The 288,358-nt window shown below is 34.8% G+C and overlaps 2 long non-coding RNA genes and 1 pseudogene across 2 annotated transcripts; 2 read left to right on the plus strand and 1 right to left on the minus strand.

Annotated features, from left to right (window-relative positions):
* Nucleotides 1–17,160: 17,160 nt before the first annotated feature.
* LOC117975487 (uncharacterized) lies at nucleotides 17,161–234,008 on the minus strand. Its single transcript, XR_010108846.1, has 3 exons — nucleotides 233,833–234,008; nucleotides 227,031–227,082; nucleotides 17,161–17,288 (listed from the first exon to the last, which is right to left on the minus strand). It is a non-coding gene; the product is annotated as an uncharacterized LOC117975487 (long non-coding RNA).
* Nucleotides 161,847–226,364, plus strand: LOC117975486 (uncharacterized). Its single transcript, XR_004665747.3, has 4 exons — nucleotides 161,847–163,319; nucleotides 190,836–190,906; nucleotides 191,969–192,059; nucleotides 225,967–226,364. It is a non-coding gene; the product is annotated as an uncharacterized LOC117975486 (long non-coding RNA).
* Nucleotides 234,009–245,054: 11,046 nt separating the features above from the next.
* On the plus strand, nucleotides 245,055–248,784 carry LOC100968598 (SURP and G-patch domain-containing protein 1-like; annotated as a pseudogene).
* Nucleotides 248,785–288,358: the final 39,574 nt, after the last annotated feature.

A 288,358-nucleotide genomic window follows, 5' to 3' on the forward strand; every position in this document is an offset into this window, starting at 1 on the left:
GACCCTCCTCAGGTGGGTCCCTGACCCCCGAGTAGCCTAACTGGGAGGCCCCCCCCAGTAGGGGCAGACTGACACCTCACACGGCCGGGTACTCCTCTGAGACAAAACTTCCAGAGGAAGGATCAGGCAGCAACATTTGCTGTTCACCAATATCTGCTGTTCTGCAGCCTCTGCTGCTGATACCCAGGCAAACAGGGTCTGGAGTGGACCTCCAACAAACTCCAACAGACCTGCAGCTGAGGGTCCTGACTGTTAGAAGGAAAACTAACAAACAGAAAGGACATCCACACCAAAATCCCATCTGTATGTCACCATCATCAAAGACCACAGGTAGATGAAACAACAAAGATGGGGAAAAAACAGGGCAGAAAAGCTGAAAATTCTAAAAATCAGAGTGCCTCTCCCCCTCCAAAGGAATGCAGCTCCTCGCCAGCAACAGAACAAAGCAGGACGGAGAATGACTTTGATGAGTTGAGAGAACAAGGCTTCAGATGATCAAACTTCTCTGCGCTAAAGGAGGAAGTTTGAATCCATCACAGAGAAGCTAAAAACCTTGAAAAAATATTAGACGAATGGCTAACTAGAATAACCAGTGTAGAAAAGCTCTTAAATGACCTGATGGAGCTGAAAACCACAGCACGAGAACTACGTGACGAATGCATAAGCTTCAGTAGCCGATTCGATCAACTGGAAGAAAGGGTATCAGTGATTGAAGATCAAATGAATGAAATGAAGCGAGAAGAGAAGTTTAGAGAAAAAAGAGTAAAAACAAATGAACAAAGCCTCCAGGAAATATGGTGCTATGTGAAAAGACCAAATCTACACCTGATTGGTGTACCTGAAAGTGACGGGGAGAATGGAACCAAATTGGAAAACACTCTGCAGGATATTATCCAAGAGAACTTCCCCAACCTAGCAAGGCAAGCCAACAGTCAAATTTAGGAAATACAGAGAATGCCAAAAAGATACCCCTCAAGAAGGGCAACTCCAAGACACATAATTGTCAGATTCACCAAAGTTGAAATGAAGGAAAAAATGTTAAGGGCAGCCAGAGAGAAAGGTCAGGTTACCCGCAAATGGAAGCCAATCAGACTAACAGTGGATCCTTCTGGAGAAACTGCAAGCTAGAAGAGAGTGGGGGCCAATATTCAACATTCTTAAAGAAAAGAATTTTCAACCCAGAATTTCATATCCAGCCAAACTAAGCTTCAAAAATGAAGGAGAAATAAAAGCCTTTACAGACAAGCAAATGCTGAGAGATTTTTGTCACCACCAGGCCAGCCCTACAAGAGCTCCTGAAGGAAGCACTAAACATAGAAAGGAACAACTGGTACCAGTCACTGCAAAAACATGCCAAAAAGTAAAGACCTTCGATGCTAGGAAGAAACTGCATCAACTAACGAGCAAAATAACCAGCTAACATCATAATGAAAGGATCAAATTCACACATAACAATATTAACCTTAAATGTAAATGGGCTAAATGCTCCAACTAAAAGACACAGACTGGCAAATCGGATAAACAGTCAAGACCCATCAGTGTGCTGTATTCAGGAAACCCATCTAACGTGCAGAGACACACATAGGCTCAAAATAAAGGGATGGAGGAAGATCTACCAAGCAAATGGAAAACAAAAAAAGGCAGGGGTTGCAATCCTAGTCTCTGATAAAACAGACTTTAAACCAGCAAAGATCAAAAGAAACAAAGAAGGCCATTACATAATGGTAAAGGGATCAATTCATCAAGAAGAGCTAACTATCATAAATATATATGCACCCAATATAGGAGCACCTAGATTCATAAAGCAAGTCCTTAGAGACCTACAAAGAGACTTAGGCTCACACACAATAATAATGGGAGACTTTAACACCCCACTGTCAACACTAGACAGATCAACGAGATACAAAGTTAACAAGGATACCCAGGAATTGAACTCAGTTCTGCACCAAGCAGACCTAATAGACATCTACAGAACTCTCCAACCCAAATCAACAGAATATATATTCTTCCCAGCACCACATTGAACTTATTCCAAAATTGACCACATAGTGGGAAGTAAAGCACTCCTCAGCAAATGTAAAAGAACAGAAATTATAACAAACTGTCTCTCAGACCACAGTGCAATCAAACTAGAACTCAGGATTAAGAAACTCACTCAAAACCGCTCAACTACATGGAAACTGAAAAACCTGCTCCTGAATGACTACTGGGTACATAAAGAAATGAAGACAGAAATAAAGATGTTCTCTGAAACCAATGAGAACAAAGACACAACTTACCAGAATCTCTGGGACACATTTAAAGCAGTGTGTAGAGGGAAATTTATAGCACTAAATGCCCACAAGAGAAAGCAGGAAAGATCTAAAATCGACACCCTAACATCACAATTAAAAGAAGTAAAGAAGCAAGAGCAAACACATTCAAAAGCTAGCAGAAGGCAAGAAATAACTAAGATCAGAGCAGAACTGAAGGAGGTAGAGACATAGAAACCCTTCAAAAAATCAATGAATCCAGGAGCTGGTTTTGTGAATAGAGCAACAAAATTGATAGACCACTAGCAAGACTAATAAAGAAAAAAAGAGAGAAGAATCAAATAGACACAACGAAAAATGATAAAGGGGATATCACCACCGATCCCACAGAAATACAAACTACCATCTGAGAATATTATAAACACCTCTACACAAATAAACTAGAAAATCTAAAAGAAATGGATAAGTTCCTGGACACATACACCCTCCCAAGACTAAACCAGGAAGAAGTAGAATCCCTGAATAGACCAATAACAGGCTCTGAAATTGAGGCAATAATTAATAGCCTACCAACCAAAAAAAGTCCAGGACCAGATGGATTTACAGCCAAATTCTACCAGAGGTACAAGGAGGAGCTGGTACCATTCCAATCAATAGAAAAAGAGGGAATCCTCCCTAACTCATTTTATGAGGCCAGCATCATCCTGATACCAAAGCCTGGCAGAGACACAACAAAAAAAAGAGAATTTTAGACCAATATCCCTGATGAACATGGATGCAAAAATCCTCAATAAAATACTGGCAAACCGAATCCAGCAGCACATCAAAAAGCTTATCCACCATGACCAAGTGGGCTTCATCCCTGGGATGCAAGGCTGGATCAACATATGCAAATCAATAAATGTAATCCAGCATATAAACAGAACCAAAGACAAAAACCATGTGATTATCTCAATAGATGGAGAAAAGGCCTTTGACAAAATTCAACATCGCTTCATGCTAAAAACTCTCAATAAATTAGGTATTGATGGGACGTATCTCAAAATAATAAGAGCAATTTATGACAAAAACACAGCCAATATCATACTGAATGGGCAAAAACTGGAAGCATTCCCTTTGAAAACCGGCAAAAGACAGGGATGCCCTCTCTCACCACTCCTGTTCAACATAGTGTTGGAAGTTCTGGCCAGGGCAATCAGGCAGGAGAAAGAAATAAAGGGTATTCAATTAGGAAAAGAGGGAGTCAAATTGTCCCTGTTTGCAGATGACATGATTGTATATCTAGAAAACCCCATCATCTCAGCCCAAAATCTCCTTAAGCTGATAAGAACTTCAGCAAAGTCTCAGGATACAAAATCAATGTGCAAAAATCACAAGCATTCTTATGCACCAATAACAGACAAACAGAGAGCCAAATCATGAGTGAACTCCCATTCACAATTGCTTCAAAGAGAATAAAATACCTAGGAATCCAACTTACAAGGGATGTGAAGGACCTAGGCATGGGCAAGGACTTCATGTCTAAAACACAATACCATTCAGGACATAGGGCAAGGACTTCATGTCTAAAACACTAAAAGCAATGGCAACAAAAGCCAAAATTGACAAATGGAATCTAATTAAACTAAAGAGCTTCTGCACAGCAAAAGAAACTACCATCAGAGTGAACAGGCAACCTACAGAATGGGAGAAAATTTTTACAATCTACTCATCTGACAAAGGGCTAATATCCAGAATCTACAAAGAACACAAACAAATTTACAAGAAAAAAACAACCCTATCAAAAAGTGGGTGAAGGATATGAACAGACACTTCTCAAAAGAAGACATTTATGCAGCCAGCACACACAGGAAAAAATGCTCATCATTACTGGTCATCAGAGAAAAGCAAATGAAAACCACAATGGGATACCATCTCACACCAGTTAGAATGACTATCATTAAAAAGTCAGGAAACAACAGGTGCTGGAGAGGATGTGGAGAAATAGGAACACTTACACTGTTGGTGGGACTGTAAACTAGTTCAACCATTGTGAAAGACAGTGTGGCGATTCCTCAAGGATCTAGAACTAGAAATACCATTTGACCTAGCCATCCCATTACTGGGTATATACCCAAAGGATTATAAGTCATGCTGCTATAAAGACACATGCACATGTATGTTTATTGCGGCACTATTCACAATAGCAAAGACTTGGAACCAACCCAAATGTCCATCAATGATAGACTGGATTAAGAAAATGTGGCACATATATACCATGGAATACTATGCAGCCATAAAAAATGATGAGTTCATGTCCTTTGTAGGGACATGGATGAAGCTGGAAACCATCATTCTCAGCAAACTATCACAAGGACAAAAAACCAAACACCACATGTTCTCACTCATAGGTGGGAACTGAACAATGAGAACACCTGGAAACAGGAAGGGGAACATCACACACCAGGGCCTGTTTTGGGGTGGGGGGATGGGGGAGGGATAGCATTAGGAGACACACCTAATGTAAATGACAAGTTAGTGGGTGCAGCACACCAACATGGCACATGTATACATATGTAACAAACCAGCACGTTGTGTACATGTACCCTAGAACTTAAAGTAAAATTTAAAAAAATTAAAAAATTAAAAATAAATAAATAGAAATTAGCTTTTTTCTAAAAAAAAAAAAAAAGAAATTTACACTTATCTGATTATCACCTCACTTGAACTATTTCCATGTTTACCACCAAATGGAGTATAGTGTTAATTTAAATGTGAATTTCTACTTGTACCATAAAATGCTTTTTCAAAGATGATTAAGATGAGAAATTAATTTGTATTATATGCTTAGAACATTATTCAGTTGTTAGGAATACAACTGATAGCAAATAAATTTCCAACTCTCCTTAAATAAAATAATAAAATTTTTAGAGTTAGGAGAGTTAGGTATAACTATTTCATGAATCAAGAAGGAATGCCATTGAAGCACCAAACTGTTAAATGTCTCCAGGAGATAAAGACCTTAGAGAAATACTACTTATCATAGCCATTTATAATACTATCAGTCCTAAAAGTTTAAAAGAAGCCAAGTGAAATATTTTTTACTAATAGCAGAATAATGATGCCCTAAATTCTTACCAATCGCCAAACATAGACTCTAAATATGCAGAGATCTAGATTTGAATTTTGATTGGAATACAGGGTAAAAGGAGTATATATTTGCATGAATAAATAAATGCTGTTTTCAGGTAATTTTCTTAAAATGCATATCTTATACAGTGTTTCTTCTCTACCCTTAATCTGAATTAAATCAATGCTGAATCTTAGAATAAAGATTATTTGATATTAAACTGGATTTAATGTATTCAAGGACAGATAATCTATCTTGTTCATGTATATATGTCAAGGCCTATTATAAATTTTGGTGCCCAAAACATGAAAAACAAATGGTTTTTGGTTTCTTTTGGTTAGTTTATTTTAGAGACAATGTCTTGCTCTGTCACCCAGGCTGGAGTGCAGTGTCATGTTCATAGCTCACTGCAGCCTTGAACTCTGGACTGTAGAGTTCCTCCCACCTTAGCCTCCCAAGTAGCCGAGACTGTAGTCTCAAGCTACCATGCCCAGCCAATTTTTAAATTTTTTTGTAGAGACAGAGTCTTGCTACATTGCCCAGGCTTGTCTCGAACTCCTGGCCTCAAGAGATCCTCCTGCTTCAGCCTCCCAAGGTGTTGGCATTACAGGTGTGAGCCACCATGCCTAGCCACAAATGCTTTTTGAAAAAATATTAATGTAGGAGAAAAACATAGTTTTTTTTTTTTAATGAAAAAAGTGTTATGGACCCATCCCAACATTGTTTTTATTTGTTCTTTATTTTTTTTGGTGTTTGGAATTCCCATTAAAGCACTTGGTATGTTTATCTTCATTTCTGCTTGCTTCGTAAGGTATTTTAATTTTTTTTTTTTTTTTTTTTTTTTTGAGATGGAGTTTCACTCTTGTTGCCAAGGCTGGAGTGCAATGGTGCGATCTCGGCTTACAGCAACCTCTGCCTCCTGGGTTCAAGCCATTATCCTGCCTCAGCCTCCAGAGTAGCTGGGATTACAGGCATGCACCACCACACCTGGCTAATTTTGTACTTTTAGTGGAGATGGGGTTTCACCATGTTGGCCAGGATGGTCTCCATCTCTTGACCTCATGCTCCACCCTCCTCGGCCTCCCAAAGTGCTAGGATTACAGGCGTGAGCCACGGCACCCAGCCAGTATTTTAATTCTTAATAAGTAATTCACATTACTGTTCTATATAGTCAATTTTACTTAGAGTTAACAACACTTTTATTTATTTCAGTGTTCTTTTTTCCATCCTTCATTACTGAAAATCCAGTTAGGACACTTTCTCTTCTGCCTCCATAACTTCCTTTATTATTTCTCTTAGTGCAAGCAGGCTACCTATACATTCTCTTTTTGTTTCAATTTTAATTCATATTCAGGTTTAAATATATTTTAGGTGGATATCAAATTATAAATCAGCATTTATTTCTTTAAAGTATCTTAAATATATTACTTATTATCTACTGGTTTTCATCATTTCTATTTAAAAACAGATACCATTATTATTCCTGCTCATTTGAAGATAATGGATCTATTTTTCTCTGATTGCTTTTAACCATTTTCTATTTGTTTGAATATCAGTAATTTTACTAGAGTTTGCCTCAGTTTGATCTTTTTGTATTAATTCTTCCTGTTTTTGTAGTTTTCTTTCTTTTTATTTCAATATTAGATCTTGAACAGTGTCTTCAAATAGAATTTACTGCCTCCTTTTTTTTCCTCTTCTTCTGGGACTCCAGTTGGAATCCTATAATTCTTCATTCTGTCCCATGAATATTTTATATTCTTCCCTATATTTTATTCATTTTCACTTCATGTATTCATCTGTGTGTGTGTATATATATACGCACACACATACATACTGACTTATCTTTCATTCCATTAATATTTTATTCAGCTGTGTCTAGTAATAACTCCTCATGAGTCTCAGTTGAAATCCTGGAGTATTTTCCAGGGCTCTTCCTCTTAGTTAGGACCTAAATAACATTTTTTTTCTCTCTCTTTCAGTACTGTAAGACTGCCCTGCTATCAATTTAGCTTCTTAGTTCTCACTTTCAGCTTGCTTGCCTAGCTTCTCACACCCTGCAGATTAGACATTAAGAACCACTATGCAAGCAAAGAATCACATGGTGTCAGGTCCACCTTTTCTGTTGATGCCTTGGCTCTGAGATCTTCATATTTTAATTCCAAGCTATTGTGGTAGCCTTGAACTCTTAATTTTTGTTTCCACAGTTCTGAGCCACTTCAAAAAGCTCTGAGCCTCTCCATTTTACTTGGCTTATGGGCCCTGTGCTACTGACAAGTTGGCAAATGCCTCCAGAACAGAACTGGCAAACAGGGCTGAAGTCCTTTCATTTTGTTTTTCTTCTTTGGGGAATTTAAGGCTTTGATGTCCTGACTGCCTAAGTTGCTTTCCAATATCTTCAAACAGCAGTTTTCATTTTTATTCCAGGTTTTATGTTTTCTCATGTTGAGAAATGTCTGATATAAGCTATTCTACCATAACCAGAAAATGAAATCCCTGTAGTTTCCAATTGAGTTTTTAAAAGGTGAGTGGAAATAATCAACAATGACACTCAATTTAAGAAAAACATTTTTAACATTATGGTATATATAACTAACTCTGCAGAGCTTCAGGAAAATAAAAACATACGCTTTTGTGACACATATCGCTTTTATAATTAACAATAAGGCTTATGTTCTGCTGTACAGATAAAATCATTATAATGTGTAATGAGGAAAGGATATACCTCACTAGAATAAATCAATGTTTTTTAAAATTCCTAAATCTATTTAAAGAGTTCAATAGTTTCAGTGACCTAAGTTTATTGATAAGCTAATTGCCATCTTGATGTGATCAAGTAAGATATATTTTTTAAATGCCATCAAACACTGATATTTCCATGTAATATTCCCTCAATTATGTTATGGTCTTTGCTTTCTCATAATATTTGATTAGGTCTTTGTATTTCAGATTCACCCTTCACCACGCGATACTTAAGCTTACCTCAGCTAAAATCAGAAACACTGTGACATGCTTTGCTCATTCTGGATGAATATAGGTAAGTTTTTGCCTTTATATTTCAACCTTTAGTTTGCATTTTGCTGATAGCTTGCACTCTGCAAGATGGTACAATTTTTTTATTTATTCTGCTGAGAGGCACATTGTATGAAAATGGATAAGGTTCAAGCATCAAGTCTCGTTTTGTTATTCTAATCCTAGCAAGATCCCCCTTTAACTTCTTAGAGAAATGCCAGTTTGAGGGGTCAACATTATAAGGCTCATTTCCTTTTGGTATGGCATAGTCCAAAACAACAATTATTGCCAATTTTCTTCAGCGATGCAAATTTAGTGCTGAATATATATTTTAAATTAGTGAAAATAGAAATTACCATAATTTCTATTACTTGAGCTATGTGACCCATGTAAAATAGTTTTCTATAAAAATAATACTTATTTGATGAGCTTTTATTTATTTTGTAAGCTTATCAGCAGGGAGTTTTAAAATCTATTTAAACTTACACTAAAATAAGTATGTTAATATGGATATTAAATCATATGGTTTAAAATTCAAAATATATTAAAAGAAGTCTTGAAATTAGGGATGTTGGAAAGTTAAGGATGTGTTTGAGCCAGTCACAGTGCTTCACATCTATAATCACAGGAAAGATTGGAAGATCATTTGAAGCTAGTTGAAAACCAGCCTGGACAATATAGCAAGAGCCTATCTCAAAAAAAAAAAAATAGCCAAGTGTGGTAGTACATGTCTGTAGCCTTGGGAGGCTGAGGCAGGAGGATTCCTTGAGCCCAGGAGTTCAAGGCTGCAGTGAGCTATGATAGATGGCACCACCACACTCCAGCCTGGGCAAAAGAACAAGATCCTATCTATAAAATAATTAAAAAATAGCATTTGACTTTCATGTTTTATACACCAAGATTTATAGTAGGCCTGGGTGACAGAGAAAACCTTATCTCTAAATAAAAAGAATGAGTTTGTAGTTTGTAATATCACTTAAATGAGTAGACCTATACAAAAGGAAAAGAGGATGTGTATAATCATTTAATAAAAATATTGAAGCTATTTATTTGAAAAATATAAAAATTAGCGTAGTTATAAGTTATATAACTGGAGTAGTTATAAGTTATATAAGATGAAATATGAAAGATGCATGAGGTTTCTATGAGATTGTGAAATGCCTGTCAAAAACCTTAACTTTGACACTATTTTCTTCATTGTTCAGTCCAGAAGGGAAAAATGGATTTCCTCCTGGATACTTAGGAGAAAAATTGGTTTAAGAAAATATATCCTGGATATAATTTTGACAAATTGATTCTCTAAGAGATAAATCTTTGTTATTTAAAATACCAGCATGCCTCAACAAAGTTGAAGTAGGTCAGAATAACACCAATTTCTTGTATTTCTTAATACATAATACTTTCCAATTAATACACATTTTCACCTACAATATTTTATTCCTACGGCAATCATGTGCTATATTAAAATTGCGATTTTATAGGTCACTTTTATTGCCTAACATTACATGGGCAATAGAGAGCACAGTCTAGACCTGAATCCATATTGTTTAACTAGCTTATTTTGCACTTCATCACAATTAACACAATTAACTAAAAGCTAATTGAAGCCTGAACATCCACAGTTTGGGAACTGGACAATGAGTATGTGTGTGTGTGTGTGTGTGTGTGTGTGTGTGTGTACACACACACACATATATATACACATATATATATACACATACACATATCTATACATATGTATATATACACATATGTATTTATATGAACTTTGATGCATACGATTATAGAGTGATCATGAATAGTTTTCTTCTTTGCAGCCCCATATGACCTTCCTCTTATAATAATTCCTATATATTTTATCTTATATGGCTAATTCTGTTCTCAAGTGGAGGGCAGAGCAGGGACTACTAACCTACATGTTGATATGGAGGATCAACATGCTTCCAAGCACCTGTTTACATTTTCATTCTCTACTCCACTTCCTTTCCCATATATAAATTTATTTAGATGAAAATAAAACTATTTTATAGTAAGAGATAAGTCTTTACAATTCTGGTAGACTACAACAGCTTTGGTTGTCTTGTTTGCCATATGGAAATTATGTTCCTAGAGCACATTTTTAATTCCTGAGTCCTTTACTTAAAATCTTTATCATCTCAATTGTCTATTAAATAAGATCTATCACATTATTTAGAGGTCCTCAAAAAGCAAATAGCAATGTAACAGCAAATGGGGACTTTTTAGTCATTCCCTTCCATTTCCTCCTGTTGCTTTGACCATGCTTTTCCCTCTGTATGACACATCCAACTGCATGTTATGTCATATGTGTTCCATGACCCATCTCTCTACTCGTATCACCTTCTCTGACCTACTTTTAGATTTCTTTTAATAATACTTATCACCTAATGTGACAAATACATTTTCACATGTAACTGCCTTGGGATCATGAATAATTGTCCTTATGCATTTATTACTCTCTGCCAGTTAAGGATTTATTGGCTCTCACTTCTAAATTCAAAATTTTTGCTTGCTCTATAAACATGAATCTTTGTACTTTAAATATTTTTGCTTTACAAGCTGAAAATGATGTTGAGATTTATCAGTAGAGGGTGCTGGAGAGACATTGCAGAAGGAAAGAGTTTTGCCTTCTCATTCCAGTGTCCTCTCCTAGCAGCCTCCTACAGTATATACAGTTTCTCTCGCACCTGGCAGGTGCAGTGCTTGCAGCTTCTCCAGTTCCCATCTGCTGCAGTACATAAAAGCCAGCAGCACTCAAGGGCCAACAGCTTCTACCTCACATCCTCTTCTGGAGTGGTTTTGGAGTAGAATGTTTCCAGTGTGATACCTTCTAGGAAATAACTTTCCCCTCTATCCTAGTGGGTTGATACGGGCAAGCTCAAGATAATAGCTTCAGCAAGTTTTGCATTATCTGCCACTCATTTCTTTGCCATTAACTTAGCCATAGCTGTGTCCTCCCATATGGTCTGTATTTTCTTGGGTGCTCTATTTTAGCCATAGAAACAGTGGCTATTCTTTTATATACTCTATCAATATTCTTTAGTGTTTCTCTACTTCTTACAAGGCTATGCCTCATTACTTCAACTCCTTTGTATAGCTAATATTTCTTCACAATAAACTTTTCTTGTTCAAATTACTGGGTGGTTTCTCTGTCATGATTGGACTCAGACTGATGTGATCCCTTAACCATCAATATTCTAAGAATACTTGCTGATTAAATTGATTTTACTTAATTCATAATACAGTATAAATGATTCAACTCAAGGCTCTTCTCATAGAGTTCATTTAGGTGAAAGTGACTAAGGAAAATAAAATTACTGAATATTTTCCACTGGTGGACAGGGGTTGTAAGGGGGACAGCACATAAATAACAGAATATGTGTAACATGAGAGTCTCTCAAATTAAAATGACAAATTTAACAATGTTTACTCTGGTAGCTCTTTCAAAGATGGTAATTCTTACTTATGGTCGCGAATGGGTAATTTCTACTTATTTCTCAGGTGAATATGTACTTTTTATCCAGTTAACCATTACAATATTCCTGACCATTAAAGATATTTTCAAGGTAGGATTTTGATCAGATGAAAAGTTTTATATATATATTTGAAATTTAAAATTTAAAATCTCAAATCAAATTTAACTCTTCAGTAAAAATTTGACTTAATTTTTTACACATGCTGTTGGTGCATTATTAATTCTGGCTGAATGTGCCGTAATTCATCATGAAAGAATTACTTGGAGACATAAAAAATGCATTAAAGAGCAGCTGCTATATTGCTGAAAGCAATGCATCAGGGCACACACATGTTAGTATGAAATATAGAACTGATTAATTGTATATTCTTGTTACAGTGATTTCATAATGTTATGATAATTGCCATCAATTCAAGAGCAGACTGTGGGATTTCCTTTATGCAATAAACTTTTCAATATAAGCAAACAATAAGTTATTAACAGATATTTCATTTATTGCAGTTTGGGAAATCTCAAATTATAAGTAATATATTAAAGTTACCAATACTAGTAAAAGCCCAAGTCCACCTCTCACAATTTAGGTAAATTATGTGAAAATAATTGAAGGACCAAAGGTTTCAATATTTTAAATATCTTAATATTTGAATCATTTTACTTTTAAAATTTTATTATATCTACATAACTTTTATTACATATAATTAATTCTCATTTTGCAGATTGTACTTTCATGGTACTGTTCAAATGCTGTCTCTAATGCTAAAATAATGATGGCTATGTGAATAATGAATGTAACTGAAGGCAATTCTGTGAAATATTCTTGACCATCCTGTATTTACTGGATAATTTTTTAAGTGAAAATTTGAAGAATGAGAAAAAAACTCATGATAAAGTAAAATAGCATGAACTTTCTTATTACTCAATATTTAACAAATATGTGTCTGTTTCTTACTTTGTTCCAGGTACCATGCCAGGATTATGTGGTAATAAAAATAAAAATTGCTCCCTAATTCAAATAACTTTAAGTCAAACAGATTATGATATAGAAACATATGTTACCCATGAATTTACTGGAGATACTACTAATTAAAATTCTCAATTTGTTTAGTAAATTACCTATAGATTAATATTTTATTAGCATTTAGTTTAATTAACTATTTTAGATGCTGGCAAAATATGATTCCACTTAACTAGCCAAACTAAAATATAAGGAGAGATTCATTATCCTTATCTGATTAAAAAAAATGATGTTTATGTTAGCCAAGGTAATTAATAACTGGAAGATAGCTCACAAGTTAAATTTAAGAGCTAAGGATTATATTTAGATATTTAGTTATTCCGACATTACACCAATGGTCCTTTTACTGGGTAAAATTTACTGGGTAGTTACACTACCTCAATTCTCTTTAAATTTTCAGGCATGATTCCTGTAATTGTTTCTCTCTCTTGATGTCATATAACTCCTAGTAGAGTATGAAACAATAAAAATTTTGAGATTTTGGTTCAAAGTTTAATCATTCATTATTTTTTAGAACAGTGTTATTTTTCTTCCTTCTTTTCTTTGATTCAATAAATACTAATATTTAACCTTTTACCCATTACTCATGCCCTCTTTAACAATAATAACATCAAATTTGCACCCTGAGATGGGATGGGGTGATTCACGTGTCAAAGGAAAACTCAAAATTTTGAGCCATGGATGCCTTTACCTAGGTTTTGAAGGATGGAGCTGCCTGGAGACTAAAGCATGAGATCCAGGAAGAGTGCTGCTACAAAAGTGGAAGCACTGCAGAAAAACCACACTCGGGTAATGCTTAGTGGAACCGTATGGGTGGGGCCACCCTCAGAACTCCACACTGATGGAGCCACTTGGAAGCAACTCCATCCATTTTAGGAGGACTGAAGGCAATTGACTCCAACCTATGAAAGTGTGGCACGGGCTGAGACCAGCAACGTCATGGGTGTGGGGCTGCCTAGAGTCATGGGGACCCAATCCCTACTCCAGCATGTCCAAAAGGTGAGACACTTAGTCAAAGATTATTCTAGAGTCTTAATAGTTATTTTTTTCCCCTATTAAGTTTTAGACTTACTTGGAACCTATTATTCCTGTCAGCTTTTATGTTTCTCCCTTTTGGAATGAAAAGGTCTATCCTATGCCTATCCTACCATTGTATTTTGAAAATGTATAAATTGTTTGATTTCACAGACCCACAGCTGAAAGAAAATTTGACTCAGACTAAATTGTATTGAGTTTCACTCATATTTGATTTTGATGATATTCAGATGAGAATGGACTTTAAATTTTTGAGTTAATGCTAAAATGAGGTAATATTTCTGGGGCTACTGGGATGAAATGAATTTATTTTGCATGTGAGAATGACATGAATTTTGGGGGGAAGGAGAGGAATGCTCTGATCTAGATGTTGTGTCCATTCAAATTTATATGTAAAAGCCTAACCCCAGGGTGATGATTTAAGCAGTGGGGCTTTTGGGAGGTGATTAGGTAATAAGGACTCCATGCTCATGAATGGAATTAGTGCCCTTATAAAAGAGGCCTGAGGGAGCTTATTGACTCTTTTTGCCATGTGAGGACACAGCTGGAAGGCATCATCTTTGCAGCAAAAAGTAAGCCCTTACTAGGCACCGAATCTACTGGTACCTTATCTTGGATGCTCTAGCCTCCAGAACTCTGAGCAGTCAATTTCTGTTTAGAAATTACCCAGTCTAAGATATTTTGTTATACCAGCAAGAATGGACTGAGATAGGAGCATAATGGGGAATTAGCTTAAGATTCAGTTATTTTATAAAAGGCTCTTAAATAATCAGATAGTGGACAAAATATTTATAAATATTCATCTCTAATACCCTCAACTAAGTGTCAAATACAAATGGCTTTTTTGTAGTTAGAAAAAAATTCCAATTGAGGACTTTGTATTAACTATCAAAGTTGAGTTCAACTGCCTTTTAATTAGCAAATGTTGCATGCGATAAAATACCAAAATAACATTGCTTTTTTTCAGAGAAACCATTGTTATTTTAGTTTTATGTGCAAATGAATGTATAATTTTAAAGGATATTAAAGGATAAATTACTTTGAAGCTTTTCTTTTAAAGATTAAAATAGCATATATGGTTTAAAACAAAACAAAAATATTCCAGTTATGAATTTGACAACCAGGTAAAAATCTAAATTAATAATATCAGGGTGAGTGCAGTGGCTCATGCCTGTAATTCCAGCAATTTGGGAGGCTGAGCCGGGTGAATCATCTCAGGTCAGGGGCTCGAGACCGGCCTGGCCAACATGGCAAAACCCAGTCTCTACTAAAAAAAAAAAAATAGAAAAATTGGCCAGGCATGGTGGCAAGTGCCTGCAGTCCCAGCTATTCAGGAGTCTGAGGCAGGAGAATCCCTTGAACCCAGGAGGTGGGGGTTGCAGTGAGCTGAGATCGCGCCACTGCACTCCTGCCTGGGTGACAGAGTGAGACTCCATCTCAAAAATATATACATAAATAAATAAAAATAGAATAAGTAACATCAGAGAAAAAAATTATTGTGCTATTTGCATTTCATGTATATTTGGAAGCAGTAAAATAATTCTGAGGGACAGTCAAACATTAGCAGGTTCTTTATAAGAATATAGATCTTTCTAAATCAAACTCATAATTTTGAACTTATGAAAAAATGTAAAAAAATTAATATTTTAATACAATTGTTTACCTTTTATATTTTTGGTCTTCAGAGCATGATATATATTATATATGTGTTGATATATAATATATATGATATATATGACATATTATATATGTATACTTGAGGTAAAAAAACAAAACTAGCAACTGACTTTTTTTTTTCTTTGAGATGGAGTTTCAAAAAAGGTGATTCTCCTGCCTCAGCCTCCTGAGTAGCTGGGATTACAGGCACCTGCCACTATGCCTGGCTAATTTTTCTTTTTTTGTAGTTTTACTATAGACTGTTTTTCGCCATGTTGGCCAGGCTGGACTTGAACCCCTGACCTCAGGTGATCTGCTCACCTTGGCCTCCCAAACTGCTGGGACTACAGGCGTGAGCCACCGTGCCCAGGTGCAACTGACTTTTTATATTATCTTATTATTAGAGAGTTCTTTTTACAGGAGCTCTAAACAAATACTCAAAAACAGACTTGAAATAGTTTAATGAGAAGAAATAATTAATTGGGTCAAAATTTCTTTGTTTAATTAGTCTATATCTATGTTAATGTTCTTTCTTTAATCACATGTTTTTATGTTTTTTTTTTTTTGCAGTAAAACCAGTAGAAAATAAGACTGTTTTTGTCAAATTGGTGTAATTTATTTTATTTTATTATTATTATACTGGAGAGGATGTGGAGAAATAGGAACACTTTTACACTGTTGGTTGGACTGTAAACTAGTTCAACCATTGTGGAAGTTAGTGTGGAGATTCCTCAAGGATCTAGAACTAGAAATACCATTTGACCCAGCCATCCCATTACTGGGTATATACCCAAAGGATTATAAATCATGCTGCTATAAAGACACATGCACATGTATGTTTATTGCAGCACTATTCACAATAGCAAAGACTTGGAACCAACCCAAATGTCCAACAATGATAGACTGGATTAAGAAAATTGGTGTAATTTTTAAAAACTTTCAAATCATGAGTTGGATATGCATTACACACAAAAATAAAAATAATATATCTCAAAAATATATTTTTTCAAATCCTAAAGTCATGTGTGAAAGCGCTATGTAAACGGAACAAAAATGTATATATGCTGAATTATTGCATGCTAAAAGACCCTGGTATACTCTTGTTTTGTTAAAACGTATGTATTTCTGGGTCTATGTGGCCAAAAGAGCAAAACAACTTTACTTTATCCACTCTAATTCATAGATATTATTGATGAAATATTAACTACACCATTTAAACATTTTTTTAAAAAGATTTTAAATGCCAAAAGTAAAAAGATAAATGCCAAAAGTAAAAAGATAAATACCAAAAAAAAGCAAGGTAGCAAAAAGCTTAATCCACTTGGAGTCTGGGACTTATAGAAGAAGCACATATGAGGTTGGGGTGTGGTAGGGAAAAGAGACTCCCTGCATAATCTGTAGAATCCAGGAAAACACCAGTGCCCACACATTACCTTAGCAGAATTACCTTTGCTCATCAACTTGAGAAAAAGCCATAAGTGGTTCACTTTGAATGTACAGAAGCCTAAAGTAAATGCACTCACAATTAGGATTTGATCTGCCTCATTTGTGGTTGCAAGATTAAGACTGCTTACCTGCAGAGGATAAGGTCCTGGAACAAATGGATAGCATAGTACTTCCTACAGCAGATCGGAAACTATTCCTTTAGTAAACAGCATATGACGAGAGACCGCCAGGAAACTTCCCTTCAGTATTTGAGAGGTTCAGCAAGCAGAAAATCTAAGGAAACAGAGATTAAAGAATTATATGGACAATAGTTTGTAATAACCAAGTGTAAAATATCAGTTTTCTGTACAGGGAGAAATTAAAATGGATGATATGGAAATATTGGAATTTTAAGATATAATCATTGAAGAAAAAAATTTAGAACTTTCAACAGGAGTGCTAAAGAGTAGACTTAATCTTGCTCAGGAAAAATTAATGAATTGAAACCAGAAGAAAATGAAAGAGCTAGCACTGGAGATCCTAAGACCAAACCTATTTGGTTTGAATACTTTCCTTCTCTTTTATCATCAGATTCTCCATCTATAAAATGAAAATTATAATAAATTTTGCATTTTTGAGTTGATGTGAATGCAACTTTGTAAAATGTGAAGAGCAGTATCTGGTACTGAGTAGGTACTCGATAAATTCCCAATTATCCATTACATTACTGTAATCTCATAGGAGGCATAATAATGAGAAACAGACTGAAAAATAAAAGCAGTTGAGACATGGGAGATCGAATGCAAGTTTTCAACATATACCTGGTAGGAATTACAGAAGGATAAAAGAGGAAAGAAAGAAGACATGACTGAGAGATTTTCGAAAATTGATTTGTTTAGGATTAAAACCAATTAAAATTGATTTTTGAGGATATATAATAATATATATAATAATACATATATAATAACAAATTGTTTATTGTGTGTCAAGCACACAGAGTAAATAATGTCTTGGGCATCTGCTAGTGGAATTAAGTCAAGGGGTTGTCGAAGTAAATATTGTGTGTGTGGAAGTAGGTTGATTCATTAATTGTGATTGATTTTCTTGCTTTGGGTAAACAATTTGGAGTGGATTTTGAATTTCTAATCTGAACCTTTCACACTTTTTTAATAAAAGGAAGTTTGGCAAAAAAAAAGCCCCAGTGTCTAACCTCAAGTGTTCAAATCATGATTATAATGCTTTATAATTCTGAGATATTGTAAAAGATATTTAAGCTCACTCTGCCTAAGATTTTTCATGTCACCAAAATTTTCATTAAGGCAGTATTGATAATTTGGATATTACACATGTACAGATTTTAGAATAGGGTCCTATTCATAGTAAGTGCTCAATAAATTAAATATAACAGTCATAAATATAATGGCTAATTTGAGGAATATTTTAACAAATTTTATATTTTTCTTGTGATAATATAATCTACACATAAGTTAATATATACAGTAAGTTCTCACTTAACATCATTGGAAGGTTCTTGGAAACAGCAACTTTAACAAAAACAGCATGCAGCAGGCCCTTGAATATAGTCATTTCATTCATTATTTCATTATAATGTTAAAAGAAAAACAATTGGTTTTATTGTATGTCCTTCCACTTAAAGTCAGTTTCCAAGAAACTATTAACAATGTTAAGTGAGAACCTACTGTGTGTGTATATGTGTGTGTGTAAAACTCATGAGGCAAACAACATAAAGTTTGTCCGATAAATTGAAAATTATTGTATAAGTAGAATTAAAGTATAAGTAGAAAATATTTCTACTTTTTTCTAACACTTGCTATGGACCTTGAAATCTCCTTTCCCACTGTGTAACTGATTACTGTAACTGCTTCTAATTTGAGCCCATGAATTTCAATCGCTTTAAATGTCTTCACATATATTCAAAGTTTTTCTCCTTCCCAAATTGAGTCTAGCTTTGCAGTCCTTTCCACCAGGTTGGGTGGGGTAGACTCAAGATCTACTCTTTCCTCTGGATCTCTTCTTTTACCTATTTCTCTACTTGAAAATATACAGGGGAAGAAAAGGTAAAAATAGCAACTCCACACTAGCCATACAGAGAGGTCGTTGTCCCTATCATGTGGCATGACACCAGTTCCCCAGCTAATGAGAACTGGTTTTTGTTTACCTCTCTATGGTAATGCTGGGCCTTTTAGGAGAAAGATGTGTGATTGTACAAAGGGTACTATAAGATTTGCACAGATCTACCTTAAGCTATTCTTTCTGTCTCTACCACTCACCTACTAAAATTTTGACAAGTTTTTCTTTTTAATTTTAAATGCTTAATGCAAATGAGTCATCGAAGTAGTGACTGCTTAGTGTAATTATGCTTGACATTTATTGAGCCCTTACTATGGTGGTCTACTCCACATTTTGTTGTCACTTGGGCCCTTTGCTAAGGAGGCACCTTACTTCAAAATAGTGATAAGTCAACTTAAGCTTCAGACAATAAATAAGGTGTTCCTGTAATTAATGGAAACCTCATGTATTCTTATCCTGATAAATAGTGAGACATAGTCTACCTCTTGGTATCCTTGCTTTAGGCTAAACTATCTTCTGGCTTTTTCTTCTATTCTCTTTTCTTTAAGACAGGGTCTCGCTCTGTCATCCAAGCTGGAGTGCAGTGGTGCAATCTCAGCTCACCGCAATGTCTGCCTCCCAGGCTCAAGTGATCCTCCCACCCAGCCTCCAGAGTATCTGGGACCACAGGCGCCTGCCAACATGCCTGGCTAATTTTTGAATTTTTTGTAGAGGCGGGGTTTTGTAATGTTGCCCAGGCTGGTCTTGAACTCTTAAGCTCAATCGATCCTGCTTCAGCCTCCCAAAGTGCTGGGATTACAGGTGTGAGCCACCATGCCTGGTCTTCTGGCTTCTTCTCTAATCTCTGGTGACCTCATACTACTTTTTCAGGTGCACTAATGTTAGATGTTTCATTTCCCTAGTTTGTTCCATTTTGCACAGTCACAATTTCATCGTATTGACATTGAGCATATCACTTACAATTTCTGTTCCTGTTTATTTACATGTAGTACACAGATCAGGACACTTAATTCATGAAAGGTTTAACTGAGAAAGTGCTGTAAATCACAGTGAATATATGAAGAACCATTAATCCAAACCTCTCTCTCATACACATCACACACACACACACACAGACACACACACACACACACTGTTTTAGAACCTACTCTATATGTAAGGTCAAATGCTGTATAATATAAGCATAGAGCCATCATATCAATATTGGTAAAGTTAAAAAGCAGAAGGGGAATAATATTTTGACCTCACTAATTTGTTTTCCCCTTTTGCTGACCCAGCTTTCTACATTCCACAGGGACAGGAAGGCAAATATATCTACAGAAGGATGAGGATATAATTGTATTATTTTTCCCTTGTTGCTACAATAAATTATCACACATTTAGAAGCTTAAGACAACACAGATTCATTACCTCACAGTTTCTGGAAGGGTAGACCTGACTTGGATCTCACAGGACTAAAATCAAGGTGTTGGTATGGCTGCATTTCTTACTAGAGGCTCCAGATATAATCTAATTTCAGACCTAGGCAGAATTCAGTTCCATGTGGTTGTAGAATTGAAGCCTCCATTTCTCTGTTGGCTGTGAATCTTGCTCCTAAGGTATCCACAGTCCTTCTGTGTTTATCATATGGTCTGTAGCCTCCTTCCAATAATAGTGGGTCGCCTCTGTTTCAGGATTGAAACATCTTTCAGTTCGGCCACATTTCTCTGACTTGTTCTCGTGCCTTTCGCTTCGGCTTTTAAGGGCTCATGTGATTACATTGGGCCCACCTGGATAACTCAGACTAATCTCCCTATTTTAAGGTCAGCTGATAAGCAACCTTACTTTCAAAGTTCAAAGAGCAGTACATTGTGCTCTTTCAGGTATACAGTTACAAGTGTCCTCCCAAACTTGAACGCTTTTTTGTATGAGATGGAAGAATTTGCATGCCTTTTTCCTCCTTGGTACCTCTCAGCTTGAAAACAACAACGACAACAACAACAACAAAAAACAGCTGGAAGTTCTCCAACTTGGAATGTAAGTAGAGTTCTAGAGTTCTCTAGGCCTCCAAATTATTAGATAAATTATTTACGCCAATTCTGAGGAAGCAGAAAAATCTCACTAAACATTTCTGTTTATTCTGATACTGCTGGTAGGAAGAAAACAATGATTGTTTCACAGATGAGAACACTCAAGCAAAACAAGATCGGCACAGCACATGGTATTCTAATCAGGCAAAACACCTAGTACACGTTGAATATTCCTTATCTGAAATGCTTGGGACCAAAAGTATTTTGGATTTCAGATTTTTTTAAAATTTATTTTGGAATATTTGCATTATATACTTCTAGTTCAGCATCCCTAATCCAAAAATACAAAAATCTGAAATGTTGTAATCAGCATTTCTTTGAGCATCATCTTGGTGCTTGAAAACTTTCAAATTTTGGAGCATTTTGTATCTCAGATTTTTAGATTTTTGGATTAGGGATACTCAACCTATATATCACCTTTCATTTCTTCAGTACTATAATGTAAATGAGGTTAGGAACATTTTTGATTTTGCTCAATGTTTTGTTTAAGTGCCTTCATATTTCTAGATGGGGAGTAAGCATTCAACAAACTGCATTCACCACTCTAAGTGGTGGGCATTTTATTTGGAATTTTTCGGCTATGCCTGTTAGCATAGATGAGCCTATTTATCTCATGGCCAAAACCTAGATCTGCAAAGACTTTTATATATCAATTAATATGGCCCTACTTTAGGCAGGTAGGTATTATTATCATTCCACTCTACCAGGAAGAGGACTGAGGCCCAAAGTGAGAGGATGATGATCCTGCTAGAAAAATACAGATGGAAGAACGTAGCCAAAAGTTTCTGACTCCCAGTGCAGTGCTTTCTTTATTTCACAATTTTGCTCAAGTATAACAAGCTGAAATTGTTTCTTTTCTTCTCTTTGCACACCAGAGAATTTAATCAAAAAGGCAGACAAAAAATTAAATCAAGTTGTTGCCACCAGGATACAGGCTACCTGCCCTTTGCTGAGAAAGACGAATACTTGGTATTGAACATCATCTTACTCCATAAAGAAGGTCCCACCAGGCCCTATCTACAAAATGTCAAGAGAATTTCCTCCCGAAACCCTGTGGTAAGTGGATAGCCAGCCAATACAAATTAAAAACAGAGCGAGGTAGCAGTGTTGTTCTTATAATGCTATATACCTTGAGCTAGAATAAAGATGAAATCCATAAAACCCAGGATAGGTGCTGGGTCCATTTTGGTTAAAAGAAGAAAGCTGTAAAGCTTTTACTCTTGAATGAGAAAAAAAGGGGGAAAAACAAAAGCTTTCTGGGAGTCTGTTTTTCAATATGGAAGATAAAATTTGGCCAGTTCTGAAAGACAATCTGTTCACTTACTAACTGCATTTAAGCTTCCCAGCAGCCCACAGGAGCCTTTCCAATTTCTCAGAGAAAGACTCGGTGTTCAGGCTGTGAGGTGTATACCAATCAGTAGTGGGACGTGGGTCGCAGCTTCCCTTTAGGTGGGTTGGCTCTTTGCTGAAGATGGGAAGAGTTGGAAGGCAGCCAAAGTGGAGAAACAAACAGAAGTGGTGTCAGTGGATTTTTGTTGTTATAAATGCGAAGTAATTCGACATATTAAAAGTAATATAAAATTACACAAGAATACTTAAATTTGGGGTTTGAAATTAGATTGTCTTTAAATCTGACTGTGAAGAGTATCTTTTTCTCAAAGCCAAGTTTCTATCAGAAATTTACTGCAAAAGATGATGTCATTATATGGTTAAATTAAAAAATGAAGAAAAACAATCTAGCTTCAATCTATGTATTTTGAAACAAGAACAATTTAGTATTCCATGTTTGCCAAGAGAGTCATGTAATATCTCTACTCTATTTTGTCATGTAAGCCATGCATTTAACAATGTATGCTTTAAGAGACAAAAAATTCCTATCCGTGTTTATGAATCTAAAGTATGTTCAGGTACAGAGATTTTATTTGGTTCAGGGTGATCAATAAGGTGCATTCATATAATTTCAAATTAACCCTCATCGTGGGCTGATTTTTATAAGTAATAATGCTAGTTTATTTTCTATCTCTACAGAATATAACCATGTAAACATCTATTCTTATATTGAAAATTTACTATATTGTAACTTAAGAAAAACTGTATACATTATTTTCTTTCATTAATCAAATAAATTCCTGTATAGAAAACAAACAACATATCCTCAATATCTCTCCATTTCAGAATACAAAGAACTTCCTCGTTCTTCCTTACAACTGCATTTTATCTCATTGTGAGTATAAAATCATAGTTAATTTAACTCTTCCCTCCCTCATTAATGATTTCTGTGCTAGTTCTGATATGCTACTATGACAAAAATGCTGCAATGCTATCGATGTACACGTCATTTCATTTATATCATGTCATATATATGCAGATACATCTATAGGATAGATTTCATGTGTGAGACTTTTAGAAATAATAATAAATACATTTTAAATTCTGATAGATATTGCCAATTGTGTTTTAAAATTCATTGCTATTATACCATTTCCACCAACCGATGCTTGTGCATGCCTATGGGAAAAATACTGTCAACATCGAATAGAATGTTTCTTTACATTTGCTTTCCAGGTGAGAATATTAGTCTCTATTTTCCTCCTTTTTGCCCTTAGCAAAGAATATGGGAAGAAAGGTTCAGGAAAAGCTGCCATCATAATCTAATTTTATTTTGAGAACTGGTAACTGAATTAGTTAACTGAGTAGTTTGGTAACTGAGTTAAAGTTTAAATAACAAGGACAGCTTTATAATCAATTAAAATAAAAGATAATTTTGACAGCTCAAATGTGAGAAAATGATCACACAGCTAAAGAAACTAGTAAGTACAAAAGTAAATTCCTGGAAAAGTTGATTTCAGGGGAATATGGATGAAAAGCAAACCCACAAAACATTGGAGTTGTTTTTTGAGTATTCTTTGTGGATTAGACAACTATCTTTGCTGCTTTTCTCCCTCCTTTTCTGCTTTCCTGTCTTCCTTTCCTTTTATTCTCCCCTCTCCCCACCTCCTCCCTCCCTCCCTTCTTCCTTCCTTCCTTTTCTTTTCTTCCTTTTCTTCCTTCACTTCTTAACTTTTACCTTCCTGCCTCCCTTTTATACCTATGGAAAATTAAGAATTGAAATGGCTTAATATGAAATTGCAAGCATATGCCTAATTTCCAAATTAATGACTACATTAGTGCTAGTCAGATTTAACTTGTATAAAATGTTTGGGCTCTAGTATAATCTGAGCTATAATTTTTTTATGAATCAAAAGCATTTAGCATAAAATCGTTTTCTTCTTCGGTAGTTACTCAGTGCCAGAAAATATAATGCAAACATGAAAATGACTCAAATTATTTTTTCAAAGACTTCTCTCTATATCTCAGATGCCAGAAACAGAAAGAAGTACTTATAATATAATAAGATATATTAGAATTGAGGTACTAATAATCTATAGTGGGAAGGCAGGTAAGAAAACAGTTCAGGGTGAAGAATTATGATTAGATGAGTGAGGTCAAAACACAGAGAGGAGGCAATGCATGAGCTGGCTTTTCAAAGATAAACTCAATATTTTGTATGTAAAAAAGATAAGGAAGACCTTTTCTGGGGATCAGTAGCCATCACAGATGTGAATTTTAGTAATATGACATTGAAGTACTTTTTAATATGGACTGGATGGCAAAAAGAATTTCAATAAAAATGTATCAGGTGATGAAAACTTGACAGAGGGGAAGTATGAGTAAGGAAAAATAATCAGGTGGCAGTAGAGAAAGAAAAAAAAAAAACAGGTTTGTGAAGGAGGAGGATTCTCCAGGCAGGGGGTCAGCTTGTCAGATTGGTAAGGAGGCATCAGTAAATGGAGAGAGTTCAGCAAATTAGGTAAGTTAGAAAAAAAGATAAATCAGAAAAAATGATTCCTTTATGTTGGAGCCAACAATAAAACTGAAATAAGTGAATGTCTCTCTTGAAGCTTCCCTTTTTTCTTTTAACCACATTAATCCATCCTCCTGCTGTGATCATTTCAGTACTGTTGTTCAGACAAAAAAAAAAAAAAAAAAATCCCATCATTTTGAAGCCTGAAGCCATTTAGATTGGAGTAGAAGCTTAGTCTTCATACCAAAATTTCTCTCTAAACAAATATTTAATTCACAATATTAGCATGAAAGAATTTTATTACAGTGGCTAAGTTAGTGCCATAATTTAATGGGACACATTAACTGAGACAAGATATGTTAGGACATCAGATTTACTCTGTTTTCAATTAACTCAACAATTTATCTTTGATGATTTCATTTAATCTCTCATTCAACAAATAATGTTTGAGTGTCAATTAAGTGCCAGGGAATCTTTTAGGAACAGTGAATGCATTGCTTTCCTTACAGAGCTTTCTTCCCAGTGGTGATAAAAAGATAAACAAATGGGTATGAATTATGTTGAATAATGATAAGAGCTAAGAAAAGGGAGTGTTAAATAAGAGAATCACAGTTGTATGCAGGATTTTCCAGAGGATTGACTGAGAAGTTAACATTTGAACAAAGAAATGAAGCTGGTGAATCAGCAAGCCGTGTGATGACTGGAGAAGAGCACTCCACACAGAGAGAAGAACAAATGCCCTAGTGTGCTCTAGCAGACTGTCTAGTATACTCTACAAATGGTCAGGATTCCAAGTGACTAAAGCTGAGTGAGCACAAAACAGTACAGAGAGTGCCACACAGGAATAACAGGGTCCACTTTACATAGGGCCTTGGAAATCATTACGTAGAACTTGATATTTGTTCTGATTTAGATGAGAAGCCACTGAAATGAAAGGAGAAGCAACATAACCAACCTTACCTTTGAACAGGGTCACTCTGGCTACTGTTGAGAATATACTGAATGTACATAAACAAGAAGCAGGAAAACCATTAGGGAGACTATTAACAAATCCAACTGTGAGTGAGGTAGCTTGGAATGGAGATGCAGCAATGATCATAGTAATAGCGTCAGAAAGGAGTAAGCTGATTCTGCATAAATGTAAACAGACTCTGAATAAATGTTGATGATAAAACTGACAGAATTTGTTAATGAATTGTATGTAGAATGTTAAAAAACAGCAAAGCGTCAATGGAAGCTACACATTTTAAGGCCTGAGCAATGGAAAGAATAGAGTTTCCATTTAACAATATTGCAGACACTTTTGGGAGATCAGTTTGAGAAGGAATAGTATAAGCTCAACCTCTAAGTGTTAAGCTTAAGATGTCTATTAAACCTCAAGTTTAGATGTCCAGTAAATCATTGAATACATGAGTTTGTAGTTTAGGGGAGAAGTCCAGGCTGGAGATTTAGATTTGGAATTAATCAGCAATTATTTATTTGTTACCAATTATGTCCTTTGAATGTAACAGACATTTTAGAAAGACAGATACGGTTTTGCCTTCAAAGACTTAGAGTGAAACTTCAAAAATGTAATGTATACTAGTAAAATAGCAAGAAAGCAATTGTACAGATCAGTGCTAAAGCATCTTTATCTCAGGGAGAGAGATGGTTGTAGCTGAAAAGAGTTACATAAAAGAGATCAATCTTCAGAAGCCAGAAACATTTTCATCAGAAATATTGAGGAAATAGATGTTTTAGAAAGAGAGGCTTGAGAAGGGTTTGAAAATGAAATGGAGTTTCACTTCCTTTGACCTGCCTGATCTCCCTTCATCATTTTTTCCACTCACCTCCATCCTTACATTTGTAAAAGTTTTCTTTTAAAAATATGATCCATAAATATATATATTTCTATTATGTACCCGTAAAAATTAAAAATAAAAAACTCATAATCTTCGACTTTAATTTTCTGTGTACTACTGATAGAGACAGGAGACAGCCAAGGGTCCCTGCTGAAACCCCACCTTCAAGCCTAAAACAGCCTGAAGGCTAAAAGAGAAGACTGCTGGTGCTGGATGAAACCCATGACCCAGATGGAGAAATGCTCCTGTTTGCCCACCCTTTCCCAAATGATTCTTTCTGAATAATGCCCACATGCACACTACAAGAACAGAGTGGAGCCACCAAGAATTTGTGCCTTGTGCAGTGGGGAGGAGCCTGGCCTCTCTTCAGCTTGTGTGTGTGGCGGCCTGGTATTCAATCTGTGAAGTGGGAGCCCGTTGGCAGGATCCCCTCTTGCTTTGCTGAGAGTTTTTTGTTTTTTTTGTTTTTTTGTTTTTTTCCTTTTCGCCCAATAAATTTCACTCTCCTCACCCTTCATTCTGTCCCTATGCCTAATGTTTCCTGGTTCTGACACAAGAACCCGGATTTAGCTGAACTAAGGAGCAAAAATCCTGCATCACTACAAACCACACTATTTCTGTGATACACAGCACCCTTCACTTATTGGGTGCAGTGTCATCACGGCCTGTGTTTCTCATTCTGAAATGCCTGCCTCTTTCACAAGAGCCAGGTGGTTTGCCCTGAGCTCCGTACCATCCATTTGCATGATTCTTTTGTTTTTCTTTCCTTTCCTCTATGACTGCTCTACCTGACATTAATTTATGAAACTCATCTTATCTTGCAATGTTCTGCTTCAATGTCCTCAAGTAAGATTTTAGGACTCACCGAACATCCCTCAAAGACTAAGACTACATGCTTCTCACAGCCTGGGGAAATAAAATACTCCTTTTTCCTTTTGTATTTAACAATTTGTTTATGTGTGTGTTCTAGTGGATAACACTTTGCAATGGTTATTTACTAGTTCATTTTTCTGCTCTACTATATGTTGAACTCCTCGAGGCAGTTACTCCATCCTGTTGATCTCCCCGTTGGTTGAGGCTATCAAAGTTACTAATACATAATAAATCCTCAATAATTTTTTTAAAAATCACAATTAAATTTAAAGGAAAAATGTATTTCTTTAAAATTATGTTTGCTTTAATATTATGACCCTTAGCTAAGTGCCATCTAGATTTTAATTCCTCAGAGAAGAAATGCTATTATTTTACTTATTTATATTACATCAGGATAACTTGCCAAACTCACATTTTTAGTTCTAATTCATCATTTCTTATATTGATAATTATATATATAATTATTTTGATTTTACAGATGAGGAAAAGAAGTATATGTATCTTTAAATCTTTATGCCTCTGTTTTTTGAATTTTATTGATTAACTAGAATTTCTGGTAACATGTTGAAAATAGAAAAGATAGTTGCCAGACTTGTTTAATTCCCCCCTCCTTTATAAGCATGCTTCCAAGACTTCATCATTACATATCTTGCAGTGGTTGAGAGTATAAACATGAAAATCAGAGTACTCAAGATTGTATCCTAACTGCCTCAGTTACCAATGGCGCAATCCTATAATAATTTAACTTAATCTCACAATGCCTTCATTTCCTCATCTGTAAAATCAATATAATAATCAGATTAAGTGATATAATATATGTAGAGTACTTAAAACAGTGTCTAGATTATAATGCCTTCAATAAACATTAATTATTGTCATTTTTTTTTGTTTCACTCTGCTGAAGTTCACATTAACAAGTCTAATAGTTCTATGTGCTCAACTTGCCCAACTATTTAACTGCTTGTTTCTTCATCGGCCCTTAAATAATACATTACCTTTTATTTATTTTTTATTCTTTCTATCTCAAAGGCAACTTTTAAAAAATCCATCTATGGCAACTTCTCTAATCAATATGTAAATTTTAAAGAATTTACTATATAAAGCTAACCTATTTTCTCTCTTCCTTCTGTAATATTATGGTGGTTTAATTAACCCATTTTCATGGCTATAAATACAGTCTACTGGATGATAGTGTGCTTGTATTTGTATTTTCAGGTCCAGATCTCTCCTGAGTTCAAGACTTAGGCACCAATTACCTATTTGACATCTTCATTATGTTTAATAAGCATCTAAAGTATCGAATCTTCAAAACAGAACACCTGATAACTGTTCCTATGAAAATAACTTTTTCCTACTCTCACACCCATCTCAATAGTACCAAGTCTGTTTTTCCATTTGTTCAGATCAAAGCAAATTGGAGTCATCTTCTTTTTGCACTGCAATATCTGATACTTGAACAAATTATTTTGACCCTCCTTTCAGAAATATATCCAGAATTTGACCACTTCTTATTCACTCCAAGTCTATTACACTATACCTACCACTTATCAGCTACTGAATTCTTTAATAATGTGCATTTGGTCACTTTGTCTCCACAATTGTTTCTCTACAGTCTCTAACCCACATGGCAGTCAACATGTTTCTTTTTTAGTTTGTTTGTGTTTCTTGAGCTTAATGAGAAAGCAGTCAATGTATTTCTTTAAGTATGTAAGTCAGATGATCTCATTTATTTGCCACTAATCCTGAATGCCTCCTTTCCCACTAAGAATACAATGCAGAAATTTCCCTGTGGTGTACAAAGCCTTACACAATTAGCTATCACACTGAGCTTGTCAACTCGGACTGTCTTGTAACATGTAAAACATTTTAATCACATCAGTCTCCTTATGACTCTTGGAGCTGACAAAGTTAGCTCCTATTTTTCACAAGTTTTACACGTTTCTATTTCCTTTGCCTGGGATGCCCTTCCTCAAAATCTTCATAAAGCTAACTTCTGATCATCTACATTCTTTCTCAAACATCAATTTTTTAGAGATTGTTTCTTATCACCATATCTAAAACATCCTAGTCCAGTCTACACTATTACCCTGTTTCATTTTCTTCGTGGAATTTATATTACCTGAACTATATAATTCAGATAATATAAGCATGTCTCCCACCATCCATCATCCATTTACTTCATTTGATTCCAGTATACATGTATAACAGTATCTGAATTGTTAACTTATATGCTTGAGGGAAATAATCATTAACTAGACTATAGTTTTTATGCACAGTTCGTTTTGCCTTTAGTTTTACAGACAGATTTATCTCCAAAGCTACGTTTGCACCTTTTCCTTCACTCTCTTCAGTGATATCGCTTCATACATTTGTAATAGAGTTAGACTCTTTTCATTGTCATCATTCTTTCCTAGCTGGAATTTCAAACAGCTCCTAAATGATACACACACACACACACACACATACACACAGAGACACATGTATACACACGTATATTAACTAGGCTACAGTTAAAATTTGCTCTTTGTAAAGTTCTACAGGTTTTAAAAAGCAAAATGTTATATATATTTTATAACAGTGTCATACAGTATTTTCACCTAAAAACCACCTGGTAACCCGCTCAACTTCCCTCAATCCCAAGACCCTGGAAACTACTTAGATGTTTCATATCTCTATAGTTTTGCCTTTTCTTGAACATCATATAATTGGGATCACACAGTCTATAGCCTATTCATACCAGGTTCTTTTACTTAGCAATATGCATTTAATGTTCATTCATGTCCTTTTTATGGCTTGATAGCTAATTTTTATTGCTAAATAATATTCCATTGAATGAATATAATAGTTTATCCATTCAAGTATTAAAAACATATTTCATGCTCCCAGCTTTTAGCAATTATGAATAACATTGCAAAAAACATATTCATGTGCAGATTTTTGTATAGACATAAGTTTTCAACTTTGGGTAAATACCAAGGAACACAACTGATTGCTAGATCATATAGTAATACTGTATTTAGCTTCACAAATATCTTATAAATAAGCCAAAGATGGCCTTTGTATATTGGCCCCTAAGTTGTTTATGTCTTCATTGCCCAATGAGACCCATTCACTCACAAGCCCATCAGCTAACCTCAACCTAAACAGCCAAATTTTTAGTCATTAGAGCTTGCTTGCTTTGCATACTACATGCAAATAGATGTAGCATCTATTGTCTGTTGATAACACAGGGCTTGTATTATAAGATCCCATGCAACTACCACCCTTCAGAATTTCTAATCTAGATATAGCTGGCTGTGTGACTTAGAGACAACACCTAGACACATAAGTTCCCTTTCAAATCCCTCTTTCTCCCTTAAAAGTTTTCTTGTTCTGCTCACTACTGCATGGAAGCCCCCTTCCATGCAACCTGTTCCATTCAATAAATCTTGTCATCTGTTATTGTGTGTTACATGTCTTCTTCCTTGTGCAGTCCCCCCAAATCCCTTGAACATTCTACAGTAAGAAACAACCACACTGTCTTCTAAAGTGAATATACCATTTGCATTCCCAGCAGTAATGAATGACATGCCTGTTACTCCACAACCTGGCCAGCATTTGGCATTTTCAATGTTTCTAATTTTAGCAATTCTTATAGGTGTGTAGGGGCATCTTGTTTTAATTTGCAATTCCTTAATAAAAATGATGTTGAATATTTTTATATGTCGATTTGCCACCTCTGTATCTTCTTTGGTGAGTTGTTTGTTCAGATTTTTGATGATTTTTATAGGGTTGTTTCCTTATTGTTCAGTTTTAGGAGTTTTAAAATTTTTATTATTTATTTATTTTATAGTACCACTACCACACTGAATAGAAGTTTAAAAAAATTGTTTACAAGTTGTTTGGAAGCTTTGTGTTTTGCAAATACTTTATCCCAGTCTGTGGCTTGTATTTTTGTACCCCAATAGATTCTTTTGAAGAGCAGATTTTTTATTTTAACAGACTAAGTAATCAGGGTTTTTTGTGTGTGTGCGTGTGATTTTTATGTTGTATATAAAAATTCATTGCCAAACCCAAGATGCAACTTTATCATTATACAATGATAAATACAACCCAAGATCACCTATGTTATCTTTTCTATGTTATCTTCCAAAAGTTTTATAGTTATACACTCACATCTTTCCCTTTAACCTATCTTAGTTTTTATATTCAAAGTAGGTTTCTTGTAGAAAATGTATAGTTGGGCCTTTCCCTCCCTCCCTTCCTCCCTCCCTTCCTTCCGTCTTTCCTTCCTTCCTTCTTTCCTTCCTTCCTCTTTCTCTCTCTCTCTTTCTTGCTTTCTTTTCTTTCTCTTTCCTTCTTCCTTTTTTTGAAACCAGGTCTTCCTCTCTCCCTGAGGCTAGAGTGTAGTGGCATGATCATGGCTTGAACTCCTGGGCTCAAACAATCCTCCTGCCTCCGCCTCCTGAGTAGCTGCGACTATAGGCATGCGCCACTGCACCTGGCTAAGTTTTTTTTTTTTTTTTTTGTAGAGAGAAAGTCTCACTTTGTTGCCCAGGATGGTCTCAAATTCCTGAACTCAGGTGATCCTCGTGCCTCAGCCTCCCAAATTGATAAGATTATAGATCATGAGCCACTGCATGCCAGGCCAGGTCTTGTTTTTTAGTCACTCTGATTGCCTTTATTTTTAATTGTTGTATTTAGGCCATTTACATCTAAGGTGATTGTTTATATAATTTGATTAATACCTACCATGTTGCTGTGTTCTCTTCATTGCACATATTCTCTGTTTTTCATTCTATTTTCCCTCTACTCTTCTGTCCCTTCTGGTTATAACTGAGCATTTTATAAGATTTCATTTTGTTTCTTCACTTAGCATATCAATTATACCTCTTTTAAAGTTTGTGTTAGTGGTTGCCTTAGAGTTTGCAATAAATCTTTACAACTAATTTAAGTCCACTTTTAAATAACACTTTTTGAGGAATGCAGGCACCTTATAACCTTAACTTTTTCTGTATTCAACACACTTTCTCTTTTGATATAGACCTGAGTTTCTGACCTATATCATTTTCCTCTGAGGAACATCTTTTAATATTTCTTGTAGGAGAGGTCTACTGGCAATAAATTCCCTCAGTATTTGAAAATGTTTTGTTTCCTTCACTTCTGAAGAATAATTTTGCTGGTGCAGTAAATTTGATAACTTTTTGTTGCTTTGGCATTCAAGTATAAATTGAATTTTCTCATTCCAGAAGAAGGACTTAGTTATCCTTGACACAGTTTTCTATATTCCCCTTCATTTCAGATTGCTGGGTGTCAGTTTCCTATGTGACCTGAATTTTTTGATGGGCCTAAGAAAAGTAATTGGTTTTCAGTGTATTCATCTTTTTCCTTGTAGAATGCAAAATTATTGTAAAATTTTATTTTCAAATATTAATGAAATTTCATACTTGCTGAGGGCTTCATATTGCAGTCAGATCCTTATGCTATGGATTATCTTTATTTTTCCCATATCTCACATTGCTTGAAACTCTTCAACAAATTCTACTCCTCTTTCCCTTCTTCACTTTTTCTCTGTAGCTCTTCCTTACTCTCATTCAGCCATTCTCTCCTTTCCTTTTTCAATAAACTCCTACTCCCCTCTTTGATAATCTTCTTCTTTTCTTTCTTATTTTGAACATCCTCTCCATTCCAAAATCAGAAGATTTCTCTATATATTCATTTTTCTTCTACACTTCATCTTTTATTTTATTTAAGCAGGAAAAGAGAGAAAAAAGAAAACAAGGCCAGGCGCGGTGGCTCAAGCCTGTAATCCCAGCACTTTGGGAGGCTGAGGCGAGTGGATCATGAGGTCAGGAGATCGAGACCATCCTGGCCAATGAGGTGAAACCCCATCTCTACTAAAAATACAAAATTCAGCTGGGTGTGGTGGCATGCACCTGTAATCCCAGCTACTCGGGAGCCTGAGGCAGGAGAATTGCTTGAACCAGGGAGTCAGAAGTTGCAGTGAGCTGAGATTGCACCACTGCACTCCAGCCTGGTGACAAAGAGAGATTCCATCTCAAAAAATAAAAATAAAAATAAAAAAAGAAAACAAAATGAAGTCAGCTTATGTTTAAAGACTAATCATTCTCTAAAGGCTCTGAAATGTAATAAATTGACTCTCAGAATCTCTATAGAAATTTATGTTGGGCATTTCCTCATTTGTTTATTAAATATTTTTATCTACTCCAAGAATTCAATACAAAGGACTAATTTTATTCTATTTTTTCTCTGTTTTGTGTAATTGGTACTATTGCAACACTATCATTTTCCTACTATTTTCCTTTGCAATTACACATTTGCAACCATATTGTGGCCTAAATAGAGTTCTGTTGGTTTCTCGGAGAACCTACCATTTATAGCATTGTTTCCATGGGAAAATTACTCTCTAGGTCTAAACAACTAGCTACATGCAACTTTTTTAGACAGGTTATTTATAAATGAGATAAAGCAGTTATCTTCCTCCTATTCTGATCTCCTCCTCCCCATTAATCAAAGAAAAGACTGGATGCCAATTTGTCTCACAAGACCAGACACAAATTCTGTTTCTAATAATAGCAACGACATTAATTTAATGAATGCCTACTCTGGGTCATGTAGTAACCTGTGTGAAGTACAATATAGTTATTAACCATTTAATTTTTCAAATGAACCATATGAATTATTATCACAACTTACATGTGAAGAAATTGAGGCCCAAGTTGATTAGGAAAATTTCTCGAAGTCACAATGTTTCTAAGTGGCATAACTGACATTTCAACCTGATTTGTGTGAATGCATGCAACACTAGGCTACAACTTAAAAATGATGCTACTTAAATTCAAAGGCAACATTGGTATTTCTAATTGCTCCATTATTCTGCATATATTTAATTCCTAATGTATTATATAATGCTGTCTCACCGGAACTGCACCAACCATTGCTATAGTCTGTGTAACCACAAATAAAAAGGTATTATCTACCCATATGTCACTTTTAGAATACATTTCATGGGAGAATATATATTTATGCAGAGGAGAAATTCTAGCATTCTGGAGTGCTGAATATTATAAAAGCTGATGGAAAAAGTATAATATCTTAATAAAAATAAAGGAATTATGATTGTTTGATAGATCATAAAATTGTCTGAGTTTTATATCCTTTTACATTTTAACTATCCTTTTTTCAAGTATTCTTGAGACATCAAGGTGAAATGCAAGTTAAAAAAAACAAACAATTAACCAAACAAAAGTACTCAGCATAATCTACAATCTGTCTCTGTGATGACAACCTAAAATAAAATCTGTTCTAGCATATTTAAATACAGTGTACTCCTCTGTGTCTGCCCAAATGACATCATAATATGCTATATAAACAATGTTTTTCAGAAGTTTAAATAGAGGAAAATGTGAGATTTTAGTCACTATGTGGTTCTCAGTGTGCAGGCATTCTTAACTCCAAAGACCCATAAAACAGAATACAGAATAATATTAAAGTCTTAACTTATATGCATTGTAGATAAAATGTTTACAGGTTCAAACTTTCAAACAATTATTATCTTTCTCATTTCTACTGAACTAATTAGATATAATATGCACTTGGCATATTTTTATAATGCTACACTACTAAACTTTATAGTATTATCAACACTGTTAACAACGCAGTGACATCTCATTAAAATTGATATTTGTGGTGGTGCTTTGATTATTAATATATTCTGATAATCCTATGTTAATAAAGATTTGATATTTATATTTTTATACACCATTCTTTTTCAATATACATATCATTCCTGATATTATTGAAGTCAAAATATAAGAACAGAATAAAATAAAACTTAAATGGTGATTTAATAGAATAACATGACCAATTACCTATTATTATTCTAGTTAATTTGGTCTTGGTAATGATAAATAACTTTTCTCATTTTTATAACTGTAAAAAAAACTATAACCACAAGGAGGTTTACCTTGACATGCTATTTATAGAAACTTGATCTTAATAAACTATGTTTAATTTCACTGGATGTCCCACAATTATTTTCTTGTGAAAAAGACCCAAGCAGTACTCAAGTGTGGTAAGTTCTAGTGTGTAAACAAAACGTAATAAATGTAAAAAACTTAGTCCAGTACCTCTTACACAATAGAAGTAAGTAATTTCCACTTTCATTATTAATTGACATAGATAAGCTTAAAAGGCCTTATGAACATACAGATTTTTATTTCATACTACATGAAAGAAAATGCCTTTTACTAGGAATAATAGTCTATATTAAAGGAAAAATCTGCGTGTCACTTTAGGTGTCAAAAAAGACTTAAAAAAATGTATCCCCAAATTATATTTCTCTCTCAAGAAAATACACTATTCCTTGCCAACATTAAAAGGTCAATTTTATCATAGAATAAAAATCAAAGACATACACTTAAAAATTATAAATTAAGATTATCATCTTCATAAAACAATACTCTAATTTTGCTCTCCTGGGAGTAAGGCACATTACTTTCATCAAATTCAACTATAAAAGCTCTATTTCACACTTAAATAAAAAGGATATGTTAAAATGTAGAACAATACCTTATAGGATAAATAGAAAAAAATTGACAAAACAATTATATCTTATACTCTTCATTATCTGCTCAGCTTCTGTAGTTGTTAAGGTCAAGAGACAAATGTTAACAGGAAGGCTGAATTTCATAGATGTGATAATACAGACTTTAATCACAAATGTTAAATGCTTTCCATTTGGTTGGCTATGGAAAAAGACCTGAAGCTCAACTATAGATGGTAATTAGAATGATAAAATTCAGAAATATAATATCAAAACACTGCAGATTCCAAACAATTTTTATTTTTGATTGACCACTCTTATACAGATTCCTATGGTTTAAAGGGGAAAAATTTTTCCTGCTTATGAGGAGAAATTTATTCCAACAACTTTTTAAGAAATGTTCTAACTATACTACTTATTCTAATCAAACCAGTCAAACTGTCAAAGATCTTTAACCATCAACATCATCATCATCATCATCATCACCTGTAGTGCTAGTAGTAGTAGTAGTAGTAATAGTAGTTAAGATTAATTTGGTGGGTACAAGAGTCATTTGTATTTATAATTTATTGCATGTGTTTTTATTTTGTTCTTCAATTGTTTTCAAATTATTAAGGTTGCTTATCTACTTATATTTATTTTCTAAATTAAATACAGACAGTATTGAGAGGTTTATTAGTAAGCTAAACTTTATCATAAACTTAAAGCTGGCTGCTTTTTGCCTTCACATAAGCAGATTTTCTTTTAGGATGCTATATTATCTCATGATAGGTCTTCCTTCATGTTTGATTATTTGATCACCAAATGAGCTTGAGGAGGATGGAGTTAAAACAGCTGCCCTGCTACTGCATTGATTATCTTTACTAGGGATGCCTTTCATAAAATAAGAGAAAATTGCTGATCTGCTCTGAATAGGTTTGCCAATTAGACCTCTTGGGAGATTAACCTAATGATATTTGCCAGAGTTCTAAGCTACAGAATATTCTTAGCAACATACCTTTGCCTAAAGATTACTTACAGTTAATAAATCCAGGATCTATGGATTTCTGAGGCATGGTAAATTTTATAACACTCTGAGGTATAAAGTGGAGGTATTTCACAACCTAAACTCTCCCTCCTTGCTGCGTGAGACGACCCCACAGAACCTCACCTAGGGACCTTGTCCATTCATTCTGGGCCAAAAATACATGGAACTAGTGTGGAAAGAGAAGGAGCTGCTCTAGATGTCCCAGACCTCTTTTTGCTTTTGTGTCTCTTGATTGCCTTTGATCTTAAAATTATTAGAACATTTGATATTAGCTGATATTTGTTAATATTAAAATCTTTAATTTGTATGAGTCTTATTTAACAATCCAATCTTGAATATTAACTTAGAATCTTATCTAAAATAATAGATTTTGTTAACCAGTGAGTCCCATAAGACAAATAAGAAGTATTATTTTCTGTTCCAAATGATACCTGACCTTAAAATAAATATGAGATTAGAAAAAAAGTTGTCTCATTATTTTTGAATTCTTTAACTTTTATGTGATATTTTATGTCAAATTTAGACTCCCTTTCACTCTTCTTTCCTGGAAAGCAAGCAAAGCAAGAAAAATTACAAGGAAGAGTCAGCAAGTTAAAATATTTTACTAAAAATGTGGGGTTTTAATTTTAAAATATATGTAATAAACCTTTGAAATTCTAACTTTAATTTTAAAAATTTAAAATAATAATAAGCTAAAATGACATATTATAGATACATTAACGCAAATGTATTTTGCGTTAATGTATGTATTTTGCATTGCAGATACAAACTTCCTCTTGCAGATGATTTTCTGGATGATCAACTGTGAAAAAATATTATGCAATTTTTCACAGGGGCTGATGCAAGGCCACACCTCATTTCTATATAAAAATTTACCAAAAACCGTTTCCTGAGAGTTGCTTATCTTTTCCACACTTTAAACATGGTAAAATGAATACGTTTGACTAATGAGAAAGTTTTCAAATACCTGAGTTCTTTGTCTCATTAATTCTAGGATAGGCAACATCAGTCCTTTGCAGTAACATATAACAAGAAAAAGCCCTATAAATGCATAGGAGTATAGCACATTTGAATAATTTTCACCAAGCTGATACTTACATGTTTACCAACGCTAGCATTTCTGCAGGGGTCGGGATACAAGAGTGTCTGTTTTCAAAGACTTATCAGGATACATTGAAGAAAATATCAGTTTAGATGTAGTAGATGTTAAGGAATATGTCTTTTTTTTTTTTTTTTTTTTTTTTTTGAGACGGAGTCTCGCTTTGTTGCCCAGGCTGGAGTGCAGTGGCACGATCGGCTCGCTGAAACCTCCGCCTACTGAGTTCAAGTGATTCTCCTGCCTCAGCCTCTCGAGTAGCAGGGTTTACAGGCATGCACTACCACGCCCGGCTAATTTTTGTATTTTCAGTAGAGACGGGGGTTTCGCCATGTTGGCCAGGCTGGTCTCTAAATCCTGACCTCAGGTGATCCGCCCACCTCGGCCTCCCAAAGTGGTAGGGTTACAAGCGTGAGACACCGCACCCGGCCAGAAATATGTTTATTTTTAATGTGCATGCTTATATTAATTTCTTTGTCTTCACAACGAAAAATTATTTAAAATATGTTAATTAAATTATTTAGAACATTATTTTTAAGTATAGAAATTGATTTGATAGTCATTATTAGAAATGTTTATTTTATTATCAGATAACGATATTGTCTAGAAAAAAAATTCCAACCCCACCAAAAATTTCTAGCCTCAAATGATTTTCCAAATAGATTTTCTTAACAGAATTACTGCCTATCTGAAATGGCAATATTGAAATAATCATCAGTTGTAGTGTTCATTTTTCAAAATTGCCATAATGTTGTTATTGTTAAATACTGATGATGAGAACAATGATGTCTATTTTGCTTAGAAGACATATCCAAATAACCTGTTTTTAAAGAGCTGAATACCATTATATTAGAAAGCCTTAATTATCTCCACCTCTGATTTCCAGTTTCTTTTCTAACTTTCACATGCGGATTTAAATAATCTCAATCCCCAGGCTCTTTAAAAAGAGGCACAGCAGAAGACACACCTACAAATCTTAAATCACTAACGTCAAATCATATTCTACCTGTTAAGATGCTTTATTAATAATAAATCAGAATAAACAAAGCAAAAACTACCTTTACTTGATTTCCACTGGACAGTTTTTGTATAAGAGGGAGATTTTAAGCAGTGATAATGACCCTTGCCAGGGAATCTAGTTCATGCATACAAATTGGGAGAGTCGTAGCCTTTTCCACTTCCCATCCCTGCTCTAATTCTGAACCACCGTCCCTCTCCACCATCAGATATCTATAATGGTGTGTCTTGCCCCTATTTGTTTCATGTTTCCATATTCAATCATATTATATTCATAAGGGGTATTTGAAGGCTTTATCTCCTTTATTGGAGATCTGAATCCAAGCCACATAACCACTTTTCTTGGGACATTATCTTGAAACACAGAGCAGTATCCTCTGTTTATTGCATATCAGCACTAGCTCTAATCAAACCTTCCTGTTCTGCTACCCCACCTGCAATTTCCGTAATTAGGTATTGTACCAAACAGTACCCTCTATAGACTTTGTGGTAGGCTGAATGGTGGCTGCTCCAAAAACGTTCTTGTCCTTTAGAGTTTGCAGATGTGATTGAATTAAAGATTCTAGGAGCAGATGCTCCTGGTTTATTTATTTAGGTCTACTAATGTAATCATAAAGGTCCTTATAAAAGGAGGCGGTAAAGTTGGAAATTCAGAGAAGGAGATGTCACAGTAAAAGCAAGCAGCTGGAGCAAGGTGAGACATATGAGAAGAGATTTTAGGAAACATTTACTGCTTACTTACTAAACCTTTCCTATCCATTTTTGTTGATTTTATTTTCAATGTTAGTTTCAGATTTTCAAAAATGCTATCACTAACTCTTCTATTATTTGATTTTTGTTTACGTATCAAGCTTTTTAGAAATAAATTTTAATTTATTTTCTGATTTTTTTATTCATTATGTCCTTTACTTGTAATTCTCTTAAATACTTCATTACATTTCAAAGCCACATTAAGCTGTTATTTAGATTTAACTATAAGCATAATTGAAGTTAAAAATATTTTGTGTGTATGTTTGGAAAGAATTGAACATTCTATTTGAAGAAAAAATAAGAATACTAATTGATTAGAATTTTATGTATGTTTACAAAATTTTGTTTGTGTTTACAGTTTTTGGGAGGAGTCTTCACATACATAGTTTTATTGGTTTACTGGTTCTTGAAACAGGTTGCCAAATTTCTAATTAAAAAGATTATAATCATTTATATTACCTCCAATAATAATTAAAATTAAAATGACAATCAATAATTACTCTCAAATTCGCATGTCTCCATTGAAATTTCAATAGTTTTTCTAGCAGGTTGAGTGAAATATATTTTTCTATTGCTTTTCTCTGCACATTTATTAAAAGTGACCATTTTTCTAATATTAAAGAGTATTATGAAAGCATAAAGCCAGATACACTTTGTCAAGTCACAGAGATTACTGCTCCAATTCAATGCTAACAAAAGTGAGTTTACCCTTCTCTCAGAATCCTACTTTCTGCTATGGCAAAGTTTAGATAATGTTAAAACCACATAGTAATTTTCTAAGTCTTAAAACCCAAAGAATCATAGATGTCTTTTCCCTATCCTTTACCCAACACATTCTATCAATTAGTGAATTTTACTTATCCCATATTTTGAATGTCTTTTGTCTTTCAGTAATTTTCACTGTGCCTTTACCATTTGGATCCTTATTAACCTTTACCTTTCATTATTCCAGTATGATTTTCTTTTCTCTGTCTCTAGCGTGTCCAGGCTCCCATTCATCCCTACCACTGCTGACAATGGTAAATATCTAAAACAAACATGTTATCAGTTTACTTTATTATCTAAAAAAAAAACAATGCCTTATAGTAGTGTATAAGCCAAAAAATACAAATTCCAAAACAAAGCTTCCACATTCAGCTGCAGATCTCATTTCCTAACTAATTTCTTATTGCATTTTTCCACTATTTCTCTGCACCTTTTGCCCAAGATTTGAAGAATCCTCATCTTTTCTGGGTATATCCATCCTCCATAAGCTTTTGTGTATTACAAATGTGTTTCATATAGTTGGCTTTGACCTAACTGGTAGGTCATGAAATTAATTCAGTGGGCTACAACTAACATCTTTCAATAAAATAGAAGTCAAATGTCTTACACCATTTATATATTCTGTAAATATATATTTAACTAAGTGGCATGATTCTTTAATGATATACTTCTGCCTAAAGTATGTAATGACACTTATAGACTACATTAGATTTGGGCAAAGTTTTTTTTGTTTGTTTGTTTATTTTTTGAGACGGAGTCTCGCTCTGTCGCCCAGGCTGGAGTGCAGGTAGCGTGATCTCGGCTCACTGCAAGCTCCGCCTCCCGGGTTCACACCATTCTACTGCCTCAGCCTCCCGAGTAGCTGGGGCTACAAGTGCCTGCCACCACGCCTGGATAATTTTTTGTATTTTTAGTAGAGACGGGGTTTCACCGTGTTAGCCAGGATGGTCTGGATCTCCTGACCTTGTGATCCCCCCGCCTCGGCCTCCCAAAGTGCTGGGATTACAGGCATGAGCCACCGTGCCCGGCCCCAGATTTGGGCAAAGTTTTAATGCTTCTTTTCACCTGTATTGATTATACAGTTTGGAACTCAAATACAAGATCTCAGAACATTTATTTTAAAGAAAATGTTGTTTCTCTAAATGAAACTTTTACAGATTCCGTAAGTAGAAAATACATGTATTAAAAACTATGTTAATATATAAATAGTTAATAAGTTTAGTTGAAAAAATAATCTAAAAATTCTCTTTGATCTCTAGGCAAGGGGAATGTGCTATATATGGTGTGATACAAAATAGAAAATTGCTAGTTTGCTAACTTTATGAAGCTCACAATCGAGTTTGTTGCAGGCAGAAGGGCTTCAGTCACAAATGTCATAATATTTCTAGATTTAAAAATAGCTATAAATGGCAACCCAAAACATAGTATGAGGTAGTATACAGTAATCATCCAAATAAATTAACAAACATAAAGTATAATTTCTAAAAGCATTATGATTTTATATTATGGTGGTGAGTAAAATTAAGCAAAGCATGGTACAAATCAAAGTGATAATGAAGCACAATACTTTTAGAAGAGGATTAATAATTTTAAAATATACGAACAATTTACAATTATCTTAATAATTTTGGTAGAAGTGAGCAGAATAATTAGGTGACATAATAGTGTATTCAATTACAAATTTGTATATTATAAAGATTAGCAAAATTGAAGACAAAATATAACTACATTAGGAATAGCAATTTTAAAAATTAAAGTTTGAATTGGTTCAGATGAGCATTAAAATCAAAGAAAATAAAAAGTTATGAAAATGTTAAGAAAACACTATTTGTTAGCAAAATAAAGTGAAAGGTAACAAAGCCATTAGTCTCAAAGAAAAGTCCAGAAATAGGGAAATTCAAAGAATATTTAACGTCCAACTAAATCTGTGTATCACCCTTTTTAGATCAGAATCTGATCGTCTTCCTGTAATCAATCATGATAAATATAAGAACTAGTTAAAGAAAATAATAATTGTGGCTAGAGAAAAATCTTGTGTATGGTGACTTATAACATCAAAGATTGTAATTTATATGTTCTGTCTACTTAGCCTATATATTATGTAATATTCTTATTGGGATTGTTTTTTCAGGAGTTATGCTCATCTGTTTGCCTTTATTCAGTTTGATACAATTTGCTAAGACCACATTGATTTGACTTGATTTCCTAAGACCCCTTTCCTGTCTTGTATGCCAGGACATATGGAGAAAGGGCAGGGTACATGGAATTGCAAACAATTCAGTATGGAGTGAGGGCATTGAGAAGCAGTGATTATTAAGCCTTTTATTCAATGATGAAAAGATTTATTTGCCCCATGGCAAAGAAAATATTTCCAAACATTTTAATTCAGAAAATGATATGGTAAATTTATAATTTTAAAAGATTACTCTGGGATTCATATAGAAAATAGATCAGTAAAGAGTTTGAATATATCCAGAAGCATGAGTTAGGAAGTTCTTACAATACATAATAAATAATAAAGCCCATGCTGAAAGAATCATTATGAAAATAGAGATAATATAAGAAAATATTTAAAAGAAAAAATATATAAAATATACACATAGAGAGAGGGAGAGAAATGAGTGTAGATAAATTGTTGGGTTTGTTATATAACATTAAGCAGAGAAATTAGCAATATTGCCATTTTACTAATCAAGTCTCAATATTACCCATCAATATTACCCAAAAATACACTCTACTTTGAGAAACAGAAGTCTCTTTGCTAATACCTTAATTTCTGGATTCCTCTGCCTAAGTCTCAGCTTTCAAATTTTAACCACTTTCACTTACTATATTACCAAATGTATGATTTATTTTATACTCCATAATTATCCTCTAAAACAGTACAATGACCAATAAAATTGGAGCAAGATAAGAAGAAAAGACTACACTCATCAGTTTTATGACAAACTCTACAATATCTCCTTCACTTTTTACTGCACCAGGGTTTCCTGTCTGTGGATCAAAGGTATCAGTCAGAAGAAATAGGTTATGCTGAAATAACAAAAAGCCTACAAATGTCATTGGTTTACAAGAGCTGAGGTTTATTTCTTATTTATACTACATGTCCATCACAGGATAGTTTGAGTCAAGGCACATTATGATTACTAAGAAACCCAGGAAGAAACCACCATTTCAAATGTTGCTTGTGCTTCAAGAAGAGGAAATTATAAAGAGTTTTACATTGACAATTTAGTGCTTGAGTCTGCAGGTGACACCAACTATTCTGGTTTGTGAAATTGAAATACTACTGGCATATGAGGTTGTGCTATAGTCCAGGCTAACTACATTAACCTGAGCCTGCTGGGAATAATCTCTAAATGCTAGCAGTGATTGAGAAAGATAAATCAAACAGTTTGATAAAGAATAAGGATGAAAAGCTTAGTAGATGAAGCTTGGCTTAGTGGCAACAACTCTGAGAAGAATCAACTTAGCAAAGAAAAAATAAATGAATTGCACAATGTCAGATATTTAAGCAGGCAACATTCTCTTGTGGTCAAATTAAACGACATTAAAATCATTTGGCAAATCACTGATGAAAAGTAGGTTGGTAATGTGTTCAACAATTAACTAGAATATGCCTGTGCTGAAAGTAATTCTATAAAGAGTATATGAAGCATTTCAGGAAAGTAAATCTCAATAAACACCAAAAATATTCATAATACTTAACCATAAATATTTTATAGTATACTAGAAACATTAACCCTGGAGATTGAAGATTGGCTTCCAGGTGTTTGGTTAAGAGTAAGTAATATAACGTTCTGAGGTTGGTTTACTTATCAATATAATATAGGTTGATCTAAGTTAGGACTCAGAAAACTAAGGTTCTTGGGCCAACTATATCCAACGGCCTACTTTTTTTAATAGTTCTCAAGCTAACGATGCTTTTAATGTTTTTTAAGTGAAAAGTAAGAAGGAGGAAGAAGAGGGAAAGTGGGTGAGGGGAGAAAGAAAAAAATGCTATAGAAATGAAGTAAATTTAATAGTGGTGGATAAGCTTTTTGATGTGCTGCTGGATTTTGTTTGCCAGTATTTTATTGAGGATTTTCGCAGCGATGTTCATCAGGGATATTGGCCTGAATTTTTCTTTTTTTGTTGTGTCTCTGCCAGGTTTTGGTATAAGGATGATGCTGGCCTCATAAAATGAGTGAGGGAGGAGTCCCTCTTTTTCTATTGTTTGGAATAGTTTCAGAAGGAATGGTACCAGCTCCTCTTTGTACCTCTGGTAGAATTCAGCTGTAAATCTATCTGGCCCTCAGCTTTTTTTTGATTGGTAGGCTATTAATTACTGCCTCAATTTCAGAACTTTTTATTGGTCTATTCAGGGATTCATCTTCTTCCTGGTTTAGTCATGGGAGGGTGTATGTGTCCAGGAATTTATCCATTTCTTCCAGATTTTCTAGTTTATTTGTATAGAGGAGTTTATAGTATTCTCTGATGGTAGTTTGTATTTTCTGTGGGATCAGTGGTGATATTCCTTTTATCATTTTTTATTGTGTCTATTTGATTCTTCTCCCTTTACTTCTTTATTAGTCTGGCTAGCGGTCTATTTTGTTAATCTTTTTAAAAAAAAAAACAGCTCCTGTGTTCATTGATTTTTTTTTGAAGGGTTTTCCATGTCTCTATCTCCTTCAGTTCTGCCCTGATCTTAGTTATTTCTTGTCTTCTGCTAGCTTTTGAATGTGTTTGCTCTTGTTTCTCAAGTCAGCTTCATCCCTGGGATGGAAGGCTGCTTCAACATACACAAATCAATAAATGTAATCCATCACATAAACAGAACCAAAGACAAAAACCACATGATTATCTCAATAGACGCGGAAAAGGCCTTCGACAAAATTCAACACCATGCTAAAAACTCTCAATAAACTAGGTATTGATAGAAGAACCTATCTCAAAATAATAAAAACTATTTATGACAAACCCACAGCCAATATCACACTGTATGGGCAAAAGCTGGAAGAATTCCCTTTGAAAACTGGCACAAGACAAGGATGCCTTGTCTCACCACTCCTATTTAACATAGTATTGGAAGTTCTGGCCAGGGCAATCAGGCAAGAGAAAGAAATAAAGGGTATTCAAATAGGAAGAGAGGAAGTCAAAATGTCTCTGTTTGCAGATGACATGATTGTATATGCAGAAAATCTCATTGTCTCAGCCCCAAATTTCCTTAAGCTGATAAGCAACTTCAGCAAAGTCTCAGGATACAAAATCAATGTGCAAAAATCACAAGCATTCCTATACACCAATAATAAACTAAATCATGAGTGAACTCCAATTCACAATTGCTACAAAGAGAATAAAATACCTAGGAATGCAAGTTACAAGGGATGTGAAGGACTTCTTCAAGGAAAACCACAAACCACTGCTCAAGGAAATAAGAGAAAACACAAACAAATGGAAAAACATTCCATGCTCATGGATAGGAAGAATCAATATTGTGAAAATGGTCATACTGACCAAAGTAATTTATAGATTCAATGCTATCTCCATCAAGCTACCATTGACTTTCTTCACAGGATTAGAAAAAGCTACTTTAAATTTCATATGGAACCAAAAAAGAGCCCATATAGCCAAGACAATCCTAAGCAAAAGGAACAAAGCTGGAGGCATCGTGCTACCTGACTTCAAACTATACTACAAGGCTACAGTAACCAAAACAGCATGATACTGGTACCAAAACAGAGATATAGACCAATGGAACAGAACAGAGGCCTCAGAAATAACCCCACACATCTACAACCATCTGATCTTTGACAAAACTGACAAAAACAACCAATGGGAAAAGGATTCCCTATTTAATAAATGGTATTGGGAAAACTGGCTAGCCATATGCAGAAAAATAAAACTGGACTCCTTCCTTACACCTTATAAAAAAATTAACTCAAGATGGATTAAAGATTTAAATGTAAGACCTAAAACCATAAAAATCCTAGGAGAAAACCTAGGCAATACCATTCAGCACATATGTGTGGGAAAAGACTTTATGACCAAAACACCAAAATCAATGGCAACAAAAGCCCAAATTGAGAAATGGGATCTAATTGAACTAAAGAGCTTCTACACAGCAAAAGAAACTATCATCAGAGTGAACAGGCAACCTACAGAATGGGAGAAAATTTTTGTAATCTATCCATCTAACAAAGGGCTAGTATCCAGAATCTACAAGGAACTTAAATTTACAAGAAAAGAACAACAACAACAAAAAGCATCAAAAAGTGGGCAAAAGGTTTGAACAGACACTTTTTAAAAGAAGACATTTATTCAGCCAACAAACATATGAAAAAAAGCTCATCATCCCTGGTCATTAGAGATATGCAAATCAAAACCACAATGAGATACCATCTCATGCCAGTTAGAATGGTGATCATTAAAAAGTCAGGAAACAACAGATGCTGGAGAGGATGTGGAGAAATAGGAATGCTTTTACACTGTTGTTGGGAGTGTAAATTAGTTCAACCATTGTAGAAGACACTGTGGCGATTCCTCAAGGATCTAGAACCAGAAATACCATGACCCAGCAATCCCATTACTGGGTATATACCCAAAGGATTATAAATCATTCTACTATAAAGACACATGCACATGTATGTTTATTGCAGTGCTAATCACAATAGCAAAGACTTGGAGCCAATCCAAATGCCCATCAATGATAGACTGGATAAAGAAAATGTGACACATATATACCTCAGAATACTATGCATCCATGAAAAAGGATTGGTTCATGTCCTTTGCAGGGACATGGTTCATGCTGGAAACCATAATTCTCAACAAACTAATACAGGAACAGAAAACCAAACACTGCACTTACTCACTCATAAGTGGGAGTTGAACGAGAACACATGGACACAGGGAGAGGAACATCACACACTGAAGCCAGTCAGGGGGTGGAGGGCTATGGGAGGGATAGCATTAGGAGAAATACCTAAGGTAGATGGCAGGTTGATGGGTCCAGCAAACCACTATGGCACATGTATACCTATGTAACAAACCTGCACGTTCTGCACATGTATCGCAAAACTTAGAGTATAATAATAAAAAAGAGAAATGAAGTGAATTTAGCACTTTCCACTCAAACCCTAAAATATTTACTATTTGGCTATTTAAAAAAGTTTGCTAATCCTGGTGTATATTAACTCTAATAGAAATATAATGTGGGTCACCAATGTCAGCCACACACATAATATTAAATTTTCCAAAAGCTGCCTTTTAGAAAGAAAAAAGTGACATTAATTATATTGATATATTTTATTTAACTCAGTAAATCTAATATTATAATTTCAACATGTAATCAATTTTTGAAAAAATAAGATATTTTATATTCTTTTTGTTATTTTTGTATTAAGTCTAAGAAATTTGATGTATATTTTATAAGTATAATACATTTCAATTTAAGGTGGCCACAATTCAAGTGTTCAATAGCCAATGTAGCTGATGTCTATGGTATTTTACAGCAAAATTCCTAATGATCTCTGAGTTTTCTTCTATCTTTAAAGATTCATGATACTATGGCTATAAATATTTAATAGCTACAAATAACAAGTAATTAGACATAAGCTGTTTCTCCCTGGTTATCTGAGCAAGAGGATTTTAATGTTAGTTGTGACTGAAAATTGTATATCAACATGGCCTGTTGTTGAACACTAACAGGCTTTTCAATTCAGCTGCCAGCTGATTGAAGCCGTAACAAATTGCAGCTTGTCATTGCTAGGCCTCATTGTGCTCCTCAGAACTTCAGGGCTGTGCCCCGTTCTTGTTAGAAAAAGCTGAGCTAGCAATCCTGTACAATCTCCAAAGAGTCCTTCATCCCAGTTATAGTTTTCCTGGTTATATTTTTGACAATAGTATTGGGAACTTCATTCTCATCCTTTTTTAGCCATATCCTGATCTAGACTTTTTGCCTCTCTTAAGCCTATTCCACCCAATGTCCAGTTAAGTTCATTTCTGATTTGTGGCTCTAACCTTAGACTCATATTTTTACAGAAACTGATTTCATCCTGTCCTGTTAAGTTGAGAAAACTGTACTCCATCAGTCCACCATGGGTTAAGAGGGCCTTCCCAGCACTCTACACTTGGGATACGCAGGTCTCTTGCGGGTAGAAACTCCATCATTTCACCTGAAGAAAATAATATCTGCATAACCACTGTGAAAACAGGCAAGAAATCACACCTCTGATTTCAGCATCTTACTGATTTGGACTGTTTTGTCCACTGCTGCTTACCATTTTCTTGGTTACATTTTCCTATTTCTTCCTACATCTAATAATTCTAGAATGTGTCCTAGATATTGTAAATGAACATAGTATCGGCTGTAATTCTGTTTATCAAAAAAAAGTTTTCTTTTTTTTTAAAGAAAACTAAATTGGCAAGAGTCAAACTCCAAACTTGGTGTTTTCAAGGCAGCAAAAGAATTTCTCTGTTTATTTCTGTTGCCTTTAGCTAGGCTATTTTTTTTTTCTTTTTTTTTGAGACAGAGTTTCACTCTTGTTGCCCAGGCAGTGCAGTGGTGCGATCTTGGCTCACTGCAACATCTGCCTCCCGGGTTCAAGTGATTCTCTTGCCTCAGCCTCCCCAGTAGATGAGAGGCGCCTGCCACCATGCCCAGTTAATTTTTGTATTTTTAGTAGAGACGGGGTTTCTGACCAAGCTGGTCTCCAACTCCTGACCTCAGGTGATCGAGCTGCTTCGGCCTCCCAAAGTGCTGGGATTTACAGGCATGAGCCACCGTGCCTGGCCTAGCTAGGCTTCTTGAAGTCTTCCTTGCACAAATACAGCTTAGGAGTCGATCAGAGATGTGGACAGAGATTTTTTACAAAATATTGGGCTCCAAATTATGGCTCACTCTTTATATAAGTTTTTTGTTGTTGTTTTGTTTTGCTTTTCAACTGTGGTTTTACCCCAATGTCTGTCCACTCATCCTTTAAGCCAGTAAGACTGAGCTTACTCTGGAAAATTTTTGAAAAAGTTAGGATACTCACCTTCACTGTTCCTTTATTCCACTGTAGACTGACATAGAGTGTCTGCCTACCTTTAAGTGTTTGCCAATGCCTTCGAGTACTTGTTATTTATTCTTTGTCCAGAGGTTTTGGTTACTATCTGAGGGAGGATTGGCTCAATAGGAGTTACTCCTACATTTTAAAAATCTGGGCACCTTTCCTTAAAACTGATAATGAAGTGAATGTATTGATAAAATTTGTAACATTTAAACATCTTCCAGTAACTAAGCAAATATTTCTTGGTCAGGATATCTCACTATTTAAATAACCATAAAATATGATTTCATATTGTATTGTTTATTTAAGATATCTGTATTAGGTATTATTTAAGATATTATCGTGTTTTAACATGATTTGATCTCTGGCATTGTTTTGTTGTGATGTCCTTTATTGGTTCTAGTTACAGGGGTTATGTTCAATTCATTCTCTGTAATCTTCCAGTTTTTTTTCTGTGCTTTGGAAGTTTGTATGTAAAATCTAAGTGTTTGTTCATTGAAGGGTGATTAAAAGCTGAACTTATAATCTATCTAGGCTCAGTGCCTATTTGTGTTAAGCATTTAATAATTGCATTCTGTCTTGTGACTGTTCATTTTTCAAGTTTTCTATTTCTGTTCAATTATTTCTTGTCAATTGAATTGACCTGGAAAATTGGTTTATTCCTTATTAGATTTTAAAATTAATTTGTGTAAAGAAGCACCAACTGTTTTAATAATTTTTACATGCTTTTATATCTATAGTTATATTACTCTTTCTAAATGTTGCTAATTTCTGTTTTCTGTGTTTTTATAAAAACGATTGCTACAGTTTTGTTTGCCTTTTAATTGTCTAACTATGGTATTAATGTATTTTTCCCATTACTTTTCATTTTTCTTTTTCTATAGCTCCTTTTGGTTTATTAGTGGGTTTTTTTTGGTTTATTTATCTATTTTTCCACATTCTAAATAAAAGCTTAATTTTTCTTGCTTGCTTTTACATTATTGACTTTCAACGTATAAATTTTCTTCTGACTATTGCTCTGTTCACATTTTAGTTTTTACATATGAAGTATGTATTGTTGTTTGCTACAAGATAACATGTAATTTTTATTTTAATATACTTTATTAACCAACAAATATTTGGGATTATAATATATCATCTTAGTCCATTAATATTTTGATTTTTCCTGTTGTCATTGATATTTTCTTTATTTATATAACACTCTATAACTATAAAAAATAAGTATATATATATATATAACTAGTTTTTGTTTTTGTGCTGTGTGTCTGGAAAAAAACTTGTTATTTTCTGGTCTTAAAGAGATTTTTTTCTAGAAGCCTCAGCATTTTTCAAAATTAGAAAAGAGTGAGCTCTGAGGGAAATAGAATTCCTGGGGAGCCCATCATAATGATCAAATTGGACTTTAGATGATCAATGTGATCAATGACACCAATCTTTATTAAAAAAGCTCAAAGGTTTCAATATTCCTCTCAGACACGTTGAGTATTTTATGTAATCAAATGTTTTCCTATTTAAACTTTATGTGAAATGACATGTTTTGCAGAGCCAAATTTTTCCCAGAATGTTTTTAATGTTTTTAAAACAGAACCTACTTTTTTTTTCACAAACATATGTGTCAACAAAAATTATACCCACTCAGGAAATAGAGCTCCTGAAGGAAGCGCTAAACATGGAAAGGAACAACCGGTACCAGCCACTGCAAAATCATGCCAAAATGTAAAGACCATCAAGACTAGGAAGTAACTGCATCAACTAATGAGCAAAATAACCAGCTAACATCATAATGACAGGATCAAATTCACACATAAAAATATTAACTTTAAATGTAAATGGACTAAATGCTCCAATTAAAAGACACAGACTGGCAAATTGGATAAAGAGTCAAGACCCATCAGTGTGCTGTATTCAGGAAACCCATCTCACGTGCAGAGACACACATAGGCTCAAAATAAAAGGATGGAGGAAGATCTACCAAGCAAATGGAAAACAAAAAAAGGCAGGGGTTGCAATCCTAGTCTCTGATAAAACAGACTTTAAACCAACAAAGATCAAAAGAGACAAAGAAGGCCATTACATAATGGTAAAGGGATCAATTCAACAAGAAGAGCTAACTATCCTAAATATATATGCACCCAATACAGGAGCACCCAGATTCATAAAGCAAGTCCTGAGTGACCTACAAAGAGACTTAGACTCCCACACATTAATAATGGGAGACTTTAACACCCCACTGTCAACATTAGATAGATCAACAAGACAGAAAGTCAACAAGGATACCCAGGAATTGAACTCAGCTCTGCACCAAGCGGACCTAATAGACATCTACAGAACTCTCCACTCCAAATCTACAGAATATACATTTTTTTCAGCACCACACCACACCTATTCCAAAATTGACCACATACTTGGAAGTAAAGCTCTCCTCAGCAAATGTAAAAGAACACAAATTATAACAAACTATCTCTCAGACCACAGGGCAATCAAACTAGAACTCAGGATTAAGAATCTCACTCAAAACCGCTCAACTACATGAAAACTGAACAACCTGCTCCTGAATGACTACTGGGTACATAACGAAATGAAGGCAGAAATAAAGATGTTCTTTGAAACCAATGAGAACAAAGACACAACATACCAGAATCTCTGGGACGCATTCAAAGCAGTGTGTAGAGGGAAATTTATAGCACTAAATGCCCACAAGAGAAAGCAGGAAAGATCCAAAATTGACACCCTAACATCACAATTAAAAGAACTAGAAAAGCAAGAGCAAACACATTCAAAAGCTAGCAGGAGGCAAGAAATAACTAAAATCTAAGCATAACTGAAGGAAATAGAGACACAAAAAACCCTTCAAAAAATTAATGAATCCAGGAGCTGGTTTTTTGAAAGGATCAACAAAATAGATAGACCACTAGCAAGACTAATAAAGAAAAAAAGAGAGAAGAATCAAATAGATGCAATAAAAAATGATAAAGGGGATATCACCACCAATCCCACAGAAATAGAAACTACCATCAGAGAATACTACAAACACCTCTATGCAAATAAACTACAAAATCTAGAAGAAATGGATAAATTCCTCGACACATACACTCTCCCAAGACTAAACCAGGAAGAAGTTGAATCTCTGAATAGACCAATAACAGGATCTGAAATTATGGCAATAATCAATAGCTTACCAATAAAAAAGAGTCCAGGACCAGATGGATTCACAGTCAAATTCTACCAGAGGCACAAGGAGGAACTGGTACCATTCCTTCTGAAACTATTCCAATCAATAGAAAAAGAGGGAATCCTCCCTAACTCATTTTATGAGGCCACCATCATTCTAATACCAAAGCCGGGCAGAGACACAACCAAAAAAGAATTTTAGACCAATATCCTTGATGAACATTGATGCAAAAATCCTCAATAAAATACTGGCAAACCGAATCCAGCAGCACATCAAAAACCTTATCCACCATGATCAAGTGGGCTTCATCCCTGGGATGCAAGGCTGGTTCAATATACGCAAATCAATAAATGTAATCCAGCATATAAACAGAGCCAAAGACAAAAACCACATGATTATCTCAATAGATGCAGAAAAGGCCTTTGACAAAATTCAACAACCCTTCATGCTAAAAACTCTCAATAAATTAGGTATTGATGGGACGTATTTCAAAATAATAAGAGCTATCTATGACAAAGCCACAGCCAATATCATACTGAATGGGCAAAAACTGGAAGCATTCCCTTTGAAAACTGGCACAAGACAGGGATGCCCTCTCTCATCACTCCTATTCAACATAGTGTTGGAAGTTCTGGACAGGGCAATTAGGCAGGTGAAGGAAATAAAGGGTATTCAATTAGGAAAAGAGGAAGTCAAATTGTCCCTGTTTGCAGATGACATGATTGTATATCTAGAAAACCCCATTGTCTCAGCCCAAAATCTCCTTAAGCTGATAAGCAACTTCAGCAAAGTCTCAGGATACAAAATCAATGTACAAAAATCACAAGCATTCTTATACACCAACAACAGACAAACAGAGAGCAAAATCATGAGTGAACTCCCATTCAGAATTGCTTCAAAGAAAATAAAATACCTAGGAATCCAACTTACAAGGGATGTGAAGGACCTCTTCAAGGAGAACTACAATCCACTACTCAAGGAAATAAAAGAGGATACAAACAAATGGAAGAACATTCCATGCTCATGAGTAGGAAGAATCAATATCGTGAAAATGGCCATACTGCCCAAGGTAATTTATAGATTCAATGCCATCCCCATCAAGCTACCAATGACTTTCTTCACAGAATTGGAAAAAAATACTTTAAAGTTCATATGGAACCAAAAAAGAGCCCGCATCACCAAGTCAATCCTAAGCCAAAAGAACAAAGCTGGAGGCATCACACTACCTGACTTCAAACTATACTACAAGGCTACAGTAACCAAAACAGCATGGTACTGGTACCAAAACAGAGATATAGATCAATGGAACAGAACAGAGCCCTCAGAAATAACGCCGCATATCTACAACTATCTGATCTTTGACAAACCTGAGAAAAACAAGCAATGGGGAAAGGATTCCCTATTTAATAAATGGTGCTGGGAAAACTGGCTAGCCATATGTAGAAAGCTGAAACTGGATCCCTTCCTTACACCTTATACAAAAATCAATTCAAGATGGATTAAAGACTTAAACGTTAGACCTAAAACCATAAAAACCCTAGAAGAAAACCTAGGCATTACTATTCAGGACATAGGCATGGGGAAGGACTTCATGTCTAAAACACCAAAAGCAATGGCAACAAAAGACAAAATTGACAAATGGGATCTAATTAAACTAAAGAGCTTCTGCACAGCAAAAGAAACTACCATCAGAGTGAACAGGCAACCTACAAAATGGGAGAAAATTTTTGCAACCTACTCATCTGACAAAGGGCTAATATCCAGAATCTACAAAGAACTCAAACAAATTTACAAGAAAAAAACAAACAACCCCATCAAAAAGTGGGCAAAGGACATGAACAGACACTTCTCAAAAGAAGACATTTATGCAGCCAAAAAACACATGAAAAAATGTTCATCATCACTGGCCATCAGAGAAATGCAAATCAAAACCACAATGAGATACCATCTCACACCAGTTAGAATGGCAATCATTAAAAAGTCAGGAAACAACAGGTGCTGGAGAGGATGTGGAGAAATAGGAACACTTTTACACTGTTGGTGGGACTGTAAACTAGTTCAACCATTGTGGAAGTCAGTGTGGCGATTCCTCAGGGATCTAGAACTAGAAATACCATTTGACCCAGCCATCCCATTACTGGGTATATACCCAAAGGACTATAAATCATGCTGCTATAAAGACACATGCACACATATGTTTATTGCGGCATTATTCACAATAGCAAAGACTTGGAACCAACCCAAATGTCCAACAATGATAGACTGGATTAAGAAAATGTGGCACATATACACCATGGAATACTATGCAGCCATAAAAAATGATGAGTTCATGTCCTTTGTAGGGACATGGATGAAACTGGAAATCATCATTCTCAGTAAACTATCGCAAGAACAAAAAACCAAACACTGCATATTCTCACTCATAGGTGGGAATTGAACAATGAGATCACATGGACACAGGAAGGGGAACATCACACTCTGGGGACTGTTGTGGGGTGGGGGGAGGGGGGAGGGATAGCCCTGGGAGATATACCTAATGCTAGATGACGAGTTAGTGGGTGCAGTGCACCAGCATGGCACATGTATACATATGTAACTAACCTGCACAATGTGCACATGTACCCTAAAACTTAAAGTATAATAATAAAAATAAAAATAATAAAAAATTAAAAAAATTAAAAAAAATAAAAACCTTTCAAAAAAAAAATGCATGGGGTAATGAAAACAATTAGAACCCTCAACTTTTTGCATTCTGCTTGAGTCTTCCTCCTATAATTTGCTTCGAATTATCCTGCAATAACCTAAAATTGTAGTCCTCTTCTGTAGAGATGGGAGTTAAGCCACCCAACTTCACTTCTCTCTACCCATCTGCAACTGATGTGTTCATGATTATGTTAATTATCTTCTTGTTTAAGTGGGGTGTGTTAATGAATTGTAACCTAGGCGGTCGGATCATGAGGTCAGGAGATCGAGACCATCCTGGTTAACACAGTGAAACCCTGTCTCTACGAAAAATACAAAAATTAGCCTGGTGTGGTGGTGCATGCCTGTAATCTCAGCTACTCAGGAGGCTGAGGCAGCAGAATGGCGTGAACCCGGGAGGCGAAGCTTGCAGTGAGCCGAGATCGCGCCACTGCACTCCAGCCTGGGCGACAGAGCGAGACTAGGTCTTAAAAAAAATAAAAATAAAAATAAAAATAAAGAGAAAGAAAGAAAATACAAACTTAGTTGCCAATATAATTATATTATTACAAAAGCTGCATTGACTTATTTTATCTGATTTCACGTTCATAGAAATCCTATGACATGAGTGTTTTATCCTTATTTTATAGAAAGCTGAGTAGTAGAGAATTGTCACAAATGTTTATACATAATTAATAACACAACCGATAGAATTTGCTAGTGAAGCCATCCTGTCATGGACTTTGTGGGAAGGTTTTTGATTACTAATTCAGTTTATTGTTATGGGTCTATTAAAATGTTCTACCTTATCTTGAGTCATTTAAGGTATTCTAGGAATTTGCCCATTTCATCCAGGTTACCCAATTTGCTAGCATACAACTGTTCATAGTATTATCTTATAATCTTTTTATTTACCTAAGGTTAACACTAATGTCCCCACTTCCATCTCTAGTTTTCTTTCTCCTCTATATTTTAGTTATTTGTGTTTTCTTTCTTTATTTCTTTGAATCTAGCTAAATATTTGTCAAACTTTGCTGATCTTTCCAAAGAACCAACTTTTGGATCTACTCATTTTCTCTATTGTTTTTCTATTCTCTATTTTACTTATCTCTGCTCTAGCCTTAACAATTTCCTTCTTTCTGTTAGCTTTGGGCTTAGTTTGTTCTTGTTATTTTTTTCTAGTTCTTTGAGGTAAAGTGAGGTTATTGATTTGGGAGCTTTCTTTTTAATTTAAAAAATTATAGCTAGAAATTTCCTTCTGAGCAGTGCTTTTGCTGGATGTCATACATTTTGGTATAAGTTATTTGGGTTTTTGTTTATGGCTATATATTTTCCTCTGTGATTTTTTCTTTGATCCATTCATTGTTTAACAGTGTGTTGTTTAATTGCCAAATATTTTTGAATTTCCTAGTTTTCCATGTAATTTGTTTTTAGCATCTAACCATTGAGACCTGTTTTGTGGCCTTAATATATAGTACTATATCATGGAGAATATTCCATGTCATGTATTTGAAAAGAATGTGTATTTTGCTGTTACTGGGTGGATTGTTATATATATGTCTGTTAGGTCTAGATGCTTATATTATTTTTCAAGTCCTTCATTTCCACAGTGATTTTCTATATAGCTGGTCTATCAATTATTGGGAGCTGAATTGTTTATTTTTCCTTTCAATACTGTCAATGTTTCCTTCATATAATTTGGGGACTCTGTTATTTAAAACGCATGCTTATAATTGTTAAATCTTCTTGATGATTTTACATATTTATCAATATATTATGTTCTTATTTGTCCTTTTAACAGTTGTTAATGTAAATTCCATTTTTTTCTGATATTAGTATAGATACCACAGCTCTCTTGCATACTATATCCTTTACATTCTTTTACTTTCAATCTACAGATGTCTTTGTGCTTTGTATTAGTCTCTTATAGACATCATATAGTTGGATCATAGTTTTTCTTCTATATTATTCATTCTGTCAATTTTGCCCTTTTATGAGTTTAATTCATTTACATTCAGAGTAATCATTAATTAGAAAAAACTTACTTTTGCCATTTTCCTATTATTTCTCTGTTTGTCTTACATAGTGTTTGTCCCTCATATTCTTCATTACTACCTTTGTTGTGTTTAGTTAACTTTTGTACTGAACCATTTTGATTACTTTCTCATTTCATTTTGTGCGTGGTTTTTAGATTATTTTTGTAGTTATCATGAGTGTTACATTTAACATGCTAAATTTAAAACAGTTAAAAACTCTGCTTCTGTTCACCCTCATCATCCCTCCTTTATATTGTCATTGTCATCATGAATTGCTTCTTTATGTATAGTGTGCCAAATAATGCAAATTCATAATTTATTTTGCACTTTATTTTATATCTTGTTGGAAAATAGAAAGTGTTGTTACAATAATACCTGCTTTTATATTCACCAATATATTTACTCTATCAGAGATCTTTATTTCTACATATGGCTTTGAGTTACTGTCTGGCGTCCTTTTATTTCAACCTGAAGGGCTCCCTTTGGCATTTCTTCTAGTATAGGCATAGTAATAATAAATTCCATCAGCTTTTGTTTATTTGAGAGATGCTTAATTTCTCCCTCATTCTTGAAAGGCAGTTTTGTCATATATAGCTTGATTGTGTCCCAGAGGCCCCTTAGGCTCTGTTCCCTTGTTTTCATTCTATTAGATTGGTGCAAAATTAATTGTGTTTTTTGCCATTAAAAATAATGAAAATAATGGCAAAACCACAATTACTTTTGTGCCAACCTAATATTTCCTTTTTACTCCTTGGGCTTGATAACTTCAATTGCTCTATCTTCAGGTTCACTGATTCTTCTGCCTGCTAAAATCAGCTATTGAACCCCTAGAGTGAAATTTTTATTTTAGTTTTTGTAATATTTAGCTCTATAATTTCTTGTTAATTACTTTTCATAATCGCTCTTAATAGTCAAAATTCTCATTTTGTTCATATATATATTTTTTTCTGATTTCCCTTAGTTATTTGTGTTTCCTTTTAGCACTTTGAATATATTTAAGATAGTTGTCTAGTAATTTCAATATCTGCACCTTCTGCATGATATATGTCAATTTATTTTGTTCCTTTGAATGAACCGTACTTCGCTGTTTTTGTATGCAATGTTTTTGTTGTTGTTGAAAACTGGAAATTTCTGCATTATAATGTGGTAGTTCCAGAAATTACACTCAACCTCTTCCCTAGCTTTTTTTGTCGGGGACTTATTGAAGGCTGTGGTAGCCCATTTGTTTAGGGTCTTTGCCAAACTATTATTGAGAAGACTGTATCCCTTGTCAATGTGGTCACTGAAGTTTCTGTTCCTTAGTTTGTGTTTATCAAATGTTTTGACAGAAGTTTTTTTGAATGCAGGGAATTAAAAAGTGAAAAAATAAATTAAAAAAAGATAGAACAAGAGAAACACACACCTTTCCTAGTCTTTGAAAATTGACTTCGTGCTAGGGTGGTTTCTTAACTCTTATCCAGGCTTGTGCTGAGATTAGGGAGAGCTCAGGGTCTTCTTAGGTTTTTTCTTATATTCTTACCCTGAGTATCCAGATGCTTTTCTAAGTTCCCCAGTTTACATAGTTGCTTTTGACAAATCATACTTTCTCTCCCACAAAAAACTACCCAGCTTTTGCCTTAGCCAGTTTACCGTATATTTTGAGTATAAACTTTTGCTCTAGGTATGTAAGGATTGTTAGCTTGACTTACAGTGTTATCCAGCAATGCTCTCTGATTTTCCACCAGAATTCCAGGTTAGGCAAAACTGATGAGTTTTGCATGAGTATTTCATGTAGCCCCCAGACAGGTTAAAATAGACATAGCCAATACTTTGTCAATTAGGTCTGTTTTGCTCCCTCTGGAATCAAGGAAACTGCCCGGCTTTGATAACATGAGTTGCTGCCACTTTAAGATCTCTACCATTTTAAACTGCTGCCCTGCCATAATGTGAGTGAGATGAGGGCAAATAAAGTTGCTACAAAACATTCCTATGATTCTGAAGTGACTTTTCTTGATTCAACTCTTACTTGGTTGCTGAAAACTTTTGACTGTTTTTTGGAGTTCCCACAAAATTGATTCTGATGTTTTCTGCTTCTTTTTTACACAATATTTCTGTGGGACAATAAGCTTGAAGATGTCTACATTGGCAATTTTGCTGACATCATCCCTCAGATATTGGTCTAAAAGCCAATCTTTGTCAAGGAAAAATAATTATATTATTCTAAGGATGTTCACAATATACTAGGACAACAAGACTTCGCCCCCACCCCCCCGACAATAGCCATAGGGTTTTTATTGTTTTAATTTGAAAAGAATCTTTAGAAATGGTTACTCGAAGCCATCTTTAATTATTTTAGTACAATGGCAACAATCAATTCGTATAAAATAATACAAATAAAAAAGTGTATAGTATTGGAGGGTAATGTGAGAAGAGTTAGTTTCCCTCATTTGTTGTTTCTGATATCTTGAATACTATTCGATTTTTCATCCGTGAGTTTAAATTTCATGAGAATTAGGTTTTGTTTGCATCCTGAGTTGTAGACTTGATTGTTTATCCTGAGGTTCCCAAGATTTATTGGTTAAGAACCATATTTTAATTTTTTAGCTTGTGCCCTCTCTATAGTGTGATTCACTCATATGTGGCACCAGCCACAGGTTTAAATTTCTTTTTCAGTCAAAGATAGGTAAGGAGCCCATTTGTCCTTCACCATCGTAAGTAGATAGGTCAATTTCTATTATATTCTATATTATTGCAGGCTCACGCCTATAATCCCAAAACTTTGGGAGGCTGAGGCAGGTGGATCACCTGAGGTCAGGAGTTCAAGACCAGCCTTGCCAACATGGTGAAACCCCTTGTATATTAAAATACAAAAAATTAGCTGGGCGTGGTGGTGGGCGCCTGTAATCCCAACTACTCAGGAGGCTGACACAGGAGAATCACTTGAACCCAGGAGGCAGAGGTAGCAGTGAGTCGAGATCACACCATTGTACTCCAGCCTAGGTAACAAGAGCGAAACTGCATCTCAAAATTAAATAAATAAATAAATAAATAAATAAAGGCACATACCCTTTCATCCCATCCGTAGTTGTGATCATCACTGATATTTATGGTTGCTTTCATGTCTAATTCAAATTACAAAACACAGTTGGAGTTTATCTTTAAGAAAGAAAAAGGCTAGTATTAAATGACCTTGCTTAGTTCAGTACTGCTTTCCTTTTTTCTGTTTTTTAAAAATCATTTTGATATTTTTATGTTTAAAAGTATAGTAATTAATACATTTATTTTCTGTTGGCTTTATGTGAATTAAATCTCTCTTTTTATTATTTTTCATTTATTTTCATTATCAGGCTACCATAATATCTTTATGGCAGCTAACAGATATCTGAGCATATATGATATACCAGGCCTTGTTCTATAGGCTGGAGCTCTAACAATAAAAAATTAGAGACAAACTAATTTGGGACTAATTAGATGGGACTAAGCACTCTGAAGAAAATAAAGAATAACACGAGGGTCTACCTGTTTTAGATAAATCATCAGAGATTACCTCTCTGAGGAAGTAACACAAAATTAGCCAGGCATGTTGACATGTGCGTGTAATCTCAGCTACTTGGGAGGCTGAGGCAGGAGAATTGCTTGAACCCAGGAGGCGGAGGTTGCAGTGCGCGGAGATTGTGCCACTGCACTCCAGCCTGCATGACAGGGAGAAACTCCATCTCAAAAAAGAAAAAAAAAAGAAAAAAAAAAAAGAAAATAACAAACAAGTATGGTTACAAGAATAAAAATAAGTGTATTCTTTTGTTGTTGTTGTTGTTGAAATGGAGACTCGCTCTGTCACCCAGGCTGGAGTGCAGTGGCCCAATCTCGGCTCACTGCAAGCTCCACCTCCCGGCTTGACGCCATTCTCCTGCCTCAGCCTCCCGAGGAGCTGGGACTACAGGCGCCCACCACCACGGCCAGCTAATTTTTTTTTTTTTTTTTTTTTTTTTTTTTTTTTTTTTTTTTTTTTTTTTTTTTTAGTAGAGACAGGGTTTCACCATGTTAGCCAGGATGATCTCAATCTCCTGACCTCAAGATCCACCCGACTCGGCCTCCCAAAGTGCTGGGATTACAGGCGTGAGCCACCGCGCCCGGCGCGTATTCTTTTAAAAACATGATTAGGAAAATTTAAGTGCTCTGCTAACCTTTTTAGTAAAATTATAAATACACTTAATAAAAAGTTATAGGTTTTTACCTCCACTGGTGAAGTAATAACTCAGTTCTGATGAGACTTTTCTCACTATAAACCACTAGAAAATTGGACACATTATATGGAATAACTGTCCTCAGATATTAGGCAACAGGTAGTACAGAGTAATGATTCATGAGGAAAAAAATAGAAATAAGGTTATCCCTGTGAGAACTATGGCTTTCTGCTACAAGGCAGTTTCCAGACATCACGGCAGAAAATGGGAACTCAAATAGAGCATGATATTTCAGCTATGTTGAGCAGAAACACTGGTGTTTGGGGAGGCAGAGAGGGGCTATAATTTATGGGACATAGTACCAGTGAAGGAAATTAATTTAGGGAAAAAAGGTTTTTTAAAACTATTTTAAATATGTCATGATAAATTCTTATTTGACATCATTAATTAGTTCTTGACAACTGCAGCTTTAAGAGAAATAACATACAGCAGATTTTCTAATAACGTAATTTTATTTAATGTAATTTTGTCATAACATCAGTGAGAAGAAAAATGTTTTTGTTATATATAGTTTCACTTAAATTTGCAGTTTCCAAGAACCTATCAACTACCTTAAGTGCAGACTTATTGTGTGCATATACAATATTTTATGTATTATATTACATTTATAAATATTTAAATATACATTTAAATATTCAAAAGAAAATAAATGAATTATAAAATGGAAGTAATAAAAATAACCAAAGGAACTTGTAATGATAAAAAATGCAATATTGAACTGAAAGAGTTACTGGAAAAGATTAGGGAAGATTAGACACTTTGGGAAAAAAAATCGGTGGCATTTAAGACATAACAAGAAATATCAAAAATAAGCACAGAAAGAGAAAATATTGAAATGGAAAACAAACCTCTGTGACTGGTGGAATGATATTAAGTTTCTCACATAGATTAGGAGTTCAAATAGAAGAGGGAGCAGACGGAAGGAAAGAATAAAATATTTGAAGAAATCATATTCAAATATTTTCCAATTTTGATGAAAACTATGAATCCACAGATTCAAAAAAAAAATTTAATGAACCATAAGAAGGATAAAAACAAAGAAAATGATGACAAGACACATAATTAAATTGCATAAAACCAGTGAAAAAGAAAATTTTATAGAGAACCAGTGAAAACAGATAACATTTCACTCAAAGGAAAAAAGATAATGTCAGCAATTTATGGTAAATATAGACATGTGAAGTCAATAGAAAAGCGTCTTTAAAGTAGTAGAAGAAAAAATTCGACTTATATTTCTAAATTCAGAAAAAATATCTTCAAAAACTAAAGGTCTTGAAATAAAGACTTCTTCAGACAAATAGAAGGTGAGAAAATCTATTGCCAGTAGATTGGCACTATAAGAAATGTTAAATTTATTTTTTAGGTGACAGGTAAATGATCTCAGATGGAAAACTGAATCTACATAATGGAGTGAAGAACACAGGAAATTACACATTTAATGTAAATATAAAAATATTTTTTCTCATTTGTGCATTTAAAAATATGTATCTGATTGCTTAAAACAATGATAATAACTGTTAACTAGATTAGTACAAATCCATATCCTAGAGGCCTAGAAGAAAAGAAGTGTTCATTTCCAGGCATAAAAACTATGTATTTATCCTCAATTTCTACTCTCCTCTAGAAGATGTCTGGCTATAAGTAAAAAAACAAAAACAAACAAACAAAATAGAGAGAGACTTACAAAATACAGAATAAAACAACCTTTTCTAAGAGTCACAGTTATCCTCAGAAATAATAGACTCAAGTCTATTTTTCTTGACCAGCACAAACATTGAAACTGTCTCACAAGAAATTCAAAAGATGATAGATTTAAACTATTTATTAACAATTAAATTAAAGGATAAGTAATCCAACGTACCAATTAAAAGAAATTTTCCATCTTTCAAAGCAAGACCCAACTGTATGTTATATATAAGAAACCAATTAAACATATAAAAATACATATAGCTTAAATTTAAAAGGATGAAAAAGATACACAGTCAGGCATTCACAATCAAGATACATTTTGAGACATCCACTGGTAGATTTTCGTCCTGTGAACATCAAGGAGCATGCTTACACAACTCTAGATGGTATAGCCTACTACACACCTATGATATATGGTAAAGCCTATTGCTGCAGGCTACTAACCTGCACAGCATGATACTGTGATGAATACTGTAGGCAACTGTAACACAATGGAAGTATGTATCTATCTATATATACCTAAAATTTAAAGGTATGGTAAAAATACAGTGGAAAAATTAAACAGTACAACTATATAGGGCAGCTTCATTATAATCTTATGGGACCACTGTCCATTGTTGTATATGCAGTCTGTTGTTGACCAAAATTTTATTATGTGGCACATGACTGTACCATAAAAATAAACTAAAATTGAAAAATGTTTATCAAAATAATTGGCCAATACTCTTCAAAAGTATCAAGAAAAAGAACAACTAGTAAACATTACAGAACATTCATTGAATGGGGAACACTAAGCGGACATAAAATCTAAACAATACAGTTGGTCTTGATTTGATCCTGAAACATAAAAAGTATTTCAGTAAAAAAAAAAAAAAAATGCTGAAATCAAAATAAAATAGTTTAGTTAATAATATTGTAGTGACCTTGATCTCTTAGTTTTGATAATTGTGCATTGCTATGTAAGTGATTTGCATTTGGGAAAGTTAGGTGAAGAATATATGGGAAATCTTTGGGTTATTTCTACAACATTTCAGATAATGTGAAACTATTTCATTGAAACAGTAAAAAAGAAAGAAACTTTTAAAAAAGTAGGTAAGTCCATAAAAAGGGAAAAATAATTTCTCTTTAATGAAAATGTAATATTGTCTCAGATTTTTACTTTATATTTCAGTCCACTAATATTTCTTTATGTACAGTAGATATTGTTTTTGTAATATGGAAATGAAACTGATAGTATGCTGCATTTAAAATAAAATAACATATTTGAGTCTTTGCCTAATGAAAATCCTAGTGGTGTTTTTCTTGGACATCCCTATTTTTTCTTATTAGCAGGAAACTGTCAATGAAGTCAGAAAAAAAAAATTCCTTGAATTTTTTTGGTCACTATCACCATACGACATTGTAGATTTAAAAAGCATATATGCTGTGAACACTGTTTCAATTTCAATGTTTTTTTTTTGACGGAGTCTCTCTCTATTGGCAGTGCAGTGGTGTGATGTCGGCTCACTGCAACCTCCACCTCTTGGATTCAAGCAATTCTCCTGCCTCAGCCTCCCGAGTAGCTGGGACTACAGTGTGCACCACCACACCCAGCTAATTTTTGTATTTTTAGTAGAGATGGGGTTTCACTATGTTGGCCAGGATGGTCTCCATCTCTTGACCTTGTGATCCACCCACCTCAGCCTCCCAAAGTGCTGGGATTACAGGCGTGAGCCATTTTGAGACAGAGTCTAGCTCTGTCGCCCAGGCTGGAGTGCAGTGGCACAATCTCGGCTCACTGCAACCTCCGCCTCCCAGGTTCAAGCAATTATCTACCTCAGCCTCCCGAGTAGCTGGAATTACAGGCACCCACCACCATGTGCAGCTAATTTTTGTATTTTTAGTAGAGACGGGATTTCACAATGTTGGCCAGGCTGGTCTTGAACTCCTGACCTCGTGATCCACCCTCCTTGGCCTCCCAAAGTGCTGGGATTACAGGCGTGAACCACCACACCTGGCCTCAATGTTCTTACTGAGACTATATGTATGTGTAACTTAATATATTGAGGTGCCAAATTTTGAATGGAATATGATATTTAGAGTTCGAAAAAGTAAGACTGAGGGGTTTTCACACTTATCAGTACATCATAGTCACCTGGGGAGCCTTTTAAAATTGCATATTCTATGATTCCACAGTCAGAGTTTATTAAAACTGAATTGGTGTAAGAGAAAATGTATATTTAATAGGTCCCCAGGTGATTTTGATAAAGTTCCAGGTCTGAATACTATTGTCATAAGCCAAACTTCAAATATAGCCATTTAATTCTTAATAATATAGCATAAGATAACAGAGTATAGTGCTTCAAAATCAGGAAACCATAACATATTTCTACAAGAAGTGCACTTGGGAATTTTCTAGGCTTCCTAAAAATCCCATTTTTTAAATCTCAAAAGAAATCAAGATAGTAATATATGCCATTTAATGTTATGATTGTTACAACAGTGTAAGTATGCCATATTCCTGACATGTAACGAATGTTTTATAAATTATGAAATGTCAAAAATACATATATGTAAAATTCAGATATTTTACATACTATCCTATTAAACATAAAATGTGTAAGTATATAATACATATAAAGGGAATATAGGTATATGCAGAATATTATATATTAAATATAAAGATTGTTTTGGTATATATGCTTGCCTTAGGGGTTAATAAAACTTGTACTAAGCTGAAATATTTTCAAGGACAGCGCTGTCTTCTTCATTTCTTTACCACTATTACCGTATTTGAAAGAATAGATAAATAATGATATGCATTACCAATGTCAATCTAATCGCAGGTGTAATTATTTATATTTGTACATTTTTTTTATTTTTTCAGGTGCTGATCACTTAATCGAATTCTATGTGTGATATTACCTAAAGCACAACTGACAAAAATCTAACAGCCCTTTCTCTCATATGCATGAGTAAAAGGTATCAAGAAATCCCAAGAATAATTGTAAAGGGATAGCCTATTCGCACAGAAATGATCTGTATCTGAAGAACTTTATTGAGAAGACATGGTAATCCTTTAAAAGTTGATAAAGCTATAAGCATAAAAAGGATACAGTTTTTCTTTCCTTGAATACCACTATATTTCCTTCATATGTACCAACAATTTCTCTTTAGTGACAACTTTCCAAGAGGTTACATACCATTTTTTAAATGATGAAAACACTAATAAATATGTGCCTTCTGTAGAAGAAAAGTAAAATGTTGGAAATTTCTAAGGATCAGAAAAAAAAGAAGGGAGTAGACTCTTTTATCTATTAACACATAGAGAAAAATTAACAATATAAAAACTTTAAATTATTTTTTTATTTTCCATTGTTCCATGTAACCTTTCTTTCATTGTTCAATTATTCTACTGAGACCTAGAGCAATTATTTTCTAAAAGGTATTCTACATATTTTCTGGAAATGAGGCATTTATGTGATCATAAAATATCTTGCTTCCTGGAATAGCAATATGATATGAACGCACTCTAAATCTTGTATTGTTGAAATAGGAAAAGTTAGTGATGACTTGAAGACTTAAGCAATACCATTGGGTCATAGAGAGCTAAACCTCTTTAAAACACAAACTTAGATATTAAATTTTCAAAATTTCACTTTCTTTTCTACCCAACCTGTAAACAATATAAAATATAAACTAATGTGTGTGCATTCTACTCGGTATCATAAAAGAAATTTTGAGTTATTTCATTTGCATTTAATCATTATTTGTGCCTATAAGACAATAATCTTCAAACTTAGATAAGGCAAAGTTCTTATAAAGTTTAAGATGTTGATTTTGAGCTTGTGTTTTGAAAACTACTTATCTCCTTTATAAAATCAATTGACGCATGTAAAAATAATTTCCTTCTGAGGAACAACACTTTTGTTAGCATAATTAAAATAAAGATAAAAGAATCAATTTTACTTATATTCTATGACAGCCCCATTTTTTTTTTCTAAAAACTATTCTATTTTATAGTTCATGTCAACTATTTAGGTTAAACTCATATCTAAAGTTTACGTATTTTATGGTTCTAGCATCCACTTAATGTTTACTTAATGTACACTTACTCCCATGTACAATGTACTCAATGTACAATGAAGTAGGTACTTCGTTGTGTGCATCTATGAACACTTAGAAGAGTCAGCCATGATCTGAAATAGGTGAAATCCAAGGTCCAATTTACTGACCACGATGAAATTTATGACACTTATAAATACCTCGCATAATAGATAAAATTGGCTTAGGTATATTAAAAGATTGCTCAGTACTGCCAAATGGCAATCCACTGCTTTATTATTAATTTATCTATAGGACTTGTTTTGGATCTTAAAATAATCATAGTTCGAGCAAACATTTATTGGACAGCTAGTATGTTTCAAGTACCATACTTAGCATTTTATCTATATTATCACACTTAAGCTTCAAATAACTCTGTGATACGGAAAATATTATCTGTTTTATAAAAAGAGTAAATAGCCTGTCTACAGTGTCAAAATGAGTAAGTAACGGAACTGGTTTCAAACCAGATTATTGGATTCAAAAACTCATGGGCTTAATAAGTCTGCATAGTGAAAAAATCCCTGGAAGAGCAGTCACTGGGGAGATAATTGCTTATGATCATGCAGTATAAAATGGCTTTAAATATCCCACCACTGAGAAACTCTTTGCCCCCTCAATATACGCCACAAGGGATATAAACTATAACTTTGCTCTTTAAATGATTGCCCAGCAAGTGGAAAGCCTTTTTTAAGAAGTCATAAGGAGGAAATGAACTAGTTCAAAAATCCCTCATCAGCTTTGTGCAGAAGGCAAACTCTTTTGTACAAATGCATTGTGCTGTAAACAGTTCCACTATTAGCTAATATTCCTTCCCAGCAAATAAAATGTGACATAACAATAAATTTCTATTCACCATGCAACTTCGGATGAACAATAAGTAACATTATCCAAAAGGCAAAAGGCCAATTTTTTCTACTTATTAACGGTTTGAGTAGCAACTCGACAGAAACAGGCAACATGATGTTTATTATGTCTCAAGATAAAGTTGGAAAAATTTAAATCTTGATTGGGAAGGTTATTTTAGAATTTTAGACTGAGAAAAAACCACAAAGATTATATTGCCCATTTTCTATAATTTACGGTGAAGAAATTCAGACTCAGGAAAGTTAAGTGGCTTATTCAGGGTCACACAGCTGACTATTGGCAAATCTGAAAATAGAATGAAGTCTTTTGTGCTTTTCTAATGCACTATGTTCTTTATTGAGGCTGACTTGAGACACTGGTTTAGACATTTAATCAAAATGGAATTATTACTTGTTTCTTCTCTTAATCTCAACCAAAGTTAGCACTCCCTATTGCTAAAACCAAAACCTTGTGTTATCCTGAATTTTGATCTTTTTCAATACATAACTCATTTATCTGTACTTTGAACCATGCATTTTACATATTCATTTATATTTAATTGTTGGTTTTGAAAACTTAAATGTAAGATTTATAGAAAGGAGCTTTATCTTTTTCACCACTATTTCCAGCAGGGTGACCAACCATCCTGGTTGGCCTAGAACTACACAGTTCCCTGGATGTGGGGTTTTCAGTGCTAAAACTGGAAATGTCCTTGGAAAATTGGGATGAGTTAGTCATTCTATAAGGGCTTAAGCATATAGCTTTTACAGCTTCTGCATCTCACTTTTCTAAGGGGTAACATTAACATTAGAATCATCCTAATTTTTTAAAATTATTACCAACACATTCTGGAAGATGACAGCAATGTGTCTCAATTTATATATAGTTACTGTTTGATTTGGGGTAGTGCTGGTTCTATCCTCATTTTAAAGGACAGTATAAGACTCAGCATGGTAGCTTATGCTCATAATCTTAGTTCTTTAGGAGGCTGCAGCAGGGGGATTGCTTGAGGCCAGACTGGGCAACGTAGAGAGACCTCTGTCTCTACAAAAAAAAAAAAAAAAAAGCCAAGCATGGTGATGTGTCCCTGTAGTCCTAGCTACTTGGGAGGTTGAGAAGGGTTCACTTGAACCCAAGGATCACTTGAACCCAAGAGTTTAAAGTTTCATTGAACTCTGATCGTGCCACTGCACTCCAGCCTGGGTAACAGAGTAAGACCCTGTCTCAAATATAAACAAATAAAAATAAAGGATAGTGTATGTTATACGGCAGTCAGTCAATCAGTATTTGTTGCCCAACATATATGTTAAAATTTTAACAATAAAAGAATCACATGCAGTTGTGATGTCTGATGACAGGTGGTTTATCTATTTATCCATTGCATGATTACTCAGTCTCAAATTTTGGGCTGAATAGTTATTTGTTTGTTAAGATGGTAGGTTGTTGTAAGATGCTTACCATTATATATGCATATATGTGTGTGTGTGCATATATATGTCCCTGTATATGCACACATGCACAGACACAGATTTATACATATATAACATACATACTATACATATATATTAATATGTGTGTGTAAAAAAACTAAGAATAACCACATGGATGCTATATATATATGCATACACATTGTCTTAAACTGCTGTTATTTTATTGTTTGGCTCAGAGTTGTCAAATAATACCAGTTAGAAAGAGTACACAGAAAAAAATTAAAGATTGTTTTTGGTTTCAAGAAATAGCAAATCCCATCACTATAGGAATCCCTTAAAAATGGCTTTTAAATTAATCTCAACAGAGTGGCCATCACTATAATGAGTGGGGCTCGGCAGAACTACCTAAGGCTCCATTCTCCTGCTGTGACAAACAACAAACCCTATACTTAGAGTCTGCCTACATTGCTGAGTGAAATCTGTCATGTTACTTCCTACATAGCCCCTGAATGTATTTGTGGTGTGGGACTGCTCTACAAAGCCTTGATAGAATTGTAGTTATCAGCTATTCACTGCTATCACAAACCACAAAATTACTATTTTTTTTTGCAGTTATCTACTTTCAATACTTCTTCCCAACCCTTCAATGACTAGTTTAGGTGTCTGGTAATTTTCTTTGGACCCCAACATCATCTTTGTTCACAGCTAGACTTCTTTTATTCATTGTTATGACAAACATCTTTACAAAAGCCTCTCTAATATGTTTTTTATAGAGGCCATTTTGTGGCTTTTTCATCCCTTCCTTTTGATCTCTTGATCAAAATTACCCTAATGGAGTTTTTCATACATAATGCCAAGCACTTAATTACAAATTATCAGTCATAAAGGACCAAAAGCAAGAGAAAGTAAATAGATAACAGAAACAGACCCTCAGAAAAATTATAGATTGCAGTTAACAAACACAAATTTAATATAAAAAATACTAGCATTTTCAAGAAAACAAATAAAAGGGAATTCCAGCAGGGAAGTTGGTCAATAAAATAGAATCGAGTACAAATTCTAATGTTACAATACAAATTAATAGACATTAGAAACACAAGAAATTAAGAATATAGGCTCAGAGAATTCAGGGGAACTTGAGGATTCAATATTCTCAAATGACCCTATTCATATATCTCCAGTCCAAGTCTAACAGTCCAATCTCTTCTCTATGAAAGCTCTGAAATTGGTATAAGAGAAGTGCATCGGGCAGGGGCCAAAAGCAAAGAAAGCGCATAGTCTCTGATGGAAACTAGCTTTAATCTGATCTCATTGGGATAAACTGAATCACAACTATACATCAAACCGGCCCCCCTCAAAGAAAGGGGTTCAGCTATTGGTATTAATATGTCAGTTGTCAGCTGATTGTCAAAGATAAGGATGAGGATGGGGGAGTTGGATAGAAATTCCCTGAGTAGATGGTTCTATCTGGTCAACAAAAATTCTGCAGATAAAGGATAAAGCTGTGAGCTGTAGGAGTGTACATGCCAGTAAAAATGAGCTGGGTGGGTATATTAGTTAGAGTTTTTCAGAGAAACAGAACCAATAGGAAAATATGTATTCCTACCTATCTAGTAATATAGATATATCATGTGAACTAATTCTGTATAATAAATGTCTTATATATGCCTGTGTTTATATATATATATATATATGGTACACACACATACACACACACAAGAGATCTTCAAAAATTTTATGAAAAATGCATATTTTTTAAAAACTATGCATGGATTTCAAAATATTTTTGCACCAAAGTAGATTTGTACTAACTTGTTATAACACATCTGAACAAGATCTAGTGTGAGGCACTAAGAAGGGTAAGACATCAGTCTGAAAAGAGGCTCTATCAGCATATGAATTTTGCAAAAATTGAAGCAAAAACAAACATCAATTTTATGGTGAAGCTTGGGTGGAAGAATGGTGAAATCATTAATCCTTTATGAAAAGTTTATGAAAACAATGACCTAAAGAAATCAGCAGCAGCTTACAAATGGATAATTCATTTTAAGGGAGACAAAATGGTGTTAAAGATGAAGCCTGCAGCAATAGATCATTCACATCAATTTGTGAAAAAGAAATTAATTTTGTTTATGCCATAATTGAAGAAGACTAATTATTAACAGCAGAAACAATAGCCAATATCAGAGGCATCTCAATTGATTCAACCTACACAATTCTGACTGGAAAACTGAAGTTAAGCAAACTTTCCACTTGATGAGTGCCAAAATTGTTGTACCCAGATTGGCTGCAGAGAAGAGCAGAGCTTTCAATGGAAATTTTAAGCAAGTAGGATCAAGATCCTGAAGCATTTATTTGTATAATTGTAACAGGAAATAAAACATGGCTTTACCAGTACAATCCTGAAGACAATGCACATAGCAATGGCTATCAAGAGTTGGAAGTGATCCAGTCAAAGCAATAGCAGCATGAGCAAAACAAAGCAAATGCTATTATGAGCAAGGTCATGGCAACAGTTTTGGGGAATCCTCAAGGCATTTTGCTTGAGTATTCCTCAAAACTAGCTGGACCCCTTGCCTCGAGGAGAGGACAATTTGGTGTATATTTTTTGCCTCAGATTAGGGCGCAAAGTGAGATCAGATTAAAGCTAGTCTCCATCAAAGACTATGTGCTCTTTTTGCTTTTGGCCCCTCCCCAATCCACTTTCCTCAGCTTTCTTATTCCAAGAGAATATCCAATATTTATTGGCTTTCTGGAGAGACAATGAATAATAACATCTGCTTATTGTGAGAGTGCTTTGAGAAAGGGAAAGTTTTAACAGAAAAACACCTGTGAAAGCTTCACCAGAGAGTCCTCTACTATGATAATGCTTCTGCTCACTTCTATCATCAGAAAGGGGCATTTTTATAAGCGTTTTGATGGGAAGTCATTAGGCATCTACCATACAGTCAATTTAGCCCTTTCTGACTCCTTTTTGTTTCTTAATCTTAAAAAAAAATCTTTAACGGGTACCCATTTTTACTTTAGGTAATAAAGTAAAAAAGACTGTATTTATGTGGTTAAGTTCCCAGGACCCTTAGTTCTTCAGGGATGGACTAAATGGCTGGTATAATCGCTTAAAATAGTGTCTTGAACTTGCTGGAGCTTGTTTGAGCAATAAAGCTAATATGCTTTATTTTTGTCTTTGAATTTTTAATGAATTTTTGAAGTTCCCTCATATTGTGTCAGCCAACTCCTTATAATAAATTTTTCTCATATGACATATGTATTATAAGGAGTTGGCTCACATCATTATAAAAGCTGAGAAGTCCCACAATCTGGTGTAACATCAGTCTGAATCCAAAGACCTGTCAACCAGGAGATCCAATGGTACAAGTTCTAGTTTGAGTCCAAAAGCTTGAAAAACAGGACAGCTGATGGTGTGATTCTAGGTCAAAAGTCAGCAGGCTTGAGACCCAGGAAATGTTGATGTTTCCATTCAAATTAGAAGACAGGAAAAGACTGATGTCCCAGTTTGAGGTAGTCAGACAGAAAGGAGTACCTTTTTACCCAGTCTTTTTATTACATTCAGGTCTTCAATTGATTGAAAGTGTTAATCTGATCCAGAACACCCTCACAGACACATTGTGGATAATGTCTGCCAAATTTCTGAGTATTCTGTGGCTTAGTCACATTGATGCATAAAATTAGTTATCACAGCAGGCAACACAGCATCTAATATATCTAAGGAAAAGTGCATATGCACGTAAATCAAGATGATTATCAAATAATAGGATTTAAATATATGAAGAATTACAATATTTGACAAAATCACATAAAAGGCAGAAAGGATAAATATAATTAATAAGGTCTTTGTATATGAAAATAAATGATAAAGTAATAATTTAAATTAGACAACGTGCCAAGGTGCTTTCTTTACTTATTTAAATATGACTTAATCTAAAAGTTATTCTAGCTAATAGAAAAATATATAACTAAAGATGCAATAAAAATAGAGAAATGGAAAATAATACCATAATAATAACAATAAAATATTGGTTAACACAAAAGCCAAAAAAGAAGGAAGAACATAGAGATATAGGACAACATTATTTTTAAATATATTAATAAGTGGCATATTTAAAACCACATATATCAGTAACTACATTAAAAAGTAGACTAAGTAATTTCCAAATTTATAATTGTATTAAAAATACGTAATTTTATGCTCTTTTTGAGATACAGAGTTGAACATATTTGCACTGTAAAGCTGAATTAAAAGGATGGAAGAAATTATAGCAGACAAATATTAACCAAAAGAAGGCTAGAATACCTGCAACATAATATGAAAAGTAGAATTTAATATAAGAACGATAGCTAAGATGAATAAGTGTATTTCATAATGATAAACATGTCCATCCCCAGGAAAATTTTATGAATCTAAATATGTATTCAGTTCTTAGCATGGTCTCAAAATGCATAAAACAGATGGATATCAATAAAAGGAGGAAAGAGCAAATCTCCAATTATACTCATAAATTTTCACACATATCTCTCAGTAAGGTATAGAAAAAGTAGACCAAAATATTCGTGAAGGATATAGTATATTTGAAAAATAACATTTGCAACTTTATCTAATTGACATTGATATAATATTACATTAAAACTGGAGAATTCAACTTTCCTTGAGTGTATATGATACATTTACCAAATTGGCCATGTGCTCTGCCATAAAGCAAATATTACTTTTGTCATAGAATTACAATAAATGAAATATGTTCTCTGATAATAGTAAGAAGATAGACATTCATAATAAATAAATAAAAATTTTATACATTAATAAATTAAGTGACTCATTTCTAAATAACCCATGAGTCAAAAAGGAAATCACATTAAAAAAGGAGAAAGTGATTTTAAATTAAATAAAATTGCACACTAAACATAGTAGTGGATAAACCTAGGACAGTAAACAAGAAAAATATATGTTTATACTGAAAGATTTTTTAAAAACTTAAGTGAACTAAATATCTGTCAAAATGAATCATGGATAGAAATTCAAAGTAAACCAAAGAAAATAGAGAAATAGAAATAATAAAAATAGGAACAAAAATTAATGATATACAATACAAACAAAATAAAGGGAATAATACTTATTTGATAATTGAAAGAAATCTAGTAAGACTAATAAGAAAAAAGAGTAAAACAAAAAATTACACATATCAGGAATTAATAAGGACATTTCTACAAAGCCTACAGACACTTACATGATAATAATAACAGAATATTATGAGTAAATTTAAAACAATACTTTTGAAAATGTATAACTAATTAATAAAATCCTAGAAGAAAATAACTCCTACCCAAGCAGGCATGGAAACATAATGAAAGTCTGAAAACATATACATAAACACTCACACACGTACGCACACACACACACACACTCACACAAATATACATACATAAAGAAAATCTAAAAGAAAAATCTTTGCCTAAAGAAAACTCCTCTAGGTCAAAATGAATTTACTAATTTTTCCCAAACATTTACAGAAAAAATTATCCTTTCTAATTTACAACATTAAGAATAAAAAAAGAAAATCGTATGATCATTGTGACACATTCAGAAAAAAGCATCTGGTAAGATCAAAAGTCATTCATTCTCTAACATATTTTTTCTCATATATATGTCATGTGTATATACATATATGTGTGTGTATATATGCTTAAATATATGCAAAAGACAAATCAATAAAATAAAATACGAGTAGGGAACTCACAAAAAAGTTATCTATCTCTATGGCCGGCTACTAGACATAATATTCAACCTTAGTAGTCGTCAAAAAATTGCAAATTAAAACCACCATTTGGCATCACTACATACCTACCGGAATGCTTAAATTAAAACAAATGACAATACTAAATTTTTCTGAGGATTTGGAGCAAATGAAGATTTTATTTATATCTAATACAAAAAAGTATAGTATTATTTAAAATTTCCAAAAACTGGTAACAAAGTGAAAGGCTATCATCAAGAGAATGGACAAATGCCTTTTTTATATTTGTAAAACGGTATGCTAAACATCAGTGAAAATGAACAGAATGCTGCTGTGTGCCACAACATGGATGAATGTCCTGGATGTGATACCAAACACAAGAAGCCACACACAAATGACTGCTTATTTTATGATTCCCAAAGCTGATAACATTAATTAATGATGTTAGAAGTGAGAGTGATCGCCCAGGCTTGGTGGCTCATGCTTGTAATCCCAGCACTTTGGGAAGCCGAGGCAGGTGGATCACCTGAGGTCAGGAGTTCAAGACCATCCTGGCCAACATGGTGAAACCCCATCTCTACTAAATATACGAAAATTAGCCGGGCATGGTTGTGGGGGCCTGTAATCCCAGCTACTCAGGAGGAGCTACTGTGAACCTGGGAGGCAGTGGTTGCAGTGAGCTGAGATTGCGCCATTGTACTCCAGCCTGGGCGAAAAGAGCAAAACTCCGTCTCAGAAAAAAAAAAGTGACAGTGATCTTCGCCACTGCACTCCAACCTGGGAAACAGCAAAACTCCGTCTCAAAAAAAAAAAAAAAGAGTGTGAGTGTGATCTTTAACTCTGTGGAAGAGAGAGACACAATCACTAGAAGGAGAGACAACATAAGAGGCCTTTAGGATGTAGATAATATTGTATTCCATGATTTGAATTGTGGTTACATTCACCATGTTGGCCAGGCTGGTCTCAAACTCCTGATCTCAGGTGATCCACTAGCCTCGGCCTCCCAAAGTGCTGGGATTACAGGCATGAGCCACCGCGACCAGCCTGGTTGCCCATTTTTATGGTTATTTCTTGATTATATGCTAAACAAGGGGTGGGTTATTCATGCCTCCTTTTTTTAGACCATATAGGGTAACTTCCTGATGTTGCCATGGCATTTTTAAACTGTTATAGCGCTGGTGAGAAAACAATTGTCTGTGAATAATAAAAAGTCTTAGCCATTATTAAAGCCACAATTGATAAGGAAATTTTGGTTACTTCTGTGGTATGCAATAATTTTACATAACAATTATAATTATTAACAACATACACTAAGTCATATCAGAATTACAGGAATTTTTCATAATTTTGGAACACCTGCCAATAACTGTTTATACAAATACAGCCCAAAGAAAGCCAAATACTATTTCATACTTGACAATGCTTTCTGTATGATTTTTATACCAAATAGCCAAATTTCACTTTTACATTAGTATAGTATTAATGTTAAACCCAATTCTTAATAAAACCTCATAGACATATCTACCCAACTTTAATGTTTGACCACAAGGTAAGATTCTCATAAACCTTTAAACCCTTTATAATTTTTGTTAGCAAGCTCATTTTATAAAGCATGCTTGTGCTCACAGAAAATAGGAGGTGTCTCTAAGGCAAAATAACAACAGACACAGTGTGCTTTTACAAGTCATTGGGTGTGACAAAGTGAACTTAATATCAATATCCATTTTTTTCATTCTTCTATAGTGGTAGGAGCTCAATATATTTAATTGAGTACAAGACAAGGTGACTATAACTCAGACTTATTTTGAGATAGATACAGCCATTTGACTAAGCTCAGTCAATGAACTAGAAGCAGCAGCATCATGCGGTCAAGTCTTGGAAACTTCAGGAGACATAAGACTGTGTTCCTTGCCTCTTTCTACTGTTTGCCTTCCTCTGCTGCGTAGTATGCAAGTGGAAACAGCTAAGGCCCTAAGTTAAGTCTATCTGTGGCAGATAGACAAGAGAGAAGGAGCCTGGGACTCAGACAGTGGATGGTAATGGCAGTCTTGGACTCTCTACCTGGACATTTATGTGATACAAAATAAACTCCTACCTCATTTTTAGTCACTGCTATTTTAGTTTTTCTGTTCTTCTCTTAAACCTAATAATACTTATTGATACAATAAATAATAAGAAAATACAATGGGCCAAGATTTCCTCAAGACAAATGATAATACTGGTACCAGGGCCTAGAAACTGAAGCCTGGGGCCTTCTTCATTTAAGTGTGTGAACCTGAGACTCTTTTATTAAGTCACAACTCTAAGAAAAAGTACTGATAGGTAGTGTTGAAACCGCCTTTGCAAAATTATAACTGAGGAAATAATGACAGTGAAAGAAATCAGAACTAACTGATTCTGTCTTGCTTCTAACCTTTAAGCTGTCCTTGTTCATTCCTTGGTGTAGGTAGAACTAACTTTGGTAAGGAATTCAGTTCATGGTTTGACTGTGAAACAAAATTGATAATAGCCCTTTCCCAAAAAGACCCCCTTCTTGCCTGGGGACCAATCTGCCTTTGCAGGACTCACAAATTAGCTACAAGATTAGAAATTACAATTTAGGGGTCATGCAGCCTCTGCCTCCAAGAGTCTGAACCTCCTTAAATTGCTCCTGGGGATAACATTACTATTGTCAAACCTAAAAACAGTGCTTGGGATATTTTGCAGACGCTGCAGTCGATGGATCAGCTGACACCACCCATCCTGGTAATCTGGCTAAACCAGTTCTGCCATCCCACCCAGGAACAGAAAACAGCAGGAAAAACTCACTTCCACCCCTGATGATTCCATCACCAACCTGACCAATCAGCACTCCCCACTTCCCAAGCCCCTACCCGCCAAATTATCTTTAAAAACTCTGATCTCCGAATTCAGGGAGACTGATTTGAGTAATAATAAAACTTCAATCTCCCACACAGCCAGCTCTGCGCCAATTACTTTCTCCACTGCAATTCCTCTTTCTTCCTAAATTGGCTCTGTCTAGGCAGCGGACAAGGTGAACCCATTGGGCGGTTACAGTGTCACCTGGCTCATATGAGTAAATGCTATATTCAGTAGAAGGAACTGGCCTTTGCTTCATCCATCTGGGATATTGTTTATTATTATTATTTTGTTGTTGTTAAGAGGAGAAGTATTTTTACAGTGTCTTTATATCAGATAAGGAGACTTAAGATCCACATTTTTTTGGAAAGGCACCATTATTTTCTTGGAAGATCACTATAAATTAACTATTGTACTTACTGTTTTGCATATTAGCCTACCCCCACTACTATATTAACTTCAAAAGTTTATTTTCTGTGATAAAAGGTGCAGGATGTACAATAGTTAATTTATAGTGAAAAGACAAACCTGAATTCAGGTTTTCATATTTGCAAGTTTGGATTCTCAAGTTATTCAGCTTCTAGGAAGAGGCAAATATGAATTAGGCTAATATGAATTAATAGAATTAATAGAATTCAGGTTTTCATATTTGCAAGTTTGGGTCCTCAAGTTATTCAGCATATAAGAAAAATGAAACTTCCTAGAAGTGTTCTGGACCTGGGAAGGATGATGAGGAATGTGATGTGGAAAGGAAGGCAGAGAAATTGAAAGTTGGTTTTTATTCAACACTTACTTTGTCAATCACGCAGGTACTAACACACTACAGTAAACATAAAAAGACATGAGAGATACTAAGAAAACAGAGATAGTAAAAATTGCACATTTGGGACTGAAACCAAGGGTCACATATGCCTGGACATTAAGAGACACCTTGACCAGTATCCTTCCCCATCATTCCATTATCTCTGACTTTCTACACATTGACCTTTCCTACTTTCTATACACAGACCTCATCCTATGTTTATTGTGGAAAAATCTCTTATCCCAGAAAATACATTTTTAAAGTTAGTATAGCTCCAGATAAATGTGTTATGTAAACAAGGCTGATGGTACAGTATTTAGTTCAAACAGAGTATAGATCAATATTTATATTATTTATTCAATGGGCCACAGATTAATATTAGAAACATATTTATGATTTTGTGCCAAGAAAATATTTCATTATATCATTTATAAAACCAAATAGAAAAACTGTTTCAAAACACTTAGAAATGATAAAGAGATATAATAACAAAAACAGTTTAGTAATAACATATTATTGTAAATTTTATTATGTTTCATTAATCTAGCCCACTAATCATTTTTATATATACACCAAAAGTTTAATCATTGTAGCTTTATATTTGTGAAGTCTGGTAATATATATTTTTTAATTTTCTAGTTATTTTCTTCTGTTTATTCTTTCACATGAATGTAACATTGTTTTGCCCAGTTAAAATTTTTTAACATTTATTGTTATATTATTGTACATATTTAGATGAAAAGAGAGAGGAGAGAGAAATGTCTACAAAATTATTGAATCTTCCATATATAAATACTCTTTATTTACTTCTATGTACTTTCATAACTTATGTAGCATGTACCAATAAGACTTAAACATCTGGTTATGTTTACTTTTTAAAATTTAAGTTTCAGGTTACATTTTATTGGTAAATTTCTGGTTATATTTAACTTTTTAATTTTAAGGATATGTGAATATCATTTTATAGTCTCTATTCTGCATTTCACTTTTATTAAATTGTTTTCACTATCCCAACTAGATGATTATCTAAGATAATTATTTATTTCTCTATTTCCTATGAATAATGCGTATTTCATTATTCCGTAACATTTTATACGCTTCATTCTTTTTTCATTCTTGCTAGAGTTATACATTTGGATATATGACTCTTGGCTCTACTTAAGATTATTGTAACATTTGATTTCCCTTCTCAGATCTACAGCTAAAAAGAGAGTGGATATGCTTTGCTCTACATGTAGTTTTCATTTATACCACATATTCATGTAGTGAACACTCTTGTACCCTAGTGGGACCTTTTAACTTAAAGCCTAGTTTTCAGATATGTTTTCCTATTAAAGAATCTGGAATATAAGTCCACCTGCACTGGTATCAGGAGTGAAATAATTTCTGAGCCTACATACTTTGAATTACTGACAGTAAAGACACTCTCCCGGTGGCAAGTCTCAGTGGCCTCTTTTTCCTCTTTTCTATCATATCTCTTTTCTTCTCTCTGACTGGGCAAATATGGGGAAAGACGGTTTTAGATGTATTTTTAAATACTATAACCAGAAAAACATTTCCAGTAAAGAGCGTCTAAGAATCTTGGGCCATGAGGATATTAAGTGAGGGAGGAAAAGTTTTTTCTTTTTTTTTTTTTTTTTCAGTAAGTTAATTAAGAATTTTCAGAAATGTATACCATGAAACAAAGGGAATTCTTTAGAGAAGCTAGTAGGCCCTAAGGCCAACTTTTGCCCTTAAGCCAGGAAGCTTTGGTGACAAGAGGGACAGGAAAAAATGCCCAGAACCTCTGCAAGCAGGAAGTCAGAGCTTAGATTTCTCAGAAAAAAAAAGTCCATTTTTCTCAGCAAGTGAATGAGGAAATAACCCACTATGTACAGGCAGCATGGTGATGGGGAACCATGTCTGTCTCAGCCTTAGCTCGAGAGTAGAAGTACAAAAACACAAAACGAAAAGCACTGCTAGAAAGAATCTCTAGGTGGGGCGTGGTGTCTAGCGCCTGTAATCCCAGCACTTTGGGAGGCCGAGGCAGGTGGATCATTTAAGCTCAGGAGTTCAAGACCAGCCTGGCCAATATGGTGAAACCCTGTCTCTACTATAAATACAAACATTAGCCAGGAGGTGGTGGCATGCGCCTTAATCCCAGCTACTCGGGAGGCTGACACAGGAGAATTGCTTGAGCCTGGAAGGCGGAGGTTGCGGTGACCCGAGATTGCGCCACTGAATCCCATCTTGGGTGACAGAGGGAGACTCCAACTCAAAAAAAAAAAAAAAAAAAAAATCTCTAATCGCTCACTCGCAACCATAACCACCCACCTAAAGAATCTGCTGAAAATGTATTTCAAGGTAGTCCCTAATTCGTAGTCAGCAAGGCCTTTAACAGAATGAGAGAAAAGTCCTGTCTGGAGAAATGCACATTACAACTGGGACTCAAAGAATTACCACAAGCAAAGGTTTAAATATCACAGGCTCAAATAAATAAATAAATAAATAAATAAATAAATAAATAAATATCAGGGTGCGATTCCTACCCTTAGATGTAATGAAAGGCAAAGGATATAACTATCACTTTAGACTATACGTTATAATGTGTGAGACAGAGGACTTGAATTATATTTAGGTTTCTTTCTTTTTTATTTTTTATTTTTTGAAGATTTTTTTAAATGTATTGGCCGGACTGGCCGACATGATGAAACCCCGTCTCTACTAAAAATACAAAAATTAGCTGGGCGTGGTGGCACATGCCTGTAATCCCAGCTACTCCGGAGGCTGAGGCAGGAGAATCACTTGAGCCCAGGAGGCGGAGGTTTCAGTGAACCGAGATCGTGCCACTGCACTCTAGCCTAGGCGACAGAGAAAGACTTGCCTCAAAAAAAAATATGTATTTCTTAATGAGAAATAAAAATTGTACATATTTATGGTGCATTACATGATGTTTTTATATCTGAATACACTGTGGAATGGCTAAATCAAGCTAATTAACATATACATTACTTCATATTATTTTGTGTGTGTGATGAGAACACTTAAAATCTACTGTAGCAATTTTCAAGTATACAATCAATATATTGTTATTAACTGTAATATTTATGCTGCTTAATGTCATAAATACATTATTTTACAACAGGTTTTGTATATTTTGTATAATATGAAATATAATATTCAATAATACTCATTTATTTCTCTTTTGTTAATGTTTAGTTCACTACCCAAAAAAATCTGTAGAGCTATTTTCTCCACAACAGTCCCTCCGTGAGCAGTACTAATTTTGGGTGATATTCATCCCTTTATGATGGATGATTTTTTTTCTTAAAATCTACCAAATGTACATCTGCCAGTAGAAACAGAAGGCTTTGAGAGGGTGACATAGATGATCTTCAGCACCTGTTGCAGCTTCATACCATAAAATAAATTATGGAGGCTAGGTGTGGTGGCTCATGCCTGTAATCCCAGCACTTTGGGAGGCCAAGGCGGGTGGATTACGAGGTCAGGAGTTCGAGATCAGCCTGGCCAAGATGGTGAAACGCTGTTGGTATTAAAAATACAAAAATTAGCCTGGCGTGGTGGCAGGCATCTGTAATCCCAGCTACTCGGGAGGCTGTGGCAGGAGAATCTCTTGAACCCCTGGAGGCAGAGGTTGCAGTGAGCCGAGATCGCGCCACTGCACTCTAGCCTGGGTGACAGAGCAAGACTCCGTCTCAAAAAATAAATAAATAAATAAATAAATAAAGGAAACATGTTTGTTTAAAACCATAAAAAATCAGTATAATTTTGTAGTAAGCTTTAATCTATACTTTTACAGGATGAACTGCTCACAGACATTATTTTTAAGGACAAATATATAGTAGAATACATCTAATTTTTTTTTTTTTGACAGAGTTTCACTCTTGTTGCCCAGGCTGCAGTGCAATGGTGCCATCTCTGCTCACTGCAACCTCCACCTCCCGGGTTCAAGCGATTCTCCTGCCTCAGCCTCCCGGGGTACCTGGGATTACATAAAATTTTTCTAAGTGTAAACATAATAAACAAAACATTTCAAATGGTAATTACCTTATAGAATACTAGGAGTAATAGGCAATGGCACCCAAATATGAATTGTTTCAAAATAAAATCTGTGACATTAATTTCAAAATATTCAGATTACATGTACGCATTCACAGACAATACATTATCAGGCATATCTAAAAGATAATCTAAATTTTGAAAGCTTAAAAATGAAAATATACTATGAAACATTTTGTCAATGCCCAATTTTCTCACAGAAATAAGAAAGAAGCATGTTCATATTTCTTTCTCATTCACATTAAACTGCATTTAACATTCCTCTGTGCATGTCCATTACAAATTATATACAAACTTTTTTTTCAAATTCCTACTAATAATTCATTGATTCAGATGAACTTTTATCAAAGAACAACAAAGATTTGTGATGTGGGGACTCCCTCTGGCCTTGGATATTTAGATTTCTCCACTCCTTTCCATTCTGTTTAATTCTTATCTGTAGGTGCTCATTGTTTTAAGCATATTTTTCCAACATACCACATAAGTAATAAATACAAAAATTGACCATTTTCATACTTTTGGAGGTTGAATGAAGGTCCTTGGACATTTTTTGAGCAGAAACTTTGGATTGTGAGGGTAGCTACACTGACAGCAGTTCAGTTAGCAACTGCTAAATTCAGTTAAAAGTAATGTAATTATTTGTTTGATGTTAATGTTTCACCTAGAGAATTTGAAACAACATTCAAAAAGCTTTTTAAACTTTATTTCTTTGTGATAGGACTTTTATCACAGTCAATAGTTCTTTAAAAATGCATTATAATAGACTTTACATTATTTATAGTAAAAAACTAGAAATACTGAAGATAATTAAAAATATGGCTTAATAATTTGAAAATAATATTTGTCTTTTAAATATATTGCTATGCTAAAAAGGTAGCATTTTTTATTAGGTTGGTACAAAAGTAATTGTGGTTTCTGTCACTGAAAGTAATGGCAGAAACCTCAATTTCTTTTGCACCAACCTCATAGTTTCTAGTACATTCCTTGCTGAATTAAAGAAAATTATTTAAATGAATGTTTAGAACATATTTGTGTCTGAAACTCTAGAAATTTACACTCATTTAAACAAGTAATGAGGAATAAAACATAACATTTCGTTTTTTTATCTACAGAATTGTTTATTTTTTCTTCTCACCTCCTTCCTAGATTACTCATTCTTTAAGGCCTGATCTTTCCCTTAACATGGAAACCTTAGATGCGTTTTCTTGTCGGTTAATAGTTTCCTCATTTTTGTTTTTAACACTTAAAATACATTTCTTTGAAGAGTTAATCATGAATTCATTATAATTGTACCTACTTGACTACTTTGTTGCTAGGTTTCAAGGTTCTAGATATCAAAACAATTGTAATTCAGCTTTATGTACTAAATGTAAAATTAGATGATGAGACTGACTGGATGAATGAATGAATGAATGACTAGATAGTGAACAAGTAAAGGAAGTATTGGTTTGCATTTCCCTGATGATTAGTGATGTTGAACATTTTTTCAACTATTTTTTCAACTATGTGTTGGTGATTTGTATGTCTTCTTTTGAGAAATGTCTATTCTACTCTTTTGCCCATTTTTGACTAGGTTATTTGATTTTTTTGCTGTTGAATTGAGTTTCTTATGTATTCTGGATATTAACTTCTTGTTAGATGCATAGTTCACAAATAATTTCCTCCATTCTGTCGGTTTTCTCTTCACTCTGTTGTTTTCTTTGCTGTGCACAAAGTGTTTAGTTTAATGTAATCCCATTTGTCTATTTTTGCTTTTATTGCCTGTGCTTTTGAGATCTTAATCAAAAAATCTTTGCCCAGTCCAATTTCATGAAGCATTTTCATTATTTTTTTCTAAGTTTTCATAGTTTCAGGTCTTACATTTAAGTATTTAATCAATCTAGAGTTGGTTTTTGTATACAATGACAGATAGGTGTCTAGTTTCATTCTTCTGATGTGGAAATTCAGTTTTCTCAGCACCATTTATTCAAGAGAGTGTCCTTTCCCCAGTTTTTGTTTTTCTTGCCTTTGTTGAAAAGCAGTTGGCTGTAAATGTGTGGAAATGCAAATGCAAATCAAAACCACAATGAGCTATCACCTCATCTCAGTTAGAATGGCTATTATCAAAAAGACAAAAAAATAACAAATTCTGGCAAGGATGTGGAGAAAGGGAAACTTATGCACTGTTGGTGGAAATGTAATTAGTATAGCCATTATGGAAAACTATGGAGGTTCCACACACACAACACACACACAAAAGAAAACTAAAAATAGAACTACCAAATGATCCAGCAATCCCATTACTTGGTGTATACCCAAAGGAAATAAAATCAGTATGTCAAAAAGATATCTGCACTTACGTGCTTACTGCAGTACTATTTACAATATACAAGATATGAAATTAGCCTAAATGTCTATCAGAAGATGAATGGATAAATAAAATGTGTTATGTATATATACAAAATGGAATACTATTTAGCCATAAAACAAACTAAAATCGTATTATTTTCAGCAACATGGATGAACCTAGAGGACATTATGTTATGTAAAATAAGCTAGACAAAGAAATACAAATACCACACAACCTAACATGTGGAATCTAAAAAAGTTGATTTTATAAAAGTTGAGAGTAGAATGCTGGTTACCAGTGACTGAGGAGAGTAGGGAAGAGGGGTGAACCAAAGAGGTTAGTCAGCAGATACAAAGTTATAGTTAGACAGGAAGAATAATTACTGGTGTTCTATTACACAGAAGGGTGACTATAGCAAACAATAATGTAGTGTATATTTTAAGATATCTAGAAGAGGTCACAACAAAGGAATGATAAATATTTAAAGTGAAGGATATGTTAATTAACTTGATCTGATCTTTATAAAATACATACATTCACTAAAATGTCACGCTACATCCCATAAATATGTGCAATTACTATGTGTTAATTCTAAATTAAAAAATTAATTTCTTAACAAGAAAAATAAATGAAGTAAATTTTTTTCTAGAGTCCTCTTTTTCTGCTTCTCACACTATGCCTGACATAGACATCTTATTCTCTGCAACTCCTGCCAGACATAAGACTTGATAGGGAAAGACTCTTGCTCAGCCCTCTTCAACTCTTTTTCCCTCTAATCTTGTTCACAGAAGTTTTGTCCAGGGGAAGATAGGTATGATCAGCAGGGAATCAAGTTCAACAGAGGAATAAGAGAAGAATCTTTATACATTAAAAAGAAAAAAAAACTCACTATGTTTTAAAGAATAACAAAAGATAAATGTGATAATGATGTAAATTCCTAAACTAAATCACATGTGCTTTTTAGTTGAATTTACATACAAATTTTGTGCCTCCAAAAAGATATTAACCCTGTATGAGTATGTGTCTTGTATTAGGTTGGTGCAAAAGTAATTGCGACTTTTGCCATTAAGAGTAATGACAAAAACCGCAATTACATTTGGACCAACCTAATATTTTATTTTTATGTATCCTTCACTATACTTAATACAATGCAAAGTAGTCAATATGTAAACTGCAGAGTAATTGCTTAACCAAACTCTTATGTGTCAGAATTAATTAATCAAAACACCAAATGTACTTCTGAGACTTGATGACATTGTTGTTAATGAGCATTTGATGAGGAATAGAGTAGTGACAGTGTCTTCTAAATCATTTATACAACTATCTTCATTATAAACTCTTTGTATACAGATTAATAGACTGTTCTTCATACGTCTTAAAAACGTTTTGTGAAATTCACTTAAAAAATTTTAAGTAGAGATGCAAGTTTTAAAAAGCCATATTTGCTCACATTTGTTAAAAATGCTTAGGCAGTAGGGTTTTTGTTAATTGGAAAAAGAGAGCTAATGCCTCATAATATAAAGTAAAATAGCAATTTAAAAAGTATAATAATTGTGATGTAATAACTTACGACTTTTGTTCAGGCTTCTGGATAACATGTAAAGTAGAAACGTATTTGACCTTATGTTGTCACACGTAAATGCACTTTTAATTTAGATAATATCATCCTTCTAAAACAGACTTTTTCCATAGCCACTCAGTTGAATAAAATGATATTTAAAAAATTTCAATAGCACTAACTGAAGGTCAGTGGTTCCTCATAGATACAAATGTTAAGCAAAGCTTTGTGATTGTTTTTTCCCTCTGGTGATGGTGCTAGGGCAAATAAGTTCCCAATTAGTAAATGTGCAATTTGCATTTTGAAATAACTGAATAGTACTTGTTGCATTACCTAAAATTTATAATGATTAATTTTTAGAAATTTTCTTCAAAATATACTGAAACTACTAAAAGTAAAATATAATAGAAAGCAAGCATAGAATGTGTCATACAAGAGAATAATAAAAATCAGGTTATTTTCCCTGTCTCTATGCCAGTTCAATAATAGTAAAATTAAATACATATTTTATGGGAGGAATTCTCACTAGAGTTTCATTTCTTTCTTTCCATAGTACCATTAAACTACTAGACTATTTAGAGTAGTATTAAAAAATGAAGTCATTTCTTACTTTTAAAAGATATTAGTGAGAAAGATAAAAATTTAATATGGTAAAATGAGTAACAGATGATTATTAAAAAGAAAAATTGAAATGGAAAATCCTAGAACAATCAGTAGAGTCATTCAATGAGAGTTAGTGTGCATATTTTTCTGTCTATTTTATTTCAATTTTTAATTCAATTTTTCTTTAAGTTTGTTTTAAAATCATTTGCTTCTGGAGATGCTACTCGTGAAAGATGTTTCTTCTACCAAAAATATTTGTTAAAGTATAAATGATATGTTTTGTATAGTTAAAATAAGAAGACAATCAAAAGTCTAATTTTATAAATCACATCGTTACTATCATACACAGATTTTTTTCTTTATTTTTTAATGCTTAAAGAGGGGAAGAATAATGAGAACAACTAACAACTCACAGAGAATACACTTGATAGATCAGGTACATTTACCACATAGTGAGTGAGATCCAGAATTGTTAAAGTCTAGTTGCTCAATTAGGATGGAAGCAGGCCTCTGTAGAAAGTTAAGTTTAATTGAAGTTTGAGGCATACTTTTATAGGAAAGGTTGTGGAGAGGGATGGTTTGACCAATACTACAGAGATCCTTGACGGCGTGACGTGTGCTGTCCCTAGACACTGAAGGGCGGTGCCGGTGTTGGCCGGAGATTAGCTCAAAGGCTAATGGGATGTGGCCCAGCCACAGCCTAAGCTCTTGGTCTTCTGAGAAGCAGCTGACAGAGGATAGCCCTGCCATGGCTTAAGCTTTCAAACTGCCTGTAAAATCTTGGGTTCATATGAATTTTGGAGTCCAGTAGTTGAAGGTCAATAACTCACATACGGAGCCTGATAAGGTATGATGTAACATTCTCAAGGAGGGCGGAATTACACTCCAAATTTTTATCACAGCAAAACATATGTCACTCAAGTAGCAAACTATGTAAAAGTTTGGAATCATTTCAAATTTACATCACATTATATCTCTTCTAGAGATACAAGTCAGATTAATATAAGAGATCGTGAATTAAAAATTTGTTAAATATTTTTATTAGTAATATGTTAGATACACAGAACCAATTTAACATCTTTAAGGAAAGCCCTGTTAATTCAATTAAATACACTTAGGAAAAAATATGTTTCTTAAGGAAAGCTTTTATAAGATTAACCTGATAAAGTTTAAAAAATATTTAAACATTTCATATCCAGGTTTAATATTTAGCAAAACATCAGTATTCTTTCAATGAGAAACAACTTTTACATTCAGTTTGTAAAGAATCAGGTTTTAACAAGCTGTCTTGGTCACCTAAATTAGTATTCTTTTATCAATGAATATATGTTTCAAAAATTTTATTACATGTAACACACTAGTGGAAATATTAACGAATACAGCTTTTTTAACCACTTGCAATTTTTTTAGGATATTCAAAATTTAATTATTATGTAATAATGTATAAAATTTTTAACATTAAGCATACTAATTTTCCAAGTGCTTTTCAAATAAAAAAAGGAATGCGTTTATTTTGCTACAGCAGGAGGCAAAAAAGCTTGTGTTGCAGCATTCTTAGTTTTAACAATTTTTATTTTATTTCAACATAGGTTTTTTTCCCAAGCATAAAGTAAAAATAGATACAGATAGATTGATAAAGATGATAATAGATAGATAGGTGATAGATAGATAGATGTAATATAACAAATGCTCAATTACTCATCAACCCAACTTAACAGTTTCTAAATTATTTCCTTAAATATTTTTTCCAAGTAGATGAGTGTGAACAGATATCTCTATTTTTAAAATGGCATTGAGGGTTCTTTGGTAAATCATTTTGGTTACATGTTTTGTAAATAACCTTTTTTAGCCTTTGTCTATTTGCCAATAATATATGATTTTCAAGTTTGATATATTAAAATGATATATGCTAATGCTAATTATATAATGTTATGTGTTTAATGAATGTTTTTAAATTTTTTGCTTAACTTTTCATTTTTTATCTGTATAGAATACACAATTATAATATAAATTTATTGTTTGTTATATATTATGCTTTCTGCATCTTGTAAATATTTCATATTTTTGTCATAAAAGTTTTAAATTTTGTAATTTTGCCTATCTAATCAGCTATTAATTTACGTTTATACTACGAGGTAGGAATCCTTCTATTTTTATTTTTTCAAAGGGGTATTTCTTGGGAGAAGCAGTCACTTGCACAGTCTTTCCTGTCCAATTGTATAAGAGTGTGCTTTGGGTTGGGAATATATCCTTACAAAGAAATTAAGAGCCTTCATAGCTTGTGCTTTGCCCATCTCTGTTTGGGAATTTCTTTATCTGTTCCAAATTTGTGTACCTTTTTGTTCTACTTAAGTGTGTGCATCAACTCCAGTACTATATGGGTTTCCATAGGGAGGGAATGGATGTCCTTTAACCGAATCACAAGAGGAATGTGTGCAGACCATCCCCTTGCATTGGCATTGGCTGAGAGCCTGAAGCTCATTATTGAAGCTAACCTTTTCTGTTTCTACTCTATGTGAGCAAAACTTTGTTCCTTCCAATGCCAGTGTGAATTGTGTTTCCCTTGGCCAACCCAACACCTGAAAACCATGGAAGGGAGGCTGACTTCCTGAGACTACTGCTCCTGGCTATCAGCATTGTTATGCTATTTGACATCCTCTATGTGGTGAGACTCTTAACCTTGAGTTGGTAATAAGTATCACTTGCTCGGTAATATTTATTGATTCAAATTCTGTTTAGTGAATCAGTTATCTCTTCTTTGATTGAACTATTTCCAATATTGTCTAATAATATTCCAATAAGAGGTATAAAGAAACTTTATGCCTATATCTAGACTTTCCATTCTGCTCCATTGCTTTATCTGTTTATTTTGCAATGTAACAGCCATAATTGCTATAATTTTTAACTGTACATATATTTTGTAGAATGAATTTCCTTATCTTAAGCTTTAAATCTAGTCTAAGGTAGACATGGAGATATTGGGACAGAAGAGATGTTGACTAACTTTATTTATTTTTACTATTTCTGCCTCTTGCTGGGCCTGTTGCTAGTATAAATGGAGTTTATAAACAAATTCCAAAATGTACCTTCTGTGATCATATTTATTACAAAATAGGCCCTTTAAAAACAAATTTCAATAATATAATTTTTCTGTGAAATAAGGCATTTCTGCCACATGTTGCAAAGGCTTGATACACAATCTTACTTGGAAGCACTGGACCTTACTCTTTCTTGTATTCTCTCGCACTCACTTTGCTATGCCTGACTATATAGAATTGGGTATGGAGGAGATGGAGGAAGAGGGGATGTAGGGGATGGAAAAACTCTGATTTGACCAATCTGATTCATGTAGTCTGGTTCTGGATTTCTCTGGATGTGAATGGACAGAATCCAATTCTTGCAATCTGGTTCTGGATTTCTACGGATGTTAATCTCTTTTCTTAGCAGTGTATATTTTATGGGCTTTTCAAATTCACAACACAGGAACAGTTGACTCTCCAGGCCTGCTTTCTGTATCTTTCTACAGAATCACCTTTGTCCAGGTAGGAAATCTTAGGCAAAACCCCTTGATATGGTTTGGCTCTGTGTCCCACTCAAATCTCACCTTGAATTGTAATAACCCCCATGTGTCAAGGGTGGGACTAACTGGAAGTAATTGGATCTTGGGGGCGGTTTCCCCCATGCTGTTCTCGTGATAATGATTCACTTTCATGAAATGTTGTGATTTTATAAGCTGGCATTTCCCCTGCTGGCACTCATTCTCTCTCCTGCTGCCCTGTGAAGAAGTGCCTTCTGCCATGATTGTAAGTTTCCTGAGGCCTTCCCAGCCATGCGGAACTGTGAGTCAATTAAACCTCTTTTCTTATAAATTATTCAGTCTCGGGTATTTCTTCGTAGCAGCATGAGAATGAACTAATACACCCCTTCAAGATACTTGAGTCCAAACATTATCCAGGGACCTAATCGGTCATTTGGTAGACAGACTTCCCACAGTGTGTCTGAAAGCACAGAGTGCTTTGATTGGTACTCTGAAACAGTCTTCTTACTGGCTAAAGCTAAGGGTGTAAGAAAAACCTTTGCCTGAAAAGCATCCTACTCTCTGTCAGTGTTTATTTTAAGAACCCACTCACTGAGTTTGTGATAATGGTGAGGACCACCAATATTCTAAGCCGTGAGGATACTGGAGAGTAAGAGAAAGAGTTACCCCGTACTCCGGCAACTCCCTTCAAAGAAATACCTTTTAAAAATATCTCCCTTAGACCGGCGTGGTGGGTCATTCCTGTAATCCCAGCACTTTGGGAGGCCGAGGCAGGCGGATCGCAAGGTCAGGAGATCGAGACCATCCTGGCTAACACGGTGAAACCCTGTCTCTACTAAAAATACAAAAAATTAGCCAGGCGTGGTGGTGGGCGCCTGTAGTCCCAGCTACTCGGGAGGCTGAGGCAGGAGAATGGCGTGAACCCAGGAGGTGGAGCTTGCAGTGAGCCGAGATGGTGACACTGCACTCCAGCCTGGGCGACTATATATATATATATATATATATATATATATATATATTTTTTTTTTTTTTTTTTTTTTTTTTGCTCTAGTGGAAAAGTTTGTTCTCCATCTACTCAACATATCCATCACTAGCCACACATAGCTATTGAGAACTTGAAATGTGGCTCATATGACTGAAGAACAGACTCATACATTTTCATAAATGTACTTCTTAAAAAAAATCATTAATTTTAAAATTCAATTTACTAAAAATGAAGACCTAGAGTTCTTTTTGGGTCTAGGAGACCTAAATTTCATTTGTGTGATATAAATAAATTGTCTTATATCTTGTTTTGTGAGAGAACTTAGAAAATATTATCTTCTTTTGGGCTCTAGGTGAAATGTTAAATAGAAGAAGTCCTGCTAATATCCACTCCCAATTCTTACTACATGATTTTCTGGATTTAATTTAGATACTAATATTTTTATCTGTTTTTACATTAATGTTTTGATAGATATGGATAAATTTTCTAAAATAAGCCATGCATGGATTCTAGGATGAACTCTATTTGTTAATGTTTCAATATTTTAACACACTGCTAAATGTGATTTACTTAGGATTTTTGAATATATGTTCATGAGGAAGAATAACTTATTATTTTATTTTTTGTACTATTTTTGATTACCTTAGAATTAAAAATATACAGTCATTTAATGAGTTGGGGAGATATTTCTGTCATCCTTACAGGACTGATTTAAAATGTGCATTATTTCTTCTTTGAAGGTTTGATAAAATCATGTGCTCTTGATTTGATTTGCCAGAAAGAGGTTTAGACATTTGCTTGACTAATTGGTTTAACAATTACTGTTCATTTAGATGTTTATATTTCTTAGTCAATTCTATTAAATTATAGTTTTTAAGAAAACCATTCATTGACATTAAATAGTACATATTTTTCCTTTTAATTCCTCCATCTGTATGCTTAAGATCATGCACCTATTTACAATTACATCATTGTTAATAATGATAATGCTTTGCAATCACAAGGACTAATTCCAGAAATTCTGTGATGCCTAAAGTGTATTTGACAAAAAATTATTCTTCTCACGTTTTACATCCCGTATTATCTTTTTTTGCTAGTGATTGAAGAGTATTCATATTAAAACTTGAATTAAACAACAAATAAGTGGCAATAGAAGACCCTTTTGAATGGCAGCCTTATATTTCTCTTGAATTCCTGAACTGTAAGTTATAATTTGAAAAATGGACACTAACAAAAAGGCCATAAGACACTATTTATGAAGTTTAAGCACCAACTTGGAGACAATCACATCTCTTTTGATCCTGATTCTAATATGTTATCTTTTAAGTTTAAAGCGTATACATTACTCTCTAAAACTGGTATATTTATCATTTCACTGGAATTTGTGTATTATATTCTAAATTGTATGTCCTTATGATTGGATATGCTTTCGTTTTCCAATATTTCTGTCAATGGCATTTCTTACCTATACAATATTAAACATAGTCAGTTTTTATTTTAGAAACTATTATTATATATGTCAATCCATGAAAGAAAAATAAGATATGGACTCTTCCCTTACTAATCTTATAGCTATTATTTTAATAGTATTATCTACTAAACAATACTGTGTAATTACATTATGACTTTCTCTATTTGAATTTTGGGGATATTGTACTTAGTACAATTTCCTAAATTGTCATGCTTAAAGTATATATTTTCATATTTAGAGAGACGTGTGTATATGTAAACACATCCATATATGAATCCGTATCATACTAATATAGTAAGTTTTTTGTGATTGAGTGATCCTTGTTTTAACAAAGACTTGATTATTTAGTACATTTTTGATATATTAAAGCTATTTATCAATTTTTCTATGCCATGAATGTAAGATAGCAGGTATTTTACACATTACCAAAGGAAAAATAGATTTAAAATATTTTAATTATGGCCTTAGATTAGATTTTAACATCTTTATGTCCACGTGGACTATGTATTAGAGTAAGACTGTCAGTCTAGAAACAGCATGAAGGACATGTATGGAAGAAAATAAAGATCACATTTGTGATGTCCTAATTATAATTTTAGTAATTTCTGAGGAATGTTTTTCATGATTTTGTAGTTTCTCAGCAAAAGGCCTTTGAATAATTAGAGATACATGTATCTCTCCATCAATGGCCCACGAGTTGCTTCAGTTCAGACTCAATGGTCTCAAAAATGCTATCCTCCAGAATCTAGATTTTCCCAAGATGCAGGTGTCATTCATAGGCTTTGAATGATGAAATGCCTTTGTAGCTAAGATTTTACACATGAAAGGACAGAGAGATTTATGGTTCAGATAATAATAGTTAATATTTATGACATGCTTGCTTCATACTAAAGGACCTTAGTTCTGTAGATATAATAATTGTTTCAATTACATAGCAACCAAATGATGCCAGGAATTATTGTTATCATCTCTGAAGAACAAGGTTGTAATAAGTGACAAACCCAAGATCATCTATTCAGACTGAGGAAGAACTCAGGTTTGAATCTAGGCAGTCTGGCTCCAGAGGATAGTTATCAGGTGTGATTCTGCTCTTTAACTGCTGTGCAAAGACTAGTCAGATGAATAACACAAGTAAGCTTTAAAAATAGTCTCCAGTATATATGTATGGCCTACAATCTTGTATTCATGTAATAATTTTGTCCTTTATAAGACATACTGCTGTGACAAAAAGGTACCTGCAGTTTTCAATGCTTATAATTTGATATCATTGTTTATTAAATATCTGTTGAGCAGCTCATCAAAAATTAATCACTGTGTAAGGTACAATACAATATAAAACAGATGTATTTCTGAAGTTTCTGATCGAGGTAAGTTGAGATAGTAAACCACAAATTATAGAATCAAGCACCTATGAAAGGCAGAAACAATGACTGCTAGATGACCCAAAAGATATGTAGGATGACCACTGAGCAAGACTGGTCAAGAAGTGTTTCCAGGAGTTGCTGAGATTTTACTTGACATATGGGGCAACTGCCTTTGCCTCTGACTCACAAATACAAATTCCTTATGGAGCAGCCACTATATTCTTTATCCCCAACTGTCCCCATGACTCTCCAAATGTATGGTGCAGCTAAAGTTAAATTCTAGAATTAAGTACTGTATTCAACTTTGCTTCCTAGAGTTGACTGATCCTCTTACATGAATTCTCCTCTTTCTATTATGGCTACCTATTTAAGCCATAGTTGAACTTGATATAGTTTATATTGCATGTACCTAGTTTACACTGCTAATTTCTCTGATTTTTTTTCCTTTTCATCCTTAGCAGTTATTATTTTAAATAACGTTCCTGCGCCACCCAATTAGTCAAAAGATAAACCAAAGTCAGTTTCCTCTCCCCAACACCTGTTGCCTTTTTGCATTGGTCACAAGGTGTTGGGCTATCTCTGATTTATGTCCATAATACTTGGATATTGCTTTTATTTTGAAATTATTCTGCTCTACATAAGGTCTCTGGACTCCACTGCTGAGAACTTAGTCCAGAAGCATGTGAGAATGTAGGTCATCTAAGCTTCCTAACTCATTTTTATTGGATGATTTTCTTCTGTGATGTTTTAGGTGTTGTTCCTCCATGTAAGAGCAGTATGTGTTATGGTTGGTTTCCATAAAAACTTCAGTTGCAGTCTTTTCCAGGAATTCAACTGATGGAAAACCAACAAAGAAAAGATCAAAGTAAAATATTTAGTATAAGCCCTTTAAATCACTGAATTATTTATAAAATTTTCCAACTCAAGGCATAAGCCAAATTGATGTCATCCTTCATATTCTATTTTTAATTGTACAGGATGTAGTCTAGAAGATATACCTTTAGGCATTAATGATTATTTTTCTGATCTTGTATAGTCTTTCAGCAACAGTTGAGCACTTTAGATGAGGTTCTGGAATATATCAAAATGCCAACCAGACAAATACTAACTATCCTATTAAATTATGTAGAATGTTAACAGAGTTACAATATATAGAGGAGAATATTGTATGGCAAAAGTCATCACCAGATACAAAAATTATCTGAATCGGTTATCTATACTCTTTTCCACCTATATCTACCTTAGATCAAAACAGTGTTAAATGCCAATCCAACTTTGATGTTTAACTTAGTGGCTACTTGATCTCCCTACAAAAGAAAATATTAGCAATCCTGCAGTTTAACTATATATATATATATATATATATATATATATTTAAGTCATCTTTACTCATTTGAAATCCTCACTTTTTTATATGAATAGTAATAATGCAATCTACATATGAGCTGGTGGTCTATGCCTCTTGAAACCTGGTTAAAATGAATATAAGCTTTCAATTCTGAGACCTGGGCCTTTTCTTCTGGCTCCATTAGTCTACATGGTCCTTCCACTCCTTCCTCATCTTCTTATTCTCAGATTGGGTAGCACCAGATTCTTTTTCCTCCTCTCAGTAGAGAGACAGTGAGAAAGAGAGAGAGAGAATCCATCCTGCTCAGCTCCTATTTGAATATTTGCATATTAAATATACTAAGTGGTTCAAGAAAAAAATTGTTTTATCTACCTGCAACCACCTTCTTAATGGCAGATGTTATTTAGAATTTGGCAGATCACAACAAAATGAAAAGGATGTAGGCTGAAGGAAACGTGACCTCTTTTATAAGATTTTTGTGTGTTGATACACATTTTTTAACCAATGTGTGTGTGTGCATGCAAATACACATCAAATGTCACACCTTTTGCAACCATAAGGAACATATATGTTTTGGGAGGCTTAGCTAAGAATGAGTTAATTGGTCAGATTACAACCCTCATATGGTAGCAATTCCTAAACCTCAGTTTCTGAGATTATTATTAATAGAAAGTAAACTTACTCTCTACACCACTTGGAATCTACTAGCATGGAGCATTTTGGGACGAAAAAAATAACAGAAGAATTAGCAGATACCTACCTGTGTTATCAAATGCATAGGAATTTGAGACATGCAAAGGCCATTTGAAAAAGCAGTTTATAATTAATTTGCTAATTAATTTAATGTGAATCAAGACATTCTTAGATTGGACAAAGTTTTGGTAAAGGAAAAGTTTTGGTGCCTTAGAGAAGTGATATCCAAAGTGCAGTTTCTACTCCCGAAGGTACATGAAAATATTATATCTGATCAATTTCTGTGTCTATTTTTTGTGTAGAGTATATTAGTACAGTTGTATGAGCACAAAATTGTAAACAACGTGCGTGTATTAGGGAAATGGGCTTAATTTTTATTGTATTGTTATACAGCATATAGGAGAAAAATAATTGGGGTTGCTGGATGAAAGATGTTATGCATTGCTAAGCATAAATGCAGGTCCCTAACCACGTTAAAAGCCCTAAATTGATTGTTCTTAACATAGCTGTCAACTTGACATGAAAAATGGTCTTCAATTTGGAGGAGATAAAGCAAAAAGCACGAGTGACTTGCTATTCTCAGTGAAAGTACAAATTTATCATATTGTTCTAGATGAGCAATAAATAAATAAATGTTTCCATTTAATATGCTTTTTTTTTAGATGGAGTCTTGCTCTGTCACCCAGGCTGGAGTGCAGTGGCTTGATCTCGACTCACTGCAAACTCTGCATCCCGGGTTCGAGTGATTCTCCCTCCTCAGCCTCCTGAGTAGCTGGGATTACAGGCACATGCCACCACATCTAGCTAACTTTTTTCTATTTTTGCTAGAGATGGGTTGTCACCATGTTGGCCAGGCTGGTCTTGAACTCCCGACCTCAAGCGATCCACCCATCTTAACCTCCCAAATTTCTGGGATTACAGGCATGAACCACTGCTCCTGGCTTAATATACTTTATCTTAAAATATGATTCTTTCATACTTTATGCAAGATTTTTGTGGTAATCTGCACACACATACACACATGTCACAAAATGAAAGATTCTTTCACAAAAGAAATGGCTATGGTACAAATATCCATTAAGTATTCTACACTGTAAAATGGAAAGTCAATTTTTATGTAGAGTACATTTTACCAACTAAACCTTTGTGAAATAAGAATTACAGAGAGAAGTTCACTGTATACTATAGTGAAAAATATATAGTCATATTTAGTATAGTTACCATTTTGAAAATGCTTTGACTTTTTTGAAGCACTTCAGCAACAAATGACTGTTAAAATCTTATACAACAAACAATATTATCCCCTACATTTTTGCTTCTACATTTACACTTCTCAATAATATTTAATATTCTGCACCGTTTTGAAGATTTTTACCTGTAGCCCAAAAAGCCACTTTTTTGGATTTATAACATTTTAAAATAAAATGCATAAAACACTATTTTCAACAAGTTTATATGATAGGTATTACATATGAATTATATTGAGATCTATGCAAATATATTGGAATAATTATTTCCACTATATATTTATATGTACTATTATTTTTTTAAGTTTTGTAATAAAATGGAAAATGTTCTTCCTTTGTTATGGCAATGTTATTTTATAGATGTAACTATATGTTTACAAAGCAAAAAAAGGTGAGCTATGGTAAAAACTTATTTTATATAACATTTGAAGTTTTGATAACAATAGATTTCAAATAAAAACCAAGAATATACTTTATTTAATGTCTTGAAGAATTTGTAGTACTTTTAGTTTTATTTTAGAGACAGATTTTGTTACTAGTTTTACTAAGAACAATGTGTTCTCAATGAAGAGGCTCCCCGTATTAAAACTGTTCCCTAGGAATATTTTAGAATATTTTAGAAAATTAAATTTTACTTCTATGCCATTAAGGTACAGATATAGCCTCACATTTAAAAATTTCAAATATGTGAAAATCTTCTGTATAAATTTAGAATATTAAATATAACTAAATACAAAGGTTAATCATTCACTGTATTTATCTTTTAAAAGGATGATTCAGCTGACAGAGTTCCTTTTTTTTAAAAAAAATAAAATTTTAATTTATACAAACTTTTAAAAAATAGGCCTGTTAAGAAATGGGAAGTACACCTGAATCAATAATAAATTAAATTACTGTTTTAAGCACTTAATCATATCCCAGAGGCCTGAAACTACTAATGCTGTTTTCACAAAAATCTAATATATTCTAAAGAGAGTAGTTTCTTCACTATGAATCTCAAATTCATTTTGTGTAATTATCCCATTGATATTTGACAGTGTGTTTGGAGATATATTTATATTTGAATGTCTTTCTCTTTTATTCATTATGAGCCTTTTGAAGGTAAAATATATACCTTCTTTATGTTGTGGAAGATAAGATTGATCTCTATGGCATTATTGAATTGTTGATAATAATGTTAAACACACCCACCTATATACCTCCAAGAATGATTTGGCGATTAATGAGGTATATTTAAATCATTTGAGATTCAGAAACATAAGACTTCATACTATTATTTTTTTAATCCAGGCATTCTAATGTAGCCTCATAAGCATTTTACGAGATTTATTGGCCAAGAAAATTGCCTGAGTAAAATATAAAGAGCATTTCAATATTTCGAATATTGAGCATACTCAGAAACTTTCTTTGAGTCTAGGTTCACTAAAGTAATAGACGCACGGAGATAATTATATTGTAGGAAGCCCTCATTTTAGAGATGAAGAAACAAAACAAAAAAGGAAAGTGTCTTACTCAAGGTTGATAGCAAGTTTCTCAGTTATTCCTCCCCCTTCCATAAGATCAAGCAGGCAGACTCCTCTGCTTTTTACATTTTCCTCAATTGACAAGGTCTATTCACTGTTGAAAAGCTCTTGCGTTAAAACAATCTTTGCAATTCCTTTTTATTTGTCATTCAATTGATTGCCTTTAATTAACCCACTGCCTTATCAGAGAGAGGTGTGAAAATTGCTCTTTGCTCTTCTCAGCTTCTGTCAGGTTACTGAGCAGCGTCCTGTCTGGTTGGCACTGCAGTGCAAACTGAAAATGCCCATCATTAAAATTTCTCTTACGTGCTGAACTAAAACCCCCAATAGCTGATAGCATTTTGCCTCTCTAAGGTCTCCCATCTCAGAGTTTCGTTATTTAACTCTATTTTTGCTTGGTGTGAACTTGTTCTTCATCCAGATTAAATGGTGGTCTTGAAAGAAGGGGTCTACGTCCAATGGAAAGTGTGACAAAATTCACTAAGTTATTGGAATAAAAGTTATAATTCTATTTATATTTATTAAAATTTAGAAAGAAACAAGATTTTACTAATGTTTTTTAAATGGATTGACCCTTACATCTACATTAATCCATGTGTGAGGTAGTCAGTTTTTATTCACAATTTAGAAAATATACAGAGGCAAGAATAGGATTTGAACAAAAGGGATGAAAAATTGCATTTTCGTTCATATGTAGCTTTCAGCATATTGCAAGTTAACCATTTAGGTGAATATGATTTATCCTAGTGGAGTATTTAAAATATTTAATACTGAAGTAGGGAGTGAGCAAGAAAATTGTTTATTTTTTGTTGGTTGGTTGTTTGTTTTGCTGGTCAGAGACTTATTGTTTATCTCATGTGTAAGTACTTAAAAAGATATAGTCTATTTATTTATTTATTTATTTTTGAGATGGAGTCTTGCTCTGTCACACAGTTGGAGTGCAGTGGCACAATCTCTGCTCACTGCAACCGCTGCCTCCTTGGTTCAAGAGATTCTCTTGCCTCAGCCTCCCGAGTAGCTGGGTTACAGATGCGTGCTATCACACCCAGATAATTTTTAGTAGAGATGGGGTTTTACCATATTGACCAGGCTATCTTGAACTCCTGACCTCATGATTCACCTGCTGTGGCCTCCCAAAGTGCTAGGATTACAGGCATGAGCCACCACGCCCTGCCAAAAAGATATAGTCTAAAATCAACACGAGTTCCATCAACTTCTGTGCCCAGGAAGATGCAGCATGTACTCATTTTTCTATTCCTTCCACAAAGTATAACTAAAACTGTGGACATTATATTTAAAAAAGAAAAGAAAAGAGGTGTCTGAAAAGTTAAAAGAAGAAAGACTAGCTAGGGACATCAGGACTCAGATTGTTGCCTCTCCAGAGGCAATTGCCAGGCAAGATAATGTTGATTCTCCTCAGAAGCCACCCTCAATACCCCTGTTTGCTTCTAGACCTGTAACTAAAGTCCTGGCAGGCTCCTAGAACTGAGGTTCAGAGTGACTGTGTGACCCATGAGGAGATGCACTAAACTTGAAAAAAACTGCGTGAGTTTTCTAATTTATATAAATAGAAATCTGGAGAACAGGCATGGGAATAGACATTAAGGGCATGGGATAATTGTGGAAGTAACATAGAGTTGGGTAAGGCTGAATTTATTGATTTGGGCCCACTAAGTAGGGATTCTGCATTTAATGTTGCAGCTCGGGGAGTTAAAAAAAATTCTAATAGTTTATTTGCTTGGTTAGCTGAAATATGGAATTAAAGATGGCCCACTGTGAATGAGCTGGAAATGCCTGGTCTCTCCTGATTTAATGTAGAGGAAGGGATTCTAAGTCTTAGGGAGATTGCGATGCTGGAGTGGATTAGTCATTTTATACCTATTTATTCTAGCTAGGGGGTTCTAGAAGATATACCCTTGACCAATGCTTTGCAAACCTGAATTTTTGAAGAGCACTATAATTGCTCTTCTCTGTGTGTCAGATCTAACAGTAGGTACCACAGTCATTCAATTAAAAAATGTAAATACAATGGGAATAATTGGATCTCAAGGTGGCAGGGGCCAAGTGGGAGCACTAAACGATCAAAGGCAAGGTGGGCGTAGCTACCGTAATGGACAGCAAAGGCAAATCAGCAATTAGAATAGTCTGACTCCTGTGGAGTTCTGGCATTGGCTAATTAATCACATTGTTTCTAGAAGTGAAATTGATAGGAAGCCTACTGCATTCCTACTTAATTTATATGAGCAGAAAACTTCCAGATTGAATGGACAAAAGACTAATTTGAATTATAAAAACAGAATCACAGTCCCTCAATCAATTTCCAGACTTGAGCCAGTTTACAGACCCAGAACCCCTTGAAAGAAGGGGAGGCTGGGTCCCTTGTGGAAGGACCCCACTAAACTACTGACAAATTATGCTGTTAATCTTTCTCCCATTCTTCCCCAAGGAGATCTCTGGCCCTTTACCAGGGTAACTGTGCATTGGGGAAAGGGAAATTATCAGACATTTCAGAGACTATTGGACACTATCTCTGAGCTGACGTTGATTCCAGGGGAACCAAAACATCATTGTGGTCCTTCAGTTAAAGTAGGTTAGGGAGGTCAGGTAATTAATAGTTTTAGCTCAGGGCCAACTTACAGTGGGTCCCTGGACTCATGCAGTTGGCATTTCCCCAGTGCCGGAATGCATAATGGGCACAGACATACTTAGCAGCTGGCAGAACCTCCACATTGGCTCCCTGACTGGTAGGGTGAGGGCTATTATGATGGGAAAGGCCAAATGGAAGCCATTAGAGCTGCCTCTACCCAGAAAAAGGGTAAATCGAAAACAATGTTGCATCCCTGGAGGGATTGCAGAGATTGGTGCCACCAGCAAGACCTTGGATGACACAGGGGTGGTGATTCCACCACATCCTCATTTAACTCTCCCATCTGGGCTGTGCAGAAGACACCTGGATCTTGAAGAATCACAGTGGATTATCATAAGCTTAACCAAGTGGTGACTCCAATTACAGCTGCTGTACTAGATGCGGTTTCATTGCTTGAGCAAATTAACACATCTCCTGGTACCTGGTATGCAGCCATTGACTTGGCAAGTGACTTTTTCTTTATTCCTGTCCATAAGGTCCACCAGAAACAATTTACCTTCAGCTAGCAAGTCCAGCAATATATCTTTACTGTGCTACCTTAAGGGGCATATCAACTCCCCTACTTTGTGTCATAATCTTTTTGAGAGAGACTCTGATCGCTTTTTACTTTCGCAAGATATCACACTGGTCCATTACATTGATTACATTATGCTGATTGGATCCAGTGAGTAAGAAGTAGCAACACATTAAACTTATTGGTGAGACATTTCCTGGCCATAGGATGGCAAATAAATCTGACTAAAATTCAGGAAACTTCTCTCAGTTAAATTTCTAGGAGTCCAGGGATGTGGAGCCTTTGAGATATTCCTTCTAAGGTGAAAGATAAGTTGCTGCATTTCGACCCTCCTTCAACCAAGAAAGAGGCACAGCGCTTAGTGGGCCTATTTGGATTTTGGAGGCAACGCATTCCTCATTTGGGTGTGTTACTTTTTCCCATTTATCAAGTGACCTGAAAGGGTGCTGGTTTTGAGTAGGGTCCAGAACAGAAGAAGGCTCTGCAATAGGTCCAGGCTGCTGTGCAAGCTGCTCTGCCACTTGGGCCATATCACCCAGCAGATTCAATGGTGCTTGTGGTGTCAGTGGCAGATAAGGATGCTGTTTGGATCCTTTGGCAGGAACCCCATAGGTGAATCACAGCAGAGGCTGCTGGGATTTTGGAGCAAGGCCCTGCTATCTTCCGCAGATAACTACTCTCCTTTTGAGAGACAGCTGTTGGCCTGTTACTGGGCTTTGGTGAAAACTGAACATTTGACTATGGGTCATCAAGTCACCATGTGATCTGAACTGCCTATCATGAACCGGGTGCTTTCTGACCCATCTAGCCACACAGTGGGTCGTGCACAACAGTATTCCATCTTCAAAGGGAAGTGGCATATACGTGATCGGGCTCAAGCAGGTCCTGAAGGCAAAGTAAGTTACATGAGGAAGTGGTTCAAAGGCCTATGGTCTCCACTCCTGCCACCCACCCTTCTCTCCCCCAGCCTGCACCTATGGCCTCATGAGGAGTTCCCTGTTATCAGTTGAAGAGGAAGAGAAGACTAGGGCCTGGTTCACAGATGGTTCTGCATGATATGCAGGTACCACCCGAAATTGGACAGATGCAGCACTGCAGCCCCTTTCTAGGACATCCCTGAGGACAGCAGTGAAGGGAAATCTTCCCAGAATTTCTAGTAGTGCATCTGGTTGTGCACTTTGTATGGAAGGAGAAATGGCCAGATGTGTGATTATATAGATTCGTGGGCTGTAGCCAATGGTTTGGCTGGATGGTCAGGGATTTGGAAGAAGAATGATTGAAAAATTGGTGACAAAGAAATCTGGGGAAGAGGTATGTGGATGTACCTCTCCGACTGGTCAAAAACTGTGAAGATATTGTATTTCATGTGAGTGCTCACCAAAGGGGGACCTCAGCAGAGAAGGATTTTAATAATCAAACGAATAGGATGACCCATTCTGTGGACGCCACTCAACCTCTTTTTCCCAGCCACCCCATCGTTGTTCAATGATCCCCTGAACAAAGTGGCCATGGCAGCAGGGATGGAGGTTACACATGGGCTCAGCAAGAGGGACTTCCACTCACCAAGGCTGACCTGTCTATGGCCACTGCTGAGTGCCCAATTTGCCAGCAGCAGAGATCAACAGTGAGCCCTCGACATGGCACCATTCCTTGGGGTGATCAGGCAGCTACCTGGTGGCAGATTGATTATATGAGACCTCTTCCATCATGGAAAGGACAGAGGTTTGTCCTCACTACAATAGACACTTACTCCAGCTATGGGTTTGCCTATGCTGCATGCAATGCTTCTGCCAAGACTACCATCCGTGGACTCACGGAATGCCTTATCCACTATCACGGTATTCCACACAGCATTGCCTCTGACCAAGGCACTCACTTTACAGCTAAAGAAGTGTAGCAGTAAGCTCAGGCTAATGTAATTCACTGGTCTGATCATGTTCCCTAACATCCTGAAGCAGCTGGATTGATAGAATGGTGGATTGGCCTTTTTGTTTGTTTGTTTGGTTATTGTTGGTGTTGTTGTTGTTGTTTTGAGACAGAGTCTTGCTTTGTCACCCAGGCTGGAGTGCAGTGGCGTGATCTCGGCTCACTGCAACCTCCACCTCCTGGGTTCAAGTGGTTCTCCTGTCTCAGCCTCCCAAATAGCTGGGATTACAGGTGTATGCCACCAGGCGTGGCTAATTTTTGCTTGTCTGATTTTTGTATTTTTAGTAGAGACAGGGTTTTGCCATGTTGGCCAGGCTGGTCTTGAACTGCTGACCTCAGGTGATCTACCTGCCTTGGCCTCCCAAAGTGCTAGGATTACAGGTGTGAGCCACTGTACCCGGCCTGGAATGGCCTTTTGAAGTCACAATTACAGTGCCAACTAGGTGACAATACTCTGCAGGGCTGGGGCAAAGTTCTCCAGAGGGCTGTGTATGCTCTGAATCAGCCTCCAATACATGATACTGTTTCTCCCATAGCCAGGACTTACAGGTCCAGTAATCGAGGGGTGGAAGTGGAAGCGGCACCACTCACTATCACCCCTAGTGATCTACTAGCAAAATTTTTGCTTCCTGTTCCCATGACATTACATTCTGCTGGCTTAGAGGTCTTAGTTCCAGAAGGAGGAGTGCTGCCACCAGGAGACACAACAACAATGCCATAAAACTAGAAGTTAAGATTGCCATCTGGACACTTTGGGCTCCTCCTACCTTTAAGTCAACAGGCTAAGAAGAGTGTTACAGTGTTGGCTGGGGTGACTGGCCCAGACTATCAAGATGAAATCAGTCTACTACTCCACAATGGAGGTAAGGAAGAGTATGCATGTAATACAGGAGATCCATTAGGGTGTCTCTTAGTATTACCATGTCCTATGATTAAGGTCAATGGGAAACTACAACAGCCCAATCCAGGCAGGACTACAAATGGCCCAGACCCTTGAGGAATGAAAGTTTGGATCTCTCCAACAGGAAAAAAGAAAAAAAAAAAAAAAAAACACCTGCTGAGGTGCTTGCTGAAGGCAAAGGGCAAACAGAATGGTTAGTAGAAGAAGGTAGTCATCAATACCAGTTACGACCACATGACCAGTTGCAGAAATGAGGACTGTAATTGTCATTAGTATTTCCTCCTTCTTTTGTTAAAAGCATGTTTGTGCATGTATACACTTTTACTTAGAAAGTATCTTTATTTTATTTCCGTTTTCCTTTATCATGTGACATAAGAGTTGTCGACTTCATATCATGATTTAAGTATTGCTAACTTTATGTAATACCATTTGGATCAGGGATTGGTGCACTTCCAGTTGTATAAATGATAACTTTATTGTCTTAGGCATAATTACGACTTTATTATTGTTCTTATTTGAAGATTCTGTGTGATCTTAGGAGATGTGTGTGAGTTCAAGTTGACAAGGGGGGGACTTGTGATGGTTAATACTGTGTGTCAACTTGATTGGGTTGAAGAATGCAAAACATTGATCCTGGATGTGTCTGTGAGAGTGTTGCCAAAGGAGGTTAACATTTGAGTCAGTAGGCTGGGGAAGGAAGACCTACGCATAACCTGGGTAGGCACCATCTTATCAGCTGCCAGTGTATGTAAAGCAGGCAGAAAAATGTGAAAAGACAACACTGGCTTAGCCTCTCAGCCTACATCTTTCTCCTGTGCTAGATGCTTCCTGCCCTTGAACATCTGACTTGAAGTTCTTTAGGTTTGAGACTTGGACTGGCTTCCCTGCTCCTCAGCTTGTGGACGGCCTATTGTGGGACCTTGTGACTGTGTGAATTAATACTACTTAATAAACTCTCCTTTATAAAATCTATCCTATTAGCTCTGTACTTCCAGAGAATCCTAACAAATACAGGGGTAAAAAGCCCAGAGACAAGAAAAAGGGCAGTCTAGCAAGACGGAATACTTTTAGACAATAACTCCTCTACTCCATGCAAATACCACAGAGAAAACTGTGTCCAGCTCTCACTCACACCAGCAATGGTCAAGCAGTGAGCTCAGGCTTTCACACTTGTTAGGCTGTTGTATGGCACCAGGGTGGTAGCAGGGAAGACCAAGTGGGAGCCTGAGACATTTTTCCCAGCTGGGGGGTAATAAAGACACCCACTACTTTCTCTTTTACCTCTACTGTGTTGGTGGAGACTGCTGAGGAGCCAGGACAACAAATACACTCAGAGGTAACTGAAGTGGTACCTTATAGACAAAATAAAGATTAAGTACTTTCACCACCATCCAATAGTAAAGAGGCCACTCTCCATCTGGCATCAGGGGAGGTCACATAAGTAAGGAGGCACTTTTACCTCTCCCAGCCATGGTGGTGCCAGCAGAATTCCACAGAGGAGCTGCAACTCTCTCATCACTACCAAGCAGGAACAAGGAGCACCTCATCACCTGATCTCAGTGGAGGTCAAGTGGGGAAACAGGACTTCTGCTACCACCTGGAAATCACAAGACACCTCCAACACTGGAGTGTTGTCAGAGACAGTTTTAAAGAAGACCCATATTCATATCACATAATACTCAAAATGTCCATGTTTCAATCAAAAGTCTCACATCATTCCAAGCACGAGGAAAACCTCAGTTTGAATAAAAAATAGACAATCATCAAACTCCTACAATGAGATGACAGAGATAATTATTTGACGAATTTTTAAAAGCAATCATCTTAAAAATGTTTTCATGAGCTTTTACAAACATATTTGAAACAAATAAAAATTATAAAGTCTCAACAAAGAAATATAAAATATAAAGGATAGACAAATGGACATTATCAAAGTAAAAAATACAATTATGGAAATAGGTAATTCAATGAATGGGCTAAACAGCAGAATAATAGAATGGGCAGAGAAGAGAGTCACTGAACTTGAAAATAGAATAATGGAAATTATCCAATATGAACAACAGAAAGAAAATAGTATTTCTCTTAATAGTATTTCCTTTCCTTTAGAAAATAGTATTCTAGGTCAGGCCTGATGCCTCATGCCTATAGTCCTAGCATTTTGGGAGGCCGACGCAGGTAGATCACTTGAGGTCAGGAGTTTGAGACCAGCCTGGCCAACATGGTGAAACCCCATCTCTACCAAAACATACAAAAATTAGCCAGGCATGGTGGCACACACCTGTAATCCTAGCTACTCTGGTGGCTGAGGCAGGAGACTCACTTAAATCTGGGAGGCAGAGGCTACAGTGAGTCAAGACTGTACCACTGCACTTCAGAGAAAAAAGAAAGAGAAAAAAAGAAAGAAAAAGAAAGAACGAAGAAAGGAAAGAAAGAAAGAAAGAGAGAGAGAAAGGAAGAAAAGAGAAAGAAAGCAAGAAAGCAAGCAAGCAAGCAAGAAAGAAAGTTATGTGATTATGTTAATTTACACTATGAACCAGACACTGTTTTAAGCACTTGGACCCAGTGACAAATAAGACAAGCTACCTGCCCCCAAGAATCACAAACAGCAATCAAGTTTTTTCTAGAATTATGTAAGTTATGTAACAGAGCACAGAGGTTGAGAAGGGAGAGAGAGAAAGAAGTAGAGGAGGGGTTGCTGAGAAAGGGGAGAGAATATGGAGAGAATGGAGAATAAGGAGAGGGAACATTTTTCACACTTACATTGAAAATCAGGTCAGTACAGACTGTGGATCTGAGTAGAGGACAGCTAGGGCTTAAGGAGTTTGGGTGGCTTTCAGAACATCTAGTAGGAATTATATAGTAAGTACTATGCTTTGAGGCTAATTAAATATTTTGTTACTCATTAAACTTCCTCTCATGCCTAGAATTAATATCTTTTTCTGGTTCTGTAAGTGCAGAATTTTATAAATATACATGTTCTATTTTTATATATAATACAGTATACATGCATATATGTGAATATATGTGTGTGTGTATGTGTAATTTCACTATCCTTCTGAAAGAAGAAAAGTTTCCCTCTTTCTTATTTATCTATTTGTTGTTTATTTATCTATTTATCTATTTGTTATCTGTGTGGACTTGAGGATTCTGTGTGATCTGGCCAATTTTAACCAGCTGATAAAATTTATCACCAATAAGCAACAAACATAATATAACAAAAGCATGTATGTAGCATTTATGTAGCATTCTAAACAAAAATAACTGGCTCTATTTTGTTTCCAAAAAAGTCAAAGGTATGAAATATGAAGTAAGATTTAAAGGAATTATTCTAGGGAAAACAAAGAAGATTGAATAAAAATGAAAACTAAATGCAGTAATAATCCTGGATAGCCTGTGGAAGGAATACAAACCCAAGGAGGAGTAAAGCTTTCTGGCCTTGGAAATTAGAAACTTATGGTGGAAATTAAGGTTGTAAAGAACTGGAGAGAAAATCAGCAGCTGAAAAGAAGCCAGCAGAAAACTACCTACCAAACAGGAAAACAAATCTGTTGCTTAAACTTTTCTATATTTCTATATTTCATAACAAATTTCAAATATTAAGAGTACTTTTCCCAGAGCATCTAAAAGTAGCCACTCTGTCATTCACTCTCATCTTCACAATTTAATTATCTACAAATCCCTTGACATGATATATATTTGTTTTTATCCTTTATATGATCAGAGAACTTTGGTTTACTTCTAGATCTTTAAGTTTTAATAGGGTGTTTAGCACAAAAAAAAGGTCCTCTGTGTAAATAAATTACCCCTTTCTAGCAATGAGGTAAAGAGAATTTGTTTCAAGTCTACTGCCCTCTTACATTTTCCTCTAGTCACTATTTGTTTCACCGAGAAACATTTTTTAGGGAGGACCAGTTATTCCACATATTTTCTATGTTTACATAGAGAACTGTATAGTAACAGTTCATGCCTCTTTCATCAAAACCTTACTCACTCACCCCCAGGGAAGAAGACTTCTCTGACTGGTAAATTTGTAAAAGAAAGTGAGCACACATGACTCAGCTACTCCTGGACTTCCTGGAAGGATCTGCCTCTCTCTAGATTGGATTAATGCTTACGTGATACTTCATGATATAATATCAGCCATGTTTTCTAACTCTGCCAGTGACTCACTTATTTGCTGTGTCTCATTAGAGGTGTAGTAGCCCATATTGCTGTAGTAGCCCATATTGCCAAACAGCTTATTAGCAATAGAGTTAAAAGATTCTGAACCACATACGCTTAATTCCTGTGTTTACATCTCAGTTAGCTCTGGAGTCGAATGGGAAGACAGAGGCTATTTATTTGATCCCTTAAAACCGTCACAACTAAAAATCTTAAGAAACCAACATTTGTAGATACTGCCTTTTTTTCCCCATAAAGATTGAAGATGTGACAGGTTATTCTTCCCTGCAGAAATATAGCCTTTTATTTCTCTTGCCATCAGGAAAATGCACAAGGATTGTATATTAGTCCATTTTCACGCTGCTGATAAGGACATACCAGGGACTAGGAAGAAAAATAGGTTTCATAGGCTCACAGTTCCACATGGCTGGGGAGGCCTCACAATCATGGTGGAAGGCAAAAGGCACTTCTTACATGGTGGTGGCAAGAGAGAGTGAGAATGAGAGAGAAGGAAAACCAGAAACCCCTTATAAAACCATCAGATCTCGTGAGACTTATTCACTACCATGAGAACAGTATGGGAGAAACCGCCCCCATGATTCAATTTTCTCCCACCAGCTCCCTTCCCACAACAGATGGGAATTATGGGAGTACAATTCGAGATGACATTTGGGTGGGGACACACAGCCAAATCATATCAGATTGCATCAGACAAAATTTAAAAGTGTATATACATCAGGAATATCTTAGGACTGAAAAGAAATCATAAAAATATAAACCCACTCACAGTTAGGGCACAACAGTCCCCAGTTTGTTAATTTCTTTTTGAGGGTATCTTTTCTCTAAGAAAATAAATTTAAAAATGAATGAAGAACATTACCAATCTCAAATCATCCCCAGGTATAATGTCCTTATTTAGGCATTTGATCATGTATTTCCACTATTACACATAGCTCTTTCAAAAATACATGTTGAAAAATATTTAGAAGATATTTCAAAAATATTTAGAAATATTTATAACAATATTTGGAAGAAAAATATTTAAAAGAACTAATTATCAGAGAAATGCAAATTGAAACTACAATGAGATACCACCTTACTCCTGCAAGAATTGCCATAATTAAGTCAAAACATAATAGATGTCAGTGTGGATGTGGTGAAAAGGGAACACATTTATACGTAGGTGGGAATGTAAACTAGTATTACTTTTGCACCAACCCAATACAACCATGTGGAAAACAGTATGGAGATTCCTTAAACAACTAAAAGGAGAACTACTCTTTCATCCAGCAATCCCACTAATGGGTATCTGCCTAGAGGAAAAGAAGTCATTATATGAAGAAGACACATGCACACAAATGTTTACAGCAGCACAATTAGCAACTGTCAAAATATGAAACCAACCTGAGTGCCCATCAACCAATGAGTGGATAAAGAAAATGTGGTATATATACACCATGGAATACAACTCAGCCATAAAAAGGAATGAAATAATGGCATTCACAGAAACCTGGATGGAGTTGCAGACCATTATTCTAAGTAAGGTAACTCAAGAATGGAAAACCAAATATGATATGTTCTTACTTATATGTGGGGGCTAAGCTATGAGGATGCAAAGGCATATGAATAATACAATGGATTTTGTGGTGAAAGGTTAGGAGGGGGCTGAGGAATAAAGGACCAAATATTGGGTACACTGTACACTGCTCGGGTAATAGTTGCAACAAAATCTCAGAAATCATGACTAAAGAACGAATCCATGTAACCGAAAACCACCTATACCCCCAAAACTATTTAAATAAAATAAAAAAAATTAAAAAAAAAAAAACAAGACAAAAAAGCAACTTGGAGGGAAGGGATGTAAAAATATCAGACTTTCCTCAATGTTTCATGTCTCTGTTTCGCTCATATGGTCCAATCAATAGAATGAGAATTTTCTCTTTTCCTTCTTTTCTAAACCAGAGACTTTGCTAGTTTTTAAAAATTGTATGTAGAATATATTAATAGTACTTTTGCCTTTTTAAACCAGTTGCTGAATGATAAGCAATAATGGAAGGAAACTGTGAAAATCACACTAGAGTGTCAATGAAAATCATCTACAGTTGATGGTATCTAAAAGCGATATGACACTTCTGAAGTGGCCTTGTGACATCATCTCTGAATAGAGAAGTTGAATGAAATAAGTTTGCAAGCACATTCTGTAAGGTGAGAGCACTTTAAAAATAGTTTTAAAAAATTATATTACTGAAAAAGTAAGGAGGTAAAATATTTTGAGAGTCAATGTCCAGTACATGACATAGAGGTTATTGGTGGCTTATATCATACTACATTGTGATATCAAAACAAACAAAGGAACAAAAAGTAAACTTAATTTTTTTAACATTTTTTAACCATCAAAAACAGAATATCAGCAAATTTTTATAAACTCTCCCATTAAACAACGTTTAATCCTCATACTACAGATTATTTTTATATCCAATATTGCTAGGCAAATTTGTAATTTATTTATCAGATCAAAAAGTTTATAGTCTGCTCTGTATAAAACAACTTAGTTCTTCATGAATGCTTTTTGTGTCAGAATTCTGTTAATGTACTTTTATATGTCATTTTTTATCATTAAAATACTTTTGCATTATTTTTGCAAAAAAAAATTGTTTCTCAAATTGCTTTCTGAGTGTTATTTCCAGTTCATGCTAATGTGCACAGCCTACGAAGGACAGGCAAAATGACAAGTGATGACGTTGCAGCTGCTAAAAGGGTACTTGTACTAAGAAAATATTTTTATCACATAATTATCCACTGAGCCAAATTACAAATACATACCATTTATACTTTAAAGTTTAAAGTTACTTTTCCATTAAAAGGAACACTATCATTTTATGTTAATTATAATGAGAAGTAATGTGCCCATAAAAATTTGTATCTGGTAAGAAAAATTTGTAACTGAATACAGAGATAGGAAGAGAGTTTAAACAGGCAACAAAATTGCTAAATTATTTACTTATGGGACTTCATAGTTAAAAAGATGAAAAAGAAGTAAAGAAAGAAAACAAGAAAATGGAGAAAACAAAATAATCTTAATTTCTAAACTAACTAAATATGCATTTAAGCATGGCAAAATATAGCATTTGAAAGTAATTTATTAGTGTTTTGTGGGTTTCACCGAAAGTCTTTTCACTTTAGCTACAAAACAGAACATCACCACATTTCTCCAGTTATATGAGTTTCACCTTCCAATGTAATTTTGAAACATCTGAATTTTAGCTTTAAGCAATCTACTTGACTGTTTGATTGCACTTTTCATTATACTGTTCCAAGCCAAGACTTCTCACAAGTTGCAGAACATTCTAGTGGATTTCCTTCACAATTTATATGATTGAATTTCAAGTATTGATTCAAAACTGATAGTTCCATATAATTGTTGCCAGGAATTTTGTGAAAGAGAGGTCAATTTTTAGGCCTATTTGCATGTCCACAACAATAAGAAAAAAATGTAAGCACTGACTTCTTAAATTGTATGTTGTGTGACACTGCTTTTGACTATTGCACTGGTTAAGGGTGGGGTGACCTTATTGTACTGTTCATTGTCATGCACATTGTGGAGGTATCAATAGTACATCAGTCATGGCGTTTGTATTTTCAGATGGCACTTAATTTCTTTGCTCATACATTTCACTAGTTTCCACCTATTCCCTTAAACTATGGTTTTTAACAAACTGTCTATCTTCCTCATTAAGCATATTGACATGACAAAATTAGTATAATGCACTGAGAAGAGCACAACATCATCTTTGTTGTATTCTTGCCACAAAGGCATGGCCTCATTCTAATTATCAGAAAATATTGTACAACCACAAACTGAGGAACAAAATTAACTGATCAAAAATAAAAAGAACTGATCAACACTCTTTAAAAGCATTAATCAAGTTCGGGAAAGACAAGGAACTCCCACATACTGAAGGAGAATAGTGATAAATAACTAAAGGCAATGTGGGATTCTGGATAGGATCCTAAAATAGAAAAAGGGACATTTATGGAAAAATTGGTGAAATTTGATAAAGGTTTTCAGTTTAATTAATGATATTGTAGCAACGTTAATTTTCTGCTCTTGATAATTGCACTATGGTTGTAAAATTTGTCAGCAAAGAAGGAAATATGTTGAGGAATATAGGGGAACTCGTGTACAATCACTGCAATTTCTCTGTAGGTTTATAATTAGCCCAGAATTTTTAAATGGTTTAATATCATAAAAAGTTTATTTTACTCTACAATAATCATCAATGAATGATATAAAATGACACAGACCAGAATTTTTGTTTTTAAAAATTCTTAATATTGTAATACAAGAAAGTAAAATATATCTAGAATTTCTGAAATAAAGGTATTTTTTATACATATACAGCATATATAAATAATAAATTACAGCAGGAAGGTAAACTTATCTCTGGGAGTCAATGTGTGTGAGTAGACAGGCTTCCACCTGCCAATTTACCTTGTGCTCTGCAGCAGGAGCATTACCTATGCAGGCTAGTGACAGCGATTCGTTTTGCTTTGTTGTAATAGTGAGCTCTGTTGACCCTAACACCAGGTGCGTGGTTGTCTCAAGCTGACACAGGTGAAGGCTACGAGTTTCTTTAAAATAGAAATGGATACAGTTCACTGAACACAAATCTCTGCATTAGGCAAGTTATACAGCAGTCTCAGTCTGAATGGAGTTGCCGAAACCTCCAAGAACCAAAGAGGTGGCATGCTGCTGATGCCGCCAACTGAGAAGTTGAAGGTGGAGGTGCATAGCGATAAGTATCTCTTAGTTCCTTCCAGAATATCCTTTTACATTCTCACATGGATTTTTATTCCTTTCCAGAACTTCTCCAGAGACATGGGCTTTAGGTATGTCTGCCCAGGAGTGCCAGTCACCAGTAAGAGTTTCAGTTCATGTTTATTCTGCAAAACTGGGTGAAGAAAAGTTCATTTCTCAGCAGTACTTTCTCCATAGAAGGTCTAAACTTTCGACCAGACTGAAGTCTATTCATGTAATCAACTGTCTTTAATATTCAATGTTCTTACTACAACAGCTGGGCAGGATTGTCTTTCCCTCCCTGAACATTTCTTCCTTCTTTGTCAGAAAACAAATGAATGTCCTCAGTATTATCAGAGTAAGTCCTTTATCTACCCAAGGGTGCCAGGATATTTTATCAAGTAAACAAATTAAAATGTTTCACCTTCATTTGCCAACTGAATGATTCCCGTTCCTTTGTCCACCAATCCCCACCTCACTTATTAATGTTCACTGAGCAATAAGGCACCACTTGATTTGTTGATTCTAGGACAATAATAAGTGAATAATAGAGCACCACTTGATTTGCTCATTTTAGGACAATAACAATTCAAGATCATCTTAATCCAAAGGTTCCCAAATGTTACTGTACTTAGAACTACCTGGGGAATTTATAAAACCCCGATGCCTATGCTGCACTGCATAACAACTAAATCAGAATATTTGGAGGTGAAAAACAGGCATCAATCATTTAGAGCAACATTACAAACAAATAAAAACGTTCAAAATTTTTTTCTATTAAACACTTATGAATTCTGAATAAAATGAAATAAATGCTGTTCAAAAGGTTTTGCTGAGCTTACAACAAATTAAGGCAAATCATAGAAGAGGTGATCCACAAAACCAATAATCATATAAAAATGCTCAAACTCATTAGTAATTAGGAAAATGCAAATTAAAGCAATAATTACCTGCAATTTTACACCCGTTACATTGGCAAAAATTTTTAAAAATAGCAATAACTAATGGCAAGATATGGGGCAAAGGGAACTCTTATTCACTGCTGACAGATTTTAAATAGGCACAGCCCCTTTGGAGAGCAATTTTATACTCTCTAGTGAAGTGGAAGATGCACATATATTGTAACTCAGCAATTACACTTCCCCTATGGCCATATGTGTCCAGGGAGAGGAGCACAAGAATGTTCATTATAGCATTGTTTGTAATATTGAAAAATTGAAGGCTGCTTGAATTTGCATTGAAGATGTTGTATTATGCACACATAGAGCAAATTATAGGCACTAAAATGAAGGAACAAGAGCTGCTTATATTAACGTGGATAATTACTTAAAACATTGTAAAAATAAATTTCAAAATGATCTTAAAATATATTATCTTTAATACAATGTTAATACATGCAACGTAAATTACATGCTGCTGGGAGATAACTACATATAAGATAACGTGTTAAAATGTGCATAAGAATTTAAGTGCCAAGTTCAGGTTAAAGGTTACCTCTGAATAGAGACAATGGAGATGAGATATGGCCAGAATAAATTGGAGGCTTTGACTGTATTTTGTTTCTTTACTTTGTAGTAAATGTATCCAATGTGTACTATATTATTACATGTTTTCTTGTGCCAAAATAATTTAGCAAGCAATATATTGCTTAAGGTACACTTTAACCACTGAAAATACTTTTGTTTTTCAACTTGGAAGTCTCCGTCTAAGCAGATAATAATTTCTGAACTCATCTTTTAACATTATTTTAAACCTGTAGTTATAACTGCCTAGACCAGAAAGTTTTATTGCACACCTTTTGAGTCTGGATTGCTGACAGTTAAATTCTTCAACTTATAATTACTTTTCAAAATGAGTAAAATGTTAACTTTTTTCTTAGACTATTGCTATTTCCATTGCTCCATAATCGTACCACATCTAAATGTTGGCAGATACTGATTTTCTGACCACTTCTGAAGACAGATATACCTGCATGAGAATGAAGAATTGCTCGCCCGATTTACTTGCACAAACAATGCATTAGTGCTCAGTTTCTGCCTGGAAAGTTCTGACTGCCACTCCACAGGGCTTACAGGGGTCTGCAGGCCCTCTGCCATGCTCAGTGTTATCATTCCAGATATTTTGAGCTCAAGGACTGCAATCCAGAGTTTCATTTCTAGTTTACCTTATCATTATCTAATTGTTTTCTGCTATTTCTGTTAATGATTCATTCACTCCTAATTTTAGCAAAAGTTGATAAAATTAATCATAGGACAGTAAAGGGATCCTCTTTACACACTACTCCCTTTACAGTGTAGTTGTTACCTGGTGTACTCCACTGAGGGAAAAACCTAACAAAAACAAAAACTTCTATTTTAAATCCCCAAAACATTTCAAGTAATGTAGTACCAAAGATCTTCTGGACAAAAAACAAACAAACAAACAAACAACAACAAAAAAAACCCCTGGTAATCGAGTATAATTTTGCATCTCTTTGACATTCTTATATCATCATAAAAATAGCAGATACTGTTAGCTAAATTAATATCTGCTGTTAATCTGGGCAGTTGTTATAATATAATGGTAAAGACATTTAAAAATTACTCTAAGTGATAGGATAAAAATCATCCAATGCCCTATAATATTGCTTCATAGAAAAGACTACAAAGAAAGAGAGACACAAAAGCAACCCTAATTGATTAGGCAAATTTCCTTATCATTCAGACTCTTCACATCCAACCTGATGCTAATAACATTTACGATGAAGTGAGGATTTCTTCTGGTCCTTCAAGAAACTGTGTTTTGCAATGCTTCTAAAGTTTCCAACCTCCCCTAATTGCTCTAGAAATTCTCCTCACATGCCTACCTGACCGCCAAGTAAAGGTGAAAACTCCAGCATATTCCTGAATCTTTACTAACAGATAAGGTAAAAAATTGTAATTTTAATTTTTCAGGTTAAATTTCCTAGCTGAATTATTTTCCTAGAAGACCCATATTTTAGGCCTACTTTAAGTACCGTAATTTGCAGATTACTAAATTTACATAAAATTATTCTCTAGGCTTTCTCAAAGTTAAAACAAGTCTTGAAATTGACATATATGACTGTTTTTTGGGTCAGAATTCTTGATAACGAAAAACAAAAACAAAACAGAAATCACTAGCAGAAAAGCATTGTTAAATGCATAAATAACAAAATTTTTCTAAAAAAATTGTTCTAAAAAAACAAATTCTAGAAATAACTTTCTACCCTACACTGTAGAATAGGTGAATTAAAAGAGTTGTTGTTGGCTCTGTCATAATCAGAATATGACAATTCAAGAAGCCATTCCACACCTGGAGTTGAGAACTTTGTAAAAATTGGCATCAGGACAAGATACACACCGTACCCTAATTCTTTATCCATACTTCTAATAAAAATTTCTCTCAGGTACATGTGAATGGTAGATATAAATTTCATATCTGAGCCTTAGCAATAAGGAAGAAAATGATTTTTTTTGAGTAAAGAGTTTTAATTGTAGGGAAGATCCTCTATTGGAAAGGCAATATTTATTCAATGGGGACTAGTAAAATGTAAACTGTAGAGAGAGTTACCAAAATACGTAGACAATTGCCCAACTGCTATTGTTATTCTAGTGTGAAGGCCATTAGTCAAAAATAATCCTTTCTTACTTGGGAGAGAGTCAGGCTTTAGTTTTATTCAGGCCTTCAACTGATTGGCTAAAGACCCACCCACGTTAGGGAGGGCAATCTACTTTACTCAACTATCAATTTAAATGTTAATCTCATCAAAAACACCCTCACAGAAACACCCAGAATAATGTTTGACCAAGTGTCTGGGCACCCCTGGCCCAATGAATTTGACACACAAAATTAACCATCATATTATGCTTAGCTAGAAAGTGAAGTCCATAAAAACCCTAGAAGAAAACCTAGGCAATAACATTGAGGACACAGGCATGGGCAAAGACTTCATGACTAAAACACCAAAAGCAGTGGCAACAAAAGCCAAAATAGACAAATGGGATCTGATTAAACTAAAGAGCTTCTGAACAGCAAAAGAAACTAGCATCAGAGTGAACAGGCAACCTACAGAACAGGAGGAAATTTTTGCAATCTATCCATCTGACAAAGGGCTAATATCCAGAATCTACAAAGAACTTAAACAAATTTACAAAAAAAAAAACCCATCAAAAAGCAGGCAAAGGATATGAACAGACAATTCTCAAAAGAAGACATCTATGCAGCCAACAAACATGAAAAAAAGCTCATCATCACTGGTCATCAGAGAAAGGCAAATCAAAACGACAATGAGATGCCATCTCACACTAGTTAGAATGGCAATCATTAAAAGTCAGGAAATAACAGATGCTGGAGAGGATGTGGAGAAATAGGAATGCTTTTACACTGTTGATTGGAGTGTAAATTAGTTCAACCATTGTGGAAGACAGTGTGGGGATTCCTCAAGGATCTAGAACTAGAATTACCATTTGACCCAGCAATCCTATTACTGGGTATAATATACCCAAAGGATGATAAATCATTCTACTACAAAGATACAGGCACACATATGTTTATTGCGGCACTGTTCGCAATAGCAAAGACTTGGAACCAACCCAAATGCCCATCGATGATACACTAGATAAAGAAAATGTGGCAAATATATACCATGGAATACTATGCAGCCATAAAAAAGGATGAGTTCATGAGAACATATGGACACAGGGACGGGAACATCACACACTGGGGCTTGTCGGGTGGTGGGGGCTAGGGGAGGGATAACATTAGGAGAAGCACCTAATGTAGATGACAGGTTGATGGGTGCAGCAAACCACCATGGCACGTGTACACCTATGTAACAAACCTGCACATTCTTCATGTGTACCCCAGAACTTAAAATATAATAATAAAAAAAGAAAGTGAAATCTACATGAAGTTCTTCTGTGTCTTTATGTTTGTATTTCAGTGATTAAATGTACATAGTATAAAGTGATTACCCATTAAATATTGAATGGATAAAGAACCAAATAAGTGAATGGACAAGTAAGTGGAGCAACAAATTTACTCAAATTATATGCCAAATAAGCATGCAATACTAAATTCAACTTGTAGATCTGTCATGACTTATTATTTCACTTCAGACATGTATTTTCATAGTAAATTATGCTCTTCTCATTAGATAAAATTATGTAAGAGAATCCAGTGAATATGGACATGAAAAATAATTTGAATAGGTAAAATAATATAAACCAGGTTTATAGCTTTCTAATATTATGTTATTAACAAAAATCACCTCACTTATAGTAGAAATTATTATTTTAGGGACAAAGTTATTCATCATGTTATAAAGGAGAAACCATTGTTCTCAATTTGTATCAATACACCTGAGACCATAGTATAATCCAGAGATTATCTCTTCAATTCCAGATATTGTTAATTTATGTTATTATTTTCTACTCAAGCAATGTGTTTTAAACACATTTTGAAAACTTTCATGATTCAATGTAATATACTATCTCTGCCTAAAATCAATTTTCCACGTAAAGAGAGCAATTCACAGAATGATACTCAGTGTCAGGAAGGGATAGCATTTGAAGGAGTATTTCTTATTAATAATTGCAAATGCTGTCATCCAGTTGAAAGAATCTCTTACAAACCACTTATTAATTATGATTATAGAGTTTCCTTTCATAAATAGTTTCAATGATTCTTTGTATTACCAGAATGTCATTATTAGTGTCACAACATATGATAATAATTAAATAATGAACTAACTAAAGTGAGTGAAGTAATATTGGCAGGAGTGAGTACTCCAGTTTTATTGATCACAGCTGTTCTCATATTCAGCATCATCATTCATTCATTCATTGCCTTTGTCTTAGGTTAAAAACATATATCTTTAGCTTTGAGGGTTTTTTGTTTTGTTTTTTTGTTTTTGCCATTTTAAGAATAAACTGATATGCTTTTAAAATTGTATATAATTGTTTTAAAGAAGTACTATTTATGAGATGTTTCTGCTAATGTTAGTGATGTATGATAAGGCTCCAGCTATCTATGGTAAGAGAGCACACAGAAGCCAGCATATCAGGAAAATAGTAGATCAAATTAATCAATACTGAAACACAGGAAAGCTATAGCTTGAAATTATTTTGACTTGCAACTAGGATAATTCATCTATGTTTGTTAGCTAAGTAAAATCTGAAGGAAACAATTTTCTTCCATAGATGGAAAGATTAATTGCAATGTTAAGCAAATCTCTTTCACACACGGGATGACTCATTTTTTAATTTGGTTAACAGTACATTAATCATTGCAGATGAGGATTCTGCTAGAGTCTAATTAGTAATTAGATAGTGCTTATAATATGTTTTCTTCAGAATTATGCTGCTTAATTTTCTACCTAGATCCTACCATGTTTGCATCTCATTTTAAAAAGGTAAATGGGACAAACTATCTATTAAACTTTTAAAATAAAACTATTTTTATCTAAAAAGGTGACGACAGCAAGAGTTAGCTATCAATATCAATGCTAAGCTAATGAAATGGCATAAATTTATACTCTTATGTATCATCTCCCATATAAGTCTACTATAACAGATGGAAATAAATCTTTGAACAGAAAGAGGAAGGTGAAGGATAGCACTTTGAATTCTACAAAGAAAATTTTAGAAATATGATTTCAACCAATTGGTTGAAGATATAAAGTCAGTATTATCTGTGCCAGTTCATATGAATCTCTCAGGAATTCAGGATTTTAATTAGACTGGTAGAAAATCAACTCTGTGTTATTTTCACTACAGAATTTCTTATTAATCTGTTTCATAAGTCAGTCTTCTGTTTTGTGTTAGTTATATGTTCTATTAGAATAATCCATACTTATTGCTACATTCCTTGTTATTCTGTCTTAACATGCATTAATAAATAAAAGTCACAAATATGAATCATGCATGCTGTGACATTTTCAGGGGACTGAAACATTATAATCAGTGTCATTCATGAAGTCAGGACTCCTGGTTGCCTCTTAACTAATAATAATAGCAAAGGGCATGAATTCCATTTTATAGGCTTTTGTTCTACTTTCAAACTGACAAGGCATTACAATTCAAAACTGATGGATCCATTATTAGGTTTCAGAGACACATTACTTGTAATTCTGGAGAGTCATGAAATGTACTGTTTCTTATCCCCTAAAACTCCAAGCCCTGTTTTTTCTATTTTTATGCTCTGTGAATGAAAGTACAGGCACTAAATTTGATGTCTTCCCTCTGTTACCTGCATGAAAGACATAAATAATCAGAATACCGTGGAATGATTATATTCACTTTTAAATTTAAGATAATTTTAATGACCCATGTTTGTAATGTATTTTCTATTATACAACATAGTTTTCCAGACATTGTTTCAATTTTATCACAACTCTCATTTAATGACAAGGACAGGTATTACTAATTTGCTTTTAATAAAACATGAAGATCTTAGGGCAAAATTAATGAATTTGTCCTAAGTCGAATAGCTAGTAAGTATGAGAGTCAGAATTTCAACCCAGTTCTCTAAGTTTTCAAACTAGTTTTCTTTCTCTTATGCAGACTTCAATTTTAACTGCTTTTGTCCTTTTTTTTTTTTGTCTTTTTGCTTTTTTTTAGCTTTATGTGGAAGTCACCAAATGGTTTTACTAAGCGTCACTGGCTCTAAGGTAGCACTCAATACTTTTGTCATTTGAAATGGTTCAAAATCTGGTTCAGAAACCAGTTTGTATGCTATTTATTGGTTAAAGGTTCTTACATATATACTCATACAGTAAGCAGACATATGCTTATCCAGTTAAGAATACATATACAGCCTATTGCTGCTGAGTATCATGAATAGCTAGCAAAAACAAAAGAGTAAATGTTAGTACTTGTTATAGTCAGATTCTCAGATAGAGGAATATCTAAGAAGACAAAGGCAAAAGTAAATACATGCATACATACATACATATGTCCATAGAAACAGACAGGCACAGAGACTCACAAACTTAATAATATATGACTACATAGCCTTTATGTAAATTCCATTAAATAATATCTTAAAATAAATAAAATAAGACTCTAAACAAATTTTTTTAAATAATGCACACAAATATATTTTTTCTTGACATTTTCTTAAAATCATCTTAATAAAATAGAGTTATAACTGGGTATAAGAGTATAATTAATTAAGAACATTTTAGGATTTGTCTAATAAATACACATCATTAGTTGAATTAATATCTCACCAATAGAGGCATCTAAACATGTAGATTACAGGAAATCTCAGTACCCACACTTTCATAATTCTGCTAATTTTGGTTTTAATAGGTCCTTTAAGGTAATACTAGATTACCAAGTACTGAGTGCCTTTTAGGTGTTAGAGATATTGCATGAGAAGGGTGCTTTTCATTTTTTAGATTTAGAAACTAAAGCTTAGAAAAATAAAGCCACTTACCAAAGGTTATACATCTAGAAAGTGAATAAACACAGATCTCTCTGACTCTCAAACTCTTCGAATTCTACTGTATCTCACAGTGCCATATCTGAAATAATTTATTTACTCTCCAGATTTTTACAACCTGATAAGCCTTGAACAAATTTCTGAAGTTGGGAAAGAAACATTTTTTTACCTCTTAAATTGTGTTCCTCTGCCCTCTTGCTCCCCTCTAACACCTATAGAGTTTACAGTTCAAAAGGAAAATAAATTGCAAGATGTTTTGGAAGTGCAGAGTTAAAATGAAAAGCTAATATGGGGATTTAATCAAGAACTTACTTTTCCCCAATCCCAATTCAGTTATAGATACATTTCTAAGTCTTCTAGAATAGTCATGGAAAATTTTTTATCACATAAAATATTCTAGAAAACAGAAAAGTATGACTACTGTGATATTTTGCATACGACTTAGCAGCCTTGTAGGGAATGCTTAACCTTGTCCACAAGCCAGGGTAAAAGTATTAATGACCTCATTTTACAGATGCAAAAAGCCTAGGCACAGAGAAGTTAACGAATTGACCAAAATTACACAGTTACCATTGACAGAACGAGAATTCAAATACAGATTTGCCTGATTTAAATAAACTTATGTTCTAAACCATTTTGTTTCATTGCTAACGATTCTAATTGCATATAGTGTCGATTGCACATTTATTTTTAAATTTTCCTTTTCAATAAAATAATTTGCTTAAGAAAAATCGATGTTATAAAACTGCTTTTAAAGACAGACATTCTAAAACTCTTAGTAAAATATTACCAAGCTTTATAGAATTGATAATAAAAGTATGTTCACTTATTAAAGTTCACTTAAGGTTTATAAACAAGTAAGTCATTTCAGAAATAATCTTGGGAATGAATCAAATCCTAAGAGACAACTTTAGAATAAGTAAACTGCAATAAAAAAGCATGTGGTCAAGAGAACACAAGACAAAATAAATAAGTTATTTACTTTTTAGCAGAAAAAAGATAGAGAATTAAAAAGGCAGGGGTTGCAATCCTAGTCTCTGATAAAACAGACTTTAAACCAACAAAGATCAAAAGAGACAAAGAAGGCCATTAGATAATGATAAAGTGATCAATTCAACAAGAAGAGCTAACTATCCTAAATATATATGCACCCAATACAGGAGCACCCAGATTCATAAAGTAAGTCCTTAGAGACCTACAGAGAGACTTAGACTCCCACACAATAATAATGGGAGACTTTAACACCCCACTGTCAACATTAGACAGATCAACGAGACAGAAAGTTAACAAGGATATCCAGGAATTGAACTCAGCTCTGAACCAAGCAGACCTAATAGACATTTACAGAACTCGCCACCTCAAATCAACAGAATATATATTCTTCTCAGCACCACATTGCACTTATTCCAAAACTGACCACATAGTTGGAAGTAAAGCACTCCTCAGCAAATGTAAAAGAACAGAAATTATAACAAACTATCTCTCAGACCGCAGTGCAATCAAACTAGAACTCAGGATTAAGAAATTCACTCAAAACTGCTCGACTACATGGAAACTGAACAACTTGCTCCTGAATGACTACTGGGTACATAACGAAATGAAGGCAGAAATAAAGATGTTCTTTGAAACCAATGAGAACAAAGACACAACATACCAGAATCTCCGGGACATATAAAAAGCAGTGTGTAGAGGGAAATTTATAGCACTAAATGCCCACAAGGGAAAGCAGGAAAAGATCTAAAATTGACACCCTAACATCACAATTAAAAGAACTAGAGAAGCAAGAGCAAACACATTCAAAAGCTAGCAGAAGGCAAGAAATTACTAAGATCAGAGCAGAACTGAAGGAGATAGAGACATAAAAAAACCCTTCAAAAAATCAATGAATCCAGGAGCTGGTTTTTTGAAAAGATCAACAAAATTTATAGACCGCTAGCAAGACTAATAAAGAAGAAAAGAGAGAAAAATCAGATAGACCCAATAAAAAATGATGAAGGGGATGTCATCACCGATCCCACAGAAATACAAACTACCATCAGGGAATACTATAAACACCTCTACGCAAATAAACTAGAAAATCTAGAAGAAATGGATAAATTCCTCAACACATACACCCTCCAAAGACTAAAGCAGGAAGAAGTTGAATCCCTGAATAGACTAATAACAGGCTCTGAAATTGAGGCAATAATTAATAGCCTACCAACCAAAAAAAGTTCAGGACCAGACGGATTCACAGCCGAATTCTACCAGACGTACAAGGAGGAGCTGGTACCATTCCTTCTGCAACTATTCCAATCAATAGAAAAAGAGGGAATCCTCCCTAACTCATCTTATGAGGCCAGCATCATCCTGATACCAAAGGCTGGCAGAAACACAACAAAAAAACAGAATTTTACACCAATATCCCTGATGAACATTGATGCAAAATTCCTCGATAAAATACTGGCAAACCGAATCCAGCAGCACATCATGAAGCTTATCCACCATGATCAAGTAGGCTTCATCCCTGGGGTGCAAGGCTGGTTCAACATAGGCAAATCAATAAACATAATCGATCATATAAACAGAACCAAAGACAAAAACCACATGACTATCTCAATAGATGCAGAAAAGGCCTTTGACAAAATTCAACAACTTTCATGCTAAAAACTCTCAATAAATTAGGTATTGATGGGACGTATCTCAAAATAATAAGAGCTATTTATGACAAACCCACAGCCAATATCATACTGAATGGGCAAAAACTGGAAGCATTCCCTTTGAAAACTGGCACAAGACAGGGATGCCCTCTCTCACCACTCTTATTCAACATAGTGTTGGAAGTTCTGGCCAGGGCAATCAGGCAGGAGACAGAAATAAAGCGTATTCAATTAGGAAAAGAAGAAGTCAAATTGTCCCTGTTTGCAGATGACATGATTGTATATTTAGAAAAACCCATCATCTCAGACCAAAATCTCCTTAAGCTGCTAAGCAATTTGAGCAAAGTCTCAGGATACAAAATCAATGTGCAAAAATCACAAGCATTCTTATACACCAATAACAGACAAACAGAGAGCCAAATCATGAGTGAACTCCCATTCACAATTGCTTCAAAGAGAATAAAATACCTAGGAATCCAACTTACAAGGGATGGAAGGACCTCTTCAAGAAGAACTACAAACCAGTGCTCAACGTTATAAAAGAGGATATAAACAAATGGAAGAACATTCCATGCTCATGGATAGGAAGAATCAATATCGTGAAAATGACCATACTGCCCAAGGTAATTTATAGATTCAATGCCATCCCCATCAAGCTACCAATGACTTTCTTCACAGAATTGGAAAAAAATACTTTAAAGTTCATATGGAACCAAAAAAGAGCCCGCATTGCCAAGTCAATCCTAAGCCAAAAGAACAAAGCTGGAGGCATCACACTACCTGACTTCAAACTATACTACAAGGCTACAGTAACCAAAACAGCATGGTACTGGTACCAAAACAGAGATATAGATCAATGGAACAGAACAGAGCCCTCAGAAATAACGCCGCATATCTACAACTATCTGATCTTTGACAAACCTGAGAAAAACAAGCAATGGGGAAAGGATTCCCTATTTAATAAATGGTGCTGGGAAAACTGGCTAGCCATATGTAGAAAGCTGAAACTGGATCCCTTCCTTACACCTTATAAAAAAATAATTCAAGATGGATTAATGACTTAAATGTTAGACTTAAAACCATAAAAACCCTAGAAGAAAACCTAGGCAATACCATTCAGGACATAGGCATGGGCAGGGACTTCATGTGTAAAACACCAAAAGCAATGGCAACAAAAGCCAAAATTGACAAATGGGATCTAATTAAACTAAAGAACTTCTGCACAGCAAAAGAAACTACCATCAGAGTGAACAGGCAACCTACAGAATGGGGGAAAATTTTTGCAATCTACTCATCTGACAAAGGGCTAATATCCAGAATCTACAATGAACTCAAACAAATTTACAAGAAAAAAACAAACAACCCCATAAAAAAGTGGGCAAAGGATATGAACAGACACTTCTCAAAGAAGACATTTATGCAGCCAACAGACACATGAAAAAATGCTCATCATTACTGGCCATCAGAGAAATGCAAATCAAAACCACAATGAGATACCATCTCACACCAGTTAGAATGGCGATCATCAAAACATCAGGAAACAACAGCCGCTGGAGGGGATGTGGAGAAATAGGAACACTTTTACACTGTTGGGGGACTGTAAACTAGTTCAACCATTGTGGAAGACAGTGTGGCGATTCCTCAAGGATCTCAAACTAGAAATATCATTTGACCCAGCCATCCCATTACTAGGTATATACCCAATGGATTATAAATCATGCTGCTATAAAGACACATGCACACGTATGTTGATTGCGGCACTATTCACAATAGCAAAGACTTGGAACCAACTCAAATGTCCAACAATGATAGACTGGATTAAGAAAATGTGGCACATATACACCATGGAATACTATGCAGCCATAAAAAAGGATGAGTTCATGTCCTTTGTAGGGACATGGATGAAGCTGGAAACCATCATTCTTAGCAAACTATCACAAGGACAAAAAACCAAACACCACATGTTCTCACTCATAGGTGGGAATTAAACAATGAGAACACTAGGACACAGGAAAGGGAACATCACACACCGGGTCTGTCATGGGGTGGGGGGAGCGGGGAGGGATAGCAGTAGGAGATGTACGTAATGTAAATGACGAGTTAATGGGTGCAGCACACCAACATGGCACATGTATACATATGTAAAAAACCTGCATGTTGTGCACATGTACCCTAGAACTTAAAGTATAATAAAAAAAATAGATAAAAAAAGAGTGTTTATTATTTGTCAAATTGATGAGCACACCCCAGTTCCCCAGATATAGAGACTGGAGATTAGAGAATGTAGGCTTATTTTTTACAGGATATCAAACTAAGACTTTTTCAGAGCAATTTTATGTAACTTTAGCCACAAAAACTCAGGATCTCAAAGCTGTTTCTAGAAAAGTAAACCTTTTAGATAATGAGTGTCACGGCAGAAATGCTACAACCGGGTGTCAGAATCAACTTGCTTAGAAATTGTGATCAGCATATTACTAATTTATTTACATAGCCAAAGTTCTGGTGCTGTAAACATTCTGTCAATCACTTCAGTCAATGATTTTTGCCCATGCCATATTAGTCAACTGAAATGTCTTCTTTTGTCTACCCAACTACCCAATCAAACTTTGTTAAAACCATCTGAAGTGCATTCTATATAATAAAGACATTTAGGCTCAGTTCATTCTATAATTTCTTCCACTATCAAATCCTATCATGCATTCTCTATACTATTCTTTCTAGGACTTTAAAATTATTATTTTGATAGTGGTTCAACACATTTATACTATGCTACTAAGATGGGTAAAAATATGGACCTTTATTTTTTATAACAGTTATTATCCTGTTCTACAGTCTACATTCCTTCTCAGTAGTGGGGAAATAAAAACAATTCAACAAACTAACAAATAATTAAGTAAAGTTACAATTATGGGTAAAATTTCATTTAAAACTGTCTCTTCCACATTGTTACTCTCTCTCTGTGTCTCTCTTTCTCTTTCCCACCTACCTTTGTCTCTTTCCTTCCTGCTCTGCCTCCTTCCCTCCCTTCCTCTTTCTTTTTCTGGGCACTGCAAATAACCCAAGGAGTTAAATGTTTCCTGATTTACAGAATTTATAATAAAATTATTCTATAATGGTTTTTACCATTTGTCAAATAAAGGTATTTCTAGGGCCGCAAATGATGATTTTCAGATCTAGAATAAGGAGATTTAAAGTAGATTTAAAAATTTTAGCGTCTCAAGTTCCTGGCCTCAAGTGATCCTCCCACCTTGGCCTCCCAAAGTTCTGGGATTATAGATGTGGGCCACTATGCATTATGCAGAATAGCAAATACACAGAATCAACCCAGATGCCCATCAATGGTGGACTGGATAAAGAAAATGTGGTACATATGCACCATAAAATACTATGCAGCCATAACAAAGAACAACATCATGTCCTTTGGAGCAACACAGATGGTGCTGGAGGCCATTATCTTAAGCGAATTAATGCAAGAACAGAAAACCAAATATCACATATTCTCTTTATAACTGGGAGCTAAACATTTAGCACACGTGGACTCAAAGAAGGGAATAATAGACACTGGGCACTACTTGAGGGCAGAGGATGGACAAAGGATGAGGATTGAAAAACTATCATCTACTAGGTACTATGCTTGCTACCTGGATGATGAAATAATCCGGACACCAAATCCCTGTGATATGTAATTTTCCCATGTAACAAATATGTACATATACCCCCTGAACCTAAAATAAAAGTTGGAAAAAAGTTTTAATGTCACAGATTATTTTTATTTTGCAGATGGTATTATTTTTTTCTCATCTCGTACTTTCATCTCATAAAAACAGCCATGTGTCTTCCTTTAATCTTGGTTGTATAATACCACCAAAAGCTCAATTTTTATAGTGTCCTTTCTGCTGTTTTTATTTTAATAAATTTTTTTAAGTTGGCATATTTTTTAACCTGTCTGTTTTCCAATTTGCACATAAAGTATAAGTTATTGTTAATCATCTATGGATTACATAGAAAATAAACCTTCTATATATAACATGCAAATAAATTTAAATAATAGCTGAAGAACTCTGTAATATACTTCCCTTATAAATACGTATATACAAAACTTACATGTTAACATATATCCAATAGGTAAATAAATGACAAATTTGAAATTATTCTTCAAAAATGAATAATTTTTAAGTGTATCAAATGGTAGAGTTATGAATACCAACAGCTGTGCAATTTACTTGGAGAGGCAAATTAATTTCTCAGATAACTATCTGCAAAATGCAAAATGATTTAGTTTTCATGGGTAATTATAAGTTTAAATAATAAACATATAAGTAAAGTAAACTAGTAGAGTATTTTTTAGATTTACTTAGAAAATGCAAGAGATTTTAAAAAACTGAGGATCTCTGCAAATGGGAAAAAAGACAAAACGTTGATGGTGAGGAAAAGGAAATGGTCCTTTTTGTTTTACACATATTTATCTCTGTTATTAACCTAATATTGTCTAAAGTCCTGCTTTTTTTCCTACATTTTAATCTGAGTACCTACTTAAAACTTTGTTCTTGCATCAGCCTTATCCTGATAGATGCCATGAACTTGACTTGTGCACCCAACTTCACCCATTCCTTGCTACTCCACTTCAAACCACCAGACAGATAACCACATAAATACTCTTTGTTGGTTCCATTATCAGACTTATGGTACACATTTCTTCAACTTGATTTTTACCTCATGTGCTCCCTCCTGCTTGAAATGCATTGTAATGTAGTGGTTAGAACATGGACTTGGATGTCAATTAATCTTTGATACTAAATCTCAGTTCTGACATGATTGAATGTGTAAACCTGGGCAATTTCCTCAATATCTATGAGCCACAATTTCCTAATTTGTGAAATGGAGCATCACAGGGTGAATCAATCCAATGTAAAACATCTGGCACATTATAAATAATAGTAAGCAATAGTGGTCCATTATTTTCCCTCCTTCTATCCCTCCTTCTCTTCTTTCTCCACTTCCCACTTAACCTTATTTTTCTTATCATCATCACCTCAATCTAGCTCTACATTACTTTAATCCTAGTTTGCCTTTATTTTTCTCATTGTCATCACCTCACTCCTTAGCTCTGGCACTTCTAACAGATGACTTCTAACTCCTTTAGATTATGATGGTCTTCATTATCAGGGACAATAATTGGGAAAATAACACACTTATCTATTTTAGCATTCTTGTTCATATAATTATAACTACAGTGTAAGAGTATAAGATATTTGACAGCAAATATTATTTGACAGCAAATATAATTTGCTGTTTATATAATTATAACTAGTTTACGTAATTATAAACTGTTTATATAATTATAACTAGTTCATATAATTATAACTAGTTCATATAACTACAGTGTAAGAGTGTAAGATATTTGATGGCAAATTTCATTTGACAGCAAATAATCCAGGTAGACACCATTTGATGTCACCAGTACCTAGCATATCTAAAGTGTACAATATTTTTCTTCTGTGTAATTCAAACATTTAATGAATATTTACTACATGAGCAATGACAGAGATTAAGATGAATTAAATACCAACAAAACATTTAAGGAATTTCATTCAGTACATTGGTGATAATCCATCTGACTTCTGTCCTCCACCAAGCTTTATTGAACTGGACAACAAATGGGTTGAATTCTCCAGATCTGTGGTTCTCAAACTTTAACATGCATAAAAATCAGCTGAAGAGCCTAGCATGACATGGTCCTAGCTACTTCAGAGACTGAGGAAGGAGAATTGCTTGAGTCCAGGAGTTTTAGTTCGGCCTGGGCAACATAGTAAGACTCCATTCTGCACTGCCCCCCCAAAAATTATATGTTGAAGAGCTTGCTAAAATACTAATTGCTGGACACTGTCTCTAAGATAAAGAGGTCTTTGATGGAGCCTGAGAATTCAGATCTATAATAAATTCCCACGTAAAGGTGATGCCCTGAAAACACTGTTCTAAGTAAACCAGAGATCAATATATTTTTTGACTTTTATTTTTTGATATATTTCTTCTCTCTATGGCCAATGCCTTATATGAGAACCCCAAGGTAGCACTGGAAAGCCCAAGCAAATGAGGAATATTATGTAGGTAAGAAGAGTAGGCACTGTCACTTGGTAAAATAAATAAATTAGGAAATTAATAATTGTGCCTACTATCTTAAAATCTCTTACCATTAATCACCATTATTTAGTGATTTATTTAACTCATAACTTACTTACTTCTTTATGATTACTAGATTCTCAAAGATTTTTACTATTTATTGGGAAGTTTTAGACACAATTGATTTTTTATTTTATTTTGTCACTTAGATATTTTTACAATGTGTGTTCAGAATCACCTAAGTGCATTACAATGCATATTCTTAAACTGAAGGGATTTTAAATCTGTGAAAAATCCTTGGAAACATACACATTTAAAAAGTACTCATAACCATTTGTTTACAGAAGTGTGAAAGAAACTCTCTTAGGTAAACAACTTCTCAATAGAAAATAAAGAACATAACAATGACTAATATTAATTATGAAGAGATTAACAGTTGAACTCACACCAGTTGAAGTGCATTATTTAAAAAAAAAATCAGTAAATGACGGGGTGGAGCCAAGATGTACACAAAGAGGCAGCTCCTCTCTGCAGTTCATGCGGAGAAGAACAAAAACTGCAAGCGAACTCTGCATCTTCAATTGAGGTACAACAGTTCTCTTAGTTGAGGCACAACTAGGTAGTTGGTGTGACCCATGGAAAGCGAGCAAAAACAGGGTGGAGCAGAACCCCACGCAGGAGCTGCACACGGCAAAGGGAACTTCCTCCCCTGGTCAAAGGAGATGGTGAGGGATTGTGCTCCCAACTACATAATACCTTTGACCATATGTGGCGAACCAAGGAACATAACGAAGCTGGTTGGTTGCACCTAAGTTCAGTGGACAAAGTGATGAAAGAAAATGATAAACTCAGGGATTCTAACTCCCAGCTTCAGGAGCAGATACTGAGCCTCAAAACTGCTAATATTGCCCTGAGTGAGAGTCTTATCTCCTGTAGAGAAAGAGCTGAAATTGTGGAAAAACAGACATAAGCTTTCATCATAAGAGTGGCTGACCTGCAACAAAAGGTGCATGCACAGCATTGCCATGTGTCTACAGTTAAAGTGAGGGCATTGATTGCAAAAGAATTGGACCCTGAAACTTGGAATGGGGGTGTGTGGGATGACCTTGATGAAGCTGGGAACACTGAGTTTGTAAACTCTGATGAACTTTTTTTTTTGCCAGAAGAAACAGCTGCCCCATCTCCAGTAGTAGCAACATCCCCTCCATCAGCCTTTCCACCTTTGTCTGAGGAGATAAACCCTGCACTGCCTGAGGCAACAGTGATGGTCTCCCCGGAGGCAGTGTCAGGCAAGAGAATGTTGATTCTCCTCGGGGGCCACACCCAACACCCCTGTTTGCTTCCAGACCTATAACTAGATTAAAGTGCAGGTGGGAACCTGGAGGTGAAGTTGGGTGTGACCCATAAGAAGATGCACTACACTCAATAAGAACTACTTCAATTTTCTAACTTATATAAACAGAAATCTGGAGAACAGGCATGGGGATGAATATTAAGGGTGGGAGATAATGGTGAAAGGAACATAGTTGGATCAGGCTAAATTTATTGATTTGAGCCTACTAAGTAGGGGCTCTGCATTTAATGTTGCAGACTTGGGAAGTTAAAAAAGGTTCTAATAGTTTATTTGCTTGGTTAGTTGAAATATGGATTAAAAGATGGCCCACTGTGATCGAGCTGAAAATTCCGATATCCCTTGTTTTAATGTAGAGGAAGGGATCCAAAGGCTTAGAGAGGTTGGGATAGTGGATTGGATTAGTCACTTTAGACCTACTCATCCCAGCTGGGAGGGTCCAGAAGATATATCCTTGACCAATGCCTTGTGAACTCAATTTGTGTGGGCAGCACCTGCATCTTTGAAGGGCCCTGTAATTGCTCTTCTCTGTATGTCAGATCCAACAGTGGGAACCACAGTCACTCAACTACAAGATTTAAATAGAGTGGGAATAATTGTATCCCAAGATGGCAGGGGCCAAGTGGTGACACTCAACTGTCAAAGGCAAGGTGGCCATAGCTACCATAATGGACAGCAGACACAAAAGCAGCAATCAGTATAGTCTGACCCATGTAGAGCTCTGGCATTGGCTAATTAATCAAGGTATTTTTAGAAGTGAAATTGATAGGAAGCCTACTGCATTCCTACTTAATTTATATAAGCAGAAAACTTCTAGGTCAAATAGACAAAAGACTAATTTAAATTACATAAACAGAATCATGGCCCCTCAGTCAATTTCTGGACTTGAGCCAGTTTACAGACCCAGAACCCCTTGAATGAAGGAGACACCAGGTCCCCTTGAGGAATGACTTCACTACACTACTGGCAATTTATGCTGTTAATCTCTCTCCCATCCTTCCCCAGGAAGACCTCTGGCTTTTTACCAGGGTAGCTGTCCAGTGAGGAAAGGGAAATGATCAGACATTTCAGGGACTACTGGACACTGGCTCTGAGCTGATTTGATTGCAGGGGACCCAAAATGTCATTGTAGTCCTCCAGTTAAAGTAGGAACTTATGGAGGTTAGGTAGTTAATGGAATTTTAGCTCAGATCCAACTTACAGTGGCTCCAGTGGGTCCCCAGACTCACCCTGTGGTCATTTCCCCAGTGCCAGAATGCATAATTGGCATAGACATATTTAGCAGCTGGCAGAACCCCCACACTGGCTCCCTGACTGGTAGGGTGAGGGCTATTACGGTGAGAAGCCATTCGAGCTGCCTCTACTTAGAAAAATAATAAATCAAAAACAATATTGCATCCCTGGTGGGATCGTGGAGATTAGAACCAACACCAAGGATCTGAAAGATGCAGGGGTGGTGATTCCCATCACATTGCCATTCAACTCTCCTTTTTGGCCTGTGAAGAAGACAGATGGATCTTGGAGAATGAAAGTGGTCTCTTGTAAGCTTAACCAAGTTGTGACTCCAATTACAGCTGCTGTACCAGATGTGGTTTCATTGCTTGAGCAAATTAACACATCTGGAACCTGGTATGCAGCCACTGACTTGGCAAATGCTTTTTTCTCCATTCCTGTCCATAAGGCCCACCAGAAGCAATTTGCCTTCAGCTGGCAAGGCCACCAAAATACCTTTACTGTCTTTACTATCCTACTTCACGGGTATACTGACTCTTTCTCTGTCATAATCTTTTTCAGAAAGAACTAGATCACTTTTTGCTTTCACAGGATATCACACTGGTTCATTACATTCATGACATTTTGCTGATCGATCCAGTGAGCAAGAAGTAGCAAACTCACTGGAGTTATTGTATAGACATTTGTGTGCCAGAGAATGAGAAATATATCCAAGTAAAATTCAGGGATCTTCTACCTCAGTAAAATTTCTAGGAGTCCAATGGTGTGGGGCCTGTCAAGATATTCCTCCTAAGGTGAAGTTGCTGCATTTGGCCACTCCTACAACCAAGAAGGAAGCAAAATGCCTATTGTGCTTATTTAGATTTTGAAGACAACACATTTCTCATTTGGGTGTGTTACTCCAGCCCATTTATTGAGTGACCTAAAAGGCTGCCAGTTTTGAGTGGGGTCCAGAATAGGAGAAGGCTCTGCAACAGGCTGATTGCTGTGCAAGCTGCTCTGCCACTTGGGCCATATGACCCATCAGTTCTAATGATGCTTTAGGTGTCAGTTGCAGATAGGAATCCAGTTTGGTGCCTCTGCAATGTCCTCATAGGTGAATCACAGTGGAAACCTCTACGAATTTGGAGCAAGGCCCTGCCGTCTTCTGCAGATAACTACTCTCCTTTGGAGAGAAAGCTCTTGGCTGGTTATTGGGCTTCAGTGGAAACTGAATGTTTGACTGTGGGTCATCAAGTCACCATGCAACCTGAACAGCCCCTCATAAACTCAGTGCTTTCTAACCCATCTAGCCATAAAGTGGGTCATACACAGCAACATTCCATCATCAAATGGAAGTGGTATATACATGACGGGGCTCGAGCAGGTTCTGAAGGCACAAGTAAGTTAAATGAGGAAGTGCCTCAAATGCCCATGGTGACCACTTCTGCCACCCTACCTTCTCTCCTGCGGCCTGCACTGGTGCCTCATGAGGAGTTCCTTATGATCGGTTGGCAGAGAAAGAGAAGACTAGGACCTGGTTCACAGATGGTTCTGCATGATATGCAGGCACTACCCAAAATTGGACAACTGCAGCACTACCGCCCTTTTCTAGAACATTCCTCAAGGAAAGCGGTGAAGGGAAATCTTCCCTGTGGGCAGAACTTCAAGCAGTGCACCTGGTTGTGCACTTTGCAAGGAAGGAGAAATGGCCAGATGTGTGATTATATACTGATTTATGGGATGTAGCCAAAGGTTTCGCTGGATGGTCAGGGACTTGGAAGAAGCGTGATTGGAAAATTGGTGACAAAGAAATTTGAGGAACAGGTATGTGGATGGACCTCTCTGAGTGGTCAAAAACTGTGAAGACATTTGTGTCTCATGTGAGTGCTCCCCAATGGGTGACCTCAGCAGAGGAGTATTTTAATAATCAAGTGGATAAGATGATCCATTCTGTGGACACCTCTCAACCTCTTTCCCCAGACAGCCCTGTCATCGCCCAGTGGGCCCATGAACAAAGTGGCCATGGTGGCAGGGATGGAGGTTATGGATGGGCTCAGCAACATGGACCACACCAAGGCTGACTGGCTACAACCACTGCTGACTGCTCAATTTTCCAGCAGCAGAGACCAACACTGAGCCTTTGATATGACACCGTGCCTCACGGTGATCAGCCAGCTACCTGTCTCCAGACACCTCATACAGGAGCATTCAGGCTGGCATCAGGCCAGTGCCTCTCTGGGACAGAGCTCCCACAGGAAGTATCAGGTTGCCATATTTGCTGGTTTGCAGCCTGCCCTGGTGATATCTCCAGGGATGGGAGGAAACAAGTTGAATAGGAGCTGGAGTGGACCCCATGGAACCCACAGCAGACCTACAGAAGAGGGGCCTGACTGCTAAAAGAAAAACAAACAGCAAGCAACAACATCAAAGAAAAAGACACCACAAAACCCCATCCAAAGGTCAACATCCTCAAAGATCAAAAGTAGGTAAACCCATGAAGATGAGGAAAAAAGTCAACACAAAAGTGCTGAAAACTCAAAAAGCCAGAGTGCCTCTTCTTCAAAAGATCACAACATATCTCCAGCAAGGGCACAGAGCTGGGCTGAGGCTGAGGTGGATGAATTGACAGAAGCAGGCTTAATAAGATGGGAAATAACAAACTTCGCTGAGCTAAATGATTATGTTCTAACTCACTGCAAAGAAACTAAGAACCATGATAAAACAATACAGAGCTGTTGTCCATAATAACCAGTTTAGAGAGGAACGTAAATGATCTGATGGAGCTGAAAAACACAACATGAGAACTTCATAATGCAAACACAAGTATCAATAGCCAAAAAGACCGAGAAGGATAAAGGATATTAGGGCTTTAAAACCATCTTGCTGAAATAAGGCAGGCAGATAAGATTAGAGAAAAAATAATGAAAAGGAATGAACAAAATCTCTGAGAACTATGGGATTATTTTAAAAGACTGAACTTGTGACTGATAGCAGTTCCTGAAAAAGACAGGGAGAATGGAACCAAGTTGGAAAACACACTTCAGTATATCATCCAGGAGAATTTCCCCGACCTAGCAAGACAGGCCAACATTCAAATTTAGGAAATCCAGAGAACCCCAGAAGAATACTCCATGAGAAAATCAACCCCAAGACACATAATCATCAGATTCTCCAAAGTCAAAATGAAGAAAAAAATGTTAAGGGCAGCCAGAGAGAAAGGCCACCTCACCTATAAAGGGAAGCTAATCAGAATAACAGCAGACCTCTCAGCAGAAACTTTGCAAGGCAGACGAGATTGGGGGCCAATATTTAACATTCTTAAAGAAAATAATTTCTGGCCTAGAATTTCATATTGGGCCAAACTAAGCTTCATAAATGAAGGAGAAATAAAATCTTTTTCAGACAAGCAAATGCTGAGGGAATTTATCACCACCGGGCCTGCCTTGCAAGAGCTCCTGAAGGAAGCACTAAGTATGGAAAGAAAAACCATTACCAGTCACTACAAAAAACACACTGAAGTACACAGACCAGTGACACTGTGAAGCACATACATAAACAAGTCTGCAAAATAACCAACTAGCATCAGGATGTCAGGATAAAATTCATACATAACAATATTAACCTTAAATGTAAATGGGCTAAGTATCCCCAATTAAAAGACACAGAGTCGCAAGCTGGATAAGGAGTCAAAAATCCATCAGTGTGCTGTATTCAAGAGACCCATCACACATGCAAAGACACACATAGATTCAAAATAAAAGGATGGAGGAAACTTTACCAAGCAAATGGAAAACAGAAAAAAGCAGAGGTTGCCATTCTGGTGTCTGACAAAATAGACTTTAAACTAACAAAGATTGAAAAAGACAAAGAAAGGCACTACATATTGGTAAAGGGATCAATTCAACAAGAAGAGCTAACTATCCTAAATATATATGCACCCAATACAGGAGCACCCAGATTCATAAAACAAGTTCTGAGGGACTTACAAAGAGACTTGGACTCCCACACAGTAATAGTGGGAGACTTTAACACCCCACTGTCAATATTAGACAAAACAGAAAATTAACAAAGATATTCAGGACTTGAACTCAGCTCTGGATCAAGTGGACCTGATAGATATCTACAGATCTTTCCACCCCAAAACAACAGACTAGACCTTCTTCTCAGCATCATATGGCATTTACTCTAAAATTGATCAAATAATTGAAAGTAAATCACTCTTCAGCAAATGCAAAAGAACTGAAATCATAGTCTCTCAGAACACAGCACAATCAAATTAGAACTCAAGATTAAGAAACTCACTCAATACCACACAACTACATGGAAATTGAATAACATGCTCCTGAATGATTCCTGGGTAAATAATGAAATTAAGGCAGAAATCAAAAAGTTATTTGAAACCAAAAACTAATAAAGTACTAGAATCTCTCAGACACAGAGAAAGCAGTGTTAAGGGGAAATTCATGGCAAAGATGCCCACATCAAAAAGAAAAATTTTAAATCGACACCCTAGCATTGCAAGTAAAAGAACTAGAGAACCAAGAGCAAACAAGCCCCAAAGGTAGCAGAAGACAAGAAATAACCAAGATCAGAGCAGAACTGAAAGAGATAGAGACACGAAAAACCCTTCAAAAAAGTAATGAATCCAGGAAGTGGTGTTTTGGATGAATTAATAAAATAGACAGATCCTTGGCTAGATTAATGAAGAAGAAAGGAGAGTAGAATCAAATAGACACAATAAAAAATAATGAAGGTGTATCACCACAGACCCCAGAGATATACAAACAACCATCAGAGAATACTATAAATAGCTCTATGCAAATAAACTAGAAAATCCAGAAGAAAGGATAAATTCCTGGACACATACACTCTCCCAAGACTGAACCAGAAAGAAGTTGAATCCCTGAATAGACCAATATCAAGTTCTGAAATTGAGGCAGTAATAAATAGCTTACCAACCAATAAAAGCCCAGGACCAGATGGATGGGAAATTAACAGTTGATACTATTAGTGTAGCCCCTCCAATTAAGTGCATTAGTAGGTGACCAGCTGTAATGTTGGCTGTTAATTGCACAGCTAGTGCTTTTGGTTTAATATAACTCAATTCTACCAGAAATACAAAGAGGAGCTGATATCATTTCTTCTGAAACTATTCAAAACAATTGAAAAGGAAGGACTCCTCCCTAACTCATCCTATGAAGCCAGCATCATCCTGATACAAAAACCTGGCAGAGATACAACAAACAAAGAAAATTTCAGGCCAATATCCCTGGTGAACAATTGATGCAAAAATTCTCAATAAAATACTGGCAAATCCAATCCAGCAGCACATCAAAAAGCTTATCTACCACAATCAAGTTGGCTTCATTCCCTGGATGCAAGGCTGGTTCAACATATGCAAATCAATAAACGTAATTCATCACATAAAGGTATCTAAACACAAAAACCATATGATTATCTCAATAAACATGGGAAAGGCCTTCAATAAAATTTAACATCCCTTTCTGTTAAAAACTCTCAATAAACTAGGTATTGATGGAACATACCTCAAAATAATAAGAGCCATTCAGGTCAAACCCACAGCCACTATCAAACTGAATGGGCGAAAGCAGGAAGCATTCCCCTTGAAAACCAGTGCAAGACAAGGATGCCCTCTTTCACCACTCCTATTCAACACAGTATTGGAAGTTCTGGCCAGGGCAGTTAGGCAAGAGAAAGAAATAAAGAGTATTCAAATAGGGAGGGAGGAAGTTAAGTTCTCTTTCTTTGCAGATGACATAATCCTATTTCTTGAAAACCCCATCATCTCAGCCCAAAAGCTTCTTAAGCTTATAAGCGACTCAGCAAAGTTTCAGTATACAAAATCAATGTGCAGAGTTCACAAGCATTCCTACAACAACAGGCAAGCAGAGAGCCAAATCATGAATGAACTCCCATTCACAATTGCTACAGAGAGAATAAAATACCTAGGAATACAGCTAACAAGAGAAGTCAAGAACCTCTTCAAGGAAAACTACAAACCACTGCTCAAGGAAACCAGACAGGACACAAACAAATGGAAAAACATTCCATGCTCATGGATAGGAAGAATCAGTATCATGAAAATGGCCATAGTGGCCAAAGTAATTTTTAGATTCAGTGCTATTCTTATTAAACTACTGTTGACATTCTTCATAGAATTAGAAAAAGCATTTTTTTAAATGTATATGGAACCAAAAAAGAGCCCATATAGTCAAGATGATCCTAAGCAAAAAGATCAAAGCTGGAGGCAACATGCTACTGGACTTCAAACTATAAGGCTACAATAACCAAAACTATATAGTACTGGTACAAAAACAGACACATAGACCAATGGAACAAAATAGAAAACTTAGAAATAAAACACATCTACAACCATTGGATTTTCAACGAACCTGACAAAAACAAGTAATGGGGAAAGAACCCACTATTTAATAAAGGGTGCTGGGAGAACTGGCTATTTGCAGAAAACTGAAACTGGACTCCTTTCTCACACCTTATGCAAAAATTAACTGAAGATGGATTAAAGACTTAAACGTAAAACCCAAAAGTATAAAAAGCTTAGAAGAAAATCTAGGCAATACCATTCAGGACATAGGAACAGGCAAAAATTTCATAATGAAATCACCAAAAGCAACTGCAACAAAAGCAAAAATTGACAAATGGGATCTAATTAAACAAAAGAGCTTCTGCACAGCAAAAAAAAAAAAAAAAAACAACTACCATCAGAGTGAATAAGCAACCTACACAGTGGGAAAAATTTTTGCAATCTATCCATCAGACAAAGATCTAATATCCAGAATCTACAGGGACCTCAAACAAATTTACAAGAAAAAAAAATTAAAAATGGGCAAAGTACATAAACAGACACTTCTCAAAAGAAGACATTCATGCAGCCAGTAAATACATGATAAAAAGCTCAACATCACTGATCATTAGAGAAATGCAAATCAGAACTACAATGAGATATCATCTCATGCCAGTCAGAACGGCCATTATTAAAAAGTCAAGAAACAGCAGATGCTGGTGAGGTTGCGGAGAAATAGGAATGCTTTTACACTGTTGGTGGGAATAAAAATTAGTTCAATCATTGTTGAAGATGGTGTGGCAATTCCTCAAAGATCTAGAGGCTGAAATACCATTTGACCCAGCAATGTCATTACTGGGTATATACCCAAAGGAATATAAATCATTCTATTACAAAGATATATGCACATGTATGTTCATTACAGCGTTATTCACAATAACAAGGACATGGAATCAACCCAAATGCCTATCAATGCTAGACTAGATAAGAAAATGTGGTACATATCCACCATGGAATATATGCAGCCATAAAAATAAATGAGATCATGTCCTTTGTAGGAACATGGATGAAGCTGGAAGCCATTATCCTTAGCAAACTAACTCAGGAACAGAAAAACCAAACACCACAGGTTCTCACTTGTAAGTGAGAATTGAATGATGGGATCACATGCCACATAGAGGAGAACAACACACACTGGGGCCTGTCCGGGGGTGGGGTGGGGGGAGGGAGAACACTGGGAAAAATAGGTAATTCATGCTGAGCTTAATACCTAGGTGAGAGGTGCAGCAAACCACCATGGCACATGTTTACCTATGTAACAAACCTGCACATCCTACACGTGTACCCCAGAACTAAAAACAAAAATTAAAAAAAAATTCTGATTCAATTTTGAAACTTGAAAAAATAAATTAAAAAATTTTGTAAATTGGTAACTTTTAAAATTATTGCGTTCTAATTCCAAACTTGGTCTTCTTACCTGAGAAGGAAATAGTTAACAAATGTTCAAAAGGTTAAGTTTCAGAAAACAATGACTACTTTCATATATTAGAAAAAACTTTAAAGCTCAGAAGATTGACATAAATGTATATAGGGAATGAAAGAAACTTGAAATCCTCAAATATCTGTCTTTGAGTTTATTTTAAGATTTTTTTCATTTTTCTTTTGGCTCCTTTCCCCTTCAGTGTAAGAAATGGAAAAAGTGTGTGTGTGTATATGTGTGTGCATGTGCGTGTGCATGTTTTTACTGAAGTATAGCAGTGTCCCTCATATGATTAAATCCTTAGGGCATTAAGCAATCTCATGTGGAAAGCAGTAAATGGTTATATAAATATTTTCTCAGATAGTTAACAAAAAAGAGCCATTGTCTCAGTATACACTTTTAATTGAATGAAATATGAACTTGATTTTTAAAATATTTCTGAATCTTGCAAGATCCATTTGTGTGAATTGGTCATGGTCTTTTAAACTGCGTATTTCCATTGAAAACAACTATAATATTGATATTTGTCTATGTTCTTCTTACCTCCTTACTGGCAACACAGGCCATAAGATTATTTTTACATCTTGATATTTAAATATAAATGTGTATTATTGACTAGGAACACTCTGAAGATCGGCTCTATCTTATAGCTAATAGGTTTAAATCTTTTAGTGAATGTTAGGAATAATCACTGCTTTTCATATTACATTGGAGAAAACAGTTATAACTAACACATTTTTAAATGAAAAAAAAGTTCTTACAGCCTGGAAAATAGCTTTTCTGTATCATTGAAGGTGAAAGGATTTCTAGGGAGAGAAAAAACAAAACAAAACAAAACTGGCTCTGCCTACCTTAAATATCTTGTTTTGCTTCAATAAGGGGGATTTTCTGTAAATTTTATGCAGAATTGATTTACATTCAATGAATTCTTTAGAAGACAACTTAATTTACACAGGTATTACTTCTTGATAACAACTGGTTGGCCCAAACTGACACTAAAATATTACATGAGGGCATACAAGGGTGAGTAATTATAGTGAGTAATTTGGTGTCAAGTAAATTTTTTAGAACATTTGATAATTGATTATTCTAACTGGATCCTGAGACATAGGAGAGTTTTGTGTAAATGAAGAAAGGATAATTTTGAAGAACAGCATCCTAGTCCTCCTACAAATTGCATTATTATTGCATGGTGGCTTATGGCAATTCTGCCATGAGTGTCTCTTATATGTCTATTTCTATTTTGCTATAGAATGTCAATTAAGTGTTAGCAGTTTATTTTCTTTTTTTAAATCAACATGTACCCACATATAATATAATAAGTATATGAAATCACATTTTAATAAATACCATTTTCATTATTACCTTGGTTTTAGAAAAACTAAGAAGAAACAAATGCAGTTGCTCTTATTTTAAATAAAGCCTTTATAAATCTTATTCTTTACAATAACTATCTTGAACTAAAATTAATGGTTTCTTTTTTTATTATACTTTAATTTCAGAGATACATGTGCAGAACGTGCAGGTTTGTTACATAGGTATACATATGCCATGGTGGTTTGCCACATCCATCGACACATCATCTAAATTAGGTATTTCTCTTAATGCTATCACTCCTCTAGCCCCCTATCCACCGACAGGCCCTGGTGTGTGATGCTCACCTCCCTGTGTCCATGTGTTCTCATTGTTCACCTCCCACTTATGAGTGAGAACGTGTGGTGTTCGGTTTTCTGTCCCTGTGTTAGTTTGCTGCGAATGATGGTTTCCAGCTTCATCCATGTCCCTGCAAAGGACATGAACTCATCCTTTTTTAGGGCTGCATAGTATTCCATGGTGTATATGTGCCACATTTTCTTTATCCAGTCTATTATTGATGGGCATTTGGATTGTTTTCTTACGGAAATTTAAGTTGAAAGATTTTTGTTTTGGTGTACTATAAATGTTATAGCATTTAGATTTATTTTAACCTCAAGTAACAAAATCACTTTTTCTCACCAAAATACATGATATCTTATTAAATTCTGTTGTCAACAAAGTTCAACCCTTAGTTTTCACATCAATTATATTATTCCTGGATCATTTCATCAACTTTCAGAAAACAGACTCTATGTTGATGACCCATATAGCATTGTTTCTAGTTTATACCTATTCCAGTATATATACCTGAAAGCATATACAATTGCCTTCTGGACATTTGCACCTACAAGCTCCATAATCAAATTCAACATTAAATTCAAATACAACATTTTCAAAAGAGAGCATATTTCCATTATTCTCCTGGGTTTATTGATTGATTGTTATCCATCTCCACTTGCTAATGAAACTAGACAACTGAAAGATCTCCTACATTACCTTCTTCATCACTTATATTTCATTAGTTGCTATGAGAAAATTTCATTTTTGTAGTAAATTTAAAAAAGAAAACATTATGTGTGTGCATTTCTTTCAGTGGCTTCCATTGGCTTCTCAGAATTCTCCTTTGTACTCTTTTCCACTCTTCATTACTCTAGAGGAAACCACAGCTCTGACAATCTCACTCAATATTATTAGAAGAGGAATTTCTCAAACATAGTCTATGAGTATGTTCAGATTTAATAGTTATGGTTTTCTAAATTATTTGCAACAATTTACACCACCACAAGCAGCTGTTACAGTTATTACATATCCTTATCAACTCCATTATTTCCTTTTTTTTAAGTTTTAGCCATTTAGTGACTGTATACTAGAATTACAGTTTCATTTTGTGATACACAAGCTGAGAACTATTTTTAGTGTTTTAGATTGTTGAGAAAAATCAAACAGTAAAATATTTTGTGACATGTAGAAATTACATAAAGGTAAAGTGTCAATGTTCACATATAAAGTTTTATCAGAATACAGCAATGCTTATTTGCTTATTATACATAGCCACTTTTGTGCTACAACAGAATTAAATAATTGTGACAAAGACCATGTGGTGCTATTGTTTGTCATTACAGTCCTCAGTGATGTAATTATAACTTGACAATGTTCAGAGTTGTCAGGCATATTGCTGTAACACATAATTTTAATTATTTTGCATTGCCAAGGTACATTCACCATGTCAAAATAAAAAAAAAGAAGAAAAATTTGAGCTTCAGATCTTGCCTTCATAAGTCACAGTGGAATGTGGATTATTTTGTTTGTGAATTAGATGGCAAAGTGTTGTGTTTATTACTTAGCTATAGTAAGCTATGCTAAAATAATACAATATACATAAAGACTGCCAGACTAAGCACTACTGACAGTATTCCAAACTCACAGGAAAGCAATTATTTAAAAAATTAGAAAATGTAGAACAATTTTCTTATAAAAATAAACAATCAAACTACCTATTGGGTACAATGTACACTACTAAGATGATAGGTGCACTAAAATCTCAGACTTCACCACTATACAATGTATTCAGGCAAGCAAAACCCCTTGTACCCCTAAAGCCATTGAAATAAAAATTAAAAAATATAGTACTGCTACCAATATCTGTTTTTAATTAGCTTATTAGCAAAGCAGAAAAAAAATCATTTATCAATGGTGAATTATTAAATTGTTTTTGGTTGTAGCAGCCGGAGAAATAAGTTCAGAGAAAGTAAACTATTTAAAATATTAGCTTTTTTAGGAGGACAGTTAGTAGGCAAAAAAAGAAGGCAAAGGCTGGCTATGGAGGCTTATACCTGTAATCGCAGGACTTTGGGAGTCTGAGGCATGAAGATTAGTTGATGTCAGGAGTTCAAGACCAGCCTAGGCAACAACATAGCAAGACCCTGCCTCTACAAAAATAATAATAATAAAATAAAAAATAATTTTAAATGCTTTTTCTTGGCTCTTGATGACTCAACAAGGTTATTGATTCATCTCAGTTGTAAGAGTTGATGAGAGACTGAAAAATTAGCCTGTCAGTAATCAGCACTAAATAACTACAGGGGATATTAGCTTTAAAGAAGGTGACAAAACACAATTCAGTAGAACCTGAAGTGGAATCTGCTAAGATGTGTTACAACCAATTGTTATTAAAAAGAATGTGGGAAGCAGAACAAGGTTTATTTAGACAGTGTTACAAAGCCTGTGAAATTACATAGCTATTAATTGTATAATTTATCATCAGGAACATCAAATCTATAATATATTATTAAAGTAGTAGTGTATATAATATAAATTTCATCTGCTTCCATGAATTAAGCATTAACAGTTCTGTGATGTGCTGATGTGCCCTACCACACAGTTCTACAGGGTAGCAGTGATTGATTTTATTGTTTTTTTTTTTTTTTGAGATAAGAGACTTAAATTTTTCAAAATGAAGAGATTCTCTCTCAACCAATATTATCAAATATTTAATGGCTTTGGATTTAGTTTTACTGAGTAACTCATAACATCTCTTAAGGAAGTTAGTCTAAAATTACAAACAAAATCATGCCTATATGAAAAACTTATACTGGGGAAAAGCCATTTTGATGATAACTGATTTCTTTATACCTAAAATAATGTTAAATTGTTTTATATACTTTCCATGATGTCAAATGTTGCCACACAAATTTGCAGGAAATGTATTTTGTGAGCCTAAACTACAATCTTAGTAGTGATTTTTGTATCTTGATGCAAAGGCAAAAAAAATCTATATTTCAAAATTAATTTAACTTCTCAGTTGAACAGCTTTCACCTATCCTACATTTGGAAGTGATTCATCTGCAATGCAATGACATAATAAAAGCACAATATAAAGAGAAGAATTACATACAGCCCAATAAATATTTTCAAAGTGATCACTATCAGTTTGAAATACTTGCAAAGTGATGACTATGCTCAATTTAAATATATGTTTATGGATTAACATCAGTATGTGGCAGTGTTAATCTGTCCAAAAGACATTTTTCAAAGTTGAAATACACTACATATGTATTTACACATAAGCATTACCATGGTTTTTGACAAATGAAAGCAATAATTTTAAATGCCAATTAAGGGAAATGTTTTCCCCAGAAAAGGATTTAATCCTTCTATTAGTAGACTCATACTACAAAAACATTGTACTCTACTATCATTATAATTTGAATTTTATTTTTTTGGAAAATTATTTTCTGTCTTGTGCTTATATAAATATCTATAAAAATTTTCTTGATTTAGCCTCTTGGCCTTCAGAGTTTACAAGTATTTACTATCGTGTTCCTTACAGAAACATTTTCAACTCTTGTTCTATCTCATAATTGTGGTGGTGGTTATTTGTAAAACTTAACTGAATTTTACAAGTAGAATTCATGGAATTTATTATATTTAAATTGTGTCTCAATAAAGTTTATTATAATTTATGGAACATTTTATGACTAGAGGGTGAACTTTTCTTTGTAGAAAGGTTTTTAACTACAGATCAAATTATTTTAAGGCATTCATATTTTCTATGTCTCCTTGTATCAAAACTCATAGAACTGTACAACACAGAGAGTAAACCTTAATGTAAACTATATACTTTAGTACATAGTTTTATGTACCAATATGGTTTTATTAATTGTAACAAATGCACCACACTAATAGAAAAATATTGATAATGGGGGCAACTCCAGGCAGGGAAAGAGGGGAGGTTAATGGGAATTCTCTGTACCACCTACTCAATATTTGTGTACATCTACATAAATATAAATTCTAAAATAAATTATATTAATTAAAAATTGTTCTGTACTCTTGATAAGCAGTGACTATATATATATTTATATTTATATGTGTGTGTGTGTTAGCTCTTTTTCTATCATGTTCAAATAATATCTAATGATTTATCCTATCAGTAACAGTAAAAATGCATTATAAATATATCTGTTATTTTTTATTTATGTAATCCTTTCCTAATTTATGTAAAGTTTTGGTACATATATTATGAGTCTATGTTACATGGAAAATAATATTTTAGAATTATAATTTTGAAATGATGTATGGTGAAATAAAATATGGTGAAATGACATTTTCATCATTAATTTCTTAAATATTTTTCTACTTCTCTCTCTCTGCTCTTTTGGGGATTCCAAATACACACATATTGGACTTCATGAGGTTATCCCACAGTTTACAGATGCCTGTGTTCTTTCATTTTTTTAACCCATTTCTCCCCTGGTATATCATTTTGGAAGTGTCTATTGCTATATTTTCAAGTTTAATAATGTTTTCTTTTGTGATATTTAATCAGCCTCTAATTTATTTCATTATATATTTCATCTCAGCAATTGTTGTTTTCCTTTTGGGTCTTTTATATATCCTTCTAGTCTCTACTTAACATGCAGAAAATATGGAACATAGAATAATTGTTTTCATGTCCTCATCTGCTAATAATAACATTTGTATAAGGTCTGTAATAATTTTGATTAATTAATGTTTCTCTTCATAATGGGTTATACATTCCTGCTTCTTTTGTATGCCTGATATTCTTTTATTGGATATAGATATTGTAAATTTTAATTTTTAGATTACATATATTTTTATTTTTCCATAAATATTCTTGAGATTTGTTCTATGATGCAATTAAACTAAATGGAATAATTATGGTCCTTTTTAGGTCTTGAGATTTGTTAGGTGTGACTGAGCAGGATTCAGCCCAGGGCTAAATAGTCTCTCCAATGAGGCAAGACCTTACTGAGTACCCTATTCTATACCTCATGAATTATCTGATTTTCTAGCCTGGCTGGTGGGAACAGGCATTATTCTTGGGAACTCACACTAGCCCTGTGTGAGTACCAGGTCCTGTTCCCTCTAATCCTTTTGCATTTTTTTCTTTGGTCCTAGGTAATTTCATCTTGTGCAAATATGAATCAGTTTTCTGATGAACACTCAAAGATATCACCAGTAGGTCTCAAGGATTTTGTCTTTCTGAAGGTCCTTTGTCTCCATTATTTTGGCTTTCAAGCTCTAACTGACTCTGTTTCACTGGTGTCTCCTCTCATCTGTTTCCTCAACTTAGAGATCTGCACCAAGCTCCAACTAGGCCTTCTCCTCCCTGTGCTGTGGCCTGAAAACTTTCTCAGAGCAATAAAATAGTGCTATCTTAGGGCTCACAACATTGGTTTTCTATTTCTCAGCAATCACTACCTTTCACTGCCTATAGTCTAATGTATTGAAAACTATTTCTCATTTTGTCTCAGATGCTTTAGGTAGGAGGTTAAATTCAGTCTCTGTTCTAAATCTTGGTCAATTGTAGAAGTGTGACTAGTGATCATTGATTAAATATCACACCTTGTGATATTTAATTAATATAAAAATTGTGGCAGCTCTGGATGATGGCTTTGACTCTTTCTGGAAGGAGTCCATAGTTATATATTGGAAGGTACTTACAGTAGAAAGAGTTCCAGTTGATGCAATCAGGAAACGGGTAATTTGAAATTTAGGCCTTTCTAGTCTATTTTTGGTTATTTCTTACTCTTTGAGTATATCCTTTCATAATTTTAACTGAAGTATATGAATGTTTACCAGGGCTCATCTTTTTCACAGATCCACAAACCACCGATTTGTGCCTCTCTAATCCTGTAAGAATGCTAAAATCTAAGCTTAATTAGTCAGTTTGTTTCCTTTCTTTTCTTGTCTTATAAGCATTTAGTTTCGTTTAGAAATTTTCCAATTCCTTGAAGAAAAAAGTGTAAAGAATATTGAGAATATTGATCTCATATCTGTGCCTTTCACTCCTCTTTATGATCTTGCCCATTCTGGGCCTGGGGACCTTGGTTCTCCTCCATTTCTAATTTTGTCTAGATTTCATCACTGTTCCCAGAAAGAAGATTTGGCTGATGTAAGCCACTTCATCACAACTGGAAATGTAAATATCTTTCTTAACAGTCATTGCATTTGTCTTCTAATTTTAATATCCATTCCATACTTTTGGTCAAGCCTTTATCATCAATCATGTGGACAATTAACACAGTCTCATGACTTACCTTCTTGCCTCTAGTTTTGCATTTATTCATTCCATCATTCACATTCTTTAAATCCTTCAAACGTTTTTCTGCAACTACCATAGCATTGTAAAATACATTCCATGATTTGTTCCCCGCCTATCTATTTGCTTACTCCATTCAGAGCATCCTTCTGTTCTATGTTTCCACAAAATTGAACAATTTGCAGTTTGATAAAGAAGCTCTTTCAATGTTAGGCTTTGATAAAGAAGCTCTTTATCAAACTGAAAGAGGGCCAAGTGGGTGACTTGAGAGATGAAGTGCACTGTTTGACCATTGACTTGATGTTTTATATGTTGGCATGCTTCCGGGAGGTTGCATCCCTTCTCCCCTGATTCTTCCCTTGGATGGGCTATCTGCATACACAATGGCCTCCCAGCACTTTGGAGGGGCCACATGCCCAGTGTGTTTAGTGAAGTTGTGCACATGCTCATTTGAGGCATTCTTCCCTTACCAGTGGAGTGTTTCTGGAAAACCATGATATACCAGTTAAACTTTACCATTTTGCTTCTTAGTGCACATGCTTGATCCCACTCACCCAACTCCTGAGATCTTACCAGGAAGCTGCTGATCACCAGTTTTTGGTGTTTCTATCTATCAGAAGACTGCCTTTCCTTGGAGCCATCTGTGACCAATTATTATTTTAGAGAGACCGCTTAACTGCCTGATCGTCACCTGATGGTTGCCTGACAGTCCTGCTGGGGTAGGGGGTGCCCTTTCCTACCCTGTTTATGTCTGACTAGCTACCTACTGTAATGATAGTAGATATCACCATTATTAAGCAATCTATTTCAGACTTTTTTAAATCAATAAACTGATAATTTTTTATAGAAAATCTTAGAAGCTGATTTTAAAATTCCAGGGCAATATACAGAAAAATGATTTTATAGAACATGTATATTAAAAGATTAGATTACAGCAGAACAATCTGATTTACTATAGAATTAAAGGTATATATAATGAGTTGTTTGCATACAAAATACATCTTGTTTTCATAAATTATATGAAAATAAGAAATCACATTTATCAATCTGTCTAAACCTTACCAATTTTAAACATCCATGTAAATATGAGCTAGCTCAAATCAATCAAATTCTTCTTTGGATGGCCATTTATTTGTAAATTGAAAGGCTGTCATGTAAATATACGTAAGACAGTTATAAATCAGAGTGAAGCAGAGCTTGTATGAGTATGCAAACTGACAAAGAAACTTGAAACTCATAGTATTCTACTAATCTAATTACCAGGAACCTGATTGCCAACCCAATTCAAGTATGTGAGGATGGCTACCTCATTAAACCTAATGGCTCCCTCTAGCTAGACATGAGTGGGGTTGCCAACTGTTAAATTTTCGTAGTCCAATCAAAAATGTGCTAGCAGCACTCTACACAACAACTATTAGAACTCCAAGTATGAAGAACAATTCTTTCCTATAACTAAGAGTCTAAGAATAAAATTAAAAAGGAAAGAAGACAAGACTCTCTATGGGGGAATCTACAGCATCAAAAGATTATTTGGCAAAGCAAGATAACAGCTGTGGTGTAAGAAAAGCTTAATTTCATCGTATTATATAAAACTGAGAAAATTAAAACTGAATGAGAGAGCAGAGATCATTTTCTCTAATTTTTAGCAGCCAATCTTCATGTTTTGATAGGGATAAGTTGAATATAAAAATATAAATAAAATAATTATGTCTCAAATGAAATTTGTCACTTTACAAAATACCTATTATTTTAAAATCCATAAAGCACTCACTTAAACACTTTAGAAAATACCAACAAAATGCCTATATTTTATGAAGTGTCATTTAATAAAATAATCGTGCTTGTAGAGAGGTTCCTGGAGTTTGGTAAACTAATAAAATCTGGGTCCACTAAGCTTATTTCAGAACTTGATTTGTTTCACCTTGAGTTCCTCTTTCCCCTAGTTAACAATGTCATTTGAGTTGCAGGGACTGAGTTATAATTAATATGATGAGAATTCCATATTTTTAAAAGTCATAGATAATAATTGCTCCTTCCAGATTTCAGGCATCACTTTAATACCTCCATTAGGTGCATAAAAATACAGAGAAATGCATATCTCTTTAGGACATAAGCTCAGAGTTTTTTGCCTCTCCGCGATGCACACACAGAACCAATACTTAAACCAGGTGAGGGATGTTTCTTTCCCTGTAAATATTTTAAATCCTAGCTTCAAAAATTCGAAAGAACTATCATGGCAGAAGGGAATCAGTTACAACTGTGTGAAATGTAATGCATTTGCTTGAGACAGTTGTATTTGTTTGTTTGCATTTTAAATTGGCATTTGTTGACTTGAACAAGCAAGATGAAGAAAACAAAAATTTCATATTCTGGTGAATAAGGCATTTAGGGATCGACTAGTTTCGGTGACAGGAAAATTGCTATGCCACTGACAAACATACTACTAGAAAAAGAGTTAAACTAAATTTTACATCAAGGCTCAAGTCAACAAACAAGTTTTCAATGTTAGGCTTTGACTGAGAGATGAAACCATGAAAAATCAATAGCCTGTTTGAAAGAGTAAAAGATATGATATTAAAGTGGTGCTTGGTATAGAAATGAATCTTGAGAATTTCATACATCAAAAAGAAAAAGTTGGTCTATATTTTTTTACCACTATGCTTTCCAAATTTCCGTGTAATTGTTAAAAACAAAATCTGTGAACAAGACTAAATCTGAAACTTCCTAATTTGAAAGAATTATTTTTAATTTAATGGTGAGTAGAATATCAAACAGGACTTTACATGCCTACTTATCTTTATATTTTTTGAAGCAGGAATACATAGTTATTTCCACATTTTAGACTGTTGTAAGCATCTTAATAAAGTCTGCTATATTTCTTCTTTATTTTTTTTCCTAAGTGGAAAGGTTAAAGGCAAAATGTAACATATAATTATTTCATAAGCAAAGACCATAAGATAAATAACCTAAATGGTAATAGTATCCTCACTGGAAATAAACAAATATGGTACAGAACATTTTAGTTCATTCCTGTTCTGTCCAGGTGAAGATTGCTTTTCAATTACTTGTTTAAAATGAAAGTTTGTGACCGAAACAACTGTGCCAGATTGGTATTTGAGGTCTCTAATTTGCTGTGCATGACATCCCTTGGAACAGATGCATGGGGACAGAAGTGACTAAAATTGCTCTTTTGTGATGGCTGATCAGAGGCTAATATAGCCAAGGAACAGCAGCTTAGCTAAGAACTATTCATTGCATCAGCTGTCCTTCCTGGAGTTAGCCACCGCAAATACATGGATCAAAAATTTCATCAGTCTTTGAGAGCACTCTATGTCTCTGTGTTTTATAACTGTGGAAGCTACCTTCTCATGTGTTATTGAGCACTTACACGAGGCAATGTAAACTAAGTCTACCACATAATGTAAACAGGTATTGCTTTATGAGATAACATTCAGTGTTAAGTCTATATAATATCAGTACCAATAACTTGCTTTCATTATCTTAGAATTTGTTTTAGACAACATTTTTATTTGATATTCCCGATTTAAGGTAAAAGCTGAGTGAGATTAACACAAGTTACAGAATTAGATTATTAGAGATAGAATATACATCGACCTTTTACAAGTCAGAGATTTGGGCAGGGCGCAGTAGCTCACGCCTGTAATCCCAGCACCTTGGGAGGCTGAGGAGGGTGGATCATGAGGTCAGGAGATCAAGACCATCCTGGCTAACACAGTGAAACCCCATCTCTACTAAAAATACAGAAAAAATAGCCAGGCGTGGTGGCATATTCCTGTAGTCCCAGCTACTCGGGAGGCTGAGGCAGGAGAATCGCTTGAACCCCGGAGGTGGAGGTTGCAGTGAGCCCAGATTGCGCCACTGCACTCCAGCCTGGGTGACAGAGCAAGACTCCGTCTTAAAAAAAGAAAAAAAGTCAGAGATTTGGTATAACTACTGTATTTTATGCTGAGATTCTAATACATAGAATATTCAATCAGATGGAATCTCATGCAAATATTTAATAAATATGCATATATTTTGCTTAGAGCAGTGGTTTCTGAAGAAGCTTACATGTAAATCATGAGTTGTTAATTCATTTGCTGAAGGATAGACAAAAATGTCAGTACTTTAATCCATATTTATTTGATAGCAAAAGATAAGAAAAATACTAAGATATAATAATATTTAATATACAGATTTCAGTATTCCTTTACTGATTTGAAACATCCTGCATTTAGGTAATTAAATTATACTAACAGTAGAGTGAGTTTCACAATAGGCATAATTGATAGTGGTGCCCTCAAAATTTATTCACAGCTAGTTATTTGATTTGTAGATTTTATTTTTATATTTTAATTAAATTAACTTCCATTATTGACAGATAAAAATAATACCAATAATGTAAGCAAAATCAGACAATGTAGCTGTGTAATTTAAACATGCCAAATAATTCTATTTGTTACATAAGCTAATTTCCATCCATATTACACGGTAAAGAGGAAAGAAAGAGAAAATGGAATTTTTAATTAGATCTGAGAACTAATAATTTCAAATACTTCTGAAATTTCCAGTGAATGGTAACCCTCAATTAAATACTTTTGAAATTTCCAGTGAAGGGTACCCCTCACTTAAATATCAGAGATAAAGATGTACATTGTGTTTCTTGCCCAGAAAGGGACAAGGGCACTGGGACACAGTGTCTCCATCAAAGCAAATAGTAGGCCATACTTGGGAACTTTTAAGAAATCTTGGCGTTCTGGGATTAGTTGGTTGTTTGTGGAACAAGATTCGAAAAAGTGAGACTCTTAGGAATTCCTTACATTAAGCAGGTAGAGGTTAGTGACTTGGAAGGCCAACAGTTGTATATTCTTGATGTACTCTGCATGAAACCAGTTTTGCAGTGATAAACATACAGGATTTTAAAAAGTCAACCCTTTGGCTTCCATTTCCTCTTGCTGGAGAAGAATTTTTTGTTTTCACCATTAATAAGAAAACTATATGAAAAAGAGACTTATGTCCACTAATGTGAATGCTGAACTTCACTCTGAATATAATCATGCCTTGAAATATAACTTCTTAAATTATGATTCTCATGTTATCAGTAATAATTTGAAAAACTGAACATCAAGAATATGAAAAGAAAAGGTATAATGAAGAACAAGTTTTTAACAGTCATATAAAATATTTAAAGTACTATTTATTTTTTCTTTAATTCTGTAAATTATCTTTAGTATATGCTTTGTAATGCATATAATACTTCAGAACAGTACACATTATGTATTAAATAAATGTATTTAGGTTATATGCTCAATAGCTTTGATTGACAGGTATATGCCATAAAATATGTTGGAGACTGTTAATCTCTAAACTGTATGGTGGCAATTTGAAGGTACAAGGTGGTATTCAGAGGCTTTAACCTTTGGGCTTTACCTATCTTTCGAACTACATCTCCGTTATTCCCCTCATTCTTTCCTTAACCCTACTACCATGTGAAGTCCTTCAGCAGGCCAGTTAACTTTCACCACCCCACACCTTTGTGATGAGGGATAACACAATGATGCATGAAAGTGAATTTCACCTTTTTTTTTTTTTGAGGCGGAGTCTCGCTCTGTCGCCCAGGCTGGAGTGCAATGGCACTATCTTGGCTCACTGCAAGCTCCGCCTCCTGGGTTCACACCATTCTCCTGCCTCAGCCTCCCGAGTAGCTGGAACTACAGGCGCCTGCCACCACACCTGGCTAATTTTTTGTATTTTTAGTAGAGATGGGGTTTCACTGTGTTAACCAGGATGATCTCGATCTCCTGACCTTGTGATCTGATCTGCCCGCCTGGGCCTCCCAAAGTGCTGGGATTACAGGCGTGAGCCACCGCACCCAGCCAGAATTTCACTATTTTTTACTGAAACTGGCCTTTGGTCTTAAAAGTCTGTTTCATCAGTAATATGATTTGTGTCTGTGTCCCTGCCCAAGTTTCATGTCAAATTGTAATCCCCAGTGTTGGAGGTGGGGCTTGGTGGAAGGTGATTGGATCATGGGGGCAGATTTCCTCCTTGGTGCTGCTCTCCTGATAGTGAATAAGTGCTCGTGAGTTTTGGTTGTTTATAAGTGTGTGGCACTTCCCCCTTCTCTCATTTCTTTCTGCTCCCACCATGTAAAATGTGCCTGTTTCCCCTTCACCTTTTGCCATAATTCTAATTTCCCTAAGGCCTCCCCAGCCATGCTTCCTGGACAGCCTGAGGAACAGTGAACCAATTAAACCTCATTTCTTTATAAATTACCCAGTCTCAGCTATTTCTTTTTAGCAGCGCAAGAATGGACTAATACAATCAGGACTGAAAATTTATGTTATGAAAACTTGTAATACGTTGTGTGTGTGTGTTTGTGTGTGTGTGTATTTAAAATTTTCTGAGACCTAAAAGTATAAGAAATTCAAACAAAAAATTAAGTAATACGTAATGAAAACAAATGGATATGAAGAAAATAATGTCCTCAAGTTCCTTACACATTGACAACAAAGAGATAAAGAAAAAGTCAGATTATGTTTAGCATCATAAATTCACATTGAGAAGAACTGTTAATTGTCTGAAATTTTGTTTTTATGATTTTAATGATAGAATACCTTGTATTTTAACTTGTACATAGCACAGCTAGAGACCATGTACAGTTCCAGTCTGTTTTGCAACTAGTTATGACCAAATGACTAAATTTGACCTAATGAGAAAGTGAGAGTGCAATTTCAGAGTGAAAATTGTAAAGGAACCTGATTGCTCTTAATGAATGCCTCGCCAACTTCACGTGGACTGTAACTTGAAGGGGGTTGTATTCTACAAAACTTGAACTGAGAAAACAAGGGCAAAATCCAAAGAAATAAATCCGAGTACCTGAATGACCTCATGGAATAAGTCTCCTAGTCCCCTAAATCACATATTAACTTCAACTGAGAAAGCAATAAGCATTGAATCCTTTCAAAGACATATGTTTGGTATAATTAGTATATTTTATATTGAGGTTCTTCACAACTATAACATTTAATTTAAAAGAATCTCATGCAAACAAAAATGTGGATGGATTTTTTGTTTTTCCACAAACACTATGTTTTAGACTCCTGGCTTATTTATATAGTAGCAATACAATAAACTTCATTCTTGCTTATAATTGTTTTTCTTATTTTCTTCTAGAAAATGGAAAAAAGATAAACAAATTAATGCATGCTAATGTAGAGTTAGGTCTGCCATCTGTCTACAACAGGTGACTCAGAAAGATTAATGTTTTTCAGATAATGGATAAAACTAAAACTATTTTTTTCCCTTTCAATTAAGAGATGGGACAAAAGAATTTACAGATGTATAAGATAATGTTAATAAGATAATTTACAATTACATTTGTACCTTTGAATCTACAGTCTCCTTTTCTTCATCCCTCTTGGTATCCTGCCCTACCCTTTCATAACCAACTTTCTTCTCTCTGTTTCTATGAGATTCATTTTTTTTTAGATTCCACATATAAATGAGATCATACAGCATTCTGTGCCTGACATTTCTCTTTGAAGAAGGTTCTTCAGGTCCATCTATGTTGTAAATGACAGACTTTCCTTATTTTTAAAAGTTGTATAGTATATCTATAATGTGTATATAGCACATTTTATTTATACATTTGTCCATTGATGTACACAGGTTGTCCCTATCTTGGCTTTTGGGAATAATAGTGCTGAAATAAACATTGGAGTGCAGATATCTCCTCCACGTACCAATTAAATTTCCTTTGGATAAAATGCAGAAGTTGGATTGCTGAGTCTTATGGCAATTACAGTTTTAGTTTTTGAAGATTCTCCATATTATTTTCCAAAATGGCTGTACTAATTTATATTCCCATCAACAGTGTACCAGGGGTCCTTTTTGTCTACATCCTTACCAAAACTTGATGTTATTTGTCTTTTAGATAATAGCCATACTAACAGATGTAAGGTGATATATTTTTGTGGTTTTAATTTACATTTCTTTGATGATTAGAGATGTTGATCTTTTTTTTTCACACATCTGTTGGCCATTTGTATGTCTCTTTTTTAAAATTGTCAGGTCCTCTGCCATTTTTTTTTAATTTGGGTTATTTGTTTTCTTTTTATTGAGTTGTTTAAGTTCCTTATATATTTGGGATATTAACCCCTTATTGGATGTATGATTTGCACATCCAGATAACCCTTAAACAACATGAGGGTGAGGGGCACCAAACTTCTGCTTAGTAGAAAATCCTTCTATGCATTTGACTTACCCAAAATTTAACTACTAATTGCCTACTGTTGACCAGAAGACTTAACGATTATCTAAATAGTTCATTATCAAATATATTGTGTATGTATTAACTGTATTTTTACAATAAAGTAAGCTGAAGAAAAAATACATTATTAAGAAAATCATAAGGAAGAGAAAATAAGTTTATTATTAATTAAGTGGGATGAATCATAAAGATCTTTATACTCCTTGTCTTCATGTTGAATAGGCTGAGGAGGAGGAGGAAGTGGAGGGCTTGGTCTTGCTGTCTCAGGAGTGGCAGAGGAAAAAAAAAGAAAAAATCTGAGTATAAGTGGACCTGTTCAGTTCAGACCTGTGTTGTGCAAGGTTCAACAATATTCCATGGGCTGTTTCTTCACTCTGTTGTTTTCACTGCTGTGCAGAAACTTCTTAGATTGATGTAATCCCATTTGTCTCTTTTTCACTTTTGTTGCATGTGCTTTCAAAGTTCTAAGAAATTATTGCCCAGTACAATGTGGTGGAGATTTTCCTCAAGTTTTTCTTCTAGAAATTTTACATTTTCAGGTCTTACATTTAAGTCTTTAATTTATTTTGAATTGATTTTTGTGCATGATGTGAAATAAGGATACAATTATTTTTGCATATGAATATTCAATTTTCCTAACACCACTTATTGAAGAGAATGACCTTTTCCTATGTGTGTTCTTGGCATCTTTGTCAAAAATAAATTGGCTATAAATACTTAAATGTGTTTTGTGGCTTTCTATCCTGTTCCATTGGTCCATGTGTCTATTTTTATGCCTGTGCCATGTTGTTTTCGTTATATAGCTCTATAATACATTTTAATATCAGGGAGTATGATGCCTTCAGCTTTATAGTAAGTCTTAAAGTTGAGTAGTGTCAATACTACAACTTTGTTCTTTTCCTTCAATATTGTGTTGGCTATTTTGGATATTTTGCCTCTCAATAAATTTTAGAATCAATTTGTCAATATCCACAAAATAACTTGCTGGAATTTAAATTGCGATTGCATTGAATCTACAGATAAATTTGGCAAGAACTGACATTGGAAAATATTTGGCCTTCCTACCCAAGGACATGAAATATCTCTCTTCTTAACTTACTCCTTCTTGATTCCTTTCATCAGAGTTGTGTTTTCCTCATATATATTTTGTACCTATTTTGTTAGATTTACATCAAGGTATTTTATTTTTATGAATGGTAATATAAATGGTATTCTGCTTTAAATTTGTAATTCTACTTGTCCATTGCTTTTATATAGAAAAGTTATTGACTTTTGTGTATTATTAACCTTGTATGCCACAACATTGCTATAACCATTCATTAGTTCCAAATATTTTTTTTTGTAAATTCTTAAAGATTTTCTACATTGTTGAGCATGTCATCTGCAAACAAAGGCAGTTTTATTTCTTTCTTCTCATTCTGTATACCTTTTATTTCTTTTTCTGGTCTTAGTTTTAGCTAAGATCTAATATAATGTTGAAAAGCAGTGATTAGAGGTGATGACATCGTTGCCTTGTTTCTCGTCTTAGCAGAAAAGATTCTAGTCTCTCACCTTTCAATATAATGTTACTTATAAGTTTTTTGTAGGTTTTCTTTATCAAGTTGAGAAGATATTGCCCCAATATAAGTATTAATGCTCTGCATTCCCAATGATATACAGCTTTACCAGAATCCTAAAGTTTTGATAGGCAGTGTTTTCTTAGCCGTTTGTTTTAAAAATCCATTATTCCACTTCTTCAATAGGGTGTTATTTATAATCTTGTATGCTGTTTCTAAAATTATGAATAATCATTCATATAAAAGATGGAAAACCTATAAATATATAGCTGAGAAAACTATGAGAATGCAAACAGTTCTGTAAGCAAAATTTCAGGAAACAGCACTGTTAGAACTCCAAGTGCCTGCCTTTTAAACCTTTCCTCAATCATAAAACTTTATTTTCACAAATAGTAACTGCTATTCTTTACACCTTTCTTTACAGACTTATTATCCAATATGTCCCTAAACAATATATTTCACTTTGGTCTACATCTGAAAATCACAAAATTGGGGCCATATAAAATGTATCCTTTGTTATATTGCTGCTTTTCTTCAAAATAACTTTGTGGTCTGTATCTGCAGTTTACGCATTTTCATTGCTCTATACTACACCATTGTACAAATACCTCACTCTTCATAAATTTTGCTAATGACAGATATGCAGGGGTTTTTCCCTCCACTTTTTGGTAATTACAAATGTTGTTGATAAAAATATTCCTTTACTTTTCTCTTGGTGCACATGTGTACTCATTAATGTTGTGTATATACTTAGAAATGGAATTACTGTGTTATGGAATATTGTTATTTTTAGGTGTAGTCTATAGTGATAATTTCTTTTTTCAAAGTGGTTTTACCAACTTAAACTTTGAAGAGAAGTGCATGAGGTTCCTGCTGCTCCACTTTCTCATCACACTGACCTACCTTGTTTTCTATTTTCTTTTATGTTACTTTATTGTGGTATGAACACTTAACATGAGATCCCACCTCTGAACGATTTTTTAAAAATATAATTTGTTATTGTTCACTATAGGAACAATGTTGTACAGCAAATCTTTAGAGAAGCTTATTTTTCTTGCTTGACTGAAACTTAATGCCCATTGATTAATAACTCCCCGTTTTCTCTTCCCCACAGCCCGTCAATCATGATTCCACTCTTTGAATCTTTAAGTTTCACTATTTTACATTCATCATATAAATGGAATCATGCAGTATTTGTCTTTCTGTGACAGGTTTATTTCACTTAGAATAATGTCCTCACAGTTCCTTCATGCTATTGCATATTCCAATTTCCTTCCTTTTAAGGTTGAAATGTATTCCATTGTATGTGTACATGCTTTTACATTCCTTTTTCTTATACATTCATCTGTTGATGAACATTTAAGGTGTTGTCATAACTTGGCTATTGTGAATAGTGGTGCAGTGACATTGGTGTATTAATATTTCACTAAGATTCTGACTTCAATCTTAAATACACAAAAGTTAGACTGCAGAATCATATGGTTGTTCTATTTTTTATTTTTTTGAGAAACCTCCACACTGTTCTCCATAGTAACTGTACCATTTTGCATTCCCACCTACAGAACACAAGGGTTTCAATTTCTTCACATCCTTGTCAACACTTTTTTTTTAATAATAGACATTCTTATAGGTATGAAGTAATATCTCATTGTGGTTCTGACTTGAATTTCTCTAATAATTCTTGAGTTGATTATTTTATTATATACCTTGTGGCTATCCATATATCTTCTTTGGAGAAATTTCTATTAAAATCATTAGTCTTTTTTTATTGTGTTCTTAGTTTTTTTTGCTATTGAGTTATAGCAGTATATTGTAATTTTTAGATATTAACTGCACAATAAATTTATGGTTTGCAATTTTTTTCTCATTCTGTAAGTTGCCTTTTCACTCTGTTTATTGCTTCTTTTCCTGTGTAGAATTTCTGGTTTGATGTAATCCCATTAGTTTACTTTTGGTTTTGTTGTGCATACTTTTCATATTATGCTCATAAAAGTATTCCCAAGACCAAGGTCATTAGGCTAGTTCACCATTTTCTTCTAGGAATTTTATAGTTTCAGGCATTACATTAAAGTCTTTAATCTTTTCTGAGTTGATTTTTATGTTTGGTATAAAATAGGAGTTTTTCTTTTCTTTATATTTTTGCAGGTGTATATCTGGTTTTTTCAGCACTATTTATTGATGAGACTATTCTTTCCCCAATTTGTATTTTTCGCATTATTGTAGAAGATTAGTTGACCATATATGCATGAATTTACTTCTGGGTTTTCTATTCTGTTCATTGGTCTATGTGCCTATTTTTATGTAAGGACCATATTGTTTTGTTTACTATAACTTTGTAATTGTAGTGAATTTTTATAGTCTTATGCTTCAGCATTCACTCTGAAAGTAAATTTAGCTCTCTCATGCCAGAAGCAGGCTGTAATAACCTTTGACACAGTTTCTAGTTCTACATTTTCCCCCATTTCCTCAGTATGGTTGATCCAGATATCTGCTTTATACAACTGTCTCCTGATGAACGCTTTGCTTTGAGACAGCTACATACAACCTACTTGACCTGCACTGCTAACTCCCACACCTTGCGTGGACTGTGCAGATATGCCACAGCAACCATCTCTCAGTCACAGTGTGACATACGAGAACTTGTGCCTGCTTGCTTTAAGTCCACCTATTAAAACTCCCCATGACAAATCAGATTACATAATGCCCTGGATCACAACAAAGACACTGGCTTGTGATTCTTCTTTCCTTCTGTCAATGTGCTCCCTGACCTCTGCATGGATGTGCCCTCTAGGCATGCCATGTATTTCCCCAAGAACTGTAAGTAATACAATTTTTATTTCAATTTTGTATCTCTCCTAATCATTGAGGGGATACTCCCTATCTTAAAGGCTCTAAGTCAAAAGAGTAATATATTTCAAAATAAAAAATGTGTGAGTCTCCATTTGTTCTTTCTCAAGATTGATTTGGCTATTTCTGGTCTTTTGCGGTTCTGCATATATTTTAGAATCTTTTTTTCATTTTTAAAATGTTTGCCATTGACATATTGATAGGGATTTCATTGAATTTGTAGATTGCCTTTGGTAGTATAAAAAATTGACAAAATAAAGTCTTCCAATTCAGGAACACAGAATGTCTTCTCATTTGTTTATACCTTGTTCATTTTCTTTTATCAGTGTTTTTTAGTTTTTAATATACACATCTTTCATCTCATTAGTTAAGCTTATTTCTAGGTCTTTTGTTGCTTTCGGTACTATTATAAGTAAAATTGTTTTCTAATTTCCTTTTCAGATAGTTTATTGTTAGTGTATAGAAGTGCAACTGATGTTTGCATGTTGATTTTGCATCCTGCAATCTTACTGAGCATTTTATTACTTCTAACAGTTTTTTATGAGGTCTTAAGGAGTTTATAGTCATAAGACTATGTTATCTGTAATCAGAGACAGTATTACTTCTTTCTTTTCTAATTTTGATGTTTTTTCTTTCTCTTTTCTAGCATAATTGTTGTGCTAGAACTTCTAGTACTATGTGAAACACAAATAGTAAAAATGGTATCTTTGCTTGGTTCCCAATCACAGAGGAAAAGCTTTTAGTTTTTCACATTTTAATATGATGTTAACTGTGAGCTTTTCAGATATAACCTTTTTTTATGTTGAGGTACTTTTCTTCTATTTATAGTTTGTTCAAAGTTTTTCTCATAAATGGATGTTGAATTTTGTCAAATGTTCTTTTCTGAATCTATTGAAATGATCATGTGACTTTTATCATTTATTCTATTAATATAGTGCATCACATTAACTTTTTTTCGGCATCTGTTTAGGGAACCGTCAGATTTGCTGGAAACATATTTACCTCCCAGGGATAAATTCTACTGGATTATCATGTATGATTGTTTTAATTTTCTGTTGCATTTAATTTTCTAAGATTTTGTTGAGGATTTTTGCATCTATATTTATCACACATAATGGCCTGTAATTTTCTTTTGTTGTGACATCTTTGGCTTTGATATCTGGATAATATTGACCTAATAAAATGAATTTGGAAATATTATCTTCATTTCAAATTTTTGAAACAGTTTCAGAAGAATTGACATTTATTCTTCTTTAAATGTTTGGTAGAATTCACCAATGATGCTATTTACTCCTGCAATTTCTTTCTTGGGAGTTTTTTGATTATCAATTCAATCTTTATATTAGTTATTGTTCTGTTCAGACTTTATATTTCTTCATTATTTAGTCTTGACAGGTTGTATGTATGTATTCATTTATTCTAAGCTATCCAATTTGTTGTCATATAATTATTCATAGTAGTCTGTTATGATTCTTTATATTTCTTTGGGATTGGTTATAGTAACTCTTCTTTAGTTCTGATTTGCTTTATTTTAATTTTTTCTAGTTTTTTAATGAAGCTACATAAAAGTTTATCAATATATTTTCAAAAAACAAACTCTTAGTTTCATTGATTTTTCTATGTATTCTGTATTTTCTATTTTGCTTTTGCTGTACTCTGATATTTTGTTCTTTCTGCTAACTTTGGGCTTAGTTTGTTCTTTTTCCAGTTATATTATGAGATATGAAGTTAAACTGCTTACTTGAGATATTTCTTCTTTTTTTAATGTAGGTGGATATTGCAATTAGCTTCCTTCTTAGTACTGCTGTTGCAGTATCCTATATGTTTTCATAGGTCGTGTTTTTATTTGCACTTGTCTTGCACAATTTTCTCACAAGTAATGAGCTAGAGGCAGTAATAAAGTCTTCCAATTAAAAAAAAGCCCAGGACCCGCTGACTTCACTGCTGAATTTTACCAAATATTTAAAGAACTAATACCATTTAAGTCTTTAATCCATCTTGAATTAATTTTCATATAAGGTGTAAGGAAGGGATCCAGTTTCAGCTTTCTACATATGGCTAGCCAGTCTTCCCAGCACCATTTATTAAATAGGGAATCCTTTCCCCATTGCTTGTTTTTCTCAGGTTTGTCAAAGATCAGATAGTTGTAGATATGTGGCATTATTTCTGAGGGGTGTGTTCTGTTCCATTGATCTATATCTCTGTTTTGGTACCAGTACCATGCTGTTTTGGTTACTGTAGCCTTGTAGCATAGTTTGAAGTCAGGTAGCATGATGCCTCCAGCTTTGTTCTTTTGGCTTAGGATTGACTTGGCGATGAGGGCTCTTTTTTGGTTCCATATGAATTTTAAAGTAGTTTTTTCCAATTCTGTGAAGGAAGTCATTGGTAGCTTGATGGGGATGGCATTGAATCTATAAATTACCTTGGGCAGTATGGCCATTTTCATGATATTGATTCTTCCTATCCATGAGCATGGAATGTTCTTCCATTTCTTTGTATCCTCTTTTATTTCCTTGAGCAGTGGTTTGTAGTTCTCCTTGAAGAGGTCCTTCACGTCCCTTGTAAGTTGGATTCCTAGGTATTTTATTCTCTTTGAAGCAATTGAGAATGGGAGTTCACTCATGATTTGGCTCTCTGTTTGTCTGTTATTGGTGTATAAGAATGCTTGTGATTTTTGTACATTGATTTTGTATCCTGAGACTTTGCTGAAGTTGCTTATCAGCTTAAGGAGATTTTGGGCTGAGACAATGGGTTTTCTAGATATACAATCATGTCATCTGCAAACAGGGACAATTTGACTTCCTCTTTTCCTAATTGAATACTCTTTATTTCCTTCTCCTGCCTAATTGCCCTGGCCAGAACTTCCAACACTATGTTGAATAGGAGCGGTGAGAGAGGGCATCCCTGTCTTGTGCCAGTTTTCAAAGGGAAACCTAGGCATTACCATTCAGGACATAGGCATGGGCAAGGACTTCATGTCTAAAATACCAAAAGCAATGGCAACAAAAGACAAAATTGACAAATGGGATCTAATTAAACTAAAGAGCTTCTGCACAGCAATAGAGACTACCATCAGAGTGAACAGGCAACCCACAAAATGGGAGAAAATTTTCACAACCCACTTATCTGACAAAGGGCTAATATCCAGAATCTACAATGAACTCAAACAAATTTACGAGAAAAAAACAAACAACCTCATCAAAAAGTGGGCAAAGGATATGAATAGACACTTTTCAAAAGAAGACATTCATGCAGCCAACAGACACATGAAAAAATGCTCATTATCACTGGCCATCAGAGAAATGCAAATCAAAACCACAATGAGATACCATCTCACACCAGTTAGAATGGTGATCATTAAAAAGTCAGGAAACAACAGGTGCTGGAGAGGATGTGAAGAAATAGGAACACTTTTACACTGTTGGTGGGACTGTAAACTAGTTCAACCATTGTGGAAGTCAGTGTGGCGATTCCTCAGGGATCTAGAACTAGAAATACCATTTGACCCAGCCATCCCATTACTGGATATATACCGAAAGATTATAAATCATGCTGCTATAAAGACACATACACATGTATGTTTATTGTGGCACTATTCACAATAGCAAAGACTTGGAACCAACCCAAATGTCCAACAATGATAGACTGGATGAAGAAAATGTGGCACATATACACCATGGAATACTATGCAGCCATAAAAATGATGAGTTTATGTCCTTTGTAGGGACATGGATGAAATTGGAAATCATCATTCTCAGTAAACTATCGCAAGAACAAAAAACCAAACACCACATATTCTCACTTGTAGGTGGGAATTGAACAATGAGAATACATGGACACAGGAAGGGGAACATCACACTCTGGGGACTGTTGTGGGGTTGGGGGAGGGGGGAGGGATAGCATTAGGAGATATACCTAATGCTAAATGACGAGTTAATGGGTGCAGCACACCAGCATGGCACATGTATACATAAGTAACTAACCTGCACATTGTGCACATGTACCCTGAAACTTAAAGTATAATAATAATAAAATAAAAATAAAAATGAAGAACTAATACCAATTCTACTCAAACTATTCCAAGAAAAGTCAAAGCGGAGGAAATGCTTCCAAATTCATTCTATGAGCCAGATTATCCTGATATCAAAATCAGATAAAGCCACAACAAAAAAAGAAAAGTATAGGCCAATATATCTTATGAATACAGATGCAAAATTTTTCAACAAAATACTAGCAAGCTGAATTCAACAACACATTAAAAAGATCATACACCATGATCAAGTGGAATTCATCCCAGCGATGCAAGGATGGTTCAATATATGCAAATCAATAAATGTGATACATCATATCAACAGAATGAAGGACAAATAACCTATAATTATTTTGACAGATGCTGAAAAAAGCGTGATAAAATTCAGTATCTTTTCATGATAAAAACTCCCACAAGCTGGGTATAGAAGTAACATATCTCAACATAATAGAAGCCATATGTGTCAAACACACAGCTAGTATCATACTGAATGGGGAAAACAGAAAGATTTTCTTGTAAGGTCTAGAATAAGACAAGGATGCCCATTTTAAGCACTTTCATTCAATACAGTACTAGATGTCCTAGCCAGAATGATTAGACAAGAGAATGAAATAAAGGTCATCCAGATTGAAAGGAAGAAGTCTAATATCCTTTTTAATTTCTTCTTTAACATAATGGTTGTTCAATAGTATATATGCTTAATTTCCACATATTTGTGAATTTTCCAGTTTTTCTTCTGCTACATATTTCTAGTTTTTTTCCACTGTGGTCAGAAAATATATTGGTATGCTTTTAATCTTGTTTAATTTGTTAAGACTTGCTTCGTGACCTTGTATGTCATCTATTCTGATGAACAATACATGTGTATTTGAGAAGAATGTTTATTCTGTTGCTGTTATATAGAATATTCTGTACATATCTGTTAGGTCCATTTGTCTGTAGTGTTATTCAAGTCTTCTGTTTCCTTATTGATGGTCTTTCTGCATGTTCTATCCATCATGGGAAGTGAGATATTGATGTTTCATACTATCATTCTGTTGCTGACAATTATTTCATTCATTTCTGACAATGTTAGCTTTCTGTGTTTAGGTGCCTTTATGATGGATGCATAGATATTTATAATTGTTCTGTCTTCCTGTTAAAATGATTCTTTTATTATTACAAAGTATCCTTTGTTGTCTGCTGTGCCAATTTTTGGCTTTAAGTGTATTTTGTCTAAGTATAGCCAACCTGTTCTTTTTTGTTTACCATTTGCATAGAATTTCTTTTCCACCCCTTCACTTTCAGTCTATGGATGTCTTTAAATCTAAAGTGCGCTCCTTGTAGTTTGCATGTAATTAAGTCTTGTTTTCTAATCCACTCAGTCACTTTGTAGCTTTTAATTGGAGAGTTTATTTCATTTACATTTAAAGTAATTATTGATAAGGAATGATTTTTTTATTGCGTTTTGATAGTTGTTTTGTGTTAGTCTTGTTCCTTTATCTTACCTTTCTTCTCCTTTGTTGATTTTATTTTATTGATAAGCTTTGATTTTTTTCTCTTTTGTGTAACTTTTATCATGTGTGTGTGGGTGTGGGGAGTGTGTGGTTACCTTGAGGTTTACATGAAATGCCTCATAGTTGTAACACTCTATTTGAAGCTGATAACTTTAGTTTAATTGCATACAGAAACTCTAAATGTTTATACCCCCCACGCAGATGTTTTGTTTTTTCAAAATTTTTTCAAAATTTTTCTTATTTTGTCTCCTTGCATTTTTGAGTTTTATACTCTCTTTTATTCTCATGTACTATTCTATACCATTGGGAGAGTATACTGAAATTTTCACAGACTTTGTAGAGGTCGAATATTTATGAAAATTTCTGTCTTTATACATTTTAATTCCAAGCATGCCATTCTTCTTATATATCATTATTTAATAATTGCTCCAACAGTTTACCTCAAAAGTTATATATTATTATTGCCTTATGTTAGTATTTGTTTTTTTACACAAAAACTTACCAATTCCCTTACTGTTCTATTATTTCTTGTATTTATTAACCTCCTTTACATCCCAGGAACCCATGTTTTAGAATTTCACCTAATGAAGTTGTGTTAGTAGTGAACTATCTGTATTTTCCTTGATCTGAAAATATCTGTATTTAATCCCTATTATTATTATTATTGTTGTTGTTGTTATTATTATTTGGGATGGTATGTTACTATGTTACTCAGGCTGGATTTGAACTCCTGGGCTCAAGAATTCATTCTGCCTCAACCTCCTGAGCAGCTAGGACTTGCACCTGGTTTTTAATCCTTTTTTTTTTTTTTTTGAAAAATGTTCAGCTGGATTTAGAACTCTAGATTTGCAGTTCTTATTTTATTTTAGCATATTAATAAACTATTTTAATGTTCTGTGTATTTATTTTTTGCTGCAAAAAAAATCAGTGTTAATTGAATTGTTTGACTTACCATACTGGAAGAGGCAGTCCTCCATGGGCCCTAAGCATCTTACTTGTCCTCGCTAAGTGTTCCAAACTGTAAGGCTTATCTGTCTCCTAGTACTGAGCTATTTCTGTAACTGGTCATATACGCAAATAAGTAGGTCAAGATGGCCAGAGGACAATTTCAGTGTAACATCTTCCCCACCCCACAAGAAAGGGAAGTGACTTTTCATTGCTTGCTACTAAAGGTCTTGAGCCCTTTGCCCTGTATTCCTCAGCTGTGGCTTAATCCACTGACTGCATAGCCTTGAACTGGTACGTGGGAGCCAGGGAATTGGTGCATCAATATTGAAGCTCCTGATGTTTATCTTTCTGTGAGTAATTAACTATGTTATTCTAATCCCTTGTATCAATGTCTCTTTCATCGACTGTGAAGATATGGCAAGACAACCTTTTAGTTTGTCTTTGGATTCTTACTCTGTTCACTGTGTGTTATCTTTGTCATCAATTTTATAAAATTCTAAGTTATAATCACTTTTTACAGTTCCTCTTCTCTATGTACTCTGCTATATCCTTTTGCATTTAATTAAATCTTTTAATTAGTTTTATGATAGACTCTTCTCATATGTTTCCCACATTTATTTCACCAATAAATTCTCATTTTACTGTATTGTAATTTTTTCATATCTCAACTGCAGTCATTAATTCTTCTTTTAGCCTTGTAACATATGTAACTCATCCACCTCAATTTTCAGTTACATTTTAACATTTACATTTTAAAATTTGTTCTACTATAAAATATACTTGGTCCTTTTCAAACTCATGTGTTATCACTTAATTCTTATCACTTAAAACAGAGAAATAGATTGACATCATATAATCTAATACATTTTTATATCTGATTTCTGAGCCTAATTCTTCTAACTGATGTCTCTGCTTACTCCTGGTGATTATTGTACATTTTTGTAATTTTAAATTTTAGATAGTTAACTCATATTTAGCAGATGTTAATTCCCCCAAATTATTAAAGGATGTATTGAGGCTGATTTTTCTTGCATATAGTCTTGCCAGGCATCCTAAAAATCTGGAAACAATTTTATTTCTCAACTTAATATTTTCCAAAATAAAAATGATATGCATTCAAATTCATTTTAAAGAAGCTATGCAATTTTGATTTTTGAAAGAAGGCTCTATATTTTACTAACATGGTGTGAAGGATGAGATTTTTAAAAAAGCTCCTACTTGTTCCCCTTTAACTTGAAGGTAGATTTTTTTTTCTCCTAGTCTTCTACATTTTATAACATCTATTCTACTTAGGTATCTCAGTATTCACTCTCCACTTCACTTGCCCTGACAGTTCTGTTGTCTGTTTATGGTACTACTAACATTATAATCCAAAGCTTGCTTTATTCATTAGTTTGAGAAAATTTTTCTAAGGTCCTCACTGCTTTTAAACTATGCTAGCACCTTTCTTTCAGCTGTCTCTCTTTTTTTTTTTTCCTAGGACCTCTAATAAGTGTAATTTCCCTTACACTTTTTAAAACTCAGCTATACATTTAGGAGCTTGTGTTTGAAAAAAATTTTCAGCATTTCTTGGACTGAAAATGTTTTGCAGAATGTTTAATAAGTCAAATTATTTTAAATAAAAATACAATGAAGTCTTGTATTCTATTGTTAATTTACACACAGTGTAAAGATTAAATTCTTATACCAGAGCATATATGATAGAAAACAAGGTAGTTATCTTCAGGAAGGGAAGTGATGGACCCATTAGTCAAGGCCTTTAGTCCTTTGTTTATAAATCCTTCTTAATCATGAGGCACAAAATAACTAACAAGCCATTTATCTCTCTTAAATTGACTACTTTGTAAATAGCAAGTTGTTTGGAAGTTATCAACAATGAAGAGCAAATTAAATTGAAGCAAAATATTTTTTAGACATCACTTGTATTAGTCAAGGTTCTCCACAGAAAAAGGATAGGTTTCATATATTTATATATAGATATACATAAATATGTAAATATAAAGATATATCTATATATAATATAAAGATGTATCTTTATATCTACACATATGTATAAATATATATGTGTAGATATACCTATATAGAGATATATAAAGATATATGTATATGTATATCTTTATAGATACATATATCTTTATATCTATGTAAATATATCTTTATATCTGTATTTACATATCTTTAGATATATCTAAAAATGTGTTGCTTCAATTTATAAAGATGTATCTTTATTTATAAAGATATACATACATAAAGATGTATCTTTACATATATAAAGATATATATAAATATATACATAAAGATGAATTTTTATATATACATAAAGATACACATAAATACACACACATCTTTATGTATATATAAAGATTTTTTACTAAGGAATTGGTCTATATAATTATGAAGGGTGAGAATTATCACAACCTTCATCTGCAAGCTGGACACCCAGGAAAGCCAACGGTATAAGCTCTAGCCCAACTTCAAAGGCCTGAGAACAAAGAAAGTCAGTGGTATGAGTCCTAGTCTGAGGGCAACGGAAGGCCAATATCCCAGCTCAGACAGTCAGGCAGAGAGAAAATTCTCCTTTCCTTTGCCTTTTCTATTGTCTTCAATGGATTGGATAATCTCTACACATGTTGGGGATGGCAATATGCTTTACTCAATCTAGCAGTTCAAATATATTTATGTGTGTGTGTGTGGCAGGGGATCATTTGGTTTTTAATTTTTTTTTTTTTTAGAGGCAGGATCTCTCTGTTGCCCAAATTGAAGTGCAGTGGTACAATCCTGCTCACTGTTGCCTTGAATTCCTGGGCTTAAGTGATCCTTTCTCCTCCTGCCTCAGCCTCTTGATTGGCTAGGAGGACAAGCTTGTGCCACCACACCTGGCTGATTTAAAAATATATATATTCTGTAGACATGGGATCTCACTATGTTGCCCAGGCTGGTCTCAAACTCCTGATATCAAGTGATCCTCCCACTCTGGCCTCCTAAAGCACTGGTATTACAGGTGTGACACAGTGCCCAGACCTTGATTCAAATATTAAATCTCATTCATAAGTACCCTCATGACATACTCAGAAAAAAATTTTAACTAAATATCTTTATATCGTGTCAAGTTGACATGTAAAATTAATCATCACATCATTCCAAATAACGTATTTTACCTATTGAAAAACTATACTGCCTAGTCTTCCCAAAATACTTTTGTTCTTTTACCCTACTTGGAATTATAAGCTAGAATTTGGGGTGTTTTAAAGATATACTCTTATCAAGGACTACCAATTACCAACACTGCAAATCAAATTTGCAATTCTCAGTTCTTATCTTTATGGACTCATTCACAATATATGATATATCCGTTCACTCAAAACATTTTCCTCTAAGAAATAAATTTTTGGGTAATTTGTTACCACATCATTAATTAGCCTAAGTGATCTGACATGACATACTATATAAAATAGTCTCTATTGCCATCTCCCACTGTCTTTACACTACCTTAATTTTTTTCTTAATATTTAGTATTGCATTGAATAATAGACATTTGTATTTATATTTGCTTGTTTTGCCCTTGTTTGAAGGAATATGAGATCCATTAGGGCAGTGGTATTTTATATTATATTTATTCTGTGCCCACTGGCACATAGTAGGTTTTAAGTACCTACTATAATTGTGATGTTTGTTGTTGAATATGAAAACAAGTACCTATACATAGTTGTAATGTTTGTTGTTAAATATGAAATCAATGATTTTCAACTTCCCATTAATATTGTAATAAGCAATTAAATACCACATGTCAAAACTCTGAAACACTGAAATTCTTAAAATACTTTACAATAATTTAAAAATCTTAGTTGAAACTGGTTTAGTAATTCAAGAATGTCCATCAGTATTTTAGCAAAATACCTTTAAGCACTTTAGTAATTATCATGTATTTATTTAGTATATATTGCCTAATATCACATGATAAAATGATGCCACTCTTTTAAGCATATTGTTATTACCAGGGTGGGCAAATGAGAAGTTAAAGAAATATTCTAAAGCTTGATAAGAGTAGTAACTCTTCTTTTAAGGACTCCATTGCAAAAGCAAATCATGTAATTAAAGTCATAGTTCAATTGCAGAAATTATGTTAAAGTATACTTTGAAATGTGTATCTCTCTAATCATTGCAGGATGTTTAATAATCCACTTACATGTAGAGGTTGTTTTCTACTGAATAGTTATATTAACCTTTCCAGGACACTATTTTATTTTCTTAAATTAGACCTAGTTCCTTGAGGCAATGAACATAGTACCTGAATTTCTTTCTCATGAGAAGAACTAACTAAAATGATGAAAGTACTTTCTCAAAAGAATATAATATTATAAGCAAGGAAAAGATTTATATTTAAATTTTATCTGAAGTATAAACATGTTAAAGTGATTAAACTTTGCAAAAATATGCTATATTCACCTTAGTGATTGGCATCAAAAATATTTAAATGCAATGAATCTTAATCTTATGACAATTTTTACAAATGAAAGAAAGCTGCCTTATACTTACACAATTATATTTTGTGAAGATGAGATACAGTTCACTGTACTTCTTTAATATATCTTCTGATGCTCTAATATATGTTTCTACTTGAGATACTGTATTCTGGAATTTCAGAATGATTTCTAGAATGGGTCAGAGCTTGGAAAATTTATTTCCACATATGGAAAAATAACCTAGATTCATCTGTATGGGAATCATATCACAGAAGAACATTTATGTTTTAATAAAAAAGAGTGACCTAAAACACTGATATAGATGTGAAAAATGCTATCCTTGGATATTGGAAGAACTCCAGATATAGGCAAGAAAAGAACTGATATAGAAAATAATCTTAAGAAATAATAATTACATATATCTATGGGATATGGTGTGATGTTTTAATATGTATTGTGGAAAGGTTAAATTAAGCTTATTAACATATTCATCACCTCATATGCTTATTTTTTGTGGTGAGAACATTTTAAATCTTCTCTCTTAGCTATTCTCAAATATACATTATTTTTAACTATAGTTGCCATGCTATGCTTTAGATCTCCAAAGCTTATTCTTCCTGTATAAATGAAATGTTATACCCTTTAATCAACATCTCCTCATTCCCACTCTATTCCATATTCAGCCCCTGGTAACCACCATTCTACTCTCTGCTTATTTGGGTTTGATTATTTTAGATTCCATATGTAAGTGAGATCATACAGTATTTGCCTTTCTGTGCTTGGTTTATTTCACTTAGCAGAATGTCCTCCAGATTTATCCATGTTGTCTCAAATAACAGGATTTCCTTCTGTTTTATGGCTGAATAATATTTCATCGTGCATATATACCACATTTTCTTTAGCCATTCATCCACTGGTGGACACTAAGGCTGATTCCATTTCTTGGCTATTGTAAATAATGCAAATGATTTTTCATAGGTATTGGAGGGAGTTTTCTCTTGGGAGCTTCTTATTGGTAATATCTGTGGCTTAAGTGCTTTTCCTAATCTGGTTCTCAATGATGTTTTTACTTAGAAGCAGAAGGAATGGAAAGGGGCTAATTCTTCATATGATAAAGGAACATTAGTCACTCATGTTACCTGGAAGAGGGCAATGCTTCATCATTTCGGTGGTTGGGACAATGTTGTTTATATCTGTGGTTTAATTTTTGCTCAAATAAGATTATGAAACCATGCTGCTTTTTTAGCCCATTAGTCAACCCATGATCACAGAGTGACCCTATTTTACATTGATCCTTTGTGAAAATATGTAGTTTTATTCAATTGGAAAAACCCACGGTCTAGTCGTTAGCACATGAGTTGAAGGCTACTTTTTCTATCTCAGTCTTTTAGTCAATTCTAAACATAAAATGAAAGATTATATTTTTATTATTATTACTCCTGATGTATTTTGGTCAATACAGTAACTGCCAGAAAACTCATGTCATTTACATTAAAAGTTCAGTTTTATAATCTTAATTATTTTACTTTTCTGAATCTAAAAATAATATTTAGACTTAAGTATTTCTCCACCACTTGATATAGGACTTTCTATTTTTTCTTTATGATGCATTATTGAAAACCCCACGTTATCATTGAACTTCAAAGACTGAAGCTGAATAGAAATATACTAGAATTCCTGAGCAAGTTAACATAATTTTTTGTTTTCTCACCCATAAAATGAGGGGAATCATGCATATGCCACAATTGTAGGTAATTTGAGTTTATTTTTGACATTAGATGGTTTATAACTGACATTCTTCTTCATTAAAACTTTCAAAAGCTCAACAGTCCTGATATTCTTCTACACTCTTCTTTATTTAAAAATAATGTAGGAATTGTCTCTCTTAAATGCACTGACAACATTTTTAACAAGTTACAATCATTACTTTTCAGTGCATTAGAAATAATGAATAGCTGTCCTTTGAGGTCCAACTGTTATTTCTTGAATTAGATATCCTAATTAATGGACATCTCTAAAAATAAAAAAAAAATCTTATTTTCATTAAATTCTCTGCTATATTTTAAGACATCATTAAGTTTGGTGTGCAAAAGAATATCTTGAAATTTGAAGTAATGTTAGATAAATCATTTTGTATCATTTCAGTCATCAAGTATTGAGGTCAATTTTTTTTTTTTTTTTTTGAGTCAGAGTCTCGCTCTGTTGCCCAGGCTGGAGTGCAGTGGCACGACCTCGGCTCACTGCAAGCTCTGCCTCCTGGACTCACACCATTCTCCTGCCTCAGCCTCCCAGGTAGCTGGGACTACAGGCGCCCACCACCATGCCTGGCTAATTTTTTGTATTTTTAGTAGAGATGTAGTTTCACCGTGTTAGCCAGGATGGTCTCGATCTCTGAGGTCAAATATTTTAAATCAAAACTTATTCCTGCTTAACCTGTTAACTGTGATTTGGCTTTAGTTTCTGGATTAGTATTATTTGTGATATTTGAGGTAAAAATAACAATTGAACTCATTCAGGATTTGCATATACTTTTCACATATTTTTAGTATATCTTATTTTTTTTAAACAGTTTTAGGTTTCCAAAAAACTGAAAAGATAGTATAGAGTTTCTATATCTCTCACACAAACTTTTTCCAATAAACATCTTGCATGAGTATAGTATGTTTGTTACAATTAATGAACCAGTATTGATACATTATTATTAATTCAAGTCTATAATTTGTAGAGTTTTTTTTTGTTTGGAACCTAATGTTCATTGCATATTCCAACATCCCATTCAATCATTCAATATATCACATTAACTTAGTTATCATGTATCCTTAACTTCCTGAAATAGGTTGAATTGGACCACCTCAAAAAAAGATATTTTAGAGTCCTACGTAATATCCAGTAACTTGGAATGTGACTTTATTTGGAAATAAGGTGTTTGAAGAGGTAATCAAGTTAAAATAAAACCATTAGGGTGGGCTTTAATCCAACATGACTGATGTCCTTATAAAAAGAGGAAATTTGAAGACAGACACAGAGAATGCCATATGAAGAGAAAGGCTGAGATGTTTTTACAAGTCAAAGAACACCAAAGGTTGTCAGAAAACTGCTTGACCTAGAAGGGAAGGAAGCCTGGAACAGATTATCAGAAGAACCAACCCTGCTGATTTCTTAATCTAGGACTTCTAGCCTCCAGAACTTCCCTCAGAAGAACCAACTCTATTGACACCTTAGGACTTTTAGCCTGCAGACCTTAAAATAATGAATTTCTGCTATTGTTGCTTACTTTATAGTACTTTGTTGTGCCAGCCTTAGCAAATTAATAATAGCTCTTTTTGTCTGTGGCAGTTTCTTATAATTATCTTTGTTTCTGATGACCTTTCTAGTTTCAAGAAGTACTGATTGGGTATTTTGTAGGATGCTTCTCTATTTGAATTTCACTGGTGTTTTTCTCAGTTAGATTGAGATTATGGGTCTTTGGAAAGAAGCTGACAGAAATGAAGTGCTATTTTCATCACATAATACCAAGGTGACATGCTACTAACATGATTTTTGAATATTGATGATGACTCTCCCCATAACCCACTCTTTTTCTTACTGGACTCTGAAGGAATTCACTATGCATAGGTCAAACTTAAATTGTGCTCCCCTCGGCCGGGCGCGGTGGCTCACGCCTGTAATCCCAGCACTTTGGAAGGTCGAGGCGGGCGGATCACGAGATCAGGAGATCAGAACCATCCTGGCTAACACGGTGAAACCCCGTCTCTACTAAAAAAAAAAAGTAAAATAAAAAAAAAATTTAAAAAAAATTAGCCAGGCGTGGTGGTGGGAGCCTATAGTATAGTCCCAGCTACTCGGGAGGCTGAGGCAGGAGAATGGCACGAACCCGGGAGGCGGAGCTTGCAGTGAGCCAAGATCGTGCCACTGCACTCCAGCCTGGGCGACAGGGCAAGACTCCATCTCAAAAAAAAAAAAAAAAAAAAAAAAAAAAAAATTGTGCTCCCCTCTTTGAGAGCAGTATATCTACGAAAAGCAAATTGGTGTCTTGTCAACTAATGTATTCATTTATCTATATCAGTGTTAGCTCACAGCCATTTATTTCATACTTTAGATTATAATACAATACTATCTTTTTAATTTGTTTCTCAAACTGCTCCAGATATGGCCATCTAGACCACTTTCAGTTGCCTTATGTACCCCTTTTACCTACTCCCATCAATGTGATTGTTTTGTTTTGTTTTCTCACTGAACTCTTCCTTACTTTCTGGTACTGCAAGATTCATCATATAAATTTTCTGCCCTTGTTCTAGAATCAACCATTTATCCCAAGAATCTTTTCTCTTATTGGAGAATTACATGAAAAATCAACATCTGGGACTGAGTCTGTTACAGCTACTGGAATATTATTTTAGATCTGACAGAGTAAATAAATAGACACACAAAGCACACACAAATACATATATACGTACATATACATATGCATATATACACACATATACATATACATTCACACACATACACAATATTTACTTTTCTTCTTAAACTAGGGAGGACTTCTAGTATGATGTTGAATAAAAATAAAGAGAGGGCACCTCCTTGATTTCTTCTTGATCTTAGGTGGACAGCATTCAGTTCCTCACCATTAAGTATGATGTTAGCAGTATAACTTCTGTGGATGTTTTTTATCAAGTTGAGAATATTCTCCACTTTTCCTAGTTAGCTGAGTTCCCCATACAAATTTTACTGAACTTTCTCAAATGCTTTTTCTGCGTCGATTGATATGATCATATGTTTTTCCTTTTATTTTGTTGATATGATGTATTACATAATTGATTTTCAAATGTTGAGCCAGCCACACATACCTGTAATAATTGTCTGCAGTTTATGATTCTTATTAAACTCATTATATATTGTTAAACATCATTATTTTTGGAAAATATTAAAATACATGTTTATGAGAAATATTGATCTAGTTTCCTTTTTTATGACTTTATATAGTTTTGGCATTAAGACAATGCTGACCTTATTTATATGAACAGTAGGAAGTGTTTTTGGTTTTTGTTTGTTTTGCTTGTATATTCTGAAAGAGATGCTCAATGGTCATGTCATTTTTCCTTATATGTATGGTAAAATTCATCAGTAAAACCGTCTGAGACGGGTGCTTTAAAAAGATATTAATTATTGATTCAATGTCTTTAACAGATTTGGTTTTATTGAGGTTAACTATTTCTCTTGTCCACGTTTTGGTAGTTTGTCTTTAGGGAAATTTGTTCTTTTTACTTAAATAACCAGATTTTTATCAAAATTGCCACTTTAACATTCCTGCCATCTTATGGCCCCAGCAGTTTCTTATCAAAGTCAGATGATCTCAACTGTGGTTCTCTGACTTGGCATTTCTGTCTAAATTTCAGGGTGTTGGTTTGGCCTGTGATATCATTTTCTGTTAGGTTTAAGAGAAGCCACTGATGTTCAGTTTGTTCCGATTTTTTCTTGCTATAAAAAATGTAAGCGATGACTTCTAAGCTCTTTATGCATCAGAGCTGAAACCAAAACCTCACATTTCTCCTTTCATATTTTGCCATTATCTCTTTACAAATTTTGGTTAAATAAACAGTGTTATTAGTTTTATTTATTGTGTGTCTCAATGATGGTAGTATACTTAAGCACATTAGTTTAAATAGGTGTCAAAATTAGTTTTTTTATTTAAAATACTGGTATGTTTCATCTTTTAATCTCTTACTCTATTTTACTATTCAATACAACTTCTCTAGGTGAAATCTATTTCCTTTGTGCTTTAATAATTTTTGTGCACTCTTCTAACATAAATCTTACAAAGTATGGGATCCTTAAGGAAAAATTATCTATACCCATAATGTTACATGACTCTTTACCTAACATAAGTATTCAATCAATTTTTATTGAATAATTTTAATGAACAAAACACTTATTCACCTAATTTTGAGTAACATGATGTATTCCCAGTTCAAACTTACTGTTTGAACACAATTGTTTTCAGTAAATATTAATGAATATATGAATAAATAAATAAACTCCCAATTCTATTCTCTTTTACCAAATCTAAGTCAAAATAACCATTTTATGTTTTCTTCAGCTCATCACATTTATTTCTCTGACTTTTCTCTTAGTTAGACGTGTATTCTCCTAGTACAGGAAAATATTTCTGTAAGAGAAATGTTGATGAAATCTCTTTATGCTTATGCTCATTAGGTCCCTCATTTTTATTTTTTTATATTTAAAGTAGAAGCCAAGAGTTTTTAAAATTATCTTCAAGAATTTAAATGGAAAAAAACTAAAAGTTACACTAATTTTATGTAGCACACTTTTTTCATTTAATAGTTTTTTTTAATTGTGAAGGTAAAGGAGATTTTTTTTCTCTGTATCTGTATTTTTACTCAACAAAATTATTGGTACTAATGGATAAAGACTAACTCAAATTGAAAACATTTTTCTAAAATATTTATATTCAAAAGTAGTCAGTAATGTTAGTATTATTTGTCTGTATTGTGATTTTTACCTGTATGTAAGAAATTTAGTTAAGAGAAAGAAGGCTTGAATATATACTGAGGTGTAATTACACTGAAAGTTACTGCTTTTTACCAGTACATTTGATTTATACAAACAAGGACTAATGGATTTCATGGTGATATTTCCTTTGGCGAGGCAGCCACAATTGATATTCTTACCAGACTCAGTAATGGAAATTTCTTGTAGTTGAAACATATTTCTTTAGAGACAGAGATTTTCAAATTGTGTCTGACTGGACCAATACTTGGAAAAATAGAGGGCTTGCTCCTACAGAAATTAGTAAGAAAAGAAACATTTCACTTTGTTTCTGGTTTTTATTTATAGCCACCATACTTCTTTCGTTGTTTACATTTTGTGGATTTTCTCATAGTACGTTTTCTAAATACTGTAGGCTGCTTACATGTTTATTCGTCAGCCTTGAAAACTATAAAATGCAAATTTTATTTTTTCTTAAAGGATTGGTCTTATTGCTATATAGAAATCTGTCATAGACGCGGTGTCTGGGGTCTGTAGAAGAGTTCATTTAGAAAGCGTCTTATTCCATGTCTTGGTTATGCACAGTATTCCAACACAATGTCCTTTTCCATGTCAAGCAGTTATTTTTTCTTAAGCTTTGTCAGTGTGAAAGTATAACAAATTATTATTTTATTTTTAACAGAAATTATGTCACGTTTGTAAAAACTAGTAAGGCAGTAATGTAACATAATGGAGCCAAGATCATATCTGGCTTTCTGCTTTGAAGATCTAGCTTAAGAACTCTTTTTTGATTTGCCCAGAGATGACGTGTTCCTGAAGTAATGACTCATACTAATGAAAAAAAAAATACACCAGACTACACATGTATTCATGTCCAGTAACATTACTATCAAACAAAATGCAAATTTTCCAGTTCAGAAAAACCAAAGTCTAGTGAAACAAGAAATGTTCTGCCCTACACAGACCTAGGTAGGGGAAAGCAAAAACATAATTGGGACTAACTTAGAATAACCTGTTGCACAGGCCAGAAGCCTATAATTACACACTAGCAAGGTTTACTCTTCAGGCAGAATGAAATTGGAATACAACTTGATAAACAAAGAATCATTATGAGAGAAGTTAGAAGGGTTAAATGTTAAGTGACATAACCATCTCACCACAGAAGCAGCCATACAAACTCAAAAGCTTCTGCAGCCACTCTGAAAATTAAAAAATTAATATTTCAAATGATCAGCTGTAAAGCAGTAGGGTATGTTTGATAATCCTACAAGGTAGAGAGTATTTGGAGTATTCAGAAACCTTGCAGGCCTAAGAAAATCCATCTTTGGAACCATGATCAATATCCATTATCCTCCAAAGTATTCAAACAAAAGGAGAAAACAATAAGTTTCAAAACTTTTTGCAAGAACAAACAAATCCATCCACCAGACTACATTATACTAGCAGGTATAAGTTTGCATCTTTGCCATACAAACATTTGGAATTAGACATTTAAGGTTTCTTGAGTGTACTAATACTAGCTATAACTAATAATTCTAACCATAGTTATCTTAAAATAATCAGTTGACAGTCTTACTTTTTGCCTAGGTGCTAGGGTCTCTGTCTGGTAATTTTTATATCCTTGTTTTGACCTCTATGAAATACATTTATTTTGGAGTTTAACTCAATACATATTTTAAATTAATCAATTAATATTTTTCAAAATTTGTGGGGAGTATCTCACTCTAATTCTCAGATCTTCAAATAAGACACACAACACAATATAGTCAAAACATATTTTTGTAGTATTTTATTAGGTTGGTGCAAAAGTAAATGTGATTTTGTACTGTGAATTTTAAATCATTATAACTAGGCTCAACACATCTTTATTAATCAAAATAGGAACGATTACAATCAACACATTTTTGCCAAAGAGAAATAAGTCTGTTTATTCCTATAGCATAAAAATCAGTGTGTTGGAATTCCACGAACTCTTCGAAAGCACTTTTTGCAGGCAAGTGTTTTCCCTGCAAAAAGTTGCTGAGAAGCTTGAAGAAGTGGTAGTCAGTTGGCAGGAGGTCAGGTGAATACGGCAGGGTCAATATGGCAGATGAGGCAAAACTTCATAGCACAATTTGTTCAACTTTTAAAGCATTGATTGTGTGACATGCAGTCAGGCACTGTCATGGAGAAGACTTGGGCCTTTTCTGTTGACCAATGCCAGCTGCAGGCATTGCAGTTTTCTGTGCATCGCATCAATTTGCTCAGCATACTTCTCAGATCTAATGGTTTCACCAGGATTCAGAAAGCTATAGGGGATCAGACCAGCAGCAGACCACCAAACAGTGACCATGACCATTTTTTGGTGCAAGTTTATATTTGGAACGTTTTTTGGATCTTCTTCTCAATCCAACCATTGAGCTGGTCACTGCCAATTGTTGTATAAAATCCATTTTTCATGGCACATCACAATCCAATGGAGAAATGGTTTGTTGTTGTTTTGTAGAATAAGAGAGGATGATAGACTGGGCGCGGTGGCTTACACCTGTAATCCCAGCACTTTGGGAGGCCAAGGCGGGCAGATCACCCGAGATCAGGAGTTCAAGACCAGCCTGGTCAACATGGTGAAACCCCGTCTCTACTAAAAATACAAAAAATTAGCTGGGCATGGTGGTGGGTGCCTGTAATCTCAGCTACTCAGGAGGCTGAGGCAGGAGAATCGCTTGAACTGGAGAGGTGGAGGTTGCAGTGAGCTGAGATCATGCCACTGCACTCTAGCCTGGCTACAGAGCAAGACTCCATCAAAAAAAAAAGAGGACAACACTTCAAAACAAAGATTTCTTTTTTTCACTCAGTTCATGAGACACTCACTTATCAAGCTTTTTCATCTTTACAATTTGCTTCAAATGCCGAACAACCATAGAATGGTCGACTTTGAGTTCTTCGGCAAGCATCTCATGTAGTTCTAAGAGGATAAATCAGCTTCGATGACTGCTCTCAATTGGTTGTTGTCAACTTCCAATGGCCGGCCGCTAGACTCCTCATCTTCAAGGCTCTCATCTCCTTTACAAAACTTCTTGAGCTACCACTGCACTGTATGTTCTTTAGCAGTTCCTGGGCCAAATGTGTTGTTGATGTTGTGAGTTGTCTCCGCTGCTTTACGACTCATTTTGAACACAAATAAGAAAATCACTTGAATTTGCTTTTTGTCTAACATTATTTCCATAGTCTAAAATAAATATAAAATAAAGAGCAAGTAATAAGTCATTAGCAAACAAAAGTGAAAATGTGCATTAAAATGATGTATAACTTTTATTTAAGAATATATTCCAATATCAAATGGCAAATTCCAGCAATGAAAAACTGCAATTATGTTTGCACCAACCTAATAAACAATGTCCTCCTATTCTGTTACATAATAGAGAAGTGTTTATAAGTAGGACTTCAGATGGTCTTTTTTGTTTCATCTCTAATATTCAAAAATCTTGGGCCTCAAAAAAGCTTAGAAAATAATGTGGAAACATTTGTGTAGACTGGAGATGAAAAAATAACTTGCTAGATAGGGAAATGATTGACATAACATTTATATGTTGTTTAAATCCTAGTAAGATTCACCTGCAACTTACTTCGAAAATACTTTGCAATCAAATTTTCTTACTGTAATAGAAGAAATAAAATAAAATCCCACAGACAACCATCTAGAAAACCAAAGCTTCATTTAAAGTTTATAACTTATGTATTATTAGTATGAACACTGGTAAAACAGCACCCACTGGTGTAAATTTATTTAAATTAGGAATATATTTTTGACAGCTCCTATGGTTTCTTTAATCCCTTGTTTATCAAGGGCCTACTGGACAATAATGACTGTACTAAAGTCATAATCCTTAAATTATTCAGTGATGCACCTATAGTCTCTCAAAAAATACCTTATACTGATGATAAAGTGCCATTTAAGATGAACTCATAATAATGGTTATTAACACAAGTGCGATACATACTATTAGAATATCAAATATTTAATGAATAAATAAATATTAAATTACATATTTAGGGCATTGGTAAAATATTTTAATGAATTATAATATGTAGTGCTAAAATTTCAGGCACTGTGCCAAATGGCTAAAGTTTTACTATTTAAGATATACAACCTTCCTGAAACAATTGCCAGTTCTCAGTGAATGACTCTTAAAATAATTTGGTGCAAGGAAAAAATTAACTCCCTCTGCAGACCAGTAACAAGCTCTGAAATTGAATCAGTAAAATATAGCCTACCAAAAAAGGCCTAGGACAAGCAGGATTCATAGCTGAATTCTAGCAGATATATGAAGAAGAGCTGGTCCCTTTTCTATGAAATCTATTCCAAAAAATTGATGAGCAGAGACTACTCCTCAGCTCATCCTATGAGGCCAGCATCATACTGATACCAAAGTCTGGCAGAGACACAACAACAACAACAAAAATTTCATGCCAATATTTTTGATGAACACTGATGCAAAAAATCCTCAACAAAATGCTTGCAAACTGACTCCAGCAGCACATCATGAAGCTAATCCACCACAACTATGTAGACTTTATCCCTTCGATACAGGGTTAGTTTAACATGTGCAAATCAGCAAATGTGATTTATCACATAAAACTAAAGAAAAAATCCACATGATTATTTCAATAGATGCACAAAATGCTTTCAATGAAATTCAACACTGCTTCATGTTAAAAACTCTCAATAAGCTAGTTATTAAAAGAACATACCTCAAAATCATAAGAGCCATCTATGACACACCCACAGCCAACATACTGAAGGACAAAAGCTGGAAGCATTCCCCTTGAAAACCAGCACAAAACAAGGATGCCCTCTCTCACAACTTCTATTCATCATAGTATTAGAAGCCCTGGCCAGAAAAATTAGGCAAGACAGAATACAACAACAATCAGAATAAAATAAAGAGCACCCAAATAGAAAGGGAGGAAGTCAAGCTATCCTAGTTTGCAGATGACATGACCCTATATTTAGAAAATCCTATAGTCTCAGCCCAAAAGGTCCTTAAGCTGATAAACAACTAAAACAAACTCTCAGGATAAAAAATTAACGTGCAAAAATTATTGGCACTCCTATAAACCAACAGTCAAACTGAAGGAATGCAATCCCATTCACAATTGCCACACAAAAAATAAAATACCTCATATATTAGAGTTTTTTAGAGAAAGAGAACTAACATATATACATAGAGAGAGAGTTTATTAAGGAGTATTCAACTCACATGATCACAAGGTCAAACAATAGGTCATCTGCAAGCTGAGGAGCAAGGAAACCAGTCTGAGTCCCAAAGCTGAAGAACTTGAAGTCCAATGTTTGAGGGCAGGAAGCATCCAGCACAGGGGAAAATATGTAGCCTGGAAGGCTAAGCCAGTCTAGTTTTTTCACGTTCTTCTGCCTGCTTTATATTCTAGCCTTGCTGGCAGCTGATTATGCCCACCCAGATTAAGGGTGGGTCTGCCTTTCCTAGCCCACTGACTCAAATGTTAATCTCCTTTGGCAACACCCTCACAGACACACCCAGGATCAATACTGTGCATCCTTCAATCCAATTAAGTTGACAGGCAGCATTAATCGTCACAAGTCAACCCCTTGTCAACTTGAACCCATACACATCTCCTGAGATCGGACATAATCTTCAAATAAAGACAATAATAAGGTCAAAATTATGCCTAATGTAATACAACTATCCTTTGTACAAATGGAAATGCACCAATCCCCAAGCCAAATGCTATTACATAGAGTTAATAACACTTAAATGCTGATATGAAGTCAATAAATCTTATGTCACCTGATGAAGGAAAAAGGAAATACAATGAGGTATTTTCTTAGTACAAGTGTATACATGCACAAACATGTTTTTAACAAAAGAAGGAGGAAATACTCATGACAATTACAGTCCCCATTTCTGCATTTGGTCATGTGGTCATAGCTAGTATTGATGACTACCTTCCTCTACTACCCCTTCTGTATTCCCTTTTTCTTCAGCAAGCACCTCAGCAGGTTGTGGGTTTTTTTCCTGGTAGAGTGACCTAAACCTTCATTCTTGAAGGGCCTGGGTCATTTATAGCCCTGCCTGGACTGAGCTGTTGTAGTTCCCCATTGATCTTAACCACAGGGCATGGCAATACTAAGAGACACCCCAAGGGATCTCCTGTATTCCATGAATAGTCTTCCATACCTTTATTGTGGAATCATAGACTGATTTCATCTTGATAGTGCGGTCAATCACCCCAGCCAACACTGTAACTCCCTTCTTAGCCTGTTGACTTAAGGGTAGGAGAAGCCCAAAGGGTAAAAGTTATTTTCCTTCAGCACTTTAAACATGTCATGTCACTCTCTACTGACCTGTAAGGTTTCCACTGGAAAGTCTGCTTTTATTTGTTTCTTTCCTCTTGCTGCTTTTAGAATTCTTTCTTTAATCTTGACCTTTGGGAGTTTTATTATTACATGCCTTGAGGTAGTCTTCTTTGGGTTAAATCGGCTTGGTGTTCTATAACCTTCTTGTACTTAGATTTAGATCTTTCTCTTCTTTCCTTTGTCTCCTCTGACTGTATTTTCAAATAGCCTGTCTTTAAGCTCACTAATTCTTCCCTCTCCTTGAGTAATTCTGATATTAAGGGACCCTGCTGTATCCTTCAGTATGTCAACTGCATTTTTCAACTCCAGAATTTATTATTGATTCTTTTTAATTATTTAAGTTTATTTGTTACATTTATCTGATAGGACTTTGAATCACTTCTCTGTGTTATCTTAAATTTCTTTGAGTTTCTTCAAAATAGCCATTTTGAGTTCTCTGTCTGAGAAGTCCCATATCTCTGTCTCTCTGAGATTGGTCCCTGGTGCCTTATTTAGTTCATTTGGTGAGGTCATGTTTTCCTGGATGATCTTGATGCTTGTGGATATTTGTTGATATCCGGGCATTGTAAAGTTAGGTCTGTATTGTAGTCTTCACAGTCTGGGCATGTTTATGCCTGTTGTTGGTATGGCTTTCCAGGTATTGGAAGAGACTTAGATGTTGTGATCTAAGTTTTTGGTCACTGCAGCTGTATCTGCATTAGGGGGCGCCCCAAGCCCAGTAACACTTTGGTTCATGCAGACTTATATAGGTATGGTCTTAATGGTCTTGGACAAGCTCCAGAAGAATACTCTGGATTACCAGGCAAAGACCCTTTTTCCCTTTCCTTACTCTCTCCCAAACAAAAGAGTCTCTCTCTCTCTCTCTCTCTCTCTCTCTCTCTCTCTCTCTCTCTCTCTCTCTCTCTTTCTGTCTGCTGAGGTGCCCGGAGCTCTGGGAGGTGTGACACAAGCACCCGTGTGGCTACCACACTTGGAACTGTACTGCATCAGACCTGAAGCCAGCACAGCACTGGGTCTCACCCAAGGCTCACTATAACCAATACCTAGCTACCTCCTAGGAGTGCTTAAGGCCCCAGGGCTCTACCGTCTACGGATGGCAAAGCTAGCTCAACTTGTGTCCTTCCCTTCAGGGCAGTAAGTTCCCTCAGTCCCGGGATGAGATCAAAGATTTCACCCAGGAGCCGGGGCCTGGAGTCAGAAATCTTAGAAATCTACCTTTTTTCCACTTCTGCTGAGCTGGCACCCAGAGAAGAACAAGTTTTTCCCACTCTTTCTTCCTCTTGCCTCAGGCAGAGGAGTCTCTTCCCATGTCAACCATTACCGCAGGCCCACAGTGGGTACTGCCAGGCAACCACCAGTGCTCACAGTGTTCACTTAAGGCCCAAGGGCTTCTCAGTCAGCTTATGGTGAATGCTGTCCAGCCTGGAACTCGCCCTTTAGAGCAGTGGGCTCCCCTCTAGCCCAGAGTAGGTCCAGAAATCACATCAAAGAACCAAGGCCTGGAATTTGGGACCCCAAGTGCCCACGTGGCACTCTATCCACGTGGCTGAGCTGGTGCCTAAGCTGCAAAGACAAAGTCACCTTTACTCTTCCCTTTGCTTTTCTCAAGCAAAAGGAATTTTTGCTTATAGCCACCACAGATGTGAATGTGCTGGGTCACCCCTGAAGCCATCACATCTAAGATTCATACCTAAGGCCTATGATATGTACTACCTGGTTACTGCTGCTGATTATTCAGAGTCTGAAGGGAAGGACACAAGTCGAGCTCACTTTGCCATCTGTAGACGGTAGAGCCCTGGGGCCTTAAGCGCTCCTAGGAGGTAGCTAGGTATTGGTTATAGTGAGCCTTGGGTGAGACTCAGTGCTGTGCTGGCTTCAGGTCTGAAGCAGCACAGTTCCAAGTGTGGTAGCCACACGGGTGCTTGTGTCACACCTCCCAGAGCTCCGGGCACCTCAGCAGACAGAGAGAGAGAGAGAGAGAGAGAGAGAGAGAGAGAGAGAGAGAGAGAGAGAGACTCTTATGTATGGGAGAGAGTAAGGAAAGGGAAAAAGAGTCTTTGCCTGGTAATCCAGAGTATTCTTCCGGAGCTTAGACTTCAGTCAGCAAGTGATGAATCCTGCCAGGACTGGATTTCCCTTCAAGGCAGTGGGTTCCCTTCTGGCTCAGGGTGTATTTAGAAATGTTGTATAGTAGCTATGGCCTAGAATGGGGGCCTCATGACTCTGCTTGGTGCCCTATCCTACTGTGGCTGAGCTTGTATCCAAGTTGCAAGATAAAGTCCTCTTTACTCTCCCATCTCCTCTCCTCAAGCAAAGGGAAGAGGTCTCTTTCAGAGATGCAAGCAGTGCTGCCTGGTGTTGGCGATGGAGCAGATGGCAAAGCTAGCTAGGCTCATGTCCTTCCCTTATAGGCAGCGAGCACTGATGTAGTCACCCTGGCTTGTGTCTTACTAGACTGTGTGCCTCCCAAGGCCACTGACTTAGAGCCCAGTACAGCAATAGGACTTGCATAAAAATTGCTGTCCTTGTGTCCTAGACTGCTGTTCAAGTTTATTTAGGACCCCAATGCACTTTAGCCCTTGGTGGCAAGGCTTGCTGAAACTCAGGTTCCAGCCACTGGGATGGGCAGTTCTTCTCTGGTTTGTCTAAATGCTCCCTCTGTGGGCATCAGTGGAGCTCTGCTCAGTGTTGGCAGCACTGTGTTCCAATGCAAAGCGCCATAATTGCTGTGCTCTCCCTCCACCAAGTGTACAGATTATCTCTTCAAGACAGGTGACTGCTGCTGAGGAATGGAAGATGGATGGCATCAGCAATTCAAGACTCTTTTACCCAACCTCTTTAGTTCCTCTTTCAGCAATATGAAGTTAAAATCAGATACTGTGATCGCTCACCTGCTTTTTTAAATTCCTATGGAGGTGCTTTTTTGTGTAGATAGCTGTTAAATTGGTGTTCCTGTGGGGAGGATGATTGGAGAACTCTTCCATTCAGGTATCTTGCTCTACCTCTCTCTAAGATACATTTTTTTTTGTATTCAACATATAATTGGTTTTATTCTTTTCATTCATTTTGACGATGTCTTCATTGGTGTACTTAGACCAGTAATATTTAAGTTGACTAATTATATATTATAATTAATACCTACCATGTTTATAATCTTTCTAAATTTTGCATTTTCTTTGTTTCTCTCCCTTCCATCTATTTCTGTTCTTTCTGGTTTTAATTGATTGTTTTATGTGATTTGATATTAGCTGATGTCTGAGGATACACATTACACTTAGAATGTATTGAATTCCTTTATACATCCCTTGTGATATTGTTGTCAGTCATTTCATTTATCCATGTGTTATAATCACCAAATACATTGTTACTATTATTACATTAAACTAGCAATTATCTTCAAGATAATAAGAAACATATAAGATTTTTTATTCTTAAAAAAAAACTCCATTTATTCCTTCTCTTACACTCTCCCTTTCCTTAGACCCAAGAAAATATCAGTTCCCTTCTGCTCAAATAATTTTGTTTATTATTTCCTGTGGGAGGTATGGCATGGTGGCAATAAATTCCTTCAATTTTTGTTTAGAAAATAAAGAAATCTTTATTATTTATTTTGAAGAATAATTTTGATGCATATATAATTCTAGGTGATTTTTTTTCTCTTAGCATCACTCTCTTCTTGCTTGAATATTTATGAATAGAAGTGCAATGTAATTCTTCCCCATGCTCCTGCATAGGTAAGATGTATTTTTGTTTGTTAATTTGTTTGTTTCTCTTGTAGCTTCTTTCATGATATTCCTTTTGTCTTCGCTTTTCTCCACAGTTGTTTATTTTTAACATTCTTAGGTTAGTTTGTTTTGCTTGTTTTTGTTTGTTTCTTTGTTATTGTCCTGCTAATTGTTTTCTGAGCTTTGTGGAACTATGGTTTGTTGTTTGTCATTAATTTTGAAAATTTTTCAGCCATTATTTTTCCAAATATATTTTTCTACTTTGTTCTCTCACTTTTTTGCTTTTGCATTCCACTTATGTATATATTATAACTTTGGAAATTGTCCCACAGCTCTGAGATGTTTGTTGTTTTTCATTCTCTTTTCTTTTTGTATTTCATTTTCTGAAGTTTCTATTGTCCCTTCTTTTATGTCACTGTTTCTTTCCTCTGCCATGTCATCTTCTGACAGGTTCATTGAAGACATTCTTTATTTTGGTTATAGTGTTCATTCCAGCATTTCTTTTCGACTCTTTCTTAGAGTTTTTATCTCTCTGCTTATATTATCTATTTTTGCACGTTATCTAGTTTTTCCATTAGTGTCCTTAACATATTAACCATAGTTATTTTAAATGACTTGTATGATAATTTGAATGTCTGTGTCATATATCTGTCTGGTTTTGATGATTGCTTTACCTTTTCAAAATGTGTTTTCGTTGCTTTGAAACATGTCTTATAATGTGGTGGTGTTGAAATCTGCCAATGTTGTGGAATAGGAAAAATAGGACTACAGTGTCAGATCCCATGTTTATCTGGCTAAGAATCAGTCTCTGTTCAAAATTTGGTGGAGCTACTGGTGCTAGAGGCTCCAAATTCTTCTGCTGTCTTTGTTTTTGTCTCACTTTGACTTTGGACTTTGTAAGTACTCCTCTTCTGCGAGTCTATTTCTTGCACAGCATTGTTCACAATGGGTACTCTTTCCTTCCCCAGAAACAGTTAGAGATCATCTTTTTCATTGTTTCACTCTGAGAATATGGTGGGATTCCTAGAGATTAAATCCACAAAAGTCTAACTTTGAGTTTCTCATTCTCAGGTTAAAATCCATACACAGCCAGGAGCAACTTGTCGAAAATTACCATTTAAGTTTTCCTACCAGTTTATTGTCTTAGCAGCTGCTGCTCAAGGTAAGCAAATCTCTGCTGTATCTCTGATTCAATATATTTCTACAGATTTTGGTGTGATGGTTTGCTTTATTGAATGCAAGTAGAGTCAGTAATATTGTTTGTCTATCTGGTTTTATCTTTATGTTTTTGTAATGACAGAAATGATGACTGCCACTCTCTGTACATGTCAGATCTGGGAATAAAAGCCCACTTCATAGATTTTAATTTTCTTATTTTTAGGACAGAATGTGGTTATAAATTATAGTTTTAAAAAACTCATTTTAGTCATGGCCTAATACACTTCATTTAAAATATTTTTATGTATGAAGATTTTAAAGTATTTTTGAAAATATATTTGATAAAATTTTTTTTCTTAATATAACAGTTGTCAGTTGATCCTGGTTCCTGATTATCTTATGGTTAAGTTAAATGGTAATAGAGTGCATATTTCCCATTGAGTTGAAGTATTTAGGGTATTTAGAAGTATTTAGAGGACATATAGACTCACACGATTTACTTTTTCTTCCAAATCTGTAAGCAGATAGGAAGGTTCTCCAGGGATTACAGAAATTTGGTCAAGTTGAGCAACAGCCTGTTTAGTCTCCTGACATTCAGCCTGTTTTTCCCTAAATCCTATAAGGAATACAGTCACCTTGTTGGTCAAAACCAGCTTCTAACACAACCTGGCAAATTATAAATGAACCCAGGTGGACTTTCCTTATTACCATGCTAAAGTCTCCATCATGAGAGGAACTGCAGCTGCATTACAATAACATGTGACCTATGTGCTACCATAATGACTCACAGCGTCTGCACAACTGGAACTCCTCCTCTGCATGCAATGATGCACTGTCTCCCCACTCTATCACCCCATAAAACCCTTCTGTCACTTTCCCTTAGGGAGACATTGCTTTGGAGAATACTCCCAGTGTTCTCCTTACTTATGCCAAGTAATCAAACTCTTCTTGATCAAAAACTGCATTCTCATGGAGAGTCATTTGTTACTTGCTAGGTGAACGAACCCCATCTTTTTCTGGGTAATAGACCCATAGTCCCAATCCTGGCCACAGAAGACTAACACAGCTGAATGTTTTATGACTTTACTAGATCCTTAAAGATATTATAGACTGTCAGATATTTTCCAAAAGAAAGGAAATGTTCATTTCTGCTCCAGAAAAAAAATCTTATAAAATCCTAGCGTCATATTCTACTTAGGGGCCAGAGAAAGGAAGGCAGATTTTATAGTTACAAAAATATTATTTTTTCAAATGCCAATGATGACATTTATTTCTCTCCTACGAACAATGATAAATATGACTATTTTCATAAAGCATTTTGAGTTCCTTGAGAAAAAAAATCCATAGTGTTACCTGTGTTGTTTTTGTTTAATCAAAAAGCAAGACTCACTCTAGCTTACAATTTCAGAAATCTTCCTGGAGGGCAATAGCTGAGCAAAGTTGGGAGAGGGGGAAGAGCTGACTAAGAAAGGCCATCTTTTTATGTGGAAAGAATGAGTTACCATCAGAGAAAGAAAAAAATGAGTACATCAAGGAAGCAAATATATCAAGGAAACAGCAGAATGTCTCCTAACAACAACAACAAAAGGTTTCTACTTAAAAGAGCATAAAGGAGCAGGCAGGACAGAAGTGTACTCAGAGATCTTTCATGAAAATTTTGAGGAAGTGTTGAAGAATTTGAATTCAATTTTGTAGGCAAAGTGGAGCTTTTGTCAAAGTTGATGTAACAGATAATGAAGGTTTAAAGGACTATAGTGGAAACAGAAAAAGAAAAGGAGCAAGGGAGTCAAAAAGATATTGAAGCCACATTTGTATGATTTTATTTTCAGATACAGAAATTAAGGGAAGGTAGAAATCAAGGTTGTTGTTTAGATTTCTAGGTTTGGTGACTGAATGGATGTTGCTGATACTTCCAGAAAGAAAAAAAAAAGATAATTGTGGAGTGCAATGGACTGAATGTTTATGCCTCTCCTGAATTTATATTTTGAAATTCTAACCCCCAAAGTAATATTAGAATATTGGGATTTGGGGAAGTGATTAGGTCATTGAGGCAGAGCCCTGATGAATGGGATTTCTGCCCTTATAAAAGAGGTCCCAGAGAGCTCATTTGCTCCTCCCACCAAATGAGGACACACTGAGAAGGCACCACTTCTGAGGAAGCAGGTCCTCATCAGACACTGAATCTGCCAGTGCCATGATCTTGGACTCCTAGCACCCAGAACAATGAAAACTAACTCTCTGTGGTTTTTTTATAAGCCCCATAGTCTGTGGTACTTTGTGATAGAAGCTCAAATAGACTAAGACAGGAGAAAATGCATTTGTAATGAGGTGAAAATTTGAAAAAAGGTACAGGCCCAGGTTGGTATTCTGTGGATGAGGAGTTTGTTATCTGTGGTATATTTATAGTCAATAACATAACACTTATAGTAAGAGCTGTGAGAGTGATTATAGAGAGGAAAGAGTTAAGGTAAGGACTCCAAGAAATATCACTATTAAAAGAAAAAAAAGAGTCAAGGAAAAAGAGGGAATACTAATGTTTAAATGGAAGGGGAAGCAGAGTGAGTGGTGTTACAAATCCAATTGGAAAAATTACTGTAAGGCAAAATATATGGTGAACAATATTGAATACAGTGAGTTGGAGGTGGAGTATGAAATTCCCATTATTCTATGAAATATAGAATTCACTGGTAACCTTTTCCAAAGTAAATTTAATGGAGTCAGAGATGTTACCAAATAAAGAAATGAATGGAATATGATGAAGAAGGCATCAGACCAAGACTATAAATAAATTTAGTTGCAAAATTAGAAAGAGAGAGAGAAAGAGGGAGAAATACTGTAATTGGGGAGATAAATCTAGGGAATCTAGGGGAAGGTTGTGTGTACATTAACAAGAAAGATTTCAGCATATTTGTAGTGTGGGGGGAAGAGTAGGTATCAAAAATAAAGATGAAGATGCAGAAGTGATGTAAGAAGGGAGGGGATATAGGGACATGTTCTTTCCTGAGACTCTGGAAAATTGGTTAGCTCTGTGTGCAGATATGTGTGTAGGATGGAGAAGCTGTGGAAGACTAACAGAGAATTGCAGAGACCATGCTTCATCATTTGTATATCCTTCTTGTTTTAAATCTGAGGTAAAATAATTTTGTTAGACAAATCCACAAATTTTTAAAAGCTATTTCATTTAAGTAAATGCTTACCTATTTAAATTCTTTACAGAAATGCATGGTTTGTTAGTGGCCTGCCTTTGTGAAAGCAAACAAATTTAAAACAAAAACCAACAAAGAGAAATCAAGACAACCTGTGTCTGCTTATGTGGTATACTGAATGTAAATCCTGTATTATTTAGAACTTTATGAAACATTTGGGAGTTGCATTACCTTAGGAAAACTATGATCACATGTGAATCTTGTAATATCTTAATCAGTGGAAAAAGATAAATTATTGGCATGAAAAGACAGAAAATAAGAGAGGCTTGCACATTTTTCCTCCTGTTCGTTCTTCACTCCATTTTCCTTCCTACATCTTGACTAGGCTCAGGTACAGGGCACCAGCTGCTCCAGGAAATGCCACACCAGCTTGTGCACAGGTGCTTCTTACCCATTGTGAGTGAAATTGACTGGAATCACACAATCTTCTTCAATTTCCCACTTGTAAAAATCGGTTCTTCTAGGCAAGGGGGCTGCACTACATTTGCTCTGCAGCTGGCAGTCCCATAGAGCTGAAGTGGAGGAAGAATAGGAGATGACCTGCTGCCAGCACATGATGTGCCCTGTGTTAGTAAGCTCACCTGATTTTTATCAGTATCAACTACCTATATGAAGAGACCAGGAGAGTATCTGGCTGAACTGAAGGAAATAAAGAGTTTCTTGTTTTAATCTTCAAGCTCCATTCTAACTCATAACTAATGAGCTAGCATCATGCACAGCAGTACCGTCTTCCACAGGCAGCAATTATATAAGAATAGCATCCCAAACTTGGTAATTCTGTGACTGGCTGGCACACAGGCTGCTAGTGTGGGAAGATGCTTTTCACACAGATGTTAGCTAGAAAATAGACTGATGGAAGTGACTGTAGATTACTGGGATCACAATAAGAAAGGACAAAGATTTAAATTTAAAATCTGTAATGCACAAGATGATTCATGCTGAAGATATTTTTTCTTTGTGTGACTCATGAGACTTCTAAATGGGTGGATTTCAATTAAGAGCACAAATAGAGGTGATTTTAATAACCAGCCTGGTGTGTTCTCCCAATAACCTGAATTGGAATGTCCTATGGACCTTATTATCACAAAGCAGATACCTAGATTATACCTCTGTTATTCTAATCAGTAATTATAGGTGAGGCAGAAGAATCAGCCATATATAACAAACAGGTGATTCCTGTGCACAATAAAGTTTAAGAACTACCAGTATATACTGACCTTGGTAAGGGACAAATGGGCAACATAATTATGCAGAGAAAAATCAAAGGCACTTTCATTTTAAATTTTACCATTTTTAAACTAACAGCAGTTAAATAAACTCTGATGTGAACAAGTAAGAATTAAAATTATATGGATAAAGAACAACTGAGTAATTTTATCTATCATTTGAATAGCAAAAATTGATGTTTCTTTTTGCACAGAAGTACTCCTGGGCCAAGCATTTGAAGCTATTTGGTAGTTGTTACTGACCTCTTCAAGTGTGTTAGAGCTAGATGGCAAACATGCTTACTGGAAGAGAAGGCTCCAGTGTCTTGCTGGAACCATAAGACTACCCTAACCCTACCTGTTAGGGAACTCAATTTGCACATCATCACTTCAGCACACAAACAGAATAGAATGAGATAGTGTATCACTCTGTCATCCAGGCTGGAATGCAGTGGTGTGATGGTAGCTCACTGTGGCTTCCATCTCCTGGGCTCAAGTGATCCTCCTGCCTCAGCCTCCAGAGTAGCTGAGATTACAAGCAGGAGCCACTATTCCTGGTTCTCTCCCATTTCTAAAATCACTGATACTGTTCTTTAATTATAGCAATCCCACTCCTGCCTCCATCCCCGACCCAATTTCTGACTTTGCCTCAGAATCCATGTCCATATGACTCCCCATTTTCCTAGTCCCCAAATTACAGGTAACCACAACTGAATAAATAAGTTACATCATGGAAAACAATTCTTTCAGTTTATAAACATGTATCAGATAAAAGACAGCTAATCTTCAAAAGGAAAATTTTACACAATGCTTGGACACACATTAGCCTTCATTTGCTTAGTTTGAAAAACTCAAATATAGACTAATATCTTACCTTACCTAGTAATGATAACTACCTTGACTTTATTATGGTTTTGAATATTGAAATTCATATTTTTCATATCAATTTACTTATGCAAAAAATTTATGTAGTCAAGGAAGTAAAGATGTTATCCACAACATCTTCGTTGTTTCAATTAGTTCTTAGAAAATTAATTCACAAAAGGATATTATTCAGCAAAACTGAACATCAAATTTATAATCTAATCAGTTTAGGAGACAATCTTTGAAATTTAATTAAGCTAGCTAGAACAAAGAATGGTGCGTATGATTAGAGTCTACCTATAATATGTCCAGATATCTGTTGTCTTATTAGTCGATCACTGTTGGAAAGTGTGCACTCCCACCCCTGCTAAATGCACAACTAAAATAAGAATTTACACATTGAAATAAACTTTTTAATGTTTATACTGAACTTTCTGTACCAGTGAACAGGAAAACAAAGTGTAACTAACCAATTAGTAATGAATCTTTCTCTTTTGAAATACTGTATATTAATATCTGGTTTTCCAAATATCAGCATGTCATATACAGAGTAGTTTCACTGTGGAAAAGAAAAGAGAGCGATGATTTTTATATACTGTTTTTATGTCTGGTGGAATTGCTAGCATAATCTCTGTGTCCTTAATAGCCTTAGGAGCAAAACATAAAAATCAAATGAAAAGGAGTAACAAAGAGATTATCATAAATTTTTTTGTAGCCCTAAAATATGTAAAATCTTCAAAAACAAGAAGTTGTATTTCATGATAGTATGCTGTATTTCAGGCTCTGTAATGATCCCTTGTGACATCTTCTTTAATTCCATCCCAACTATACCCAGGTGAACCTGATGAGTTTTTGCTTGCCCATCTTGCATTCATAATCTTTCAGAATTTACACAATAACCTTGTAATTACTCATTTTTATTACCAATCTCTTAGTTCCTTAAAGGTATGGATCAAAGTTTGTTCATTTGGTATCCTCAGCAACTAGAGTACATTTTGTACGTATCAAGCAGTCAATAAAATTTTGTTGAAGCAATAATAAAATCATTTGAAAAAAGAGTCCTGAATATTAACATAACATATATCTTTTAAAAAATATAGATTATTTTCCCACAGATCTTTTTTTTCCTCTCTAGGTTTTAAGAAATATAAGAGACTTCAGGGGCTAGGAGTGAAAAGTTGTTAACTCAGACCACTTATGTTTCAATCATGAGACAAGTAACTTTTGGTAAAAGTATTCTCTATGTAGATTGTGTTGAATTTATTTAAATCTGGATAATCTACAATTAACGTTAGACTTTTAACAATTTTCTATTCACCACTGAACTGGAAGAAATTAATGGATGAATTATTTTAATTAAAAATAAATACTACCTATGTAATTGTAGCTTATGTACTCACATTACTCAAAAATATAAGAATATTTTGAGGATTAGTATTTGTCAATTACTGCGAATGTCACAATAATTACACTAAAAAATCATAAATTTAGAAAAAAATTGGTACATAATATATTTTTACTATATGTAATCCAGCCTACTGGTGTCATCTATGCCTCACAACATCAGTACTTGCTATGAGCTCTGAATGTAATCTTGGGTTCTTTGAACCCAATATTTTATGCCAAGAAGGCATAAAATATTAACAAAGATAAAAATATATTTAAATAGATAATTGACTGGAGCTTAGAATCTATTCCATGTTAGTTTACAAAATGCACTCTGCTTTCTATTCTAACATTGTATACCTTCTATTAATACTATTAGTCAATGATTGCTACACCTAAAAATAAATGTTGTGTCAAATTTTCTAACGTGTATTTTTTTACTCCAACTCATCTTTGTGTTATTTAAAATGCTCATAATGCTTTTGACTTTTTGAGATATCTAGTCATTTTTGAGGCTGGCATTTTCTATCTTTCCAATCTCACCTATCATACATTAAAATTAGAGAAATGAATGGAACTTCTGATGATAAAAGAAATCAGTCAAGCATTTCACAGAGGTAATTGAGAGCAGAAAAAGAGGAATGTGTTATGTCTAAGGGGAGAATATTCTACTTTAGAAAATTCACTTGCAATACAACACCACTTTTAGATACCTTGTTTTTCTTCTTTCATATATTACGATCAAATACTAAGAAACAGGAATAATTAAATGTATATACATTTATTCTACTGAAAGAATAATTCATAAAGAGACAGTTTACCTTCAAAGAGAAAACAGCATCTAAGGTGACCACTTCATTATGAAAGAGTGAACACAAACGATGTGGCAATGTTGTTGAGATGAGAGACACAAGTTTCTCATTTCTTATCATTACTTAAGAATGTATTTTTTCGGGGCAGGACTTTATTCAAAAGAAATTCACATGAACCTCTGCTGAACCTCTATAATAGGTATAAAGTGGCAAGTGAAGGGTTCTGTAGTTGTGGATTGGGAGAGGAAAAAAAATGCTATTAAAAATGAAAACGTTTCTAAATTATATCAACATTATATTCTGTATCAATGATTTTTATATATAAAATAACTTATAATTAAGCATGTATCATTATACATATAGGAAAGGAGTCATATTGGGACTTGAATAAATATTATCTATATTAAATAACATAAACCTATTAAAACACTAAGCAAGCATTTCAGTTTCCCTTTGATTTTCAAGAAAATCTATACTCCATGGTAATTCTAAAATATGCATCTATCAAAGACCAAGAAGTATCAAAGTTGTCAGGTGAATAATTGGGATTTTAATGGTTACCGTAAGATTTGGGAATTGTAATATAACTAACATGATTAACAGATTAGACAGAATGTTGTTAGATCAAAATAAGAGAATTAGATTTTCTATAATCACATAAAGTCTTAAGAGTGATTCAAAATATAAATTAAAAGATTATAACTCTGTTGTACCATTGATTAATTCATTAGATCAATTGTATATACTTGAAACTTCTTTTTAAAGACTAGCTTATAAACTATTTTATGCCTGTTTAGAAATACAACCAATAGAAAATTGATTAATCTGTGATCTCATTCTGGGATGTAACTATAGAAAGATAATCAGTGTTTACTAGCAATACATATTTATGTAGAAAATAACCGTATTCCTTGAAGCTAGTTACAAACATTTTGTCTTCCATCATCATACGTAACATAGTGCCTGGCACACAATCAATGTACAATATGTATGTGGAGAATAAAAGAATAAAAATAAAAATTCTTGCAGACTTTTAAAATTAAACATATAGGACTTCTATTTCTGGTCTGGCATGTGAGTTGCTTGGAAGTCATCACTTCATTATAACAAGTAGAAGGCTGAATAAACTGGAAAACCAACACCTCTTAGGTCCAACAGAGAAGTGAGGTCACTGGGCAAACTGCTGCCCTCAGAATTACAGAGAATTACACTTCTTAGAACAGAAACTCATGGGTAGAAACTTCCATGGGAGATAGTACCAAGGTAGGAGAGAAGGATTAGGATTATTTTGTTATTGAAAAGTACTTGTACTACCTGTAAAATTGCATAGTGTCATTTGAAAGTAGATTTGCATTAGCTGTAAATGCATATTGCAAATTCTAGGGAACCACTGAAAAAGTTTTTTAAAAAGTATAACCTATATCCTGAGAAAACGGAAAAAATAAAATCATATGAGATGCTCAATTAAAAGCGTAAGGGACAGAAAAAAGAGTAGAAGACAAAACTAGGAACATAACTATAGTTTTTTTGTTGGTAGATATTAATCCAACTACATCAATAATCACTTTACACATCAATAGCATAAATACACCAATAAACAACAGAGATTGTCAGAGTGGATTTAAAATAGGATTCAACTCCATGTTACCTACAAGAAACCCACTTTAAATATAAAACACATATATATTAAAAGTAAAGGGAAGGAGAAAGATACATTGTGCTAACACTAATCAAAAGAAAGTAGTAGTTATATTAATTTCAGACGGAACAGACTTCAAACAAAGGGAGTTACCAGGGATTTTTTAAAAGGCCATTACCTAATAATAAAGGGATCTATTCTCCAAAAAGACATAACAGTCCTTAATGTGTGTGTGCTAACAAGAGAGCATCAAACTATATGAGGCCCAACAATGATAGAACTATAAGAAAAAATAAATTAAAAAAAAATCTACTATCGGCCAGTCACGGTGGCTCACACCTGTAATCCAAGCACTTTGGGAAGCTGAGGTGGGCAGATCACCCGAGGTCAGGAGTTCGAGACCAGCCTGGCCAATGTGGTGAAACCCCATCTCTACTGAAAATACAAATCTAGCCAGGCATGGTGGCAGCTGCCTGTAATCCCAGCTACTCGGGAGGCTGAGGCACGAGAATCGCTTGAACCCAGGAGGCAAAAGTTGCAGTGAGCCAATATTGCGCCACCGCATTCCAGCCTGGGCAACAGAACAAGACTCTTCCCCCACCACCCTCCCCCCAAAAAAAAACTATGATCATAGTTAGAGACTTCAACACCATTCTATCAGAAATAGATCCAGCAAACAGAAAATCAGTACAGACATAGTTGAATTCAACATTATCAATTAACTGTATATAACTGACATCTATAGAGTACTTCATCTAACAGCAGCAAAAAACACACTCTGTGAACCTTAAACTGCTCCAAAGAAGTCTTTCTTAAAAAGTAAACATATAGGCATTTGCTAAATGTAGCTTTGTGACTGATGCAGAAATTTACCACTCCTTTCCATCAATACACAATGAAGCATATACAACATAGCAAACCTCAACGCCAGAATAAATATCTCAGAGAAAAGAAAAACAGCACAGCAATAAGAGAAGGTCAAAGCCTCAGAGCAACAGCCAAAATTCCGGATCATGTGATGATTAATATTGTCAACTTGATTGGATTGAAGGATTTTATTTTTTCAAAGATCAATGTAAAGTTTTATTGAAATGGTGCAGAAGGGTTTAATTCTTTTTTTTTTTTTTTGAGTTTGCTTTTTTTTTTTATTATACTTTAAGCTTTAGGGTACATGTCCACAACATGCAGGTTAGTTACATATGTATACATGTGCCATGTTGGTGTGCTGCACCCATTAACTTGTCATTTAACATTAGGTATATCTCCTAATGCTCTCTCTCCCCCCTGCCCCACCCCACAACAGGCCCCGGTGTGTGATGTTCCCCTTCCTGTGTCCATGTGTTCTCATTGTTCAATTCCCACCTATGAGTGAGAACCTGCAGTGTTTGGTTTTTTGTCCTTGCGATAGTTTGCTGAGAATGATGGTTTCCAGTTTCATCCATGGCCCTACAAAGGACATGAACTCATCATTTTTTATGGCTGCATAGTCTTCCATGGTGTATATGTGCCACATTTTCTTAATCCAGTCTATCATTGTTGGACATTTGGGTTGGTTCCAAGTCTTTGCTACTGTGAATAGTGCCTCAATAAACATACGTGTGCATGTGTCTTTATAGAAGCATGATTTATAATCCTTTGGGTATATACCCAGTAATGGGATGGCTGGGTCAAATGGTATTTCTAGTTCTAGATCCCTGAGGAATCTCCACACTGACTTCCACAATGGTTGAACTAGTTTACACTCCCATCAACAGTGTAAAAGTGTTCCTATTTCTCCACATCCTCTCCAGCACCTGTTGTTTCCTGACTTTTTAATGATCGCCATTCTAACTGGTGTGAGATGGTATCTCATTGTGGTTTTGATTTGCATTTCTCTGATGGCCAGTGATGATGAGCATTTTTTCATGTGTCTGTTGGCTGCATGAATGTCTTCTTTTGAAAAGTGTCTATTCATATCTTTCACCCAATTTTTGATGGGGTTGGTTTTTTTTTCTTGTAAATTTGTTGGAGTTCATTGTAGATTCTGGATGTTAGCCCTTTGTCAGATGAGTAGATTGCAAAAATTTTCTCCCATTCTGTAGGTTGCCTGTTCACTCTGATGGTAGTTTCTTTTGCTGTGCAGAAGCACTTTAGTTTAATTAGATCCCATCTGTCAATTTTGGCTTTTGTTGCCATTGCTTTTGGTGTTTTAGACATGAAGTCCTTGCCCATGCCTATGTCCTGAATGGTATTGCCTAGGTTTTCTTCTAGGGTTTTTATGGTTTTAGGTCTAAGGATTTAAAGTATTGTTCCTGGATGTGTGCATGAGGGTGTTGCCAAAGGAGATTAACATTTGAGTCAGTAGACTGGGAGAGGCAGACCCACCCTCGATCTGGGTAGGTACTATCTAATCAGTTGATAGCACTGCTAAAATAAAGCAAGCAGAAAATGGAAGAGCAGACTTGCTGAATCTTCCAGCCTTCATCTTTCTCCCATGCTGGATGCTTCCTGCTCTCGAATATCAGACTCCAAGTTCTTCAGCTTTTGGACTCTTGGACTTACATCAGTGGTTTGCCAGGAGCTCTTGGGCCTTTGGCAACAGACTGAAGGCTGCACTGTTGGCATCCCTACTTTTGAGGTTTTGGCACTCAGACTGATCCACCACTGGCTCCTTTGCTCCTCAACTTGCAGATGGCCTGGCCTATCATGGGATTTTACCTTATGATTTTGTAAATCGATTATCCTTAACAAACTCCTTTTTATATATACATACAACATATTAGTTATGTCCCTCCAGAGAACCCTAATACAGATCAGAAACAGATAGAGAATTTTTTAAAAATGCACTAGAGAATTTTTTAAAAATAAGTTAGAGGAATAGCCCTGGAATTCAGGGTGCAGGGATACTGTAAGAATCTCTTTGTCATGATTAGAGACTAAAATACATGTTATCATATGCTGTCTATGGCCTCTACCTACAAGCTTATTAGATATCTGTTAAGAATTAGAGAAAACCCTTAATCATGTCCTACATCAAGCTACCCAATGGTTCCAGCAAATGATCTGAATTATATGCATAAGAAAATGAGTCTATGCTACCAACGCAAGATCTGATTCTGACTAGGAACTCAGGTGAGATCCAAGGAGTCCAACAAGTACCAACGTAGACATCTATACTCAGCCTCTCTTTTTCATAATAAGCTTGAAAAAAAGCAGTTTCAAACAAATAAGAAAAGCTATGTCATGAGATAACCATCTATTGGGAGAATTCGCTGTCATTTGTGAAAAGACATATATTAGAATAATCTTCTAAAAATAATTTAAAGCCAATATATTTTAAATACTTAAAAAGGAAATAATATTTCTTTAATAATCCAAAAAAGTTATAAAACAAATATATGTAGATATAAATCAATGATAAGTAGAAAAAAATAACAATTTTGGGAGATAAAGTAGATATTAAAATAAAAATAGAAAATTCTTAAACAGTGCATGTTATAATGACTTCATGTAAAGAGAGAAATAATCAAAATAGTGTACTCAGGAATTGATAAAATGCCACAAAAACATTAATGACATGAACAATATAAAAAATAAGTTAGGAAACAAAAAGAATAAATTGAAAATCACCAAAACGCACCTGAATGAGGAATCAGAATTAGAGACTAGAAGGAATAGCAGAGACACAAGATTAGATAAAATGGAGTTTTACGGAGTTTTACGATTCAAAAAGACATGGTCCTTAGATAGACAAAATTGTATCTAATTCCAAGAAAGATAAATAAAAATAAGGCAACATGTGTGTATGTCACTATGAAGTTTTATAACATCAGGAAAAAATTGAAAACCTCAGAAGCTACCGGAGAGAAAGATACAAATACTTAAGTAAAAAAGTGACAATTTGACAGCAAACTTGTCATCCACAACCAGGAAGTAAAAAGTAAATAGCCATTTGTAGTACAAGGGAAAATGTTTAGACTTCTATACCCTGGTAAAATTACATATAATTATATACATTTTATATAAATTATTAGTATACTTATATATAATTTTTTCTCCAATACTGAAATAAAAGTAAATATATGAGTACTCAACCCACAAATCACCATTGAAAAAAGACATTAAAATTTGTTCTTCAGGTAAACCAAACATTTTCTGAGAAGAAGTAAGATTCAAGAAGAAATAGTGAGGCCAGGCACCGGTGGTTCATGCCTGTAATCCCAGCACTTTAGGAGGCTGAGGCAGGAGGATTGCTTGAGGTCGGGAGTTCGAGAAAAGCCTGGCCAACATGGCGAAACCCTGTCTCTACTAAAAAAAATACAAAAATTACTCGGATGTGGTGGTGTGCCTACGTAGTCCCAGCTACTCAGGAGGCTGAGGCAGGAGAATCGCTTGAACCCAGAAGGTTGCAGTGAGCTGAGATCGTGCCACTGCATTCCAGCCTGGGTGACAGAGTGAGACTCCATTTTAGAAAAAAAAAAAAAAGAAAGAAAGAAAAGAAAAGAAAAGAAAAAAACAAAGAAAAAAGAAATGGTGAGCAACATTTCAGTAAAATATTTGGACTAATTAGTTGACAATTGAAATATATTTGTAATATTTTAACTTAAAAAAAGAAATACTAAGTAGCAGTAATTAAAACATAGAATTGAGGGAAGTGGATTGGAAATTGAACAAAACATTCTAAGACATTTTTATCCTGTTTGACAGATAGATGAGAGTGAGACTAAATGGCTTTCATTTTCTATGGATGTGTTTTGCAATTTCTGTGGTCCAAGCTGGCTTGACTGGAATGCCGGGTCAAGGAAAGCCTTCCTCTTACTTCTCCTCTGCTGGAATATCTGGGGATTCTGCATGATCTATTATCTTCTAAGGGAATAGCATGAGCTAATTCACATGGAAGCAAAATGTTTCTCAGCAGCAAAAGAGAACAAGCCCCAGTAGAGAGAGATTTTTTAAGCCTCCTCTTGGATCGTATTTGCTGTAGTTCAATAAGCCCAAACAAGTCACAATTCATGCCTAGAGTCACTGTCAGAAGAGACTACAGGGAGGGGTGAACAAACGAAGAAGCATTCTGCCACAATATACCACAGTTAGAAAAACAGGATATTAAATACACTTGCTAACAAATGAATGATAAGCTGAAAAATAAGCGAATCCATGATGCAACTTTACAACCGTGGGAGAATAAAAAGGGGAGGGAGGAAATGTCTTAATAAAATCCAAAATGAGGCAAGGATGTTGGTGAAAAAGGCAAAGAATGCATAGAAAATATAGTAGAAATAAGTCGAAATATATTAGCTATCAAAGAACTGTAAATAAATTATAGAGTATATAAAAAATCATTATTACTTATAAGAAGTTTACTTTCAAAAGGACAACAAAATCACAGTGAATGTTTACAAATTGGAAATTAAAAATTTGCCTTAAAAATAGTTTTATAAAAACAGGCAGGAATATTGTTTTTGACAAATTAGGTTTTTGGCTTAACTTATTCATAGTACAAAGAAGTCATTACACAATGATAAAAAACAATCTAATCTAAATATGAAATGGTTATGAATGTTTGATGTTTTAACAGCATATGCTTACTTTTTTAAAAGAAAGAGAATTATAAGAAGCAAAAAGGTCTATGATTATATACAGATATTTCAGCATGCCAAAAATCTCAAAAAACTAGTAAAGCAAGTAGATGCAAAAATGTAACAACATAATGAAGATTTTTTTGTTGTTGTTTTTGATTTTTGAGACAAGGTCTCACACTGTCACCCAGGCTGGAGTGCAGCGGCGTGATCATAGCTCACTGCAGCCTCAACCTCCCAGGTTAAAGGGAGCTCACTCTCACCTCAGCCTCCCAAATAGTGGGACCACAGGCACATGCCTCCACACCTGGCTAATTGTTTGTATTTTTTCATAGAAACGGGGTTTTGCCATGTTGACCAGGCTGGTCTCTAACTCCTGGGATTAAGTGATCCACCTGCCTTGGCCTCCCAAATTACTGGGATTACAAACATAAGCCACCACGCCTGGCTCAGAAGATTGAAGAACACAATTAACATGCTTAATTTGAAAAAAATATGTGAAGTACTCTGCACCCCTAAAATACGGTAAATGCATTCTTGTCAAGCACACATGAAGTATTTACCAAATTTCTCTATTTTCTAATCAGTAAAGGAAGCATCTATGGATTCCACAGAACATGTATTATACAAATCATATTTTCTGATAACACAAACTATAATCCAACAGTGAAAAGTTAGTTAAAAGTCTATTTTTCAATATTATATAGGTTAATAAGAAAATTATTATAGAATATGGGAACTATTTAGAGCTCAAGTGGCAAAATATTTGTGATAATGGTACTTTAAAAGTAATTCATATTTATTTTTATTTAAGATAAAAAATCAACTAATTTTTAAAATAATTGAGCTGAGTGATCAATTTTTAAACCTCAAACAAAAAGCAGATATTTGAATCAAAATGTAAGAAAACAACTAGATGGAAATAGACAAAGGACCTCAATGCGAGCTTCATAAAAGACGAAATAGACAACAACAAATGAAAAAGTACTTCATCTCATTGACTTCAGGTAAACACAAATGAGTATTTCAAGGAGACATCTTTTTTTTTTTTTTCAACTTTTATTTTAGAAACAGAGGGTACATGTGCAGGTTTGTGAAAAAGGTATATCACATGATGCTGAGGTTTGGGGTATGATTAAACCTGTCACCCTGGTAGTGAGCATAGTACCTAATAGGTAGTCATTCAGCCCTTTTCCTCCTCTCCCTCTCTCCCCACCTCTCCCTTTCTCCCCATTAGTAGTCTAGTGTCTCTTGTTCCTATCTTTATGTCCGTGTGTACTCAATGTTTGGCTCCCAGTGAGAATACGTGGTCTTTGGTTTTCTGTTTCTGTGTTAGTTTGCTTAGGATAATGGCCTCCAGCTGTATCCATGTTGCTGCAAAGGACATGATTTTATTCTTCTTTATGGCTGTGTAGTATTCCGTAGTGTATATATACCACATTTTCTTTATCTAATCAACCGTTGATGGGTACCTAGGTTAATTCCATGTTTTTGCTATTGTAAATAGTGCTGCGATGAATATACAGGTGCCTGTGTCCTTTGGGTAAAACAGTTTATTTTCCTTTGGATATATACCCAGTAGTGGGATTGCTGGGTTGAATGGTAGTTCAACTCTCAGTTCTCTAAGGAATCTCCAAACTGCTTTCCATAGTGGCTGGACTAATTTACACTCTCATGAACAGTGTTTAAGTGTTCCTTTTTCTCTGCAGCCTCGCCAACATTGGTTATTTTTCTTAACTTTTTAACAAAAGCCATCCTGACTGGTATGAGATGATATCTCATGCTGATTTTGATTTGCATTTATCTGATAATTAGTGATGTTGAACATTTTTTATATGCTTGTTGGCTGCTTGTATGTCTTTTGAGAAGTGTCTGTTTATGTCTTTGACCCACTTTTTAATGAGGTGACTTGTTTTTTGCTTATTGATTTGTTTAAGTTCTTTACAGATTCTGGATATTAGATGTTTATCAGCTGCATAGTTTGCAAATATTTTATCCCATTCTGTCACTGTCTGTTTACTCTGTTGATAGTTTATTTCGCTCTTCAGTAACTCTTTAGTTTAATTAGGTCCCATTTGTCAATTTTTGTTTTTGTTGCATTTGCTTTTGAGGACTTAGCCATAAATTCTTTCCTGAGGCCAATGACCAGAATGGTGTTTCCTGGATTTTCTTCTAGGATTGTTAGAGTTTGTGGTCTTATATTTAAATTTTTAATCCATCTTAATTTTTATATATGGTGAAGTGTATGGGTCCAGCTTCATGCTTCTGCATATGGCTAGCCAGCTATCCCAGGACCATTTATTGAATAGGCAGTCATTTCTCCATTGCTTATTTTTGCCAATTGTGTTGAAGATCAGATAGTTTTAGGTGTGTGGCTTTATTTCTGGACTCTGTTTTCTGTTCCATTGGTCTATGTGTCTGTTTTTTACCAGTACCATGCTGTTTTGGTTAGTGTAGCCTTGTAGTATAGTTTGAATTCAGGTAATGTGATGCCTTCAGCTTTGTTCTTTTTGCTTAGGATTGCTTTGGCTTTTCAAGATCATTTTTGGTCCTATATGAATTTAGAATAGTTTTTACTAATTCTGGGAAAAATCACAACCTATACACCAAATATATTAGTAGAAACTAAAAACAATTTTGACAATCCAGTGACGGTTTGGATATGGATGTAGATTGGTTCCATTCTACCTATGCTAAACAAGAGAAACACTAACCCCTAACTCACAGTGTCAAGTGTCTGGAAATGGTTGGAGGTAAGCTGGTTTCCAACCTGACACTCTTGACTGGTATATTTGAGTGCCTTCCAAGAACAGCTAAGAAAATTCTGCAAAAGAAAACAATGACAGCTCATTGACCTTACTACTTTCTGAAGCCTATGGATCTTTCATACTTTACAAATTGTCTTTAAATCAATACTAAATTACAAAAACAAATAACTTTGCCTATCTACACACCTTACTTCAGATGAAGTCTGAAAATCACATTGTTCTTGTTTTTACCTTGAATTAAAGCATTCTACTTACCAAATACTCCTTGGAATATTTATGCTATTTCCATCCAAAATTCTTCCACAAAAAAAATAAGTTTTAGTTTATCTGTCTTCAGAAGGCCTACCTTTGTACTCTGCTAACTTCTCTTCCTCCTTCTCCCACTCTTTTTCCTTTCTTACCTTCCATTGTTTTGTGTATAAGGTACATTGTGCCAGACATTGTGCTAAATGCCAGAAATACAAAGATCAATTAAAAATGACCACTTTTTGGGTAGAGTTTAAAAACTTGTATAGAGATTTCTTAAGAAAGAATAATTATATTTATAAAAATAAATGCACTACCACTTCATAAACTAATAGCAGCCAAATTTTCTTCATTGGGTTTTCTTGATATCTGTTCTGAGATATTTTGGTAACTTCTACTGATATTCACAATACACTTATTGACTACATATGGAAAAACTGCTAACTGAGAAAAATGTCAGTAATTAATGGGCTAATTACATTCTTTCAGTTAAATGTGTTCTCCTCCTTTAAGATCATGATAAAGACAACCAACATACAGTTAGATACTAATACAGAATTGTGGGAGGTTTTCAGATTTGATAAAGTTTTTTGAAAATTTGGAGTGATAATTACAATGTTATTTGTAGGCTCATAGGATTCCCAGTAATACATGAATTACACCAATTAGCTCTAATAGGTATGGCAGAGGAAAAAGCATGGAGTAGCCCAGAAATAATTTATGTTGCATGAATAAACTGTTCTTTGGCTCATACTAACAGGTTTCTTGATTATATAAACAGTTACAAAATGAATTGAAAACAGGAATTGTCACTTACAGAAACTTTCCTTTATGCAAACTTTAAATATTAACAACTTTAACTTATTTTGCCTGACAAGCACCCTTATTGCTTAGATTTTGACTATGTATCAAAAGTTATCTAAAATAAATGTGGTACTGTAATTTACATTTTATATTTACATAACTACTACTGATTATGTACATATGGAATAGATAAATTAATCTCATCGCTTGATGAAGGTAAACATAATAAAACTTTTTGCTAATATTAAGGATCATTGTTTCACAGTGCCTTATATTATGCTGAATGATCTAGTAGACAGAGAAACTTTCCAACTTTCCTAACATTTTGCATTTTTCTCTTGTTCGTCTTTTTTGTCAGAATAGAATTATCTGAATTTAACTAAAATGCTATGTCTTATTTTGCTCCTAGGGTGTCGTAGGCTATGTCTACATCAAGACTTGTTAGTGTCAAGAAAAAGATAAGCTCAGTTGGAAAGAAAATTCCCAATGTAAACCTCTTTTTCACTTTGCCATGATTCTAGCCAAGGTGCTTCTCACCTCAGCAGTGACTTCACCTGACATTATTATTTAACTTGCATTTTCCTATTCCTTACATAAGGGAAATCTTCTGGAAACATATTAGATCTCTACGTTCCTTTATCTCTAATTCTAAAGGATTATGAGTTGGAAACATTACTTTATTTTCAGTAACTCTTTATGTTGATTTAGTTTTAATCTTTTTGGTACGGTTTTAAACTTCCAAAAAGTATAGGAATAATACAAGAAACTCCTATAGGCTCTTTACCTAGACTTGTATTCTTTTTATTTTCCTCATTTGCTTTAATGTGAGATAAATTATTATATACTTTTTCTTTTAACACTTTAAATATTTATTCCACTCGTCTGATTTCTCACATGTCCACTGTAATTTTTATGTTATCCTTTATACTAAAAGTTCCTTCTTCTCTCTTCTGGCTTCATTTAAGATTTTATCTTTCTCTCTCTGTGTCTCTCTCTCTCTCTCTCTGTCTCTCGCTCTTTTGAACATGATAGGCTAACGTGTTTTTTTTCGGGGGGAGAAGTATTTTTTCTGGTTAGTGTTTTCTCAGCCTCCTTTTATGTATGGTCCGGTGTTTATCATTAACTTTGGAAAGTACTTAGCCATTATTACTTCAAATATTTTTTCTGCTGTTTTCTTTTTTCTCTTCAGGTAATCCAATTACACATATGTTACATAGCTTGGAACTTCCCCAGTGTTCTTTGATGCTCTGTTTTGTTTTTGTTTTTAATTCTGCTCATAAGCACATCATGAGCATTTTTAATCTTGTTACATTGTTTTTTACTTCTAGTATTTTATTTTGATCTTGCATTTTTTATCTCTCTGCTTACTTTACCTACTTGTTTTTGTTTGTTGCTTAATTTTTTTATTAAAACAACCTATTAATTATAGTTATTTTAAATTATCTAATAATTCCAAAATCTGTGTCATATCCAATTCTAATGATTGTTTTCTCTTCAGACGAGGGATTTTTGTTTCTTTGTTTTATGTGTGTCTCTGTTTTGGTTGGTATATCTTATAATTTTTGGTTGAAATGCAGGGATATGATCAGTTAATAAGAACTGAGATAAGTAGGCCTTTAGTGTTAGGATTTATGTTAACCTGCCTAGAAGTGGATTGTGTTAATATTTGCTATATCTATAGATGCCAGAGGCTTTAAATTACTCTATGGTCTGTTTTTATATTTCTCCTCTTGACTTTATCCTTAACTAAATACTGTTCATCAGAGAGAGTCCATGACATGCCACTTTTTTACCTGTAATCCACTGTTACTCTCATGGGGCCCTGTTGGGGTGGAAAGGGGATTAAAAGGCATTTTATCATCTTCTGATTAAATATCCAACTTTTAGATGATCTGTGTCTCTCAGATCTAACATTCACAATTGTTCGTATTTTTTCACGAGTATAAATTCCTTTTTCCTTGCCATCTACTTATTTCCCTGGCTGAAATATTTGTAGTCTATTTATGACAATCCTGACAGCTGTTTTTTTGTTTTGTTTTTCTTTTTTTCTAATTTCAGTTTCTATTTTGGATTCAGGGGATACATGTGGAAGTTTGTTACATGGGTATATTGTGTGATGCTGAGGTTTGGGATATGATTGATCCCATCACCCAGGTAGTGAGCATAGTACCAAAAGAGAATTTTGCAACCCTTTCCACCCTCTCCCTCTCCCCTCTCTACTAGTCCCCAGTATCTCTTGTTCCCATCTTTATGTCCACACATAGCTGAAATTTAGCTCCCACTTTTATAAATGAGAACATGTGATATTTCACTTTCTGCTTCTTCATTAATTCACTTAGAATAATGGCCTCCAACTCCATCCATTTTTGCCACAAAGGCTATAATTTCATTCTTTTTTATCGCTGTGTAGTATTCCCTGTTATATATTTACTACATTTCTTAATGCAATCCACCATCGAAGGGCACTTAGGTTGATTCCATGGCTTGCTATTTTGAATTGTGCTGCGATGAATATAGGAGTCATGTGTTGTTTTGGTAGACTGATATATTTTCCTTTGGGTGGCTATGTACCCAGTAGTGGAATTACTGGGTTGAATGGTAGTAGTTCTGTTTTAAGTTATTTGAAAAATCTCCAAACTGCTTTCAACAGAGGCTGAACTAATTTACATTCCCACCAACAGTGTATGTATTCCCTTTTGTTTGCGGCCTTGCCAGCCTCTGTTGTTTTTTGGCTTTTTAATAAGAGCCATTCTGAGTGGTGTAAGAGGGTATCTTATTGTGGTTTTGATATGTATTTCTATGATGATTCATGATGTGGGAGCATTTTTACATACGTGGGAACATTTTTACATATGTCTGTTGGCTGTTTGTATGTTTTCTTTTGAGAAGCACCTGACAGTTTTTGACTGTTTTTTTTTTCTTCCTTAATGAAACAGAAAGCTGGTGGGAGAGACCTGGAGTAAAACGAATTTCCATTCCTCAACTGGGATAATGCTCTGGCAAAAAAAAATTCTCTGCACATAGTAGTCATTATTGCGAAGTCTCTGGATTTATTTCAATGGTTACTCTTCTCCTCTGCTTGCCACAACCAGAAGGGGAATTTTTCCTGGATCTCATTTGTAAGAAATTAGTGAAGTTTCTGTAGGTAAATCCCATGAATGTGATGGGCTCCCCTCTTAAAACTTTAGCCCTCAGGAATTTTACACTCTCATGTTTATTCACACTCAGCCTCCAGCAATTTATCAAAATTACCATTTCTACCAGTTTATGGCTTCTGAGTTCCTACTAGTTTATGGCTTCTACTGCAACTAAGCAGATCTCGTCTGTATCTGTAGATTTAAATGTCCAGGTATTGGAGTAGCAGTTTTTCCTTTTACACCAGTTTTCTGATATTTCCTAGAAAAGTTTTTGACCAGTTCACCCAGCTTTGTCTTGACATAAAGATGAAAATGACAACTTTCAGGCTTTTTACATAGCAGAGATGAAACTGGAACTATCTTCAGCAAAATGTATGTAGTATTTTTATCATCTACTGATAATTTTCTAACACCTTCATTCCTTCCGTATGACTTCACTTTGTCCTTGTTTTATAAGGAAGTGCTTTTCCATTGTTTGCATTTATTTATGTGTTTATTCATTTATTTATATCAGTGTAGGCTAAATGATTTCTTTTTCATTGAATAAGACATAATTTAGTAAATATTTTGATGCTCAAATTGTTCAGATTTGGCCAGTGTAAAGCCCAGCAAGCTGATTCCTGGGAACATCTGAGAAGTCTCCATGATTTTGATACTTGCTTTCTGACACATCACTATGTCTTTGTATCATTTTTTATTCTTCTTATAGGAATTAGTCATTTCTTCAAGGAACTTTAATTGCTTTTAGTGGAAATTGGCATTTAGAAACTGAGATTTGGACTCTTAATGCTTTCATTAAGCATTCTTTTCCATTTCTGTATTTATAATTCCCTTTCTCAATAGTAAAAATATCTGGCTCCTGTTGATCAGCCCTTATAATGTTTTCATATTCTAGCAAATATAAATAGAATTTTTATGAAAGCCTTTTTCTGATTTTATAGTTTATTCATCTTAAATAAAGACTGTAAGTGGAATAGTAGGTCTTAGAATATGTGTTTGTTTAAGTTCAGAAGAATGTGCCAAATAATGTGTCAGAGGTTCCATCGAAGAAGGTCCCACTAGTAATATATGAGAGTTACTAATCCACATCCTTGCCAACATTTAATGTTGCCAGAATGTAAAGTTTTCCCATTTGAGTATGTCTCATGTGATTTTCATTTGCATATGCCCAGCGATTCATGATATTGAACACTTTTTATATGCACACTGGCCCTTTATTTTGCTTCCTTTGTGAATTGTTTGTTTAAATGTATTGCCAATCCTTTGTTATATATTTATTCTTAGTTTTAATTTATATAGGATATTATATATTCTGAACACATGCTTTGTTCTAATATGTGTTTTATATTTTTTAACACTGTCATATAATAAAAATATGTTTCTAAATTTGATTAGGTCTAATTTATCATTGTTTCCTTCACGATTTATGTGTGCTAAGTAAGAAATATGCTTCTATTACAGATGTCAAAATAATCTGCTTTTGTCACTTAAAAGCTTTTATGCATGTTTTTCATGTAAGTCTATAATACATTTCTAATTATTTGTGTGTATGTGTGTGTATGTTGTGTGTGTATGTTGTGTATGTTTCTGATGTGAGCCATAAAGATTCATTTTTGTTCCTATGCATATCTACTTTATCCAGCCTCATATCAGAAAGACATTCCTATCTCCCTCCACTGAATTCCTTTAGTGACTTCAAAAATAATCCATTTATCATAAAATGTGAATCAATTTTTGGACTTTCTGTTATGTTTCACTGATCTATTTTTCTAAGTATTGTTTAGAGGAAAACTTATAACTACAAATGCCTATGTTAAAAAAGAATGAAAGAATGATTTCAAATTAATAACCTAAACTTCCATCCCAAGAAAATAGAAAGAATAAACTCTGAATGGCCAGGAGGAAGAAAACAAACAGACAAAAAGTTAAGCGGAATAAATAAAATTTTGCATAGGAAAATAATAGAATGAATCAGAAAATTACAGAGTTGGTTATTTGAAAAGATCAACAATGGTGACAAAACTTTATTTAGACTTACAAAAGAACATTCAAATTACTAAAAATTAAAAATGAAGGAGAGGATATCATTTCAGAACTTAAAGAAATAAAAATAATTATAAGTAAAACTGTGAGTAACTATATGCCAACATATTAGTTCACCTAGATAAAACTGACTCCTGTCTAGGAATTAAAATGCTATCAAAACCGAGTCAAAAGAAATAGGAAATATGGATAGAACTTTAAAACTAAAGAGATTAAATTGGTGATTTTAAAACTTTTCACAAAGAAAATCCCAGGTCTAGTGGCTTCACTGGTGAATTTTAGAAATAAATTAAGGAATTAAATTCAATTCTATGTAAACTGTTTCAAAAAATAGAAAAGGAGAGAACACTTACCAACTCATTCTGAGATTAATATTAACTTGTTACCAATACCAGACAAATGCATTACAAAAAAGACTACTGACCTATATATAATAGAAATGTAGGTTAAAAAAAAAAGGCAAAACAAAACAAACAAAAAATACTTCAAAAATATTAGTACACCTGCAGTCTTAGCTACTCAGGAGGCTGAGGTAAGAGAATTGCCTGGGCCCAGAGGTCAAGGCTGCAGTGAACCATGATGGAGCCACTGCACTCCAGCCTGGGTGACATTGTCAGACCATGTCTCAAAAGGAAAAGTATATATATTATGTATAATATATATTAGGAAATCAAATATATATTTGATATTATATATTGTATATGTAGTATACGATATATAGTATATTTTTAATATATAAAATAATATATAATCTATATTAGCATATAGATTTACTAATACATATTTATATTATGTTAAATACAATGTATATATTTACTTATATATTGTATATATTTACATATATTAAATATAAAAATCTATAATAGCATATATACTAATAATATATATTTATATAATTATATATTATATATTAGTATATACACTAATATATTATTAGTGTATATACTAATATATAAATACAGATAAAATACATTAGTATTATATACACAATATATATTAGTAAATCAAATTCAGCAAAATATAAAAATTATTATGTATCATGACCAAGTGGGATCTATCCCAGGAATTTAAGATTAGGTTAATACCCAAAATCAAAAAATTCCAGTAGCTGGGATTACAGATATGTGCCATTGCTTCCGTATAATTACTTTATCTTTGTAGTGACAGGGTCTTGCCATGTTGCCCTCGGTGGTCTCCAGCTCTTGGGCTCAAGTGATCCACCATGGCTTCATGGCTTCCCAAAGTGCTGAGACTACAGACCTAAACCACCACACCCAGCCTTTATTTTATTATTAATATGGTTCAATTTAATTATTAATATGATTCAATTCAGGTCTGTCTTTTTTTTAAAAAAATGTATTTCTTTCTCATTTTTCTCTCATTTGCACCCTCTTTCTCTTAGATTTTTTTTTTAGTGTTACATCTGGAAATTATAATATGCATTTTAAGCTTATCATTGACTATTAGTGTTTATATTTTACCATATCACATAAAATGGAAAAAGACTGCAATAATATATTTTCATTTACCCCCATTCCTTTGTGCTATTTTTTTATATACAGCTTCTACATATTTTATGAAACCTACAATACATTGTTAGAATTTTTGCTTGAATGAACAAATTTAGGAGAATAAAATTAAGCTAATGAAAATATATTTTTGATATGGTTTGGCTCTATCTCCACTCCATCTTGAATTGTAGTTCCCATAATCCCCACGTGTCGTGGGAGGGACCCAGTGGGAGATAATTTAATCATGGGGGTGGTTACCCTCTTGCTGTTCTCAGTGATAGTGAGTTCTCATGAGATCGGATGGTTTTATAAGGGGTTTGTCCCACTTTGCTCAGTACTTCTCCTACCTGCTACATGTGAAGAAGGATGTGCTGCTTCCACTTCTGCCATGATTATAATTTTCCTGAGGCCTCCCCAGCTCTGCAGAACTCTCAGTCAATTAAACCTCTTTCTTTTATAAATTACCCAGTGATTTATTAATAGCAGCGTGAGAATGGACTAGTACAATTATATGTCTACCAACATATATACCATTATCAATATTTTTATTGCTGGTTTAATCTCTTCAGTCCAAACAACTTTCTTTACTATTTTATGTAGTGTATATTTTTTATGATGCTGCCATGACATTTTCACATTACTTAAAGGGGAAAAACATATGCCAACCAGAGTTGTATACTTGGTGAAAACAGTATACAAATATTAAACCAATTTGAAGTCATTTTCAGGTAAACAAAAATTATGGATGTTAACCGTGGGGAGGTTTGTCCAGTAGTATGTATACAATCAGGGACAAAGTGGGGAAATTGCTTAAGCTATATTTGTTTTTCTCTTTGTATACAGCAATAAAAATATCTGGCTCAAAAAAGAGCTTTGCTCAGAGTACAAGGAAAACCTGTTAAGATGGAAGATGGAGGTTGCAATGCAGATAATAAAAAAATTAGTGTTCCCTAAATTAATTTTGTTATTTCTTTATTATTTTATTTTTCATACATATATTTAATTTTAACAATTCAGTATTTTTAAAATTGCTTATTTCATTTAGAAATGCAGACTTCCTACTTCTGTTAAAAAATCTGCAGATCTTACATTAGTCCCTCATATATACTGTTAACACTTAGTGGATCTTGAAATTCCAAGTTCTCTACAGTCATCTCCACTTTATCTTGCCTATTAATGAAATGAATTTTATATTAAGAGTAGGTCTCTGAAGCCATTGAGTTTGATACTCCCATAATGAAAAATGATGCACAAAAATTAATCTTGATCTATATGGAAAAGTAGAAAGGGTGACTGGAGAGCTTTTTAGAAAATTATATGTACTTATGTCCAGGTATTTACATCACCAGGAGGTTCCAGCTTGCAATTGCTCTTCAATCCATCACCTACTTGAACCAACACAATGTCTCTCACCACCTTCCACATCCTTCACACTCTTGCTTTCCTGAAATCTAAGTCCTCATTCATGGGCAATAAATTCAGCAGAGCCAAAATGTATATAATAAATCTTACATTTCTGGACACATTCTTACATAAAGCATGTTATATAGAGGCTGAGATTTTAGAGAAACATTAAGACAATATTTTATTTTTGGCATGTTATAGGCCAAGATAGTTTTGAGGCTGATTTTTAAAAAATAAAATGTAATTCAATTCTTATAAAGGTTAATTTTAAATTAAAGAGAAAAACAATTTGCACATAGGCTTTTATAACATTTTAAAGTTTAGGGATACAATATATTCAATACATCAGTAGGTGGATAGGGATGGGCAGACGGTAGATGATAGCTAGCTAGATAAACTTGGTTTATTCAAGTCATATTACATTCTCTGGGAGGAAGTTAATTAATTTTCCTTATATTTTCTCTTATTCGACCACATGCTATCTCATATCTTTCTGACATCTTGATTTATATTATAATACTCTCAGTAACAATAAAAATAAAGCAGTGATATCTGAAATTGAGATTAAATATAATTATTTTCAGGAAACGTATAATTTATTTTCATTTTCTTATCTCTTCAACTTAATGTGATATGTTATTCATAAATAATTCTTCAAAATTTCAATAACCATTGAAATCCTATTTACTTTGACTGGAGGGTAGATTTTAGAGTCTACATATTGGCCAGTATAATTATAAAACTTCATGAACTACCTTCCTTTATGGTGGTGTTTTGCAATTTATTTTCTGGTTAAATTCTTAGGTAATATGATTCACTTTTTTTGAGACAGAAATATTTCAACTGGTGATAATGTCACAACTAAAACTCAGTTGCTCATGGATTCAGAAAATAGGCTGTAATTATAGTGTGACTGTCTGAATATTTCAAATAATAAAAAAATTTAGCATGGAACCCACCCACCAAAATATGTTTGAGTACTACAATGTTTGACATGTACAGAGATATTAATAAGATAAAATTTTATAGTATTAACTTAGGTATCTTGGCTCATTAGAAATCTACCTAAAATGAGAAAAAATATTAAAATTCAACTGTAATTTTTTAAAAAATAAATAGCTTTACGGTTCTCATGCTGAATTTATCAATCCATTTTGACATTGGGTTGACACAGCCTTAGGCTGTTTTCTAATTTTTTTCTTATAAAATAAGCAATGCTGGAGTAGAAGAATATTGCTGGTGTTTTAGATCTATGTACAAAGATAAATTACTTCATACACTTGGATGCATTTTCTTCCTCCCCAACACATACACTTCTACAATCTACCCCATGATAACTGTATTGTAAGCTGAGAGGTTAAAATGTAATCGAGAACTGAGCCTTTATATGACATGCTCACAGCAACCTTCATGAAAATTTCATTTGTTAACAATGACTTACTTAGAGTAATAAAAGACAAAGATATTTTGAAACTATATCCTCTAACATCACCCCATCTTTCAGCGAACCCTTACTGCCAAAGAAAGACTGCAACCAGCTGTAAAATATAGAAAGTTACTTAATCTTAGAAATCTGGGGAGGCTGAGGTGGGCAGATCACGAGGTCAGGAGATAGAGACCATCCCGGCTAACAAGGTGAAACCCCATCTCTACTAAAAATACAAAAAAAATTAGCTGGGCATGGTGGCGGGTGCCTGTAGTCCCAGCTACTCGGGAGGCTGAGGCAGGAGAATGGCATGCACCCGGGAGGTGGAGCTTGCAGTGAGCCAAGATCACGCTACTGCACTCCAGCCTGGGCAACAGAGCGAGACTCCGTCTCACAAAAAAAAAAAAAAAGAAATCTGGATTGTCTTCATTTGGTCTTTCAGAATCTTCATCGAAGCTCATTGCTAGAGTCATTTATTTCTCTAACAATAACCTCACATGTATATGTCTGTAGTCCCGACCACAAACTTGCAACTTGCATATATAAAGACTTTGCCATTTCGAGGCTTGTCACCTCAAACTCACTATTGCAAAATTCACCTCCTCCACATCATCCCCAAAGCTCATTTGCTTTCCAGCTAACCCAATTCTGTCAATGAAGTTTTTTCCAGGTAACTTTCTAGATTCTCTATCTGGAAAATTTAGAATAATATATGATGCATCCTTCTTTAAAAAATACTTTATGTTCTTTATATCACTGAATCCTGCTAATTATTTCTTTAAAATAAATTCCAGTTTGAACCTTCTTCATGTTTACCAGAGGTTCCAGAAAGATAATCACCATTGTTTCTACCTAGATAATTGCAACATCCTTACGTTTACCTCTTTTCTTCTGTTTTAACTGTGTTTATAATTTATCCAATCTGCTACTATCAACAGGCTATCAGAATTTTTTAAAGTAGTTCACAAAGCTTTAAATAATTATTCCACTCCCCTGCATATTTTAGGAGGAAATCTAATATTTTTCCTGAAAACCTTAAATAACTGTAAATTATGTAATACTTACCTCATTGTTATAGTCCTGTCTTAAAGCATGATTTAAATGTATCCAAAAATCAACATGCTATAACAATTTGATAATCATCAACTATTAAAATAAATTACAAATCTCATCATTCATTGTAGGAAATATTTCACCTGCTGTATTTCTAAAAAAATCATAGAAAATTTTTTTTCTGAGTGTTGTATGGTCCTAATAAACATCTCTGTCCAGTTTGACTAAATATATTAGCTTTTCTTTGCTTGAATATTCTAAATATATTATCTCATTGTCTTATGGTCTTAAGCATTGTCAAAAAGATTGATGACAAGCTGATTTTCCTTTCTTTGTACATTATGTAACCTGTCTGCCTAAATATCCAAAGATTATTTTTTTCTTTCCCTTTCTACTAAAACACTACTTTTCCTGTGATATGTCAATCTGTGGGTCATTTCGTGTTACTTTATGTATGAACTGTGACACTGCAAAATTTTGTTTACAGTAGATTTTTTTTCAGTTACATTTAAAAATTACATTTCTTTCTGTTGAATTGTTTTGCTTTGTGGGGGGAAAAATCCTATTTTAGTTTGTTCATTTATCATGTCTCATATGCCATATCTAATACTTTAACTCAAATCCATTTGAATTTTTCATTTAAGAATATTAAAATTTCATATTTCCATATTTTATATATCTTATGAAATTATCTATGACTATTTAAAAAATTTTTTAATTCTTTTTATATCTTTCTTTCAAATACTTTCTTGACCTCATTTCTTATTTTCTTTGACTTGTGATTTAATTTGTTCTTTCACAGCTTCAATTCTTTTAGCACTAATTTTTTTAATTTTACTTTGAGTTCTGGGATACATGTGCAGAACATGCAGATTTGTTACATAGGTATACATGTGCCATGGTGGTTTGCAGTACTCATCAACCCCTCATCTATGTTTTAAGCCCCACATGCATTAGGTATTTGTCCTAATGCTCTCCCTCCCCTTGCCCCACACCCTCCAACAAGCCCCGGGGTGTGATGTTCCCCTCCCTGTGTCCATGTGTTCTCATTGTTCAGCTCCCACTTATGAGTGAGAACATGCAGTGTTGGGTTTTCTGTTCCTGTGTTAGTCTGCTGAGAATGATGGCTTCTAGCTTCATCCATGTCCGTGCAAAGGACATGAACTCATTCTTTTTTTCTTTATTTTTTTTTTTTGGCACTAATTTTAGATCATTTTAAAGTACCAGGATATATTTTTAAATTTGTGAGCAGGTCTTTCTATTATGCTTTTACTCTTTTATGAATGCTATCCTGCTTTTTACTCTCTTTTCTTTATAATTATTTTTTATGGGAACATAATTATTTAAGTACTATTTATTTATTTATTTTTGAGACGAAGTCTCACTCTGTTGCCAGGCTGGAGCGCAGTGGGGCGATCTCGGCTCACTGCAACCTCCGACTCCCTGGTTCAAGCGATTCTCCTGCCTCAGCCTCCAGAGTAGCTGGGATTACAGGTGTGCACCACCACGCCGAGCTAATTTTTGTATTTTCAGTAGAAACGGGGCTTAAACATGTTGGCCAGGCTGGTCTCGACCTCCTGACCTCATGATCCTCCCACCTCGGCCTCCCAAAGTGCTGAGATTACAGGCGAGTATTCCCTTATTTATATATAACACATTTCAGATACTCATTTTTAAGTGAGATTAATGTTTTTGTATTTTTCAAAATGTAATAATGAGCCAACATAGTTTTTCTAACTCCACCATTCTAGAGCTTTTTTCTTCTGTTATTTTTTAAAATTATCAAACATGTTCACATGCTTTCTGAGATATCATTCCCCTAAACTCTTCTCTTTTCCCCTGTGTCTCTGTCCTGCTCATTTCCATCATATTTCCAACACTTTCTTTGTAACGGAGGGTCTTATCCTGGGTGTGAACTTTGGCTTTTTAGGGTCTAGATTTCAAAGGGCTCAGACTGTCCTTCAAACAGTCTCCTTAAAATCACCCATTTGTTTAGGCCTAAAATCCCCCTCTCAGTTTTGGATACTCTTCTCAGTTTAAACTGGGAAGATTATCTTGGGTGACTTGAGGGTTCATCAGATTCCAGGGCTGCAAGAACCTATTTACTTTTCTTCTGATTCTCCTCTTGCAGTTTCTTATTCCACATGGGTTTTGTAGGTTTGACTACACACACATATTTCAGAGTTTATGAAACCATTTTTTCATGTGATTCTATGTAGATATTTCAATGGGACATTTGGTTTTGCTATATTAATTTATCTATATTTTTTTAATTTAAGAGATTGGGGGAGATTCACAAGCTACCCTAACAATGCATCCATCTATCCAGAATCCCACCCTAGCTTATTTTTTACAATAAATTTTTAGAGATCATGAATTATTTGTCTCTAGAAATCTTTTTGTTTTTGAAAACAATAAACTCTTAAAATTTTATTTATAGTACAGGTTATACTAATTAACTTTGGCTGTTTTTCTCACTTTATAATGATGCAGAATTTCAATATTCCTTATAAAAGCTGACAAAAATACTTGAAGGAGGATTCATCTATATTGTGAATGTTAACCAATGTTTGACTTTCTGTCAACATTAATGTTTGACCCTCTGTAAATCTAACTTAACTTGTAAAGCCTAGAATGTGTATGTATACAAAAAACTGTTCAGTTTAACTCTGAAGCTAGCATAATAAAATTGTTATTAGGAATATATTATCAGGATGCATTAACTAAGGACCAAGACAAATGTTACCACTCAGAAATATCATTAAGAGTCAAATGTGCAACCTCCTTCAAATGATGTTATCTCCAAAAATCTTTTCACACATGTTTATCTCAGATTTGTGGTTACTTTCAATGACGATTCATATGCCTTCATTCATTAGATGTTTTTAAGTGTATACTCTGATTATCAACAGAACTGAAATATAATAATACATGAGATTTCCGTAACTGGAAATTTACGTTGAATATAATGCCAATCATCACTGTATATAACCCTCATTTTGGGAACAAGTTTTATTTTTATTTCTTATAATCAATTTACATGAAGCCACATAGTCCTCTTAATTTGAACTGGTCTTCTTAATATATGTTTATAATACCATATATACATTCATATTTACACATATAAGGTAGAGCTACTAGATTTACTGCAAAGACATCAGATTTCTTAAAAGCATTTTCATCCAACTCAATTATTAATTATTAATGCAACTTTTTCCTGCTTCTACCCTTGCCAATCTACATTTTAGTCTTAAAAGAGCAGCAGAAGAGGCCTTTTTAAAACTATAAGCAAAAACATGTCACTCTTTTGTTCAAAACCATTCAGTAGTTCCCCATTTCACTCAGAGTCAAAGCAGAAGTCCTCCCTATGGCTCATATTGTATTACAAGATCTGACCCCTCTTCATCTCTAATCTTACATCCCCAAGATGTAAGATTGTCACCAAGATTGTTTAGTCTACCACCAACGCCAGCTTCATGGGCATGCAACCTATGTCCAGTGCTCAAGAGGACCCCAAATTTGTTTGATTCTTTATTGTCACCATCTTTAAATATTTAACACTTTTAACATTTTAATTGTATGTAAATGACATAACCTATTCTCTTGACCACTTTACCATGTCTTGACTATACCAGTCATTCCCCATTTTATCCTTTATAGCAGTTATTCCATTTCCTGGAATGCTGTTTTCTCAGAAAATTGGATGACCACCTTTCTTACCTCTTTACAATTTTTGTCCAAATGTCAGACCTAATCTGTACACCTGTAAAAAACTATAGTTATTCCACCATCATAAGCCCCTTCATATTTCTGATTTCCTCTTACCATGCTTCATATTTTATTTTTCTCTGTAATTCCTAATGCCTTACAATTTATGTCTACACTATTCCTTTGCTTCTTTTTTGTTTCCCTTCATTTGCTTGTCTGTAGACCATAAAAGATAGTGATCTTTGCTTTGTTCACTGACATATATCAATCACCTACACAAGTTCCTGTTATGAGCTCACAAATCTTAGTTGGATAATGATTCTATTCATTCCACTTAACTAGAATGTAGCAACTGTAGCTTCGCTCATATGTATCATGTATTCACAAATTCATAATTTACCATTGAAAAAAACTTGCTACCATTTGGTCACGGTTTCCTGATTCGCATTTTATTGATCAAAAGAATGATACCCATCTAGAAATTAAATCATTTCACTGGACTTGAGAAAAACACTGACCTAAGTTTTATTCAGAAATTTCAATATGCTCACTAGCACTAGGTTTTTTTAATCTCTCATAAATTAAAATCAGAAGACAAGAACTCTAGAACAGACTCATTATAATAATGCTTATATAACATGTAAAAAAATCACAATTTCATGATGCCCTATTCCTTATTTGTGATGTGAGAGGCAATAAATAAAGGTTATGATGAAATTCTATGAGGCCATATTGCCTGGGTTGTATTCAGGCTCTACCACTCTAACTGTGGGATGTTGAAAAGTTACTTACTTTCTATGACATGATTCCTTCGTTACATATAAATGGGGAAAATAATAGTGCTTCTTTTTTTGAGTTTTGTAAAACCTACATAAGCTCATCAATATAACACATTTGGAACAGGCAAATTCTCAACATTCACTAAACAGGAATATACTAAACACTTTGCAAATACTTGCTAACATTACATGTAAAATGGGAAAATTAATGTTTGTGTATTGTGTACTGCTTTGGTTCTCGTGACACTCAAATATAAAGTTAAAAAGTCAAATTGAAAATTATAAAGAACTATAAAAATATGTATTTCATGATTCAGCTTTCTGCCTATCATATAATAATATTTCTTTTTTTGTTTTTTAAGAAAACAGCTCAGTGACACAATTATAGCTCACTACAGCCTTGAATTCCTGGCCTCAAGCAAACCTCCCGCCTCAGCCTCCCGGGCAGCTGGGATTACAAGTGCCAGTCACCTCACCCAGCATGTTTTTTAAGAAGTGATTTTGACATATAAAAGACAGTTTTTACTACATATTTTTTTTCCTTTCTCTATTCCACCATGTTTGTCTCTAAGATGATGAGTACATCTTGTGTATTGCTATCCGGACATTAGAAAGATAAGAAATTATCAAGCCTGTAGGGTTCATGTGAACTATGTGGTAATGAATAAAGTCTTTCTGAGAAACATGAATGGAGGAAAAGAGACTATTATTTCAGGACTGATATTTGAAAACCAACACAAACTTTACAGGTAAACAATGGTTCCAAGTTCACTGACAATTTCTATTTCCTAGAGTAAGCAGCAATAAACAGGACTAGCCTAAAGAAGGAACAGAGGAGTATTTGTTAGAATTGTTAATGAGAAGGGTCATTTAAATTATTGTTATACAATGATTTTATTCGTATAGACCATTTAATTTCAAGAAACTTTGCACTTTAATCTCTTAGTTCTTTCTGTGCACTTCTAATGTGCATCATCAAGCACTTAATTGCATTTCAGTTACATGCCTTCTATGGATCTAGAGACTTTTTCTTTTAACCTGCTCAATCTTGTGATACATTGACTGACAATTGAGCATAGAGTTTAAAAAATATATATTTTTTTCAACAAAGAACTCTTCTGTAACTCTGGAAGCCTGTGTAAACTGATAGCTTACAAGTAGCAGAGCAAAGACTCAAAATGAAATTTTATCCAGAGCTCACTCACATTTCCAAAATCAGGTTACTGACAGAAATATTCTCTCATTTCCTAGGGACCAAGAAATGTCTCAGTTTGCTAAACAACCTTATGGTATGCATGAGGGTACTAAAGAAATCTGATTCCAACCCTAAGGCCGGCTTAATTCACAGCTGCTGAATAGTTGATATCGGATTGGCCCTAAACAGAAAGCTACTTGGAAACTAAACTATGAAAATATTCTAATGTACCTGCATAGATCCAGATTTCACAATTGAAGAAGAAGTCAAGCAGAAATTCAAACTGTAAACAAAGCCAGAACAAATGGTCATTTTTTTGGTGGCACCTCCCTAGAGAACAAGGGACATATATTTCTCTTCAATATGTCTCCACTCAACTTCATGGCAAACATGCAAATTGGTTTTAATATAATTTGTTTTCACCATTAAGAAGGTATATATCAATGGGAAACATTTTATTTTTCCAGATTTAAATTATTTGATCTGTGAAAGAATGATGATGGATAATTTTTCTACTGTATGAAGTATACTAGAGATCTCATTCCAGATCTATCAAAAAGGAATCTTTATTTGGAAAAAAAAATGCATTAAAAAAGAAAAAAGTTACAATTCTTCAGAAAAGTTATCAAGATTTATATTACTGGATTTTTAAAAAAATGTAATATATCCTTACAGGAAGAAAATGATGCAACTACCTGACAACAATAATCAATAAGTAAAGGAATAACATTACTAAATTTAAAAATGCTAAAAATTTTTGAGGGAAGCAAAGGGAAAAGTTAGAAGATACATATAGAGATAGGCAGAAAAACAGAGCATGGAGCGATTTTCATTATTGTTGTAGTCAAAGCTTTGGACCACAAGCATTAGAGGAATAACCCTGACTCAAAGGTCATTCTAACCAAGTCACAACTGTATGTTCTACATGGAAGTTTGAGGTCAAAGCTTTGTGCTAAATGCCTGTACTATACCATCTGTGTATCTATGTGAACTTTGGCTAGGGCAAAAACTGGTAAAGGATTCAGGATTCTACTAGCTCTTCAAAGATGCATATAAAGTATAGCATAGTATGATTTCATCTGATTTACAGTCATAGAAAGGGAGGAAAAAGTCATTGTGGGGTTCTGTGCTTTAGTGTATGCAATTTACTTTTACGGGAAGTTGTTTCATTCCAGAACAATCTTGTTTATCATAAATACTGAATCTTGGAAAATCACCTATTAATTCTATAATAAATGAGTCACAAGGAATATCAGGCTGAATTTCAACAAATAATTTCAGAATTATATCCATTATAATTTACTCCTGAACTTTTTAGTATAAAAGGAAGCCATAATCATTGAATTAATAATCCAACATAATAATCACTCAATAGGAGGGTTAGGATGGTATTGATGAAAAAGAATCCATGTACTATTAACTATAGTGAAGTTTCATAGCACTTTTAACCTCCTTTGTCTTATTTTTTTTTAGATTTTATATTTTACTTAAACCCAAGTACCTAAATGCTATTAATAGTATGTGGATTATGACAATTCAGAGGCTAATGAAATCGCTGAATAGCTTATATGGCTACCCAGAAGGGATTTGGAGGCAAGATGTACTTTAGGTTGATATTCTATGTAGTAATTTGTATTATAGTGAAATGAGTCTACAAAGTATCTAGTAGACCAGGAAAAAAACAGTGATTTTTTTTTTTTTAAAGAATAACATCCTTTTATCTCTTCTTATGCGCTTACCCTCTTAGGTTACTTAGCTTGTCACCACAATAAATAGCTTCTACCTCCTGCTAAGCCATGCTCAGTGGGGGCTTTGTAAGGTCAGAAAACTAAGCAAACAGGAACAGAGGATGAAAGGAAAATAGTTTTATAAAAAGGCAGAAATGTTAGGAAAACATAGAAAAATATATACGGTTAGTCTACAGTAGTATTTTGTAAAGCATGCTGTATGTAACATGAAATCCATAAAATATTTTTATCGTGAGACAATCCATTAAAAAGTGCCATATTCAAAAACTGTGGAAAATCTGCATATGCCAACAGATTCAAAGGTATGTTTGCACATCTAATGCTCTAACTCATGAAGAGAAGAAACTTATTTAACCTTGCTTAGCTATGTGATTCCAAATGTGTTTGATTGTTGAAGTCTTTCTACCACTTAATTCCTATCAAACAGCTGCTTAAATCAGGGTTCTGCAAATCACACTTTGGGAAAACGTGGTTTGGGTTAAATAGTCAAGTGTTGATTGTTCCCTTCCAAAATGAAAATTAAAAGAGCTAAATATATTCAAAAGACAAACATTTTATATTTGCTTTTCTCATGCATATATTCATTCTTTTAAAAATTTAAAAATAAAACAACTATCTGTGAGATCATGTCAGTCAAACTGGAGTTCCTGCCACCCTGTTGATTAGATAGTGTTTTAATCCCTTGGATTGAAATTCTTTTAAAAATTACAAGACACCATTTCCTTTTTCTCTCCCAAATATACTGCCAAGGAGGGTACAGCTATAAGAACCCATTGCTCTCACCTTCTTCAAATATCCTACTGGTTTTGTACCCAAGAGAAGGAAGCATGGCTCACTTACAGAATGAGGCAGACAGATGGATTTTCCACCGTTAAAGCCAAGTATCTGAATTCTACCCTTTAACTCTACCAACAGTGTGAGAAAGTGTTTTGACACCCTTATGATTTCTTCAGAGCAGAAATTTTGGACCTAGTGTGACCTCCAGCCATAAATGTCAGATCTCATTTGGAATAAAAAGAGAAGAATTTCCTTCAGTTCCTTTTATAGGAAAAAGAAAAGCAACCTAGCATGATCTAAACAAATAAAAGCCTTAACTTTTGTAGATATATATTCTTCTCTTTTAATTCAGATATTCAGTCTGTTTTCAGAAAAGAGTCCATAAATATTGGTGTATAATATATAGGAGTAAATGTCTGTTTATATCATTGCCTTCATATGAGAAGGCTGCATGTGTGGGATAGTCTTAATGTCAAGGGACTAGATGCAGTTACCTTCCAATAGAAAATATAGCAATATTATATACAAGATTATAATATAATTAGACAATTAGAAATAGACATATGCACAGAATTAAAGATAGAGTATTAATTAGAGTCATTTGAGCTATTTCTAAAGAAAAGTTTAAAATAGGAATAATAAGAGGGACAAAAAACAACAGCATGTTATGCATAGGATATTATATGCATATAATCAAAGATATAAAGAGACTGAAAGTGGTGAAGTATGACACAATGTTCTTATCTGGGTGACTGGGCTAACTGTGATACTGCAATATGATTTTGAGAATACATAAATAGATTGTGAGGAGGGGATGATGAGCTTATTATAGTGCATTTTGTTGTGGAAGTATCCACTAAATGTTTAGATAGCAAAGGGGATGGGAGAGGTGGAGGGAGGTCTGGCCTAAAGCTACAAAACTGGTAATTTTCAGCACATCAGAGATAACTGAAAGCCTGAGAGAGAATTAGATAAGCCGGATAAGCGATAGGTTGGGAGAGATTTAGTGAGAATACCTTAATTTGAAGGGATCCATAGGGAATATTATATCCAACTACATATTATTTTAATATTATATATTATATATTATATTAATGTCTTATTTCTCTTTATGTGCCATTTACCTTTTTAAATATGTTTACACTTAAAAAGCAGTCTTGCAGTATATCCAAATAATTTAAATCTTTGTAGAAAAAGAAAACTCCTACCTTTCAAATAGTTTGTCAGTATTACTATTGAACCCACACACCATGAGCGTAACCAAAGCCCTACTCTTTTATTTGTCCTTTAATACAAATAGGGAAATTCCAATTTTAAACATAAATAAATCTTCACTTGAGGTGATATTTTATGCAGAATTATTGATGAATTATGTTGAATTGTTCCTATATTAATATGATGTCATCAGTATTATTATTCAGGACACATTCTCTTCCATGTTTCAGGGTAACTGAACTTTAGAATTAGATATAGATGGTATTATTTATTTTAGGAGAGCAATATGGCAAAACAGAGACTGCATGGACTTCGGAATTTGAAAAACTCAACCTCAAATTGTAATTTTTTTTTTTTTTTTTTTGAAACAGGGTCTGGCTCTGTCACCCAGACTGGAGTGCAGTGGTGCAGTCTTGGCTTTCTGTAGCCTCAACCCAGGTTCAAGCAACCCTCCCACTTCAGCTTCCCCAGTAACTGGGACTACTGGCACACACCACCATGCAGAGCTAATTTTTTGGATTTTTTTGTAGAGGATCTCAAATAATTTAGTGTTAGAAAACACACTTCAGCCAGTTGTAGTCCACCTGTCCACACACACACAAAAGTGTAGAGCTTGAAGATAGTTTATGTACAACCCAAAATCAGATATACAATATTTTTTAAGACTGCAGAAGATTCCCTCATTCATTTTTCTGTTCATTTCTCATCCTCAGTTTTCTAATTATTCTGGCTTTCTTAACCATCATTTAGTCAATTCTTGAAATTCACATAAATGGATTTATATAATACATCCTCTTTTGTGTCCCGCTTCTTTTGCTCAACATAATGTTGATAAAATTAATCTACATTATTCTGCATATTAAAATTTTAATATTTTATAGATAAGCAGTATTGATTTTTAATAGGTGGGTAGCATTTATTTTTTATAGGTGGGTATTATCTATTTTTTATATGTAAGTAGTTTTTTTTCATAGGTTGGTAGTGTTTCATTGTTTGAGTGTATTACCACTCATCGATTTTCTTATAGGTAGATTTATGGGTTGTTTCCAGTTTGGAAATATGAATAAACCTGTCGTAAATATCATTTCAGATATGACTTTTGAGAATCTATGCACTCATGTCTTTCAGGTATGTAGTAGCAATGGATTTTCTGAGTCAGGATGTAGGCATATGTTTAGCTTTAGTAGATACAAGCAGTTTTCCAAAGTCTTTTAACCAATTTATACAATCACCAAAAGTGAATACAAGTTCTGGTTCCTCTACATCCTTGCCAATAATTAATACTGTAAATCTATTTAATTTTAGCTATTCCATAGGTGAAAAAGTGGTATATCATGGAGGAATCAATTTGTTTCTCCAATGGCAGATAATGTTAAATATTGTTCCATATACTTATTGGAGGTTTGAATATTCTCCTTTATAAAGTTCCAGTTAATGTTAATTTCTTTCATTGGATAATATCTTGATTTCCTCTTTATTCCTGAAGGATATTTTCATTAAATATAGAATCTTGGTTGGTAGTTCTCTTCTTTCTGGCCTTTATGGTTTCTGATGAGAAATCTGTTGCCTATTAGAATTATTTTTGCCTTATTGGTAATGTGTCATTTCTCATTTACAGCTTTCAACGTGTTTTCTTTGTCTTTAGTTTTCAGAAGTTTAACTGTCATGTCTGTTGGTGTAATATTTTTTGTTTTATCCTGTTGAGAGTTTGCTCGATGTATTAGTCAGTGTTCTCTAGAGAATCATAACCAATAAGATAGATGATAGATAGATAAGAGGGGATTATTAAGGGAATTGGCTTAATTGATTATGGAGGCCAAGGAGTCCTGTGAACAGTCATCTGCAAGCTGAAGACCCTGAAATGCTGGTATTACGTATGGCTCAGTCCAAGTCTGAAAGCCTCAGAACCAAGGAAACTAATCATGTAACTCTCGAAGTCAAAAGCCTAAGAACCCGAGGGGCTACTGGTGTAAGTTTTGGAATCCAAAGGCTGGACAGCCTGGATGTACTAGGTTAGCAGAAGAAGGGTATTCCAGCTGTAGAATAGAAAGAGAAAGAATTTGCCTTTCCTTGGCCTTTCTATTCTATCAGGACCCTCAGATAATTGGATAGTGCTCATCTACACTGAGGGCAGATCTTTCCTAGCCAGTCCACCAACTCACATGCCAACCTCTTCTGGAAATACCCTCTCAGACCTACCCAGAAATAAGGTTTTTCCAGCTCTCTAAGTATTTCTTAATCCAGTCAGGTTGACAGCTGACACTATCACACTTAGCTTCTTTAGACTAATGTGTTTCTGTTTGTGCCAGACTAGAGACATTTTTAGCCATTATTTTTTAAGTACTATTACAGCCTCACCTTTTTTGTTTCCTTCTTGGACTCTAATAACATGAATGTTAGGATTTTTTTTTTTCATTATAACCCCACTGTTCCTGCCCAGTTCTGTCCACTTTTTATTCAGTCTATTTTCTTTCTATTCTCATTAAGTAATTTGTGTTGTTGTATCTTCAAGGTCTTTGTCTCCTTTGTTTCATCTATTATGCTGTTGAAATTATCCATTGAGTTACTAATTTCAATTATTTTATTTCTCAGTTCTATAATTTTTACTTAGTTCTTATTTATATCTTTAATATCTTTCTACTTCCTTGCCATAGCTTCCTTGCCATAGCTTCCTATTTTTATGTTTCAAGCTATTTTTTGTGGCTTATTTAAGTATTTTTATTATGGCTGCTTTAAAATCTTTGCCAGATAATTCTAACATCTCTGTTATCTCAGTGTCAACATGTATTGATTATCTTTTTAATTCAGTTTGAGATCTTTTTGGTTCTTGGTATGATGTATAATTTTATATGAATACCTAGATATTTTGGGTATTATAAAATGCTGCATCTTACTTAAGCCTGTTTTAGCTCTCTTTCTCTGACATCACTCTGGCAGGGGAAGAGTGGGGCACCCCCTTGTTACTGCCAGAAGGGGAGAGAAATTCGGTTCTACACTTGGCCGACATCTATACTCAAGGAGGGAAGGTACTAATTATTGTGAGATAGTAGGAGTTCTGGCTCACTGCTAGATTTCTACTAATATCTCCCTATCTAGTAGGAGAAGGGGTGCCTTGTTTCTGTATCTCACATGGCCCGTACTTACACTAAGATAGCTGGGGGTGGGAAGCCTTATTGCTACTGAGAAGGCGAAAGCATTGACTCTCCGAGAGACATCTTTTAATACCTTCCCAGTGAGGAAAAGAAAGAGTAACAGCTCATTACTGCAAGGTAGAAGTGAAAATGGAGGCTTACCATTTGGTCTTCGTTAATACCATGTGAGGGTCCTTATTACCACCTGGAGAGAATGAATGTCTTGGTACCCAACTCAGCCTTCTCTGACATCAGCCCAGTAGGGTAGAGAAGGGAGGTTTATAAACTTCACTACAACCTAGAGACAATGAAAATCTAGGCTCTGAACTCTGCACTTGCTGGCTGGATGAGGGTGGTACCATGGTCTTTCTTAAGGTGTTTTTCTTCAATAAAGAGTTTATTGTATAAAAGTTTCTGTCTTGCTAGATTGCCATTTTTCTGTTCTTTCAGTTAGGAACAGCAGGCATCTGTTAGGACTTTTTAAAAATATGTTTCTGTTGGCATTACCAGGTTACTATCTTAGCCAGCTCGCAGTTTGGAATATGTGAATCAAAAAGAAAATCCAGGAAACTCATCACTACATCATTTCTCCGGTACTGAGGTCCCTAAACTGCCTGATTCTCTCTCTCCACCTTTCAGAATACGTTTTATATATGTCTCAGTTTTTAATTGTACATAGCCAGAGGAATAGGGAAAAATGTGTCTAATCCCAGGCAAAAGTATATATATATATATACACACACACACACACACACACACATACACACACACATATATGTATTTGTGTGTGTGTGTATATACTTTTCTTTGTGTGTGTATATATATATATATATATATAACTTTTCATTATTGGCTCTATAACCACATAACACAACCAAATTTTAAAATTCTAGTGAAATAAATTTCTAAATAAAATATTCACAAATACTTATTTGATACTAAATTGAATAAGTATCATCTTATCAGATATAACCATTCTCTTTTAAGGCTAAGAACAAGGAGCATCTCCTTGGTTATAGCTTAATACTTGCCGTGGCAAAATGTGCATACTTACAAGAGAAATGCAATATATATACATATATATAATATATAATATAAATTATATATGTACATATATGATTTATATATACACATATATATACAAACAGTTGTGTAATAAATTAAATAATAATTATCTTTGAAAAAAGTGGGACTTGGGATCAAACATAAGATTTGAAGAATGCAATAAAAATATTAATAATTTCTGATATGGGATGGTGAGTATGTACCCAGGCATATGATGAAAGATCTATAGAGTTTAATGTATTTTTATCATTTCACAAAATAAAAATTATTTGCATATGTGGAATGATGTATACAACACTGAACCATTACATCTGAAAATCCAAGTAAAACAGGTAATTTACAAAGAAAATTTTATTTAATGAAGTTGGCTGAATAAGTAATAAAAATTTGAAGGAAAAAACAATTGGAAATTATGAAAATAGTAAATATATTTTGTCCTAAATTAGAATACACTGAGGTTATTTTATTCTGAGTTCTGAAATGCCTTCAGAAAGTAGTTTCCATTATTTACACTATTTGAGAGCACAAGAAAAGTTGTGAAACTTTTTAACTTTTCATTATTGGCTCTATAACCACATAACACAACCAAATTTTAAAATTCTAGTGAAATAAATTTCTAAATAAAATATTCACAAATATAATTCACCAGTGTTTTGAAAATAAAATATATCATGACAAAAGTAATATTCAACCCTGAGAAGACAACACATATTAAATTCCCTAAGAATTAAATTTTTGGTAGTCATTCTAAGTTGTCAAAATATTGTAATAAAGCATAAATTTATAAAAGAAAATATCAAACTCTTAATATGACAGGACTAATTTACCCACCATGGAAGATAACTGTTCTTAGTGGAGAGTTAAGAAATAATGTATTAAAGACAGAAAAATGTGTGAATAGTTGCATCTAGGTGAACTGTAGCCTAAGTGCACAATATAGGGTAAACAATTTAGTAAAATGTGGTATACAACCCATATTCTAAGAAAATAAATATTTTATTGACAGAAGCACTGGGAAGAAAATTTGACTTGATGTCTTAAACTTGAGTTATTGTTCTTAATTTCTTAATTCAATGATATTAGAACCTAGACGTTTTTGAATCAGCTACATCTCATTTTTATCCTCTATACATCCTATTGAATGTATTATCCTACTAAAAACAGTTGACCTGGAAACACAAAATTCATGAATACTGAAAGAAAACTGTGATTTTTTTCACTATTTTTAGTTTTGTTTTAAAGAATTTCTTATTGTTTATTGTGTTTGTAAACACATGTACACATGCATATACACAGAGAGTTGCATTTCTCTTGTAAGTATGCACATTTTGCCATGGCAAGTATTAAGCTATAACCAAAGAGATGCCCCTCATTCTTAGCTTTAAAAGAAAATGGTTATATCTGATAAGATGATACTTACTTGATTTCTTACTTGATCTGTTGGCTGGAACACCTAAAATCAACTCCTCAGTCCTTCTCTTACATGGTCCTCTCTCTAGTTGAGGCAACCTCCAAGACTCTAGACACCAATCTCTGATTCTCCTATTTTCTTGAATTATTCAACTTTATGGTCATCTCCATCCTGACTTTCTAACTATTTGAGCCACATTCGTATCACATGTTAGGATCAATCAAGAACTGCCTAGCCTGAGGGCATTTTGAATAGCAGCATTCTGTATCTGAAAGTTCTATAAAACAGAGACTCAGTATAAAACTGAAGGAAACCTAGACAAGGAAAAATCTTTAAGTTGGTTTACTCCACCAGTTTCTGATGTCCTTCCTCGGTGACACTCCAGAGGATCAAAGCCAGGTCTAGGATTGTAATTCAGAGTTCAGAGGTGGCAGGAATAGGAGTGAAGTGGAGTCATACTCTCAGCAGAGAGACTTGCCTCACATATAGGAAAATAACAACAAAACTTCTCTAAAAAGTATATTTTTGGTGAGCTATCATGAATCTTCTTTTAGGAAAAAAAATACAGCTTATTTTGTTGAATTTTTTGGTGTTATTTAAAAAATTCCAGCCTCAAGTTCTCTGATTAAAACACCTCCCAACTTGACTCAGGTCAAAACCATTAATTAAGACAAGCATAATCTCTCCTACAATGTGAGCTGAAATTTCCCCAATTATCTTTTAGTAACTCAGCTTCTGGTGACAAATTATTCCATATTAATCAAAACACTTGTATGAACTCTGTAGGTAGAAGGTCACACTGCTTTGCCTCTAAGGAACTTGGATTCCACCTTCAAGATCTCGTGTCAGAGAATGATTCATGACTGACAAGAATCCATGCTGAAGGCTAACCTTAGGGCTTCTGAGACCTGCGGCCCCACCCTTTCTCTTAATGAATGGCGAACAGTCTTCCATCTCTTAAGTCTTGTAGAGCCTGATTCTTCTATCAGTTGTTCTGCTCTTTGTTGTAGTATTAAAATAACGTCAATGACTTCCAGGATTTATTTTACATAGAAATTGCTTCTAATAAAGTTGCTCACCTGTTGCTAATGTTGAATTTGCCTGGTCAAGTCAAGTTGATCATTAGTCCCAGCAAGTGCTACACATGTAGTTCTTGGGACATAGTTAAATTGACCTAAATTCCCATGAAATCGTATACAGTTGATCTCTTATCTTTTACCCAAATTATTTTTAAAAGAAAATTCAACCTGTATCACTTCACTGATAGAATTAACATTTAAAGCTGGGTGGCTTATGCCTGTAATCCCAGCATTTTGGTAGTGCTGGGCGGATCATCTGGAGTCCAGAGTTTGAGACCAGCCTGGCCAACATGGTGAAATCCCATCTCTACTGAAATTTAAAAAAATTAAAGGGACATGGTGGCATGTGCCTGTAATCCCAGCTACTCGGGAAGCTGAGGCAGGAGAATCACTGGAACCAGGAGAATCACTGGAACCAGGAGGCAGAGGTTGCAGTGAGCCAAGATCGTGGCACAGCACTCCATCCTGGGTGACAGAGCAAGACTCCATCTCAAAAAAATAAAAAGAAAGAAAAGAAATACAAAAAAAAAAAAAATTAGGAACTGCCTATATTTAAATACTGTGATTTCTTATTTAAAACAAATTAACGAGGGCCTGGCCTGGTGGCTCACGCCTGTAATCCTAACACTTTGGTTGGCTGAGGCAGGTGGATCATTTGAGGTCAGGAGTTCAAGACCAGCTTGGTCAACATGGTGAGACCCCCGTCTCTAATAAAAATACAAAAATTAGCCAGGAGTGGTGGCACACACCTGTAATCCCAGATACTCAGGAGGCTGAGGTAGGAGAATCGCTTGAACCCAGGAGGCAGAGGTTGCAGTGAGCCAAGATTGCACCAGCCTGGGTGACAGAGTGAAATTCCGTCTCAAAAAAATAAATAAATAAAAAATAAAAATAAATTAATTAACGAGAATATAGCAGTAGTTTTTAGATAAAGGGTAAATGATATTTTTCTGTAGATGGTTAAGCTTTTCTTGGCAGGTACTAAATGATCAAGGGTCACACTGAAGGTGTTCTGATTGAAAAATAATAACTGCACCTTATAATGTTTATATAGAGGAGACTTGCTTCTGGGTTTCTGAAAGTTCTACATCTCACCTTTCTCCTTTTACAGGAATGTGTTACAGAGGGACGGGAAAATCTCCACAGTTTTGTTACTGATTATCTGAATATATACACAGCGGAAGCTAGTTTTCAACTACCATTTCCCCCCCCGCCCCAGTTCTCCCCTGAGAAGTGTCTCTTGAAGTTGTTTAGTTGAAAGTTTAAATGGTAACGAGACCAGAAATGATATTTAGGATTCTGTACGGGGATAAGGAATTGAAAGAGGGCAGGCTCTTGAGATTAGTCTATGGTGACATATGAACACAATTATGGCCTCAGGCTGACCATTGAGAATCCATGAACCAAGGAGTTAGCAATAAAAAGATTTGGTGCCCTTTTGCTGAGAGAATCTTTGTTCCTCTCCTAAATTTCACAGACAGCACAAATAGAAGAAAGAAAGACAAACATGCACTTGGAATGTGTAACCAGTTTAGGGGAAGAAAGGTTAATTAGTAGCAGAAATGGTTAAGGTTACACTGTAAGAGAAAGATCTTAAGGACACCACTGAAAAGCAGGGCATCAAAGGATCATAAAAGAGCAAGGGGTGCACACAGTAGAAATATAGATTTTGTTATGTCAGAGCCTAGATTTTTAAAGAACTACTATGATGGGGCTACAAAAGTGTACACAGATATTTTGAACTCCAGAGTTCATATCTTCCCTACAGAGTTGTATTAGTCAGTTGGAAATTTTAAAACTTTGTTAAAACTTTATCAACTCTTTTATATTCAGCTGTTTTGAATATTTATGTTATCTAATATTTATGTTATCTAATGTTATCACAATTGTTCTCTTTCCTGTATTGTGAATTGTCAGTTCATAGTGTATTTATCTATTATTATATCAGTATTTTCTTATCTATTTGTCTGAGGCATTTAAACTTTAATGATAGAAACAGTCTAATTTGTTTTAATAATTTGATTCATAGTATTTGTCTTTTAATTGCAGCTTCCTCAAAGTTGTAGTATTTTATGCTGAGAATTTACTGACATTCTTATTTGGAAGTTCTTCCATTGCTTTTAAATTCAGATAACTTGCCCTGCTGAATTTTTTTTCCCAAAATACTTTTATAATATACAACACAACTAGTATTATTTAGAGCCTCATTATGATATCATTAGGACATCATCTTTAATATGTTTATTTGTGTTTGTTTCTGCTTCTGTATTAATTTGAAAACAAATTTTATTTATAAAGTAGTTATTAGTTCCCTCATATTTTCTTATCAAACTAAAGCAAAGGGGTGGAGAAAAATAATATTGCCTATTTTAGCAGGAATGTATGATAAGTAGCTGTTGAGGAACATACTAATAGTATAGTAAAATTCTGGAAGGTAATAATTTGTTAAAGCCATTACAAGCACTGTGTCTTTTAAAATTATGCATGTGATAAAAACAATGAAAGAAATGATAGCATCTGCACTGCTAAGCAACAACCTGAGAAAAGCAAACTGTCAAAATATAATTTTTCCTTCCACATAGCATATGTAGTAACACACTACAGGGACATAAAATGCCAAGGGAATCTATAAAGTCTGTTTTAGAATTATTAGATACTTATTAATTAATTTTGTAATTGAAAACTACGCTTTGTTTGTAAATGTGTATGCGATGTGTACAAATATTCTGAAATATCTTTAATTTATAAACTATAAATATTATCTATGGAAACAATTTTAGGATAATAAGGTACTTCATTCCAATTTCCTCACAAAAAGAAAGTGGTAACCAGGAGGTTTGAATAGCTTGTAAATTATTAAAATTTTGGGAAGGTCATAAGATGATCAGGAGAAGCATGTTTCACTTCATGTAGATACTGGAGTAGGATGTAGTGTGATTGAGAAGGATTAGATTCAGTTCTGTCACAGTCATTCAGTGATTCTGCTTATTTTGACAGCCCAAGTATCATGAGGGTATTGACAAATGTTGATATAGAATTATATGCTTCAAATTATCTTCTTAACCCATTTATTCCTAAGGTTGCAATGTCTTGAATTTTTGCAATCAGACTTTGGTGATGATCTTGATCAGTAGGATATAAATAACCCCCACATGCACAGTGTTCCAATAATAAAACACAAGGCATACATGGAATCATTGAAGAAAAAATTCATTAAAATGTTAATATGTATAACCAAAAAAAATTTTACTATCTAAGAACTAAGACAAAGCTTTCAATTAAACTATGTTGATTCACTCATTACTAAATTATAATCAACTATTACACATACACAGTAACATATAATGATAATAATAGTAGTAATATTGCTACTAATACTAATACTAATGATTTTTTTAAAATCTAGGAAGCACCAGGCATTGCATTGTGCATTTTATATGCTTTCTCTATTTAATCTTCACAAAAACTCTACATAGAAGTTACATTCTATAACAATGCCTCTCACACTTTTTTATTTAGTTTTTTTTTTTAATTCAGACTGAAAATGTTCAAAGACAGGGATAACATGGCAAAATCAGAGAATAAATCTAAGTGTTTAACTTAACTGTGTAATACTGGTAGTTGTCAATTCTAAAAAGCATTTTAACCTTTTTTATTTTATCTGGTAAAAATTATATGTTTAAAAGACAAAGGAGTAATTTCAACATTTAGGATGATGGTTAATTATGGAAGGGAGGAGGACAGGATAGGCAAGTAAGGAGCAAAGAGATAGAGTTAATATTTGCACTGTTCTGCTTCTTTTTTTTTTCTTTTTTTGAGACGGAGTCTCGCTCTGTTGCCAGGCTGGAGTGCAGTGGCACGATCTTGGCTCACTGCAACCTCCACCTCCCGGGTTCAAGTGATTCTCCTGCCTCAGCCTCCCAAGTAGCTGGAATTACCGGTGTGTGCCACCATGCCCAGATAATTTTTGTGTTTTTAATAGGGACGGGGTTTCACCATGTTGGCCAAGATGGTCTCGTTCTCTTGACCTCATGATCCGCCTGCCTTGGCCTCCCAAAGTGCTGGGATTACAGGTGTGAGCCACCGCGCCTGGCCTGTTCTGCTTTTTAATTGAGGTGGTAGATCCATAGGTGTTTGTTCTATATTTATTACCAATATGTGATATATATTATATATATATAAAATACATATATAATCAATTAAACAATTTTAAAGTTTCTCAAATTTCTGGTAATTTAATATCCACTCAGATAATATAAAGTACATTTTTGAACTGATTAGGCCCATCTAGAACTTTGCTTAAAAATGCTGTGCCAATCAGAAATGAAAAAGGTTACATTACAATCGATTCCACAGAAATATAAAATCCTCAGAGACTGTTAAAAATATCTCTATGAATACAAAACTAGAAAATCTAGAGGAAATGGATAAATTCCCAGAAACACACAATCTCCCAAGATTGAATCAGGAAGTAATTGAAACACGGAAAAGACCAATATTGAGTTCTGAAATTGAATAAGAAACAAAAAACCTCCAACCAAAAGAAGCTCCAGGCCAGATGGATTCACAGCTGCGTTCCACCAGACATTCAAAGAAGAATGGATACCAATTTTACTGAAACTATTCCAACAAATTAAGGAGGAAGGAATCCTCTGTAACTCATTCTGTGAAAGCAGCGTCACTCTGATATCAAATCCTGGCAAAGAGACAACAACAAAAAAGAAAACTACAGGCCAATATCCCTGATGAACATAGATGCAAAAACCCTCAACAAAATACAAGCAAACCAAATGCAGCAGCACATAAGAAGTAAATTCACCATAATCAAGTAGATGTCCTTGCTAGGATGCAAGGTTGGTTCAACATACACAAATAAATAATGTGATTCACCACATAAACAGAATTGAAAACCAAAATTATATGATCTCTCAAAAACACGGAAAAAGGCTTTGATAAAATCAAATATTCCTTCATGATAAAAACACTCAGGAAACTAGACATCGAAGAAACATACCTCAAAATAATAGGAAACATCTATGATAAACCCACAGCCTGCATTATGCTGAATGGGCAAAAGCTGGAAACATTTCCCTGGAGAACTGGAACAAGACAGGGATATCTACTCTCACTATTCCTTTCAACATAGTACTGAAAGTCCTAGCCAGGGCAATCAAGCAAGAGAAAGAAATAGGCATCCAAATAAGAAAAGAAGAAGTGAGATTTTCTCTCTTCACTGACAACATGATTCCACATCTATAAAAACCCTAAAGACATGAGCAAAAGCCTCCTGGAACTAATAAACAACTTCAGGAAAATTTCAGGATACAAAATTCATGTACAAAAATCAGTAGCATTGCTATACCCCAATAAGGTTCAAGCTGAGAGTCCAATTAGGAATGAAATCCCATTTACAATAGCTACAGTAGAAAAAAATATATATCTAGGAATACACCTAATGAAGGAGGTGAAAGGCCTTACAAGGAGAACTACAAAATACTGATGAAAGAAATCATATATAGGACAAACAAATGGAAAAACATTTAATGCTCATGGACGGAAAGGAGCAATATAATTAAAATAACCATACTGCCCAAAGCAATCTATAATTCAGTGTAATACCTATCAAATTGCCAATGTAATTTTTCAAAGAATTATAGAAAAACCATCCTAAAATTCATTTGGAACTAAAAAAGAGCCAGAATAGCCAAGGCAATCCTAAGCAAAAAGAACAAACCTGGAGGCATCAAATTACCCAACTTCAAGCTATACTAAAAAGCTACAGTAACCAAAACATCCTGATCTTGGTCCAAAAACAGACACATAGACCAATGGAACAGAATACAGAGCAAAGAAATAAAGCTGCACACCTACAAATATCTGATCTTTGACAAAGTTGACAAAAACAAGCAATGGGGAAAGGACTCCTTATTCAATAAATGGTGCTGAGATAGCTAGCTAGCAATAAGTAGAAACTGGACCCATACTTTTCACTACATATAAAAATTAACTCAAGATGGATTAAAGACTTACATATAAGACCTCAAACTCTAAAAATCCTGGAAGAAAATCTAGGAAACACCATTCTGGACATTGGCTTCAGGAAAGAATTTGTGGGTAAGTCCTAAAAAGCAACTGCAACAAAAACAAAACTTGACAAGTGGGTCCTAATTAAACTAAGGAGTTTCTGCCCAGCAAGATAAACTATCAACAAAGTAAAGAGACAGCCAACAGGATGGGATAAAATACTTGCAAACTATGCAGCTGGTAAAGATCTAATATCTAGCATCTTTAAGGAATTTAAACAAATCAACAAGCTAAAAACAAATAACCCACTTAAAAATGGGCAAATGATATAAAGAGACACTTCTTAAAGGGAGACATACAAGCAGCCAACAAATATATTTTTAAAATGCTACACATCACTAATTATCAGAGAAATGCAAATCCAAACCACAATTTGGAGACTCATGGGAAAGGGTGGGAGGGAGGTTAGAGAGAAAAGACTGCCCATTGGGTACAGCGTACACTGCTCGGGTGTTGGGTTTACCAAAATCTCAGAAATCACCACTAAATAACTTATTCATGTAACCAAACACTATCTGTTCCCCAAAGGCCTACTGAAATTTTAAAAATTCGTAAAAAAAAATTAAATAACTTGAAAAAAAAAACAACCTGAATGAGATACCATCTTACACCAGTCAAAATGGCTATTATTAAAAAGTCAAAAAAAAAAAAAAAACAGATGATGGTGAGGCTGTAGTGAAAAAGAAATACTTACACACTGTTAGTGGAAATGTAAATTAGTTCAGACACTGTGAAAAACAGTGCAGACATTTTTCAAAGAACTTAGAACTACCATTTGACCCAGCAATCCCATTACTGGATATATCCAAAAGAAAATAAAATCTTTCTACCAAAGAAACACGTGCACATATATGTTTACTGCAACACTATTCACAATAGCAAAGACATCATCACTGATAGGTGATCATCAATGGAGGATTGGATAAAGTAAGTGTAATATATCTATAACATGGAATACTACTCAGCCATAAGAAAGAATAAAATCATGTTCTGTAGCAACATGGATGCACCTGGAGGCCATTATCCTAAGCAAATTAATGCAACAACAGAAAACCAGACCAGTTTTCCTAATTATAAATGAGAACCTAACACTGCGTACTCATGGACATAAAGATGGAAACAATAGACACTGCGGACTATTAGAGAGGGTAGGGCAGGAGGGGAGCAGGTATTGAAAAACTACCTATTGTGTACTATGCTCAGTACCTGGGCGAGATCCACTGTACATCAAACTTCAGCATCACACAATATACCCAGGTAACAACCCTGCACATGTACTCTCTGAATCTAAACTAAGAGTTGAAAAAAAAAAAAAACATAAAATAAAAATAAAAGGAAAAGTAAAAATGCTGTACCTATGGAGAGCAAATGAGATAAGCAGTATTCTTTTAAGAAAGTTAGCCTAGTCAGGCTTATTTCTGACCCTATTTGGATATATTATATCATGGTCAGTCAACTTAATAGAGAGGATATGATTTAACACAGGATTTAATTTTTATTCTTATGATACATAATGAAAAAAGACTTTACCTGCAACATCTTGAATTGCTTTCTCTGTAAATGCTTAGTTTTGAAATTTTCATTGAATTAGCACAACAGAAAAGTCAACTACTATTGTCTTCACTAGTCTCCCATATGGATTTGTTTTCCTGCAAGCACATACACAGACATACATAGACACACACACACACACACACACACACACACACACACACACACACACAGCAGCACTGTCCAAACACAAGATGAAAGGAGATACTGGTACACCAAGAAAAGTAATTGGTACATTATGTCATAGTGAGCTTACTCCATAACTCTTGCTAACTAGTGGGAGACAAATACAGTATGCAGTGAAATACTCAAAATTTATCTAAAGAAAAATCCCTTCCAAAATGGAATACTTACATCAATATTAAAGTATGATAAAATATTTTGCATTTACTCTGAATATTTTTAGTAAACCTTCAAAGAATATAACTAGAGATTTTATTGACATATTTAATGTAAATGTACAGTGGTAGAGGATAATTTCTAGAAGAGATAAAAATCTTAGATTTTACTATTAGCTAAATTCATCTCAGATATTTATATCCATAATGCTTAACATGAAATACCCTGATTTTTTTAGAAATCTTAAAGCAAACTCATGTGTAATTGCAGGTGAAATAAAGCTAAATTATAAATGTATTAATATATTAAAAAGGTTAAACTTCTCTGCAAGTTACATAGGAACTTTTCAAGTTGTTTTCTACAGATACATTAGTATAATTTAGAAATTTTATATCAGCTTAATTTTTCAGAAAGTTTTCAAGAAAACAGGGTAATTCAACAGCTATATCATGATTTTATTACCTAAAAATTTTGCTAAATGTATGATGCTGAAGAAAAGCAAAAATGCAATCTCAAAAAAAGTATTGAGCCCTAAATATTAATCTCAGATTTATGTGCTAACTGAAAAACTCTATTCCCCTTTCCATGACTTGCACTTTTCTGTCCAACTTGTATAGAAATTGGGAAAATATTGAAAGAAAATAAAATATTTCTACCAAAAAGACACATACACTTGTATGTTCACTGAAGCATGTAGATGATTAGTGATTGAACAATATAAGTATTTTTAGAGACGTTGTAAAACATTATGAAATAAAATAAAGATCTTCTTTATATTCCTCGTTTCAGGAAACGTTGTATCCCACTGTTACTAAGTAATCAATGTATGTTTTTAGCATTTCTAAATAATCAATGTATGTTTTTAGTATTTAATTTTGGGCTTACCCACTGCCATCTTCCCATTTCTTATTTGTTCTTATTAACTTATAATCCAAAGCATGGGTTTCTACATCTCTTTAACTGCCTTGAAAATACGTTTTTATATTATTTTTTTACAGTAACATTTTATATAATAAAGTGAATTTCTTCCCATAGAACTGCACTGTAGAGGCCGGGAGCAGTGGCTCACGCCTGTAATCCCAGCACTTTGGGAGGCCAAGGCAGGAGGATCGCCTGAGGTCGGGAGTTCGAGACCCACCTGGCCAGCACTGTGAAACCCCGTCTCTACTAAAAATACAAAAAAAAAAAAAAAAAAAAATTTAGCCGGGCGTGGTGGTGGGCGCCTGTAATCCCAGCTCAAAGTTTCACCCTCAGAGGGAACCGAGACTCGGAAAGTAATAGAGAAATTGGCCCACTTTGTGGCAGAAGAAGGCCCCGAGATAGAAAAAGTAGCTATAGAGGACTACAAGGAAAACCCGGCATTTGCATTTTTGCAGGATAAGAATAGCAGGGAATTTCTCTACTACAGAAAGAAGGTGGCTGAGGTAAGAAAGGAAGCACAGAAGTCGCAGGCAACCTCTCAGAAAGTTTCACTCCCAGAGGATGAAGAGGTCAAGAACCTTGCAGGGAAGTTGGCCAGGTTCGTAGCAGACTGGCATCCGGAGGTGGAAACCATCGCCCTCCAGAACAACCGTGAGAACCAGGCATTCAGCTTTCTGTAGGAGACTAACAGCCAAGGATACAAGTACTACCGACAGAAGCGGGAGGAGTTCCGGAAAGCCAAGGCCGGCTCCACAGGCAGCCTCAGGGCACCCGACCCCGGCCTGAAGCCCAAGTCCCCTCCTGAGGCCCTGTTAGGGTCCTTGCCTCCGGCCACCACTTGCCCCATCTCGTCCCCGCCTGCGCCTCCTGCCCCCCGTTCTCCGTCATCCCTGCTCCAGCCGCTCCAGGGAAGCCAGCCTCGGCAGCCACCGTGAAGAGGAAGCGGAAGAGCTGGTGGAGGCCAGAGGAGGATAAGGTAGAATTCCCACCTGCTGAGCTGGTGCAGAGGGACGTGGACGCCTCTCCCTCGCCTCTGTCAGTTCAGGACCTCAAGGGGCTCGGCTATAAGAAGGGGAAGCCCGTGGGTCTAGTGGGCGTCACGGAGCTGTCGGACGCCCAGAAGCAGCAGCCGAAGGAGCAGCAGGAGATGCAGCAGATATACGACATGATCATGCAGCACAAGCGGGCCATGCAGGACATGCAGCACCAGCACGGCTACGACAGCGACGAGGAGGTGGACAGCGAGCTGGGCACCTGGAAGCACCAGCTGCGGCGCATGGAGATGGACAAGACCAGGAAATGGGCCAAGCAGCTGACAAAGGTGGGCTAGAGCAAGCATTTCATGGGAGACTTCCTGCCTCCGGACGAGCTGGAGAAGTTCTGGAAATCCTCAAGGCCCTGAAGGAGAGCCGTGAGCCTGACTACTCGGAGTACAAGGAGTTCAGGCTGACTGTGGAGAACACTGGCTATCAGATGCTGATGAAGATGGGCTGGAAGGAAGGCGAGGGGCTGGGCTCGGAGGGCCAGGGCATCAAGAACCCGGTCAACAAGGCCACCACCACAGTGGAAGGTGCCGGCTTCAGCACTGACCGGCTGGCCGAGTTCTCCAAGGAGGACGACGAGTACGAGGCCTTCCGCAAGAAGATGATGCTGGCCTACCGCTTCCGGCCCAACCCCCTGAACAATCCCAGACGGCCTTACTACTGAGCGTTCTGGAAACAGGTATGAGGACAGTGCCGTGTAATAAAGTCCCCGTGCTCATTGAAAAAAAAAAAAAAAATTGGAAAGGGTGGAGGAAGACATTGAGGATTTAACTTTTTAATACTTATTATTTGCATATTCTACATGACAACTTCTCCATTGCTCACAAACTCCCAAAAATCTCTCTTCTCCCTCCTTACCCAGGAAAAAAAGGAATCCCAGAACTCAAAGACACAAACTCAATGCTACCCTGACGCAAATGGAGAGTGAAAGAAAATAACACTCTATCCATTTTCTGGTGCTATGGCAAAATAAAAACTAGACAGTTATTAAATTTCTCAATACGTTATTCTGCCACATTTAATTCTTAGTAAATCAGCCTGCCACATCATGCACAGAAATAGATTTTGCTTTAACTCTCTATTGAATGCATGGAAGGTTTGTGCTTGGTGGAAAGCAGGGAAAATGGAAGGCAAAGAGTGTCTTGTTCAGTAAAATATATATTAATAGACATTCCCTTGTGTACTATAGAAAAAGTGAGTGAAGTACTTATAAAGGCTGTTTCTGATACCTCTAGAGCACTGTGTTTTTATTCTGAGCTAATATAATGACCATGAAAGCCTAGCATTTATCCTCACACTCACACAAAATTGATCCCCAATTTTATATTTATTTTAACACATCACTCTGGATTACACCTTCATAGAACAGAATGTTTTTATACATGAGAGGAATGGTCTCTTTTCTGCAATTTTGTAATGTTTGCTCTCCGCAACTCCCACCCCCTCCCTTTTATATATTATAGAGAAATTTTGGTTCTATGAATGAAATATCTGGGCTCATTACATAAAATGGGTCTTTCCCAGTTTTTTTTTTGAAAATTCGAGGACAATAGACAACGAGACTTTCCACATTATAAAACAAATATGTAACTTCCAGAGTCCTCCCACCCCAGACTCCACCTCCGTTTTTAGAGGGAAGATAAGCCAAACTAGTGTTTCAATCTTCACTCCTACCAATCCAGCCATATAAGCAGAAAATGGAGAGCACTGGAGGAAGAAACTGAGTCTGTTCATGCTCAGCTCACTAGGATAATTGAAAGGAGCTCCATCTCAGAGAGATTAGAGATGTTTACTAAAGAGAAATTGACATTAATCACTTCTGGTTGGATGTTTCAAAAGCTGTAGAAACCCTTAGGCCCATCCCAGAACTGCCACTGGATGGGAATATGGTAAAAATATTCTTGAGAAACTGACATTTGTCTTTAGTTGTTTGAATATATATATGAATATATATACTCATATATATGAATTTTCATTCATATATATGAATATATATACACACTATATATATGTGTATATATATGTATACTCAGTGTTTACAGCCTGTTTTCCTTCTGAGGAATTTTGAAGACTGTTAGTCTCCTGGGTGAGCGATGATTAGTAGGGCAAGCAGAAAGGGAAGCAGAGACAAAGGCCCAGCTGCATTAATTTATAGGTTAAGAGATGCCATAAAAGTAGCTCTGCCAAGTCAGGATACACACTGTACAGTATGTATACCCTGAGGAAGACAGCTTCAAAAGAGTCCACCAATACACCCCATGAAAAGACAACATTCTGATGCCAGCCAATAGAATGGGAATGGTAGTGGAAACGTACTAGTATTCTCTGTTTGCCTACACCAAAAGGATCTTATCAGAGTGGCTATGTCTGCCATGGAATAGTTGTGGAATACAGTGTGAATTCTAAGAAACAAACAAACAATAGCAAGAATCTAGAATATTCCAAACACTTTTGAAAAACTAAGCGGATTTTTTTAAATCAATGTATTTGGTGTAGAACAGCTAGAACACTTGTTTTTAAAAAATATTAGTTTCTATTAAAATAATGTTGATAGCATTTTTTGTAAAAGCACATAAAGTGGTAAATTAGTGATTTTTGAAGACTATTATTTCACATATTTACTGGAAAAATCATGCATTTGTTCCAATGGTCAGCCAAAAATATTTATCATTTAAATGCTTAGAAACTGCAAAATAAGAATGAAGGTTTGTTGTTTGACCTTTTGTTTCAGTTGCCTAGATTATTGGCTATGTTTTCAAATTATCCTTTTAATGTTTAAAGTATAGCTCTAGTTTTAAGTATATTAAATTTTGTATTTTTCTGATTAGAAATTCTAATAAATGTGTAAATTGTATCTTTTTTAATTTTATATTTTATTATTATTATCCTTTAAGTTTTAGGGTGTAAATTGTATCTTTTTAACATTTATATTAGTATTTTTGTAGTTTTGTATTTTAGTGAATTTTTATTACCATCAAACTGAACACTTTATTTTACAATATAATTAATTTTTAGTAAGTACTTAAGATCCATGCTTATTTTAAACACCTTAAAACATGTGAAAACATTTTTTTAAGTTGTTCAGTACCTACACATTTCAGTGACCTGTTTTCATGTGCAGTAAATAAACTTGAATTAACACAATTTTCAGTGGTTATTTAAGATTATTACAAACAGGTGGAAGGAGAAAACAAAGAATATTAGCTTGTTAGAAGATAAAGTTTTTCAAAAGCAGAAATGTCAATTCAACTCAAAATATTTTTACAAGTGTAGATTTTGCATAGCATGGAGTCTGTGACAGTTCAGTATATTTCCAGGTTCAGTAGGGCTTCCTGGTGTAACCAATAATACCATGGCTATGATGGGTCTCTGACATCTGTAGAGAATCACTCCTCCATTCAGATTTATGTAAAGTCTGTTGAGTTCTAAAATATTATTTAGGAATGGCTTAATATCTATCTACTATTTCTTAAGTTTTTGTAGAGCTTATAAAGTATAGAAGGGTAATGGATGATATTTCCTAGTAGAAAATCTTAAATTGGGCACCAATGTTAAATGGTTCAAAGTAAACAGTGTTCTATCGGGGGAACTCACTCTCAATATTTCAACATAGGTTCTTTCTATTTTCCATAAGTGTCGGCCAGCTGAGAAATAAAGAGAGACAGTACAAAGAGAGGAATTTTACAGCTGGGCCACCAGGGGTGACATCACATATTGGTAGGACCATGATGCCCACCTGAGTCTCAGACCAGCAAGTTTTTATTAAGGGTTTCAAAAGGGGAGGGGGTGTAAGAACAGAGAGTAGGTACAAAGATCACATGCTTCAAAGAGCAAAAAGCAGAACCACTGATAAGGGTCTAACAAAGATCACAGGGCAAAGGGCAAAAGCAGAACCACTGATATGGGTCTATGTTCAGCAGTGCACGTATTGTCTTGATAAACATCTTAAATAACAGAAAACAGGGTTCAAGAGCAGAGAACCGGTCTGACCACATATTTACCAGGGCTGAGTTTTCCCAACCCTAGTAAGCCTGAGGGTTCTACAGGAGACCAGGGCTTATTTCAGTCCTTATCTCAACTGCACAAGACAGACATTCCCAGAGCTGCCATTTATAGACCTCCCCACAGGAACTCATTCTTTTCCCAGGATATTAATATTAATATTCCTTGCTAGGAAAAGAATTTTGCGACATATTTCCTACTTGCACATCTGTTTATAGGCTCTCTGCAAGAAGAAAAATATGGCTCTTTTTGCCCAACCCCGCAGGCAGTCAGACCTTATGGTTGTCTTCCCTTGTTTCATAAAAATTGCTATTATTCTGTTCTTTTTCAAGGTGCCTTGATTTCATATTGTTCCAACACACATGTTTTACAATCAATTTGTACAGTTAACACAATTATCACAGTGGTCCTGAGGTGATGTACATCCTCAGTTTACGAAGATAACAGGATTAAGAGATTAAAGACAGGCATAAGAAATTATAAAAGTATTATTTAAGAACTGATAAATGTCCATATCAAGATGAAATCTTCACAATTTATGTTCCTCTGCCATGGCTCCAGCCGGTCCCTCCATTCAGGGTCCCTGACTTCCCATAACAGTGTTCTTGAAAAGCAAATAGATCAAAGTATTATTTAATCCAAACAAGTAAAAATTATTATCCTAGACTGGGCTTTTAGCTGTAAGTATGTAGGAAAACCATATTAAGTATATATACCTCAGGGGGTAAACATCTTTTTCTGATACATGGCACGAAAAAAAATTTGGTGACAAAATTTAAGCAAGTTGAACATATGTAGAATTTTTACTGAAGAAACTTTAAAAATCTGACTTATTGATATGTCACCCAAACAAGATGGGTGTTATACAATTTATTTTGAAGATATTGCCCTTAAACTGCCCTCAATTAAAATAAAAGTGAAAATCTATTATCTTTGAATTATTTTCTATAAAAATTGACCAAATCAAATCACTTTTTTATTTCATGCCTAAGCTTTTTTCTGTTCAGTTTCCATAGTTAATTTAGGTCTTTTATTGTTTTGGTTACTTCTGTCCTTTTTTTCCTTCATGCTTTATTCCATTTTGTTGATTGGGAAAATACCACTTTTATAAGCCACTATTTCTGTGTGCCTGGTACATGCTGGCAGATAATACTAATTTTATAAGTAGATGCTAAACCCTAGGACTAACTTAGTTTCAAAATCTGTAACATTTTACTTGGAATCCTTTGAAACATTTTTTACTAATTAATTAAGATACATTTAAGCATATTAAAAAAGGAAAGGAAAATTGTTTTTAGAATAAATGAATAGCTCATGACAATCTGCTGGAAATTTATTAGGTATTGTCTGAAAACATGGTTGAGCTTGAAAGAGAGCATATTCATAAGCATTTTAAGAACAAATTCATATGGATTGTGTTATATTTGAACAAGTATAACACTTATAATCTATATCTAAAAATTCATGGCCTAGATTGAAAAGTTGGTATCTGTTATGAACTGAAAGTTTGTGTCACCTCCTCCATTCACATCAACAAATTCATGGGTTGAAACCCTAGCCCCACCCTCTGCACTGTGAGGCTGTATTTGGAGATGGCAACTCTAAGGAAGTAATTAAGGTTAAATGAGGCCATAGGGTGGGGAGTAATGGTAATATGTGACAAGAGTAATGCCCTTATAAGAAGGAATCCCAGAGCTCACTCACTTCTGTTCTCTCTCTCTCTATTTTCTCTCTCTCTACCATTCCTTCTCATGCATATACCAAGGAAAGCCCATGTGTGGACATAGGAAGAAAGTGTCAATCTTCAAGTGAAGAGGAGAGCTCTCACAAGAAACTAAATCAGCTGGAACCTTGATCTTGGACTTCCAGCCATCAGAACTGAGAGAAAATTAATTTTGTTGTTTAAGCAGTCTATATTTTTTATGGTACCCCAAGCAGGCTAACACAATATTCAAAGAAGGCATTCAATTCAGTTCAATGCAATTCAGTTCAAATATTTATTTTGAGGCTGCTATATGCCACATACTGTTCTACTTTTCTAGTTATTAGGAAAGTTCAATCAGGGTGGGGACAGATAGAAGTCAGTGGCTTCACAATGGTTATATTCTAATGAGATAAAGCAGAGTAAAACTAAAATAAAGTATGTGTGTTATGGGGAAAACTAAAGTAGGAAAGGGAAATAAGGAGTGCTGCAAGTTAAAATAACATAGTCATGATGGGGCATCCATATTTAGAAACTTATATTTGAGCAAAGACTTAAAGTGGATGGAGATGCTAGCTTGTACATATGTGGAAGAGAAGCACCATAGGCAGAGAGAAGAGCAAGTGCAAGGGCCATGGGGTAGGAATCTAATTGGCAAGCTCAAAATTTAGGCAAGGAAGCCAGTATGGCAAACATGCTATGTAAGAGAAGTTAACAGGAGTAAACATCAAAGAAGTAAGGAACATATATGTGGGAATTTTCCAAATTTCATAAATAAAGGGAGCGATATGAGATGGCATTGTAAATTTTTTTAGAAAAGAAGAAACATAGTCCAGATATGTTTTACAAGTGATCATTCTGGCTACAGTATTAAGCATATATTCCAGAGGAAGAGATAAAAACTTGAGGTGCTGTTTTAAAGGCTTTTGCTATTAGAAACCTTGGAGGAAGTAGTGGATGGGTAAGTAAATGTCTGATTTTCTGTATATATATTTGAAGGGCAGCCAGCATGTGAATTTAATGTGATATATGAGACAGAGAAGGTAAAAAGAGACACCTGGGCCTATGCAACTAGAGGAGTTGTGGAAGACTGTATTAGGCAAAATGGGATGGCAAAATTGACTGGAGGAGATCAAGTTTGAGATGTCTGTTAACTATCCAAATGGATTTGGTAGGTAGGTGTATTAGTCCATTCTCATGCTGCTATAGGACATACCCAAGACTGGGTATTTATAAAGGAAAGAGGATTAACTGATACACAGTTCTGCAGGGCTGGGAAGCCCTCAGGAAACTTACAGTCACGGCAGAAGGAGAAGCAAATATGTCCTTTTTTACATGGTGGCAGGATAAAGAAGGATTAGTGCCCAATGAAGGGGGATGCCCCTTATAAAACCATCAGATCTTGTGAGAACTAACTCACTATAACGAGAACACGATGGGGGAAACTACTCCATGATTCAATTATCTCCATCTGGTCCCTCCCACAACATGTGGGGATTATGGGAACTACAATTCAAAATGAGATTTGGGTGGGGATACAGTCAAACCATACCAATCTGCCCCTGTTCCCTTCCAAATCTCACATCCTCACACTTCAAAACACAATTATGCCCTTCCAACAGTCCCCAAAGTCTTAACTCATTCCAGCCTTTTTACTCAAAAGTCTAAGTCCAAAGTCTCATCTGAGACAAGGAAAGTCTCTTCTGCTTATGAGCCTGTATAATTAAAAGCAAGTGAACTACTTGCTAAATACAATGGGGGTACAGGAATTGGGTAAATACACCTGTTCCAAATGGGAGAAATTGGCCAAAACAAAGGGGCTACAGGCCCCATGCAAGTCCAAAATCCAGTAGGGCACTCATTAAAATTTAAAGTTCCAAAATGATCTCCTTTGACTCCATGTCTTACATCCAAGACGTGCTGATGCAAGAGGTGGGCTCCCACAGCCTTGGGGAGCTCCACCCCTGCGGCTTTGCAAGTTATAGCTCCCCTCTAGGCTGCTTTCACGGCTGGGGTTAAGTGTCTGTGGCTTTTCCAGGTGCGTGTTGCAAGCTGTTGGTGAATCTACCATTCTGGGGTATGGAGGATGATGGGCCTCTTCTCCAGCTCCACTAGGCAATGCCCCAGTGGAGACTCAGTGCAGAGGCTCCAACCCCACATTTCCCTTCTGCACTGCCCTAGCAGAAGTTCTCCATGAGGGCTCTGCTCCTTCACTCCTGCTTTGACATCCAGGCATTTCCATATAACCTCTGAAATCTAGGCAGAGGTTCCCAAACCTCAGTTCCTGTCTTCTGCCCACCTGCAGGCCCAACACCATGTGGAATCTGCCAAGGCTTAGGGCTTGCACCCTGTGAAGCAATGGCCTGAGCTGTACTTAGTCCTTTTAGCCATGGCTGGAGCTGAAGCAGCTGGGGTGCAGGGCACCAAGTCCTGAGGTTGCACACAACAGGGGCACCCTGGGCCTGACCCATAGAGCCATTTTTCCTTTGTAGGCCTCCAGGCTTGTGATGGGAGGGGCTGCAGTGAAGGTCTCTGACATACCCTGGAGATATTTTCCCCATTATCTTGGTTATTAACATTTGATGCCTCATTACATATGCAAATTTCAGCAGCAGACTTGAATTTCTCCCCAGAAAATGGGGTTTCCTCTTCTATTGCTTCATCAGGCTGCAAATTTTCCAAACTTTTATGATCTGCTTCCTCTTGAACACTTTGCTGCTTAGAAATTTCTTCCACCAGGTACCCTAAATCACCTCTCTCAAATTCAAAGTTCCACATGTCTCTAGGGCAGGGGCAAAATGCCTCCGATCTACTTTACTCCAGTTCCCAAGAAGTTCCTCATCTCCATCTGAGACCACCTCAGTCTGAACTTCATGGCCCGTATCACTGTAAGCATTTTGGTCAATGCCATTCAACAAGTCTCCAGGAAGTTCCAAACTTTCCCACATTTTCCTGTCTTCTTCTGAGCCCTCCAAATCGTTCCAACCTCAGTCTACTACTCAATTCCAAAGTCACTTCTACATTTTTGGGTATCTTTACAGCAGCACCCCATCACCCGGCACCAATTTACTGTATTAGTCTGTTCTCACGCTTCTATAAGGGTATACCTGAGACTGGGTAATTTGTAAAGGAAAGAGGTTTAATTGACTCACAGTTCAGCAGGGCTGGGAAGGCCTTAGGAAACTTACAATCATGGCAGAAGGGAGAGCAAACACATCCTTCTTCACATGGTGGCAGAGAGGAGAATGAGTGTCCAGCAAAGGGGGAAGCCCCTTATAAAACCATCAGATCTCATGAGAACTAGCTCAATATCCTAAGAGCAGGATAGGGGAAACTGCCCCCTGTGATTCAATTATCTCCACCTGGTGTCTTCCACGATGTGGAGATTATGGCAACTACAATTCAAGATGATGTTTGGGCTGAGACACAGCCAAACCATATCAGTAGGCAATTGGATCTACAAGTATTGTATTCATAGTAGATGTAAATGTGGGAGTCTTCTACATGAAGCCTTCATGAGATTATCATGGAGTAAGTATAGACAAAGGAGAAAGGCCAGTGGTCCTCGACACTCTCTATATTAAAGAGTTGAAGATATAAGGAGAAACCAGCAAGTGTGGATGAAGAGGTGTGGTCAGTAATTGAAGAAGGAAAACATCAGTGGTGGTGTGTGGCCTTGAAAGCTAGACAGTAAAAAGTTCTTGTAGGGAGGGAGTAATCAATTGTGTCAAACAGAGCTGCAATTTGATGAGAACTGATAAATAACATTGAATTTAGCCATAGTGGTAGTTGATGGCCTTGTCAAAAATATTTTCAGTGTTTGGGGGAAAATCTGACTGGAGTTGATTTAAGGGAAAAAAATCAGAGGATAAAGATTGAAGAGTTAAAGGATTTATAGAACAACATTGGAATATGATACTAGAACAGGTAATAATTCTTAGCTCTTTATGCATTATATCGCAGTTCATTAAATTCTTATGGAAATTCCTAAGGCAGAGACACTTACTTCTCTTAAAATAGAATAGTGACTTGATAGGTGAAATATCATGCCGCAGTGAAAAGTTAGAACTGCAAGGATTACACACAAATGACATTTGTCTGATGCCTGACTCTCACATTCCAGGAGAACAGAAAATAAAAATATTACTTACAAAATGCCATTTGAGTTCATTTTCAAAGAATGAAAAGTGGGGAGAGAATATGCTAAGTATAGATAGTGATGAGATAGGAAAAAGTAGTGAAAATGGTTCTGAATATGTCTTGGGTTTTTTTCCAGATTAACTTTCTTTTTTGCTTGATTTTCTTTAGATCTGTTTTAATTTTCTGTAGATTTCTGACTATGAGCTTACAATAATTTACATAGTCTATGCAATCATTCTAAGGAAAAAAAAAGCTCAGAAAAGAAGAATTTGATTACACTGAGAGATAAAAGACTTGTAGGAACAAGCTAAAAATAAAATTTTAAATGTAATATCAATTGAAAACAGATAACTTTAACTATTCTCCATTAAATACTTATTGAATTATTTTCTTGTTTTGTGTATTTAGCAATTTAATATTAACATTGGTTTAAGCATGAACCTGAAATAATGTAACAGGTTTATAAATTTATATATATGCTAAGATATGTTCATATGTAGCATACATCATTCTGCAAATATGTGAAACAAATTTGTTTATTAATTACTAATAAAAATTTATTTTGAGAAATAATGCTTTTTAAAGTTTATATGTTCATTAAAACTACACTCTATTGACCAGACTGGAGCACCTTAAATTTTTTTTTATATCTTCTGAGTATGTGTACATTTTAAGAATTTCTCTCAATTACATACAATTTCTTTACAGTTAATTGGAGTTGATTTGCAATCGCTGTCTTATAATCATATTTTTAAATGACCATTTTCATTATTTGAAGCAAAGTACATTTTAAAGTATTTGGTTTACTTAATGACTTGTTAATTTTCCTATCTGTCTGAATCTTTTCTTGTAGGATAGTGCATAATCATCAGATCTAGTACTTAAGAAATTCTACTTGAAAATTAACAATTTATTTTGTATAACAGACAACTACTATTCTTAAAGATAAGTTTTAAAACAACATATTATGTATTTTTGTTACAATAAAATAAAATTATTGGGTTGGATTTGTAAAGAACAATTGTTCATTTAGTGGAGGATGGTGAAAGCATCTATAAATTTGAAGGCCTACCCAGTCTAGACTAATCTAACTGTCCTGCTGAGTAACCCAATGCTTCCCTGCGAAAACCTGCTGCTCTCACAGGGACCTGTGAAAGGTGCAAACATCTCACCTTATCCAGCCTATGTTATTTGCCCCTGCTCATCTTTTTTGAACTATCTACTCACATGCTTTCCATGTTCAAATTCACCTTACCCAATAAGGCCCAGTTCCATTGTCACCTTCTTTCTCATGTATCCCTGGCCTTTTGCAATGAAGGAATATCCATTGCCTAAACTGAATTGAATTTTGCATATAATCTCTCAAGGGACATTTACTACTTTCTACATTTTTAGTTATTTATGTATTTACCTCATTGCTCTTAACTTCATGTCTTCGTGGTTTCATTAACAATTTTATTATACCATCGTTGTCAAATCTGGATTAATTTCAACTGACTTCCTGGTGACTTCGAATAAATTTTGATTAAATTTTAAGTGAAGGAATTTGTGTGTTATTTTGTCAAAGCCCTTGAATATCTGAAAACATCTTTTTGTTGACATCACAGATGACCATATAAAAGGCGGACCATAATAAATCTAATGGTGGCCGGGCGCGGTGGCTCATGCCTGTAATCCCAGCACTTTGGGAGGCCGAGGCGGGCGGATCACGAGGTCAGGAGATCGAGACCATCCTGGCTAACACGGTGAAACCCCGTCTCTACTAAAAATACAAAAAATTAGCCGGGCGTGGTAGCGGGCGCCTGTAGTCCCAGCTACTCGGGAGGCTGAGGCAGGAGAATGGCGTGAACCCGGGAGGCGGAGCTTGCAGTGAGCCGAGATTGCGCCACTGCACTCCAGCCTGGGCGACAGAGCGAGACTCCGTCTCAAAAAAAAATAAAAATAAAAATAAATAAATAAATAAATCTAATGGTATCTAGTCCTTAACGTGGTTTATTCAGTGAAAAATTTATAACTAATTAATCGTTTTATCCTAAATAGTAATCATGTCTATTACCTCGTACCCGCTGTCAACTTTTAAAATGACAATTTTGTAAATGCATGGCATAATTTATTTATCCCCTTGGCACATATTTCTCAGCTCCAAACTTTATCTAAAGGCCTATTTGACAGCTTCCCATGTGACACCTGTCACAGAAACTTTTCACCAATGCTACTCCTTCTATAGTCATCCTGCTTTAGGAGAGACTGCACCATCTCTGTGCAGTCTCTCTGGACATAAGCATGGAAGCTATTTGGAAAAAGCTGAGTAAGTTAACATTTTAGTCCAAAGATGATAGAAAATTTTTGTAAAAGGGGTATTTTCAAATGTTAACAAAATATGTTAATCTACGTATTAGTACATGTTTACATAAAAAAAGAACACTTGAAAATAATACATTTTCTTATTACAAAATGAGGTCCAAATCTTCAAAATCAGAGATATTCATGATTAACATTGCTAGTCTTTTTTAAAAAAAGAGGTAAACAATCATATAGAGAGATGCATAGCACAATATACAGAAATAAATGTTTGTATAAAACTTATTTTTGAATTTTTTTTTGCCTGTTTTTTGTCAAGTCATTTTCATATTTCTGTTTACATTATTTATATGTGCATAGAGACATTATAATTTAACAGTTTCACACTTGATAGGCATTTAGGCATTTTCCAATTATTTCGCTATCAGAAATGATAAAGAAAATAACATACAGATTATAATATAATATTTCAATACTTAAATAATTTATTCCATCAAAAAATACTTATTTAGCCTCAACTTTTCTGATACAAAGTTGATGAAAACCTCTATAGAATGTTGAAAAATACATTTAGGCTACCATACCACTATTGATAAAAGAACAACATTCTTAACGTGTATTCATAAGCAACTTTGAACGAAGAACTGAAGAAAGGGAGTGAGTCATGTAAAGAGCTGTGCAGGGGGAGGTGTTGGACAGGGAAAGAAGTATTCTGTTTTGTACAGTGTATTTTAGGATGTTTTTGTTTCCAGGTGAATATGTTACTTGGAAGAGTGATATATGATCCTGAATAATAGAGGAAAATGTGAAGTCATCAACTTGTAAATGTAATTTTTAAAATGCATTTTAAATGAGATTAGAGAAAAATAAGTGTGAGTATTGAGCTCTAAGAAATGTGAAAACATAAAATTCTAGATGAGGAGCATCTAGCTAATAACATAAAGAAGGAAGTGTGACACAAAAAGAGATGCCTTTTTCCCTTTCTCAATTATCTAAAAGAAATATGAGATTATCTCCTTCATAACTGTATGTTGCAGCTTAATATTTATGAATTTGTGGTTAATTTTATCATTTATAGAATTTTATTAACTTTATTTTATTTTTATATTATTGCCAAAATTCAGTCTATTTTTTAATTAAAAAAAATACAGAGGTAGCAATGTCACCAAGATGGTAGAGTAGGAGATACCAGTCTGCACCCCACCAACAAAAATTAAACATAGACAGCTATCCACAAACCAAAATATCCACAAACAAAAACTTCATAGGACTCAACAGCTTATTAAAGGCCCTGCAGCAACATAATGGTGCAAACAAACAAACAAGCAAAAACAAAATGGAGAATATTCACACAGAAAGGCTCTCTGGTGAGACAGCATACCCAGAAGGAGACTGCTAGGCACAAAGAATCAAGATGGAGGCAATGAGTATCAGCCCCGTGGTGCAAACCCATGTGGTTCCCCACGGCCTGCTCTGCAGAAGACACAAGCATCTTTTGCCATTGAGGTAACAAACAGCCTTAACTTCTGGGGAACCCCGTAGAGGGACATACGGCAGCACATTCCTGCCACCCAAGATGTGGCAACTGTTGAGCCACTATGGGAAAAGAGCTTCCACCTCTCCCAACACCACATGCACCCTGACCCCAAAGCCATGGCCACTCTTCAAGTGCCCACACATCAGACCTGTGCTCTGTGGCTTCACTGTGCCTTTCCACTGGAGCCATCACCATAATGAGCTAGTTCACACTCTGGGCCAAGGTCTCACTGATCATGCCCCTGCTTCAGGAACTGGCTTAGTTGTCTTAGAGAGCTAGGCCCCACCCTCACCCTGGAGCTGCTCTTAACTCTGTGCAAGCCTATGCTCCCATTCTCAGATCCCCAGCTACTTCACAAGCATTACAGCCTTGCATACTGTTACCAACCTGGTAGTGGGAGTTCCTGAGCCTGAGGCATCATTGCTATAACTGCCCTAGATTGCAGAGCCACAGTCCCTCCACATGTGCTCATGTTTCAGGTCTTAGCTTTATGGCTGTTCTGCAGATACCATTCATCGGGCACTGGTGCTACTACTACCGCCATAAATGGGCCTGCAAGCCAGAGCCAGTGACAAGGGGGATTCCCTCAGCCACAACTTGCCTGATAGGAGAAAAAAAAAAAAGTGGGAGGACCTTAGCAGCCATCACCGCTGAAGACCCAACAACTCTTGCCACCACTGCAGATATGCATATTATTGGCAACTGAGGATCCCTGCAATTTTTGTTAAGACTGACCTTAGCTAAAAGAGCTGCACAGAGACTTCACAGCACAGCTGCACCCTCACAGGTACCAGAACAATTGCATTCCAACCAATAAGCACCCTTGGAACACCACCCCCATCCATGGAAGAAAGGCTTTCCTAGAGAAACTAGCCCATAAAGTCTAAAGAAGATGACTGTTTTTTCAAATGTGCAGACATCGATTTAAGGCAACAAGAAACATTTACAAGAAAAGATGACGTAACACCACCAAAAGGACACAATAATTTCTCCCAGAGAAACTAGAGATAAATAAAGAATTAAAAATAATTATTTCAAAGAATCTTAGCAAACTTTAATAAAATAGAGAGAAACAATTCAGTCAAATAAGGAAAACAGTAAGTGACCAAACTAAGAAATTTAGCAGAAATAGAAATTATTTAAAAACAAATTAAACAGAAATTCTAGAGCTAAAATGTACCATAAAATAAAAAATGTAATAGAGAGTCAACAGCAGAATTGGCCAAGCAGAAGGAAGAACTTATGAACTTGAAGACAGGTTATTTGCAATTAAACAGAAGCAAAAACAACAATAAAAACAAGAAAAGTAATGAAGAAAACTTACAGGATTTATAACACAGCATCAAAACAGTAAATTTTTTTTTTATTATAGGAGTTTGCAAAAAAAAGAGAGAGACAAATGGGAAGAAAACTTATTTAAAGAAATAGAGGCAGAAAACTTTCGAAATCTGAGGAAAGATGTAAATATTCAGATACAGAAAGGTTTTCAAAGGTCTCCAATCAGACAACCCAAATAAGACCACCTTGAGACATATTATAATTAAATTGTCAAAAATCAAAGACAGAGAGAGGACCCTGAAAGCATCAAAAAAATCAAATCACATATGAGGAAATTCCAATAAGACTAGCAGCAGATTTTTCAACAGAAACCTTACGGGCCAGGAGAAAGTGGGGTGATACATTCAAAGTGCTTAAGGAAAAAAGAAAAAGAAAAAACTGCCAACTAAAATACTTTACCTCGCAAAGCTGTCATACAGAAAAGGAGACATAAAGACTCTCCAAAACAAAGAAAAGTTGAGGGAGGTCCTTACCACCACAACTGTCTTACAAGAAATGCTGAACGGAATTCTTCAATCTGAAAGAACAGGACGCTTCTTTCACATTACATATGAAACATATGAAACATGAAAACATACGAAGGTACAAAATTCATTGGTAAAAGTATGTACGTAATCAGATTCTGAATATTCTAATACTGTAATGATAGTATGTAAATTACTTATATATAATTTAGTATGAAGATTAAAAGACAAATAATTACTAAAAATAATAGCTGAAATAATTTGCTAAGAGATATATAACATAAAAGGGATGGAAATTGTGACATCAAGAAGTATATAGGGGGAGTGAAGTGCAGAGGAGTTGTTTTATGTGATCAAAGTTAAGTTGTTATCAGTTTAAAATAACTTATTATAACTATGATGTTTTATGTAAGCCTCATGATAACCATAAAGCAAAAACTTTTGGTAGACATACAAAAGATTAAAAATAAGAATTAAAAGCATGCTACCAGAGGAAAAAAAATCTAATCACAAAGGTAGTTAATAAAAGGAAGAAAGGAACAAAGATCTATGAAACAGCCGAAAGGCAATTAACAAAATGTCAACAGTTAAGTCCCTACCTATTGATAATTACCTTGAATGTAAACTGACAAAATTCTTCAATCAAAAAGCAAAGAATGACCAAATGGGTAAAAAAAATATATAACACTCATCTAAAAAAAATACAACACATTATCTATAAGAGATTTATGTCACCTTTAAGGATACAGATACATTGAAAGTAAAAGGATGGAAAATATATTTCATCCAAATAGAAACAAAAAGAGAGCTAGGATATTTGTCTGAGATAAAAATAGATTTTAAGCCAAAAACTGTAAACAATAAAGAAAGTCATAATTATAAAGTGATCAACTCCTCAAGAAGATATAACAATTTTTTTTTTTTTTTTGAGACAGTCTCCCTCTGTCACCCAGGCTGGAGTGCAGTGGAGCAATCTCTGCTCACTGCAACCTCCGCCTCTCGGGCTCAAGCGATTCCCCAATCTCAGCCTTCCAAGTGGCTGGGATTAAAGGTATCTGCTACCATGACTGGCTAATTTTTGTATTCTCAGTAGAGTCGGGGTTTTGCCATGTTGGCCAGGTTGGTCTCGAACTCCTGACCTCAACTGATCCTCTCACCTTGGCCTCCCGGAGTGCTGGAATTACAGGCATCAGCCACCATGCCCAGCCAATATAGCAATTATTAATATATGCACCCAATATTGGAGAACCTAAATATATAAAGCAAATATTAGTAGATCTAAAGATGAACACAGACTGCAGTTAAATAATAGGAGACTTCAGTGCCAATTTTCAATCATGGACAGATCATCCAGACAGAAAATCAGTATGAAAACACTGGATTTGAACTATTCTTCAGAATAAAAATGGACCTAACAGATATATATATAGTACATTCCATCTAATAGTAGCCAAATACACATTCTTCTGAAATATACACTAAACATTCTCACGGATGGATAATATGTCAGACCACAAAACAAGTTAACAAATTTAAAAGGATTGAAATCATATCAAGTATCTTTTCTGACCACAATAGTATAAAACTAGAAATACATAAGAGAAATTTCAGAAAAATACCCAAATATGTGAAAATTAAACGATATGATTCTAAACAAACCAATGGATCAAGGAAGAAATTATACAAGAAATTTAAAAATATCTTGAGAGAAAAAAATGGAATATAGGAAAATTTATAAAATTCAGGAATGCATTTGTCAGAGGAAAGTCTGTGGCTATAAATGCTGACATCAAAAAAGAAGAAAGATTCATAATAAACAACCTATACTCTTACACCTCAACAAACTTGAAAAAGAAGAACAAACCCAGAATTAGTAGAAGAAAGGAACAATAAGGATCAGAGCAGAAATAAATTAAATAGAAAATTAAAAGATGGTAGAAAAGATCAAAGAAACTAAGAATTGTGTTTTTTAAGGAAAAAATTAACAAACCTTGAGCTTCTGAGCTTCACTAAGAAAAAAACTCAAGTAAATAAATTCCACTAAAAAACTGTTAGAACTAATAAATATATTTAGTAAAGTTGCAGGATACCAAGTAACATACAAAATCAGTATTTTTTTACATACTAACAACAAACTATCCAAAAAATTCCATTGTATAGGAGGAATAAGTTCAATAGATATACTCTACCTCATGGTGACTATAGTTAATATCAGTATGTTACATACTTGAAAATTGCCAAGAGAGTAGATTTTAAATGTTCTCACCACAAAAAAAGTGATAAGTATGTGAGGTGTTTAATATGTTAATTAGTTTGATTTAGCCATTGCACAATGTATACATATATAAAAATATATTGTACAACATATTTATACTTTAACTTTTTTACTTTTATGTTACAGCTTTTATGTTGATTAATAAAATAATAAAATGTCTGCTTCATTGGTCTTCTCAGACTCATTTAATGTTATATTTAATGTTATATTACTACATATATAAACATTATATATAATATATAGTTTCTTGAGTTTGCTTCCTCACGTTTGTACTTTTTTTCATTACAAAACATGTTTGTATATATTTAACATAATAAAGTAACTTCTACTTGTCATCTTAGCTGCGTCTTAAATGATTTGTTATGTGGTATGAGTTCCTAATTTATTTTATTTTTTTCTCTTGAATCATGAAGTATGTGAAACTATAGGATTTTAGTTTTTTCTTTTTTTTTCTTTTTCTTTTCTTTTCTTTTTTTTTTTTTTTTTTTGAGACAGAGTCTCATTCTGTCACCCCGGCTGGAGTACAGTGGTGTGATCTCAGCTCACACTGCAACCTCTGCCTCCCAGATTCAAGCAATTCTTGCACCAGCCTCCTAAGGGACTGGGATCACAGGCATGCACCACCATGCCCAGCTAATTTTTGTATTTTTAACAGAGACAGGTTTTTGCCATTATGGCCAGGTTGATCTTAAACTTCTGGTGTGAAGTGGTTGGCCTGACTCAGCATCCCAAAGTGCTGGGATTACAGGCATGAGCCAACACACCTGGCTGTGTTTCTTCTTTTTATAATTAATTTATAATTAAATACCCTTGAAACCAAACAATGAATGAAACATATATATAAACATATATATATATACACACACACACACACCCCTGTGTGTGGGTGTGTGATATATCACACACACATAAATATATCATATATAATATGAATTAATACAAATTTGTAAAGACTGGCTTTATTACTTAGTTTAAAGGGTAATTTTTCATACATAATCTATAGTTACTTGGAAAGAGTATGCTTTCTACTGTGGTAGGGTATAGTGTGCCCCTCTCTTTCTCTTCCGTCTCCTCTTTTTGTCTTTTTCTGAAATCCATTAGGATATTTGCTTTATCAATTACTTGCTCTTTTTTTGGGTGTGTTGGCTCAAGCCTGTAACCCCAGCACTTTGGGAGGCTGAGGCGGGCTGATCACTTGAGGTCAGGAGTTCGAGACCAACTGATCAACATGGTGAAACCCCATCTCTACTAAAAATACAAACGTTAGCCAGCCGTGGTGGCACATGCCCCAAATCCCAGCTACTCGGGAGGCTGAGGCAGGAGAATCACTTGAACCCAGGAGGCAGAGGTTGCAGTGAGCCAAGATCACACCATTGCACTCCAGCCTGGGCAACAAGAGCAAAACTCCTGTCTCAAAAAAAAAAAAAAAGTGCTCTTTTCCCAAAATTTCTGTATCTATATTAATTTCATATATTCAATTTCTTTAGAACATATTAGAATTCTCTACTATGACTTTAGTTTAATTACTTTTCTTCATATTTTCTCCAACTTTCACATCATGTATTTTGTCTATATAGTAAGGCGTATATAATGCCTTAATTTCATATCTTCCTTCATTCAAAGTTATTTATTTCATCATCATACCTCCAAAATAAATTATTTTCAACATTATCCTTGCCATACTCCTGTTCTTAAAATGTATTTGCATTGTTGATTTTGTTTCTTATTTTTCCATTTTTTGTAAAATATTTAATTTAAGCCTGTTTTTTTTTTTTTTTGCAAACACATATAGATGAATTTGATTGTATTTGATTCAATCCACACTGAATTTAACCCAAAGGAAAATAAACTGTTCTACTGAAAATGTCCTGCACTTATATGTTTGTCACAGCACTATTCACAAGAGCAAAGACATGGAATGGAATCAACCCAGATGCCCATCAGTGGTGGTACATATACACGATGGAATACTATACAGTCATAAAAAAGAATGAAATTATGTCCTTTGCAACAACATGGATGCAGCTGGAGGCCATATCCTGAGCAAACTAACCCAGAAACAAAAAACCAAATACCATATGTTCTCATTTTTAAGTGGGAGCTAAACATTGGGTACACATGGACACAAAGATGGGAACAATAGACACTGGGGATTCCAAAACTGGAGAGGGAGGAACAGAGGCAAGGGTTGAAAAATTGCCTATCAGGTACTAAGTTCACTGCTTGAATGATGGGATCATTACAAGTTTAACTTCAGCATTACACAGTATGCCTCTAAACAAACCTACACATGTACCTCCGGTATCTAAAACAAAATTTTAAAATAATAATAATAAATGAAATAAAATTCCAATTCAACAACTATAACTTAATTTATATATTGTAATGCCTGATACTTTTGGGATCAACCTTGCCCTCTTTTAAAAAAAACACATGATTTTAACATGTGTTAATTAAATAATATATATAATTATATAATAATATTAATAATACATTTCTTTAACATAGCTACTTCATAATTCTCAAAAAGTTTCGTATATCAAAAAGTGAGTTTTTTTAAATTTGTATTTTAGTTATTACAGGTACTTAATAGTTGTATTATCCTCTTATTTTGTGTTTATTTCCATCTATTTTTCTTCATCCTTCCTTCTTTCTATGGATAAATTAGAGATGCATTTAAATCAAATCTAAAGTTAAGTAAAAGAAGAGAAACATTTCTGACTATACACTAGGCAGAGTAAATATTGATTTGCATTCATTATCTTACTCCATTCTCATAAAAATCCTATTAATTTACCATTAGCATTATTTCTATTTTTTCAAAGGAAGAAGTTGAGGCATCAACTGAATAAATAATTATTCAAGGCCATGAACATTGCAAAGGTAGAACCAAGTCTTAGGTCTTCCAGCCCCAAAGCCTGTGTTTTGTCATGTGCAGTACCTTATCTTAATTCCATCATGTTCAAATAATTATAACCAATAGTCAATAATGCATTTTTAGGCATGGATTAAAAACGATAAAACTCTTAGTTATTCTAAACAGAATTTCCTAGAAAGCTTAACAAATTCCCCCAAAGAAACAGTTTTTTACTCCACAAGTTTTTAAAATTGGCTTAAAAGTTGAAATTTTCAAACTAAAGGATTAAGAAAACACTTTTTCCAGTTATTTACAAATGAGCTAGCTTCTAGAACATCTGTTCCATCTAATTTTTGCCATAAAATTGTAGTTTCTACAAATCTCTATATGATTTAGTTTTATGCAATAGCCAGTACTAAATAAATATGACCATACCATATGTTTTTATAAACATTAAATAAATTCATGCAAAGTATACCACATGTTTATATTTCTAAAGGCAAAGCTTTCTGATATCAGCAGTGACTTCAAAAGAGGTAGAAGACAGGCACAATTTCAGACTGATTTCTCAGCTAACATTCAGTCATTTTTTTAATAATTTATACAAAACTGCATTAAACAAAAATGACTGTTTAAACTTTTTTCTTGCTTAAGAGAAATCACAAGCTTTAGCTCTTTAGGTGAAGCTGAACTGACTGGTACTGAATATCTGTCAGTTTGGTTTATTGCAGTTTGTCTACAGTGCAGATTTTTGTGGTAAGAGCCAATGGATACTTGCTTGGTATTAAAATATCTGCTATACTGTTTCTGGCTCTGGCTTTTGCTTTTCCTTGCATTTTATAGGTTGGCATAGATTCTGCCAAAATATGTTCTACTTTATATACAAGATGCTGTTGTAGTACTTCCAATAGCTTGAAATAGGAACACTGGAGAAGAAGGTTGTTTTGATTTAGTAAAACAAACTTCCATTATAAAAAACATTGGCTTCAACATAAAAACAGGGGATTCTGGGAAAATGATGGCAGTAACATTATATTTAATCTCAAATATATTTATAAAAATAGAGCAATGAAATAGTAAAATGAAATCCATGAACGAAATTTATAATATAATTAGGTTGCAAGTTATCCCTACAAACCCGAAATGCAAGTGGGTGGGGAGAAAACATGGCAGCTACAAGCCCTGCGTTATCTCAGCCTTTGTACACATGAAAGCCTAGAGAAACAACCAGACATCTTAAGATCTGAGAACATAAGGTTCATCAGGGGCCAATCTGAAAACAGCAGCAAAGTCTGGGAGGAGTTTTGCCTACTTCATAGTCGGGCAATACAATTGTCTGTTAGGAAGGTGTGAAGGGGTCAGAGAAATTTAGTCTCTATGAATTACTGAAACTGAGAAAATAGTTCCACACTGCGTGGGGGGAAACAAAATCAACTACTGAGAATTGAATTAAAACTTAACCAGGGCAATAAAAATGAGGACAAAAATGTCTACATAAAAGTGAGGGAGGGGCCTGCTGGGGCAGAAGGAGTGGCAGTTAGGTGGGCTATGCCAGATGATCTCAGGCATCTCTGCTGCCACCGGTGAGCAAGCTTTGTCTCTAGCTGTATCATCATGTTACGAGGCCATCCCATCCTGTCACTGGCATTCTAGTGTTCCTGCCGGGATTTTACCCCTGTGCATTACCTACCATGCATCCAAAGGCTGCTGGGATTACTTTTATGCTGTCATTTCAGATTTTGATGACAAGCACCCATCTCAGACTTGAAGAGAAGTCACAGTGGGACTACGCCCAGCTTTAAGATATTGAGCAGAAACTGCAGCTAAGGGCTAAGGAATTGTGCAGTTTGCAGATGTTTAACAAAATAATTGCCAGATTTTATGGGTCCATTCCAAAGATGTTAACTGAGCTTATAATTAGCTAATTAGGACAAGCTCTGCTTTTCATCTCCTGGTTCTGGCAAAAGCTCCTGACAAATTTTTCCACATGAATATGTATCATGGAAGAATAGCAATGTTAATTGCCTGAGAAAATGGGAGTTTATTCTTTTGTGGAAAGTGTTGCCACCACCACTCTCTTTAGAGTTGAGCATTTCTTTTAGATAGTCTTCACTGTGAATTTGTTCTTGCAGCAAGTGGAAGAATGCAGTGTGTCTAATTTCTTATTACTAAGTAATTTATTTTTAAAATATCTAAGTAACTAATCCCCTACACTTAACTTTACCTTCATGCTGTAGTGAAAAATCTTGGTAAAATCAAGTATCAGTGTGAGTTCATCTGTAATATTTTTTAGTCGCTTTCTCATTGACAACAACTGGGACTTTATTTTCTTAAAATATTTTTTAAAGTTCTGGGGTACAAGTGCAGGATGCGCAGGCTTGTCACCTAGGTAAACTTGTGTCATAGTGATTTGCTGCACTTATCAAACCATAACCTAGATATTAAGCCCAGCATGCATTAGCTATTTTTCCTAATGCTCTCCCTCCCCCCATCACACCCTCCAACAGTGTGCGTTGTTCCCCTCACTGTCTCCAAGTGTCTTTCATTGTTCAGCTCCTACTTACAAGTGAGAACATGCAGTGTTTGGCTTTCTGTTCCTGTGTTAGTTTGCTGAGGATAATGGCTTCCAGCTCCATCCATGTACCTGCAAAAAACATAATCTCATTCCTTTTAATGGCTGCATAGTATTCCATGGGTATATGTGCCACATTTTCTTTATTCAGTCTATCATGGATGGGAATTTGGGTTGATTACATGTCTTAGATATTGTGAATAATGCTGTAATTAACATATGTGTGCATGTATCTTTGTAATAGAATGATTTATATTTGGTGGGGGGTATATACCCAGTAATGGGATTGTTGGGTTGAATGGTATTTCTAGTTCTAGATTTTTGAGGAATCCCCACACCATCTTCTCCCGCCCATCAGAATGGCATTTATTAAAAAGTCAAGAAACAACAGATGCTGGCAAGGTTGCAGAGAAATAGGAACACTTTCACACTGTTGGTGGGAATGTAAATTAGTTCAATCAGGACTTTTTAAAATCACAGAGCAAGGTTTCAAAATGTAAACATTCACTATTTACCAATCCTTGGCCAGCTTTGATCTGTCTGCCAGGTTTGATCTGTCCAAAGGTTGGACAACATACAATTTGGGTTACTCTGTCCTTTGTAGATCAAGATGTTCTCTATATCATGTCTTTAAGGACTAGACTTTTGGCCATTTCCTAATGAAAAATACAGATAAGTTGTTACTATTTAGAGTCTATAACCCTATTGCCAGCATCTTCTATTATGATGTCATTCTGCTAACGATTGCAAGACTCAGCCTGGATCCTTACAAGACTAGATTGCCTTAGGTTGATTATGTTTCCTAGCTTGGAAAACGTGACTTATATTCAAAAGAAATTAAAGTGTTGAAATCCAAATCCTAAAAAAAAAAAAAATGTGAGGCAGGGGAATTAAGCCAGAATAATCTTATATTTTTAAATACAAAGTGGAAAAAAATATGAGACCTCTGTAAAGTTAGAAAAGCTATTCTGGTAAAAACTGGCTTTTCAAAGTCAAGAAATCTAATTTTATATAAAAATCAGCATATGAAAATTAGCCTTGGGTATATCATTAGCTATATAGAAATAAGACTAAATGAGAAGAGAATATAGAGTATAAAGGCTATATGCTAGGACAAAGTAGGTATAGTAAAATCAGATATAGCTGAGAACAAAAAAGAACACATGCAAAACAATTAAGTATACCCAATCATTATTTTAGTTTTGGAAATATTTGCATTGTTATTCCAAAACTATTGTGAATATGGTTTAGAATAAGGCAAATGAGAAATTATTGAATACTGAAATCTTATCACAAAACCAGTATTCTAATGGCAAAAGGAAGAAAGTAAAGATATAAAGTAGAAAATGTTGAGTAGTCCTGAAGTCCTGAATTTGAATTGGAAATCAGGATGAACTCATTAGTCTTTTTATCCGTCTATTGATGAATTAATTATTCTCTTTTTCTTTCAAGCTCCATAAACAACATAGTAAAGGAAAAAAGTGGATGAAAATGAGCATTCCTAGCACCCAGACAGTAGTCTTTCAATACATTTTTCCACTAAAGAAAGTGAAGGCCTCTTGAAAAAATGGCTGATTCCAGGTCTGAGGCTAAGAATAACCAAAACAAGCCTGGGGTATTTTGTCTGTTACTATCACATCAAAAGGAGACAGGACCCAACTTGAAGATGTGCTACTAGTCAAAGATAGACAACTTAATAGAAAAAAGATAGGACAATCTGAACTCCAAACTGGGTTGAATTTATATTCATAAATGGAAACCCATCAAATATGTTTAAATGCATGAGTTCCTAATCATACTTTAAAATCTAATTAGTTACTTTCAGGAGATGAGATGGAACAAATTTTCTAGAAATATGTAAAATAAAGGGAAGGACCAAGAACTTATTCTGTTTTCTCCCCTAATGTTAATTTTATTAATATTTTATTGTTACTTAAGAATGAAATAAAATGAGTATTAACACTTAAATATAATAAATAGTACATATGCTGATATCCAATTAATAGGTGAGGAAAAGTGAAAACTTTACAATGTATCCCAGCTAATAATAATTGTAACAGAAATGATCGGATTCAATTCTCAATAAATTAATGGATCTAGGCATTAAGCATGACTAACAACTAACACATAAAAAGAGACAAGGTGGAAAAATAAAAATCATGTGTGATCTTGCCAAAAATATCTCACCTAAGTCTAATTTCTTCCAAGTTGGAGAAAATATAGGGGACAGTGGAAACAATCATTAGTGTAAAATTAGCAAAATCCAGATGGGGGAAATTTGCAATTTAAATGAATTGTGTTTTTCAATTTGAAACATGGCAAGAAAAAGATGGCATTTGAACCTGTAAATTAACAGGCTTAAGATATACAACGAGTTTTAAGAAAATATGTAATACTAAACATGTCTAAAGATGCATATGTAGATAAAAAAAATAGATATACAAGGAAACCATTACATAAAAGACAGGATTATATTTATTTATTGAGTGTTGTGATCAAGATTGGGCAAATGAAAAGGTTTTAGAGCTTTCAATCTATAGAATTCTCCCCATAGATATAATTTTTTAAAATAAAATAACCTTTTATATTTAGCTATATAGCATGATTTTTATTTAAACATTATATCAAAAATTTTTTACATCAATAACTATGCATGTAAAAAATATACTATATATGTAGTAATCTATTACATGGATATAACAGAATTCATTAATTGTAATTAAATTCATTAATTATTTTTGATAGATTATTCAATTTTTAAAAATTATAAACTATGCTATATTGAAAATAGCTAAAATTTGCAAAACACTTCTATATATGTGATTGTCAGGCTAAAAGATATTTAAAAAATTATTAAGGATTTGGTATGTATTGATAAATTATTCACACAAAAATTTTGTGCATGTTTGCATACTATAGTCTCTCCTATTTGTGGTTATAATCCTTAACATATTCATAAATTTAATAATTCCTTTTTATTTACACATTTAATATGTTCTCACTGCTAAAAAATTAAAAGCAAATAAAAAGTTAAAATTAAATTTTAGAAAACAGATATTCAGGATGGGTCAGTGAACCATGTCCTTGAATCCTGATCATAATATAATTGTATGACTCATGCCAATCTCCAGTCACATGATGTGTCAAATGGTATCTTTCTGTTATTTGATTGTTAGGGTAAAGATTGATTTTTAGCTATATTTCATTTTGTTAAATTTGTTTTCATATTTACCTATTTTTGTATTAAGCACTTCATTTTTATCCTATTCATTTCTAAGAATTCCTTATACATTTAGCATAAATTTCCTGTATCACTTCTGTACAATTTCCAAATTGTTGGCCTTTTATTTTTACTTTCTTCCCCCATGTCATCAGTGTTTTTTTTCCCAATATAGTCCTATATTGCTTTCATTATGTATTCTGCTTTTCTCTTGTATTTGACACTGGTAATGTAATTGTTCTTAATTTTTATATTTAAATATTTTATATTTAAATATTAACACCCTTTGCAAAACTTTCAAATTCTCCCAAATTCAAGTTGTTTCAAAAATAAAGTTTACATTAAGATCGATATTTATTTGAAATTAATAGTAAAATTAAAAAGCACTCAATCATAGATAGAAGTGTATTGATTGTAGGATAAACCAAAACTTCTGTGAGAAAATTTTTGGGATCAGAGAGTGTTTTTCACACTGTGACATTAATAACTTGGTGTCTTGCCAATTAATTCATCTGATCTTCCACCTATTCCCTTGCTGACTATGCTCTAGCAACACTGGTCTTGCTACTAATTCTTGAACATGCTATCTAGGCTCTGGCATATGCATTTCTTATTTATTCAGCCTGGAGGTATCTTTCCTCAGACAAACGAATGGCTTGCTTTTTTTCCATGTTTAGTTCTACATTAAAATGTCTACATTTTAGTGACATTTTCTTAAACTAGTCTCTTTGAAATGGCAGCATCACTCTTTTGACCTTCCATCTCACATAGCATTACCACCATCTGATGGATTGCCTTTACTTATTTATTTGTGTTTGGCCTATTGTTACAACAAGAATCTAAGCTCCAAAAAGAGCAGTTATTTTCCCATTTTATTCAATTCTGTAGCAGCCCAAACCTAGATTAGTGTCTATGACATACCATATTCTCCATAGGTATTTATGGAATTTATGAAAGACTGTAAATTTATTATTACAGCTTATTTATTCTGCAGCCATTATTGACTAATGATTGTAAGGCTTTCCTGACATTAATGTCGTGTGATCTAGACATCCCACTTTCTTAGCATATTAGGACTCTTGGCTATTGGCAGCAACTTACTTGCATCCAAGAGATTTGCTGCCTGCTTACGTGGTGACTGAACCACCTATGGCCGAGGAAAACTAGCAAACTTCTCTCTTTTCTAGTGGGTTGCAAGTATACTTATTCTTTAGTTTGAACCCCAATCTTGGTAAGAAAGCTTTCCTACCAAGTTTATGTTTTCCTGGGGAATCTCTTTCAGTCCTACTCTATCCTTATATCTGAGATACCCTTTCAACAGATTTCAATGATCTTTACATTCAACTTCTGTTTAAATTACTGTGTGCTTTCTTTCTATTGACTGGACCCAGCATAATGCAAATACCATTTATAAAACCAAAAATATAAAATGATATAGATGATTAAAATATATAAATATGTAAAAGATCAGTACACTAAAAATGAAAAAATATTGATGAGAAAAAGTAAGAAATACCTAAGTAATTAGAAAGATACAGCATGCTCCTGAATTTAAAAAGAAAACTTAATTTTATTAAAATACACACTTCCCCCAAAATGATTCCTAGATTTAATACTATTCTAAACAAAATTCTATTATGCTTTCTAGTAGAAATGTAAATTTCATCTACACTGTCAATTTGCTAGTGTAACATTGTTTAAAATTTTTCTTGTAATCTTTGTAATGTAGGTAGAATAGGTAGTAAAATTTCCTCCTTTGTCCCAGATATTGGTGATTTCAGTATTTTCTGTTTCTATTTGTTTCATTATGTTTTACTTATTATTTATCAGTCTAGCTAGGAGATTATGTGGTACCTTTATTTCTGGAGAATCATCTTTTGCCTTTATTAATTTTGCTTACTGTTTGTGTTTTGATTGTTAAAATTTGTTTTCAACCATTCTGCTTTTGTCATCGATTCCTTCCTTCTACTCCAGCACTCTCTATTCTGTTTTATAGACTTATTTGTTTATCTTGATGCCAATACGGTACCATCTTGATTTCTTTAGCTTCACAATAAGTCTTAAAAACAGGTGATTTTATCCCTTCAACTTTATTTTTATTTTGAATGTTGTTTTAGCTACTTTGGATTCTTTGCATTTCCATATGAATTTTAGAAAGAATTCATCAGTTTTCCTAAATATTCATTTAAGGTTTTTATAGAAATGACATTTAATTTGTAGATCAAGATGGCCGAATAGGAACAGGTCCGGTCTACAGCTCCCAGCGTGAGCAACGCAGAAGACGGGTGATTTCTGCATTTCCATCTGAGGTACCGGGTTCATCTCACTAGGGAGTGCCAGACAGTGGGCGCAGGCCAGTGGGTGCGTGCACCGTGCGCGAGCTGAAGCAGGGCGAGGCATTGCCTCACCTGGGAAGTGCAAGGGGTTAGGGAGTTCCCTTTCCCAGTCAAAGAAAGGGGTGACGGACACACCGGGAAAATCGGGTCACTCTCACCTGAATATTGCGCTTTTCAGACCGGCTTAAAAAACGGCGCACCACGAGACTATATCCCACACCTGGCTCGGGGGTCCTACGCCCACGGAGTCTCGCTGATTGCTAGCACAGCAGTCTGAGATCAAACTGCAAGGCGGCAGCGAGGCTGGGGGAGGGGCGCCCGCCATTGCCCAGGCTTGATTAGGTAAACAAAGCAGCCGGGAAGCTCCAACTGGGTGGAGCCCACCACAGCTCAAGGAGGCCTGCCTGTCTCTGTAGGCTCCACCTCTGGGGGCAGGGCACAGACAAACAAAAAGACAGCAGTAACCTCTGCAGACTTAAATGTCCCTGTCTGACAGCTTTGAAGAGAGCAGTGGTTCTCCCAGCACGCAGCTGGAGATCTGAGAACTGGCAGACTGCCTCCTCAAGTGGGTCCCTGACCCCTGACCCCCGAGCAGCCTAACTGGGAGGCAACCCCCAGCAGGGACACACTGACACCTCACATGGCAGGGTATTCCAACAGACCTGCAGCTGAGGGTCCTGTCTGTTAGAAGGAAAACTAACAAACAGAAAGGACATCCACACCGAAAACCCATCTGTACATCACCATCATCAAAGACCAAAAGTAGATAAAACCACAAAGATGGGGAAAAAACAGAACAGAAAAACTGGAAACTCTAAAACGCAGAGCGCCTCTCCTCCTCCAAAGGAACGCAGTTCCTCACCAGCAACAGAACAAAGCTGGATGGAGAATGCTTTTGACGAGCTGAGAGAAGAAGGCTTCAGACGATCAAATTACTCTGAGCTACGGGAGGACATTCAAACCAAAGGCAAAGAAGTTGAAAACTTTGAAAAAAGTTTAGAAGAATGTATAACTAGAATAACCAATACAGAGAAGTGCTTAAAGGAGCTGATGGAGCTGAAAACCAAGGCTCGAGAACTACGTGAAGAATGCAGAAGCCTCAGGAGCCGATGCGATCAACGGGAAGAAAGGGTATCAGCAATGGAAGATGAAATGAATGAAATGAAGCAAGAAGGGAAGTTTAGAGAAAAAAGAATAAAAAGAAATGAGCAAAGCCTCCAAGAAATATGGGACTATGTGAAAAGACCAAATCTACGTCTGATTGGTGTACCTGAAAGTGATGCGGAGAATGGAACCAAGTTGGAAAACACTCTGCAGGATATTATCCAGGAGAACTTCCCCAATCTAGCAAGGCAGGCCAACGTTCAGATTCAGGAAATACAGAGAACGCCACAAAGATACTCCTCGAGAAGAGCAACTCCAAGACACATAATTGTCAGATTCACCAAAGTTGGAATGAAGGAAAAAATGTTAAGGGCAGCCAGAGAGAAAGGTCGGGTTACCCTCAAAGGGAAGCCCATCAGACTAACAGCGGATCACTTGGCAGAAACCCTACAAGCCAGAAGAGAGTGGGGGCCAATATTCAACATTCTTAAAGGAAAGAATTTTCAACCCAGAATTTCATATCCAGCCAAACTAAGCTTCATAAGTGAAGGAGAAATAAAATACTTTACAGACAAGCAAATGCTGAGAGATTTTGTCACCACCAGGCCTGCCCTAAAAGAGCTCCTGAAGGAAGCGCTAAACATGGAAAGGAACAACCGGCACCAGCCACTGCAAAATCATGCCAAAATGTAAAGACCATCGAGACTAGGAAGAAACTGCATCAACTAACGAGCAAAATCACCAGCTAACATCATAATGACAGGATCAAATTCACACATAACAATATTAACTTTAAATGTAAATGGACTAAATTCTCCAATTAAAAGACACAGACTGGCAAGTTGGATAAAGACTCAAGACCCATCAGTGTGCTGTATTCAGGAAATCCATCTCACGTGCAGAGACACACATAGGCTCAAAATAAAAGGATGGAGGAAGATCTACCAAGCAAATGGAAAACAAAAAAAGGCAGGGGTTGCAATCCTAGTCTCTGATGAAACAGACTTTAAACCAACAAAGATCAAAAGAGACAAAGAAGGCCATTACATAATGGTAAAGGGATCAATTCAACAAGAGGAGCTAACTATCCTAAATATATATGCACCCAATACAGGAGCACCCAGATTCATAAAGCAAGTCCTGAGTGACCTACAAAGAGACTTAGACTCCCACACGTTAATAATGGGAGACTTTAACACCCCACTGTCAACATTAGACAGATCAACGAGACAGAAAGTCAACAAGGATACCCAGGAATTGAACTCAGCTCTGCATCAAGCGGACCTAATAGACATCTACAGAACTCTCCACCCCAAATCAACAGAATATACATTTTTTTCAGCACCACACCACACCTATTCCAAAACTGACCACATACTTGGAAGTAAAGCTCTCCTCAGCAAATGTAAAAGAACACAAATTATAACAAACTATCTCTCAGACCACAGGGCAATCAAACTAGAACTCAGGATTAAGAATCTCACTCAAAGCCGTTCAACTACATGGAAACTGAACAACCTGCTCCTGAATGACTACTGGGTACATAACGAAATGAAGGCAGAAATAAAGATGTTCTTTGAAACCAACGAGAACAAAGACACAACATACCAGAATCTCTGGGACGCATTCAAAGCAGTGTGTAGAGGGAAATTTATAGCACTAAATGCCCACAAGAGAAAGCAGGAAAGATCCAAAATTGACACCCTAACATCACAATTAAAAGAACTAGAAAAGTAAGAGCAAATACATTCAAAAGCTAGCAGAAGGCAAGAAATAACTAAAATCAGAGCAGAACTGAAGGAGATAGAGACACAAAAAACCCTTCAAAAAATAAATGAATCCAGGAGCTGGTTTTTTGAATGGATCAACAAAATTGATAGACCGCTAGCAAGACTAATAAAGAAAAAAAGAGAGAAGAATCAAATAGACGCAATAAAAAATGATAAAGGGGATATCACCACCGATCCCACAGAAATACAAACTACCATCAGAGAATACTACAAACACCTCTACGCAAATAAACTAGAAAATCTAGAAGAAATGGATGCATTCCTCGACACATACACTCTCCCAAGACTAAACCAGGAAGAAGTTGAATCTCTGAATAGACCAATAACAGGAGCTGAAATTGTGGCAATAATCAATAGTTTACCAACCAAAAAGAGTCCAGGACCAGATGGATTCACAGCCAAATTCTACCAGAGGTACAAGGAGGAACTAGTACCATTCCTTCTGATACTATTCCAATCAATAGAAAAAGAGGGAATCCTCCCTAACTCATTTTATGAGGCCAGCATCATTCTGATACCAAAGCCGGGCAGAGACACAACCAAAAAAGAGAATTTTAGACCAATATCCTTGATGAACATTGATGCAAAAATCCTCAATAAAATACTGGCAAACCGAATTCAGCAGCACATCAAAAAGCTTATCCACCATGATCAAGTGGGCTTCATCCCTGGGATGCAAGGCTGGTTCAATATACGCAAATCAATAAATGTAATCCAGCATATAAACAGAGCCAAAGACAAAAACCACATGATTATCTCAATAGATGCAGAAAAACCCTTTGACAAAATTCAACAACCCTTCATGCTAAAAACTCTCAATAAATTAGGTATTGATGGGACGTATTTCAAAATAATAAGAGCTATCTATGACAAACCCACAGCCAATATCATACTGAATGGGCAAAAATTGGAAGCATTCCCTTTGAAAACTGGCACAAGACAGGGATGCCCTCTCTCACCACTCCTATTCAACATAGTGTTGGAAGTTCTGGCCAGGGCAATCAGGCAGGAGAAGGAAATAAAGGGTATTCAATTAGGAAAAGAGGAAGTCAAATTGTCCCTGTTTGCAGACGACATGATTGTTTATCTAGAAAACCCCATCATCTCAGCCCAAAATCTCCTTAAGCTGATAAGCAACTTCAGCAAAGTCTCAGGATACAAAATCAATGTACAAAAATCACAAGCATTCCTATACACCAACAACAGACAAACAGAGAGCCAAATCATGAGTGAACTCCCATTCACAATTGCTTCAAAGAGAATAAAATACCTAGGAATCCAACTTACAAGGGATGTGAAGGACCTCTTCAAGGAGAACTACAAACCACTGCTCAAGGAAATAAAAGAGGATACAAACAAATGGAAGAACATTCCACGCTCATGGGTAGGAAGAATCAATATCGTGAAAATGGCCATACTGCCCAAGGTAATTTACAGATTCAATGCCATCCCCATCAAGCTACCAATGACTTTCTTCACAGAATTGGAAAAAACTACTTTAAAGTTCATATGGAACCAAAAAAGAGCCCGCATCGCCAAGTCAATCCTAAGCCAAAAGAACAAAGCTGGAGGCATCACACTACCTGACTTCAAACTATACTACAAGGCTACAGTAACCAAAACAGCATGGTACTGGTACCAAAACAGAGATATAGATCAATGGAACAGAACAGAGCCCTGAGAAATAATGCCACTTACCTACAACTATCTGATCTTTGACAAACCTGACAAAAGCAAGCAATGGGGAAAGGATTCCCTATTTAATAAATGGTGCTGGGAAAACTGGCTAGCCATAAGTAGAAAGCTGAAACTGGATCCCTTCCTTACACCTTATACAAAAATCAATTCAAGATGGATTAAAGACTTAAACGTTAGCCCTAAAACCATAAAAACCCTAGAAGAAAACCTAGGCACTACCATTCAGGACATAGGCATGGGCAAGGACTTCATGTCCAAAACACCAAAAGCAATGGCAACAAAAGCCAAAATTGACAAATGGGATCTAATTAAACTAAAGAGCTTCTGCACAGCAAAAGAAACTACCATCAGAGTGAACAGGCAACCTACAAAATGGGAGAAAATTTTTGCAACCTACTCATCTGACAAAGGGCTAATATCCAGAAACTACAATGAACTCCAACAAATTTACAAGAAAAAAACAAACAACCCCATCAAAAAGTGGGCGAAGGACATGAACAGACACTTCTCAAAAGAAGACATTTATGCAGCCAAAAAACACATGAAAAAATGCTCATCATCACTGGCCATCAGAGAAATGCAAATCAAAACCACTATGAGATATCATCTCACACCAGTTAGAATGGCAATCATTAAAAAGTCAGGAAACAACAGGTGCTGGAGAGGATGTGGAGAAATAGCAACACTTTTACACTGTTGGTGGGACTGTAAACTAGTTCAACCATTGTGGAAGTCAGTGTGGCGATTCCTCAGGGATCTAGAACTAGAAATACCATTTGACCCAGCCATCCCATTACTGGGTATATACCCAAATGACTATAAATCATGCTGCTATAAAGACACATGCACACGTATGTTTATTGCGGCATTATTCGCAATAGCAAAGACTTGGAACCAACCCAAATGTCCAACAATGATAGACTGGATTAAGAAAATGTGGCACATATACACCATGGAATACTATGCAGCCATAAAAAATGATGAGTTCATGTCCTTTGTAGGGACATGGATGAAATTGGAAACCATCATTCTCAGTAAACTATCGCAAGAACAAAAAACCAAACACCACATATTCTCAGTCATAGGTGGGAACTGAACAATGAGATCACATGGACACAGGAAGGGAAATATCACACTCTGGGGACTGTGGTGGGGAGGGGGGAGGGGGGAGGGATAGCATTGGGAGATATACCTAATGCTAGATGACGAGTTAGTGGGTGCAGCGCACCAGCATGGCACATGTATACATATGTAACTAACCTGCACAATGTGCACATGTACCCTAAAACTTAACGTATAATTAAAAAAAAAAATCATAAAAAAAAATTTGTAGATCAATTTGGAGGTGTACTAGACCTTTATCACATTGCTGATAAAGACACACCCGAGACTAGTCAATTTACAAAAGAAAGAGGTTTAATTGGACTCACAGTTCCACATGGCTAGGGAGGCCTCACAATCATGGCAGAAGGCAAGGAGAAGCAAGTCACATCCTTTGTGAATGGCAGCAGGCAGAGAGCTTGTGCAGAGAAACTCCCATTTTTAATACCATCAGATCTTGTGAGACCCATTCATGATCACATGGGTCTTTCTCACATGAATGGGATCATGAACAGCATGAGAAAGCCCCGCCCTCATGATTCAATCATCTCCCACTGGGTCCCTCCCACAACATGGGAGGATTATGGGAGCTACAAAATGAGATTTGGGTGGGGACACAGAGCCAAACCATATCATTCCACCCCTGGCCCCCTCCCAAATCTCATATATTCATATTTAAAACCAATCATTCCTTCCCAACAGTTCCCCAAAGTCTCAACTCATTTCAGCATTAACTCAAAGGAGGAGACAAAGCAAGTCTCCTCCACCTATGAGCCTGTAAAAACAAAAGCAAGTTAGTTACTTCCTGGATAAAATGTGGATACAGGCATTGGGTAAATACAGTTATTTGAAATGGGAGAAATTGGCCAAAACAAAGGGTCTACAGGGCCCATGCATGTCCAAAATCCAGCAGGGCAGTCAACTCTTAAATCTCCAAAATGATCTCCTATGACTCCGTGTCTCATATACAGTTCATGCTGATGCAAGAGGTAGGTTCTCATGGTCTTGGGCAGTTCTGCCCCTGTGGCTTTGCAGGTACAGCCTCCCTCCTGGCTGCTTTCATGGGCTGGCATTTAGTGTCTGTGACTTTTCATGGCACATGGTGCAAGCTGTTGGTGGATCTACCATTCTGAGGTCTGGAGGACAATGGCCCTCTTCTCACAGCTCCACTTGATGGTGCCCCAGTGGGGACTCTATTGGGGGGACTCCAACCCCACATTTCCCTTCTTTGCTGCCCTAGCAGAGGTTCTCCATGAGAGCCCACCCCTGCAGCAAACTTCTGTCTGGACATCCAGTCATTTTTATACATCCTCTGAAATCTAGGCTGAGGTTCCCCAACCTCAATTCTTGACTTCTGTGCACCTGCAGGCTCAACACCATAGGAAAGTTTGGACCCTCTGAAGCCATAGCACAAGCTCTACCTTGGCCCCTTTTAGGCATGACTGGGGGAGCTGGGATGCAGGGCACAAAGTCCCTGGACTGCACACAGCACAGGGACCCTGGACCTGGCCCAGGAAACCATTTTTACTTCCTAGGCCTCTGGGCCTGTTATGGGAGGGGATGCCATGAAGACCTCTGACATGCCCTGGAGACATTTTCTCCATTGTCTTGGGGATTAACATTTGGCTCCTTGTTACTTAGGCAAATTTCTGCAGCCAGCTTGAATGGGATTTTCTTTTCTATTGCATTGTCAGGCTGCAAATTTTTCAAACTTTTATGCTCAGTTTCTTTTTTAAACAATGTGTTTAACAGCACCCAAGTCATCTCTTGAAGGCTTTTCTGCTTAGAAGTTTCTTCTGCCAGATACCCTGAATCATCTCTCTCAAGTTCAAAGTTTCACAAATCTCTAGGGCAAGGGCAAAATGCTGCCATTCTTTTTATAAAATGTAACAAGAGTCACTTTTGCTCCAGCTCCCAACAAGTTCCTCATTTCCATCTAAAGCCACCTCAGCCTGGACTTTATTGTTCATATCACTAGCAGCATTTTGGGCAAAGCCATTCAACAAGTCTCTAGGAAGCTCCAAATTTTCCCACATTTTCCTGTCTTCTTCTGAAACCTCCAAACTGTTCCAACCTCCATCTGTTACCCAGTTCCAAAGTCACTTCCACATTTTTGGGTATCTTTTCAGCAGCACCCCACTCTTCCAGTGCCAATTTCCTATATTAGTCTGTTTTCATGCTGCTGATAAAGACATACCCCAGACTACTCAATTTATAAAAGAAAGAGGTTTAACTGGACTCACAGTCATGGTGGGAGGCAAGGAGGAGCAAGTCACATCCTTCGTGGATGGTGGCAGGAAAAGAGAGACCTTGTACAGAGAAACTCCCATTTTTAACACCATCAGATCCCATGAAACCCATTCACTATCACAAGAACAGTATGGGAAAGACTCACCTCCATGATTCAGTCATCTACCACTGGGTCCCTCCCACAACACAGGGGAATTATGGGAGCTAGAAGATGACCATATGAGGAGGCTAATTTATATCTTAACAATATGTCTTTTGACCTATGAAAAAGTGTGTGTCTTTATTTGGGAGGTTTTCCTTAATTTCCCTCATCAATATTTTGTAGTTGTTAGTGAAGATTTCTTTCCTTGCCATGTCAGATTTGTCTCTAAGTATTTAATATTTTTATCTAATGTAAATGTATATATATATACATATATATTTGTAAATGCAAATATAACAAAATTATATTTTTCAATTTAAATTTTCAATTATTTGTTGCCTATATATAGAAACGCAATTGATTTTTATAATAATCTTGTACTTATTTGTGTTCTGTAACCTTACCTTTCTTTGTAGACTATATGAGATATATAGACAATCATGTCATCTGAAAATTAGACAATTTTACTATTTTCTTTCCAATCTAAAGAACTTTGTTTATTTTCTTACCCTTATTTCACTGACTAGAGTATCTGGTACAGTGTTGAATGAAAGTGATAAAAGTAGAAATTCCTCTTGTTTCTAATCTTCCGGGAAAAGCATTCAGTCGTTCACTATTAAGTATGATGCTAGCTATAAGTAGTTCATAAATGCCCTATCAGGTTGAGAAAGTACCTTTATTTCTACTTTGAAAGTTTTTATCATGAATGTATCTTGAATTTTGTCATTATATTTTTCTGTCTATTAAGATGATAATTTTTAAAGAAATTTAGCTGATGAATATGATGAATTACATTGATTGACTCCTGAATATAAAACCAAACTTGCAGTCCTAGGGCAAAATCTACTTGGTAATAATTTATTATCTTTCATATTGTTGGATTCTATTAGCTAAACTTTTGTATATAATTTTAGCCTCTGTGATCATAAAAGATATTGGTCTGTGGTTTTCTTTTCTTCCAATTTATTTGGCTGCTTTTGATAAAATAATAGTTTTGATTTGATAACAAGAATTGACAAGTATTCCCTCCTCTTCAATATTCTGGAAGAATTTGTGTAGAATTGCTCTTAATTCTTTCTTAAATATTTGGTAAAATTCTAAAGTTCAGCAACGAAGGTCAGCATTTTGGGGGCTTATTTTTAAGTACAAATTCAATCATATATATATATATATAGTGCAAATTCAGATTTTTCTATAATGTCTATAGTGCATTGTGTCTTTAATTTGTACATTTTATCCAAGTTGTCAAATTTACTGGCCAGAATTTTTCATAATATCCCCTTAATGTCATTTTCAAACCTGTAGAATCTAGAGTGATATAACTGCTGTCATTTCAGATGCTGTTAATTTGTATCTTGTTTAGTTTGTTGATCATCCTGGCCAGGATTTTATCAACTTTATTCATCTTCTCAAAGAACTATATTTTGATTTAATTGATTGTCTCTATTGTTTTTATTTTACATTTAATTTATTTTCAGTCTGGCCTTTATTATTTAATTTGTTCTAAAAACCATGACGTTGATCATTTTCTTAAAGTGGAAGTTGAAGTCATTTATTTTGAGATCTTTCTCTTTTTCTAAAATAGGTATTTAGTGTCATAAAATACCAAGTACTGCTTTAGTGGCATTTGCTGTTTTTAATATGTGTTTTTAATTTTCTCTCAGTTTAAAATATTTTATAGTGTCACTTTTTATTTCTTCTTTGACATGTGGGCTATTAACACCTGTCTGATTTCGACTTTAAGTGTTTGAATAATATCCAGATATCCCATGTATTTGAATATATTTTTATTTTCATTCAGTTTTAAATATCTTTAAGTTCCCTTGGGATTTTTCTTTTTTTACGTATATATTTTTCAGAAGTGCTTCAATCCTTTGAAATGTGTTGGGACTTTTTATGGACTAGCATATGGTCTATCTTGGTTAATGTCCTCTGTTTTCATGCTGCTATTGTGGTATCTAGTCTTTCATACATATCAGTTAAGTCAATGCCTTGATAGTGTTTTTCAGATAATTTATCAACTTTGAACATATATCTGTTTTATTAATTCCTTAATGGGTTTAGATACTTACAACTATGATTATGGAATTGTTTATATCTTACCTTAATTCTCTCAAATTTTGGTTCATGTAAATGTGTCTACACAAACATTTACAGTTGCTATGTCTTCCTGGTTAATTTACCCTTTAATCATTACTATTGAGGGAAGAGAGAGAAAGGAACCAGTTAGGCAGATAGCTAGGACAAGTCCTTGGTAGAATTCCTTTTTTGTTTTTTTTTTCTAACAAAGGAACAGCCTGAAAGATCAGGAGGCAAGGATGGATAAGGAGGCAAGGTCCACCATAAAGATGCCTTCTGTGTAACTAACAAGGGTCATGTATACATGGTAGGATTCAGTAAGCACATTCCTTCCCTTTTTTGGGGGACATACACAGGTAAGGGAGTTTGCACAGGGAAGGGAGGTGGGAGACTTGCTTGAAACATGCCTAAGAGGAGTAACACAGAACCTAGCACGTTTGCAATGAAAAATTCCACCCCCTCACACATGCGCAGAAAGGGAAATTAAACAACATAAAGTAACTTAGGCTAAGAGTTCGCATGCATGCTAAAAGGACATGGAATTTGCACCTTATGCAAATGAACACCTAGTCCTAACCAGTTTTTTGCTCCTTATGTAAATGAAATATCTCGCCCTACTAGCCTGTTTATAAAAGCCCATATATTCAATTGTAGAAAAACAACCCTCTTTTGGGCCCCTTCTTCTTTGTGGAGAGCTTTCTCCTTTCACTTATTGAAGTTTCACTCCAACCTCACCCTTGTGTTCATGGCTCTTTAATTTTCTTGGTTGTGAGACAAAGAACTCACAACAAACAACAAAACTGAGAAATTGTGGTGCACTGGCAAGGCTGCTACAGCATTTTGATGTTCTTTACCGTTTTCAGAGATCCAAGTTACTTTTGTCATCATCACTCTTCAGTTTGGGAAACTTCATTTAGTATTTGGGAACTTTATTTTAGTGCAGGTTTTCTGGTAGTAAATTCTATTAGCTTTATTTTGTCTGAAAATGTCTTTATTTTGCCTTTATTTTTGAAGGATATATTCACAGGATGCAGAATAATTAGTTAACTTTTTTCTGGTAATTTAGAGTTTTCTAGCCTTCATATTTGCAGATGTCAGTAGTCATTCAAGAGATTATTCCCAGTATGTAATCTGCCATTTTTGTCTGACTTTAATATTTTTTCTTTATCTTTCCTTTTTGTCGCTTTGATTATTCTGTACCTATAATGGTTTTCTTTGTATGCATCCTGCTCAGATTTACTGAGCTGCTTAAACTAATACATTTATATCTTTTTCTCACTAAGGAAAATTTTTGGCTTTTATATACTGAAATATATTTTCTAACCATTTTTTCTCTCTCCACCTTCCACTACTCCTCTTAAACATATGTCATACTTTGTGTTATGCTTTCTTGAATTCCTTAGGTTTGGGTAATATTTTTCAAGATTTTTCTCTCTGTGTTCTTCAGATTAGTTGGTTTGTATTGATCTATCTTCAGGTTCACTGATTTTTTTCTCTTAACGAATATGTATCTTTTCTTAAAATTTCAGATATCATAGTTCTGTACTTGCAGAATTTCTATTTCATATTTTTTATATTAATATTTTAAATATTTTCATTAATTATGAACACACTTTTTTAAACTTCACTAAGCATTGTTATAATATCTGGATTAAAATTCTTATCTGCAAATTCTTATCTGTGATCACAGATTTGGGTTGGATTCATTGTCTTTTCTATTGAGAACAGAGCACATTTCTTGGTTCATAGTCCTTTAACTAATTTTCCACTGTACTTTGGACAACGTTAGTATTTTCTTTGAAGACTCTGGGAGTTTTCCAAAGAGTGCTTATACTTTAGTGTCAGTCAGCTGTTAACTTGGTTGGACTAAAACTTTAAACTCTGCCCTTTGGTGGCAACTCAGACCTGTAGATTGATTTTGTCTTATTTTTATTTTACTTTAGCTAATTACATTCTATTCATGCATGGCTTAAAGTCAACCAAAAGGTTCTTCAGAGTTTACCTATGCAACTCTGGCATGTGCTCTCAGGCTCTGCCATTTTGCCTTAACTTTCTAGGTGGCTGTATTTGCCCCAAAGTTATTCTCTTTTTTTCTTAATGCCAGATAGACTTCATGCTTTTATCAAAATTTTAACCACCCAACATGGAACTGAGTTTAATCTACCCTCTTGCTAATGGCTATTTAAAAAGCAAGTTACTCTGCAACTTTCATATTTTAACTCCTTTCAGAAGTTTCCTGTTTTGCTTTACTCACCAGTGCCTACTGGTCATTTAGTTTTCTCCATAT

This window comes from Pan paniscus, chromosome 10 (assembly GCF_029289425.2).
Source record: "Pan paniscus chromosome 10, NHGRI_mPanPan1-v2.0_pri, whole genome shotgun sequence".
Taxonomy (NCBI): domain Eukaryota; kingdom Metazoa; phylum Chordata; class Mammalia; order Primates; family Hominidae; genus Pan; species Pan paniscus.